Source organism: Peromyscus eremicus, chromosome 2, assembly GCF_949786415.1.
Source record: "Peromyscus eremicus chromosome 2, PerEre_H2_v1, whole genome shotgun sequence".
Taxonomy (NCBI): Eukaryota; Metazoa; Chordata; class Mammalia; order Rodentia; family Cricetidae; genus Peromyscus; species Peromyscus eremicus.
In genome coordinates this window covers 124,703,161-124,952,214 of record NC_081417.1, presented here as the reverse complement: position 1 = coordinate 124,952,214, position 249,054 = coordinate 124,703,161, and the positions used below count along the sequence as shown (strand labels likewise).

Below are 249,054 nucleotides of genomic sequence, written 5' to 3'. Positions count from 1 at the left end.
ACAAAAGTAATTGAAAACCAACCCATTGATTAGAGGTACCATCTTAATAATTTGTTAAATTCTAGTATTTTTGTTGACTGCTGAACTTTCTATTCCATCTCATTAACATATCTATGAACTCATGCACTGATATAAACCCATTTATTAAAGTACTCTGACATTCCCTAATGTCAGGAAAGACCTGTATCATTTTACATTAATCATTTTTCTATATTTGACTGTATCTTGACATCTTCAAAAGCTCAGTAGCTTGGGAGAAATCGACCTACTCAGGTTTAGCTAATTCTTAGAGATAGCAAGGGGTTTCACAATCAATGCTGAGTTTATGGCCCCAACCACCTCCTTATCTGAGTCTAATGCACCATGGCACTATTCCCCCTAGCCTAACAGGTACTAAACAACTAGAAGCCCGACTCCTGTAGGTCATGTCCACCAGAATTATTCAAACCTGTCAGTTGCTATGATTTGAACAAAACTTAATTTCTATTTAAATAGTTTTAAGAATTAGGACCTTTAAGAGGTAAGTAGAAATGGATTAATGCCATTATTACTCGAATAAGTTATCACAGTAGCATGTTTGCAATTCAAAAGGGTGGATTCAGCCAAGTTTCCTTTGTCTAGCCCAGGTTGTTGCCAGAACTATAGATTGCTCTCCATAAACTGAAAGCAAGTCCCCATTGCTAAATACAACACCTATACAACTTACAAAAATGAATCTGTCAAGTTGGTGCCTACATAGGGCATTCACTCCTACATTCCAGTGTCTTTGGTATAAGAATGTATTCAACACACTCTCAAAAGAGAAACATAAACACCAAACCAGTGAGCTACAAACCATTTATCTAAAATAGTATACTGCCAGTAAGATATGCTAGGCAATGGTGGAACAAAGGTTGTGGGAGTAACCAACCAATAATTGACTTGACCTAAGGCCCGCTCCACAAGATGTAACCCATACACAACACTGCTTGGGTGACCATGACCCTGAGTCTAGACAGGCCAGTGACATAGGCTAAAACCAAATAATACTGGTCTAAAAGAAGAAGAAAAAAGAATATAGTGATAAAACAATGCCTAGTAATATTCTGCTAGGGATAGTAACTTATACTCAGGGATCAGTAACTTATTCAGCCATCATCAGAGACGCTTCTTCCTGCAGCAGATGGGAACAAACATAGAAACCCACAGCCAGACATTACAAAAAAAGTAAGAGACCATGGAACACTCAGCCCTAAATGATATGTCTCCAACAAATCCCTCCCCTCAGAGCTCAGGAAACCCAGCAGAAGAGGAGGTGGAAAGTGTAAGAGCCAGAGGGGATGGAGGACACCAAGAAAACAAGACCTGCTAAATCAACATGATCAAAGCTCAAATGAACTCACAGAGACTGAAGCAGAACGTAAAGGGCCTGCATGGGTCTGCACTAAGTCCTCTGTGTATATATTATGGCTTCTAGTTTAGTGTTTTTATGGGATTCTTGAGTGTGCAAATGAATGGATCTCTGATTGTTGCACCTTCTCTGTTAGAATGGGCATGTTTACAAGAAACAGGAGACAACTACCTTGTGAAGATACAACTAGACTAGCTTTTTGCCACCTAGAAAGGGGCCCCTAACCAGAATCAGAGCTTGCTGGTAGGCTGATCTCAAACTCCCAATTTTAACTATGAAGAAAAAAATTCTATTGTTTATAAGCCACTTAAGGTATTATATCTTGTAATGTTTAACATATCTCACATGGGAAGATCTAGTAAGCACATACCAAAATCAAAATAAGAAATTTGAGGATGATCATGTCTGAATATGGCAGATAAAGTTGATAAGAATACTTCCTTTACTATACAATAGCTAAAAATGAAGGATAAAATACTTAAAAGTGTAAGAGTTAGCTAGACTCAAAAGGATAAAAAGTTTTCTGATGTTAGAGGGAAATGATAGTGCAAAGGTGTCTGTCTTTGTAGTGTCCCTTTCCCAGAATTCCCTTCTTTCAGACCTCAGCCCAGTTCTCTCAGCTCATTTAGTTAGCTATTATCTCAAATGTCAGATTATGATGACTTTCTTGAAAATGTTATTGAAATTTTAATTCTTAGATAATTCAGCTTTTATTGCTATTGTTAAATAGTATCTTATATTCTATTGTTTTTTCTACTTGTTTTGCCTGTTATTAATATTCATAAGTTAATATTTTGATTTGAAAATTTAATGAACTCTCATGTTATCTAACAGTTTGTCAATTGTTTCAAATCTTTTAACATGTAATCAGATTCTTTGAAAAGGGAGAGTTTGAACTAAACCTTCCACTGAAAGGGTTCCCTGCTCAAAAAACAACCACCTAGGGAAGTGTTTTCTCTGGTCCAGCCTCGTAGGTGAACAGAGGCCACTTGACTGTGGTAGAAGTGGGCCAGACTAATAATCAGCATGGCAGCAGAACTTGGCAGCACTCTCTACCTGGTGCTGGTTCTGTAGGCCCAGAGTGGCCATGGGTCAAGCTGTAAAAGTGAAGCCCAAGTTGTTCTGTAGACTCCTGGAGGTTGGAGATACCAATACTATGAGACACACACAAAAGAGAGATGAAGAAGTAGAGTCGAAGCTGATTTAATAAAGAGTCTATATGTTCTATAGGTGGCAGACCTTCAGGGACAGACTACCCAATGATGTTGGAACCCAGATGAGTTCAGGATGCCACATATGGAACTGCAGACTTTGATGTTTGCCCCTCTTAGATTTTAGTCTTTCTTTAGTTGGTCTTCCCTTGCTATCCTCCCATTCCTCTATTTTAGAATGCCAATGTTTACTGTGTGTCATGTATATTTAAACTATGCCACTTCTTTTTTAAATTATGGGGGGAGTGTGTTTATGTGTTTGTGAATACTGGTGCCCATGGAGGATAAAGGCATCAGATCCCCTGGATCTTATGAGTAGTGAGCCACTTAACACAGGTGCTTAAAACAGGGGCTGGGAACTAAATTTGGGTCCTTTGAAAGAACAGTATATACTCTTAATCTCTAAGCCATCTCTATAGCTCAAAAGTGTAGCCCAAGTTGGCCTCAAACTTGTGAAGTTCCTTATGCTTATTCAACATATACTACTAGTATTGGGGGGAGCTTTTTAACAGAGTCTCTCAGGTAAGACTATAGCTAGAGTTAGTATTGACCTAAATGAGAACCTACTACTATCATTCTGTTAAGTGAACATAGTATTAAGCCAACCCCTAATGACATATCATTATGTACAGAGATCAAGGCACCTCTCAACCCTCATCACAGAAGCTTCTGTTTGCAGTAGATGATGAACAACACAGAGACCAAGGTGTAGAGGATAAAACCCTGGAGAATGTTCAGTCCTAAATGGAACATATATACTGTACCCCATCCTCCCAATGTCCAGGGGTCATTGCAGAAGAAGGGGAACAAAGAGTGTAAGATACAAAGGCAGTAAATGATGACAAGGAAACAGTGTCTTTTGAACATAGCAGGGACATATGAATTCACGGCAGTTGTGATTCCATCCAAAAGACCTGTGCAAACCTAAACCAGATAAAAATCCAGCATGGAGAAGGAGTGAGGTGCAAAGTTCCATCCCTAGCAGAGAAGCTATTGCCAATTCTTGGCTGTTGGTAGAGGAAAGGTCAGTTTTCTCTTAAAGTGTAGCCTCCCGTAAGTTGACCCACTCCAGTAGAAGGCCAGTTATCCAAGAATATTCAGGTAGTACAATTGACCTTGATGGGAAAACAAACAAAATAAAAAGGACATGAAGTTGCATGGGAAGGAAAGGGAGGTAAATCTGAGAAGAGTTAGGGTTGGGAGGGTAAAATGATCAAAACTCATTGTATGAAATTCTCAAATTAAAAAAAAATGTATTGTTATTGAGTCTTAGAGATGTGAGGCTTTTGAATAGTGGTAGAACTAGTCAAAACTATGGAGCATTTTAAAGTTGTAGCGAATTCACTTTACTTTATAAGATGATGTGAGAACTAATCTTTATTGTCTTCTTGGTGGGCACTGCTAGAAGGTAGGAGATCCTCTCATGATGGATATCTCCTTCCAGCTAGTGATTCAGATATTAGGGGTCTAAAGAAAAATTTATGTTGGCTGCCTGCCTGCCTGAATGCCTGCATGCCTGCATGCCTGCATGCCTAACTGTGTGTCTGTGTGCCTTTGCTGCTTGCTGGTAAGTCTGTTTAGTGCTGCTAATATTAATGTTCCTGTTTCCATCCTTTACTGACATCAGGCTCCAGCTTCTTCAGCCATCCACTGTGGACTGAAAACCAAAACTCCTCAGGAACTATCTAGATTTAAGCCGCTGATTAGGACTTCTGAGGCATCAAGCTTCATGGATTGAGCAACTACCAGGTTCTCTTCCTGTCCAGCATGCCATTGTTGGGCTACTGGAACTCTCAGTTGTGCAAATCAATTTAAAAAATATTATTTTATAATATAAAAAACACTCAACAGCACAATACTAATTGTCTTTCCCCTTTCTGTCTTTGGGCAGATTTCTCATTCCCATGTTACTGCTTTTTCCAGGGCTTCTAGTATTGAATTAAATTTTTAAAAACCAGTGTTGTTAAAATGTCAATAGCACAAACATTCAAAACAACCTGTTCCTAGTAAAATACCAATGACATTCTTCACAGAACTAGGAAAAAAATATAAAATTCAACATAGTATGATGGTTCCTGCCTGTAATCCCATCACCTGAGAGGCTAAGGAAAGCAGATCACAAGTTTGAGTCCAACATAGACTTAATAGAGAGGCCTATAGTGAGTAGCTGTTCCAGCTTTGACCTGGAAGTACTACCCCCATTGAGACTTCAGCAACTATCACACCTACAAGGTGGGGCTGAGACAGGAGCCCTTAAGACCTGAGATCTGGATGTGCTGGCTCTCTTGGTTCCTGGATCCTGGATGCTGGAGGTAGACCAAGCAGAGTTTTACAGAGAAAACCTCTGGACTGCGCTATACCTTTCCCGGACCCTGTAACCTATCCCTTTACTTGTAAGTTACCCCACAAAATAAGCCTCCCTTTTAAGTATGTGGCGTTGCCTTAATACTATAATCAATAGAGGCCTCTAAAATAAAGTCCAGATGAAAACACAAAAGACATTAAATAATCAAATCTTGAGCAAAAGGAAGAGAGTTGGGCATATCACAATATCTCATTTGAAAATGTACTACAAAGCCATAGTAACCCAAAAAGCATATACGACCATAAAAACAGACTCAGACATGGAACAAAATAGTGATTTGTGATGGCTAACCTTGACTGTCACCTTGACAGGATCTAGATTCACCTAAGACACAAGCCTCTAGATAAACACGGAAAGGATTATCTAGGTTTTATTATCCTCTAGGCTTAAGTATGAGATTATCTATATTAGGTTAACTTAGTGGGAAGACTCACCTTAACCATGGGTAGTAGCATTCTTAAAATTTATCTCTAGCTAATTCAAGGCTCTGGTGGTGCTCAAAACCTTGAGGATTAGGCTATAGGCATCTTGTTACTACAGTTTATGTAACTTCTAACTTATGGTCACTTCATTGTGCAAGATGGCTACCAATATGAATGAGTTCTTTTCAACTAGAACCAGAAAGATTGTATTTTTTGTATCATGTCTTTCATATGCATTGCAAGCACTCTACCACTAACTTATGTCCCCAATCCATGAAGAAATATCTTTTAAGAAGGCAGGACATAGGTAGAAAATATAATTCTTCCTACATCTCACCAGAATTTGTTCACACAAGATATAGCATAAGAAGAGATAAGTAGTAAGCCTATCTGGGACATCTGTGTGCTCAAAGATTGGCTACATAGTTGGTGTGGCCCAGTGCAAAATTAAGATGTAAGTTCCTGTGCTAATCGGCACTCTCACTGTGCTAAAGTACCTGAAGCAGTCAACTTAAAAGAAGTTACTAGCAAGAGGGCTCAAGATCATGATAAGGAAAACCCACAGCTGACCCAAGCTAGTGGGAGCTCACGGACTCTAGACTGACAGCTAGTGAGCCTGCATGGGACTGAACTAGGTCCTCTGAATGTAGGTGACAGTTATGTGGTTTGATCTCTTTGTGGGGGTCCTGGCAGAGAGACCAGGACTTATCCCCGGTACTTGAACTAGCTTTTTAGAGCCCATTCCCTATGGTGGGATGCCTTACACAGCCTTGATCTGGGGGAAGGGGCTTGGTCATGCCCCAATTTTGTATGCCAGCCTGTGTTGACTACCCAAGGGAGGCCTTACCCACTATGAGGAGGGGATGGGAGTGGGGGTGAGGAAAGTAGGGGGAGGAGGAGAAGGGCAGGGAAGGGGAACTGTGGTTGGTATGTAAAATGAAAAAGAATTTTTAAATAAAATAAAATGTAAAAGAAGAAGGAGAAGGAGGAAGAGGAGGAGGAGAAGGAGGAGGAGGAGGAGGAGGAGGAGGAGGAGGAGGAGAAGGAGAAGGAGAAGGAGAAGGAGAAGGAGAAGAAGAAGAAGAAGAAGAAGAAGAAGAAGAAGAAGAAGAAGAAGAAGAAGAAGAAGAAGAAGAAGAAGAAGAAGAAGAAGAAGAAGAAGAAGGAGAAGTCGGCTCAGGGTCTCAGTTGTTTGGTCCTGTTACCTTTGGGCTTGTGGCAACACAGTACATCATGAGAGGAGCTGGTAGAAAGGAGGTACCTCATAGCAGACAGGAAGCAAAGACAGAAAAAGGCTAGATCCCAATATCCCCAAGAATCCCCAAAAGCATTTCCCCAATCACTTAAATTCTTTTATTAGACCCTACCTCCTAAAACTTCCACCACCTTCCAATACTGTGGGCTAGAGATAGTCTTCAAAATGTAGGCCCTTGGGAGACATTCAAGATCCCAACTATAGCAAGTTCCTAGTTCAAAACTTATTAGAAATTGTAAGGTAGCAATAGCTGAGACTAAGTTGTGGTCCTGTGTCTTGTGTGTCTTTTGACTAGCTAAGTTCTCTAAAACTCAAGATCCTCCATTTAATGAAGAGGAGAACAGTTAGGGGTGGCAGGAAATCTGACTCATCACTTGATTTAATTACTTTTGTGTTTCCTTCTCTATCTTGATTTTTAGCATTTAATCTGTTTCTCTCTTACAGTTCTTCAGCTAAAAATTATAGCAATTGTGTTTTTGAAAAAGGCTTTTTTTACTTACTTCAATGTACTTATGATATGTTATCATCATCATTATTACCATTGCCATTTTACATATGAGAAGTCTGGGCACAAAACATTTGGTAATATGAGCAAACTCCAAAAGCTACTGATTGATTGAGTTAATATGTGTGAACCCAGCTTGCCATTCCTGTGCTCCATGTCCTTGAAGTGCATAACCATTCTACTTTGTGTGTATTTTTCATTGAACTTACTGAGTTATGAATTATTTGCTTTGTCCAATAGTGGTAATATATAAAACTAATGTTAAATATAACTAGATTCTAGTGTTTGAATGTCTTCAGCTAATAAAACCATAAAGAAATACATAGATAAAATTACTATAAAATAAAGCAGAATGGAGCCACGAAATAGGACATGGCAATACAAAGAAGCTTTAGGGGTTCTAGGACAGTTCTGTTGCCCTGGGGGACTATGATAATGTTTGCCACCATGAAAGTATGCTTTTGTGCATGAATTTTACTCTACAAGAAAATCTCCCAAGAAATGTATTCTTTTAGTTCATAAATATAACCTCATTCTAATCATTTAAATTAGATAAACATAACCTCATTCTAATAATTTGTTCATGTTTATATCAGGCTTAAAACAACTTATCACTTACTATAATAATAATTGGTGTCAGTTGATAATGCTGGGTATGCTGGGCAGTGGTGGCACATGCCTTTAATCCCAGCACTCAAGAGGCAGAGGCAGGCGGATCTCTGTGAGTTCGAGGCTAGCCTGGACTACAGAGTAAGTTCCAGGATAGGCTCCAAAACTACACAGAGAAACCCTGTCTCGAAAAAACAAGAAGAAAAAACTGATAATGCTGGGTATGAGCCAAGAACCTTACACATATTCTCTTATTTCTTGCTCACAAGGATTCCATGGGATTCATTTTATCCCTATTTACTAACAGGAAACTGGGACTGTAAGAAGAAACAAGTTAACAAAGCTGCCTGAAGTGACATAAAAAGTAAAGTGTAGAACTTAAATTTTGAAAACAGACTTGATTCCAATGATCATGTACTTTATTGGTACATTCCATTGCTGTCCCACATCCAATTCTCAGACAGCATCTATAACACAGGAGCCCACCTTGTCAGATGGAGTGCTGCAGCAGGGACAGTGGGTTTGGGTGGTATCTGTAGATGAGTCTGACTTGACACAGGTTTAAGGACTCATGTCTGAAAGAGGAGACAATGTAGAAATTTAGACTGAAAAATTTATCCACTTACTTGATTTATCCACATCCTCCCTTTCATTCATGGTAACCCATGCCATGAAAAAGAATTTAATAGGCATTGACATTACTTTCTCACAGTAGGATAGAGGAGGGACCATTGGCAACTAGATGGGTATACATGAAATACAAGCCAGGGTCAGGAGGTGTACCAATGTGTTCTTAGCACAGTAAGGCCAGGAGCGACTGTTCTGAAAGGAATGGGGATCATTTCATGATGCTATAACAAATACAACATGATGCTATAACAGTCCTTAGTCTATTTTAATTATTTATAAAGAATATGAATGCCTAACTCACACTCTTGGTGAGATGTGAGTATAGCTTGGAAGAAGCAGTGAAGAAATCAAAGGGCCATCCTTCTGAGTAGGCAATGGTTAAGAAAACAAGGCACTGAGGTAAAGCTGACTCAAACCAGACATATACCAAGGATCGAAGAAGAATGCCTTTCAGAGATGCAGACTAAAGTTTATACCCAGAAAATGAATGCATGAGATAGGGATTTGTAAGGTAATAAGACTAAAGAGGCAACTGAGAAGGAAAAGAGGTCCCAAAGATTGGAATTCCCACACTTGTGCACACACTCACATGCACCATTCATATAGAGGCCAAAAGTACTCTGGTGTCTATCCTTGATGACTCTCTAGCTTTATTTTTCTAGGTAAGGTCTGTCACTAAATTCATTGCTTATAGATTCATCTGGCCAATGGGCTTCAGGGATCTATCTGTCTTCACATCCCCTCCAACAGTGCTCAATTGCAATCACAAGCCACGGGGATCTACCTGCCTTCACATCCCCTCCAACAGTGCTCAGTTACAATCACAAACCATTGTCCTGGCTTTTTACTTGGATTGAGGGATATGAACTCAGGTCTTGATGCATTTGTGGCCGATGACTTATCACCTGATTCATCTCCCCAGCCCATATAACCTTATTTTTAAAAGGTGATATAATATATATTGTTTTGTCTTAATAACTCATGCTAATTGATGGAAATTATCTCAGATTATAAAATATTCTTTGAAAACATCATTCCAGTTAGTGTCTGTCTTACAGATGCATCTAACTGAGCCATTCCCTTCTTATATGTGAAGGCTGTCTCCTATTCTTTTCTCTTATAATAATGAAGTGAACATCCTTAGATATACACCTTTCATCATCATTTCTTCTCACTTCCTCAGTTTGGAGTTCTATACACAAGATCTCCAGGTCAGGAAGGTGATTTCTGTTGCCCAAGGCTCTTGAAACATATTGGCAAACTGTTTTCCAAAAGACAGCATCTCTTTTTGCTCCCGCTGACAGAGCGCAAGTACCTGTCACATGATACTCTTGTCAACATTCTAACTGTGATGTTTAAAGAAAAAAATATTTTACCCAATTAACCAGGTCACGTGAACTGATAGACCTTAGCCATCTGCCGAGAAGTAATTTGAGAAGTTTGATTTAAACACACAAAATGTGATTGTACTAGTCACAGATGGGACGCCTGCAGAAAATGGGGGAAATTGTTTTTAACACATTATTTCCATTGGGAGACAAGACTGCCAGCTCCAAGCCTTACGGAAGAGTTTATGGTGTGGGCTGGGTCGCTGGGTTCTCTGTAGCTTAATGGATAAACAAATAAAAATCTTTAATTTTCTTCTCTTGCCCTCATTTAATTACTTAAACACTGAATCAGTAAAATATGAGAGTTAGAGTTAGAGGGCTCTGGGACCCCATTTTGTTATGTTCCCCAGTATCACTAACGTTAGGCTTCGTTATGTAACAAAATAGCATAAAACTAATAGATAAAACATGGCTATTGCTGACTTCTTCAAGAAAATGAAAACACTCATATTTTAAAAAAGTCCTAGAACTTCACTTTCAGTGCACAAAAGAATACAGAACGTTAGAGTTATAGTTACATGGAAGGAGTACAAGAGCAGCTTTAGAAGACTTTCACAGAAGCCAATGAATTTGCATTGCTAAATGATCGTTGAAGTACAAATAGAGTGTACCCAAAGATAAAAGTGACTGTTAATTTTACAAGACGATTGATATGAAAGTTAACTTGTCAGGTATAGTCACAGTATTCCTCTAATCTTGTATATGAGAGCATAAATACTACCTAGAAAGTTATAGATACATAATGAAAGAATAGACATACTTTTGTCATAAGATATTCAAAGAGGAATCTTACAATCACAAACAATATTATAAATCTGGAATTAAACTCTAGATGGTCTCTGGTTTTATACATAGCAGTTGTCAAATATAATTCAACCTGATAAAAAGTAGTATCTGCACAAAAAATAGATCGAACACTAGTTTTAAAACTTGCTTTCTTCCAAATAGATGTAATTATTTTTACAAACATTCATATTAGATATTAATTACATGTTTAAATAGAAAGGAAGTAAATAGAAATGTTTTTAAATAGAAAGAAAGTACATTTATTTTCCACAAATGTACTAAAAAGTGTGATATGTAGGTAACATAGTATAGGCACTGGTTCTGGAGATCAATATGCCTAAGTATAAGTCTTGACTCCATCGGCCCAAGTAGTTCTCTTCTTGGCCTTCACAGGCCTACATGAGCTGTGTGGACCCATTTTTCTGATCTCATCTCCTCCTACCTTTCTTCTCCTTCGTCTTGCCTGCATAGGATTCCTTACTTTCCTGAGACATAAACACTTCATGCTATTTTCCCTTTACAGCCTTTCTTACTCCCTCTGCTTGAACTGTTCTGTGAGTGCCATACAACCAGCTTTCTTGTTTTATCCCAGGCCTCTTTGCAAATGCCACTCCTCATAGAAAACTTTCCTGACCACTCAGTCAAGATATCATCCACCTGCAGTCACTTAAAGTCATGTCTTACTTTGCTCTTCCTTCTTCATTCATTAAAGTCATAAGTTCTTTTATTTATCTACCTGCCGATTGTCTGTCTTTTCAAGTGGAAGAATGATGAGAGCAGTAACCTTTTCTAGTTTCTGCTCTGTTGTGTCTTCAACAGCTATTAAAACTTCTGGCATATATAAGATACTTCACAAATTTTCCAAATGACCAAATGAAGAGGTAAATGTATGGCATGTAGCTCTATGAACAGACACCTGGGGAGGACAGAGAAAGAGTATCTAACTAAGCATACAGCTGAAATAGAGTGTGACCAGAAGAGGTTTCTTAGAAGAATGTGAACAGAGATCTGAAGGGCAAGTAGGAATGATAAGAAGGTACCTCAACCAAATAAATGGCAAGAGATATGAGGAGCAGAGGGTAAGAGAAAATATAGCTCAGTTCTCAAAGACCCAGTGATCTGGAATGACAGCAGTAAGGCGAACATGCCTGCCTGTCAGTGGGGTCATTGAGTAACAGTCTTAGAAATCCTATAAACAGTGTGAGTCCTAAAGATGACAAAAAATATTCTCCAAAGATAAACAAAAGCATCTACTCTTTCTGTCTAGAATTCCCACGAATTAGGGAAGTTAAAAACATTTAATGAGAAAGACTTCATCTTCAAAATTCTTTATTTATGGTTTGCCCACTCTCCTCTCATATCAACCCTCAACACAAGATCTGAGAGATCAAGACAACTACCTGCTAGCATATCTAACAATATCTACATGTTATGATCCAACTTTATAATATAAGCTATATAACACAAACTACACCATATAAGCCAACTTCTCTAATGAAATGAGACATAGCTTCTGTCTGGTAAGCGGCTCTCAGAGTAACTTTGGGTAGTTATAATCTAGTAAATGGTATCATCACTGCATGTTTATTATCAAATGTTTTAAGTTATCAGTGTCTCCTCAATTGTTGACTATAAATGTCATTAGAATAATTGCTAAAATTCACAATTTCTCACATTGATATACCTCCCAATTTAAAAGTCATATATTCTCTGTATTTGGAAGAAAAAGACAGTATTGCTAATTTGCAACAGGTAAAATGGGCTAACCAACAAAAACTATATGCATACTCTAAGGAGTCTATAATCCCCAAACAAGAGTGGGCATGCTTTGGGACATAGCAGAACAAAACCCACACAATGCAAGCAGATGGAGAAGCATATGGTCACCACAGCTGGAACACTTCATAAATGATCCCCAACCACCACTGGGCTTTGAACACTTTCCCAAAGTATAGAAAATCATACATTATCAGCAAATTCTTAGCAAGTGAGATGTTTACGGTTCTTGAGTAAACTCCTGAAGTCATATTCTTAAAGTGTGCAGACTAGAAAACAGTACTTTCTGATGAGCAATATGATGCTGCCCATGTACAGAACCTTCTACCCTCAATGGTGACATACTCTGGATCCTCTTTTAGGAGGTAATTATCATCTGTTGTCTTTTTCTGGTAAGATGCTACAAGCTAATGCTTCAAAAAGGTCATCACTACTTGGGGAGATCAATTGTTTTAGGGAGAGGATTTAGGAATTATTCACATGGTTTATGAAGACAGTCATCAAAATCTGATGTGGCTATTACTTATTTTATTGCTGATGTTTAGAAACAACAAATAAGCTGGGCGGTGGTGGCGCACGCCTTTAATCCCAGCACTTGGGAGGCAGAGCCAGGCGGATCTCTGTGAGTTCAAGGCCAGCCTGGGCTACAAAGCTAGTTCCAGGAAAGGCACAAAGCTACACAGAGAAACCCTGTCTCAAAAAACAAAAAACAAAACAAAACAAAACAAAAAAAAAACAACAAATATATGTGTAAAGGAGACATGACAAAAAGTTCATGAGAACCAGAGCCATCTTGTGTGACTGTTTGTGGAGGCCAGTTTCACATAAGCAAGTCACCTCACTCTCCTAAGCTCCATTTATTATAAGTATAAAATAGGAATGAAGAATTATATCTACTTCATTTAACTACTTAGAAATTTTAATGAGATAATACATGTTAAGGCATTTCTTAAACCAGGAAACAGTGTATAAACATTAGAACTTATTATGCAACACTGATTGATTCTGTGTTCCCCCCAATTCCTTTGGAAGCACTTCAAATAATCCTACAAATACTATTATTTGTTATTGTCATTTAAAAACAAAATTAACCAGATATGCAGACAAAATAGAGAAGATACTACAGAGATGTCCCTTACTTCATACTCAGCCTTCCCTATTATTAATATATAATATTAGCATACTGATATAATATACTAATATAATACTAATGTTTATGAACTAAAGTCCAGAAAGCCTTACTTTGCTTAATCTCTATTTTCTTTCTTAAGATACCATATTACATTTAGTTAACGTTTATTAATAACATTCTCTCTCTCTCTCTCTCTCTCTCTCTCTCTCTCTCTCTCTCTCTCTCTCTCTGTGTGTGTGTGTGTGTGTGTGTGTGTGTGTATGTAGCATTTTCAAGCATTCTGTAGGATACTCAAGCATGTGGTAAGATGTTTCTTCATTACATGCCACCTGGGCTGCTTCTCATGATTATATTGGTGATATATGCTAAGTGTCATTTCTATCACATCCTAACAACATGATCTATGGTTGTTAATATGACATTAATCACCTGTCTAAGGTATATTTGTCCAGTTTCTCTACTGCATAGTTACATTTCCCCCATTTTTAAATTATGCATCAAGCCAGTCACTAGTTGGAGCTCATATTTAAGGAGTGGAGAATTATACTCCCCTCTTTAGTTTTGTTTATACCAGAGGCCAGAATTTGGCCACTTGCAGTATAGAATGTTGAGGCTAAAAGGTATTTCTAAAGAACTAATGGAAGCTATCTCCTCCTTTTTGGAAGAAAAACTATAGTCAGAGTAGTTTTCTATTTATTGCCTTGAAATCCAGTTAACTCCTCTTTTGCTTTCAAGATAATTTTACCTTAAAGAAAAATGTTTGCTTTGTTCAGTTCACCATTGAATGCTTGCAGGGGCCTGTTTCACACGGCCCTGTTTTTTCCTTCCTTCTACTTTCTTATCGGCACCTTTTACAAAGGATAACCCATGCATTCATTTCTTCTTTTAGAATTCTCTACCATGCTATTTCGATTATGTTGGCTGTGTAATTTTCTGAGATAAAAATTAGAATCCAAAGCTTCTCTCTGAGGGAATATTACCTTTGAAGTTCAGGGAAACATCAGAATCAAAGAGAAATCTACAATTTACTTCCTTACAACAAATTCTGGGGAGATAAAACTAACAAGATACAAAAGAAAAAAATCTGTTTCAAACTGATAATAAAGATGCTGTAATGAGGAGAAAAAAAAAGAAAACATGAAGTTATGAAAAAAAGTTATTTGGTTTTCAATTGTATTTCCCTAATCCTCAGCAATGTGGGGCAGCAAACATATTTAAATCTTTCTATATCAAACATATGATTCGATCTTTCCTGACAACTTCCAGCCAAAGGCAACTAGTTGCAGGGACAGGAAGAAAACAGAGTAAAACTTATACAGTGAAATCCCAACACAAGGATTTAAACAGATTAAGCTGAGCCCATACTATTTTGTTTTAAATAAAGCTATATGCAGGTAGGCAACATTTTAAAAAGATATTCATGTCAATATACTTCTCTACAAAAAAAAATTCACACATTGTGCTGAGGACATAACCCAGTGGTAGAGGATCTGTTTAGCGTGTACAAGGACCTGAGTTTGATCCCCATCATTGGAAAAATAATTCAGATATTCAGGAGAAAAGTTTTTATTTGGCTAACAAATTATTAAGACAACTTGGTCTTTCAACAATGCAATAACAGCAAAGATTAAATGTTTCCTTAGTAACAGGCAATGAAGTGTAAAGGGCAGAATATTACCTTTGGAACAAGAAAGAGTTGGATTAAAATTATTAACTTAGTAAGTACTAGCTATAACACTTTGTGTAAATTATTTAATCTCTCTAAATATCAGTATCATTGTACATAAAAATAGAATGACTAGTACCTAACTTGTATGTCAGAGATAAGGCAAATTATAAGCAGGGCGAAGAGTCTCATTAAACATATAGGGAGGGAGGGAGAGAGGGAGGGAGGGAGGGAGGAAGAGAGGGAGGGAGGGAGAGAGAGAAGGAGGGAGGGAGGGAATGAACAAGAGGCATTCCTGTCTTCATATAATTTTAATCCAGTGGAAGAAATTAATCAAGAAATAACCAAAGTAAGATAAGATTATCAAAATAATGAATTGTATAAAGGGACTTAGAAAAGTATAGGTGTTCCTAAGAAAATGATGATTAAACTGAAAAGAAAGTTAGACATTTACAAACCAAACCCTTAAGAAAGAACTCAAGAAAAAAGAAAAGTACATGCAAAGTCCTATGGTGGGGGAGAAGATACTGTTTCCAGAGAACTCAAGGAGTATGCAGACAAAGACAGTGAGGAGGGACAGGAGGCAAGAGTCAAACATGAAGATTATAAGGACTTTGAGCTTCAACCTAAGAATAACAAGAAAAAAAAAGTTGAAAGGCTAGTACAAGAATACATTGTAGGGACAGGAGAGGATGCTGAAAGGCAACTAGTTAAGCAGATGAAGAAGTCACCAGAAGAGTAAATGTGGCACAGAAGTCTTCTCTCTAAATTTTGTATATCTTAACCCTCACATACTACAATAAAATACTAAAAGCCTGAAATGAGTAAATAGAGAGAGTAGGTGATTTGGTATAATCTATTTAGTAAGATAATTTCCCCATTATCAAGCATTTAGGTTTTATTCCCTTCAACAAAATATAGAAAATGTGAGTGTTAAGGATGGAAGCCTTCATAAGCAACTAAAAAACTAACTTCATGTAGGAAGACATGCAGATTGGTGGAAAGGAACCAGATGGGAAGTTGAGTGCCCAAGTGCTAGTCCCATCCCCTACACCAGAAATGTTCACCTGTACAATGACCGGGTTTACCTAGCTAATCCTCAGCTAGTTCCCATTCAACTCAAATATTTCACTGTAGAAAACACATCTATGAGCTATACAGGCAACAGAATGCAGTGTTTTGTAGCGCAGATTCTGAAGCCATAATAATAACCTTAAACACTTAATAAGTGCTTGCTATGTGCAGGCATTATTTTAAGCATTGTATACAAACTGCCTTAATCTTCCCAACAAATCTTTTAGGTAGTAACTATTATTATTATCACAGCTTCCTATTATAGCAGAGAAAACATAAACACAGAGACATTAAGAAATCTGTTCAAGAGTTTACAGTCATTAAGAGGCAGGGGCAAGACTTGAACATGGCTGTCTAGCTCAGCTATGCATGTCATCTTAGGATGCCTGCATTCAAACACTGGCTTTGTTGCTACTGGGGGAGAAGCTTTCTGTGTCTCAGTTTTCTTACTGATAAAATGGGGATGACAATATTTCTTATCTGAAAGAGGTGGGTTTTCTGTGAATTTTTTAGTATCTTTTTTGTTTCCATGTGAATTTTAAAATGTCGTTTTCTACTCCTGCAAAGAATGTCACTGGGATTTTCATGACAATTACATTGGAACTGTAGTTATCTTTGAGTATTGTTGTTCTTTTTATAATATTACTTCTGCCAACTCATGAGCATGAGGGGTTTTCCAAAGTCTAGTGTCTTCTTCTATTTCTGTCTTTGATGTCTTATTTTCATTATAGAGGTCTTTCATCTCCTTTGTTAGGTTATTCTCTATCTATCTATCTATCTATCTAACTATCTCTCTCTCTCTGCGTGCTTGCGTGTGTGCGTGTGGGTGGGTGTGGGTGTGTGTGTATGCTATTGTGAATGATTTTTTTTTTACTTCTTTCTGGAGAAGCTCATTATTGGCACATAGAGGAGCTACTGATTTTGCATGTTGATATTGGGACCTGATACTTTGCTGGAAAGTATTTATTAGATTTAAGTATTTCTAGTGGAGTTTCCAGGGTCTCTTAAGAGTATAGGACCATATTATAAGCAAATAAAAATATTATGACTTTTCCTTTCCTATTTGTATTGATTTTATTTCTTCGCCTTATCTTATTATTCAAGCTAGACATCAAGAATTATATTGAATAAAGTGAAGAAAGTGGATACCCTTGTCTTGGTCCAGATTTTACAAGAAATGCTCTCTGGTTTTTTGCTGTTACTATATTGGTTATAGGCTTGCCATACATTGCCATTATTATATTGATGTATATTCTTCCTATTCCTGGTTTCTTCAGAGCTTTTATCATGAACACATATTGAACTTTGTTGAAGGTCTTTTCTGCATTGACTTGAGTTGATCATGTGAGTTATATCCTTAAAATTGCAAATGTGCCATCTTACATTTATTGATTTGAATGTTAATTCAAGTTCTAATTTTATTTCCATTGCTGTGATAAAATATTTTAACAAAAAATAAAAATAAGGGAGGGAAGGGTTTGTTCGGCTTACAATTCCAAGTCCATCATTTTGGGGAATTCTAAGCAGGAATTCAAGAAGCTAGTTACATCACATCCATAGTCAAGAGAGTAAAGAAATTAATGCACCCATGCTGTGTGTTTTCCTAGTATTCATTATGCCTTTCTTCTCTTACACGGTCCAGGGACCAAAACCAGGTAATGGTGCTGCCCACAATAGTCTTGGTCTTCCTGCATTAGTTAACAATCAAGACTAATTCCCACTCAGACATACCCACAGGCCAACTTGATCTAGACAATTCAAACAAACAAAACAAAGCATAAATAAATAAACAAATAAGTAAACGACAAAAAAACCATGGTCATATCCATGATAACAACAGTCCCACTCCTGATACTACAATCTGTATGTCAGGATTCTCTAAAGAGACAAAAAATAGAATTAATGTAAATTAAAGGAGGATGTATTAGATTGGTTAACTCCTACTGTCAGAGTAGTCCAACAATGGCCATCTCACCTTGCAGAAGGGATCAGCAGGCTCTTCCGTTCACATTGAAAGCAAAGAAGTTGATTCTGATCTCAGTGAAGGAAATCAGCAGCAACAGGATAGATGAACTCATAAGTAAGAATGAAAGCCAAGCAAGCAAAAAGGCAAAGCTCACTTTCTTCCTCACCAGAAGGTACCATCCATATTTAAAGCTAGTCTTTCCACATCAGCTAAAGCAATAAAGATAATCCCACACAGAACAACCTGATATAGACGATCACTGAGACTCTCTCCAGGGGATTCTAGATTGTGTCAAGCCTACAGTTCAAGGTAGCCATTATGATATATGATTTTAAATTATTCCACAGAGCCATAGTAACCAAAACAATATGGTTCTGGGAGCAGCGGGGGAGGGAGGAGGACACACAGACATGTAAAGTAATTTAAAAGAAAGGACTCAGAAAAAGCTCCCACAGCTACAATCACCTAATTTTTGATAATTTGTGTGGGATGTGTATGTGTGTGCGTGTGTGTGTGTGTGTGTGTGTGTGTGTGTGTGTGTGTGTGACATGAAAGTAGAAAAGGGACAAGGAGAGAAGAGGATGGAATCTTCAGAAAAGAGAGGGTAATGAAATACATATGTTGTGAAAGCAAAAAAAGGGGAATGCTTAGTAGGGACCAGAAATATGGGTTAGGAAGGATGGGAAAGGTCAGTAGGGGACAGGAATGGATAAAAATAATGTATTCTGGTATGTATAGAAATGCCATAATGAAATCCATTATTTTGTATACTAACTTCAAAATTAATATAATAGTTTTAAAAAATAAAGTAGTTTGAAGAACAGTACCCAGAAATGAATAAGTGGTCAGTATTTGTCACTTGTTACTGTTACTTATTGATACAGGAATGATCGACCAATGAATTTAGGGAAACGTTATTGGTAAGTATGACTCATTACAATGTCAGGCTTTCCTGGTGTGTCCAAGGCAAAGAGACAAACTTTAAATATTCTGTGACTCTAAAGAAAATAGATAGTGTCTGTTCTATACAAAGTGTGTCTTCCAATGTATTCATTTTTAATTTATGTCCTCACTTAACACATGAAAAGAGCTAAAAAAAAACACAGTAGTGAACAAATTTACAGGTGCACAAAATAAAGAATAGTTCTAATCCAATATGCTTCAAATTATATTACAAGTGCTTTTGTGTTGTGAAGAATCACTTTAGGGCTAGCAAGATGGCCCAGCAGATAAGGTACAACCCCCAAAACCCGAATATGGGTGGAAAAGGAGAACCACCTCTGTAACATTGGCCTCTGATCTTCTTATGTCACTGTGGCATGAACAGCCATGCACACACATCATTCACTCTCACACAATAACAATAAAAATTTTTACAAAGAAATATTGTATTGGGTAAAAGGATTTAAAATAAATGAAATAATAGAACAATATGTTTACATAGAAAACTTCAAAGTGGACTACAGATAGTTAAGTATCATTTCATAAAATTTCTAATCCAATGAAAAACAAATGTAGTCAGAGGCAGAAAATATAAATTTTATTTTCATATTGGGTAAGAGGTTTTTGAAGGTTGAATAACACTGAGTTAAGTTAGTTATCCATTCAACGTTCACTCTATCTGATCTACGTTAAGCATTTAACCCAAAAGAGTGGGGTTCTCTAGAAAAAGCTAGTTCCAGCTTCAAAAAGTCCAAATTGAAGTGGAAAAAAAATTGACAATAAACAAAACCAACCTTATTCTGTCTAGGAGAAGAGTAGCATTTAGGAAGGAAGAAATGTAGAACTATTGAGATATTATGGGAAACACAGGACTGGAGAATGGAAGCCTATTTAATTATAATCAGTAGCACTTGGTATATTTTCATTTTTATATCTACCTTTATTTTTAAAACAATAATATGTACACAGGGAAGGGACCAATAAACTTCATGACACAACTCAATTTCACTGACTTAATGTGTTTTCCTGATTCTTTAGTTTCATTTTCTTAGGAACACTGGAGAGAGTGTCATTGGACAACACCAGATTCCCATCTGTGCTTTCTCCTAGATCCCACCATGATGGGTTAAAAAGATAAGCTGTTGAATTGCTGAACTGGATGTAGCTGAAGTCCCACTGTAATTAGTGCAGGAGCCCCACCGATTGTTAATGAGCCTGTTTGAATTAGCACCTGCTCCTTCCAGGACCTGTTGTGAGCCCATTGGCAGCTGGGTCCCTTGATTCAGGGAGAGGGAAGTGGGAGTGGAGAGAAGAGCCCACAGCCATCTTGTGGGTGTTTATTGAGGGTCCCAAAACAAGTATTTTATGCTGTGTTTATTTTGTTACATCCATTATATGTAAGAGACTAAGCTAGATGTGAGAGGAGACATGAAGGTTAGAATCATAGTCCTTGTCCTACATGCACTTATGAACAGAAGTAAGACATTCACACGAGAAAAGAAAATCCAAATGTATTTATTTACTCACTCACTCATTCATTCATTCATTCATTCATTTTTAGACACAGCTTTTCACTACTAATCTCAAACACCCTGTTGTCTGCCTTGGCCTTCCAAGTGTTGGGATTGTAGGCATGTGCCACCATGCTTGGTGCCAAAACACTTATGAAGTAATCCAGTCGAGCATGAGAGCTCAGACCTAGGCCTGAATCATGATCCTCCCACTTTCTAGCAGTGTGGTTTGTTATGAAATTATTTCATCTTTGAAAGTCTTAGTTTCTTATATGCAAAATACAGATTCTTAGATGTTCATGAGGAGTAGGTGACCAGTAACATATACAATATCAATATAAAATGCTCAGAAATTAAGTTGACTGCAAATCAACCACAAAGGAATACCAGTGAAATGCTTTGGCACTTCAAAAGAGAAAGCTATCCCAGAAGGAACAATTTCTTGTAGGCAATATCAGAGGTAAACTTTACAGGATTTATCTGATTTTTTTTTTTTTTGCTTGTTTGTTTTGTTTTAACGGGAGAGAATGCAATAGGAGGAAAAGATCCCCAGTGAGGCACCATGTAAGTAAAGACATTGGAGCATGGTCTTTGTGGGAGTTGCCGTTACCTGAATGAATAAGCCTACAAGCTCAAAACACATTCTAGACAAACACACAAACCAAAATAGAAAAAGCAGAGCAACAACTGCCATGATGGAGGACTGCACGGGGGCTGTGAAGAGGCCAGAGGCAACTCACAGTGACCAGCTAGAACTAGAATGTCAGAACACAAGTGACAAAGAAAGAGTAACCCTATAGCCTGGATGTGGTGGTATTGTGTGTCCTAATAAACTTATCTGGGGTCACAGAACAGAACAGCCACAATATTAAACATAGAGGTTAGGCAGGGGTAGCACACGCCTTTAATCCTAGCATTCCAGAGACAGAAATCCCTCTGGATCTCTGTGAGTTCAAGGCCGCATTGGAAACAGCCAGGCATGGTGACTCACGCCTTTAATCCCAGAAAGCAGCCTTTAATCCCAGGGAGTGGTGGTAGAATGCAGAAAGGTTTATAAGGCATTGAGGACCAGAAACTAGCAGCATTTAGCTGGTTAACCATTTTGGCTGGTTAAGCATTCAGGCTTCTAGCACCAGTTCAGCTGAGATTCATTCTGGATGAGGACACAGAAGCTTCCAGTCTGAGGAAACAGGACCAACTGAGGAATTGGCAAGGTGAGATAGCTGTGACTTGTTCTGTCTTTCTGACCTTCCAGCATTCACCCCAATAACTGGCCTCAGGTTTGATTTTATTAATAAGAACTTTTAAGATTCATGCTACACCTGGGCTCAGTCATAACATCACAGTAGGCACACAAGATGGGACCAAGGGGTGGAAAATCACTGTGTGAATAAAAACCAAGTTGGTAGCAGCTAGGGAATAAGAATGGTTACCAGGAAGACAGAATAAAAGAGGAAAATTGGAGATTGCTAGAGCTTACAGGCAGAGTCACTTGGGCCCAAGATGAGGTGAGAGGTAAGCTCTGAAACTGAATGGCTGAGCTATAAGAAAAACGAGTCATTGCAGGTGAAGAGTTCAAATACTAGTGGGATTATTTGATGGCATAATAAGCAGATATAGAAGGAAGAATGTGTGGAATAGAAATCAAAGATTCAGATATACTATCATCCAGAAAGACAGGAGTGTGTCTGGGAGGGAAGTTCAGGGCTTCTGTGTTCAAAAGCACTAGCTATCTGCTTTTGGGGACCTGCTTATTTTAGGCCATTTAAATTCATTATACTACTTCTTTTCTCTTTTTTTTTAAATTTTTTCCAAGACAGGGTTTATCTGTGTAACAATCCTGGCTGTTCTGGAACTTGCTTTGTAGACCAGGCTGACTTTGCATTCACAGAGATCTTCTGGCTCTGCCTCCAGAGTGCTGGGAGTAAAGGTGTGTGCCACCACTGCCTGGCTCATGATACTATTTCTAAGTGTATTGGCTGCAGTACTGGTGTGGTGGCTATGACCAAAAGGTACAAGAAGTCATAAAATAAACAATGTACTTTATTCTCTGTCATATTAAAAAACCCTAGCTGTGCTCTCCATGGCTGTTGTAACAGCGCACATAACCATCAGGGTTTCAAACTGACTCTGCTGTTTTCTCCTGCCAATTTCTACCCAGATCCCCATAAAGCTCCCACCATGGCACTGCGTTTCTGTCGGCTGGAAGGGACAGTAAATATACATAGCAGGACGCACAGTTACCAAGATAGAAAGATATTGGATTCTCTTCTTGGTAAGGGAGTAGCAAGGTCACACTGCAGAAGAGCAAGTCCATTGGAAAATATCGTTGTGGTCATATTTAGAAAATACATATGACACAATGGCTGCTGAAACAGGGACAATCAGTTTTCCCCAGAGATGAGCCCTGAGAGAGTATCAATCCCAAGTGGTCAGCCCCAGACATATGTCTCTACAATCAACAAAAAAGTGGACCCAATAAGTTATATTTCTCTCTCTCTTCTCCTCTCTTTCTCTCTCTCTCTCTCTCTCTCTCTCTCTCTCACACACACACACACACACACACACACACACACACACACACACACGTATTAACTAACTAATGAACGAACAAAAAGGTCATGAATTTAAAAGAGTGGAGGGAGCGTGGGAGAAGCTGGAAGGAAAGAAAAAGGGGTGGGGTGCTGTAAAGATAATACTCATGTTTGAAATTCTCAAAAAAAAAACAAAAATTTAGATAGACAAGAAAATACACATAATAATAAGTGGTCTTTAATAGAATGCTGCTCACTCTAATGAACATGAGTGATCTGAAAACCAAATGATCCATGTAATCCACACAGTAGCTCTCAAAGGTAGGCTCAAATTACAACCTTATTTTATAAGGGAAAGGAAATTGCTGGCAATCTCCCGTGACAGTTGCAGAGCTCAGATTTGAACCTGCAGCTGTTTGACATTTATGCTTGCACTCTTTCTTAGCATGATGCACTCTTGAAGCCTGTCACTCAGAAAGCCACAAGAAAAAAAAAAAAGATTTCACCTTGGCTATCACTAGAATTCAATACATATTTGTTGAATCTATCTGAATTAAATCTGCCTCCTGGAGGAGAATCTTAGGAACAAGATCTGAAAGATGCATATTAAGGTTAGCTTTCAAAGAAATATACTCACCTGCAAATGAAACAACTTATCTCTGAACACTGTTTCTTCATTTATTGGTACAAAATGCAATTCCCACTGTGCGTATGGGGAATTATATTAAATTCTATATTAAATTCTATATTAAAGGTTCCACAAGGCTGATTGGCTGATTTAAACTGTGATATTTGGAGGACTGGAACAGATCCAGATCCAGGGCAGATCCAGAGCAAAATTTTCTTGGGTCACCCTTAGCCCTCTTAATAGCCACTCATTGTCAACTCTGCTCTGACCTAACATGGTAATCACATGAACCCTCTTGGGACGTTTTCACAGACCAATAATGTCCACCAACTAGAAAACTAAGATTGTCATCAGACAGCATCTGAAATGCACAGAAGAGCTCACCTTGCTTTGTTTTGATCCAGCTACTTGTTATTTCTACCAATACATCTGAAAACTGCCTTGATTTATGACTTTCTTTTGTCCTGTAGCTATAAACATTTTGTGAAACTGTCATCATAATGGAACATGGAAACAAACTGAATCATTCATATGTAGCTCCATAATAAACTGCCTCTCATTCCCTTTGAGGTGAGAGCTGTGTTTTGCTAGCCACACAACAAATACTTACTTTTTTTGGAAAGTATTTATTTTCTGTTCCATTCTAAAAGTATTCAAGGGATAAATCTTACATTCTAAATGCCAATAAATGAAATAACATTTAGAAATTTTAGTTACTCTTCAGGTAGTTGAAAATGTCTACCGGATGATAGCCGTTGCCAAATGGGGTCTACCCCTGGGTTGGCTTCTTATTAGCTATTTGAACTCAGCCCTCCCGTGGACCTGCCTTTCTTATGATTAACATGATAGCTTATGATTAAAATGATAAACTAAGATGATATCAACAACCTTCAAGGTTCTTTCTGGTGCTAAAACGCTACATGAAATCTGAGTACTCTTTTTTCTATAATTCTGTGTACATCATGATTGGCCAAGTTATTTTTTTACTGCTAGGAAATTAATTATCTATTAAGTGCAAACTGCAACTGTTATGGAGCAATTGAGAATAGTTAAAAATGCTAGAGTAAAGGCTGTTTATGAGCATATGCTACCAGGCTTTCTTGCAAATAGCACTTATTCATTGTTCACATTAAAATCTCATGTGATAAAACATTAGAATGCACAAATTCTCTAGAAACAATAGTCCACAAAATTACAATAAAGCCTTGCTCTGAGAGTAGGAGAAAAAATTGCTTCACAGCTATATAGAGTAGGCACTGTTCCCAGGCTTTGGTATTGCCTTTCTAATCCCAGATATTCACTTAACAATTCAGGAGACCATTCACACACACACACACACACACACACACACACACACACACACACACTGCCCCCGAACTCTCTTAGGCCCTGTATCACTCCGTTCTCCAGCATTTCTAAGCTGCTTTGGACTAACATATCCTGAGCTCTAGAAAACCCTGTGTTTCTTTGATTCTATTGACTGCACATCATTGTCGTCCTTGCCTTGTCCACTGTTCCTCAAGGCTGTAATTGTCCCCCAAACAGAAAACAACTCTACCCTTAGTAGCATATGGACTCAATGAACACTTGCAGGGGATGCTGGTAATGAAAAGGACTGATGGATAGTCTGACTTCTACTGAATTCTCCAAACTCTGGGTATCCATCACTCCACACACACACCTATTGTTCTGTTGGTGTGCATAGCTAAAGCCTGTTTTTGAATGCGCCCAAGGCACAGATGAAAGGAAAAAGAAAAGCAATTTAAACTAAGTGGTCACTTTATATACTTTCCCCAAGAACACGAAAACTCATCATCTTCACAATGAACCCTAAGTACTGTCATCTCTAGTTTACAGAAATTGGGGCTCAGAGACATAAGAGCTTGCTAAAGAGCACACAACTTCTGAAAAACAAGGTGGGAGCAAGGCACTGATGAGCTCTGATGCTCTGAAATCTTTCCTGTTTTCAGACCGATCTATTCCCCAAGTGTCTCTGTACCTATAAAGCTTGAGTTTTAGCCCCTCACATGCGGACTCAATAACAAGTGCCCAGTGTGACACCTGAGAACTGTTCCTCGCCATTCATTATTTTAGCTGGGGAGGCTGTGCAGATAGTATTGTTAAGTTGTTCTCATTAAGAGAGAAAGGAGGCAGGACAGAAGGGGGTGTGGCAAATCCAATCCTCTGGTCCAACCAACCAGATAAACAAAGACGCACAGGTGCCCTTATAATTAAGGTGCACGATGAGCTTGCGGTGCCTTTGTCTAAGGATTCTGGATTTGTAAAGGAAAATAACATTGTCCTTAATACAAGAGTGGCCTTATCAGAGGAAGAAAGTAAGTTGTTTCTATGCTCTTACTAATTGTTTGTTGTATTGACTCTTCTAAAGAAACATGAGTAATGGTAACTTATAAAATTAAAACAGGTGTTACTTAAGGTCTGTATTGGAAAAAATATAAATTAACATTACACTTTGGAAAATTTGATGTAATACCAAAACTTTAACGTTAATTTGGGTGGTGATACTGTGCTGTCAATGTTTTAAATATGCAAGCATGCATATAGTCATATATGGTTTAGCCAAAAAGACGTTTTTAATTTATCAAAAATATTTTCCTATTGCAAATTTCTTTATTATGTGATGATTTGTTCTTTTTAATGAAATTTTCAATGGACAATTTTCCTTATATTTGATTCTTAGACTTTTTTCAGTTACTTTTGAGAAACGTTATAAAATTGGAGATGTAGTTTTAATGTCTGTGTGGAATCTTTTAACTGTTTTTTAAAGACAATATAAGATTAGAAACTATATTAGTTCATTTAAATGCAATAGATAAAATATACAATTACTCCTAATTATCACTCCTTGTATGTCCTATGTCCTGATTTAACTGCTGGTTAGTGACATGAGCATACGTAAATGCCATTATTTCTTTTAAGTGGAGACAGCTTCCTGTTATGACTTCTGACAGGCCATGATTTGCATAACCTATTGATTTACATATCCACATGAAAATCTTTGTTAGAGAATGACAAGAAGTTTAAAATTCTAAACCTTAAATCACCTTAAAACTCTAAGTATACTAGGCTTCCTATTTTCTAAGTATACTGTTCTTCCTATTTTCTATACATTAACTCATTAAATCCTCAGAACCTATTTGATAAATTTTATAGAGAAAACTTAGGTGAAAGAAAAGGTTATATAGCTTATTCTAAATCACAGACATATAAGAGCCAGAGTTTGAATTCAAACGAAGACAGAATTTAGAGCCCAGCCTCTCACATCCCACAACAAATGGCCAAATCAGATTCTCTGGGCAGATGATTTGAATAATAAAATGGTTATCCAAAGTACTTACTACAAGAGTTGTGTCCAAATCATAAAAAATTACGCAACTTCTTCATATATATACTTGGCAGTTTGAATGTGCTTAAAATTGTCCCCTTGTGTTTAATCCTCACAATCACATAAATGTATTTTATCTTGATGTGAAAACTTAGGTAAGTTATTTAATTTCCCTCCTTAAGACCATTTTCTCATTAGCTGTTGATAGAATGAGATGGTACAGAGCATTTAGAATCATCACTAGCACAAAGTGAATTTTTAATTAATGTTCACTATTACTATTACTGCTAATATTAGGCTTTAGAAAAAACAGCTTATTCAAGATGACATACTCTAAAGAGGGCATAGCTCGGATTTGAACCTATGTTTGACTGATGCTCTAACCACAATGTCCACCTGAGACCATGCTCTTTACTCTATTAACCACACCAAGACTTTGCCTGTAGCTTGCCAAGAGGCTTTTTATAGTCATTTTCATAATAATCAGTTAGTAGTACAAGACAAATTTGTTTTAATTAAAAATAAATACTTAACAATTACAGTTGTTTCTTTATAGATAAGTAAAAATTCCCCTTTCCAAAATAACCACTCTTTCAAATAAGGAATCCTTCTAAGTATACAATTTTGTCATCTGTATTTCTTACTATAAAATACATCTTTCCATGTTGATAAATATTCATTGACTGTATCATCTTTAATGTCTCTAGAATACTCCATCGTGTGAATGATCAATCTCCTTTGCTGACTGACTAGTCAGTCTTTTGTAGTTTTCTTTCCATATTTCAAAGCCTATGGCAGTAAGCAATCACAGGGCCAAATCATCTGGGTGCATTAATGTTTATTTCCTCAGATTTATAAGAGTGAAAATTGTGAGTCAAAGGATATGCACTAGCAGATTTCTGAGTTGGTATATCCCCATTTGCTTAAAGAACAACACTTTTGTATTAGAAAACAGCTCTTAAAACTAGTAGTGGTTGTTCAGTTTAGATGTAATCATCTAAAACTTGAAAGAGACATGATAGAAAATACAGTTAATGTGTGTTTTAATAATAAGTGTTATTATAATAAAACCAACTTAAAATTTGTTTTATTATTACTCCTTACTCCTTTTACAACATAATAACCTGTCTTTAGTTTTTTTTTTGGGGGGGAGGGTCATTTTAAAGCTAAACTCCTTGGAATAGGGGAAGTGTGAGTGAGAAGGCTGAGAACTGTAAAGCAAAGCAATAGATTAGGAGTGTTTCCCCCAGAATCCTTTGTGGCCCATAGCAAGTCTCTCAGCTTCAGAGCCTTCATCTCTAAAGATCAGTGTTCTGTTCTAACTTCACACTAAGCTTACCTTAGTCCAGATAGTCTACCTCATACCTGTCAGTTTCTGTATTTTAATTTGTGTGTGACTAAGAATTGGGGTTTTGTTTTTCTGTATTTTTCTTCATGCAGTAGTGGGTATTCTCATCAATCCAAGTGTGAGTGTCTTAATCCTGGGAGTGATGATTTTAAAATAATCAGGGAGGGCCGAAGAAGCCCCTTTCACACATTTGACATCCATCCCCTTACCTATCACGGGGCTAGTAATGCTGGATTATTCAAACCTCTGATATGGTATAGGAGGCCACAGAATAACTGAAGGGTTGCTAACAAACAACTTTGCCTGAAACCACAGTGCACAAAAGTCTTGGTCATTTTATTGGGCGGGGGTGGGTGGGGGTGGGGGAGTGTACTGGGTTACTGACGTCAGTCATTCCCATTCCTCACTTTACTTGGACAGACAGGGTATCTTAATGTTAGGCCAACAGCCTAACATTGCTTGAAGCATCCACTTAAGGTATCTACAATCCTTGTCACAGAGAGGGTTTTGTTTTTCTAAGCATCTTCACATATACACAAGGCCTGTCACAGTATCTTGCCAAAGTTTGTCTAAATGGTGTTGATGTACTTAAACCGTGAAGAAGCTACCGCACTTAAAATTCAAACACAGCCTAAGCTGCAGTATTGAAAACTTGGTCCTTTAGCTTTCTAAGCATACAAACACTGCACGCCCAGCCCCTTAACCTTAAAGGAAACCAGAGTCTGTGAGTGGGTCCTCCGCCTCCCCGTCCAGCGCCCCCTAGAGGCAGCGACAGGGATTGCGTAGCGGGCGGAGGAGTGAGCGGCGTGGGACCCAGCGCGAAGTGACTCGGCGGAGGTCCTCCGGGCCCGCGGCGCCCGTCTGGCCTCCACCGCCGCCCTCCAGACCCCGCCTCCGCGAAGATGCGGCTCCAGAACCAGGTAGCAGAGCCTGATCGCCCGCAGCGCGCCCCCAACGCCCCGCCCACCCGCCGTCACCAGCGCCCGCGCCCGCCGGCCACGTGGTCGCCGCCGGCCTGTGGACCGCGCATCCCTGACCCCATTCCCAGCCCCGGAGTCTCTGCCAACTCCGTTCCAAGGGCTCCGGGCCACGCCCCACTGTCCCCCTCGACTTCCGCGAGAGAGGACCACTGAAATTTGAGTGGGTGCGTCCCCTCACCTGGTCCCCAGACAGGAGACCCGGCAGCGACTAGCGCCACTCCCCGACACAGGGTGGCTTTGCTAAGCTGGTGGCGCCAAAAAGTCCGGCCCCAAGGTGCAGGGCGCTTGAGCGCGGGTTCTCAGGGGGACCTCGGTCTTTGTGACTCGTTAATTGTCACACGGGGAGGCATGCACCCTCTGAGTGCCCTTCCAGATTACAACCGCTACAGCCCCGGGACTTGTGTTTCTAGATAAGACGGAGTGGGCACTTCTGTTGCCCTAAGTAGTGCTCCGTTTAAGGAGAAAAGAGGCTCAGGTGCGGGGTAGGGAATCAGTGTGTTGTAATTGTCTCTCTTTGGGCTGGAGGTTGTCAGACATTTGAGATTTAGTAAACGCCCTTTCTGAAGTCGTGAACCTGCTAAAGCGACACAGCCTCCCCCTCCCCCAACATATGTTAAGGGACTTGGGAAGGCCACGGGGCGGGAGTTGGGGGGGGGGGTGCGAGGGGAGGGGGACTTCTTGAAAGCAGTTCCAGGTTTGGGGAGAAATGAGTCATATTGATTCCCAAGCTGTTAGCGGATACTGCTCATGGGCATTAATTCTCATAAAATCTTCCCTCTGAGGGCTTAAATGCCCGCCTCCACTATGGTTTGTCGTGAGCATGATGGATTCCTGAAAGCCCATCCGAGTTCCTTACTGTAGCTGCCTTGATTTTTGTGAAGCATTGCCCTCGCATTACCCTCCTGCGTTCGTGTGCCTGGTTTTTCATATTTTATAATACTTGCAAATTGACACTGAGCAAGCTTTAACCTCAGTCATTTCAGAATAAGTTTGATGTTTTAGGTGAGATGTGAATGGAGCTCCATTCATGAGGAAGTAGTCTGTGTGAAGTGTTTTGTAAATGTGAGTGGGTTGAATTTAAAACACTGAATAAAATTAATATAACGAGGAATCAAAAGGTTCAATCCAGATGTTTCGCTTTTTGCTTCTTTAACAAAATGACAGTATAAAGCTCACAGCCTCCTCGTACCTGGTAGTTCTCTGGCAGGGTGGTCAGTGCCACTGTGGTTGAACTCTACTCAGTTTTCAAAGCACTTAACAAAATCCCTGGGGACTGATAAGGTTGTGACCCACCTACTTCTATAGAGGATTTCCCCCATCTCCTAACTACTCAAGAAATATACCAGGGATTTACATGCTGGCTTTCATTTAGTGAACTCTTAAGTAATCCTCTTTAGTTACCTTTTGTATTAGCCTGGATTGCTTGCTTGTTAAGATAAGGTACTCTAGTGTGGATTTTAGTCAAGGTGGGGTTATGAGTTAGATCAGCAGGCCTATAATTCCTCTTCTTAGTGTGTGTTTGAGGTTAACAGAGACCCCTTAGGAGTTTTTATGTGTTTGTTGGCAGTACTGGTGGTTTGAAGGTGCCACCTCATTCACTCCACCAACCACTCAGCTACGTTCAACTCCAGCCCTCTTTATGGTCTGTTTGATTGATTGGTTTTGAGACAGGTATCCTCACCCAGTGTGGCCTGCAATCTGGTGTGGGTTTGTAATCTCCAGATTACAAGCAACAGACTGCTCCCTAACATTTACGTAGAGGCTATACATTTGAATAAGGGATTCTGACTCAGATGTTCCAGGTACAGGTCTGATATCATCCATCACTCAGTGGTTATAGGACTTTGCATAATTAATACCTTGGTCCTCTTTTTTTTTTCTTTTTCCATAGTCTATTCATAAACTGGGACATAAAGTTGGGTATAATACAGATCTTACAAAGTTGATCTGAGAATTAATTAGAATACTATACATTAAATCTTAAGTAGAAGCAGTAAAAAAAAGCACTAAGAAGTTACTGCCAATTTTGTTGGAAATTTCTAATCTACTCTTTTAAAATCGTTAAATTATGATAGAAACTATCTAAAAGGAAAAATATTGAATAGCAGTGTGTATTAGAAAAAGCCTACCTTATAGAATTAAAATATGGATATTGGTTTGTTAAAAAGCAAACCTCCATGTCTGGAAATTTTACTCACTGCAGAATTACTTATTCACCCATGGTATTTCATAACTGAGACGGCCACTATCACTGATTCTTGTGATTTAGGATTAAGAACTGAAGTTCTAAGAGAATGTTCATCCTTTTATGAATGGACTAAGGTCTCCAGGTCTCTATGTGCCGTAACAAATACCATACAATGGGTGGTTTAAGAAAGCAATTCATCTCCACATAGTTCTGGTTGCCAGAAGTTCAAGATTATGGTGTTAGCAGAGTTTTTAGGAGGCTTCTTTCCTAGGACTCTGGATGATCATCTTCTTTGTCTCTCCATAAGTCTCTCTTCTATCTATATCTCATCTCCACATTTTTTAAATACATCTTATTTGATTAGGGCCCATATAGATGACTCATTTCATTTTTTGATTTCTTTAAAGGCTATTATTTCAAAGCCCAGTCACATTCTAAGTGATTGGAGGTTATATTTATTCTACATGTGAATTTCTGAGGGACACAGTTGCCTACTACGCACGATACAAGTATTTACTAAAAAGCTAAATTGGCTCTTTTGAAATAGTTCAGCATGTAATATATAAAATAGGTCACATATTGATTCTAGTTTTGGAGCAATTCAATTTTTTTTTTTTTTTTTTTTTTTTTTTTTGGTTTTTCGAGACAGGGTTTCTCTGTGTAGCTTTGCGCCTTTCCTGGAACTCACTTGGTAGCCCAGGCTGGCCTCGAACTCACAGAGATCCGCCTGGCTCTGCCTCCCGAGTGCTGGGATTAAAGGCGGGCGCCACCACCGCCCGGCGGAGCAATTCAATTTTAATTTAAATGTTGTGGTTTGTTGCTACAGTGAAAACCCCTAAAACACTTAGCATGTGCCAAAGTATGCATACACACACACACACACACACACACACACACACACACACACACACACACACACACACACTTTTATATATGACTCCAATTACAACTGATGCAGAGGTAGGTGTAGTGGGTAGCCATTCCAGCTTTGATCTGGAAGTTCCAACCCCCATTGAGACTTCAGCAACTGTCATGCCTACAAGGCGGGGCCAAGGGAGGCGCCTGGAGACCTGAGATCTGGATGGGAGGCGCACTCACTCAGTTCCGGGATCTTGGACGGTGAAGGTGGGCCAAGCAGAGCTCCAGAGAACACCGCTGGACTGCGATACACCTTCCCAAGATCCCGGAACCGAGTGAGTGCGCCTCCCATCCAGATCTCAGGTCTCCGGGCGCCTCCCTTGGCCCCGCCTTGTAGGCGTGACAGTTGCCGAAGTCTCAATGGGGGTTGGAACTTCCAGATCAAAGCTGGAATGGCTACCCACTACAGGTAGGGCCATTGTCCAAACTGAGTTCAATCTGTGACAAAGCCCATTAACAATCACGTCCTTCACTGACAGAGAAAGATGGTCATGCAATGCCTTCATAAACTTTCTGGCCATGTAGTGACAGGTAGAAGGTTGGACTTTCTAGAAAGAAACCAATTGCCTTTTGATAGTTTCATATCAAGTTGTCATGTGAGCTCTTAATTTGACTTTCCATTTATCTCTGCAACAAAATAATCATGTTAATCCTTTAGTGCTTTTTTTCTACAGTCCAAGCCATGAGTTTAGGAACCGTTTTGGTTGGTACACAAGCAATCTTTGTTAACTCAAAGCAGCTCATAGTGGTTTATGCAGAGGCACCTAATCTGCCTACAGTATCATTCTCAATGTTCAAACTCAACATGTTCATGCACCAGAATATAATATTTTGTCTAGGAAAATAATGTAGAAGAACTCTAAACTTCTCTTGCTTCTGTAAAAATAACTCCCAAATGCATTTATGTGTGTTATGACCAGTTTAGGTTCATTGGCACAGCCTCTGAGCAACTGGCAAAGTGGCTAGTGTTGGCACTGTAGTTGCCACATAGTACCCAATTGCTTGAAGAATTTTTACATTTTATTAGTAAAATTATAGGGTTTACAGTTATGCACAGTATGTTAATTGCAAACCCTTATTATTTTTTAAGTTCATCATTTTATGTACATTGGTGTTTTGCCTGCATCTATATCTGTGCAACATTTGAATGCCTGGTGCCTTTGAAGGCCAGAAGAGGGTTTCAACTCCTCTGAAACCAGAGTTACAAAAAGTTATGGTCTGTTAGGTGAGTACAGGGACTCGAACCCTGGTCCTCTGGAAAAGCAAAAAATGCTCTTAATTGCTGAGCCAGCTCTCCAGTCCCAATTGCAAACTCTTATGGTCTATACTACTGATTTATGCTTAATCTCATGTTCCCTTTAATAGAATGCTGGTGCTTTTACATATAATTATAATGAGGATTAGTCATCACATGAGGTTTCACCTATAAGTAAAAATTTAGGAACAAACTGAAGTTTGGATGAGGCTATGATATTTAAAATATAATAACAAAATAACTTTCCTTTAGGAATCTTTGATATTCACATTGACACAAACTTGCTAAAGTCCTTGAGTCTTCTGAAACCACTTCATATATCTGACTAGGTAACGGATTGATTGAACCAATGAGTATGTATTGAGTGCTTAGGGTGGGAGACAGACATTAAAAGTAACTATAATCATGAACTACGGTGCATAGCATGTTAGAACGTTACAAATGCTAGGGAAGGGAAAGGTACACTAGAACAAGAAAGTCAAGGACTCAATGGGAGATTGCAATCCTGAACGGAGATTCATTGAGACAATGACATTTAAATAGAATTGAGTGAGAGTGATAAAGTTAGCTCTGTGGCTGTATCTCTGGGAAATGAGCAGAGGAATAGCCAAAGCCTAAGTTTTCAGGCAGCAGTGATTCCAGGAAAGGCAAGAAAGTCATTATGACCAAAAAGCAGTGAGCAAGAAGGCTAAAAAGTAATTCTAAATTTGATTAAAAAGGCTTGTGTGCTAAATAAAATTTTGTCAAAAATATTGTCTACCAATGACTAAATCGATACTTAGCTTATTTAAATATTAAGAATATAATGTTTCTCTGCCAATAATTGTTTTTTAAAAATGCAAGTAAATTGGTGTTTATAGAAAAACTGGTTCTGGGCCACAAAAGAAATAGACTTCTTATTCCTGCCTGACCTCTGTTACTTCTACCACGTTGGAGGAACCGCTTCTTCACTTGGATTCAGACCATTTGGTACTGGAAAATTTCCTTTTCTATTTGACTATTGTCCTTAGATTTTAATTTTTGACCAAAAAGGAAAAACAAAAACAAAACAAAATCCTGGAAGACTGAGATCTGTTAACAGTAAGAGTCTTGTATCATTACTCATTCTTGTTTATTATAGATCTCATAATGGTTATGTTTGTACATTTTGTTTAAAATTTGCAGTGTATTTTCACATATATTATTTCATTTGAGCCTTATAACAAATCTATGTGAGAGAAAGGTGGCCATTAAGTGTGGGGCATAGTATATTCCATTTGCCGACAAGACCTTGTCTCATTTTTTTCTTCATCATAGACTGCCATTGAGCTCCCGTGATCTCCTGTTTCTGGATTCAGCCTATCCACTATTGGGATATCTGAAATATAAGAAAAACAAGTGTTTGTAGAAAGAGGTGGGGAGTGCTTCCTTGCTGGCTGGCTTCTGGTTTGGTTAATACAATGCGTAGAGGCCACACCCCTGTCCAGTCTACAGCTATAGCTTTTCTCTTTGATTTGCTCAAAGTCTCCCCTATTCTCAGCTCCAATGTCTTTCATCATCTTTTCTTGATTTTTCTTCACTAAATATTGTTCAAAGTCACTTTTGGAATGTGCCTTCTCTTTATGTTGAAATCCTAACTCATAGCTTCTTAAAATGACAACCTACAGAAGTTGGGCAATTTGTCCAAGAATTGACATGTGGTAAATGACAGGGTAAGAGCTTGAATCCTGTTTTGGTTACTCATAGGCATAATCAGGTTTGATTATTCCACAAAGAAACATGTCCCAACTGATAGATACTATTGAAAAAAACCTTGCTACCCTAATCCAAAAGTACATCATTTTATATCCTATATAAAAGTACGTTACATGAAATATGATTTATTTGTATTTTGTAAGTATAGAAGCCTTTTTGTAAAGGGTTAGGACTCCTTTATGGGTGTCATTTACTACCCCACCCCCAAATGAAACATGACACCTCTCCAAAAGAGAAGCAGGGATGCAGAATTAGGAGTCATTTAGACTGCTGCTTTTGGTTATTCATGGAAATGAATAGTAGATACACTGAATAGTTAGTACTCTGTGAGTTTCCTTTTTAAAATCTCACTACTGGTTTACCACAAAATCCTCTTTACTCTGTACTACTTTCAAGTCATTTTCCTTCAGTTTGATAACCAGTAGTAAATGCTACCTCTAAAACACAGATCTGACCTCCTCATTTCCCTAGACCCCGCTGTCCACAGTGTGATGCCCAAGCTTATTTATTTGCCTTCCTTCATCCATCTTCACCCTTACATTAACCTTACGGCATGCCATTTTCTTCCATTCAAATCCTATATTTGTTCCAGTGTTAAATTATTTACAGTTCGCAAAGCATGCTTTATATATGCTTTTCTTTTTAAATTTTGCCACTCTTTCTACCTGTTATATCTTCATCCTTGCTCCTAGCCCCATCATCTGTAAAACACACACACACACACACACACACACACACACACACACACACACAAAAAAAAAAAAAAAACAAAAAAAAAACAAAAAAAAAAAAAAAACTACTTATCTTCAATGGTTCTGTTGAAAAAAAATCACATGAAGCCTTTTGGGCCCCATAGGCAGAGGTGACAGAGATGGAGGAAGGCACTTAACTCCTTGAGAACAGAAACTGGGTCTTATTAGTCATCCCCTAGATGTCCCAGGCCCCTGGTCCTATACTAGGTCCTGGGCTCTGTAGTTAGTGGATAATTAATAAATTATTTATTGAGTAGAGAAATCAGTATGAGTTGAACAAAGCCTGTACAAGAAGTGTTAAAGTTGTTTTTACTGATTTCAATTAAAATCAAGGAAGGTTGGCTAGAGAAGAGAATTTAAAAATATAATAATTATGATTACTCATCAGCGAGCAAGGCTTCTACATAGGGAGTCTATGCCATGGAGACGTGTTCGTTGCTGAAGACCAGAATGGGACTCTGCACAACTCTGGCCTCCTGTCTACTCTGTAGTTTGTGTTTGCTTGCTCTGCTGCTGTTATAGAAAGGATTTTTATTTCTTCATAAAGTTGACCACACCTTCCCCACGTATCTGATGATAACATTCTTTCAGGTCCCACAGCATTCGTATTTAGGCAAAGATCACCCAGAAAGCTCTTTTGAGGGTCTTAATTGGGTCATTGTAGTTAACATTCTGGAAGTCCCTGCTTCAGGAATATACTAACAAAACATACTCCAAGTTTGTATCTTAGCAAGAGTTTCTCTGTCTAATCGGTTGGTCACCTTTGAGAGGAACATGAGTAACAACCACAATTATGTCGGTCTTGGTTAGGGTTTCTATTGCTGTGATAAAACACCATAACCAAAACTAACTTGGGGAGGAAAGAGTTTATTTGCGTACATACTCTGGGTCATAGTCCACTGATGGAAGCCAAGGTTGGAACTCAAGGCAAAAACCTGAAGGCTGGAGCTGAACTTAAAGCCAAAGAGGAATGCTGCTTACTTTCTTGCTCCACTTAACTTGCTCAGTTTACTTTCTTTTTTTTTTTTAATTTTTTTTTTAACTAAGAGATTTTTCTATTCGTTTTACGTATCAACCACAGATTCCCCTGTCCTCCCTCCTCCCACCCCCCAGCCTTACCCCTCAACCCACCCTCCATTCCCACTTCCTACAAGGCAAGGACTCCCCTGGGGAGTCAGCAGAGCCTGGTAGATTCAGTTGAGGCAGGACCAGTCCCCTCCTCCCTGCACCAAGGCTGAGCAAAGTGTCTCAGCATAGGCCCTAGGTTCCAAAAAGCTGGCTCATGCACTAAGGACAGGTCCCGGTCTTACTGCCTGGGGGTCCCCTAAACAGTTCAAGCTAAACAACAGTCTCACTTATCCAGAGGGCCTAGTCCAGTACCATGGGGGCTCCTCAGCCATTGGTTCACAGTTCATGCGTTTCCACTAGTTTGGCTAGTTGTCTCTACTTTTTCCAGTCATGGTCTTGATAGCTCTTGCTCATAGAACCCCTCCTCTCTCTTGTCAGTTGGACTCCTGGAGCTCCGCCTGGGGCTTGGCCATGGATCTCTGCATCGGCTTCCATCAGTCACTGGATGAGGGTTCTATCATGACAGTTAGGGTGTTCGGCTATCCAATCACCAGAGTAGGTCAGCTCAGGCACCCTCTCAACCATTGCCAGTAGTCTATAGTGGAGTCATCTTTGTGGATTCCTGGAGACCTCACTAGCACTCTGCTTCTTCCCATTCCCATGGTGTCTTCATTTATCATGGTATCTCTTTCCTTGTTCTCCCACTGTGTTCCTGATCCAGCTAGGACCTCCTGTTCCCCCAAGCTCTCTTTCCCCCGACCTTTGCCCTCCATTACCCTCCCTCACCCCTAGTTTGCTCCCTCAAGACCCAGCTATACCACTCTTGGGCATATATCCAAGGAATGCTCAATCATACCACAAGGACACATACTCAACTGTGTTTATAGCAGCATTATTTGTAATAGCCAGAAACTGGAAACAACCTAGATGCCCTTCAACTGAAGAATGGATTTCTTATAGACCCCAGGACCATGTGCCCAGAAGTAGTACCACCCACAGTGTGCTTGGGCCTTCATTAGTCAAGGAAATACCCCCATAGACATGCTTAAAGGCCAGAGACATTTTCTCAGGTAAGTTCCCTCTTCCCAGGTGTTTCTCGGTTTGTGTCAAGTTGACCAAAAAACAACTAGTGCACTATCCTATAATTTGGGTAGAATTACTATGTTGTTTAAGGGTGTATGGCAGAAGAACAGAGGTTAAGAGACCTGTGAACTTGTGAAGCAATCTTATACATTGAAATAGCTCTCTCACCTTCTTAAATGTTACTTATTTTTAGGGGTATAAATTTATGCAGAGGTATAGTATTCTTATAATTAATTTAAACAGATGAGTAGGACCAACACATTTTTACCAAACTGAAGAAAGCTTACTTTTCTTCGCTAATGTTTCAAATGGAAAAATCAGAGGCTATAAAGAGAGAGAGCTCAGAGTGAAGCTCAAGTCAGTGGTTTGCCCCCTAGTCACAAAGGGGCATGAGACAGGAGTCACGGTGCACCACAGTCTGCTTCCATAGCTAATTTTGCGCAGTAGACAGCTTACTCTAATTCATAAGCCAGAGTACGAGCTTAACAAATTTGCCAGCCAAACTTAGATAAGCAGTATGTAAACACTGTCATCATAACCACAGAAAACCAGACAGTACTGGACTGACATCCGTCAGAGATAAGGGCAAGATAGGATATAAAAGAAGACAAGCCAAACACTGAAATTCAAGAAATGCTCAGAAGTAGCAACTTTATTACCTTTTTTTGTGTATCATCTTTTCATCTTTCCTCTTACAATTTCCCACATAGGAAGCATAAAAATGAAAGAATAAAAAGAAGTAAAAATGGAACTCTGAATTAATAATAATTCCAAGTCAATTCCTTTATTACTGTGTTCTTGTTCCTGAGTTCAATATCCTAGCTAATCTCATCACCAATTCACCCAGCCCTAGGCAGAAGAAGCCTGAGGAATTATCCTAGATCCAATCTTCTGCCTTCCTGTCTGTAGTTCTATTTTCTGGGTCCATATAGTGAACCCTATTCCTGTAGTTATTGGTCTTGGCCTTATGGAACTTACATTTTCTTTTGCATCACATTTCTCTGATTCTCAGATAACATTTCTGGAATGTAAATGTGTTTTTCAGTCACCACTGGGAAAATGAACTGAAGTAAAACTTAGGTATAACTTGTGCTTGGTTCTTATTGCCTTATGTGTATGAATGCAATGAAGTTCATGGAAAGTATCAGTCCAGCTGGCATGTTGAGTTATTTGTATTTGGAAGCCTAACATGCAACTGAATTTTATCTTAAATTTGGATCTCTGCTTGTTATTTTAAAATGTCTTTTTTAAAAAAAATAGCCAAAAAGGACATTAGAAAAATATTCAATGCCATAAATCATAGAGAAATGCAAATCAAAATGATAGTGAGATATAACTTCATATCTACTAACAGAGCTGTAATGATTTTAAAAACTAAACAAATAAAAACAAGTATTGGTGAAGATGTAGAAACCCTCATGTGATAATTGGAATGTATAACAGTGTAGTTACTGTAGTAAGTTTCTCAGTTCCTCACAGCATACATACAATATTATCATATGATCTACATAATACTACTCCTAGGTATGTATTCAAAAGAATTCACAACAGTATTTGAGTACAGGTACAACCTGTTCACAGCAACACTACTTGCAAAAGTCAAATTGAAAACAACCTAAATGACTATCAATGGATAAATAGATAAACAAATTGTGGTATTACTCAGTGACAAAAAGAGAATGGAGTTCTGATGTGTTCTATAGGCGGGATGAATCTCCAAGACAAGTGAAGTGACAAGAGCTAGATGTAAAGGGTCACAGATGTTATACACACACACGCACGCACACACACACACACACACACACACACACACACACACACATATATATATCCTGGTACCTGGATCAGATAAATCCACACAGCCAGAAGGCAGATTGGTATTTGTCATGGGGAGAAAAGAGAAAATTGGGAAAAACTGCTTGGTGAATAAGTGGTGTTACTTTTGGAGTGAGGCAAGTGTTTTGGAACTAGATAAAGATGGTGGCTGTGCAGTGGTGTGAACATACGAACTTCCATTGAACTGTTCACTTTAAAACGGTTAATGTTAGGTAATATAATTTTTACCTCAATTTCTAAAAGATTACGCTCTAACAGTTAAAAATAGAATAAGTTTTCAAATCTCTTTATATAGATCCTAGAATCTTGGAGTTCTGAAGAGAGTTTGGTCTGCCCTTTTCATGTGTCACCAAAGAATACCATTTAGGCACCTGACCCCCTATATGTCAAAAATTTGACTTACGGTCGAAGCTGCACTGCTTTCTCAATATACATAATTAAGAAGAACAGGTGTGACCATGTCTCACCTCATCAGCTCAGGGTATGCCAGCATATCCCTCTCAGGAATCTTGAACCGTGTTGCCCTTTACAACTAAGCCACAAGGTGCTCGTGGGTGGATTCAGAACCAAGATCCAGAGCAATGACTAAGGACTTTGTAAAGCAGAAGCGGCTGCTGTGACAGTGTGGATGCGGGCCTGGGCAGTCTTCCACTGAGAATGTACAAGATGGGGTCCTAACTACTGCCACTTTCTGATTCACCTGCCAGAGTACTGCCCCCTACTGTCATTTGCTACATCTTAAACAGGTTGCAGAAGTCTGGTGGCACAGTGAACTCCTGTCACTACACTTTGTGAGTCCAGAGCCAACTTCCCCAAACTTGCTTTATCACGTGAAGAGTCATTGCACCAAGCTCTCTCAGAGACTCTAAGTGTCTTCAAGCACTCAAACAGGATTTGTATACCTCATTCAAGGTAATGTTTCCTGTTTCTCTTATTGGAGAGGGGAAATATAAACACAAGTTTACTTACCAGCAGAAAATAGTTCTGTGCATTAAAATATTCACTCAATACAGGAAAAACCTTAGTCTCCCTTGGTATCTCTTGAGATTATAATATCAATCCTCAAATAAGAAGGCCAAGTTAAGCAGGACAGATTATTTAGAGCTGAGTCCATGTGATGCTCGGCCTAAATGTAAGTGACTGAAAGTGCTGGAGAAGATGTTTCAAATAATAGGGTTTTTTATTCATAAAGTTATGTACTATTTTACATTTCAAAATTTGAATTTTGGCCAGACTTGAATGGTGACCAGTTTCTTTGCTAATTTTTGTTTATTTTGAGCATCTTCCACAGTAAGCATCTAGACTCCTCTCTGGGCAGGCTATGCTTATTGGGCAGCCACAGCCAATGACTGAGCAGGGTTTGGGTATGATATACCATGTCCTGGCTATTTCTGTCCAGTGTAGGGACACTTCTCGTGAGAAATCTTTGTTCCATAACTCTCCACAGGGTTGGCCATGCTTATATGTGATCTGTGTTGTTGTCTGAGACTACTCCTCTCAACTTCTATTCCTCTTTCCTCATATTTTCTCAATCAAATAATAAATCTCTTCGACTACTAATCGCCCCAGGGTCTGCTTCTGGGAAGACACAACTGTCAAAGTTAAAGACCTTTAGTATCTCCTTTTGTAAATGTGGAAAGCAAGGCTTAGAACAGTAGTTGGAGACCTTTTAGCCAAATCAGATTCTATCTTCTTTATCATGTTCTTAACTATAATGGTATGTCACCTTCCCATTCTAAAATTCTTTTTCATCCAATTATGTATCCTTTCTATTCCAGGAATTCTGCTTGAGTCCATATAATAATATATAGCTTCTGATCTCAAAGATCCAAGTCTGGAGAAGCCAAGGAGTTACTGGAGATAGTTTCAATTTGTGCTCTAAGCAAAAGTGAGGGGGATGTCCTGAGAGCCGGGGTTGGGGGAGGGGGCGCTAATTTAAGTAATTTCCTATTTCCTCCATTCCTGGCATGGACTGCTGCCCCACCCCACCCCAGTGATTTCATCACACCCATCTGGGCTGCCTGTTATATTCTCTGGCCTCTTGAAAAGTCATCTGGGAATGACTGCTCTGTATTTTCATAGTATCCTCTGGACTAGCATACCACACGTCCTTAGTTGGATGTCTGTCCACCTATCCCTGGGTTATCTGTGAGCCTGGTGGCTGCTTCATGCTGGCTAACTGAAGAAGTCTAAGAAGTGTTTTTGAATCTGTGAAGGGAAATGATTTAATTAGCCTGTTTATATACTAACTTAGATGTCTCCAAAGTATGAACAGAAGAGAGATTTAGAAGTAAATGCATAGAAGGAGGGGTGATGAGGGCAAATAGATTTTTACCTTTTTCTTGAGAACATCTGATGTTATTTCTCCCTGCCATTGGCAGGCTTCAGTTCAGTGATGTTTTCCTGCCCCTTTAAAAATCTTGGTTCAAACAGGGACAAATGCTTTTCATATTTTAAAATTGTGTGTTGAACTGATATTTTTATTCATACATACACATACCTACATGCATACATCTGTTTATTAAGTCTACTAATATATTTATGGGGTGCCTTCCATGTATCAAGCATAGTGCTGAGTAGTAGTCACATAGTGATATACAAAAAGTACAGTATGTTTAATATGGAGCTTTCATTCTGGCAGGATTATTAGGTCTTAAACAATACATCCTGAATGTCCTCAAGACCCTTCTCGTTCTTACATCTTAGGTCTGGGCCTTTAAATGGTTGTCGCTAACTTCAATGTGTGTGTTCTCCTATTTACCAAAGGGCATGCTGTCAGCTGTGCTCCCTTCCTAGATTTCCCTGGGTGTCCTCAAAGGCCTTTTTGGTTCTTGAAACAAAACATGTCATTAGCATATGCTTAGTACTTCCATAAACCATTTGTAAATGATGAGTATGATTACTAATATACTATGTGTCCTTTTCTTACATTTTTGCCTTTCCTTTTCTTTATCATAGCATCCTGACTCTTGTCTGCTGTTGTTCTACTTGCTTCTTTAAAGCTATACGTACCTTTCCATTGTGTGACTGCCAGTGTTGGGAGCACCTACATGACTGCTGGTTTGTTAATGTCCTCTGACCACTGTCTCCAGATCGGTATATGGATAACAGCATCCAAACTGACACACTTTGCTGAGCTCATCTCTCTGGCTAACCATCCCATTACCAAAAGCATCAAATCTTTTTCCTTCTTACTACTTGGGGTCTGTTGGCATCTTTTCTATCTCCTGATGGCAGGTGCTTTCTTCTTCAAAGTCATTAGTTAGGCTTGACCTATGCATCTGCTTCCATGAGGATCCCATAGCATTGTGACTTGGAGTCTTAGTGATAGAATTATTTTATTCTTTATCACATAACCTTTCTCTTCTCAGACTTCTCAATGTGGGTATCAATTAGAATCCTGTATTGTAGCTGGAATAACTGATCCCTTTCAACTCAGGCCACTAACCATTTTCCTCAATTATGGTAATAATCACCTTCCAGGATTCCTGTTTTTCCTCTTTTCATCTTGAAATGACTTTTACACCAAAAGGTGAAGAAAAATAGAAATTAGCTGATGAAGTGGGAGTTAGCAGGTTTGAGGACACTACTGAGAGAAGATGAGAGATCCAGTAGAAAGAACATCTGATGCAGAGTCAAGGAGGTCAGCAGGAGCCTGGGTGTGTGAAAATGCTGTGCCTAGGAACCACAGACCCTGCAAGTTATACTTGGTACACAGTAGAGTAAAGATTTAGGTGGCAAGAGGTACCCTTGGGAGGTTAGATTGTGTCAGATCAAGGAGATCTTACTTGAATATTGAAAATAGAAAGAAAATAAACTGGAAATGAAGCTGATTGAATTTTTACAAATGAAATCACACTGATTTCCCCTTGGCCTCCAAAGTGCTAAAATACTGGTCTCCAATATTTTGTTGGCATTTTGCAAAGTTTGCATTTCTTCCTTTTTTCCATCTTTTTTCTTGTGCTGCCCCCATGGAACTGGTACGAGACTGTCTGTTTTTTGGATTTGTTGATTGGCATGACCTAGTGGTTACTTTAAAATTTTAAGATGTAATTATCAACTCTTGTCAATTTTTAGGTATTTTAGAACTTTCAGATGAATCCTTTTTGCCTATATATAAGAAATTGGCCTTGTCCAAATATACTAGATTTAAATAGTTACTGCATGGATGTCTTTAAGATACAATCACCATGACAACCTATAACAAAATCATATACCTGTAACAACAGAAGACTGTTCCCATAGGAAATCTCCTACTTGTGCATCCCTCATAGTCCTTCCCATGTAAAGCCTTGCCAGACAGATACAAACACATCTTTCTCTCACTTCTCCTTCAAATGTAACTGCTTATTCCATTCATTTGGCAATTAGTGATAACCTCCTACATTTCATTTCTTATTTCAGATATGTGTTGATTAGATAGAGATATGCTTAGAGGACTGTGTTGTTAGGTGGCTTCATCACTGTCAACATCAAGTGTACTTAGCAACAAACCCAGCTGGTATATGTCAATCACTCAGTGTGGCATCAAGATACAACCAAGGAATGCAAGAAGCACCAACCTGCTTTTAGTGTAATATGGCATAATGTTTGGCAGTAAACATTTTCTTCTAAGAGTGTCTCTAAAATAACAAGAAAAAGGATACTATAGGTAGAAAAAGTCATTTCATCATTATCAAGTATTATATACTATACATAAATGTATCACTGTTTTGTATGACTAGCAACATAGTAGGTTTATTTACACCAATATCACTACAAACACATGAGTCCTGCATTTCACTACACACACACACACACACACACACACACACACACACACACATATGCACACACACAGAGACACATATATATTATACACTGTCACTAGGCCATAGAAAATTCTCAGCTCTACTGCAGTCATAGGAGTCTACCATCCTAAATGTGGTCCATCATTGACAAAAACATCATTGTGTGGTACAAGCTTATATGTTCTTTATCTTTTTTGTGTATTTTAGTCCTATAACCACAATAGCTTAAGTTACTTCATGGCAGAGAATTTGAATTTAACTACTTTGAAACCTCAAGGGCCAATTCCAAACCTACCTAGAGACAAAACGGATATTTGTTATATGTTTGCTGAGTAGAACATTTGATTGGCAAGTAAGCTGGAAGAAGGCATGGGAAACTTCAACTTGGGGTGGATGAAAATTGTTGCTGTAATAGTCCTGTACAGGATATAAATTTGTCAGCTCATAGTGTAACCTCTAGAGTTGTCAGATATGACACTGAGCACACAGAGGCTCCTTACTCCCAGGCTAGGGACATAGTCTCCCTGAGATCCGCTCTCCATTTCTTTTTTTCTTCTGTCAGAGACAGGTCATGTTGGAACACTCAGACATTATTGTAAGTATCAAATGACATAATGTATCAACAAATGAAGTCACAATTGCTCTTACCATTATTTACAGAAGTGGCTCTTTAAGTTGGAACAACTGGAAGTATAGGAAAGGTTCAAAGAAAGTATGTATCCTAGAGAAGACAGGAAATGATCCTTACTTTTTGGGCTAAGAAAATGTCTTTCCTAAACCAGCTGCCCTTGAGAAGTTGAAATGCCTGATTTCAGTTTTGGCCTATTGTTTGTTAGCTAACACTGGAACAGGTTAATCTAACATCTGTGCACCTCAGAATAAGGATAAGATAAAGATAATAATATTTACTGCATCAACGTTATTGTTAGAAGAGAATGTAGCGATTCCTGTAAAGGGCTTATTAGCACAATTCCAGGCTCATGGGTAAGTACAAGGTAGTCAGGTGCTGTGTAACTAACCCCTCTAAAATGTGGTTTAAGACAATGTGTTTCTTATTCCTCATGAGTGTACAAGTCAGCTGAACTGTTCACTCATTTGCATTAAGCTCTGGGGCATATAGATGACTCTGCTAATCTTGAATGGGTTGTCACATGTATGAGTGTGGCCTGCCTTCTTTCTTTCCTTCCTTCCATCCTTCCTTCTTTTCTCCCTCCTTCCTTCCCTCCCTTCCTGTCTTCCTTCCTCCTTTCTTTTTTTCCAACTCCAGTACTTGTTTACATGAAAGCTCCTGAACAGGGCTTCAAGAGACAATGAAAATAAAAAAGAACAGACACAGTGAGATTTCTATGCCATCCATTGCTCAGAGGACACCACAAGGTCAGTCCCAAAGTAGGAATGAAGAAAAGGATCACAGTTTTTGGTAGAAATAAAACGCAGTCACATTGCAGAGGGGCATGAACACAAGGCAGGCTGAAGATCATGGCCAGTTTTATAGCTGATCCACCGTAACATTCTTACACTCCCTCAAGAAATAATAGAAACTGATATCTGTATTGTGATTTTGAGATGTCAAAATTGTTTGGCTTGTAACTACCAAGTCCTACAAGATATTGTGAGTTATTAGGGCCTTTATAATATGCTAGATGCTAAGCTTATATTGATTGAAAGTATTTGAGTAATAAGGTTTCCTCACAAGCCTACTGTTCTTCTGACTCTTCAAGGGGTATGCTATTTACTTTCATGCTTTCCTGCTCTGCAATATGCAGGAACATTGATATTGCAGTCTAAACTCTGAAGCTTTAGTCTTCTATGTATAACAGCTTCTTGTCTTCATAGCTACCACATAGCTATTTTGACCTTAATATGTCCAAATGTTTAGCCAGATGTGTAATTGTTCATTTAAAATATAATTTTTAATACATAGAAATTGTAAAATAAGCTGATAACTAGCATCCTAAAATACTTTAAAAATACAAAATACATGGAGTAGTCATTTCACTGGTCTATGTCCTTTAGTCCCTAAAAATTTTAGAGACACTGAAAATGCCTTGCTATTATTAAGATTCTTGTGAAATACTCTTGGAACAAAGGCTTTTCCCGTTTGCCTTAATTGTGGACTGGTAAGTAGGGTCCTGAATATAAATTGGGCAGCCAGGGAGCTTAGGAGATTTCAGAGTTTTTATTTAGGGTTTTAGTGATGCTACTAAATATAGCCTGTCCCATTTTTCCTTTTCCCTCAAACTGTCTCATTGATGTAACATGAAACCAAATAGAACAGTGCCGAACAGCTTGAAAGAGTGAATATCATGTGTTGAAAAGGAATATCACAGTATCACCTGATAAAAATAGCTTGTGCCCACAGCAAGCAGAGATTGATGCACTCTGGAAGAGTGTACCATTTTTTGTTTGTTTGTTTTTAAGGTAGTATTCACTCTCTGCTTCTCCTGAAGAAACTGGTAGGTTTTTTGCAAAAGCCCTACCAACTAAGAGATTAATGGCTGGGAAGAAAAAGAACCTTTAAGCTTGGTGACCAAGTAACTAGCTCCTTTTTAAAAAGCAACAATAATGTGGTTAAAATGGCACTTTACTTTTCCATGTTACTGGTCAAATATGTTTGTGTTCTTAAGAATCGAGATAGGGTGTTAATAAAGTCAAGATTAAGAAGGCTGAAGAACTAGTAAGGACAACGTTTTATCATTTATTAAACAAAGTTTAACCAAGGGATTACATCATTTATTCATTCAGTAGACATTAACTAAGAAATATGTTCCCTTGGGTATCCTGAGAATATGAAGGTGAAATGTAGATAAGTCCTCAAAGACTTCCCAACCATGTAGAGAAGACATACTTATCTGTCTAAATATTACCACTTTAAAAGGGAAAATAAGGTCAAAGGGTTGTAAAGTGGTATGAAGTTTGTATGTTGTCATTCTGGAAATGAGGCTTCCATTCCTGGAGGGAGCCTAAATAGCAATCTAATTAGTCATTCTATGAAACAGTGCAGTTTTCGGTCATCATTAAACGCTGTAGTGAGAGGACAGTAGCGTACATGGAATAGACTGGAGGAGATTATTTTATGTGGGTAGTCTAGGGTATATGAAGATGGTGGGTGAAAAACAAAGGCCTTCCTGGGAAGTAAAAACTAGACATGACTACACATGTGAGAGCAAGCAGGGTGTTTGATGAAAATCAGTAACTGGTTGAGAGGCAGGTAAGGGGATATGACTCTGGATAGCTGGTAAGCATCAATATTCTTTTTCTATTAAAGATATGAAAGGAGAAAGCTGGAAAGGCCTGGAATAAATGTCTAGAGGTTTCAGGGCAAAAGTCTAAAAGTCTGTATTATTTAATAGTACAGTGTGGAAAGACTTGTGACACCATTTAAAATGCATGATTAATTACCTGTGAAATAATAGTTGTCCTTGTTGCCTGTCACACTGTTTGGGATACAGTCTGTAACCATGAATTAAGTTTTGAGTTCTATTTCTGAATATCACACATGTTTGGTTGTGTGAAATCCTTGGATCTTCTTGCAAATATACAACTGAAATGGCTATGGATTTAAATGGGAATCTACAAATAGTTTCCCTCAAAGGATGGCCTATTCTGTTTTGCCATCCTTGGATAAAATGGATTAATAATGACAACTCTGCTTTTATTTTGTAGGCATTTTATTTTTCTAGGATCAAATTGTTTTTGTTGGTGATAGACCTATACCTAATTTAAACAGGATATAGTAATCTAATTTCTATTTCTTTCACTTAACTACAACCATTTATTTGTTTTAGAGTAAGCAATTTATCCATGATTTCACAGATAGTAAGCACAGGACCTTGTGTCCCTAAGTTCATGCTTTATCCACTACATTGCCCTGTCTTATATGAAACAGATTTCATTTCATGCAACCTTTGTTTACATATCTCTGTGTAAACTTACATTTCAATTTCTTGAACAGCAGCATCATTTTTACTAGATAAGTGGACTGCCTTCTCTGAATGGATGGAGAACTAGCTGCTGCAATGATTGGGATACCTTACCAGCAATCTCCTGGATTGCCCTTCTAGATCTCTCTAGCCACTGCCCCCTCACTGTTCCTATCTCCAATTACTTACAGCATTTATATGTTGACCAGTGCTTCTCACAATTCCCTTATTGCTTCTGGAATAGTCTTATCCCCCAAATGGGTTGTATATTATTCTAATCCAAAGGCTGTATAAACACAGAAGTTCTGTGAGAATTTCATCCAACAATAGACATGACTGAAAGAAAAGTTGCAGTGAACTCCTTCAGAGCAGTGACCAACCGTGTCATAAAACTTTCTTGCATTCCTAGATATCAGCTTCTAATCCAGAATTGTTGCTCAGTTAAGATTTTTTTTTTAGATGCATGCTCTTGAATCTCCTACACCCTTAAATTTGTTCTTGACATCTCTGTTCACTAGTATTTCTCTGACTAGTTGCTTACCTCCCCATCCTTGAGGTAAGGTCTGGAGCCTATTTCTACAATAATGGCACTAATGATAGTAATAGCTTCATTTTAGGGTAGAGAATTGTGCTAAGTACTTAAGTGAATTCACTTCGTGTGGATCCAGCCTTTGAACACGGGCAGTCTAATGCCATAGCACACCTTCCTCACCTAGCTACTAGATTGCTTTTGTAACTCTTCCCTAAGTTCAATAAGCTTACAGGAGTCACCCCTTACAAGTTTTTAGTAAAAATGGTGTGTATGTATTACCTCAGCATTTTAAATATTCCCAAGTTCTTGATTTTTGGGCGTCAGTTATTAATATCATCTATGAAATTCTACAATTTCTTTGTCCTCCTAGGCAGATTTGCTAAGTACAGAATTCTTTCTTAGAAGGACTAGACTCTGATGAAATCGATATATTTACCATCATTGTATTTGCCAGGCAATAGGAGTTCCTGTTTTCCTGAGCTTTCTTAGCATGCCTAATGGTGTTGGATACAGAATGTGTGAGTTCTAAATCATCATTACTGCAATGGAGGAGATAGCAGTTCTTGAGCAGTGTCTCTGGGTTTCAAGAGAAGCAATGAAATTACAAAGGCCACAGAAGGCTAAAGACTACATTTACCTCCCTGAATTCTCCTTTGGCTTCTACTCATTTACTACTGTTTGAAAGTTAATTCTGGAATATGGTAAGAGGCCCATGCACTCCTCTATGGGACTCCCTTGCCCATCATTTTAATTTTCCTTTTAATTAGCCTGTGCTTTCATCTGGTAGTAAGACTGTGGAGCATGAAAACCCCACTGTTAAGTGGTGAGGTTTCAGAGGACAGAGAAAGTTACATAACCTTATGCCTTTCTCTATAAATACTGAAAACTCAGTAGGACAGTTAGTGGAACAGCTAAGGCTTAAATTCCTAATGTGGCTTACAACATCCAGCATTATCTGAGCCATCCTGACTCACACACCTAACCTGGGATCACCATCAACTCTTGCTCATCACCTCCAGCCTGGGGCTCTCTTGCTCTTCTTCTTAGATCCCCAGATGAATCCTTGACATCATCTATTCAACCTGCATCTTCAGGCCATCCTAAAGGTTTCTTCAGGCTCAGGCATTGGCCTGGAGGATCCCTGCTTATAAATAACTCTTTTCACTTCTAGACAGCTCCTCTCATTCCCTTATTCTGTGTACACCCCCATTCTGCTGCAGTTTTCTTATACTACTTACTATTATCTACATGTATTTTAGTTCTTTATTATTTGCTTGCCCTCACTTGAAATTTGTGGAGGCCCACAAAGGTTTCCTAGTGATATCTGAGCTTGCTTTACCCAGCAGGGCTACATTAGAGGATTGCTTGACCACGTGTGTGGTTACCAGGTGATTGGAAGGGTCTGCACTTGGCTGTGCTAGGGGGAGGTTTTTTGCTCCACCGCTTAGCATTCCTATAAAAGATCCTTTAGAAGATACAGAAGGGGACTGTGGATATTGATGTATGCCCTCTCAAGGCTATCCTGTATTTCTGTTTCTCTCCCCTCTATCTTTCCATCTAAATATTTCTCCCTCCTCCTTCCTCAAGAGTACCCTGGGGAAAAAGTGGGAGCAGGCCTCCCACAGAGAAATGGGTAGGCCCCCCACAGAAATTGAAGTCCATGAGGAAACGGAACTCATCTCTCTAGTTTCTTTGCATTCCCAACCCTGCAACTGTGCCTGAAATGGCACAACCCAGTCTACAAAAGATGGATAGAGTTCCTAATATCAGTTTTACATAAACCTTTTCTGCCTGGGTTACACACCTTTTGTTTTTACTAATTTAGTCAATTAAAGTTTATTGGATAATGTAGTTACAGAGACATTCAGGTCCACTATGAATATAGCTTCCAAGCAGACTAGGAATTGGTTCTATGTAGGAATTGTTGGTGCAAGCTTATCACTGGCTGTAGATTTTGAGAAAAGTAGAAAAAAATAAAGTAAAATAAGAGCTGAATCTGAGCATACCAAGAGATCACCAAGAGTTTTGTCTGGAGCCTCATGGGGCCTATTACCAAACTAGAAACACAAAGAGTACCAAATGACCTGTTATTAATGTGGCTGATCAAGTTCCTCCTCTGCACTTCAGTTTGCTTGTCTGTAGAGTGAGGTCCGTAAGTGGAGAAGGCTGATGAGGAAGGAGTTGCTTCCCACATAAGGGTTGTTGTCAAACTGTTGAGAGAATATATGCGATAATAGTTTGCATCAAGTGTCATTCATATGAATTGATATAAATGCATATAAAGTGTTTGGCACCCAGTAAATAGTCAACAAATGGTACCTATTTTTACTATTTATATTAACGCTATTAAGTCACTTGGAAATCATTTGAAACACTTGTAAAGATTTGGATGTCTCCGTAATGTTAATGATTAATTTTCCTTGTCTTCGGCTCCCTTTTTTTGCATTCATAAGCATGGGCAGGCCCTTGGGTATAGTGATTAAGAATCTAGACTCTGGAGTGAGACAGAAATGAGTTGATGTCCTGAAGTGAATGAATAAATGAATAAGCAAATGGAGTAAGGACAAAACCTAATCTTAGCCCAAGTGAGCTTCAGTTTCCATTTTCCATCAAAAATCGTGTCAGCACTCTGAAGGAAGCACTGTGGCAAACATGGCAGTGGTGAGAGAAAAGAAACCGTGGCTTGGATAGGTAACACTTCCTGTGGCCTCTGTGTGAATGTGAGCCGCCTCATGTGTCTTCCCTAGCAGAGGTGGGCATGCTTGGTCCATACAGTCTCCCTGGGTCTTTCTTCCATGTTATAAAACAGAAAGATGCCCATCTTTCTTGAAGCTCCTCCCCATTCTTATTATTAATGATTTACAAGTGGCTTAGGAAAGTACAAGCTCTCCACATGTCACCCAAACCAGTTAGCTAATACAGAGGGTGCTTAGGAGACAGATCCTTGTCTCAGCAGTTAGACTGATGTACCATGAAGGCCATTCACATCTGAGACCCGTACAACTGTTGGCAATTATGTAAGTAATAATATTGCTACAAATGATGATCCTTCCACAATTCTAGTAGATGCAGGTACTCTCTTTATCCCTACTTTGTATACATGGAAACTAAAGTTTTTGAAAGAAAGCCCTCCCAAAGTACCATAGCTAGAAAGTTGAGGAGTTGAGGCACTAGTTGAAGTAATCTAACCCTATAGCCTGGGTCATCATTGTTAATTTTTCTATTTCTCTGCCAGCTGTGAATTTTTGAGAGGGAAAAAAGACAGCTCTCATTTACCTTTGTTAGGCTGTGTACCTGCTCAGTCAGTACAGTGGTGATGTTTTGAAATCTACTCTGAGTGGTTGGTTGGTGCTCTAATCTGTTTCTTGAGTTGTGAGGTAGAAAAAAAAAATGCCTTTACCTGTGCATTGTAGTCAGCCTGTGTCCAGACACACAGTCTCCCATGAACCTCACAGCATCTCACAACGTCTAACAATGGCATTGGCACGTGTCTACAGAGGAAGGGACATTCTGCCAGACCTTCATAGTAGATAGCCAAATTAGAATATAAATTCAAGTCTTGATTTTTGGACATTTTTCTTCCTATGTATATTTAAACTTTTAAGAAATTTATAAATTATATGGATAGAAGCAAGAATATTTGACATTTTCTCCTTTATTATTAAAAAAAGACACCTAAAGTATGAGGCAAGAACTATTTTCTTCTTTAGCACAGGCACAAATGCTCTATTGATCTTTTAAAAACAAAGTAACAAAAAGTGTATGTTCCCCTTTTTGTGAAAAATCATTATTACTGGATGTTGTGGTCTGCAAGATGCTAAATAGGGATTCTACCTAAAATGCTTTGCAGAACTATTTCAGTGCAAAGTCAATAATATGCATAAAATATTCATGAAAAAATGAATTAAGGACAAAACAACTCCTTACCTTTCGGTGGCCATGTATACACAAAACATACACATACAAAACATTAAGATGGAATGTTAATGTATAGTCATCCACTAGTTTGAGACGTAGTTGTTATTAATGTAGATTAGACAACCACCAAGAGCTTCATCTACATATAAAGGGGGCCATAAATAACTAGAGGGGCAAGGAGCAAAGGGACAAAGAGTTTACAGAAATGAAGGTCTAACATGAGAACCTGTAAATACTACAAGCGCAGGACTTATAGGTAAGATGTCTGTCTATGTAGCTGTTTGGAGATATTTCATGGACCATTTGAACAATACTGAGAGTTGGCATTTCAGTTAGGCATGGCGGTAGGAATGCTGGGTCACCAGCTTGGTAGGTAAGGCAGAGTGAGTTAATGTCATGGCCAGCAGACCATTTAACATATTCTTAGAGGTTTTACTGGTAAAGTTCAAGACCAAAGGTCTTTGGGTTATGGCTGGCTGGGTGATACTCTTCTAGTTTATGGCTGAAGCCCAGTCAGATACTTCTATCACTTAGGACATGTTCTGAAACTATTTATACTTTTATTTTATGTGTATGGATGTTTTGCCTGCATTATATCTGTGCACTACATTCATGCTCTGCCCATAGAGACCAGGTGAGACTATTGGATGGTTTTGTGAGCTGCCATATTGGTACTAGGAATCAAGCCCAGGTCCTTTGGAAGAACAGCCAGTGTTCCTAACTACTGAGTCATCTCTTCTGCCCAACTATTTGTATTTTTTATCTCATCTCATATATAAGTTCTTTGAGAAACTAATCTCTAGCCAATTCATTATTTTAAATCTTCTTGTTGTATACATTACAGAATAGGCACTCTAAAAATTCTTATTGAAAGTACTAAATGATGGTTTGGCATTCACAGGAAGATCAGGCATATACTTATTACAAGTAGTGGCAATAACTGCTCCTATTCATTGTACACCTCATAGCTACAAATCATACTGTCCACCATTCTGATTCTAGTCTTCTTTTCAGGTCATCCCCATGCTTACTAGTTTGATTATACGGCAGGCCTTGTGATGGCTCAAAAGTTCCAAAGGATGAAAAGGACCTAGTCTGTCACTTTGTGGAGCTTTCCCAAAATATAAAAGGCCTTCCAGTGAGCTCAGTGCTGTTTGAGCTATGGGACCTCAAGTAGAGTGCCTTGAAACCCTTGGAAAAAGAGGAGCATAATGCACCTTACTCTTAGAAATAAAATGGAAATTTTCCAGAGGATGACATTGGGGATGTAGGAATGTAGATCAGTGCAGGCACAAGAGGCAGCAGACGTAGAGATAAAAAGATGCTTCACTGTGTGATGGTTTTATACTATGAGCACCTCATGTTCTGGTGCTGTGGATACAACTCTAAATAAGCTCATGGAGCTTATAATCTACAGCGTGGAAGAGCACATGTAGCAGTAAGGCCATAAACATCTGCCCATGGGTTATGTTAACTGCTATGAAGGAAAATAAAATGCTAAGAGAATGGGACATGATTTGCATTTCACCTTGTAATGACAGACTTAATGGCATAGCCAGAAAGAAAGGACAGTGAATTGTATGCCAGACAGGGAGCACCACACATGTGAATATTCTAGAGCAAAGAAGAATATGGTATGTTGGCAGGATGGGAGGTTAACATGGAGATAGGTGAAAGTAGATCATATAGTCCCAGTAGGTAACATTTTAGGAAAATTCGTTGACTAGTCCAGGCTGACCTAGAACACATGACCCTCCAGCTTCAGCCTCCCAAGTGCTGGGATTATAAATGTAGATGATACATAGGCATGTGAGCCTTTAGCCCTCTTCCAAATAAAGTAGTAGTCATAAATAAGAGGGCCAGGGAGAATAGAGACAGTACAGAGAGAGGCTGAATTGGAAGTTATTTAGTAGCTATAGGTCTGATTCACGTTAACTTTTTGGTAAATGTTTACTGAGTGAATGAAAGTACAAACAACAGGACTAGGGAAAGAATCCTTGACACAGATGTAAGTAGTAACCTGTACAACCTGTCTCAGCCTCTCCCTTCATCTGTGAGATCGGAAAGGTGAGAATACACTCAGGACTAGTCAAGGATCTCCTGAGAAACACAGATGTATAGGGGAGAGGTGAGAAAATGAGGAGAGAGGGAGGGAGGAAGGGAGGGACAGAGAAAGGGAGGGAGGGAGGGAAGGAGGAAGGGACATTTGCTATAAGGAACTGGATCACAGGTTATAGAGGCTGACAAATCCCATAGTCTGTAGTAATTAAGATAAAGAACCAGGAGGGCTGGGAGTTGATTCCTTTTCTAATGTTAGCTGGCCTGACACCCAGAAGGGGCTGTTGTTTTAGTTAAAGCCCGAAGGCAGGAAAGAACCAATGCCCTAACATAAGACAATTAGGCAAGAAAAGTTCACTCTTATTCTCAGGCTTTCAACTGATTGGGTGCAACCCACCAAAATCTCCCTGATTTTACTCAGTTTCTGATTCAAATGTTATTTTTACCTGAAACATCTCCCCAGTTGTGCCCAAAGTAATGTTTGACCAGATATTTGGACGCTCATTGGTCCAGGCAGGTTGACATGTAAATTAACCATCATGCCTGCCATGTTGTTGCAGAAGAGTGAGATGAGCTGTAAAATGCTGTCCATGTTGAAGGGCCCATCACCATTGATTTGAAGGGGAAGTTCTTCCTTGATAACAACAGCTTACACCATCCAGTACTTCCTGCTTTCCAGATGTTACTGTCATTTCACTCGCCGTATCCTACTTAACCCTCACAGTAATCATCCCTTCCTCCAGGCTACCACCATTTGAATCCTAGTCCTGTCCCTAACTTTCACCAACTTAGAGGCAAATTACTGAGTCAATTTCTTCAGCTTCTATTGCCTCAGTTTCCTCTTCTATGAAATGGGATTATAATTATAAAGTAGTTAGAACACTACCTGACTATATATAATGTCTTAGTTACTTTTCTGTTGCTATGATAAGACACCTCAACCAAGGCAACTTACAAAAGAAAGAGTTTATTTGGGGCTTACAGTTTTAGAGAGTTAGAATCCATGACTATCATTTCAGGGAGCATGGCAGCAGGCAGGCAGGCATGGTACTGGAGCAATAGCTGAGAGCTCACATCTTGAGATATGACCATGAGGCACAGAGAGTGTTGATTGTAATGGTATGGGCTTTTGAAACCTCAAAGCCTGCCCCAAGTGACACATCTTTCCAGCAAGGCCACACCTTATAATCCTTCCCAAACAGTTCCACCAACTGGGGACCAAATAGTCAAACATATGCGCCTATGTGGGGCATTCTCATTCAAATCACCACATTGTACTCCGTGGACCCCCCCACAAAGTACTTAGAACATTGCCTGACATTATATATATATATATATAGTGTGTGTGTGTGTGTGTGTGTGTGTGTGTGTGTGTGTGTGTACATATGTCTTCTGTAATGGAGGTGGTAGTAGTCATGATGGTAATTTCACAAAAAGCACATACATGCTCTTGGGCAGCAGTTACATGTGCAAAACAACCATGAATAATGAAGAGTGGAGTGAGGAGTGGAGAACCATGAAGTATTCTCTTAATGTCAAGACATTATATGGTAGAATTTACAAAGCACTGCTTATATCACAGAATATTGTTTTTTTTTTTTTAACCCCTGGACTACCATTTGCAAAGCTGTATAATGGGAGTTTTGTAAGTATTCTCTTAACAAGCATGCTCACCCAGCAGTCTATCTTATAGATGCCAGAATCCAAGCTCACTTAACAAGGTAAGCTCTCCAGGGGGAACTGGGACTGAACAAAGAGGGTAGAGGCCTTAGCTTAAAGCCAGGATGCTCCTTTGACTCTATCAAACAGCTTCAAGATTTCTGGGTGAATGGAACTACCAGTCCACCTCACAGCCCATCAGCATTGTGACCCCTTGTGGATGAAATTGCTCAGTTATCTGTAGCAGAGGTCAAGCAAGTAAAGGCGACTAGTTCTGGTATTCCTTGAAGTCTCCAGGAATATCTTCTTCAAGGACCTCCCTATGCAAATCACACATCCTAGTAATATCATTATCCCTTCTCTCTTCCACCTTCATACCTATAACCTGTGCTCCTGAGCATAGCTATCCCAGTTATGGCTGTGTTTCTGTCTGTGTTGCTCTTTCCATTGTGAGCTCAGACAAGTGAGGCCTTATTCCGTTTTCAGTGCCTGCTACCATAAATACTGACATCCACCTAGTGACATCTTCCAGAATTGATCTCTAGTCTTTGTTCATCTAATGTCAAATAATGAATGCTGGGCAATTAAGTTACTACTTAAGATGGCCAGTATCCCATCCTTTAAAGGGCAGGAGATGGACCACAAGGTCAAGTACTAAGCTTGTTCAATCATCAGCATCAAAAATACAAGCAAGGCAATAATGTCACAGGTTGCATTTCTTGATAAGAAGATTCTTTGATGTGGATCACCAGGAGACAAGATGGGAAGAAAAGGGTACAAAAAGAGAGATTGAAGCCGGGCGGTGGTGGCGCACGCCTTTAGTCCCAGCACTCGGGAGGCAGAGACAGGTGGATCTTTGTGAGTTCGAGGCCAGCCTGGTCTACAGAGCGAGATCCAGGAAAAGGCGCAAAGCTACACAGAGAAACCCTGTCTCAAAAAACCAAAAAAAAAAAAAAAAAAGAAGGATTGAAGCAGAGGCAGAAGAGGGGCTGCTGATCATCCTCAGTGAATGCTCAGTGTACCCTGTGAGGCGTGCTGAGGCTACCACACCCATATAGAATGGTCCTGACTCCAACACTCTGTATTGACCAGTCACTGGATGTGACCTTGAAAGTGTCCATGACCTTGAAAGAGAGAACTCTCAGCCAAGGCAGTTCCAAAGATGAGTCACTATAAAAGGCTAAGTCTTTCAGCTCCAGGTGATAGTTTGGGGACACTTCAACAACTTCTGCTGAAATGATTTTAGAATGTTATGGGAAAGCAGGTACATACAACATCATAAAATGATCTACTAAACAAGTCTAAGGCTCTAGAACGTATTTGTTGTTATTCATATTAACAGTGGTATCACGGGGCTCAGTAAGAATGTCTTCAACTGAGTCTGATCTGTTTTCTTAGAGCATCTCCTTAGTGAGAATCATGAAGTCAGTGTATACCCTTGTTTTTATTCTGCTCACTTCCCTGCAGACACCCTTTCCCCCTCTCTTTTGTTATTAATCTCGTCTTAAAAGTGCTTATGCCATCCTATTTTAAAACCTCTAGGGTTGGTTTGATTTGATTTCCTTCCCACTGAAATGACTATTCTGAACTCTGACCTTAATCCAGGATGGTTAGAGCAGCTGAAAGCACTTTCTTGACTATCTATCTATCTTCACAGTTTATATTCTGTAGAAGCTTAGAGAAATTCTAAGTCTAAATGCAGTCTTTAAACATTGCTAACATTAACAGTTCCTATCCATGGGGTTAATTAAATGTAAATGAGTGCTGGCCCTAGCATTCCCAATGTTGTAATGACCCTGGGGTCAGTTCTGTGGGCTTGTAGAGCACAGACATCAGAATACCTTGGCAAAAGCTGTCAATGGGAAAGATAAATGTTCTAGAGATCAAGAATATTGAGCAAGTCAGAGTCAATTCCAGTAACCAGCTGCTTATAGACAAGAGCTGTGTGTGGGAGTTCAAAGGTGTAATATGTTGTTGATTTCACACTTTCACACACACACACACATACACACACATACACAGAGAGAGACAGAGAGAGAGAGAGAGAGAGAGAGAGAGAGAGAGAGAGAGAGCGCTAAGCTTTTTTTTAAATTCTGAAGTCATGATTTATCTCAAATATATATACATATATATGAGCATACATATTTCTAACTCATAAATCTTTTTGTGTCACTTCTCTGCAGAGCCAAAAGGCTTAGTGGAGCCCTTCTACATCCATAAATATGCCAGGAATTGTATGTTCCTGTCTATTTCTTTTTCGGTATTAGAGATCAAACCCAGGACTTATGAATGCTAGACAAACACTCTGCCACTGAACCATGTCCCCAGCTGTTCCTGTCTTTGTGCATGTCATTTCTGTTCTCCAGAAAGCCTTCCTATTGCTGATGCATCCTTCAAGTTTCAGTTCAAATACCACCTGCTCCAGACAGCCTTCCCTGGCTTACCCACAACATTTGCTGCTCTGAACTGCCTGCTTTTCTCCCAGACAGTGAACCACAGGGTGGAGGAAAATAAATTTGTAGTCCGAAGAAGGTCAAGGTATAGAGAAAAGAGAGAAAGTTATGTATAAAACCTTCATTGTTAAAACTTATGTGTTTCAGAGTCCTCGTGTGTGTGTGTGTGTGTGTGTGTGTGTGTGTGTGTGTGTGTGTGTGAGAGAGAGAGAGAGAGAGAGAGAGAGAGAGAGAGAGAGAGAGAGAGAGAGAGAGAGAGAGAGAGAGTTTATCTCTCTGATTTTAAGAACCAAGAGTCATTGTTTAACCCCAGGATTAAAGCTCCTAAGGTAGGCTTTCTGACAAGAGGAAAATTTCCCCTGACTGCCCTCTTGTGGAAGTGCTGAAAGACCCCAAAGATCACAAATGTATAAACACAAACCTTCCCTAGGCTGAGAGTGATGTTCTAGACTATCCTTTATCCTGGTTAGTCAAGCTGACATATGAAGCAAGACATGCCCCCAAATGAATTTGTAGCTGGTAAATCAGATGGCTCTTTAAGAATGCAGAACGCCCAGAGTGAAGGCTATGGACATCAAGCACATGAAGAAAGAGTGTGAATGCAGTAGGTCTCTGGTGGATAAATGCTGCATGCACACTTTCCCTAGCACATCTTCATAGTCTGAAGAACATACTATCAAGCAAGAGTACTGTAAGTTCTGCTTCTCCTAAGCCATTGCCCCTTGCCATGCCCCAAACCACCTGCTGAGCTGTGTTAAATTACTGATCTCTCTAGGAACCCACGAAATTGTAATTTACAAATCATACCAGGGTGTCTGTAATGAATCACATCTTGTAGTGAGTTGGGTTTTGTAGACCCATTTATATACTTTTCCACAACCAGGGGGACTGGTGGTTTGAATGTGGATGGCCCCAGTAAGGCTGATATATTTGAATATTGGGTCCATGGTTGGTAGAACTATTTAAGATGGAGGTGTGGTCTGATTGGAGGGAGTGTGTCACTAGAAGTGGGCTTTGAGATTTCAGAAGGCCATGCCAGACCCAGCCTTGCACTGTCTCTCTCCACCTGTGGAGGTAATCCATCAGCTACTGCTCCAGCACCACATCTGCTGCCATGTTCCCCACCATGATGGTCATGGGCTAACCCTCTAAAACTATAAGAAAGCCCCAATTAAATACTTTCTCTTAAAAGTTGCCTTGGTAATAGCAACTTTTGAGTAACCATAACTAAGACAGTGATTTCTTTATAGAAATCGTGATTTCAGTTATTCTAACTCATCATCCCTGTGAGAGTACTCTTTTAAGACCTCAATCCCTAGATTTTGGCCTGGAAGACGTAGTCTTCATTTTCATCTGTTGTAACTATTGGTTAGAACTGTTTGAACCATGATTATGGAACAGACTTTCCTTTCTCCTTCTGTCCATCCTTTCCTTGTGTTGTACTTATCTGCTTGTCTGCTGATCTATCTACCATCTCACACACTATCTTTGTGCCCTGTGGACTGCCCTGGAATTTGGGCCTTTCTTGTGCATGTTTGTGTGCATACACATGATCTTGTGTCTGTTCAGGGGTTTGTGTACTTTTGTGCACATAAATACCAGAAGCTGACATTTGTGTCTTTTGCAATTACTCTCCACTTCATTTTTTTTTTTGTTTTTTTGTTTTGTTTTGTTTTTTTGAGACAAGGTCTCTCAATGAACTGGGAGCTTGCCAAATTGGATACACTAGCTGGCCAATAAGCCTCAGGAATCCCTCCTGTATCTGCATCCCCAGTGCCAGAATTACAGGGGCATGCCATTATGCCTGCATTGTTAAGTTTTGGGTGCTAGAGATCTAACTTGGGTCCTCCTGCTTGCATGACAAGCACAATACAAGCTGAGCCATTTCCTCAGCCCCTGGGTGTTTTTGAGAATGAAAGAAGGAAGACATTAGCCATGAAATAACTCTCCCAGAGTACAGTACTAACAAGTCATTCCTAGAACAAATATCAGGCACCAGGAGCTCTATGGGCTTCTTAGGTACTAGTCTAGCAAGATACTACAAATCATAGGTGAGGGAACTGGGGCTTAAAGTTATGCTGCTTAGGTTATCTCCAGACCTGAACCCAAGTCTATCTGTTCAACACTCCCCACCACCTTTCACAAGCTGAACATAATTAACTATTGCAGGTAGGCTCCAGGGCTCATCAGCCTTCTCTAAGTCCTCTAGTCATTTTTGTTGTCAATAAACATAGCATTTTAGGAGAAAACTCCACGTTTCAGAAAGTGTGTTAGCAAAATCAAAAACTTCTATATAGCACTAACACCTTCCTGGATTCTGGGAAATATGAAATGAGTACCGAATGAAATAGAAAGAAGAATGCTCAGTGTGGTGTTTTTTTTTTTTTAAAGGTTTTCTGAAAGTTATTTTAGGACTTGATTTTGAATTGTGTAGAGAACCTGCAGCATTGTTGACATTCCTACGAAGTCAATAACAACTTATTGAGTGTTTCAAGTTAATTGTGAGTCTCTGAGTGTTTGCCTAATTTCACCATTATTGTTAAAGGTCCCTTACAAGTGTTGCATTGCCTTCTGTGTTTGGGGCTATCTCAAATGTCCTGTGTGCCAATGGAAGTACATTTGCTGTAATGGAAGGGCATTCAATATAAAATAATTTATTTTCTTTTAACCATGAGAATGTTTTTTAAATAAAGTATGTGTTTCTCTGATTATGAAAGAAACACATGTTCATTGTTAAAAATTAGGAAAATAAAAAAAATTGTATAAATACGATTCATCATTTATGGTTCTCATCCAAGAATAACAATTATCATAATAAAAAATACTCTGTAAGTATGGCATGCTTGGTGTGTATGTCACTGCTATCTAATTTTATAGATTTTTGTAACTAAGGCTTGAGAAGACTGAATAAGTAGCAGATAGTAAGGCCTCAATAGAACATTCTGGTTATTCCTAGTTCCAAAACCTTAGCTTTCCCATATAACCACTGTTAACACTGTAGTATGTTTCTTCTCAGTCTCTTTCAGTGCATATTTTTTCATGACTGAGATCATGCTGTGAATACGATTTCCAACCCTCTCATTTAATTTAACATAATTGTTAAGAATATTCTTGTCTGACCTGGCTCTACCTCACTCTCTACCTCCATGTCATACCTTCTTCTAACTTGCATGACACACACACCTGCCACACTAGCCTTCTGTCTGTTCCTGGAGCAAGCCAAGAATATTCTTGTACTGGGTGGACCTTTACGCTAGCTATTTCCTCTGCTTCAACTACTCTTAATTCTCAAATGGTAAGAATTTTTTGTTTTGTTTTGTTTTGTTTTTGTTTTTCATTCTTTAGATTTCACCTTAGATGTATAGGCTTCCTCTGAACATTCCAAATCTGATCCCAGCCTCCTGAGGAATACATGACGTCAAGCAAGAGTAAGGGTGCCAAACCTATTCCATCCTTGCCAGCATGATCAGATGTAAAAAGTCTTTGCTATTTCAATAAATAGCTCAAATGATGCTTGAACGCTGTAGGTAATCTATGATGCATGTGCTTACAGAATGTAGAAACTATGTTTCATTTGATAAAGGAATGATGGCATAAGTTCCAGTAACACCCATGTCTTTTTCTAGACTTGGCAAATCCTCTAAGATCATATAGAACCTAAGCAAAAAAACAATGGCCAATAGAGGCACAGATTGACTCCATCTCTAGCTCTCCTAATCTGGGCTAGACCTTGTGAAGAATTTATTTTGCTGAGCCTCACAAGTGGCAAGAGTCAAAAAAAAGTAGAATTGTCCCTAGCCCCTTTCCCTCTGTTTCAGTCTTGAAGTATGAGGAAAGACCATTTCAGAAAAAAATAAGAGGGTTACCTTGTCATAACTGACACATGCGTGTCCAAATGCCATTTCAATATAATCTCCTGGGTCTGGGGAGATGACTCAGCAGTTAAGAGTACTTGTTATTCTTGCAGAGAACCCAGGTTCAATTCCCAGACCCACGTAGCTGCTCACAACCATCCAATTATTCCAGTTTCAATACCTTCTTTCGACCTCTGCAGGCACCAGACAGGCAAATAGTGCACAAACATGCATGTGAGCAAAACACCAATACACATAAAATAAAATAAAATAAATCTTTGTTTTAAATTTCCTAATAGGTAAAATACTATTTTATTTACATATCCAATTAAAAGATAACATTTAATGAATAGCATGGTAAAACCTTTACCCTATGAGGCCAAGATGCAGTAGAAAGCTGTTGACTCTAATTGTACTTAGGAGCTACAAGCCTCCTCCTTGTGACAGGTTATGAAAGGAGATAAAGATTCTGAGATATTCTTTTATCAGTGTTATTTAACTAGTTGTGAGGAGAGATGTTTCCATGTGTGTTTGTAAGTAGCTAGAAGTCTTCTTTGTGGTAACTATTCATGCATTTTGTCTTAGTCCACATATGTTGATGTCGTTTGTAATATACCTAAGTAAAAAGCATTTTCCAGCTTGTCCATCCTTCATGTTTTACTGTTTGGGACTAACTGAAGACTTCAGTTTCCATGTAGTCCATTTTATCAATATTTCTCCCCTTTAATTTGCATTTAAGCTTGTAAAGGTCCAAGAATGAATAAATGACTACTTACGTTTTTGCAAAATTATTTTATGATTTGATAAGTAGGGCTTGTTCGGAAACGGGCTTGCTAATTGCATAAAAGAACATCAAAGTCATGAATTGTAAATATGTAACTCTCTAGCATCTTATCCAAAATTGGCATGAAGATTTTTCCAATTTGGCTTTGAAAAGCAAGTTTCAAAACCAAGTGTACAGGTATTTCTTTCTTAAGTTCCCTGGAATCATTCAGCTTTTTTCCATGCACACTCTCCCTGCTCTCTCCTGGAAGAATAAGTAAAGGACCCCTTTAGCATGCTAATATGATAAGGATGCTTTTCATGGCTTAAAAAATCTTGGGAATTCTTGGGAAATTGTTTGGTGACTCTGCAATGGAATTAATGTTTTAAGGTCAGAAGTATGCATTCTATATAAGATGTATTTTCTCTGACCCCTGCTTTCTACCATCCTGGGAGTGTTGCATCCTGGCCCCAGATAATTAGATTGTAGCCAGTGTTCCTTTGCTGTTTGCTTCTCAGAGAAGGGGGGTTGTGTGTAACATTCTGAAAAGGAAGAGGGCTACTGTAGTGTGAATGCATTGTCTCGGGCTCTTCGGATCCAAGGACAGCCCTTCATTCTGGGCTTTCAAGTCACTCTTTGGCCTCTGCTGTTTCTCAGCAAAAGAGAAAGACCCCCATTGTTCCCCTTTATTTTTCCAAGAGAGAATGCCAGCGCCAAGAAAGAGGATGGGCTTAGAGGGTCAACCAGTTATCTTCTGGGATGAAAATTAAAGAAATGAAGCCCAGAGCTTAAGGGTATTTATTTTACCATATATCATTTTCTCTAGGAAGACGATTTAAGAGCAGAGGAATCTTCTCCTAACCACTGTACTGATTTGGATCTCCCAAATAGCCTACCAGAAGTGGAATTCTAAAACATGGTTTGTTTTAAATGAATGTGTTTTCTCATTTAAACCTGCTGAGTATAATGGAGAAATAGATACAGAAAGGGGGAGGGGGCCTCAGCCAGGGTAATGAACTAGTTAGTGATGAATCAGAGGCACTTCCCATCATGCTCTCTACTCTGATGCTTTCCACCCTCTCTTTCCACAGTCTCCAGCATCATATATTTTACAGCTTGAACTATAAACAACAGATCACACCCCTATTATGGCTTTTAAATCTTGGCTAGAATAACCCATTGATGATAAATACATTTTTATCTTCAGAATTCCACCTTTTTGAAATGACTTAAAATGTAACCACATGAAACAGATACTGAACTTTCTATATGAAAAGTTGATATGGATGGAATTGTACACTCAAAACTCATGTGCTGGACCTCTAACTTCTAATACAACTATATTTGCAATATAGAGCTTCAGAAGGTAATTAAATTTAAGTAGGATCTTAAGGACAGCTCCTATCTAATGGGATCTATAGCCATATAAGTAGAGTGGGATCTTTCTATCATATGAGGATACAGGAAGTGGACAGATATCTGTAAGAGACTTCTTACTGGCATCTGACCATGTTGAACTCTAGTCTCATACTTCCAGCTTTCACAATTGCAAGAAAATAAATTTCTCCTTTTTAAACCACCCAGTCTGTGGCATTTTATCATGGCAATCCAAGTTAACTAATATAAAACTTTTATTGTCTTATTAAAGTTTTATTCTTAGACAGGCACAGTAGTGCACTCCAATGATCTCAATATGGGAGGCAGAGGCAGGAGGATTGTGAGCTTGAGCCATCCAGCCACCCCAGCCTTGTCTCAAATCAATAAGAAAGAAAAAATGGTCCCTAGACCCCAATAGACATGCAAATCGCAAGCCCCATCTGCATATTAGAAAAACTGTTCTGACCAGGTATGGTGGTGCATGCCTGCAGATGTAGTACTTGAAAGGTGACAGTGACATCAGGAGGATCAGGAATTCAGGAGCAGCCTCAGCTACATGACCAGATCCTGTCTCAAAATACCAAATAAAAATAGAAGAAAATTTGCTCCAATTATTCCCTTACCGCTTCATGCACTTGTGAGTGCTTGAGAACACTTGCTTTGATTGTAAGAAATAGCCTGTTGTCCAGAACCCTGACTCATAAACAGACCTAATGGATGGAAGCTGATCTGTCACCTATTGAATCAGGAATGAAGGATAGATTAGCATCATGATGTCACTTTGGCTAGAGCCTTTGCTAAACTGGGAACCCATTCCTGGATTCCAGAAATCACTTAATTATACACACACACACTCATAACATGTATGTAAAACATCTGAGTCATCCTTTAAGAGGTCTTCTAACTCCTTCTTTGTATCTGTAAACCAACTCATCCCCAGCCAACCTACAAAGAGCTCTGAGCCTCTCATCTCCCCCCACCCCCACACCCGCCGTGTTAGTGTCCTTGCACTAAAGGATTCAGCTGATGTCAAAATTGGAAACAAGTATTTAACAATGCAACCTTGAATCAAGTAAAAGATCTAAAAATGTGCAGCCTCAAGCCTCATAAAGTTCTTTAAAAAAGAAAAAACCCACTGCTGACCTGTGGGTCTTAGAATGGTTATGCTGCTTCCACAACATTAACCACCAAATGCCCTCCACCTTCAAGGACAGACCAGCACCTCCAAGCACTCAGGGTACCAGAAACCGGGGAAGAAGGAAGAGCAGCCACCCACATAGCCAGCCAGCACCCCTCACGTTCTCCCACAGACCCTGCTCTCTACATGCCAGGCAGCAGAATAATCCATTAAACCTTGGCAAGTGGCCACGATGCTTCGGATTATTCTTGTAACTATTTCTACTTGTGTTTAGAAGTTATTCTGTGAAGCAGGCAGAATGCAGCCATAGCTCCATTTCACAGCCAATGATGCTGACCCCAAGCAAGTATTGGAATCTCTGTGACAACGGAATTGAATATCCTCATAAGAATGAGGCATCCTGAAAATGAACGAACTCCTCAAATAATATCTGGCATAGTGCTGAGTAAAAAGAACTAGACATTGTCTCCAGCCTTGTAGAATTCTCAACGTAGCAGAAGGTAAAGGCATGTAAACTAGTTATGACAATGTGAAAAATTCTGTTAGGGTGGGAAAGAAATGGAAGAGGGTATGGAAGGAGGGTACCTAAGTTAGAGTCTCAAAAACTAAAGTTTGGTGAAAGAGATAAAGTATTGTTAGCTTACAAAATTTTTGTCTATGATTCCAAGATAATCTCCATAGTTTCAGTAATTTTTATATAACATTTTTATTAATTCTTTGAGAATTTCATGTGTATATATAGTGTATTTTGAGCATAGTCCTCCCCCATAATTCCTCCTAATTCCTCCCAGATCCATCAGCTTCTAACTCTGTGTCCTCTTTTTTGTTTTAATTTAAATAACCCATCCACTGAGTCCAATTTGTGGTGTCCATGGGTATGGTGTCCTCCACTGGAGCATGGGTAAAACTACCAGGGATCACACCCTTAAAGAAAACTGGCTCACCCTCTCCAAGAAGCCACCAACTGTCCATAGGACCTCAGTTAGGGCTTACTGGCTTGATCCTGTACAGGTCTTCAGCAGGCAACCATGAGTTCATGAGTGTAGTGGTCCTGTTATGTCTAAGAGACACTGTCTCTCTACGGTCCTCCCAACCTCTAACTCTTACAGTTTTCCTGCCTCCTCTTCTTCAGTGGTCCCCAGTGATGGGGAGAGAAGATATAAATGTCCCATCTGTGGTTAAGCACTCCACAATCACTTAGTCTCTATACTTTAACTAGTTGTGAGCTACTGCATTAACTATCATCCACTGCACAAAGAAACTTTTCTGATAAAGTCTGCAAGATGCACTATGGACATAGAGATATGAATTTAGAAGGCAGTTTTGCTCACTCCTGGAGACCTATGAGCTACCCAACTGTGAGTTCCTGCCAGATTTACAGTACCAAGCATGTGTTACTTCTATAGAGTGGGCATTAAATTATATCAGAAAATGAATTTTTATCCCTCATGCCACTATTGCACCATGCACACACCTTGCCATGCTGGTTATTATTGTACTTTACATGGTTCATGACTGGGTAAGACTATTGATGACTGTTACTCCCAGAAGCCTACATAGCCCCTCTGGCACTATGAAAGTTAATCAACAAGGAGGAAGCTTCCTGGTCAGTACCAACTTGATTTCTCAAATCCTATGATCAAAGTGTGTGATGTCTTCAGCAACAGGGCCTTACTGTCAATTTCTGGTTGACAACCAAGAGCAATGGCAATGGTCTGTATTTTTTGAATGTGTTGGGGACAGGGTCCCCGGGATACCTCTGACCAATGACTTGAGAAGAGTTCCTGCACCCCTAGCACTAGGCTTATTATTTGGCAACCTGTGGCTTCTGGGAGGCACTGTTCTCCCAATAAGGTAGGGTAACAATAATTAGACTCTTTTTATATGAAAAAAAAGATGTAGGAAACATAAACATCCTTAGTGTTAATTATTCCTTCCTACCTCCTCCTCTGCCCTACCTACCCATCCCTCCCCTCACTTAAACCTCTCTCCCATTCTCCTCTTAGTTTACCCTTGCCCTTCATATCACCTAATTTCTCCCACCCTCCCTCCTTTAAGGCCATCCCTCCCCATCAATCTTCTGTTATACTTTTTAAACTTTGGTTTAATTTCAGCATTCTCTTGAGTGTTGGCTTTTTAAAAACTTTCTCGTCTTTTCATTTGTTAAAATGGCTAGAAAAGAGTGTTTTCTCAAAGTACGCTACAGGAGTGACAAGAAGGGTGCCAGGTGCAAGGAGAATGCAGCTGATTGCTGAAACCACCTGCAGAAAACCAGCCTGATGGAGAAATTCAATATCCAAGGGATTTGTACGTTGAAGGGTTATGCAAACTCTGACATTTGGAGTCTACCATGTGAAGTACAAGAAGCCTTAGTTTGTTGTTTGAGCATTAGGGAGACAGGTAAGAATTGTGAAAACTGCCCACAGGAGGCTGTTGGAAGGATATGATGCCAAATAGGTGAAGAATGGCAAAGGGTAAACAGGCTTGACCAGGGTTCTATACATCACTCTGGGTGTCTTGTTTCTTCCTTTTACTAATGAGGGCATCTGCATGTCTCTGTGCAAACTGTCCTCATGAGTAAAGAGTCTAATCTTTGAAAACATGCGGCTTTCCCCACCACTCCTTCCTGTACCACTCTCCCTACTCTTCCACACCAGTACATTTTACTTTCCAGGAGCCAGAAGTGCATAAAGAGAGAAATTCCGAAATGCTCTATACAGATTTGTGCCACTGTGGCTTCTTCAGGACAGGGTGACACAGAAACTCCTGAAACATTTAGTCCAGTGTTGCTGTTATTTAATTGAATTAACAATCAATATTGGTCAAAATGGGCTAATAGCTATAACAAATCTCAGAGGTGTAACACAGTCAAGGTCATCTCTCAACATGGGTCTGCAAGAGACCATTCTCCACACAGTCTTTCAGGGCCCAGGGTCTTTTCCCAGCTGGTGAATTCCTTGGTGTTCTTCTTCATATAGTCTGCATCTACTCAGGAGGCAGAGAAAGAAAAGGTGGCACATCATACAGAAGATTAGGGGCCAGGTTTGAGAATGATGGATCTCACTTCCACCTCCATTCCACTGGTGAGCACTCAGTCATTTAGCTCCACTGTAGTCTAGCTGGGTTGCCAAGCAAAAAACCCAACTGGATTTGGTGGATGCTGGCAGTAACTACTCCATGGTAAGAGCTAGCTCCAAGTTGGGTAAGTTATTGGAAAAGGGTGATTACACTCACTATCAAAGAAAAAGGATGTGGGAAGAATACCGTGGCCCCTTGTTTGAAAGTCTTTTTAGAGTGGGATGGTGGGGGAGGGGGAACGACTCAGGGTAGAAGAATGCAATAGCTTTTTCAGTCTCTGAGATTCTCTGATTCAATGAAGGGTCAGAGTCTCAGGGCCGAATTTCCGGTGCCTTAAACTGAGTTCCTGGAGTAGAAATAGAATGTTGAATTTCATTTTTTAAATTGTTCCTCCAGCTTGACGTATTGAAGATTTTTAGCACGCACGCTCACACCTGGCTGCCCGCCACCTTCTGCCATTGCAGATATGCTTACGGGAAACCGTAAGTGGATCTGCTTTTGATGCTGGCAGCATCTTTACTAAAATGCTTTTGCTGGCATCATGGAACAGGAGCAGAATTCAGCTGGGACCAATAATGAGGCTATTTAGAAAGTTCTTTCTTCCACCCCCTGACAAGGCAGATGTGATGGGGATTTTTCCACTCCCATTCTGTTGGTGGTGGCCGAAATTAGTTCAAGGCCATCAAAAATATTTAGACCTTGAGAGCTGAAACCCAAGTCCCATAAAAAAGACAAATCCTCTTTCTCCTATCCAGCAAGAGAAAAAGAAACTCGTCCCAGAGACTCCCAACACAGTAGTGTGTCATCCATTGTTCTCTAACAGACCTAGGAAAATCACAGCCCTGACTCAGTTTGGAATGGGAGAAAAATACTGGCTTCCATTAAAAATGTTTCTAGATAACATTTATATAATGGTCTCTGCTTTCTTTTCTCCCTTGAGACCGTGTTATAGTGAAACACTTTCTTTAAGACGTTCTCACTTCTGTCATCGCATTTTAAAGTTCACAGCTAGTGTTGTATGAGGTGGGTATTTCAGGCTATGTCCTTGTTTAATAGATAAGGCTACTTGAGGTCCACAGAGATTAACTGACACAAATGCAATATTAGCACCCAAACCTCTGCACTAATATTATACTGCCTACAAGGTTGTATCAGCTTAGCGGGGAAACTCTCTGGTTCATTTGAATAGACTTTATCCATCTGTTGATCCACTCATCTATATGTCTATCCACAAACTTTGCACCAACCACAGATACAGAGATGAGTCAGAATTTGCCTTTCACAAGTTCATAGCCTTGTAGGGTATATGAAAACAATTAAACAATGAATACAAATAAGTATACAGGCAGGATATAATGACTATATAAATGGGGAAGTGGCAGAATTTGATACACAATGGAGACATGGTCATTTCTCCCTTAGGTGGTCAAGAAAGTTCTGTAAGATTTGCCTGTTCCCTTATTCTTAGGCACATAGTGACCTAATACATTTCTCTGACTTTAGGGCATTGCTTGGATTTGACCCACACCATCTAGTTCTTAACTATGTATTCTCCCATCTGCCTTGGCTTCATGACTGATCCTGGGCCCCCAGGTCTAGTTCTAAATACTCAAGAGTTTTGAACCATGTTGTATACTTGCTGCCCTTCCCAAACCCAGACCGATAACAGGACATTGTGAGTACTAATGGACTGCTTGACAACTTAAAAATATTTGGAAATCAAGCTATGAAGTCAAGAGAATGTTAAGAGAGTATGGCTTGATGAGATGGAAAGAATATGGACTTCCATTTAATTAGGTAAGCCAGGTAAGCCAGCACCATGTCAAGCATAGAAGACATTGATGTTAAAAAGAAACCTTGAACTTTTAGATGTTTCTAGATTACGCTAAGGGATGCCTTTTCTCAAGCATCAGTGAAGGAAAGTGGTTGATTCAAGAAAACTGTACTACTAGATACTGGGAGCACTAACTCAACACTCATTTAATAGGTATTTAATGATTGTGAATTCTATTCTAGATGCTCCAAGGACCCTAAGGATGAGCATGGCCTCTCCTTGGTCTATCTTTCAAAGCAATGACCTTACCTATCCTATCTCTTTCATAGCTGGTTGCAAGAATAATATGGTAAATGCTAAATGTTTAATAATTATAATTAGTCAAAAATAGATGTTTCTTACCCACAGTCTTCCTTGGGTTTTGTGTAAGTAAACTGATAACAATAGTAGTACTTGTGTTATAGAATTATTTGACATTGAATGAATGAATATAAAATGCTAAGAATAACACCTGTCAAAGCAAATGCTCAATAGGGAACAGAATGTGAAAGCTCTTCACAAATGGAGTAGGGTTACCTATAGCTTTCTACATAGTAAACATAAATAAAGAAGCTGTTTAGAAGCTTTGTCCAGGGTAATTTGTAGTTGTTAATTTATTTAATCATTGCTTATTATGAATTAGATATGAGCCTCATCCTCCAAGAACTCAAGCTTAATGGGAGACACAAATATGCAAAATAAGACCACAAGTTTACACATGTTTGTGTCAGCAAACAATGTCCTATAAATTTGCATAGTTGGCTAGAGATCTGCTGGGAACATTTTTGCAGACCACTCATTGAAAATGTCAAGAAGAACTGGGTTCTGTAACCCTTTCTCCCACTGATTGTGTAACCTTGGACGATCATACAAGATCATGGTACTTATTCTTCCTATCAATATCTATTCTGTCTATCTATCTATCTATCTATCTATCTATCTATCTATCTATCTATCATCTGTCTATCTACTATCTAAAACTATCTTAAACTTTGACAATTAATCTACTTCCCAATCCATTCTTCACTTAAAGAAACACAGGGTACAATGAACCATGGAGACACTCAGATTGATAATCCAGGTTTCATGAGTGCCCAAAGATAACTTGGAAAATAAATTCATTATGTTGATCCTGTCCTGGTTTGTTATCACCTGCATATTTATACCTCCAGTTTTGATGAACCCTCATCTGCTAGCCATAGTGATCTTTCTAAAATTCCATCTAACCATGCTGTCTGTTTTCAGTTCACTTGCTGACCAATGCAGTGTTATTTAGAATGAGCCAGATTGGTTTCTTCACTCATCACTGAGTTAATCAGGGTACCCCAGGAACTGTGAGGCTGCTGATCAACATTAAGTGACTGAACCTTACTCTTCCCCTGACAGAACAGCAGTATTTTATTTATTTATTTTTATATTGGGAAAATTTTCATAAAATTTTCTTTGATGGGGGGAGACACTTGTAAAATTAAATTGAAAGTAAACTGGCCAGGCAATGGTGGTGTATGCCTTTAATCCCAGCACATGGGAGGCAGAGGCAGGTGGTGGCCAGCCTGGTCTACAGAATGAGTTCTAGAACAGCCAGGGCTACACTGAGAAACCCTGTCTAAAAAAACCAAAAAACAAAACAAAAGAAACTATCTATATTTATAAATAGAAATGAAACCCTCTAGATTTATAAATTAGTTAATACCCCTGCAGTGGAGCTATGCACTCTCCTTTCTGCCTAAAGTGTGTGTGTGTGTGTGTGTGTGTGTGTGTGTGTGTGTGTGTATGTGTGTGTGTGTGTGTGTGTGTGTGTGAATATTTAGAAGACACCATTAACTGTCTTAAGTACTTGCATCACCTAGAGTTTTTCCAAAGTCCTGTTTAGCCTGTTTAGGTTGTATAGGTCATGGGAATATGGATCAACAGTTCATTCTCTCACTACAATATCAACAGCTTCTTTTGTTTTTCTGTGCCATTCAAGACTACTGGAATTGTCTGTGTCTAAACACTTCTCCAGATATGGAAACACTTATCTATGTACAGATCCTTCATGTTATCTTTATAAAGTTGCATGCAGACCACACCTTTCTTTATCAATGAAACATTGCTCCTCTTAAAATCCCATGGCTTCAGCTCAATGAATTTGCCTAAGAGAGAAACTCCTACATTAGAGTTTCTTGTTTCAGTCACTTGAGTATTTCTAGGAAGGAAAAGACGTCTCCTTAACTTTATCTAAGTTACATTTTATAACACAAGAAATAGATTACTTTGGAAGGGTAAGTTCAAGTTATCTTTAGAACGCATCTGTTTTCAGGTATTTTTAAGAGAGGTCATATCTTAGCCTGTTGTGCGAATATATTCATGGTACTTTAGCAAATATTTAGCAAGCACTAACTATGATAGCCACTGTGCTTAACTAGAGGGAAACAAAGACCAATAAGACTAGTCTTTGCCTTGAGCACCTTGAAAGCAGGTGGGAGAAACAGACCTGCAAATAGCTGTCGTAATGCTCTAGCATGAAGTCTGTGGAAGCAGGAAGAACACGCTCTATCAAAGCTCAGATCATGGAAAAGTTAATTTTGCTTAGTGAGGTGGAGGCTTTGAAGGAGAAATAGGATTTTCCAGGAAGAGAAGGCTTTCCAAATAGAAGAATCAGCAGGAGCAAAGTCATGGACTAGAAGAGCCAAGTGTTGTGGGGGAAATAGATTGTCATGTCTAGAACTGTGTATATGGAAAGCAATGTCCCAGGAGAGCCACAAGACTTAAACGAGAGCCTTGAATGTCAGGCTGGATCTGAGAAGTGAAGCTCTTAAGGGGATTTTGAGACAGGAGAGTAAACAGAACCTAGGCAAACTGTACGAAATTGACAACATTCAACCTATAAAAAATAATTTCATGTGTTTCAACCTGACACAAAAATACTCAGTGGCCTAGAGAAATGGCCCACAGTTAAGATCACTTGCTGCTCCTTCAGAAGACCCAAGTTCAGTAACTAGCACTACTGTCAAGCAGCTCATAACCACCTGTAAGCCCAGCCACAAAGAACCTGACAGCCTCTTCAAGACTCTACAGACATCCACACAGAGGTATACACATGCACATACAGTAACAAAAGAAAAGAAAGCTTTAAAAATTACTTAACTTGTTTGGGTACTTATCAGTGTATCATACCCTCTAATATATACCTTACATGGATGATCTTTTTACATTCTCACTACAATTATTATTGTTCCAAAATTAAATAAGATTTCTCTGAGGTTGATAAAATATCTACAGACTTGGTCAAGGTCCTGGTCCTGACTTCTAAGAATGGATGGTTTTAGTGATTTTACCAAGCAACTCTAGTTCTACATTTTATTAAAATATTTCTGGTAACCAGAATGGATATCAGAATAACATGACAGGAACCTGGCTCTTCATCTGAGGAAGGTTTTAATTCTCTATGGAGAGCTTATTTTCCCCTTTGTACAACATTCTTACACTGTAAAGTAAGTTGAAAATCTGAGTTAAAGGTTTGGAAGATGGCTTGGTGGGTAAAAATGTTTGCTGTGCATGTGTGAAAACCTAAGTTCACATCCTCAGGACCCACATAAAGCTGAATGTGTTAGCACATGCCTGAAATCCCAGAGAATCTCTGGTAAAATGGGAGGTGGAGACAAGAGAATCCCTCAGAGTTCACAGTACACAGCCGAAAAAAGACAAGAAAGAGCCGGGGCAGTGGTGGCACACGCTTTTAATCCCAGCACTCGAGAGGCAGAGGCAGGTAGATCTCTGTGAGTTCAAGGCCAGCCTGGTCTACAAAGTGAGTTCCAGAAAAGGCGAAAAGCTATACAGAGAAACCCTGTCTCAAAAAAACAAAAAAAAACAAAAAAAAAAAAAAAGAAGAAGAAGAAGAAAAAGAAAAAAGACAAGAAAGAAAGAAACCCTATCTTAAACAAGGTGGAAAGCAAGAGCCAACATCTAAGCTTGTCCACTGTCCCCAATGTGCATGCTACATGACTGAGCATACATACATGTGTGTGCATGCACACACATGCACACAAATTTTGGGGTTAACTTTACCAAAATTTTTGTTTAATTAAAAGCTCCTTATTTACAAACACTAAGACTCCAAGAGTCATCTAGTTTCATGCTTTATCTGTTCAAGAAGATTGTGATCCAGTGAGAAGTGTTTTTCCTAAGTTCACAGAATCACTAATGACAGAGAAGGCCTGTTCTTGAGGTTTCCTGGCCCCTCCCTTTATACTCCATAGTGTAAATAGAAATGGATCTTACTTTCATTAAGATTCATTGAACAGCTACTGTACATAAAGGCCATTATTTTCAACATGTTCTTCTGTACATGGAAATACATAAAGTTTGTGTTTGGTAGACAGCTTAACTGGGCTGTCTGCTGCTACTGCATGCGAGATGTAGGAGAAGAAACCATCTTGTAGCTCCTTGTGTCTTGGAATTGGCAAACAGAGGTTGCACGGTCCAATTTAGTAATATATTTTTGAAAGTTCAGCGGCCTGCTGAGGCTGTGTGCCAAGCCCACGTGTGTTTTATTTCTGCCTCAAAGTACTCATGTACTAGCAGACAATAACAAACAAATTTCAAACTGAAATTCATACTTTATTTAAATAATGAAACCTTAAAAGTTTCAAAAGCCTTGAACAGGTTAGAAGCTTTAATGCTATGCGTAACGTATGTGACACACATTTAGATTCACAAGATTTTTGAGGGCTAGTAATACTTTTTGAAAGCACTGGGAATGTACAAACAAGAAATGTGATGGGTATTTGATCACCCTACACTCATTTCATGTATAATGAAGCAGGGCAAAGTAAATATCAAATAATGAAATCAGTAAGTCCTAATTTGGAGCTAAGTTGATATGTTTTATTGTTATTGTGCACAGAACCTTAAGTTCCGTCTGACATTGTAAAATCCTAATGTAAGTTTTAAACACAGTGGGTTTAGGTATTTGCTCTTCTCAGGAAAAGTGTAATGGTGGATAGCTAAATAGTGATGTCTATATCAATGATATTTTTAAAGAATTATATATAACCACAATTTCTGTAGGAGCCCAACGTTAGTGATGGTTTGATTTTTTTTTTTAATCATGTACTTAAGAATAATTTCAAATAGGACTAGGGCTTTTTCAGGGATTGGATGTTTGTAAGAGGCCAGCATTATTTTGGTTACCTATAATATCCCATAAAGGAAGGCTTACATGTAGAAATTTGTTGCGAACAATGCTTGGGGGAGGGGGGTTGTACTGTTAAAACTTCTGGCCAAAAGACTTATATAAAAATATTCATCTTCATTAAAGATGTGATTGTTTTCAAGGAGGTATTTTGAACTCGAGGCTGCTGTTGCTAAGGGGTTGCTAAGGCAAATGAGCTACTCAGCACTAATGTGCAACTTTACTCTTCTGCTTAGAAATCGTGAAATCATTGCCCAGCTTCAGAATCAGAGGGAGAAAAGTAAGAAGAGTCAAGTGGAGAGGTGCCTCTTTCTGACGGTTGTCTAGCGTCTCTTGTTTCTCACTTTTCCTTCGCTCTCATGGAGAAAGGAAGCAACCTCTTTGAATGTATGAAAGTTGTACAGATAAACTAGGCCACTTAGGCGGGCAGGGTTCTGTAAAACTAGACTGCCCTCGGCTAAGGCACAAGAGAAGTGCATGCCTATTAAAAGGAAAGCAGCTGTGGGTTGCCGATCTAATACATTTATCTGCTGGTGACCAGCCTCAGCAAAGGTTTCTTGGTTTGTTTGGTTTTTTTTAATAACCCAACAGTAAGAATGAGTCAATAAAAAGAGCTATGATTAGTGAATAAAGTACTAAATAATTGTGCCCTAAGCATTTTGTTCAAAAGTTTGTCTAAAATATTTGGAATCAATAATTTATGTTCTTTTTTTTTTTTTTTTTTTTGAGTGCCCACTATATCCCAAGCACTGATTTTCAATGTGCTAGGGTTATAAGGAAATAACATACAATTTCTACCATGAAATCTCACAGTATAGCATGAAAATAACAATGGACTGTAATTCATTGAATACAGTCTGTAATAGAATTGTTGAAATATTATAGAGGCTTGAGATTATGTTCACAGTTGAATTTTTATAAATACATTTATAAAATATTTTGAATGGTAAATGCCTTTGGGTTTTAGTAAACATCCGAAGATCAGGCCACTTCCTGATCTACTTCCAGTGATCAGAAAGCATACTTACAACACAACAGTGGGCAACTATGACCCTCTTAATTTTTCATGGGTCAGAGTCTATCATCACCTGGTAGCAAAATATTGAAATTGCAGACCAAGCTCAGGCATGGGTATTTTTTGGTTGTGCTGTTTGTTACTGCTATACAAGTTGGGAGATGTCAAAGACATTATGAGTTTTTAAATGTGAGTTTTTAAGTGTAAAATAATACAGAGAGAGAATAATACTTAAATTTATTTAGACCTACACTTTTAAATATAAAGTATTATGTCTATGTTATAATAAATTGGAAGCACATATTAAATATGAAACCAAAGTTTGCTTCTTAATGGTCATATTATCCTAAGAAAACCACTTAAATGTCCTGATCATTGATCATTTTTTTCTTCATTTGAAATCTCAGAGTTGTGAGATTGACATTTATAGGCAAAGCACTTTATGCAATGTTTGACACATTGTAAACACTCCATGATTTTTAATTATTGTTCCTTTTACAACAGTGCTTACTAAGTAAAGGTCCTCACATTCATTATCACATAATATTCCTCTATTTATAACTTAGAAATAGGAGATGTTAGAATGGATCCAGAATTCCTTGAGAGGGATATAGGTAGGATGATCTGGCTGTTAATATCATTTTCCAACTCTCTTCCACTACTTTTGTTCTGAAACAAAATATTCTAACTTTACTGGCCAACTTCTATCATTCTTAAAAAAAAAAAAACTTGGCCCAAAACGTAGCTTCCCGTGTATACTATCATTTCACATTCTCCCTTATACTGAAAGGATTCACACATGCAAGTAATAGTTCTTCACCAGCTAGACTGCAAGTTCCTTAAGGTGGTACTGAAATTGTAATTATTTTTGGATCTCACATTAAGAATTTAGTACTAAACTTTACCCATGGGGCTAAGTAAAGCAAGCACTTTTCATTAGAACTGGGAGAGTCCATTCAAACCTTTGTTAGTGATTATTATGTTACTGTTCTCCAGTTGTTGAAAAATCTTTTTATCATCTAGTCTTCAACAAGGTTAACTTCTCTTAAAGCTGTTACTAATTTATTCATTCTTCACATTCTTTCTATTGCTAATAAAAGACTGTCATGTAGGATACTGTCTCCACCAAGCCTATGCTTGTTTTAACCCTGGCAACAAACTTTAAGTATTGTGCCCATTTTACAAATGAAAAAAGATAAGACTTATGAAGCTTAGAGTATCTTTTTACCAAACACCCCCCCCCCCCCGCAAGGATCTGTTCAGAGAGCCCTACTTGGATTGAAAGAAATAGGCTTGAGGATAGTAATTATGTGACTATTGATCTTCACTCATTCTCTTATACATGTGTGCTGTTCACAAATAAGAACATATAAGTTAACTCAACCAATGGTCATTGAGCCCTTCTAGGCATAGAAGAGGAAACAGAGGTGGGCTTGGGAACTCAGCCCTTTGCCCTTTAGGACTCTTTGCCTTCCGGCTTTAATCATTTATATCTCCCCAGTCTCAATTTACAGCCCTAATAAAGATAGAGTAAAATGAGAGTAAAATGATACATCTGGAGGCCATACCTAGCTAAAACCACATTGCAAACAAATCTGTTGGTCTTTTCAGTTGAGAAAAATTAAGCATGCCTTCCATCTTCCCTTTCCTTTCTCTTCTTGCTGTGCCCATCTCTCTCATTCATTCAACAATTTTTTTTTTTTTACTAAACATATTGTTCTATGAGGTACTGAATGAAAGATCTTACTTTTAAATACAGAAAACACATTTTTGTGTGCTATGATATTCTGTGATGTGCATGTCAGGTGCCTAGTACATTGTTTCATGTATGGTAAACTTCTAGTACAAGATTGCATATTTCATTCTCATTTTATGAACCCTATTATCTGTTTTCCCTTTCCTATCTCTCCTTTCATCCCCTTCCTCATTCTTCTCTTTTTTCTAAACTGGAAGCCTCCTTGCCTTTTATAATACATCTATTCCATTATTGGAAATTGCAGAATTATAAATGAGCCTAGAAATTTTATAGCACATTGTATTATTTTCAGAACTGAATTAAGTGAATTAAACATTATATCCTTCAAGGGTCTAATAGCTACCCCAGATTTCATCGCTCAGTGTACTTAATTTTTTAACTTTAATTTAGATGAGGGTTTTGTTACTTTGTTTTTATTTATTTTTTAGTGGAGCTCTTTTGAACTAATATAAAAAGGTCTCAAATCCCTTAATGCAGGGATCTTCCAGAATCCCCTTGTGTTTTCACACTGGCCCTGCAGAGTTGCTATGTGCTGTGAGGAAGAATATATCAGAGAAAGGTCCACACTGTTGCTACACCTAAGTTATGTCCTTCTTAGAAAACTTGCTAAATTTAGCAATTTTCTTGTCCATTACATTTCCTTTCCAGAAAGGCTATTTCTTCTTTTTCTTTTTGGTTTTTCGAGACAGGGTTTCTCTGTGTAGCTTTGCGCCTTTTCCTGGAACTCACTTGGTAGCCCAGGCTGGCCTCGAACTCACAGAGATCCGCCTGGCTCTGCCTCCTGAATGCTGGGATTAAAGGCGTGCGCCACCACCGCCCGGCTTAGAAAGGCTATTTCTTGAAGAGGGTAGTCCAAGGCACATTTGAACAGGCAAATGTACATTGACTCTGGAAAGAAGCCTACATTCAAAAGCCACTCAAGCACGAACTTAGGAAAGTGGGAGATGGTGTATGAATCTACTCTGGTCAGTTTACCTGCACAGGTGAACTCTCAGCAATGCAGGTAGACCAGACATCTGTTTTTCATATATCTCCACACAGTAGCACTCGCACACAGATATAGTAGCTGTGCTCCTTAGGAAGGAGGAAGGCATCGAACAGTCAGGTCATATATCTCTAAGAAAACATTCCACAGTGAATTTCTAATCCTCTTGAAGACTCTGTGTCAGCCTGGTGCATCTTTCTTGCCTCAGCAATATGTGTCCACTTTCCAATAAAACTGATTTAATGTTTCTACAGGAAAAAAAAAAATAAAGACAAAAACCAACATCATGATTCAACAAAGGAAAATTAAGCTTTAGATTTTATCAAAGCTTTTAAACATAGTATTCCATTGTCTGGACAGACTGATTATGTTGTCTGTAAAGAAAAAAAAAATGAACAGTTTAGACAAATTTTTTGAAAGGGGAAAAAGATGAAAAGAAACTGAACCACGGGAAAACGTCAGGTCACAGTTACTGATGATGCTATTTAAATGGTGTGCCATAATCATATTAGGGCACAGCACATGGAATCCCGGATTTCTGCATGACAGTGAAGAAGAACCAGCAATTATCTTTGTGTGTGTGTGTGTGTGTGTGTGTGTGTGTGTGTGTGTGTGTGTGTGTGTGTGTGCGCGGTCTACATTCTCTCTCCATTTTGCTAATTCAATTGAGGAGCAAGAAGAGGTAATCCGGACAGCCAGAACAGGAGGAAAAGGTTCACAGCTGTGCTCGGGGGGCTGGTGTGGAGACAGGCGCAGACTGACTTGGAGTTTTGTGTGTTGCACGTGAATGCTCTGGACTGCCCTAATCGACTGAAAATGAGCCAGCCACAGTCATATGGAACAGGTCTGTTTAGCCACATCTCTCGGTAGCATGGCAGATGGTAGACCGTCAATGGGTGGTATTGATTGGCTGGATTTGCCTTAGGGTAACAAGACTATGAGTCCTTAAAAACCCGCTTCATCTTATTTTCCTTTGTGCAGCTACATACAGTAGTGGTTTTCTCTTTTCCATGCCCCAAAGCCCTGACCCCTAGCATTCCTTTTTTCCTTTTTCAAATCTAAAGTCTTCCTTAGTAATCAAGTTAGAAAGGTTACCTTGAGATAAACACTCTTTAAATTATCACCAAGGCAAGAAAACTCAAGAATATTTTATTTACTAGGCTGATTACATTTTAATGTTTGAAGAAAGTGACATTTTTTAATTAGTGTTTAAGACATATGGTGAGTGTACAAATTAGCTTATTTCATACAACCAGAATTTGATGAGAGCAACTCCTCCTTCTCACTCCCTAGTTAAAAATTGTCACTTGAAACTTAATATATGCAAGGAGGTTAAATGCTATTAAATGATGCAGACTTGACTTAAAGATAAAGGAGACAGTCACTATCTTGTGTAGCTAAATGATGGCTGGACGGACTGGAAAAATGCTAGAATTGGCATCTGTGTCTCCAGAGATGTGGAAGTTCAGAGCTTTAATATCATCCAGCCAAGAAAAACAAAAATGCCAGGTATGTGTGTGTGTGTGTGTGTGTGTGTGTGTGTGTGTGTGTGTGTGTGTTGGTTGGTTTTTGTGTTAGATATATGGGAGAGTAAAGTGGCATGTGTGTGTTCTTTGTTACTAGTAAAATTCTTCTTAAGATGTGGCCATGTAATGTTGCAGCTCTATCTCCCTATGCTACACTTGGAGATTTCAACTTGGGGCATTCTCTTTATTCTTGGGTGAAGATCAGATTAATTGGAATAGAATGGTACAAAGGGGATGCCAGGTTAGGTACACCTCCAAAATAATGTCCAGTAAAAATGTTCTTCTTTAAGGCAAATCTTAAGAGGAAAGAACAGCTCTGGGTAGAGACATGTGTCTGGTTTGAGCCTGTGGTTGTTTATAACTGGTCGTACGATCGCATTTTTTTAAAAGACATGCTTAAGTTTTGGTTTTGCCTTTTGTGTTTTCAGTGTCTTTACTTTTAAGCTTTTTGTCATTTATATCAGTAGAGATTGTGCCAAATAAACTCAGAAGGAAAGTTACATCTTTAGCTCTTGCATACAACTTGTGTGTGTTTTTTCTGCATAGCATACATGCATCTGAGTCCAGTGTTCATCCTGTGTGAATATTCCTCTCATTGTAAAAAAAAAAAAAAATACTTTCATGGAGTTTTTGAAATTCTCATTTCTTGCGATTAATTGTATTTTCCTCCTTTGTCATTTGCAGAATTAAATGAGTCTTGTTTGTGTTTCATTCTTCACAGTTCTTATTCGAATTGGTTGGTAGTATTTTGTTCTGTTCTGATTTGTCACCTTGCTTTAAGTCAAGAGAAAATTTTTTATTTACTTAGACATAATACAGTAGAGACAATCTTGCCTGTTAAGATGCTGATATTTCTCATGTCACATCCTATACCTAAAAGCAGTTCCAAGGAGAAAGCACAACACACACGCACACCACACACACACACACACACACACACACACACACACACACACACACACCACATCTTTTAAGATGCTTTATTTCAATCTGTGCACTCTACCCACCTGGTGGTTATATAGTGAACTGTTACTTTAAAGAGTAGTTTAAACACCAGCCATGTTTGGGGCAGGCTGCTCTTGCAAAGAGAGCAGTACATATAACAGGAGGCTACAGTGTGAGAGATAAGGGGAAAATTCAGCTCAGTGACTAGAGGTTTTAATGTGCGAACTCTGGGGAAATAATATATTGACTGTTCCGTGGTGCGCAAGAAAATTGAAGAACCCTTTGCAGACGGAGTGCTTTGCAAAGGATTCTATCTGTTTCTCTTAAAACAAAATCTGTGGCAAGATGTTTGAAATCAGCAGGACGCTTAATGCTGCTTTGTTAAATAATGAGGTAATATTTTGTCACTTTTTTCTGGGCAGCATCTGTTTTTATCTCCCCCCCCCCTTCATTTTTTCCCTATGTTTATGAAGGGTTCTTTTTTCTTCTTTTTCCTTTCTTTTTTTTCTCCCCCGCCCCCTTTCGTAGAAGTCTAGGAAATATAATTCATGCTTCTTTTTCTGTTCCTTGCTTCCCATGCTTTCAGAGAATTTGGTTGTCTATCGTTTTCTGTTGTTTTTTCTGTTTCCTAGCCCATTGTGCCACGTAAGGCTTCTCCACTGCGCGGAGTAGGTAGTTATTAACGCTGAATTGGCTTCTGGTACAGTCCATCTGGACTCTGTGTGGGAAAGCTGGCTGCCGGCGACTGATGCTGAGATATCTGCAGCCTTTGGGATGTGTGCATGGTGGCGAGGGGCTGACTGATATGAGATTACTTCTTTTAAGGGAAATTGTTATTAATGAGTCAAGAAACTGCTCATTTGTGGTAAGAGGGACACAACGGCGCAGCCAGCCCCACAGCCATGGGATACCGTTTTAGGTTGCCTTAGCTGCTTGAGTGAGACAAGTTTCTTTCTGTGGTGGTGGATTGTAACAGAAAAAGAAAAAAAATCATGCATGACTGGGAGACTCGCCTGCCTGATTCTTAAGATAATATATTGAAAATCTGTTGCTTTACAAATGCCACACCACTGATGTAGCGGTCAGCCCCTCACGCTGAAAGATGAATGGTACTATTGGAAATGCGATAATAAGGTTGACTTTTCCCAACAATAGGATTCTGCCTTTGTCTTTAGAGAAAAGGCCTCTGAGGACATTTGTGCATTTGTTTGAGGATTCCTTTGAAAGACTTTAGAGTGGAGATTTTTGCAGAAGTGATCAATATACAAAACGCATGGATTTTATTATTATTATTATTTTTAGCCTAGCAAGACCAGGTAATTGTTTATGGTATAATGTACAGTTACTATTTTGGAAAGATAGCTGGAATGTTTTCAGAGATACCTAATGTTAATTTATGCCTCAGTGAGTGTACTGAAGTTAGTATGGATAAGAAAAAAGAGGTGCTAAAAATTTCACCTTTTATAAGCTGCGTAGAAATATCAAGTAAATGTTTTGTTCCAAGAGATCTGTTTTTGATTTGCGTGATTGTAGCATTGTGTCAATATACTCTTCCCAATATTTTGATATTGGTGAGATCACACTCAAGAGTTTTTTGGCTGCCGATTTAGGACACGTAGACCTATCCTATATATGTACGTCAAGCTGTTTGGAACATTGAACCTGGGAATTCATCCTTAGAGCACAGTGCAGCAAGTACTCCGGCTCCAGTGTGACTCATAGGACTCGTCATGCAAGTGCTAAGGAAAGCATTTTAAAGTTTGCTTCATTTACTATTGTTCTACCTGAAGGGTCCAGCAGAGCTTCACATTTCTACTTCTCTTCATCATGTACCTTCATTTCTAATAGCTGGATTTATTTATATTTAAGCGAAAGGATTTATATAATGTATCCAACACTTTGTTTAGTGATGTATCTGTATTTTCATAGAGTGTCTATATGTATGTTTGTTGCATGTGTTCATGAAGCAATGTTTTGAAGAGAGTTGTTTTGACCTTTAAAAATGTTGGGTTTTTTTTTTTCTTTTCTATTAGTTTTTCACAAACTCATTTACTCTTGGACTCCGAAGCCCAGAAATATACCATATTTTGACCCGTAGTTCCACTATCCCTAGTCGAGCTCACTGTCAACTTCAGACAAAGATTAAAACCTGTGTTGAATATTTGTTCCCTCTGTACATTTATTGATAAACAAGTTGATTAAACTGTGATTTAAATATATAGGGGTGTTATCCTTCTTCATAGATCTGAGGCATAGAGGTCTCAGGTAAGCCACTTAAAAACCCAGGCCCCAAACAAAACCTTCATGTACTCCTGCAAGCGTGGTGATACAGAGTCTATGAAACGTGTCGCATAAGCAGGCAGACTATATACATCACCACACACTAGCTAAATGTCTCTTTGTACATCTTTTAAGAGGCCAGGGGGGTAGAGGAAGAAGCAAGGAGAGAGACAAAGTCTTATGTTTAGTTGAGCAAGATGAGTGGTCCACACAGGTAATAAAACGAAACCATTTATTTCAGAGCCATGTTTTGCCCTCATTGCAGTAGGGAAGGCAAAAGAGAGTATGTTTTAGTCGATTTTTAAAAATTCAGAGCATGCCTCTATCCAAGTTGAAAGATAAATTCATTTAAATAAATCATTCATCATTCTCTGTTTTGGAAAGCTCAGGACAGAAGGCAGAAAGGTAGAGCCTGGCAGCTGCCTCCTCCCTCCAGCTTATTATTATTATTATTATTATTATTATTATTATCATGAAATAGTTTTCTGAGGCTAACTTATGTGAACCTAATTCACTGAGCACAAGCTTAATCCTAAACTTGCATGCTTTTGAAATGTTGGTCATGTTAGCTGCAAAAAGAAGCACTACTTACAGAAAGCCAGCAATACTGGGAAATAATAAAGTTAAAATGTAGAAGTATTAGCACATTAAAGTGCTTTTGTTGTATCTTTAAGCCTAGAGGCAGATCATTAAATATGCATTTCGCTAGAAAGCAACTGTCAAGAAAGATAAGGTGGTTGAAAATATTCTCCACTGAAAAAGCCCTCTGTCAGAGGGATGGGCTCCTGTATTCCCCGCCAGGACCCAGAAAGGAAGGACACTCCCACTGTGAAGGTTTGCAGTCCTCCAATGACCTGCAGTTGTGACAGTACTTTTTGAGCTGGAAGGAGGTAAAAGGTACAAAATACAAGTATGGCTGTTGTTGCTTCAGCCGGGCTTTAATTACCAGACACAAGAAGCAGTTCAGAAATCCGGTCTCTGTTGTTGTAGAGGTCACCAAATCATTAACATCGTCAATCTGGCAGTAGCTAATTTAAATAGCACCTGATGTTGCAACGCCTCCCTTCGTTTCCCCAGCCAATCAGATTCTGGCTTCAGCTGACAGATGGTCCCATAAATGGATGTAAAAAGGGGAAGCTTCGAGCCAATTTCAGCAAGGCTCTGTTCAGTTGTTCTTATCTACATCCTAGAATCAGGGGTTTCGGCTCACTGCGCCTTTTCTTCTTCTTTTTTTTTTTTTTTCCTTTCTTTCCCACCCCACCCCCTCCCAATAATTGATTTACTTTACAATCATCCACACTGTGTTTTGTGGACCTTTAATATATATCTATATAAAACAACAGTAGTCATTTTTAAATATATTCTGAAACCTTTGCAAATTTTAAGAGAAGAGTCGAAGCTCTGCGAGACCCAATATTTGCCAATAAGAATGGTTATGGTAGGTATGACTAGATATATAATCTGTTGTTCGTGTTGCTGGAGGGAAGACAAGCGTCTACACCTTGGCCAGTCTTATGCTTGCACGAGAGTTTAGTTCTCTGCTGCTGTCTGGTTCCTACATTTACTATATCTTTTGTGTAGCGTGCGGGTAGGTCCTTTTATTGAAAAGCAGTGGGAGAGAGATTGTCATTTTTAACAGGTCGTTGTCAGTTTTCCCTTCCACATAAACGCAGAGGGTGGGGATGGGCTGAAATAATTGCTGGTTTGTTGAAAGAGATTCTATTACTTGAGACCATCATGAGGGGGTGGAAGGGGGTTTCTTTTTGTAAGAGAGAAGAGGTTTGTCTACATGCCTGGGTTTTGTGGGGCTTAGGGTGTATGCAGCAGGGTTAGGAATCTCTCCATTTCTGTGCTGGAAATGTAAACCTCGAGAGGCAGCTCCTGGATGCTGAACGTTGAGATGGGCAGTTGTGTTTCAGGGGACTGCGCAGTCAAAACGGCAAAGAGAGTGATTTATTTGGGCTTCAGTAAACGCTGCATCTTGTATTTCAAAGAGTTTCCTGTCATGACCTCATAAAAAGAGGAGGCGGCTTGTATGTGTAGCGGTGCCTGGCGTGTTGAGTTGTTGCTTCCTTCTCTGGGCAGCAGCTCTGTAAGAAGGGAATGTCAGCTTTTACATAACGCTCCTTTCCGCTTTTGACACACTGTGTGAGGGTCCATCTTCTTCTGATCACAGATGGAGTGGAATGGCTTGAAGATGGTAAGTGAAAAGAGGAAGGCAGCTTGGAGGTTCCAGCCGTGTGTGTGTGTGTGTGTGTGTGTGTGTGTGTGTGTGTGTGTGTGTGCGTGTGTGTGTGTGTGTGTGGTGTATAAGGATGGTGGACTGCATCGTAAATCACTGTTCTGATCCTCTGTGTGTGTGTGTGTGTGTGTGTGTGTATGTGTATTAGTATTTCTTTTTCTGAAATCCACAATCTGCCTCCAAGTATAATAGCATTGCATGCACACAAGGCACATACTGCCTCTTCCATCTAACACATTTTAGGCAAGCAAGGTTGGTGTCTTTTTTTGACAATCACAATGTCACCGTCACTGTTGGCTGGCGTGTCCACTGCCTCTATGAGCCTTCCGCCGAATTACACGACCGTTAAAGTTAAAGGCACATTTCTTTTTCAGTCTCGTGCTAGGAGTGATGGGGAAGACTGGGAGTGAGGGGTGGAGGAGGTGAGATTCAGCACCAGCAGATGCAATTGTGAAACAGGACTTTGAGATGTGGATGGGGAAGTGGAAAACCTTTCTGCCGAAGTAGTAAATCTATTTTTAGCATCATCTTTTTCTGGAAAAAGAAACAGGGAAACTCCTTGAGTGCTGCTCCTGTCTCCTGGTGTTGACCCTAAAGATACGGCACAAAATGGCACAAATAGATACCATGAGTGCCCACTTTGACTTGAATTTTCACCAGCAATAGCTTTCAGGGGATTTGGGTCTGGGTAGTGGGGAAAGCTATAAATTGATTTTTTTTTTAAACTAGAAAAGCCTGAGGAGGACTTTTTACTCCGTATAGATGTTATAACAAAGCTGTGGTCGTTTTCCCATTCTTAGAGGATTGCCTTTGTCTGGCTGCTTGTTTTGATGGGTGTAAAACAAATAAGATTAGACCGAGCAGCCCAACTGAAAGCGATAGCTGGGAGGAAAACCCAATGAAAGGTTGCCGGGGAAACGAACAGAGGAGAAGCCGAGCAGGGAGCAGGTGGCTATCACGAGAACACACTGCAAACAGTGTAAAAAGGGAGGAGGGGGACAGGACCTTGATTATCTTTGCTGTTCTTTGTGACCAGCCCAACTTTAATTATTCTTCATAAAGAGGTGTTAATTACATTTCTAACTCTGGTTTACAGTGATTTTTTGAAATCTATTTTTAAGCATCTGTTCCCTCTCTCCTTTTTCTTTTTGTTTATTTGTTTAAAAAAAAGAGAGGAGGGGGAAGGGAGAATAGGGTCTCTCTCTCTCTCTCTCTCTCTCTCTCTCTCTCTCTCTCTCTCTCTCTCTCTCTCTCTCTCTCTCTCTTCCTCCTTTCCCTGCTGTGAAATTGTACGTGCAAAAAATTGCAAGGAATCTTGTGAGACCATTTGAAAAAAAATGTAAATTATATTGAATGAAGTTGATGGAAGCATAATAGTGAATTCCCACAGCTGATAGGTTCTGCAAATGATTTCTCTGAAATTTCCAGTAAATATTCATAGAAAAAAATATAAGTAGATTAGATTTATGCTAAGCAATGACTTTTGTGTTAGATTATACTGGTATTTTTACTACATTAGATGCTGATACTGTAGTTTCAAGGAGTTCATTGTAGAAATGTCTTTAGAACACAGTCACTGAAGAGCCCTTTCCCTTCCTCAGCTGCCCAGTCCTCTAGCTACAGAATCTACCCATGCTTTTCACTCGCAAATGCATTTGGTGTTAGGTCTGGTCTTGGCATAAACTGAGTGGAAAAAAAAAAAAAAAAAAAAAAAAAAGGTGATCTTTTTTAAGTGTCTCTGAATGTCTGGTGGGACCCATGCATGACAGGTATTTCTCACTTGTCTCTCTCTGAGTGCTTTTCTAAGTAGTGTCTTTTTCCCAGTGTGGTGGGTACCAAAAAGGACTAACAGAGATAGTACTTGAGTGAATAGGAGTAGCATTCAAAAAAAAACTGAAACAGTCATCAGTTGTGGTTTCTTCCTTGTGACAATAGAGACACATAATCCAGTAGCTAATATGAAGCCCCAAAATGAAAGATTTAAAAACTGCAAGGTATTGCAAGGGTAGAAAGTGTAATTGCCTTTATTGAAAATCCTCTTAATTTATTTTCTCTCTGTTGCAAATCTCCATCACCAGCCCCCACCATTTTTTTTCTGTGAGAATGTTCCTTTTTGTTTTGTTTTCTGATTGAGGAAGGTATTATTTTGTTTTTACTCTTAAAGTAAAAAATAAACACATTTTTGTCCCACGCTAGGACCTTGCTTTCCTACCTTGAGTGCATAAACATATATCATCTATAAAAACAGAATAGTTTTTATTATCACTAATAAAGTTTTATTTTTGTTTTCTGAGAATTTTTTCTGGCAGGTGTTAGTTAGGAGAAATTATTTCTATAAAAACTGTCACCTTGGCTTGGGTTATGAAAAAAAAAAGACACATAGCTCTAGCTCTGCTGCTGACCTTCCTTGCTTCTTTGTCTTAAAAATATTAATACCTACTACCTGCATGTGGATGTGTGCCTTGACAGAAGCACAAAACTGGATGTGCATTTATTAAGAAGTGAAAATATGGATAGAAATATTGCTGCAAAAAAAACCACCATTGACTACATCACAGTTTTCCTGATCAGATTGTCTCTGCGTGTCGTAGGAATGTACTTATTAAATCAGTTGATATTTAATGTTTTTGGAGGAGTCAAATGAGCAGAGGAAGTTAGGAAAAATTTACTTGGAGAATCATTGATACTCTGATTTTTTTATGTCTCATTTAAAAAACGTAAGCATTTATTTGGGTCTTAGTCCCATTCATTCCTAACCATCATTTTTTTCAAGCCATCTTCTTGCAAAGATTAAGATGGGCTTGCTTATGTTTGATGATTTGCACAAAGCCTTAAAACTTTTTTTTATGCTCCTATAGACCTTCCTTTTAATATGAGAATTTTGTTATGAAAGCAAGACCAGGTTGTTTTGAGGTAGTACTAGCAGAGTTATTTTTAAAGAAAGAGAAATAAAATCATAGTGTGTATGTATTTTAGTTCCAAATTGTCTCACTAAGAGTTTTTGAGATGATAGACCAGATATTTTAAATTTGGAGTGTCTATTAGGAATAATGGGCTTGAAATTTCAAATCTAAAAGTTATTGCATGAATGGTACTCTCTCTCTCTCTCTCTCTCTCTCTCTCTCTCTCTCTCTCTCTGTGTGTGTGTGTGTGTGTGTGTGTGTGTGTGTGTGTGTATGTGTGTGTGTGTATTCATTGTCTCTGAAAGGATTTGTGGATGAACTGAGGTCTTTTTCTCAAGTTAGAGTTACTATGAACAATGAAAGGGTTTCCTCAGGGCAAATCCTTTGGTCTCTTCTCTCTGCACTTATCTCCTTTTTGTGGTTGAATTCTCTTCCTGGGCGAAACACTATCCCACCCATAAAGAAGCATTCTGCTTCATTTAGCCCTTAGTACTTTAATACCTTATTTTAATTAAAAACAAAAACAGAAGAAGAAGAAACAAATTATCTGTATGTACCACAAGTAAGGAATGGCGGGCTGTCTTGATAAAGGTCATTATATATATGGACAGAAATATTTTAGCTTAGACAAATTTCTTCCTCAGTTCCAGTGACCTGTGGCTACCAAACACTTAGTTTACATACCCGGACATTTATATGCACTTTTTTTTTTCGGTGAGATAGCCAGCAAATGCTAGTCATACAAGTATGTGCTGGCAAATGCTGCAATGCAGTATTTTTCCCAATGTCATTACGAGTTTAGGGGGTATGAAGGGACATGAACAGTCTCAAGCGGCTATCTTACTGTCTTTCTGTTGATGGGCCGTATGCAGAATTGGTCAATTCTTTTTTGGAAGGAAGAGAAGTCAGTGTTTCATTACTGACTACCAATTCCTTCGTGCATTCGATGGATATGAGGAGGGTGGTATCTGTGTTTTTGTGAATTCTTGCATCTGTCTTGGCTTTTCCTTATTTGGTGTTAACCAAATGTATGTAAACATATACCTCTAAGTTTATGTGCATCTCTAAATGGAAAGGAAACCGAAGTAGGCTACATGTCTTAAGTATTTCATTTTCCTTATTAATTCCAAGAGTTCTCTTAATAGAAAAAAATACGAATTTACAAATATTTATCAAAAAAGATGTTGAGGTTCTGCAGACTTCCACTAGAAGCCAGACACTTTCTTTATCAACCACTTGAGGAGCTGTAAATGTGCAAATCCTGAACTATGTTTGCAAGCCAAAAAGTTCCCTCTCAATCAAGGTAGAAAGAGATAGAATTTGAATTTAAACGGGGCCCTTTGTTCTTTGGGGACAATGTAATGTTACCACTGGAAATATTAATAATAATAATGAGGAGGAGGTAAATGGTTGGCATGTTGGCATCCTATGCTTTGTTTTTTCAAGTTCTGAGTGTAGAGTGTTGTAGGGTCGTCCTTGGGTTTTAAAGCCTCAGTATATTTTAAGGCTGGAGGACTTTTGTAGATCAATGGCTTTCAAGGGTTAAAATGAGGGAATGGCCTGAGGACAAGTGGGTACCTGGAGGTTTCATATACAGTGATTGTCTTAAATTAGCTCTCTAGCAATAAAAAGGAAAAAGACTAAAGGACAAGAATGAGGCAGGGCATGGAGGTGGGGGTGGGGTGGGGGACGACATGGAACCACAACACATAGGACATCAACATGTAGATCTACACGTTTCTGATATAGAAGATAATGAGTGCTAAATCTGAACTGTTACAGTGCAGGATGCCCCATGATTTCTCAGAACCTTGACTTTGCAGGTTTATTACTTGTTTGCTTGTTCACACCTTTAATTACATCCAGTTTTGGGTGCTAGCTGGGGGTACAGAGATGAGCCATTTTGTCTATTGTTTACTTCATTAAGAATTCAGGCAGCATGTCCACATAGCTTTGGAGCACCAGTGTTGGTAACCAATCGCTTTGAGAAGGAAATTGTTAGAAAACGAGGAAAATAAGAGTGTGATCAGCCAGCCAGCTAGATTTGGATGTCCACTGTGCTTGACGGTAATATTTATCTTGGTTATGCATTCATTAAGAAATCAAGTATACTTTTGGTGCTCTTATCAGGCTGGAGGCTCGCTCTACCACCCTTCCCAGTTCTCTCCTTCTCCACCCCAACCCTGAGAGTCTGACTCTACCATTTTTGCTTCCGACTAGTCTTACCCAGATCCTTGTAGCTAACACCAGAAATTATCCAACCAGTAAAGATCGTCTCTTCAAGACTCAAGAAATACTGAGAGCATCAAAGAATCCTTAAATAAATTTCAGTTAAGAAACTGGTAAAAATATTGAAGAAATACTGTTCAATGCAATTGTGCTTATATCTTTATTGTTGATGCTGTTGTTGAAAAATCCTTGTTTTTAACCTCAGAAGTTAAATACAAAACTAGGGGTTTTGTTAATGAAAAAAAAAAAAAAAAATCACACAGCTTAGGCATGCCCTGAAAATGACTTCTCATGGACCCTTGGCTTGAAAAATAACATTCAATTGAGTTTAAATTTTCAAGTATTCATCTTAAACTACAAAAACATAGACTTTTTTCTATAAGAAATGTAATTTCTCTTCAGGATAGAAGGAGGTAAAGAATGAATTTCAGCCAAGATGACAAATTCAGAAAGCGCCACATCTTTGAGGTCTCTGTACTGTGGGGCATGGGATCGTATCTTGCATCTGGGGTCTGTGAATCCTCTATTTTTGTTCACCCTCTTGTAAAAAGCAGCCTTTGGATTTGTTTTGCCATCAAGATTATAGCAGAGCTGATGGACATTCCTTGTTCCATGAAGATGTGTTTGTTGAGGACTTACTACATAAATTTCTTTGGAATTCAATGTTGCCACTTTTTCAAGATGGTCAGAAAGCATAATTAGAGGCTAAGTTTCTATGACTGGGGATAAGGTTAAGGTGAGAGGTCATAAGACTCCTGTTACCCAATGACGCTGGTGTCGAAGTGTGAGCAGTGTTCCATCAGAGCATTCAAGTTGAACGTCAGTGGTTTCCTTTGTACGAGTCTCTAAGTGATTCTAAAAGGCAGAAATTAAAGATCTTCGAGACTTTTTTGTCTGTAAGGTTCCATGTATCCAGATGTTCATGCTCAGGAAGAAGCAGTTTGGACAGTTGGAAGGAACTTGTCTTTCAGCCAGATGCCTGTGAAACTTGCCTGGAGCCTGTTAATTTTACAGAAATACGAATACCTTCCTTCTAACAGAAATTTCTTTTTTATTCTTTCTTGAGACAAGTCCTCCCTGTATGTTGTCCAGGCTGGTCTTAAAATACTGGATTCAAGTGATCCTCCCACCACTTCAGCCTTTAGAGTACCCAGGACTACAGTTGTGTCTTAGTATACCTGACACAAATGTCTCCTTTAATACCCTTTCCTGTATAACTGCATCTGGGCAGACTGTGACCCTCTTGGCATACCTTTGCACAAACTAGAACTCTGCTAATGGAGTAGAAGGCGCGCCGTTATCTTTTAATACATATCTAGACAATGTGGACTCTCTGTCTCTCTCTGTCTCTCTGCCTCTCTATCTCTCTGTCTCTGTGTGTGTGTGTGTGTGTGTGTGTGTGTGTGTGTGTGTGTGTGTGTGTGTTTTACAAACAGCTATGACCCCTAGTATGCCATGGCTCGTGCCGATAATGACTTCTCAAGCAGTTTGTGTTTTCCTAAGTTATGAATTGCCATGGCTCGTGCCGATAATGACTTCTCAAGCAGTTTGTGTTTTCCTAAGTTATGAATTTAAACCCTTTAAAAGTTTTTCTTTCTAATTTGTATGTAAAAAATAAGAGACAAGTTGAGCTGCTTATTTGGTTGTTTGTTTGTTTGTTTAGAGTGCCCCTTTTGAAGATGACACAGTAGTAAATGCAGCTCTAACAATAAACTTAGGCTCTGGGGGCTGTTAAAAAGTGGAAAGGCTGAGAGCCTGTAATCTTTGCTAATGAAACTTTCAATAGGAAACTGCTCACTTAAAATGGAGTAAACTGACTATATCCCTGCAAATTTGTGATTTGGATGAGGTTTGACTCATCCTTTCTTATGTTCCTTTTTGTAATGTAGCCAACCACACATCTAAAATTTGGATATGATACATGTCTTCAACATTAATTATCTCTGTTGATGCACTGAGTACAGACAGTCCAATTCCCCCAAGTCCAGATTCTTACTGTAACACCAAAACAAAAGTGATACTTATGAATAATATTGGGAGAGTTGTCCTCATAGTAACTGTTCCCCAAAGGAAACTTTACATAAATGTACATTTATTATTCAGGATATTAAAAGGCAATCCTTAGCTTTTACTTTTTAATTTGGACTAAAATATGTAAATTGCTTTTATTTTGGAGTTGCTCTGTTTTAGGTGGCTTTGGGGGAGGATAACTTTCTAGTTTGATTATATTTTAATTGCCTCTATAATGGAAGAGGTTCCACTCTTGAAATCAACCTGGTTATTGTGATTAGGACCCTGAGGGCCAGTGTGCAGTTGAGGCTAGAAACATAAATATTGGCCTGTCCACACAGAGGAAAATTAGTTTCATTCCTACAGATACCACAGTAAGCATGCTTTTGTTGATAAAGTCAGCTCAGAGGTTATAGAGCCCTAAGTGCCTCTGAATGAGGGGGTCCTTCACATGTACTGGAAAATCTCTGAAATATTCTTCCTTCTTTCCTTTCTTTCCTTAATTTCCTCCTGTCCTCCTTCATTTGTGTGTGTGTGTGTGTGTGTGTGTGTGTGTGTGTGTGTGTGAGAGAGAGTGTGTGGTGTATGCATGCGTGATAGAGAAAGAATGAGTGTGTGTTTGCTTGTGTGTTGGGTACATGTATGTATGTCCATATTTGTGTGGAGACTGGAAATTGATATCAATTGTTATCAGGTATCTTCCATGATCAATTTCCACTATATTTATTAAGGCAGTATCTCTTACTGAACTTGGAGCTTGCCAGTTTTGGCAATTTTAATCTAACTACCTGGCTTGACCTAGGAAACCCGTGGGTCTACCTCCTGAACACTGGGATTACAGATGGCTGCTGTGCCTGCATGGTTTTTTATAAGGGTTCTTGGGATCCTTCTTTGGTCCTGATGCTTTCTTCCCAAGTGCTTTATCCATGACCCCATCACTCCAGCCACTGTTTTATTTTTGAAAGAAATACAGAAGTTTTCAGGGAGCTAGAAAGATGGCTCAGTGGTTTAGAGCACCTGCTGCTCTTGTAGAGGACCTGGGTTCGGTTCCTAGCACCCATATGGCAACTCACAACCATCCTAACTCCAGTTCCAGAGGTCCCATCTCTCCTGGCCTCTGAGGGCACTGTGCATGCATGGTGAATACATGCAGGCGAAGCACACCACACACATAAAATTAAAGTTCTTTTTTAAGTTTTCAGAGAGGGGTGTATGTGAATTAGAGTCCTGACTTTTCCAACTGAGTGATTTTGGAGAAGATACTTCAACTTTTTTAGTTTAACTTTCTCATTTTTTTAAATGGGGAAGTGGTGTCTGATTCACAGAGATTTTAAGGATCAAATGAGTAACAACATTAGACAGAACTTGCCATATATAGGGCCTGAACAGTGAAGGGCTTAAAGGATGAGTTTCCATTAATCTGTCCGTCCTCGGCAAAAGCTCTCCTCCAGGGAAAAGATGATGTCCATCAGCCCATGCACAGTGTCCTGGGAAACCACATTGCATGACACCCTCGTAGCCGTCCTCTTCTCACAGCACTCAAGGGAGTTAACATGTCATGGGTTTCTCACACAGACAGACCCTCGGTCCTTCCTTTGGCTTTCCTACATTTTCTATGTCCTCCAGATTGTGAAGGACATATACTTCGGAATTAGAATTAACTTGGGATTTAGGCATCAAAAGAGAATAAAATCTGATTATGTAATTAATTTTAGCCAGTGCTGTACTGTTTTTAATTTCATGAAAGAGCCTGTTAGAATCTTTAGGAGACCACTAGAAAGAAAATAAAAATGGGTTGAGCTTAATTAATGTTTCCTTTCACTTTTGCCCAGAAACAAAACTTACTTTGGAGCTATTTTTCACCATCTCCACATCTGCCTTTTTTCTCCATCCACCTTGTGTTCCCAAAAGGCTGGATTTCCCAGTTCTGTTTCTCAAAGGAGAAGCTGAAGCGAAATGCGTTACCGTGATTTTTCTAACTTGCCCTTCAGTTTTCCTCCTTCTATTTAGTGAGGCAGGATGATGGATGGCTTTGGCAGTACAAACAGCTCTAGAAGAGATCTGATTGACTGAAGAGGTGTGTGAGATGTGAAAAGAATGCTGGCCCTCTATTTATTACCCTCCTATTTGAAGAGACAAAAAGGGAAAGCGAGAGAAGCATTGATGAGGGGAACCATCACAAACCTTGACATGGTGGTCATTGATTGCACATCCTAAGAGTAGCAAAGAATGTCAGGACAGGTAGATGTTGGGCCAAATCTCATATTTGTACCTTTATCCCATGGCTCTGAAGGGATAACTAAATAGGAACAATAAATAAATCCACACATTGTCCTAAGTTGGTGTGTGTTGCTTTTGCTAGTGAGGATGGAAGAAAAAATACAAGTAGTTACTGAAGTAGTTCAAGACTTAAACTAAAAACACAATCCTCCAAACATTGCTTTAATGTCACAGATTTTTAATTCCACGTCAGGATGGACAGGAAGTAGTGTTTTTCAATTTGGTCTTTAAAACGAGACAAGGGTCTATAACTCAGTCTGACCCCTCCCCAGTCTTATAAGCCCTGTGCTTTTCTTTTTAAACAGGTATGACTCTGTCAAAGACAGTAAAACTTTTCTCTTTCCATATGAGTTCATTTCAAGTCCTTGTCAAGAATTTCTTATGAGTTTAGCAGGTGTGTGTCTATATGCCTTGTGTGTGGTATGCAGGCACTCTGGACAAATTTGGTAATTTTTATGGTGTGGTTGTATGGTCATAAATACAGCTATAAAAAGTGGAGGCTGGGATTATAATTCAGTGATAGAGTCCTTGACTTGCTTGTGTGAAGCCATGGATTCAAACTCCAGCACTTAAGAGTGTGGAGAGCTTGATTTTAGAAAAGGGTGACAAAGAGGACATTTTTCTATATTTTAGCCCAGAAAAAATGTCACCTGTTAATGAAGGACCAGAAAGAGAAGGTTGATGACTTGGGTAGGCAAATGGGTAGGTAGGGAGTAGGAAGATAGTTGTAGGTCCATGCTAGATAGATATTTGTAATGTTTAAAAATTGAAAATTCATCAGTGTATATAATGAATTAATTTTTGTATTTTATTTTATTTCTGGCTTAAGACTTCCTATAAGAAGGAAAAAGTTTGAACTCAGAAGTGCACTAGTGAAGATTTTTGTCTGTTTTTTGTTGTTGTTGTTGTTTTGCTTTGAGACAGGGCAAGGTCTCTCTATGTAACTAACCCAGGCTGACCCCAAGCCCACAATCCTCCTGCCTCAGGCTCCCCCAAGGCTGGAATCACAGGAGTATACAACCAGACTCTTCGGAAGGAACTTTTAAATAGGTCTCCTCTTAATGAATTTTGGAGACACAGGCTTGCAGTTGGGATAATCTTAGCGGTTTTTCAGCTACCAAGTTACGTCTACATTCCAAGGACAGAGAAGGAAGCTTGCGTTCTAGAATTCCAGCTGTTTTTTATGCAGTTCTGCTTAGAACATGCTTGTGCCCGTTGGAGATCATCACTCATGGTCGCTTGGCGTTGTTTAATTTTTGTCCTATGCTGTCAGTTTTGTCTCTTTAAATGTAGTACAGGCAGATACTGTCAGCCCCTTTTTATAGAAAATAAAGCTTACATACTACCTCAGTTTATAAATTAAACAATATCAAAAGTCATCACTCCTAAGTGTCTGGGAACATGTCTGCTTCCCAAAAAAATTACATTTCTTGGGGAAAACAAAGAAAGGTAATTCCTTTTCTAGACTGAAATTTTAATTGTAGAATCAGCAAACATATATTGCATATCTACTGTATGTAAAACCATGTTGTAGATCCTCTTAGAATGTTTCGTCACCTAATATACACACCAGTATGGTGGGTAAAATGGTGAAAGGCTGAATGTAGACCATGTCTGGACAGAGGAGTTCCACTGCACACAAGAAGGAAACATCAGTTCATTGCAGGGAAAGGAGATGAGGCTTCTTGAACTGAATTCCAGAAAACCCAGATAGACAGACAAATTGGAGGAGATTCCACATGAACAGAATAGTATGTGTAAAAGCATGGAGGTAGGAACTTACGGACTTGCTTGAGTAAGAGATACTTGAGTGAATGCAACAAAAGATACTGAGAGGTAAAAGCTACCGGTTAGGAAGATTTGAGCATTGTGATGTGATTTTAACTTTGTATTGGTGACTTAGGTTAGAATCTGCTATTTCCTGGTCATTTTTGCGGGGCCAAGATGTCTTTACTTAGCTACCATAATTCAGAAGTCAAGACTCCCTAAATATGCTTTCAGGAAGCAACAGGAGTAAGAATATTGAATCTATTTTATGTTGTAAAGAAATGAGCCATTTAAAGGCATGTATGCTGCTATTTGCACCAAGAGGTAACGGTGATTTTGTGGCAGAAATGGCCAGAGAGAGGATGGCAGTGGGTGGGAAGCAAATTTATTCTTTGCTACATAAAAAAGTAGCCACTTAAAACTCTTTCTAGTTGTGCACCAAGTTAATTCACTTCTCTGAGTTAGGTCTCTGTTGGTTATCTTTTCAGCTTAGAGACCAAAGATCATGCTAAATATTCTCTTATTTCAATATCTGGTGTGTAGTAGGCACTCGATAAGTGTTCATAAAGTTTATTCAAGTTGTCATAATCTAATTTTGATGTGTGTTTTTTTCTTAAAGAACTTAACTATAGTTAGAAGACTAGTGAGTCTTAGATCTGTTGTTAGCTTACAGGATTCTGTTTAGCCCAAATCACCTAACTTTTCTGAGTTTAAATTTCTCGGTATACAAAGTAGAATTAATACAACTTTATGTCTTAATAAGATCCACTGAGCTACAGACAGGAAACCAGTATTGGTAAACCAGTAAACTGTTGTTCAGTTCCATAAAATTGTATTTAAATGCCTACTGTATGTGAATTCTATAAAGACAGCTGGCACAGTGTGTCTCTGCTGTTGAGGATTTATTAGCTGCCATTTGGGCTTCTGATTTAATTGTAACAGGAGATAGTATAGGTAGAGAAAGTTTCGTACCGTGTGTTCTATTTTGGAAGTGCTGAGAACAAAGTACCTGAAACACAATAGACATCCAATAAAAATTGATTGGATTGAATTGTAGTTGGGTTAATTCTGGCCTAGAAATTGGGAAGAGAATATTAGAGAACCTTTAAGCCAAAGAATCACTACAAATTTTATGACTGTGCCTCACTGCATAGACGCCCTTATCTGCAATGTGGGCATATTCATCTGCCCTAAGGCCAGAATTTTTGAGTTCCTAAAACTGACAGTAGAAAATTGTCAATAAGAGCTTAAAAACTCAAATTGTAAGGTTCAAGTTCTATCCAGCCAGGGAGGACGTTTTCCTCATAATATGAAAAAAAAAAAATCCTTTGGTGGAGGCATTTAGAGAACAACAAGTCGGGGGTGGGCTTTCTTAGAATTTAAAATAATAATAGTAATAAACATGGCTATGTTGCTAGTTTTACTGTGTCACTTCCTAAAATATAGCCACAAGTCACATTACTTCTGAGCCTCAGTTTACATATTTGCAAACTCACTTGTATCTCTCAGGCTGTGGAGGTTAAATAAATCCATTTGATAAGTATTTATGAAAACTTACTATTCGGTGATCTCTGAAGAATTAGTAGTAAAGAGCACATAGTCCTCTGTCTGCAAGGAGCTGTGTGTCAGGTAGTGGCACTAAAAAGGTGGGATTCAGACTCTCATCACCTGAAAGGCCGCTGTTAAGAGAATGCAGCACCCTGTGGTTTTCCTTGGGGTGTGTGTATTACTTTCCTGTACATGACTCATTTGCATTTTATTTGCATTTCAAGCTTATTGAGGCAACAGTGTTGCAATATCCTTCCCTTTTGTCCCCTTTGCCTTTGGGTCTTAGCCTTGTCTGTTGGCACATTGCTCCTTATACCATAGCTACTGAATAGATTCAGCCAAATTCAGCAAATATTTACCAAGTTGTTCAGGGTACTGTGCTGGGGAAGAGAGAGTAACATTTGCTGAGCAGAACTGAATTTAAAATGGCTTTGGAGCACAAAAGGGGACCAGCATAGTGAGGTAGTGACATGCCAGCGCTAAAAATGCCTCTGATCTATTCAGGACAAAAGTAGAGCTCCAAAGAAGATTCTGCTGTGAGCCTGAAACAAAATAACAACAACAACAACAATAATAAAATAGAGTTTTCTCTTTCTGAGTGCTGTTTTGTTTATATGTCATGGAGAAACCATTTATTTGCTATAGACACACAACTGAGACAGTCTCTGTGATAGTTACTTCATGTCCTGTGGCTCAGGAGCAAGTCCTTCTGCCTTCTCGAGGCCTGGAAGACTCTGTGGCCTGGCAGTGATCTCCTGTTCAGTTCCCATCATGCAGCTCTCTCTCTCTCTGCCTTCTGCTTCTACTCCACTGTGAAAGTGCACTCCACTGTTCCTTAGCTGTGCAGACCAATCTTTAGGTCTTTGGCATCCTTCTACCCTTTTACCTAGTTTTAAAGGTCTCCATCTCACTCACTATGAGCAGGAGTTGCTTCTGCCAGTACTGTCAGTGGCGTCCCATCCTTGTTCTTCCACACCGCAGAGTCGATTATTGACTTTCCTGTTTATTCTCAAAGCCCCGTATCTGAAGTTTAGTTGTGACACTGCTATTGCTCACCAAGCACAGTTCTGTAACTTTTGAGAAACTTCTCCTGATTGCCGTGACTCACCTATAATTCCTCAGTAATTCTCCTTTCTTCTAGACTACTTCATGTCACCTGTTATCTGCACCACGCAGCTACCAGTGATAAATCACAATAATCACGACCCTCTGTAGTGTGTGTGTTGGATTTTGAAAAAAGAACTCTACTAAGGTTGCTGTTTCAATCTCATAACAACTCTGGGAAGCAGGTATTTTTATTTCCACTTAGAAGAAAGAGCACCATGTAGCTTAAGTAAGTTGTAGAAGGTCACAAGGCTAGGAAATGTCAGACTTAGAATTCACAGTCTCATCTGTGTCTAATTCCAAAACCCACATGCTCTTTCCCATTTTGTATTGCTCATTCTTTCAAAGGTAGGAAGGAATACAGGAATTTAGCCTCGTGGTTATTATTAGGGACTGTTGATCTAGAATGCATGAGTTCAAACCTTGACTTTATCCATTAAAGCCTTAGACAAGTTACTTCCACATCTGTGACTGAATCATTTATCTGTAAACTAGACTTGTTAAGAGGATTTGGTATACCAGCATGTGTTAAGAACTTGAAAGAGTGCTTGGCATGCAAAGTGGCAATGGTCACTATCATTATTATTATTATCATACAGGTTAATTTGTATCCTGTTCTTCAAATACTTGCTTAGGGCCTGCTACATACCAGACACTGTTCTTGGTGCTGGGGGTGACTAAGCAGTGACTAAAATAAGTCTCGGTTCTTATGGAACTTTTGTTTTAGAGGGAAAGGCAAACATGAAATAAGAAAATAGGTCTATATTAGTATCTGTTACTATGTATCATGTAATATTTTATAATTTCACATAAAGAAATGCTATTTTTATTATAGGAGATAATGGTGTACAAAATAGGTTGTTGACACACACTGAGGCTACCATAGTTCAGCCAATGTCTTGATCCTACCTGGCAAGCTTGAGTTATCAATGTCCTGTTCTGAAAGACGGAGCTTCATATGTCCAGTTTCTAGTTGGGGTAGGAAGAGGTAGCTGTATTAGGGGCAAGACGCCACCTCTAGACTGTAAAAGAAAGCCAAACAACTAGGTTAAGGTGTCTGGGTCTTAGGGAAACATGACATAGAGAACTCATACATAGGCCAGGAGTCCCAGCCAATGAGGAATAGGCTCTTTTTATTGTTCTGTACTTGGCAATGGAGTGGAATATATGTCCCAAGAAAGTCACAGGGCTTTTGCCAGTCATCCAGCTAAGGACAGCCTCAGCCAGGATATCTTGTCAAGGAAGCCTATGATATCTCCACATTTCCCTGTGATAGGCTGAGCCTAGAGGGTGTGGCAGTCCCTGACACTGTTTAAGAGCAGTAGTCTAGTGAGGAAGAGCATCCCCTTGGGAGTCCTAGAAAGAAGGCTTTCATTCCTCACCTACTTGGTGTGCTGTGGTCTTGTCAAAGTCACGAACTTGTCTGAGCCTTGATTTCCTTATGTCTGTAAAACGAGACATGATACTTACACCAGAGGTTTGTTTAGATGACTAATTAAATTAGCATTTGTATAAACCCTGATTCAGAGTCTGGTGTATAGTAAGCAGTTAATAAAGGAGGATTTTCAAAACCAGTTCAGTATCCCTTGGGTGTACATTTTAGGTATTGGTCATTACTTCAGGACTCACAGGGAGAGATTTAAACTGAAATATGAGAGCGACATTCCAGCCCACGGCTTTCAAAGAACAGAGTAGATAATCTCAAAACCAGGACTGTATCATCTCAGAAAGGATTGTGGATGCCAAAGGAAAATAAGATTGGATTTGCTTCAAATCAGTGTGATAGAGATTGAAACCACCAGTCTCCACTACAAAGCTGTGTTGTCTCCATCTTCCCTGGGTCACAAGCCCTTAGAAGCCTGAGGCTGTGTGAGAAAAATGTGTGATAAAAGGGCTTCGGACTCTGAAACGTTGTAAGAGTTTGGAGTTCAGTTCTTTCTTGTAGTAAATTAAGTATTTCCTTTTGAATGGGAGGGGAATCTATGTAGAAGGGATGGTTTGATTTACTTTCATAGGTCAGGAGTACTCATGGAAGACTCATTATTAGAACTATAGATAAATCTATTTGATGCTTCAGTGTGAACAACTAGAGAACTTCCATTTTAAAATACAGACATAAATGTTGCTGACTTTTAAATCTCCTCACCATTGTGTATGTTATCTCATAAAATTGCATTAGGTTCTTTGAGGGGGAGATGGTGCAATTTATTCTCATCCTACAGCTCTGTGTTTTCATTTAGCAACATGTAGACTTAAAATTACCTTAAGAACAAAGCTCCCCATCAAACAAAAGAAAAGAATAATGACCTGAGCATTTGCCAGCATACTTTTCACGTAGAGTCCTAGATAAAGTCCTAAATATTTTTCCCTCTTGTGGCTACTGGCATATTAGTATTGTGATTCTCCTGGAATTTACTTCGCCCCGTTGGCCACCAGTTCACATTTATTTTGATCTTGATACCTGTGTTCATCCAAAATAAACAGAGCAGGAAGAATGAAGAAAAGACTTGAGAAAAAGACTTTATAGAACCATGTGTTCCTCAGCATGCCCAGGAAGCTGGTACTGGGGGGAAAGGTCTTCTCCTATATCCATCTGGGCCCCCTCCTGAACAGGCCCCTGATTATTTTTCCATTCCATGGGTGGTAGTTGGATTCTGTATTATATGCAGAGGACAAGAGGTTGTCCAAAATCCATGCTCTACTTACAAGGAGGACCAGTCAGTCTAGGAACAGGCAGGTTAAACAAGTAAGCTGAGTCCCTGAAATATTTTGGACCTATGGAGTGGTGAGAACCAGGGTTCAGGGGGGACAGGAGATACCTGAGGCTGCGTGGGTCCGAGCAGGCTCCAGGGAATTTTGCAAAATGACATAGCTGGTTAGATTGGTATTTGGTGGACACTTGTGTGGAGGCATGGAAGGAACTCATTGCAGAAGATATTCAGATAGTGACACTTGTTTCGAGGCATTTTGAAACTCTTATCTATTTGACTTGTCTATTAACCTCTAGAATGAACTCTAGGGGGCAGCCAGTGATCAAGTAGTGTGGAGCTCAGTTATCCAACAATAACTCACTTCATCTTTGCCATATTCATATAAACTATTTCAGCATTATCTTATCAATATGTTCCATATTGCTCTTGAGATAACTGAGGTAGAATGGGTAATTGACTTGTCCAAGTACATACAGCAGTCAAGAATTTGACCCTGAGAAGTACAACTCTAATGCCCATGTTAACCATTGTGCTATGTAATAAATAATTCATAAATATGTGAATATGTTTTAACTGAACAGATGTAGAGTGCTTGTACAATTATTTATTTATTCATTTACTTAAAATAAATAACATCTAGGCATGCTCAGATCTAATGGATGTGCAGGGAAATGGTAAGAGCCCCCATTGGCATTTTCTTTGACTTGCTTGACTTATAGAAACTCTCAAGGCAGGTATGTTGAAACATGACTACAAGTTCAGCCTTTGGGGAGACTAGGAAAGAAGGATGAAGAGTTCCAGGGCAACATAGGCTATTAATACCTTGAGAAAATTAAAAAAAAAAAAAAAAAAAAACAGCAAAAACAATCCCTCTGGTGAGTGGAACTGTTCCATGGGCTTTTTACTTCCAGAAGGTACTAAAGACTGCAGCCAGATTCAGACTCATAATGAAAATGAATCCCCTAAACTGTGAGTTGGGAACTGAGACAGAGGGGACCAGAGGTGGAAAGAATGCAGAGATGAATAAACAAAGCTGTTGCATGGCCTTACCAAGAGAGCAAAAGGCCCATGGACTTAAAAATGCAGTCTTTTAGGTCCATTTGAAAGCAGTTGAGCAGCACAATAATGATAAGGGCTCTATAGATTTAAAAGGATGAAGTGCTCCTATCTTTAAATTGATCCTAAAGAGGACAGATAAGACAGAGGTTTACTGCAGAGCAGAGTGGTGGAGACCAGCAAGGACAGCAGCTTTGGCTGGGGGAAGCAGATGAAGCCCTAACAAGGCATCCATCCATCCAGATAGGCTGCCGACAGAGCCTAGAATCTGCACCAGATCTTCACTAGTCTGTGAGGTTACAAATAAGTCAAACACGTCAGCCACCACCAAGGAGCTCACAGTCCAGTTGTAAAGGAAGACAGGAATGTGGTAAATGTCCAGAACAGAGTGTGTATGAGGGATAAAGGTGTGAGCTGTGAAGAGAGCATGGGGGATGATTTATCAATCATGATAGCAGAGAGAGTAGATCTTCTCAGGCCAAGAGGAGTGCTTGAACAGAGCAGTATGGAGCAAATACAATGAGCTCCAGTTTCTCATAGCCAGCTGCCAAAAGGCTACAGAAGGTTGTCACCTGGAATGTGCTTTCCAGGGTATACAGGACATGTAGTGGATAAAGGAAGAAAATGAAGTCAGTAATGGGACATCAGACCCCAGTTCTGAACCATCTGAACAGGGACAAGTGGCTTTGCTTTCCACTTACTCTCAGCAAGAGAGGCTATAACCAGGCTAAAGATCTGCGTGCAGATTCAATGTAGTAATGACCATCAGTGTGACTTGGTAAATTCTTTTGTAAACAGAGGTTCTGTTGGAGTCGAATCCATTTCTTCCAGGTGACTAGCACTAGCTATGTTTTCTGGTTTCCCCACTACACTTTTCTGACTGCCCCCTGAAAGATCCACTTTCCACATGCTCTGTCAGAGTGGCTGCCCCCTCAGGGTTTACAAGGGAAAGAGCAGTGTATGTGGAGGGTAAGACAAGAATGACACCTGATCATCCACCCTGAGCAGGAACTAGAGAGACCTTCTGTTCTCACTGTGGTAGTATTCTGAAACTTCCCATGAATATCTGAGCCTGTCTGTAGGGAAAACAGAAACAGTAATGACTGGGTTTATTTGTATTTAAAATACCTAAGTTTATTCACTGCAGAGGCTTTTTTGAAAGGGCAAAAAAATGCCAGAAATTATGTTGGTAAATATCAAAACGTACTTTCATTATTCATTTTGTGGGATTCTTTTAACCTCCCGCCTTTGCTATGTGTCTTCCTGCCTAGTGTTATCATGAGAACTTAGCTAATGTTTGTAAAGCAGTGTGAGGATGAAGGAAATAGATACCAGCTTAAGTGATAGGCTGTAAGGTCTAAAATGGTCTTTTCTGTTTCCAATATTAAATACCGTAGACAAATCTTACCAGCATTCAGATTAGTGACCTTTGTCACCCACAGGATGTTTTGTAGGGGCACTTTTTTGGTATGCTATGATTTGGACAAGGGGAGTAAATGAGTATTGAGGGCTTTCTGTGTGCCAGACTCTGAACCACATATCTTCAGCTTGTCATTTTTAATCTTCACAGGGCAGATTAACTTGTTCACATCTTTCAGAGGAGTGAATTTACATTACACTTCAGAGAGTCTTAAGGGATAAAACAAGGTCAAGGCTGGCATTGGTTTTCGGACCCAGGTCAGATCAACTCCTGTGGTTTTGTTTGTTTGTTTGTTTGCTTTCTGGGTTTTTTTACATTATACCATGAAGAATTTTGATTAATATCCTCCCTGTTAGATCTATTTATTTGGCAGTATTTCCCAACTAATAGTCTAGACAGCAAGTATGCTGGCTAGATTCTCCTAATCATATAGAATATTTGGTTTTTGTAACACTATTGAGTTATATTTTATGCTGTTGGGAACTTTCCTTAGGAATATAGGAAAGGGAGCAGAATATTTCAGAGTTGGGTCCAAGTCTCAGTGACAGAGAGCACAGCAGTGAGCCGCAATGACAGTGGACATTAGCTGGGGTTTCATTTTTCTATCATGTAACCATACTTCTGTATCTGTAAATGGAGAAAACGTCAATAGCCACTTTGCAACTTCGTGTAAGATTGGAGTGAAGTCATGTGCATGAAGACACCCATCACCGGTTCACCACTTATTACATACTCACTGCTGCTGTCATTGGAAGGAGTCCGTGGTAACTGCTTTACTAAACACTTTCCTGAATCAGCATTACAACAGGATCTCCATTTATTAAGAATTATCCTTATTCTGGGTAAGGACTTTGTGAGGCTTTATATGGATTTCTCCACTACATCTGTGACTTTGTACACTAATGTTTCATTTGCTTATTTATTTACGTCCTTGTAAGAACTCTTTTTCTACCCCTTCATATGCCTGGCTTTTAATGGAATTGTCTCTGGCCTATGGAACAAACTTGTACGTGTGACAGCACTTGGCTTGGCTTCTGTTCTGTGGACTGTTTTTGTTTGTCCTGCTTTTAAGAGCTAACTTCTATCGTGGGGAAGGGATATTTAAACAGCATGCTGGAGCATAAGCGTTCAGGTGTGGCATAAAACTCGATTTCAAAAGCACCTGTAAAATCTGACAGGTGAGTCCACATGTTTTGTTAGCCACTGCTTTTGTTGTTGTTGCTGTTGTTGTTGTTGTTTTGTTTTGTTTTGTTTTTATTCTGGGACACAAAGACTATGTCCAGAGTTGGGAGAGTTTATCAGATTTACTTTGTAGCTGTGATTTCAAAGGATGAGGTGCTATATTCAAAGAACTCAACTCTTTTCAGTGCCAATTTCAAGAGTGTATCATGTCCAGCTTTCTCTAGAGGCATAGTAAATTAGTCCTAAAATAAGATCTTGTGAATGATAATGCTTTGAGATTTTGTGTTCTTAAAAGTCTTACAATTTGTGAATTTTTTAAATTCCAACTAGTGCTCTTTCAAAAACATGTTTTGAAAAGAGAAAAAGGTTGTGAAGAGGAAATATTAAGTTTATTCTCTTCTATCTAAAGTTCCTTTTTATGAGGCAAATCATAAAATACATTGGTAGATATTTTAAAATAGGACAACAAGGAAATTAGGCAAAGAGGATAAAAATTCTGGAGGTAAATTCCAAAGTAATGTTCGTGTTTCATTTATTTGTGTATTCACTTGGGTTTTGAGACAAGTTCTCACTGTGTAGCCTCAAGCTCATAGCAATCCTTCTCCCTCACCCTCCTGGGTGCTGGGATTACAGGCGTGCACAAAAGTTCTCAGTGAGGTACTGTGCTCTTCATACTCTAAGAATTGAAGGTTTAGCACTCATTTTCCTAATAATATATTTTTTTAAGATCCCCAAAATGACTCTGTTTGGTGTCTTCAAACCAAAGAGAGCCCATCACACTGAGGACTGAGAATATTAGCAGCTCCTCAGAATAAAGAATTTACCTCAAAGTAAAAAGAAATATTTTGATACCTAATGACTTTTTCCCTTTTTGATTCTTGTCTGTGAATTTTTTAAAAAAAATAATGCATTGCGGGAATCTCCATATGGAGGAGTGGGGCTTTAAAAGCCTGGTATAGAATGCAGCTCGACAGTGTCATGCATTCACAAGATGTCCTTGAAGATGGATCACAGAACAGAGATCAGGGAAATTTTGGCAGCTGCAGTTGGGAAAATAAATGGCTGTTGTATGATTGGGCAGATCCTGAAAGCAGGCTCCTGCTCAAACCATGTAATTAAGAAAAGTGGGAGCTTTTGTCCAAGTGCAGAATGTTCATAATATCAGAGTTTGTCAGCCGGAGCTTTTAGAACGGATCAGTGCTTTCCGCTCCCTGATCCAGGGAGCGGTTTTCTTATAAATCATCTTCTTTCTGTGCTGTCCTCATGAAGGTTGCTGCCGGGTGATGAGGCTGATGTGAGGCTGTAACCTTGCTAATTCATGCTGATTTAGGTAGAGGAGAGACTGGATGGACCACAGACTGAATCAAGAAATGCCATGACCTCTGATGTAGGAACAGGGTGTGGCAGACCAGAGCTCCTGCCTCACGGCTCTGGGGAGGAGGAAGAGCCTCTCTTAGTTCTGTGGCTCCAAAATGGTTTGAAGGACTTGTATTTTTTTTCTCTTTGTTGAAAAAAAAAAAAAGACTTCTTTTCAGATACAAAAGCGCTATATTCTTATAAAAGCAAGGCAAATGTGGGGAAATAAAGATACAGGTAATACAACCATCACCTGTAATCCTAGTGCTTTCTGATTGCGTTTTTACTTCTCTCCTGTTCTAGGCATGTTTATATAATCGAGATAATGTCTTTCTTTTTCTCTTCTTTTCCTCCACAGATCATACATATTTTCTCATGTTACAAAAACCCACTATAAACATAATCTTAACAATTTCAGAATGCTGTTTCTAAAACTATACAGTAAGTTATTTAACCAACAGCCACCTCCCTTGTCAGGCTCTTGGTTTGTTATTTTGTTTTGTACACCTCATGATGTACACTTTAGACCTCCAAAAATAGAAACATAACATACAAAAAGGTTGTGGCAACTTTGATTGCGCTGAAGATGAGGAAGACCATTTCATTGCACTCAAGGCTTGACTGTGGCAACCCTAGAGCTTCTCTTTACTAGATGAACATGTTACATGCAAATAATTCAAAGCCACACTTCCTCCAGCCCAGGGCTGCAAGCCCACCTGTGCTGATTTCATTGGATCTGATTTCATTACTCTTGCTATACCTTCCCAGAGAATGTGCAGGGGATGGTGTCCAACCCAGTTCTGTCAAGCCAAAACCTCTAATGTTCTTCCCCAAGAAGAAGGGGGGAGAGGGAAGGGAAGAGGAGGGGAAGGGAAGGAAGGAAGGGGAAGACCAAGTGAGCATGGTAGCATATACCACATGACACCACGTATATAATCTCAGCACTGAAGAGGCTGAAGAGATCACCAATTTGAGGCCAGCCTGGGCTACAATTATGAGATGGGGGCGGGGTAGTGAATAAGGTTCCAATAAATTTTCTCTTTTCACTAATGAGCATGCAGACAGACAGCCTGTGTGACTTCACTGTGGGTATAGTTTTCTGTGACCGTGCACATGTACATGGAGATACTGAGGACCCTTTCCTTTCACTGCGTAGCTCTAGCTCTAGCTCTAGCTGTAAGTAACCTCTGTCATTGGAATAGTACAACTGGAAGAGCTTTTGGTGGTATACCGTTTCCCTTGTAAAAGAGAAGATTCTCCACTAAGATTTTTCTGGAGACTCCCTCTAATGCCCTTCATTCCTCCTCATTCTCACACTCACAGTCTATGTTAAGACAATAGTACTCATTTTTTAAAATAAAATATATTTCTACATTGATTTCTGAATTGTTTAATTATAAACATAAAATTTAAATTCACAAATATGCTTGCTCTTTACAGCTAAATCTCAGTGATTTTGCTAACACTCTGAGCCACTAGCTAGGTGTTTTATAAATATACAATACTATGTTTACATGAATTTTGCCATTGGCTATTGCTTATGAATTTATTCAGAAGATAAATCCAACTTAATCAGTCTGTGGGCAGTTTTTCAAATGATTCATTAACTACTCTTTGTGTGAAAGACGAAAATAACATATTTACTATCACGACTGCTCCTCATCCCAACAGGTACCCATAGCTTATCATTATGCATTTGGATTATTTCATCTACATTAAATATCAGGATTCTGAGAGGCTTAGTGAATGGAATAAAAGGGAAAGGAAGGGAATTTGTTTCCAGTGGAATATATATATTAGATCATATGTGTGTGTGTGTGTGTGTGTGTGTGTGTGTGTCCAACCCAGTTCTTTCAAGCCAAGAAAACTCTAATAGTGTTCTTCCCCAAGAAGAAGGAAGGGGAGGGGAGGGAAAAGGAGGGGAGAGAAGGGAAGGAAAAGAGGCAAGTGAGCATGGTACCACATGCTCTGAGGAGGCTGAAGAGACCACTAATTTGATATATATATAATTTGATGTGTATGTGTGTGTATGTGTGTGTGATCTAATGTTTTTTATAGGAAACTTGAGCTTGTCCACCAAACTGTATTTATATTAAAATGAAAATATTGGTCTTTTTAAAATATGCCTTTAACAAAGGAAGCCTATTAGAGGCTTAAAGAAAACATTCTTCCTAGTTTTCCAGTTTGAGATTGCCTTTGTTTCCTGGCCATTTTGGAAAAAAAGGGCTGGCTTGTGGGGGGGAGGGAGGGCCAAAGAAGCTTCTTCGTCTTCCTGACTTGACCATCACGCTGCCCCTCATCTCTTAAAAGCTCAAAGTCTTAAAATCAAATACCCACAAGCTTACAGGCACCACCAAGATGGACACACCAAGAAATCATCTTAGGCCCAGAGCAAAGCTCTAGAGAAATCTATAAGATGTAAAGGAAATCTGAGCTTATTTAGGAGAGAAAAACAAAACAAAACATGTGGCGTGTCTGGGAAAGAAGACTAAACCTTGGATTTCTGTGAATTTAAAAATAATGCCTGAAAGAAATGAAAGTTTAATGGCTGTTCCTTTCCACGCTGGCCTTCTACTTTGAGTGTTAATGCTTCTTTTTCTTCCCACCAATGGCTGGGTTTGGGATCTGGTTTTTTAAAGCCCTGCTCACCTCTGCTGAGAGCACATTTGCCTTGTGTGCTGCTCATCTCCAGCATAGAAGATGCCGTTCCTAAGGAGGGACACTTTGAGCCTCCCCCTCATTATAGACAGTGTTTTGCTTAGGACAAGGCACTTCCACCAGGACCAGGGCCAGCAACTGTGTATCACAACACCGTAGAACTGGCTGCATGTAGTCAACATTGGCGCTTTGGGTCAGGAGAGGAGTCAGCAGAGAATCTCCGGGAAGGAATACTTAAAGGGATGTGTACAGCTGATTATAAGTAATTACTTGCCTACCTCCGGTCTTTTCTGCTTGAACCCTGGATAGGCAGTGACCAGATTAGGTTTTTGTTTGTTTCTCCAGCTTCTAGAACAAGTCTTGGCCTGTGGTGCTGTTCAGGAAATGTGTGCTAACTGAATACACTTGTTCCAAGGATATGCTGAGAATTTATTGCCCCCTAACTTCCTAAAGTAAATAGGTCTTTCGGGTTATTTGTGCATCTGCTCAAAGGTATTATTAAGCTGTCAGAGTGTTTTCCCTGGTTGGAATTAAATTTTTTTCCTAGAGTTTTCTAGTTACCTTTCAGCAGACTCTGCACACACTTGGTATGAATAGTGTGAGGAGACCAGAGTGCAGTCTTCAGCCAGGCCCCTCTGGCCCATTGTGGTCGTTGTGTCAGCTGGGGTTTAGTTGGAGAGCTCTGTTCCCAGGCTTGCTTTACCTGGAGGGATCAGAGCATCCATCTCAGGCCTTCCTTTTGAGCTCCATTAATAGCATCTGCTCCCTTCAGCACTGAATCATCACCGAGAAGGTGTTGCATTTGAAGACAAAGAAAAAAAGGATTAACCTGAAGGGACTGGAGCAAATTAAAGCTGATTGGGGAAGAAAAAAAAAAAAAAAAGAGGAGAAACAAGAAATCGGGGCTGTTGTGTAGGCAATTTTAGTATCTTTAGGGGAGTAAGAAGAGAAGTAAGGATTCATTCCTAAAATGATGTCTGCCTTCAGGAGCACAGCACCTGATGTGAAGCACTCTAACTCTGAGGATTTGTTTTTCAGACATTTGAAAGACAGGTGAGATGCAATAGGTGAGGCTGTCCCGTGAGAGACTAACACACTGTATGTCAGAGTTTCAGAAGGGTTCAGAAGGAAATGCCTACAAAAAGAGTTAGGACTTTTATTTTTGTTCTCATGAATAATTTAAATCTATTTCTTTAATGGTTCGATTCAGTGACCGCCCTTGGTAAACATTATTGCTCATGCTCTTGGGAACGCTTGCTCTATTACATAAGGGTTAGCTTTTATATATAATTTTTCAAAAAGTCCTTATACCATGGTGAGAGCATACCTTTAAATATTTGTGATAATATTTAACAGGATCCACGCATATGCCTTGGACGTGTACACCTGAGACATGGCTGCAGTTGGTACGTTTCTTACATATCTCTGTGGTCCCTGGGACCGCTGACATTTAAAGAGCCGTGAAAGGAACATTATATTCTTGTGACCTTCTGCGGTTCTTTCCTCTTGATTCCTTTGCATAAATTGAGCGGTGAGGCCACACCTCCACCGGCAAACCTGAAGCCAGGGTGAAGCACACCCTGACACACACACACACACACACACACACACACACACACACACACACACACACAAGGACCTGCACTGGGCCAGGGAAATGATGGCAATGCGTTCTATGTCAGGACAGATTCCTACAATGTAAATTTGTAACCTTTTATTTGCCTCATGAAGTAACTCTTGAAAGTGTAAACTGAGTTGAAATACAGAAATACAGCAGTAATTTATGGTCAGGCTGCCATTTTTATGGACAATATTGGAGCGAGGACACAATATGGAATAGCCGTTAGGATTGATGGGGAAGAGAACTGTGTATTACCTCTGAGGTGGCTCCAGGGCTTTATTTACACAGTGACTGTCCCTAACAGGGAATAGGAAAATCAGTCTTGTAACTGCAGCCTGATTTTCCCCCAAAGTGAACAATTTGAAGTCTTATGGAGGATTGGTGATGTGGAAAGAATTCATGAGCTCATGGAGAAAATACTAAAGGGACCAGACAAACATTTGGTTCTTAAGTACACTTTTGGAATTTTAGAGTGGCCTTGCTTAATACCCTTCCGGGTCTTCCACGGATAAGAATATGCTTTCTCCTCTGATGTTCGAGCCCTTCAGCCACAAACGTTTGTTTGGTCAATGAGTGAATTAATTCTAAAAGCAAGAAAATGTATGAAGAGCATGACTTGGAAAGAAAGAAGACATTCTTCCCTGGGATTGCCTTGCTACTCTAAGCTTTTCTGGTCTAACTGCCAACCCTGTTTCCTAGGTATTGGTTTTTGCCCTTCTTCCTGTCCACTCTAATAATATTGATATCTGCCATTAATAATACCTGTAGAGGGATTACCAAGTCAGGAACAGTATAACAGTTTTGTGAGAGCAGGTACCATTTTCATGCCAATAAGATCAAAGGATATCAGGGACTACCAGGCTCTGCTTTCTCCCTCATTAAACGGGGCTAGAGCAAGGGGGTGGGGTGACCCAGTGAGGGCCATGAGTGCTCTGTGATCCCAGGTTTCTTAACTAACTGTTCTCACCTTCCTTGGTATGAAGAGTGGGGTGGTAAATGGAGGAAGTAGAACCAGCTTCTAAGCTTAGCTATCAGGAAGTAAAAAGAGAAGCCTTGGGCTGGTAAGATGGATCAGCAAGTAAAGGCATCTTTTCACCAAGTCACACACACACACACACACACACACACACACACACACACACACACACATACACACACACTAAATGTAATAAAAATTTTGAGAGAGAGAAAAACGTGCTTTTGCTACACAGAGGGCCTGGGAGATTGTCAGAAGGTTAAACGGGAAGGCTCAATTTGGGATCTTTCAGTCTAGCAACAATAAATTGACTTTCTAGGGAGGAAAGGCCATGGTATTCAACAGGTTCCCTGCTATATCCATGTCAGCCAAAGGTTCAATCCTCTGCCTGAATGAATTTGAGATAGAGATAAAAAAGTAGAATTGTGTTTTCTAAGAATAGTAGTCTCCAGGGCCTAGGTGATGGAGACTGTGGAGTTACTGTATTATGGACACAGTTTCAGATTTGCAAGAAAAAAAAGACTCTAAACGTGGATTGTGGTGATGGTATGACATGAATCTACTTGACACAAACAAATTGTACATTTAAAATAACTAAGATGTAGATTTCTTGCTATGCCTATTTTACCACAAGAGGATTTTTTAAAATCTGCATTTGAAATAATATCCAAAGGTATACCTGATATATAATAGATGCTTACGAAATGACAGCCTGTTCTGTCCTCCTTATATGTATAAAATGGAGATGATATTTCACACAGGTGGCTGTGTTTTGCAGGGTTGTGTGAGGGATTCGGGAAGCTATTGGATACATGAGGACTTTCACTCATTCATTCAACAGTCTTTTATTAACAACCTACCTATTATCAAGCCTTGTTCTGCCTGTAGGATGTAGATACTATAATAAGCAAGGGATGTGATCTCTATTCTGTGGACTTTAGAGTTCAGGTCACTGTTCTTTGTGAGCAGTAAATTGCTACACCCAGAGAAGCCTGAAGTTAGGTATGTTTCTATTTCTCTGTTCACATGCACTGATAGAATATGCCCCTCCCAGCACCACAGAAAAAAAAGAAGCAAGTCTTCCTTCAAATGGCTATTCCTGCATTGTCAAAAGAGTAAACGATTGCAATGATCTGGTGATCCAATCCCATCTCTCACTCTGAGTAGTAACTCTTAAGTAGTCATTTTCCTGGTTCTCAGTCTCCTCATCACTGAAATTATGACACTGGGCTTATGGTCACTAATGTTCTCTGACCATGGCTCCTTGTCTTTATGTGTACATTCCCAGGTCCAACTTCAAAGCCTAGCACACCAGGCCTCCATCTCCGTCCATCCAGATCTAACATATCCAGATCTAACCGTAATAGAAATAAGTCATTCTTTATGTCCGTATGATCTGTTATGTTTGGGAAGTAGAGCTATAGGTGGATATGAATACTCTGTGAGGCAGCAATGGGGTATCATGAAGGACAGAGAAGATGGCTGGCTTCCCCACCACTACCAAGCATGGGAATACCTCGAGAAAGAGGCTTGTGCAGTTTCTGCTCCTTTCCTTCCCTACAGATATAAACAAGCCAGCAATGATCTGGCAGCTGCATGTCTGGGACTTTCCCTCTTGCTTTTGTTATATATTTTTGCAGAAGAGTGATGGGAGGGGTGAAGTTAAGGTGTTGAGTGTAAGTAATTAGTCATTCAAACCATCGACATTTTCAATGGCAGGATTTGAGTGCCTACGTTATTGTGTGCTGCTCTCAAAGTTTATCCCTGAAAATTTCTGCCTGTATAATGTTTCTTAAAATATATCACGGGAGCATAAAAGATTTAATGTAGCGCTTTGTACAACCATTAGAGTTTGAAGTCAACTGAACCTTCTCAAAGCTCTATCCTGGATGCTGACAGTAAATTCTGTTCTTAATTGCCATTCAGAAGATGGAAGGAGGGCAAGTCAGGGGTTTGGAGTCTGGTTAGCTGTGACGTTGGCCGTGAGACCTGCACAGAATGTTGCATTAAAGCACATGTGCATATTGAGTAAATGATAGATTTATTTGCAATGAAAAGAGAGGACTGCTTGTATGTCGGGGGTGCTTGCCTGAGGAAGCAGGTGTTCTGATTTTGCCTAGCCGCCCTCTGTGCTTGTTCGAGGATGGGCTCCCCACCAAATGTGTTCTCTTCACCTCTGGTCCATTTCCCAAAGTAGAGAACACAGGTGTCCTCCCTTTAGTAACCTTAAAATGCTACAGCTTCGTATTTATGCTTTCAACATCTTTATCTCTTAGCAACTTCTCTTATTTCCAGGTAATGTTTTAAAGATCTCCATTCATTCAGAAGGCAGATTTAGTGCTGACATTTTCCATTTCTGATTGTTTTCTTTCATCCTGTGATGCATCCTGGAATGAATCATTAACACTAGGGAGATCTTAACATGATCTACACAACACAGTTCCAAAGGTTTCTCAGCTTTCAGATTATATTCTTACTGAAAACTCTGTGTGTGTGTGTGTGTGTGTGTGTGTGTGTGTGTGTGTGTGTGTTGCGTGTGTGTGTGTGTGTGTGTGTGTGTGTGTGTGTGTGTGTGTGTATGAATTTCCATCAGTTCTTCTGGATACAAAAGGAATAACTGTTTAGTGTGTGTCTGCAGAGAAAAGAGAGAGCCATCTCTACCACACAAGAATAACATGACCTAATTTACAGCTACAGTCTGTGGAAGTAGCTCAGTGGTGAACACTGCATTTCATGGCACTTTTTCAGAAGTTGGGGTTCAGTTGGGGTTGTCTAATATATAGATAGAGCTCAGCTTTGGGAACTGGCATAAATTAGAAAGCCTACATAGGATGTAAGGAGATCTAGGAGCTGAAGGAGGAACTGAATTAGACTTGACACTTCTGTGTAGACTTGACACTTCCTGGGGCTCTCTGGAACATTTTTACCTGTAAGAGGCTCACCTGGACAAGTGCTTTCACCACATGTCTATCTGTGAGATGAGCATTCAGCAAATGAAAGATGAACCTGCTAGATGCCTGTGAGCATGCCTTGGTGGGACACACGTTCCATATATTCCATCCTTAGCACCAGGAAAGCTGCTGTGGCCCAGGCTGTCTTCTTGGTGTCTTTGCTGGAACTATAAGAAGAATCATGTGAGATAGGTCATTAGCAAGAAAGGGGCACTACACATTGTGTAGCAAATTTGGGGAGGGTAGTTGAAATGTGGTGTATTGTTAAAACAAAATACAGAAGCTAGTTAGCTTTGAGGTTCTGTCAAAAAGGCCTCCTAAAATGGATAAATGCTGATTTTCAAGTTCATTACTGAGTTGGCAGTGTTTCCTGTGTTTGTTATCTGGGACACCTGACGTAAAAAGGAGACCACACAGTAAATGGAGGCATTGCACAGGCCCACACAGTCCAGGGGTCACACTCAGGAGAAACCTGCCTCTCAGGAGGAGTTCTGTTGATAACCTGTAACTTCCTCTCCAGTAGCATGCTCTGCAGCAGCCTGGATTCTTCTCCTGGGCCCTAGCCTCGAGGGTAAAGTGGCTGGATAAGCTTTCTAGGTATACTTTTTACCAGTCTTGAGGACAGCTTCAGTTAAAATTCTTCTCAGAGGCCTTTTGCTTTCTCTTTGTGGTCTGGACCAGCTTTCTGAAACCCTACAGTTGACCTTTAGCCAAGAAGAAAATTCTGGCAATGTGAGAGGTGGAGCCACTTAAGTTACTTACATGATGGTAAAGAACCTTAGACACTGTCCATCTTCCTCAATCTGCTTTTCTTGGGCTCTTCTCAAGACTCCACATTTTTCTTTCGGTGTTGTTTCCCATATGTAACCATCAAAGGAGGAAATGAAGTAACGCTCACCTGTGTTGGAGATGGAGAGAAATAAAAATTATGATGCCTCTAGGCACTTTATGTTCTGGACACCCCATAGATAAGAATTCTCATTCTAAAGGCAGCAGTGCATGCTGCCCTTCATTCCAGCTCAGCAGAAAAGATATGTGGCTCAAAGCGTTGAAGTAACCCACCTAAGATCAATGGCTAATAAGTGCTAGAACTAGAATTTTCAGGCACAAAACACATTCCTGTGTGGGTAAGATGACTCACCAGGTAAAAGCATTTGCCCTCAAGCCTGAAAACCTGAATTTAATCCCAGGAACCCACATAGTGGAAAGAGGGAACTAACTCCCGCAAGTTAGCCTCTGACCTCCACATGTATGCCATGGTATGCACACACATGCATGCATAAACACACACACACACACACACACACACACACACACACACACACACAAATACTTTTTAAAAATTCTAGCCAAGCATCGCATGACTCATGCCTTTAATCTCTGCATTTGGGAGGCTGAGGCCAAAGGATCCTGAATTGAAGGCCAGCCTTCAATATGTATATTTGTGTGTAAATACAAAAAAAATGTACAAAATTCTCTTAGCAGCGATGCTCACAGCTACACTGTCTCAAAACATTATAAAGAAAGAAAAATATTCCTTCTTACTACACCACTCTGCTTCAGCTGACAAGATGAATAAAAACAAAACTTTATGAAAAGTCACCAAATATTGAGAAGAATGTGGAACAGCCAAAATGCTCATTCTCTGCTGGCAAGAACGTTAAGTTTGTGTAAGCACTCTGGAAACCCAATGGCAGTATCTATTAAGGCTTATCATACATATCCTTATGACTCCAAAATTGGAATCCTAGAAATGTATGTAGATATACCAAAAGCCATGTGCCTAATGCTCTCGCAATAGTTATGCGAGATCAGAAGTAGAAACAGCAGATAAATAAAATGTGTTAGTTATATACAATGGAGTTCTCTATAGTAGTGAAGAAGAGTGCCTGTGGCTGTGTGTAACAGCACAGGAACACTTCAGATGTATGACAAGACACCAAAGAGAACATATGGTACCATTATGTATATGAAGTTTGAAAGGGGATATATAGAATCTATGGATTGGAAGTTATAATAGTAGTTATTTTTATTTAAACAATGAGGGGCATGTCAAGAGGATTTCTGTCATTCTAGTCATGTTCCATGTTATGACCTCGAGGAGATTATCTAGTTCTGTTCACGTAATAAACACTCTTGAGTTGTAGCCTTAAGATTTATACATTTTATAGCATAGTTGTTATAGTCAATGAAGATTTTTACCAAAAAAATTTCTATGGGCACTCAAACAGTAATATCACCAAAGGAACTGGCGTTATCTGTCCCTGGTTTTCCTAAGTACTGAGATACAGAACATACTAGAATATGTACCCTTGCCCTCTTGTAAGAAGTCAGTAAGAGAAGTCCCATCAGGTGACAGGCAGAATGACATTGGTAAGTATCAGGGACTTGTTTTCACCAATGTTTAGCTGCTGTATAAATGTCATGTCCCTTCCCATCATTTTTCATGGCAGGTGGCATTGTGCCCCCTTTGTTAGACATCACAGAGCTGGTGAGTGGCAGGGCATGATCCCAGGTAGTTGATGGCAATTTCAAAAGTGATAGAAGCCATATCATGATGGACAATGGTTTAATTAGGTTTCTATTGCTCTGATAAAACCATGACAAAAGGCAACTTAGGGAGAAAGGGTTTATTTGGCTTACACATCCTGGGTCACAGTCCAGCGAGAGAAGCCGTGACAGGAACTTGAGGCAAGAATCTGGAGGCAGGAACTGAAGCAGAAACTATGGTGGGACCCGGCTTACTGACTTGCCCATCCTGGCTCACCAGGTTTGCTTTCTTATCCACCCCAGGACCATCTGCCTAGGGGTGGCACAGCAGGCTCCCACACCAATCATTAATCAAGGAAACACCCCCACCAATTTGTCTATAAGCAATCTAATGGAGGCATTTCCTCAACTGATGTTCCCCCTTCCACATGATCCTGCTTTGTGTCAAGTTGACAAAATTACAACCAGCACAGTCAACTGGGGGACAATACTATGGTAAACTCTAAGAGGGATACTGGTGGTCTCTATCTGGGGCCAGAAAACCTGGGTGCACTCCCAGATGCTGCCCCACTTTCCTACAGACAGTCACTGGATGTCTTGGCATCATCTCAAATCAGGGAGTGAACTAGATTTACTCCCTGAAATGTTGGTTGCCTTCTGGCTCTGTGATTTGATGGTTTTCCAGTTTTATCAGCCTGTGCAGGGCATCTTCAAGTCCTGCCTTTCTGAGCTTGATCTCACTGTTGCATCATCCCCTTCGCCCTTTCCCTGAATCCCGTTTTCCAGTAAGCAGGGATAGTTAAATACCTGTCTTCTACTGTAAGTTCCCAAGGATAGGGACTCAATCTTTTTTTTTTTAATTTTCTTACATGCTTCCTGGGACAATTAAAATATCTTCAATTAAATATTTAAACAAATATTTATATTAAGAGAAAGTCCTCATTGAGTTATATGTAAGAGCAATAGGCTGTACTGGATCCAAAGGTGAAGGCCTAGAAAAAATTCTTATTTGTTTTTGTTTGTGGCTGGATTTTTTTTTAATTAGATGACTTTGCATCTTCCCAGAGTACACTCATGAATCTGAAGTTTGATCAGTGCTTAAGCATCAGCGCAAACTAAGACCTTCCCATATGGAACAGCCCCACTTAATCTAATGTCATTTTATTTTATGAGATAGTTAATAAACAGGTACTGTATTTGATCTTGTGAGTTTAGTCCTCTATATTTAGCTTTTTCAGCTTTAATGGAACTATAATTTTAATCATGATTATTACTTTACATTTTAATTATAATTTGGTGTGGCTTAAGTATACATTTCTGAGAGTGATTGTGTAATGAAAACAGGAATTAGCTTTTCATTAACAAAATAATGGGAGTTCCCACTGCATTCTAGTCTGTGTTCAAAATCTAGGAGCTGGCCTAAAAATAGCAAAGGGAGCTTAACATCCTGGTTAAAAAAACATGCTTCTAAATCAGCTGTGTTCACAGCCCAGCCTCTTTGCTCCATCTTGCCTCATCTTGTTCCCTTACTTTCAGCAAATAAAATAAAATCTAGAAACAGACTGTGACTTCTGAGATTTCAAAATATTTACTTTTTTTATTTAGATAATTAGCACCATGGAGCCTCAGGTGTCAAATGGACCGACATCCAATACAAGCAATGGACCCTCCAGCAACAACAGAAACTGTCCTTCTCCCATGCAGACAGGCGCAGCCACAGACGACAGCAAAACCAACCTCATCGTCAACTATTTACCCCAGAATATGACCCAAGAGGAATTCAGGAGTCTCTTTGGGAGCATTGGTGAAATAGAATCCTGCAAACTCGTGAGAGACAAAATTACAGGTATGCCCTTCAGCGTTCAGACTAGAGATTCACAGCACACAATGTGTGTGCGCAACAGTGAATCTGAACGCCTACATCACATGTCCTGCATGCAAGGATTACATGTATACACGCCACAAGCTCACACCACGTACACACATGTACACCACAGAAGACACCTTGCACTGACTGAACTAGAAGCAGATGAAGATTTTGAAGTTTTTTCCCCCTTTATATGAAATGGTGTTTTGGTTTTATACTCATTTATTCTTGATCAGATGCCACTCCCCGTTTTGCTTTGTTTTTTTTTAAAAAAAACAAAGGGTGTCATGTGTCCCAGGCTGGCACAAAACTGGCTGGACAACCGAGGATGCCTCTACATTCTGACTGCAGGGATTACAGGCATGTACTGCCAGGCCTGGTTTTATGGGTGCTAGAAATAGGGGCTTCCTGCGTGCTGGGCAAGTGCTGAGCTCTGTCCCCAGCTCCTCCTTTGCACTTTGGTCCTGAGCCCTGCCTTCTGTCTTTCCTCCCCTGTACTCCACGCTGCTTTTATTCCTTTCTTCTGTTCTCAAACATTTGGTTTGTGTGTGCCCAGTTTTCTTCCATATGTCATGACACGTGTTTGAAAAGGGGGCCAAGTGGAAGGATGACATAATTGCTCTTTGTCTGAGAAGAACAAAACCCAAAGATAGCAGACAATTCTAGAATGTAAATACTCCACAGAAGAAGGAAGGTGCTTAGTGAAGACATGTATGGGAAATAGTTTATATCTCATATATTTGTTTATTTTGAAGATGGTCTTTAATTAATTGCTTTCTTCTTGACCTTGTACTTAAAAGCAGAGCAATACCCCTACCCCCATACAACCTCAATAACCAGGATTTTAATGTTGTCTGACAATTATACTATGCCTGCTTGCAGAGAAAATTTCCTATAATCTTATTGGAAGTGAGGATATTTTCCTTAAAAAATTAATGAGCTGCATGATGAGGGCTGCCAGCGAGGCTGCTACCAGAGTGCTCCACTCATGACGCCCCTCACATTGACCTTGAGTACTTGTCAGTCGTGAATGGTGACTACTGTTTCAGTTTCACTGACAAGCAACTGGCTTGCGTAAGTGAAAATGAAGATCTGTGATTTAATCAGGATAACACATCAGCCCCATCTTAAACCAGGTGCTACAACATATATATCTTCATACAAACAAGTACATCCTTTTATTCTTCTAATTCACATGTAAATGTGCGCCCTTTATAAATTAAGTACAAAGCTACAAATAAGTGCTATTTGTTACAGTGGAAGTCATACAATTCCCCCAACACAATTTATTTAGCTGTAAAATTGGAAAATGATACTTATCTTAAGAGTGTATTGTAAGGGTGAAATGAGAGACTGGCTGTATTGCACCTAGCAAGATGACTGTTGGATAGGAGTCTTCAGTTAGTAGAGGGTGCTACTTAGGAACATGTAGCTACTATCCTTAAAGAAGCATGGTCCAGATAAAAATCTTCTATCCAGCCCTCCTAAGGGGCCAGGCTTTACAGATCTTAGCCAAGTGTACTGGGTCTTCTATTCTTTAAATGTCTGTACTTTCATAAAGCCAATGTTTAGATTCCTTGAATAATCTTTACATAATGGGATGATAATTCAAACCAAATTAAAACCAGTTAACCATATGATTCTTCCTCCCACTCCTATATAGAAAATGTATTTTGGTTTTGCCTTACATTCTAAATAGGGATTCTGCCGGCTATATTAGTGAATGGGTATTATTAATCACCTTTTCAGGAGAGTTCCCTCGGAATGGTAGTGAGATTTTTTAAAGTACTGATTCATGGTGTTGTTCCTTGTTTTCTGAAGACACGTGTTTAAACAAGCAGATTCCTTTACTGAAAGAATGCTAATTTGGTAGTTCACCGAGTGGATTTGAATAGGAGTGACAGCTTCGAAGACAGCCTTTAATTTGGTATACAAAACCAAAATTGTCAACTCTGGTTTGTTTAGCACCCTCTCCAGCACAAGCAGAGACATACAGTAACATCTGAGCTTAAAGATGAAGCTTATGGGTTGAAGGCAGAAATACAATTTGGGCATAAATTTATAATTATGTAATTTTTTTATTTCAGGCAAAAAAAAAATCATTTGTAGAGAACTTATGGGAATGAGGCAGGGAAATATAAAGAGACCAGAGATATTTGCCCTCATTTGGTAGCAGTGTTTAATAAAAGTAGAACTTATGGTTGTAAAGAGTGCTTATTAAATTCTTCATTTACACTACCTAATTAATTCTAGCATTTTAAATTAACAGTGAAACTGGTCCCTGCTGTACCATTCCATAGATGCAGCATATTTCCTCCATCCACCCGTTGTTCAGGTTTAATTGGCTACGCTAAAAGTCAGGGAAGGAGGGAGAGCTGGGGCTGTGGGAGGTAGGGAAGGATAAGAATCACTCTGAGTGGAAGAACCTCAGAGGCTTGCGTTGGGGTTCAGTCATAACACAGGTCAGCAGGAGTGAATTATCACACCTCACAAGTGCAAAGGCTGCAGCTAGTCTAGAAGTCAGGGTAAATGACATCATAGGTATTTTTGTTGCCCTGATTTTTAACATCCCAGTCCCCCCTTTTCCTCCAACACCTCCTACAGATCTCAATGCATCTCGATCCTGTGAAGTTTACAAGAAGTTCTAAATATCCAGTGGGAGGATTAAGGGGTGGGAGGTGACAAAAAAGATAAGAATTTAAGATTAAGATTTCCCAGCCCCAAGCCACTCCCTAGAAAGAATGATGAATGGGGTCTGAGAAATTCAGGCCCCTTTAGAGAAAATGAATCTGTTGATTGCATTAACAACTAGCTAGAAGACTTTTGCCTGTGGGTCGCTATTGACTTCTCCGTGTGAGAATGCACAGAAGAAACTTGGTTATCGATGTAAATGACATGGGGATACCGTTTAGTGCTGGCTAAGCACTGGACATACCTTATGTAGTCACCACAGAGCACATCTTCCATTTTCTTAGATAAGGAAACTGAAACAAAGCTAAGTAACTTCTCCAGGCAGCACGGTTATCCTCTGTGAGCTCAGGAGTCACCTAAAGTTTGATCTTATTCTGCAGCATGTGCAAAGTGATGACTGTAACCCAAAGCAACACTGTGTTCTTTTAAGGAGAGGCTGCTGGATGCCCTCTGGAGAGCCTCCCTAATGCACTATGCCCTTAAACAAGACTCCTGTATGTCAAGGGAAACAGAGATAACAGTATTTATCATCCACTAGGGACAGAATTCCAACCTGCATCTTTCTTCAAAGTTCAGGCAAATTTACTGAAAGGACCAGACTTAAGATTCACTTACAGTGTTTCTGGACATCTTCGTTAACTTACTAAGTAATGTCTTCTCAGAAACATTTAATTTTTCATTTTCCATTGGAAAAAGACACTTAACCTAGGTGCCCAGGAGAGAAAATATATAACCTGAATTGTTTCTGAGTATAGCCCTGGCACGTGACATCAGAGAAAGCCAGGTCTTCGCTTTTTTCCTCCATCCACCTGCTGCTGGAGAGAAATTTCACGTGACCCTCAGGGTTCAGGCAAAGAACAAGAAGCCTGGGTAAGAATTACATATTTCTCATAGACTTCTGAGAATTCATTTAGGTTTCTAGTGTTTGTTTGTTTGTTTGTTTGTTTTGTTGCCTTTGGCTTTTGCTCTACTTCACTGAATCCAAATTTCTGTATGATTAGCGATTTTAGGGGAAGAAAATACAGCTTGGCCAGGATAGAATTAGGTGACTCAGGTAGGTCTAAAGCCAGCCCAGCTGTGATGCCAATTTTTATCATTATAAATGTCTATCTTGCTACTGCCCCACCCCAAGAGGAATAAAGAAGAGGAAAAAAATAACAAAGGAAAGTCCCTAGAGGAAGCTGGGAATATGGCTGCTCAGCATATGTAAAGTCCTAGCACCAAAACACCAACAACAAAACCTAGAAAGGAAGCAGTTAGGATGAAGCAACATACACCTTTGAGCTGCCTAGTCAAAAAGGAAAAGAAGAAGAGAAAAACCAACTGCTCTGCTTGATGTCCTTCTCCACATATGTGCACAGGAATAGCTTTCAAGAATAGTCTTCTGTCCGTTTCAGGCAAGTCAGAGCTCTACAGGAATTTCTCAGAATAGAGCAGTCCACACTGAACACTGCTGACTGCAAAACTGGATCTGTCTAGACTGGTGTATGGATAGACCCTAAACACTCTGGTGCTTGAGTACAGTAGATGTGTTAGCTGGGGCTATTGCAGCAGGTTAGAAAGATGGAGTTAAGATCTAGACAGGAAAGAAAAGCAAATGATGGGGAAACCTGCAGAGATGACCAAACCAAACTAGTGGGAACTCGTGAAAGTTGGATCAATGGCTGTGGAGCCTGCATGGGACTGGACTAGGCCCTCTGCATGGTGAGACAGTTGTGTAGCTTGATCTGTTTGGGAGGGGCCCCCAGCAGTAGAATCAGAATCCATCCCTGGTGTATGAGGGGGCTTTTTGGAGCCCACTACCTATGATGGGACACCTCGTGCAGCCTTAAGGCAGGGGGAAGAGCTTGGACTTGCCTCTACTGGATGTGCCTCCCCATGGGAGGCCTTACCTTCTTGTGGGGGGAGTGGGGGATGGGTTGGGGGGAGGCTGGGGGGCAGGAGGAGAGAAGAGGGGAATCTTTGATTGATGTGTAAAATGAATGAAAAAATTTTCTTAATAAAAAAATTCTAAAAAAAAAAAGAAATAGAGCTGACATTCGGGTAAAGAGCAAAAGCAGTTTTTCTTCCTCTGTGTTTTGGCCAAAGGAAGTACAGCTTGAAGGTGGGGGTGGCTCTTTGGAAGCAGTGGTTCAAAATGAAGCAGCATTGCCAGATGAACCTAAGTGAGACTTTTCTCAATGCCAAATTCAACCCATCACTTCATGTTTTTCCTTTATAATACATCTTTGAGTTAATATCATCATCCAATGCCAAAAGCAGAACCAGTGAGTAAAAACTCACAAAACCCTTTGAAACACTCTGGGTACTGGGACCAATTCTTTGCCAGTGTCTCTGTACCCTAATTTGCGTCTCTAATTTAAGAAGGGAACCGACTCAGTTTCGATACGGTGACATGAGAGTTCTTCGGGTCTGTGAAGGCCTAAGCAGCCTGCGTGTCCCTCAGCAGGAGAGCCTGGGATGGGAAAGAGCAGTAGTGAGCCTTTCTGTATGGGAGCCTCCAGGTCAGAGCCCGACACACACTACTGTCTAGTTGATAGAAGAGGGAGGAGAGGGAGGCTCCAGGCTCGTTCTGTTTCACCTCTGCTTGCAGGGAACTAGATTTGTAGGAACACTATGAGAATTTGGTCATATCTCCAAGATGACCACATACACAATAAGAGGTGCAGGGGAAAAAAAAAAAACTAAATTCTGAAAAAGCTTTCAATTTACTCCTAGAAAATGAAGTCGGGCAAAAGATGAGTTTATTAAAATAATCTGTTATAGAATCTAGCAAAGACAAAGAAGGATAGCTGTTGGTTTTTTTGTGTGCTGTATGCACCTTAATGTATTTTCTGGAGGGGCATGGGGTGTTGTGTAGCAGCTCATGTAATAGCACATTGGTGTCTCCTAGAGAGTGGCAGGGTTGCTACCGTCCAATAGGCACCTTCAATGCACTTGGCACTTCACTCAGGAGACAGAGCCTTGTGTAATCCTCAGCCTCCCTTACAGATGAAATTTGAAGTTGGGGGTAAATGAGCAACTTGTGTAAGTTGAGTCACCCTCCAAGTGCAGGAGCTGACACTTGGATCCAGCCCTGTCTCACTGATTATGAGCTGTGCAATGTGCACTTCACTTCTATCAGCTGCTTCCAAAACACTCAGCTGACTTCTCCCCTTTCCAAACCAATCCAGGCTGTTTTATAGGCAAAGAAAATTTTTAATACAAGGAAAAGATGATTAGAGCTTAGAATCTTTTGTTTTGGAAAATAGCACATAAATATATACATTAAAGTATATGCATGTAAAAAGAAAAATTCTGAATTCAACAAGTCACTGCTCACCTGAACTCAAACTTCGAGTAGTATTTGTATATACCAGTTGTTTTTAGATTATAATACAATCATCATTTCCCCCTTTCCTCTCTCCAGTTCCTGCCATCTGCCCCCACCATTCAAATTCATGGTCACTTTTTCAGTTAAGTTGTTGCGTTATTGTAACTTCTGACTTTCTCCCTTCTTGAAATGCCTTTCATTATATCCATCTCTTATTTCCATTGCAATGGAAGCTGCCTTGGATTTCTGTGAAAGTAAACCCAGCCACACTTAGGAATATCCAAGAAAATCCCAAGATTTTGATTAGCTAAGTGAGGTGTCCTCATACGCACGTGAGAAGGGTAGCTGTCAGTGAGGGGAAGAGCACAGGAAACAGCACTTGGCAGCATGTTTTGCTCAGATTTGGAAAAGCGCAGGGTGCCAGGTCTCCTGCACTCAGAAGGAGATCAGGCTGATTCGCATCCGCTGTGGCGTGTGTCACCTCCCTGCAGTCACCTTACACGTGTGCCACGAAGAAGAATAAAAGAGTTGGACATGTTGACTTAGGAAAGAGTTGACTGCTGCTGAAGGAAGTTAATGGGAAAACTTTAAGTGTGGGGAAAATTTGGAACTCTATAGGGATTGCAGACTAGGAGAAGAGGGGTCTGCCTTATGAAGGACAAAACGGTCAGAACATTAAGTGTAGACAGCAAGCCATGTAAGCGTTGTGCCTCTTAGGCACTCACCGAGGGTAACCAGAGACCTTCCATTGTTTCTAATTAGAATTTGGCAGTTGAGTGGAGCTGTGAGGTTTAGGCTTTGCGCCGGCATGTCAGGCATCTTTCAACAGTTTTTTGTCCCCAAAATGGAAGTTGTCGGAATTACAGACCAACTATGGTTTCCTTTGCCTCCTGGTTATCTTCCCCTTCATCTCCCCCTCCAAATCTGACAGTTCTGCCCTGATTCCAAACTTAGACAGGGAAATGTCCTCTCATCCCTGGAGAGATGTCTCAATGGCTTTTACCTAGGATGTGAATCAGGCCTGGGTATTTTAAGGAGTTTCTATTTCTGTGCTTTAGCTGACTGTTGGTTCATGAGACCAAATCCCTGTTCCCCCAGCCTCTTCTCTTTCTCCTAACACACACACATGCACACACACTCACGTGAACAGCCCACTCACACACATGCATACACATACACTCATATGCATGCCCCATTCACACATACACACTCACATGTGCAACACACACACACACACACACACACACACACACACACACACCCTTCTCTGAAGAATGGCCTGGTTGATTGCAACTATGAACTAAATAGGAAGATAATATCAAACTGGAATTTCCACACATTATCTAAAAATGTAATTCATCAGATTCAGGGCAGGAGGAAAGTGCCTTCTGAGATGTGTAAGGGAAATTCCTTTTCCTCATCTTCTGAGAGGTGTGGTAGTGGTGGTTTTTTTTTCAGTCTGCCCCACCCTCATTCTGCAGCTCCCTTATGCTTTTAACCGATGAACTCTGTGCCTGTCTTTATGCCTCGTGAGAACTGAAAATCTTTTAAGTGGCCTTTTCGTTTTTTCTACAGTGCTGAAATTGAGCTTTGATAGGGGAAGATATTTCTAGTTTGGAGAAAAGATAAAATTCAGATAGAGACCATATATCTATGTAAGGCTTTTTACATTTGCAAAACATTTTCAGTCAGTCAACAGTATTTATTTAGTGTCTACTCTCTCAGACTAAATAAATGTTATTCTCTTCCCTCCCTTAAATTCTTTCAAAATTGTGAGGAAGTCCTAAAGTATAAAACATGCTACTACAGGGACAATGAGTGAGACAAGGCAGGACATTATAATGTCCTCCATAAGCCACAGATACAAAAGAAAAGGTGACTTCTTCTTCTGAAGTATGGCCACCTTTTCTATTTTCTAGGGTGGTTTGGTTTGATTTTACCAAAGTCCAATTTCCTATCCCTATTAAAATTATTTAAAAAGAGCTAATTAGATGGATGAGTGAGTAAATGCTTACCGCACAAGCATGAATCTGAGTTGGGATCCCAGCACCCATGTAAAAAGCCTAGCTGTACTCACAATGCAGTGGCAACAGAGGCATGAAGATCTCTTGCTTTGCTGGCCATCCATTCTAGCCAAATCAGTGAGCTCCAGGTTCAGTGACAGACCTTGTCTCAAAAGTAAAGTGCAAGGCAATTGAGGAAGACTCCTGATGTTGACCTCTGGCCTCCATGTGCGTGCACATACATGTGCACATACACACACAGATACACAAACATATATACTACATACATACATACAAAAATCTTTGGAAAGACAACACAAGAGAATTGATTCTCAGCGCAGCCAGGTGAAGACTTGGCGGGAGGCCTGCTATATGGCAGCTACAGGGGCAGGCCTACAGTCTCTGTAATTTCACTGAAGCTTTATATTTCCCATGATCAGTGGTTATTACCCCATTCTGCAGATGAGCAAGCCCAGCCTAGACTTATCTGGTGAGAGGGGTTGGTTGGGACTGTCTATCTGTAAAACCTATAATCTTTCTATTATCTTACCATCTTGTTTCTGCTGAGTGAAGGTGAAGACAACATCAGTTATGAATATCCAAAGGAGTAAAGGGTAACGGTGGACTGAGGTGCTCAGAGCAAGTGTCAAAGAATGACTCTTAAACCTGGCAAAAAAATAGATTGTAGAAAGTCAATATATGATGAGAAGGCCATTGATTTGTGCATCAGATGTATTACTAAGGAGTAAGTATCTATGCCCCCTCACTCACCAGATTCATATATTAAAATCCTTGTCATCAAAGTAACTGGAAATAGGACCTTTGCCCAAGTAATTAAGGGTAAATGAGGTCATGTGGATAGGATCCAATAATGCTAGTATCCTAATGAGAAGGGAAAAAGAAACCAGAGCTCTCTCTGTATCTACACATCAAATGAGGCACTCCTCTGCATGCCAGAAAGAGGGCCCTAGCCAGAACCCAGTCATGTTGGTACCCTGCTCTTGGGCTTCCAGACTCCAGAACTATGATAAAATTAATTTATGTGCTTCTAATCTATCTGAATCAGAATATTTTGTTACAAGCAGCCCAAGCTGATTAATATGAACATTATCCAGGAAGAATGAATGGAGCAGTTAGGGCTACTTCACAAGGTAAGTTTTCCATAGCCTCTTTGTTAGCGAAGAAACTACAGCTCAGGAAGAGTAAGTAATCCATTCAAGGTTGGAGCTAATAAATGAAGCTGAGATTTCAACCCAAGCATGTTAACACCTTCTGCTTGCTCATAAATAACCCCACCAAACATAAGATGATGGCTGTTATCCTCCTGAGGTCAGGTGCATATTGGTTCACTGACTTTTTCCACATCCTTTTCTTGCTAATTCATAAGTCTGATTTTCTAATCAGCTCCTGTTTCATACTTCAAAGTCTGGTGAGATGCTGGGCCCAATCGACACAAAGTGGATGCTCGAGTTAGGATAACAACTCTAGGTACTGTAGCTCCTCGGGAATTTCTCATCACATTCATCTAGAACCAAATTAATTCTCATTTGTGGTATAAGTCAGGAAAACCAACTTAGCGATCCCAGGTATTTTCTTTTGTTAGTTTTCAGAGGCTTTTCTCTTGAGTGCCTCCTTTAACCTGGTAAAACATCCAACATGCACAATTGTCTAAACTGACGGAGCCAGAGAAATCTAAAGAAGACTTGAATCACCCAGTCGTGTGGCTTATTTTCCTTGCTATTTCCTCCTCCTCTTTTCCTCTCTCTCTCTCTCTCTCTCTCTCTCTCTCTCTCTCTCTCTCTCTCTCTCTCTCTCTCTCTCTCTCCCTCCCCTCCCCCTTGCCCTCTCCCTCTCCCTCTCCCTCTCTCTCTCTCTCTCTCTCAATTTTCTGTCCTAATTTCTCTGTCTAACTTCTTATTTACACATATGCCTCTTTGATCTGAAAGGACTTGAGCTGGCTTTTAAGATTAAGAGTTAATATTAAAATGGATCATAGGCAGAGGGAAATGAATACAGAATGGTAAAAAGGACACCAGAGGAATGTTAGTAAATTAAGTGTGGTGTGTCTGAGAACCGACAGATAAGCTAGCCAGAGTTCTCTTTTATAGGAAGGTAAAACAGATGTGACAATCTTTATCCCTTTTTTCAAGTGTCAACCAGGATCCCAGCTCTATCCTGTGCTTCCTACCAGCTTCTCCATAGCCCTTTCTCTGGATTTCCAGAGATGTCTGTGGTGACAGCTGCCAGCTATAACACAAGATGGGCTGTGAATCCTGAAATCACATACATGGAGTTTTCCTTTGCTCTTATCTCTTTCCCGGACCCAATTTGGATTTCGTTGTTGTTGTTGTTTTTGTTGTTGTTTTAATGACAATGTCTGACAGTAACACGGAGAAGCTGCCTGAATGGAGTCCCCATTTGTACAACATGAGATGTAAACAGTGTGCCAAGGGAATGGCTCCAAAGCAAGCCTTCCTTGCCTGCTGCCCTTCAATGAAGTGCTGACCTGAGTCTCTGCAGGCTCCTCCCTCCCTGTAGTTCTCAAGGTTGAACACACAGGACTTCATTTAGTCCATGGCTTCCATCTTTTTGGTGAGGGCTTCCGTGGTTCTGGACAGAACCCCAGTCTGGATCACAAACAGGAATCTCTAATGCCATTCTCATGTCTTGGTACTGATGTGAAAGAAGAGCTATCTTATCTACCTTTGTTCCTTCCAGTGCCTTTCCCAATCAGTGCAGCCCTGATAAGGAGATAGCTGCCATGAGTAAGTACAAAGAGGAAGAGCCCTACCCGAGAGCTCCACATTCCCAAACATACCCACAGATGCCAGACACTTTCTGCTCAGAATACCAAACAGCACATCAAACCATCCCAAATGGAAATCAAATTCAGTAATGCCTTCACACACACACACACACACACACACACACACACACACACACACACACTCAATAGATGAGCAGTGACATTGCATGGGTTGACTCAGCCTTCACACACACACACACACACACACACACACACATTCAATAGATGAGCAGTGACATTGCACAGGTTGTTTTACTGCCCCTTCAGATTACCGCTTCCTCAGGATCCAGGAAAGAGGAAAACCCTTTCTCCTACTTTATTCTGGTAGTGCTTGTGGCTTCAAACTCGGTGACACATGTGAAAGCATTTTGCAGCAATAACACATGACAGCTTTGGTGGTTTTAGAAGACTGTGAGCGAAAGCCTTTAGTTCAATATTTGAAAACAGCAGGATAAATTTTAAGATTGGTTTAAAAATTAGACCACTTTAAGGGCTGGAGAAACAGCTCAGTCAATTAAGTACTTGCAAGGACCTGAGTTAGACTCACAGAACACATGGTGATAGATAGATAGATAGATAGATAGATAGATAGATAGATAGATAGATGATAGATAGATAGATAGATAGATAGATAGATAGATAGATAGATAGACAGACACATAGACAGATACATAGATTAAAAAAAAAAACAGGCATGGTAGCATGTTCTTATAATCCTAGTGCTGAAGAGGCAGAGACAGGCAGATCCAGATCCCTGGGGCTTACTAGCCACCAGCCCAGCCTACTAGTCAAGGTTTCAGGCCAGTGAAAGGATCTGCCTCAAAAAAAAAAAAAAGATAATGCATGAAAAATGATGTCAAGCTTATCCTCATACCTCCACACACATGAATATCTACACATGTGTGCATACATAAACACACTATATATTTTTTTCTTTTTGAATAATTAGGCCAGTGTGATAAAATAGAAGCATCTACCAACGTCTTACTCCAGCATCGGCTGCAGGACTTTCTGTGTATCTGGACATTCTGTGCCTTAGGTGCTTACGTGAAGGGAGTTAATAGTACTTCCCGCCATCTGACTGTTGTGAGATTGGGCAAGCTGTTGAAGTGATACCAGTTCAGGATATTGCTGTGGTCACTCTGAAGACAGGGGGCTGTGAGCAGGGGATTTATAAGAGGAAGGTGTCAACACCCTGTGATAAGCCAGCTTTGCTTTCTAGTCTGCCTTCCAGATGTTTGGTTCAGTTATCTACAAGCATCTCAGCAAAAGCTGATTAACTCTCTCAGACATCAGTGTCTAACTGTTATTAATGCTCGAGCTGATCAAATTACATTGCCACAGATCCTACTTGTGCTGTTAATATTAGATTTTGGATTCCGGTCTATAATGAATGATTTTTCCTCCATGCATTGGAAAAATTGGTTAGCCGAGTTCATAAGAAAGTTTAATTAGCAAGCTGTTTGTGAAAATAGCGGCAGTGAGTCATCATTCAAACTGAACTAACATTTCTCAGTGTTGAATTTGTTCTTCTCTTCCTTGAGCAGCCACACAGGATCCTTTTGTTTGTCAAGCTGGTGCATCCTGCCCACTTGAACTGCACCATGTAATAAACTAATAACAAAACCAACAGATTCTTAAAGCCAGGAGGAAGGGAGGTGTAGAGGGTGGTCTGTGTCTTCCAGAGGAGTATCACATCACGGACTTCCTAGAATCTAGCACTGTGCTAGGCAGAAACCTAGTGATTAAGAGCTAGACTTCCCACAATACACCCCAGTCTTCCTACTCACTAGCTGTGCTACAGGTATTCTCACCCTCTGTTCCTCTGTTTCCTCATTTCTAAAATAGGAACATTCATAGGATTATTATATTAGTATGGGTAAAATACACAGAAAATCACCTGGCATATAGTAATATCATTCTTATATCAATTCTATGAGGTATTATATTATTATTATCTCTATTTTTGCATATGAGAAAATGTGTTCAAAAAAAGGTTAGGTAATTCATTCAAAATCATGTGTCTTCTAAGTAGCATGGCAAAGTTGAACCATGTATGTTTGACTCCAAAACCTCTATTTTATCTTCTACACTAATCACCTCCTGGGGTCAGATGTAAGTATAGATTTCCAACCCCCATATCTCCCCATCTGTGTGTGTGTGTGTGTGTGTGTGTGTGTGTGTGTGTGTGTGTGTGTAGCTCATTGCATTAGAACCAAGTTATACCAACATGAAAATGTATCTTTGGATGTCTGACTCCCTCCCCTCTACAGCTCTATGCTGTATATAGCTGGTCTTAGAAGCAAGATGGTATGGTCTTCTGAGAAACAGACTCACAGACAGTGGCAAGGGAAAAGAAACTTTGGAAGTATGTATCCCTGTGATCTCAGAAGCAGTATCTCAGCATTGAGAACCACCTCACTGTGTCCTGAGACACTGATCAGGCCTGTTTCAGAGAATAATGTTCACTTAGGAATCCCATCAAACAGTCTTTCCCAAAATTGTTTCATCCGCAGTGTGTTTCTTGGAGGGGGGTTCTGTTATAAAACACAAGTTTGGGAAACTTAAGTGAACAGATGTAAAGGCATCTTTTAACCCCTCTTCTCTGCACTGTGCTAACATGCATTATGGGACTTGGAAGGGGTGGTAGAATATGTGGGACTGCCCTGGTGTGATAGATGGGTAAGCAAGAGGTCTTGGTGTGCTGGTGGAGACTCACCTGCTCCTAGGAGAAACAGAAAGTGGTACCAGATGAATCCTTCTCGACGGGACCAGCACAGTCCCTTCACACACTGTGCATTTTGGAAAGTTGTTGAACACCGTTGAGTGTGCTCTGGGCATGAGTCAGCCATAGGTTCACTTGGCCACCAGATTATTAAAATGTCATTTCATTTCCCATTGCCTAAAGATCTGAGCCATTAGGAGATGTTTGAAGCTTGCCATTCTTGCATATTCCTAGGCACTCCTTCATTTTCATGTCTACTAGGTATTTGACTCGGTATCATGGGGGTGCTCATTCTTTGCTTGGATTGGCCATCCTCTGACATTCATTTCACAGGGCCTAAGGTGGCTTTCCTTTCTCTTCCCTACCGTACAGACCTATTTCTGTGGAAGTGCTTCTGTCCTTGGGTGTTCTCTTACCTCAGTCTCTCACCCTTGCAAGCTAAATATTGTGGTGGTGGTTGTTTTGTGAGACAAATATGCTTCTGTTTCTTTTAAGAATTTAAGGAATTCCTGTCTTTTAAAAGATTTGTTATAGTCAAACTCAGCTGTCAGACCACAAAAATGGACATCATGCCTAGTTCCTTCCTGACAATGAACTCTTCCATGGTGAGAATAGGAGAGCTTGTCTTCACATTCACAGGGCTGTTACTGGTAGATTCAAGGCCAGAGAAGCCCAAGCCTTTATTGCAGAAAGGGTACACTGACAGAGGCTTCCAAGGTCCTGCCCCCGCTAATATTTAACATCCTGACTTATCTCTGTAAAGACATTTATCTCATCTCCTTCAGTGAGAACAAAACACTTTGTTTTGTCTGTTCCAATAGATTTGTATTCAGCTAATATTTATGAAGCATTACTTTGTGCCAAGCCCTCTCACATAATCTATCTCATTTAATCTAAATTTCAACATGACATCAGTAGCTTCTTCCACATGCCCTTTATAGGGATGTTGTCCGATGAGGGAGTTTTGAAAGTCATTGTCTTAGCATTGAATTCAGCAGTTCTTTTCACCCACAGTTTCATTTGGCCCAAAGGCTAATTACAGAGCACACAATTAGTATTAATCTGATAGGTTTTTCTGCCTCTTCTTCTTTTGTTGCTAAACCATTGTCTTTAACATCTGTAGCACTTCTAAAATCACCTGTGGGTTTGCATCCACTCTGGGTGGAAAGTCTTGTCTATATGACATCCAGACCTTTGTTTCACTTGAGAATAAACCAGCCAAGAATTAAGAATTCTGGATCATTTTTATGGCTACCTGGGAGTTTGCCAAAATCCTCCTCTTTTTGTTTCAAGCCTATTAAAAATATTTTTAAATGTATGACTATTCTTTCCTGTCATGTAAGAATATTCTGAGCATAATTTAATTTAACGTGGCTTTGATTAAGAATCTTTCATTGCCCCAGGGTCATCAGTCTGAACACTCCTTCTTTTTAGTACAATAAATGCTGAAGGTAAGGTGGTTGTCACTGAGGCTTCTATTGTCCTCAGTACATTACCCAGAATATTTTTCCCTTTCAGCCCTTTTTTAACCAAGCACTTGATACTAGCTTTTCATCCTACGAATTTCTATTCTTTCTTGCACAACAGAAGAAAAATAGGACTCGGATTGGCTCGGTTTTTCATTTGTTGAAGTTTATTATTGAAATTTATATTTGAAGAGCTGTCACTTGGAGCAAGTTATTTCATAGGACAAACCAAAGGGAGTGAAAATAGATCTCTTTTGAGAAATGAATTGCTTGGCTTTTCTTATTGTATAATGTGCATTTCTCTCTGGGGAGCTGCTAGAAATGGGCATCTATGTTCTGTGGGTCCCCATATGCCTTACATGAACAGTGGGGGCATCACATTTCACATCTGTATGATACAATCTCTGCAAGCCAGAAGCTCTAGTAAAAACCATTGAGGGGTTTGGCATTAGATGGACCAATTTGAGGCTCTGGGCCTGGGTACTGGTGCCCTTGATTTTAAATGATAGTTGACAACACTTGCATTATAGGGCTATTTTAAGAAGTAGGTGAAGTTAAAAAAAAAAAACAGTTGGTATAGTGAGTGGCACTCAAATGATAAATTTTTAGTACTATTCATTCACTTATTGGATTCATTTATTTAATCTGTTAAGCAGAAATCTACTAACAGTCTACTATGTACCAGACATTGGCCTTACTAACATTAACCAGCCCCATGTCCTCACCCTTAAGGAGCTTTCCAGTCCATTGAGGAATGTATTCAGTTCAATAAGCATACATTAAATGCTTACTGTGGGCCAAGCACTTTACTTATTGTCCTGGTGCCACATAATTATAGAAATGACACCTACTTATGAATCCACAATGTAGCCTCTAGAAATAACCACAGGCTGGCTTAAGGTGATGTTAAATACTTTCAGAATTCAGAATAAGGATGGTTGGATCTTACATTTTCAACTGTGTTTACAGAAAACAGACACTCTCAAGATTTCATATTCCTGAATGACTCTTGGCTCTCTGCAAAGGTCTACGGAGATCTCACATCTGCCTCTGAGGATGAATTCAACTTAGAAACAGTAGTGACAGCACAAGGCGATAACAACCAGTGACCTTGGGATGTGCTGGCTACAAACGTAGTGGAAGGTCTTTCCCCTTGAGAGACAGGTGCTTATACTGTCCCCTTCTTCCAGTGTCCTTCTCTGCCTCTAACCTGGATGCTTCTAATCAATCTTTTCAAATCAGTCTCATTCAAGTATCCCATCCTTCCAAAGATGCTCTCTCCTTCTCAATATTACGGCACCAAACCGTACTCAGCTGTCATTGTTAATTCACTGGCCTGACACTCCTGCTGGAGAACAAGCCCAGAACAAGCCCTGGCTTCTTCTTTGGTCCTCGTTTCCTGCGTCTATAGATTTTAAGATTATGGGTATGACAGTCTTTTCCCAAAATGGTGACCTATAATCCTCTTTGATCCCCTTGGACACACACAACTGAAATGGGAGACTGGAACTAATAGAAAGAGTGAAAACTTGGAGATAGCGCTGTAAAACCTAGGTTTCTCAGGCACACGGTGGTAAGTCAGGGCAGGTGGTTAGTGTGCCAAACAGCACGTGCTCAAGAACCCAGACCCAGCAGAGAGTCCACTGGCTCTAGAGTCAGAAGGGTGCTGCTGCTAGTCTCTAGACACATAGCCTGGCTTGGAAATGCCTGCTTCAGAGAATTGCAAAGGTTTGAGGAATAAAGTAAGTTAAGCAGTTGGCCTCACAGTCGATGTTCAATACATAGCCCCTATTTCTTCCCTTAGAAATCAGGGCAAACTAAAGCTGTTGTGGGCATTGGGACAGAGATAAACGTAACTTAGAACCTTCGAATCCTTCTAATAGAAGGGATCTTGTGGGCCAGTCTTGCTGACTGCTCCTAGCTACACTTGGTAAGGGGCGGGTTTGCCCCTGTGTGCACAGTTCTGGTTATTAACACTTCGCAACACACCCTACATCCTTATAAAATCATTCTTTGAAAGTTCTTTATTATCAAGCTAAAGCAAACAACCCCCCACAGCAAGTGTACCCATGGCTTTCCATGACTGACCTTCAAGTGTGAGGTACTGGAGTATCCCTGGAGTCTTTTCTGCTATGGGATAAATAGCCACAGGTTTTCTGGGGGTAGCTTATGGAATCTGACCTCTCACCAACTTCCTCCAGGCATGGGGAGATTCTGCTACTCTTCCTTCCCCTTTCTCCTTGGTGTGTGGGAGACTGAAAGTGGTCAAGAGGAAGTAAATACTCATGACAATAGAAAACACTCAGTCATACATTCACTCAACAAATGATTCCTGGCTAACCAACAATGCCAGAACCCTTTGAGGAGACAGAGACAGAGACAAATGAGACATCAGCTTGGTCACAAGTTGTTCCCAGTCTAATAGGGGACAGAGATACTCATTAAGTGGTAGTTTGGAGGGCTCAGAAGATAGCTCAAGTAACAAAGTGCTTGACTTACAAGCACAAGGCCCTGAATTTGATCACCAGAATCTATGTAAAATAAATAAATAAATAAATAAATAAATAAATAAACCACAGCCAGGAACAGCAGCATGCACTTGTAACCCCAGCGCTGGGGAGGTAGAGACAGGTGGATCCCTGGGGCTTACTGATGAGCCAGCCTGGCCTACTAAGAGTTTCAAGCCAGTAAGAGACCCTATCTAAAATACAGATAAATAAATAATGGATGGCACTTAAGGAGCGACATGAAGAATTTTATGAGCCTGCTCACAAACACACGCACCCACACACACACAAGCATGCACACACAGGAAAGGTGGGTTTTGTTTTTGTTTTTGTGTTTGTTTTGTTTTGTTTTTCGGAGAGGTGGTTTTGAAAGGGAGTGTCAGTGTGAGGGGAAGGCCAGCGTGGTTTTACTTGTCTCTGTGGGCAGCAGAAACTGCCATGCCTGCTCCTGTTTTCAGTCATTTGACAAGTGTGAGATGAACCACCTGCACTCCTGTGGTACCTCCAACACAGAGTGCATTCCTGCTTCTGAACCTTTGAACATGAGTCTCCCCTCTGCTTAGACTGCCCTTCCCTCAGATAGATCCCGGTAACTGTCTAAGGCTTTTCTCTCGTCTCCGTCTTTACGGCCTCTGAGTAGTGAGGCCTTCCCTGACCATCCCAATAAAAAATTTGCAGCTGCCGGGCGGTGGTGGCGCACGCCTTTAATCCCAGCACTTGGGAGGCAGAGCCAGGCGGATCTCTGTGAGTTCGAGGCCAGCCTGGACTACCAAGTGAGTCCCAGGAAAGGCGCAAAGCTACATAGAGAAACCCTGTCTCGAAAAACAACAACAAAAAAAAAAAAAAAAAAAAAAAAAAATTGCAGCCACATCCCAGGCCTGCTGTACCTTTTCTCTGCCTTATTTCTCCCCAGGATTCACCACTGTCTCACAACTTTCCGTTCTGTCTGTCTGTCTCAGCTGCCTTCCCAGCTCTCAGTCAGAATAGATTCAATAATGGCAGAAACAGAGGTTTGTCGTTGATCTCTTCTATGTTTCCAGGGAACATAACTATACCTGACACAAAACAGGTGCCCAGTAAATGCCTTCAGAATAAGTTTGGGTTTGGGATTCAGTCCTCAAGTTGGGATATCATCACTTTGGTGGGTAAACCCTCTCAAATGCTACCCTTTATACAAAGCTCCTCTGGGTGCCTCTTTCTTCAGGAGTCCTTCCCTGCTCTGCTTAGTCAGAATTAGTGTCCAATGTACAGCTTTGTTTACTCTGGGATATCATTGGTTCTTAGACTTGTATTTGACTTCACGTAAGGAGCATCCTAAAGCCAGGAACATCTCAGGGTCCACCCACAGTGTCCAGCTTGTGGCAAAGTGCCTGTTCCATGTGAATTTGTGTACTTATTGCATATTGTTTGTTCTGGTGTAAAAGACAAGCATCAGAATCATTCTCCACCTTTGGGGAGGTTAGAGCATCATGGAGGAGATAATGTCACCTACTCACCAGTGAGAAGTAACACCTAACAGGGTGTGCGAGAAGAAAGACATAATACCTACTAAGTGTCTGTTAAAGGCCAGACACTTTATATGAATTGTCACATATAAATCTCTTACTAGCCCCTTGAAGAAAGGAATATTAGTGCTATCTTCAAAATCAGAATACCAAAACAGAGTCAAAATAAGAATACAAAGTTTAGGGATAAAAAGAAATAGTATATATTAAGAAAACTTGAGAATTCTCTCGCCGGGCAGTGGTGGCACACGCCTTTAATCCCAGGACTGGGGGGGGCAGAGGCAGGAGGATCTCTGTGAGTTCAAGGCCAGCCTGGGCTACAGAGTGAGTTCCAGGAAAGGCGCAAAGTTACACAGAGAAACCCTGTCTCAGAAAAAAAAAAAAAAAAAAACCCTTGAGAATTCTCTCACAGGAGCTTGCCTTCCTTGTTCCCATTTATTAGATGTGTGGTTTTCCCTGAGACCAAGGCACAGGGAGGTTAATTACACATAGCCAAGGTCATATAACAGTATTCGAAACTAAGAATGAGACCCACATCTAATCCATCTTGACATTGAGTCTCTTCTTCAATGAGCATTTGAGCCCCTCAAGGATCATGTTGAGAAGCAGGTGCTGATTCAGGAGTTCTGGGATGGGACCTGAGGATCTGCATTTCTCACAGACTCTAGATGATGCCAGTGAGGCTGCCATAGGGACTGTGCTTGAAATAGCAACAATGCTTAGTCTAAGGCAACTCTGTCAACTACCAAAAAAAAAAAAAGAAAAGAAAAGAAAAAAGAAAGAAATCCTCTGAGTTGTTGGGAAAACCACTGGGTTTTCAATAGAAAAGCTGAGCTTCAGGCTAACCAACACTGTTAAACCCCTGAGAATGGATGGAGGGAAGACAGCCACAGTTTCAGGACTTTGTGGAACCCCGAGGGAAGACAGCCACAGTTTCAGGACTTTGTGGAACCCCGTCAGTGTTAGAACCCTAGTGAGAGCAAATGTGCCCCCTCGAGACTTACCAGATGCCAGACCCTTCTAGGTACTTGAGCTGCGGCCAGCTGCTGTGGAGAGAATGCGTGATCTGGAGTGTCGCTAAAAGGGTTCATTTAGGACTAGCCCGAGAGCCTACCAGCTCCTTGACTTTGGACAGGTTATTTTACCACGTCTTACTTCTCATTTTTCCATATGTGTACCATGGGCTCAATGATGCCCATTTCACGTGGGATTAAATGAGGTAACGTGAATAAGCCACTTAGCACAGTACCTGGCACAAAGTGTCACTGAATAAATTATGGCAGCTATTAGTCCCCATGTTCATATAATCCTCACAGTGATCCTTTGATTATGAGGATTAGAGGATTATCTCTCTTTTTCCAGACAAGGGAACAGGCTGAGGAAGTTTAAATGACTTAGCCAAGGTTATACAGCAAGTGTGGCTGTGATCCACACACAGGTTGATACATGCAGTAGCAGGCACACGCTCCCTGCCTCTCTTTTGGGTATGTTCAGACAGACTCTGGGAAAGACATCTCAGAACTGGCAGTGGGGGCATCCTGAGATTTGGAGTTGAATGCTGTTAACCTGGTGTGTGAATTATCGCCAAGCAGGAGATCTTGAGGCAACTGGGGACTTTGTCACATGCTTTGAAACCAGGATTTCAGCTTGAGCTAGGGGTTCTGATGGTCATGAAAATCCCTTACTCAACTCACAAGTTTTTATCAACAGCAACTGCCCATCTGGCTGCCCCCTCAGGGGCTCTGCAGATGAGATGAGTCGGTGTGAGGTTTCTGGAGAAGGCTGGTTCTCACAGGGAAAGAGCAAAGTGTGCAAGTTGGCAGTGCAGAAATGCTGAGGCTCCTTCCAGCAGTTCTGCTGCTGCTGCTGTCAGCCGTGAGGTCAGAATAATCCTAGGACCCCAAAGAGCAGGCAAAGTTGGGAGAAAATAAGGCATTTTTATGAGCTGTGCTTGGACAGTTTCTAGAGCTTGAATGCAATAAAAAATGCTTAACACAAACTACATAAAACAATTTACTTTTTCTGAAATGCGTCCAAAAAAAGAAAAAAGCCTCAGTTGTTAGTAACATCTTACTTTATGGCAATGGCAAACAAGATTCAGAACCAAAAGATCGGCAACTTACAGTCCAAGAGCCAAGTTTGGCCACTGTCTTTTTCTAGATAAAGTTATAGTAGACCACAGCCACTCTTTGTTCAAATAGAGTCTCTGACTGACACACAATAGCATGGTTGTTGTGACAAGGACTGTGACCCACCAAGCCTAAATCGTCCAGTATCTTACCCTACACATTAAAACAAACAAGCAAAAGCCTACTCGGATCTAGATTGCAATTCAGTTTTATGATGTTGGGGAAAATTGCAATTTTCTCTGACCTTCAATTCCCTCATTTCTGTAAAGTGATGTTTTTCTCTCTTCACATATAGTTGGTGTGAAAATCAAATGTAATAGAGAATAGTTGGGAGAGCACTTTGTACACTCAGAAGCACTGTGGACTTGGGCTGGGGCAACTTGCGTCACTCACTTGATCTGTGTTTGAGGAGACCCCACTTCACCCAGTGAGTTCCCAGTGCCTGGCTGGGTGTTGTCAGTCTCTCCTTCCTCATGAATACAAACTTAATCCCCCAGTTATTTCCTCCTTGCCTCTTCCTCCAAACATACAAACACGTAGGGTTAGTACAAGTGCACACAGTGATTCTTGTACTGCTTAAACACTTGCCAAGGACCTGCTGTGTTCAGGGATATAATCTTTCATACACTAATTCTCTCAAAAAGGAATGTTTGGTTCCTAAAGGGAGAGGTTTGATCCACAACCTATAGCCAAATAGAAATGTTTCCTATCATAGTAGGAGGACACATAGCAAGAGGAAGTATTCTTTCTGTGTGTGTGCAAATGCCCATGCTTTATCAAAACAGAAGTATTCAGGTTCAGATTCAAGAGAACAGCTTTTTCAAAACAAGAACCTGTTTAAGCCAAAATACATGGAAGTGCTTTAAGATTTGGCTATTATGCATACAGTTTTCTCTTGGAAACTACACTTTGAATTCTAAGTTTCTATCCCAAACTACCTAGAATGCTTCCTACCCTTGCATGGTAAGTGGAGATGCCTCCCCCGCCAGCTGGACAGGACTGCTTGAAGCTGATCAGATGTGGGCATCAAAGAGCTAGATACTGTAGCCTAAAATGTTGGAGACAGTCTTCCTTTCACACTATCTTCTTTCTTAAATAAAGATAATTTAGAAAGTATAAACTGGATGACTGTTCAACTTTCGATCTAAGTAAACATAAATTTAGAACAAAAATCAAGTTTAATATTCTGTTCTCAAAATATTATTGCTATATCTATATGCCCAAATCTTGTTACAATTGATAAAGAGAAAAGATGTCACTATTTGAAAAAGGAGAAAAAAGAATCTGACTGTTATCTCTGTGGACTGCAGATATACACATATGCTCCAGGCCCCAGACATGAGCCCACCCAGCATGACAACTCTCTCGGTCCCCATGGAAAAAGCATTAGCATTCTTTATGAATGTGTTCCATCTGTATTTGTCCATATACACTTAAATACAGAACTGCTGAACCAAAACCCACCACCAATGTATGGCCACCAAAATTCAAAATTCTTGCTCATTTTACTCTCCCCAACTATTAAAACAGTTCCTTAAAAAAAAAAAAAAATGTAGCTTGTGTTTTTATCTTTTCTGCCCCGAAACTTAATCTTCTCCAAGGCATTTTTAAAAGAGAATGCTTAGCTCCATGAAGCATTTTTACTAGACGTAGCTGGACTCCTGTGATACTGGGAGGCATATGTGAAGAAAGCCTGTTCATGAACTAGGCTAACGGCAGGTAGCTTCATTGTGCTGCCCAATTACCTCCTGTCTTCCCATTCATAGGCAAGTTCCTCCATCTCTGGCCTCTTCTTCAAGGCCGTGTTTTACAGTTTGCAGTTTCTTTTATATCAAGGAGAATCTTCCTGTTTGAAATTACTTAGTTCTGGGTTTTGGTTTTCCCTGAAGAATTTTTATTCTTGATGCTAAATGAAGTCTCTAAACCTGGGACAGGTGATGATAGCATGGTAGAGCTAATTATAGTCAGGAGCCAGGGTGACTGTCAATTGGAAAATGATACCGACTGGAGGGTTGATGTCACACATCCTGCTGGACTGGAATCCTTTCACTCACTTGACCTTCAGAACCTCCCGGGACCTACGCCTGAGTTTTCCTTCCTCCAGAAGCAAAGATCTAAAACAGATAAATTATCTTGATAAACTATCTTGATACCCATTAATATGTGAGTAATTTTATAAAGAAAGATAGTATAATGGGGACATATACCATACATATATTTCATCACCATGAAGAGTACAGAAAATTTTCAAGGTGAGTCAGGTCTACTGTTAGCAGTTAACCAGTGAATGTTTATTTGTATTTTTTCATATTCTATTTTAAACATATATAAATTATATTAGGCTGGAAAATGACCCGTTCAACCAGTTTCTAAGAACTATAGCAGGTTTGTCATAGACATAATTGCTTTAAAATGTCCTTTAGAAGCAGTTCAACTGGATGCATGACTATTTTTTAGATGATTATAGGAATATCATATATGCAAGATAAATATGACTGAGAAATTTACATGATGAAAATGGAACTTAATTAGGCTTGATAAGGTGGAGACAAATTTAGGATAAATTATATTTTAAACCAATGAAATTAGTCTCTTGCATTTTGTATTTGCAAAGTAGAGTTTCTGGGAACATATGTCAAGGTCTTGTAATATCCACAACACTCTCTCCTCTCTCTCTCTCTCTCTCTCTCTCTCTCTCTCTCTCTCTCTCTCTCTCTCTCTCTCTCTCTCTCTCTCTCACACACACACACACACACACACACACACACACACACAAACAACAACAACAACAAATTTACAGGCTAAAATTAAAAGAGAAGGGTCACAACAGCTGGAGTGTCCCCATGCCTCACACTCTCTCCTCCCTCCTAGGTCACTAACTGGCTGCTGACAAGCCTGCCTAGCAAAGTTTGTCTCTGTCTTTTCTGTTCTTCAGAAACAAAGGAATGTCCTAATGGAAGATGTTGCCTTTGGGGTTTCCATTTGATGAGCAAATGTCACTGACTTTCCTCTCTGTTCTCTTTGCTTCTGTCCTGTAACAATAAAAAAGATACCCATTTTCTGATCCAGAACCCAACTTGTTTTCCCAGGTTCCCTCCTACAACCAACACAAACACAGACATTTACCAGCAAAACAGAAGCTGTTGGAAACATTTTTTTGGCTGCTGAAATGGGCTGTCACCGGGATGTGGCAGGCTTTTTGCTGTATTATCTCCCAGCCCTGGCCCCAGTAGGCTAAAGAGAGCTTTATATAATCAGTCTTCCCTGACATGTGACGTCCCGTCATTTTCCTCCCCTTCGGCTCTGCTGCCGCCCACAAATCAATAACATTGCCTGAGAAGTTCAAGCTGGTTCTGCAGCCACCACAAGCTCTGTGTTTCTTAAAGGATATGTCAGAAAATGTAAAGTTTCCTAATGATATTTCTGGCTGATGACACATGGCAGAGCTGATGGACTATTTATAATCAGTGGCACGATCGCAAGTACATTATTTTTATTTCACTTAGGGGGGAGCCCTGTCGCTTGCTACCTCTTTGTAGACAAGTTGATATCATCTCCACCTAAAGTAGCTAAATCCTCTTTATGGAATGCATTTGTGCTTTCTCCTTTGTGTTAGGAGCACCTCGGTTCCTTCTGAGAGAAACCCTTGCTCTTCTTTTTTTCATTGTTCTTTGGCTCTGGGAATGATGAGGGCAAAGAATGATTTGTAGCAACTGCTCTAAATTCTGGCCATGCCTGCATCCTTCACTAAAAATGACTCCAGTTCTTGCCGCTCAGATCCTTCTACACCTCTGAGTGTGGGTGTGGCTGGCATGACCAAGGCAATAGACACAGCTCCTGAGTCAAGTGCTTGTCCCAATTTTACAGGACTAAGCAGAGTACAGCTGTCCTTTGTTGAGCACCTACTATGGTCTAGGCAATATACTTAGTAGGCATTTATGTATGTTATCTCACTAAACTCTCTCAAAATTTGCCAGAGGTAAGTGCTGTTACCTCCAGAGAAGAGATCTGGAGGAAATGAGTAGTAAATGACCCAATTTATAAGGGAAAGTCCCAAGACTCTAAGCAGATCTCTCTTAACAAACTGTGCATGCCATCTTTCTAGTCCCTGGTACTGTCTTTTCCTGATTATGTTGCCACTTGTGTATATCAGGTGTGGCTATTCAAAGACATTTACTGTTTTTAGTTTAAATAGTAAGAGCTCCTGTGAGTTCAAAGCGCACACCTGAAAAGAGAATTGGTGGGATTCGAAACCTTTCAATCTAGGGTGAACCTAGAAGGAATCACAGGCCAAAGGAGGGTTTTACACTATAGTGGGAAGTGTTGCTTATGTAAAGATACTGAGCTCTCTCTTTCTCTTCCTCCCTCCCTCTCTCCCTCTCTCTCTCTTTCTCTCTTTCTCCCTGTCTCTCTTTTTTTAATATTTCCACAGGACAGAGTTTAGGGTATGGATTTGTTAACTATATTGATCCAAAGGATGCAGAGAAAGCCATCAACACTTTAAATGGACTCAGACTCCAGACCAAAACCATAAAGGTAAGAGGCGATGCACCAGCTTCTGATTTAGGAGGTCCTAAATTTTAGTCTGTGGGTCTAGTAAGTCCAGGCTATGTGGGAGCCAGAAGTGGTGTTCTTTATTTACTCAAAGAACATTTACTGTCCCCTCTGCTAAGTAAGGGACATGAGCCATTACAAAATAGAGGATGAATAGTGGAGGGAAGAGACCAGGGGCTGTGATATCTCTAATCCAGAAAGCAAATGTGGGGTCGGGAATCATGGCCCTACAAAGAAGACCTGCCAGCTTGCCTCCACACAAAGGGTCAGAAGCAAGCTGAAGAAACTGAGGCAGAAAAGCTGTCCTGGGTATGAATAGTGTGCCCTAAGTTGGGATGGCAGGGGTAAGAAGGATGGGAAGTAGGCAGGACCAAGTCAGGGGATCTTGTGTGCTGAGTGAGCAGCTGGGCTTTCCCGTATGGGTGATTCGGAAAAAGAAAGTCAACTGTAAATAAACACAATGCTATCAGAAGGGCAGTTACAATGGAACTGATGAAAACACAGTTAAGAAACAACAAAAATAGTAATCCAGCAGTCTAAAAAGAACTAGGTGAGCAGATTACATCTCAAAAATCTGCTTTAATTCAAAAAAGAAATCAGTAACCTAAGGCTGCTTCTCCAGGTAGGTAGGTGGATTTCTGGGACTGGACTGCACTCTCTCACTTTAGACTTCTTATACGGGCTCCTTTGACAGGCCGCTGTCTGCCTCGGGCGTCTGGCGGTGGTCTCTTGGATGGAGCTGCCTGCTCCTCAGCCTCCCTTCCCCTTCTTCCCCCACCTCCAGGCAGCATCCTGTTTAGGGGCAGCTGCCAGCCGATTAATGAGTCCCATCCTTCATAGCCTATTAAACCGCAGGGAAGTGTCTCCTGGGCGCTCTTATCCTCACGACAGCAGGTCTGACGCAAAGTAGGACAAAAGAGAAACTTCTCCCAGAATGGAAATCTATAGATGGCACCAGCTCTCCGCATCTGAAAACACAAAACCAGAACTTTTTAGTTCAGCAAAACTACTTTTCTGACATCCAGGCTAACAAAAGAGAGTGGCGTATAAGAAAACCTTGGCTGGAAGGGAATAAAACAACAACAGAGCCTTTCTCTTCGGGGACACTTTAGGTGATTATTTCTCTTCTTAAGCAGCTTTATTTGTGCAATTGTGTTTAGATTATTTCTAAAAAAATTATTGCTTTCTCTGATCTCCTACAGTCTGTAGTACACAAAGACCGCAAAATAAGCCTGATTTAGGCTGCCTCTGACATGGCTTAGAGTTAGTTCCTAGGAATTCTCTAAGGGGGAAATAAAAGTTGTTTAATTATGGCATAGTCCTCAGAGAGTAAGGAAGATTAATTTCTTTCAAAGGAAAAACACACATATTTTCATACTTTAAGTCGAGAAAAGCATTCCTGTCACTTGACTCTGATGAGGCTTTGTCGCATTGAGAGCTGTTTGTGGCCTTGATTGATTTTTTTTATGTTATCCAGTTCAGCATTAGAATGTCAGATGCCCCTCCCCCCTTGGCGGACATGCTGACCTTGAACTGAGAAAGGTACTTTTCTTTCCTCTACGGTTTTCTTAAAACCCAAACCCTTTTCCCACGGCTTGGGATCAAATCACCAACTATCAGTCTGCCTTTTATTTTTTTTTTTCAAAGTCTTTCATAAGATCCCTGCGGTTTCCCCCAAAGACTGATTGGGCCCAGCTTTTCTAGTCTCAGAATGGTCCCGTGGCCCATCATAACGTCAGATGCTTTATCTAAATGGATTTTGGAGACAAGGAACATTGATTATTTTCTTTCTGTGACGAGCTGGTCTACTTCCTTCCCTTATCTCTATCCCCTTCTCTGTCCTCCTACCCAGCCCAGGCTCCCCCTGCATCAAAATGCTGCTAACACATTTGCACCCAGAGGAAATGTGGGCTTCTGAGAGACACTGTAGGATTCAAAATGCATGATACCACTGCTGAATCAATAATTTCCATTCTCTACTACGAATGAAAATTTAATGTGCAAACCTAGGGATTTCAGCCCTTTCATTAAAGCAGTTTATTTGCCATACTAAAAATTAAGTTTGAGTGATAGGTTCCTTTATTAACTTTTCTTCCCTTTCCTAAAGGGACACAGTGTTTAAGGTAAAAATCATATTAAAGGGGGAAAAAAAGCAAACTCTTTTCGTGTGCTGTTAATAGTCTCATCATTTATTAATTTCTTAAAATTGCTTTTTATGCCTTTCAGGCCACTGTTTACTTCTACTGCTTCAGCTTGCTTTGATAAGTGACATGAGATTTATCTCTTTACTCTTGACTGCCATGAAGGAATAGATAGCTTGTCAATCTGGAAAAAACGAACAACAACAAAAACAACAAACCACACACACATCATCTATGGAAGCATGCATTACAGCGATCTCGGGACCATCTAGTACAAGTTGACAAACTTGGTTAAGTGTATGCTCCTTCTCACATTTCTGATAACACAGAAAACACGCCACTCTAAGTGTGATATATAAAAATATTAGTGCTAGAAAAAGAAGAACAAACCCCTAAATTAATGATTAACTGCCAGATTCAGGGATGGTTTTAGAGATGGGAGTTAGTGGAGGGCAAAGAGAGCAGCTATTCCCTGATGATGGTAATGGTAGTGATGATGATGATGATGATGATGATGATGATGATGATGGGATGACTATGGTGATTCTGAAGGTGTTTAATTTAGATCTTCAGTTCTTCAATAGGAACTGAAATCTAGATTTCCTTTATGTCAGAGCTCTTAATTTTTAGAGGCCGTAAACATAAACAAAGAAAGAATTATGAAGGAAAACCAAGCAGAATATAGTATTTGACCTTTGTTAAGTCACCTTTTAACCTCTGTACCTGAGATTTAAATATGGCACCATTGCCTTTGCCAGATATCGGTGAATGTCCCATTACCTGGCTGTTAGTGGGAGATGTCCACAGAAGATGCTTTCCTGTCAACAAAAAAATCCATTTTCCTTTTATTGAGGAGGCTGTACGGAGACCATATGAACACTGAGGGTATGTGAGCAGCACAGACCTCTGGCAGAGAAAGGGCATGATGCGTGAATTATACCTGGAATGAGTAGGTGCGAATGGGAACTCCAGAGGAATGGCTCTTTCGATTAGACTTCTTTCAAGGGAGAAGACTCCACCTGGAGACCAGGCTTGGAGAAGTGAGGTGTCCTGCCTAGACACACGGCTGTCCGTTTATCCTGTGTAAACATGAGCCAGAGAGGAAATGACAATAAACAACAGTAATGCTAGCTTACTTGGAATGTTTACATTGTGCCTGATAGGATCCTAGTCTTTCTAAATGCTTGTTACCACTTAATCTTTGAGCTATACCAGGAGTTAAGTGCTTTACACACATCAGCTTTGTTTCTGAAAATAGCCCTGGTAGAAGGTGCTATTGTCTCCTTTACGCTAATGAGGAAACTGAGGCCTAGAGAAGTTCAGGAGAGAGACCTAGGATCACACAGTGGGTAAGTGACAGTTGGAGCATTTTTAAAAAGCTTTAAAAATAATTCTCTGGCAGTGGGTCCTTAGTGTTGGAATGTCAAACTGCCTGTTTGCCTAGCAGCATGTGAGCCTTGTGAGGGTGTGTGGGTGAGTATTTTGGCTCTGCTCATACAGGGGTTAATTCCCTGGCATGGTAAGTTGATATAGAAAGCAAATAAATGAACTATGTGGTCCCTCCAGATTCTTCATAGATGAACTTATGGTTCAGAACATTTGCCATTAACTTGAAGACACACTGGACTTTAACTTCCCAAGCCCTTGCTTTCCAGGCTTTAAGGCCTTCCATTTAAGTGAGCCACAGATGGCAATGGCCTAGAAATTCTCCAATCCAGGTGTTTCATGGGGCCACAGACTAGTGTGGACCATGAGCTTACCACAGGAGATGATTTACCTCACTTAGCGATAGGCTGCTGTTTCTTAGTTTTTCTAGTTGTTTTTTGTTTTTTGTTGTTTTTTTTTTCTACTTGTCTCCAACAAGAATCTGAGAACACTGGGAGAACAGGCTTTGGATTCTTGGAAATGATGCTCTGATACCCCTTGACAACTGATGCCTATCCTAGCCGACTCTGAAAGAGCAGCTTCCGAATTTACACTGTCACTTCAGCCCCTTACTAAGAAATGCTCAATTGAATCCTGTTACCTTTGCTTCTGCTCCTTGTCACATTAGTTAAGAACAAACAAAACGGGGAATGGATGTAATGGTAATTCCAGCACTCTGGAGGCTGAGGCAGAGGGATTATGATGAGTTTAAGGTCAGCCTGGGCTTCATAACAAAATGGAGGGGGCACAAGGAGAAGAGAGGGAAAGAGGAAAAAAGGAAGAGAGGAAGGACCCTCAAAACAGGAATAATCCAAGCGGATTTGTTTGGATTGATATTCAAGTTACCATGAGAAACTTTGGTAAAATAAAGCCTAGCAAACTGGGATTTGAAGGCTTGGTATCACTTCTGCTAAACCCTTCAGTGATGGAACTCTTCTTCAGGCTTTAACCTAAGTGTGAGAAGCAGGATTAGAGATGTGTTCACTACTTGCTCTGCCTCTGTAGGTTTACTCCTGGCAAGCATGCATGGGGGTGGGGGTGGGGCACTTAGCTATGCAAGCTGCAGTGAGATAATAGAGTGACCACAAGCTAGAGAGGTTCCCTTGGATGCTGGAGGGGAGATAGGGTGCTGTGTAAGGTGTAAGTGGGAGTCACTCTGCTCAAAATAAGTTCCAGGATAGTCCATCTGTTGATAGTGTTCCTTGTGGAGTGTTTGGCCACAAACCAGCATTTGGCAGGGTGCTGCTGTAGGTTTTATCAGCCTTAGACTTGGGGGTTTTTTTCTTGGGGGAGAGGGGGCAGGGGCATGTTTTTGCTGCTGCATAATATGGAATGTGTGTGTGTGTATGTGATATATGTGTATATCTGTATTTGTTGAGGCTTTTCTCCATTGAATTATATGTTTGTAAATGGCTTTATGAATTTCTCTAATAATCACATGAAGCCTTATTCAAATGATAAAAGTACAACTTGATATAATAAAGCATTTCCAGAGCACAGCACTTGTGCAAACTAGAGTGCACATCTCAGCACCAGGTCTCAGATGACGAGGGTAGCCTCTGCCACTCCGAGTGAACCCCTAAGAGCTAGCACTGTCCGACAGACGTAGGAAATGAGAGAGGTACCTTATCACTAGGCAGCATCCCAGGTCTTTAGAGAACCCAACTAGGAGAGAGGCTGCTGGAGAGCTCTCCAGAAGGACCATCCCTTCTTCTCTGGGGAGGAAGTGGGCTGGTTATTCTGCCTCCTCTGTAAGGATGCTGCTTAAGGATTTCGACATTTTCTCTTTTTTCTCCTAATGGCACTAGCAGTGCCTCTGGGGATCTCTCTGCACTTGAGCTTTGTGGGTTCCCGTTCACTCTAGCCGCTTCTTTCCCTTGCCAGGGGTCATGGGCGACAGTGCCTCCTCCCTCCCCACTTCCTCCGCTATCCACCTGCCTTGCTGAAGGCCTCCATTCCGCTGAGGCATCTCTTCTTTGCACTCGGCATAAGCAATTATTTCTCCTATCACGGCTCTTAATGCTTCCCGGAGAGTTAGCAGATCAGTTTTTGCTGACGGATATCACCCCACCCAGAAATAATACCCTGCCTGCCTCTATCTCGTTAATAACAAAAAGGCACCACCACTCCTTTGTAGGAACCCTTTGCTGCCAAGGTCAGCCAGGACACTGGGGTTACTGAATCCCCAAGGAAAGGACCAGGAATAGGCCAATGAAACTGGAGATGCCCAGTTGTACTGGCTGTCACCCCTTCTTTAGTGGGAGAATGTATTTGCTGCTCTGATTTCAGGTGCCCTTTTAACTTTCTTTGAGTAAATTATTTCAAATGCATACAGATATAGATGGTTGGAAATAGAAACAGTTCTGCTTTCTCAGCCCACTGAACTTGATATGATCCCGGGATCTTGAAGGTCATTCTCAGTGTTTTGGGTCTGGATTACAAAAGAAAACTGAACAGGTACAAGTTGGGGGCACATTTAAGTTTTCAGAAGTGCTTGAATGGAGTTTGAGAGCATTTGCAAGTATAAAAGAAGCCAATGGTGTAATGTGAGCTCCTCCAAAAAAAAAAAAATCACACAAATGCAAGCACACATACATGAAGAGAAAGAGAGAGAGAGAGAGAGAGAGAGAGAGAGAGAGAGAGAGAGAGAGAGCGAGCACACACTTTTGGGATTATATCTCCACATTAGAGGAAACGGTGAACCTCTCTTACCCAAGGCCACCTGATGTCTTGTGTCCCATTTTTATTTCCCTGTTTTAAAGAGTCCTGACATTCAAATGCTGTCCAGAGTGAATGAGAAAGATGAAAAGAGCGTTGTGCACCCTTATATCTACCCGGGATGGCTACTGTTCCATTCTCCTGGAAAGAAAATTTTGCGGTGAGGCTAAGGCATTGCTTCAGCCTTACATTTAAAATTGGGAAGAAAACCAATATAGCTATCAGTACAGTATAGGTCTTGAATAGGGAAGAGCCCTTCATCATCAGAGCCATTCAAATGGAACCTGTCCGGATGATGTTCTGGCGTGAATTCTGACTAGATGAGCCTGTATGCCCTCCTAGCTCTGAAAAGCCACAACTTTACATTGTTTCCGGGCCTGAAGCTGCTCGATTCAATGTAGTCACCACTAGCACCATATGGTAATTTGAGTTAATTAAATAAAAGTGTAGTTCCTTAGTCACATTCAGACTGTCTGAAGTGCTTAGTAGCTATGCATAGCTAGTAGTTACCATCAAACTTTATAGGTATCAAATGTTCTCCTGACCCCAGAAAGTTCTGTGGGCTGCTGCTGGCCTAGGATATCTGTGACCCTGGGGGTTAAAGAGTCAGTTCTGCATAGTAATCATGAGGCTCAGGACAAGGTGACTTCTCTATTAAAGACCATAGAGCACCCAGCCCTCCTTCCCTTTTCCTTTTTGTCCATTCAAAAGAACTCTGAGTTAAGATAGTCAAGCCCCAGCTCTGTTATAAAACTATATGTGATGACCTTCGGTGGCTCACTTTCCTTCTTCAAACATAAGTCCTCTTTGGAGATGATTATTCCCAGATCTAATAGTCTAATAAAATATTACAGCATGGCTGTTCCAACTTGGTACCTTCCCAAGAAGAGTAACAGTTTGTGCCAAGAACATGGCTTTTATTTCACTGCCCAGGTTGGTGTGGCCCAGTGGAAAGATCCCAGAACTTTGAGTCATATCTGAGTTTGTCTTAGTTAAGATGACCTTGGCAAAGTACTTGATCTCACTGCACCAGAGTCTATCATCTGGAAAATGGAAATACTGATTTTTCATGTGTAGGCAATCGTGGCTTTCAGTGAGCACTCAACAAATGCTTCCAGGGATAAAAATGAGTGGGGTTACCCCTCAGGTGAATGGCAGATACAGAGAGTGAGTGGGTAGAACCCTTCCTTTATCCACCTGTTTGGGGGATGCATTAAAAGAGAGTGAATCTGACTCTTACTGAAGCACGGACAACAGTCAGGATAAGATGGCAGGAAGTAGTGTGGATTTCCAGACAGCTGCAACACTCCTACCAGTCTTACATGAAGCAGGAGGCAGGAGTTGCAATTTAGTGGAGAGGAATCTGCGGCTCTGCGTCTGGCATCTGCTCTTCCCCTAATCACAACGAGAAACTTCTCCCACATCTCACTCACTTAGAGGCCCCAGTCAGACAGAGAGAGCCTTGTACTGAGTATGCACCTTTGACAGTCTAGTAGATTTTTCTTGGTTGTGAGCCTGGCCTTTTATGGTTAAGCCACCTCTCCAGACCAGCCTGGTATATTTTTAAAAGTAAGTTTTAAGGTGCATGAATCTATCACCACAATTTTTCAAGAAAGACATCAGCCATACTGTGTGTCAGATAAGCCTATGGTACCTTTAGATACTCCTAACTCCATGGTTCTTTCTTTCCATTTGAGTCAGCTCCTGGGAAAGTATACGAAATCCATTCACTACAGTGAATTATACATTTAGTTTCAATTGAGTTCCTACCCTAGTAAAGCTTTGAAACTAGATGTGGAAGTCAGTGTACTGAGTTCACCATAATGTACAACCTGATGGGGCAGGTCAGGCGTTAGGCAGAAGATTGTGATGGGAGGTAGGTTATGATAGCTATGACCACTGAGATAGACACCTCCCGTAGCACTTAAGGAAAGGATAGCTGTGTATGCCTGGGCCCCATGGAGAACATGGCTAGGCCTAGAAGGTAATCAAGAATTCATTTTGCTATGAGGATAAACACACAGCAAGAACAAAGCCATGAAGATAGAAACTTTCAATGCACAGCCAGAAACCTGTGACTTTGTTTTTGTCTGAACTGAAGCATAATGTGCTTGTAGAGGTCAGTAGGAGATGAGAGGTTGGGCCAGATGCCAGGGCCAGATGCCCTGAATGCCTAGGTAAAGGATTCGGACTTCCAACACAAGGTGTTTAAGACACATTGGAGAGTTCCGAACAGGGAAAAATGTGATGGGATCAAACTGCACCTGAGATGTTACCATGAGGCTCTATCCCCAGTGCTCTTTTAGAGTGGCATTATCAGGTGGCAGGTGCAGAGAGGAACACAAAGGATGGAGCCACAAAAGCAGACACCTGTCCTATTTATGAGGAGGGCTGCGTCCACAGGCACAGAGGTAAACCAATCCTCACAATCAAAGCTGTGTTTCCAGGAGCCAGCTGGCTGCTCCCTGCTCTCCCTGCTCCCACAGGTGGGATTTCAGGTCCCTAGGAGGGCTTGCTCGTAGAAGCCCTGGCACCTCCAGAGTCTGCTCTCTGCTGCCATTCTCCTGGTTTCTTTAGAATGAACATTCCCTGGGGACCGGCCTGCTCTGGGGAGTTTGTATTCACTCAGAGAATAGGGTGTTAACAACAGACTGGGGAAAATCTGTAGCTTGATCTTCAAATAATGAAATTGTACACATCTCCTCTGCTAGACTAGCAGTCCTGCATGTCAGGAACTGTTGTACAATTTTTTTTTTTTTTTGCTCCCCAGTGTCTAGAATAAGGCCTGTTTACATAGCAACCATGTCAAAGTCACGGTTTATTGAGCACTTACTTTGGGGCCAGTCTTTGTGCCTAGGAATCTTACACACAAGTGGCTCTCTTAGCTTCTGAGCTATGTTACTCAAGTGATGCCACTCAGAAAGGCACAAAGTCACACATCTGGAAAGTGAACGGGATTCATATCTAAAGCTCCCATACACCAAAGCTGTTCTTAACCTCTATATCTTTTTCCATTCTATATTGGGATCTCAATTTCAGTTAAAGTAACGTAAGTATACGCTTTGGAGTAACTTATTTCAAATTGTAGTTCCCCAACACTCTAACTAGCACCTGTCAAAGATGAAGGCTGATAAGAACAGAAAGGATGTCCCTGAGGTCTATAAAGAAGATCTTTGCAGCAGCCAGTGATGGCCAGGGGTAGTATAGGATATTCACGTAGTTGTGAACTTTGTGTTCTCAGAAATGTCTGTGATAGATACTCAGCCCTTCATGAGTTCCTCCCAAATTTTCAAGGCCACTTCTAGCACCAAGGCTATCAAGTTTATTGTTATTATTGGGTCCTTTTGTAGTGGGTAGGGGGACTGCAAACTCACAAGAAGAGAGATCTGGGGCATGTGGAAATGTTGAAAATCTCTGACAGGGTTGTCTGTGATGTCAGCCATTCAGTCACCTGCCTTTGGGCCACCCTAACCCAGAAAGGAGTGGCTTCTTCACTCACAGCTTTGTCTAGACAAGAGCTGTGCTGGCCTAGAAATGCCAACCTTCTTGTGAGAAATTCTGGATGAATGAAATGAGCAAGATCGTGATGGTTCAAGACAAGAGGAATTCTCCAGGGCACTGCCTATAACATTGGAAGCCCTGAGCTCTAGAGGGTCAACATGTCACCAATACAGAGGCTGAAGGTCACCATTTGGGGGACATGTTTCAGGTTAGCAAAGGGCCTAACATTTGCAGTCCTTCTGCTAGAGTTTAACCAATGTTTGAGGAAAGTTGAACTTTTTGGGTTTGAGGATAAGCATTTAGATGCCAGATTGAGCAAATCATTTTCCTATCGCTTTCGCCTGGTCCTCTCCAGAGGTACTGCACAGAGGTCTAAAAGAACAATAAGCTATGGCTCTAAATAGAGGAGAAAAACTGAAGAGGGCTTAGGCTGGGAGTAGAACAACCCAGATACTGCTTACCTTTTGATCGGTCAGTGCTCTGAGCCTGGGTCAGTCTCTGGGGATCTGTGGCTGTAATTCTGCCTCAGGATCATCTTTGGGGGAAATGGTTTTGACTGTGTCATTGACTTTCCAATGCCAACTCTGTTTGCTCTGCAGAGTCTGCCCTCAACATGCTCCTTTCTGGACCCCAGCTCAAGCTGCCCCAAACCAGTAGAAACCAAGGTCTTTGCTTTGTTTTGTATAGCTGTTGCATAGTAGAAAATGTATACTGCCAGGCATTTTCCTAAACCTTTGACCTTCCTCAAAGCAGAAGGCTATTAACAGGTCCCCATTTCCTCATCCATCCTACCATCTATCTCACTACAACTCTATCTTCTCCCTGGTCCTTCTAACCCTCAACTTACCCCTGCCCCCCCCCATGTTTGAGTCACACTAAGATATAACTCTGCCATGACACACGTCTTGTGACTTTGTGACAATGGGTCACTGTGTTTGCTCATCCATTCACCCCATATTTATTCGGTAAATCCTCTGAGGAGCCTGTTGCCTCTGTTGAAGGTGAATGAGACGCCTGATTTGTGCTGTGTTCCCATCACACAGATTAGATCCTCCAGAAGTATTTGTGGTACCTCGTTCTGAAGCAGACTCCTCTTAGTCCTTCCAACCTCGGGCACTAGCGAGTAAGAAGCTTATCTTAGCTCTTCAGTTAGTGAGGGCACATAGCTATGATTCTGGGTGCTTGGCTCAGTGATCGTATCAGTGGAGGAATCAAGCTATGGTTAACTCTAAAGAACCCCAAACACCAGCATCATCTATCATGAGCTGTGGGTGTTCATTCATTTTTTTCCAGTATGTTTTGTACCTTCTGCAGATTTCAGGCTCTGTGCTGAGAGGTGGAGCCACAGACATAGATAAGACACATATACACCCACCTCAAGAAAACGACGACGAGACTAGATAGTGCGTTAAGATCCGAATGAGTGGACCACTAAGGAGGATCTCAGGGTGAGGCAATACCAGAAAGAGAAGACTGCCAAAAGAAGGTGGCATTTGAGCTAAGCCCTTACAAGAGTCAGACTTGGCCTCTTTCCCCTGAGTGAAGGCATGCAGTGGGGAGGTTGAACTTTGATGGAACACAGATATATTCAGACAACATCAGTAACTAGCAAGGTGAGACAAGGTGAACCTTAGTACTGTGGATGGGTTTCCTCCTTCCTACCATTGCTTCCTCCTGAATGAAAAATAGTTCCACTATGTTATAACCTGTTCTTGCCCCTTAGAGGACTGGGATAGGAGCACTTTCTGTGGAGTAGAATTACTCCACATAACAGTTACATGGAGTTCTTGATCCTTCAGCTCCCAGGCCAGCCCCAGATGCACACAGATACCTACCATGTAAAAGCTACTCTGCTTTCTCTGCCATATTCTGGGAAGATGTGGCACGTACAGAGGCCTCCAAGGCTACCCATGGATTTCTAGAAGATATAGATACTGGAGGCAGCTGCTTGGCTCCATCAGTGAGAGGAGGCTAGTGAGGCAGATTAGTCATTCACATCATTTTCTGTTGAGTCAACATCTATTTTTAGGTATAGAACTCATAAAGGGACCTAGTGTCCCTGTCATAGAAAGGGGAAATATGCCATGAGTAAGGGGTCTGTTCATCCTTAATCCTCTCTCTGCACTCATTTTCTTTGCCTGAAGATCTCATAAATAAGGCCCACTTTGCTGTTCAAAGTTTAGCTCTTAATGTCAATGGTCTGATTTAGGATGACATTTGTTGTGGACCCATGCTTTTATGTACACACAGAATCACACACACACACACACACACACACACACACACACACACAATCATGCACATGCACATACTCTCACGCTAATGGATTTAGCAAGTCTCCTGAATCTGTTATATGGATTAAAAGAAACTGCCAGCTGAAAAATGCTAAAGCATATAGATCCCTTCCTGTCCACCATTGTCAGATGTAGTCAGAAATGACTGTTTTCATCGTCTATTCTGAGCCCTAACTGCCCCAGAAATAGCTTTAGCAGGAAAGTGCTTTTGTTAGACTAGCTGTAAATTATATTTCAAATGTCTGATGTTGTTTTCTTAAAAAATAAATAAATAAGTAAATGAAAGTCTAAAATTAATGACTGCTGGGGTTTGCTTTGCTTATGTGTACTGCTAAAGATTTGGCTTCTTGCAGATGGAATTTCAGATCTGTTTACACTTCTGTGTTAGCTTTTTGGGGAGAAAAAAAAAGCAGTTGAGAGATCTGGGAGAACAAATTTACAAAGTCAAACTTATTATAACCACCGGTGAGGCTCTTTTCTCTAACCACTGTCCTTCCCCTCCCTCTTATCCACTGTGCCCCCATTTTTTTGTTTGTTGTGATTCTATCTGCCCTGCCTCAAAGTGAGAGGCAACTGATCCTTGCAGATGTGCAAGGTCACATATGGAGTTTAACAAGCAGATGTTCATTCAGCCCCATTTCCCCAGCACTTTGTCATTCAGCGAGAGCAGACCTCGTGGGCACAGATTGGAGCAGCACAAAGGAGGGACCAAAAAAGTCGTGCAGAGACACTGACCGCTTTGATGCTTGGGATAAGGGAATGGGCACAGGGAGGATGGCACGGAGAGAAATGTACAGAGCAGAATTTCACGGGCTTTCTTTTTTCTTTTTGGCTTATTCAAAGATTATGATGTGTTGGATACAGTAAATCATCTATACTCCCACATCCAGGAGGTAAATCTTCAGAACTTCACGCGTGGGTAGTTCTGCATTTAACAGCTGCCATACAGTAGCTATCTGTTCACACTTACAGACCTTTATCTGTGCATTTGTTTTAAGTTCCTGTTGACAAGTCTCCTTTTGTTCATCTCTTGTTGTTCTCCTGTTGTTATTCCTACACAAGAATCATGGGTCCTAAGGACGGACAAGGGACTGTCATCTTGGTTGTTACTTCGGTCTCCACTCTAAGGATGAGTGCCTGTTGTGCATTTAGCACCTCTCACCTTCTCCTAGGTGTCCTATGCCCGCCCGAGCTCAGCCTCAATCAGGGATGCTAACCTGTACGTTAGTGGCCTTCCCAAGACCATGACCCAGAAGGAACTGGAGCAGCTTTTCTCGCAATACGGTCGCATCATCACCTCACGCATCCTGGTCGATCAAGTCACAGGTTAAGTGCTTCTTTGTAATTGATTCCCCTGTATGTCTGTGCCATGTGACCCACAGAAGTAGGTTCATGGATGTTGCAGGTGAGGATGCAGACCCTGAACAGGCGGATTCCTGACCCTTGTACATGGACTACCTAAATTTAAAATGGGCCATCTTGAGACTCCAAAGTCTCTACCATGGAAATACAACTAAACTACTTGGCAGGGTCATGAAAGAAGATTTGGGTATCAAGTTAAGAGTGGGGTTCTATGGCCTTCAAAGTCTGTCTCTGCCTTCAGCAATTCATCCAGTGGGTAAAACTATATGTACAGCTCTAGCTCCAGAACACAGTGATGTAAAGTTAGAAGGGACTTCAAGCGGTTTTATTCTACATATTGGGAGTCATCTAAAGTGGGAGGTCAGATTTCCCACTAGCTAAGTCAGCAGTGCATGGGTATGATCCCAGGCTAAGGTGCTACGGTTCTTTGTCCATAAGAAAGAAACCCAACCAGCACCTCTCAGGAAGAGATGTAAGGTCACTGGGGCTGCACTGTCAGTGACAGTGTCTTTTGCCTATTCCTGATTTGATCTCAATTTGAAGTGTTTCCCCTGAGAGTAGAGGTAAACATGCATGTTTACCATTTGATCCATGCACCCATCCCCAGTGGTGTTGACTCCACCTCAAACACTGTGCAGAGAGACACTCAGGACCAAAGATAAAGGAGACATAGAGCCTGCCCTCACAGGACTCAATGTGGTCATGTGAGGTGCTTGCTAGAGACTGTCCAGTGCCCCATGAGAGCTCATAAGAAGGTGTACTGGGCCTCCTGGTGATTGTTGGAAAGGCTCCATGGCAGAGGCAATTTTGGAACATAGCTTTGGGGAATGATTCAGTTTCCTGGCAAAAAAGGAAGGGATAGAACAGTCTAGAGGCAGAGGATGGTATAGCCCAAGGTTTGGTGTTAAGAAAGAATACAAGCTGTTCAGTGCAGGTCAGGGTGGCTGGTGTAAGGTTCAGTAGGAGATTTGAGACCAGACTGCCAAAGGCAATAATTGCTGTCCTGAAAGGTCTGAATTTTGTCTGCATGTAGCAAAGATCCAGGGAAAGGTAACCTGTAGGTTTTATTTGTTTCTGTTTAAGACAACAAAGAATAAGTGGCCGGCATAAAGTCCATCATTCAAAGGGTGCAGAAAAAGCACAGAATATGTTCCTAAAGGGTGCAGTGAGTGGTCAGAGGTTCAGTTATGAGGTATGAAAGGCACCCTCAGAACTAGATAGTGTTAGGTGGTCAGTTAAAGGTAGATAGGGACTGGGCAGGGCAATTGTAGAGGCCAGGAGGGAAACACCCACTGTGTTCTGCTTGGAGACATCTGCCATGCTGGTAGAAAGGCTCCCAGATAGATGCCTTTTGGTGAGTGACAGAAATTCAAGGAGCTGGCTCACAAGTGGATTGAGTCACCACAAAGTATCTACAGGGTGCTTCCCAGTGATAGCTCCCAACTGTCTGGGTCACTCTTTGCAAATGCTGTTTTTCCTTCCCCAGGAGTCTCTAGAGGGGTGGGATTCATCCGCTTTGATAAGAGGATCGAGGCAGAAGAAGCCATCAAAGGGCTGAATGGCCAGAAGCCCAGCGGTGCTACAGAACCGATTACTGTGAAGTTTGCCAACAACCCCAGCCAGAAGTCCAGCCAGGCTCTGCTCTCCCAGCTCTACCAGTCCCCAAACAGGCGCTACCCTGGCCCTCTCCACCACCAGGCTCAAAGGTTCAGGTAGGCATGTCTGCTACTCACCACACCATCACCAGTATGAAATGGGGCATGGGCCAGAGAGCCTACAGCTCTGAAGGGCAGAACAAGGCAAACAGCCTCTGCTCCGCCCAAGCCGTCACTACGGGACACTTCCCCAGAGCACCATTTGCCACTCCTATAAAATACAAGAGGACTACTCTTACCAGCCCTCTCCCAGCTTGTCACTGTGACTACTGGTTAAACTTGAGAATCATTAGTAGAAATAAAATCTCTGTGTTTAGCCAGACAAGAAGAATCAATTTCAATGGAGCTAATCACTGAGATGTATGCAGCTGCTCAGAGTTAAGGCAGGGTAGACCCTGGCCAGGAGTGGCTTGTCCTTGCCTCTTTTCCTAGGTGATGCTGGAATCCAGGGGAGGAGAGACTCTCTTTAATATTAACTTTACTCTCTTAAGTCACATACTCTGCGAAGATGAAAAGGAAGATTCAGTCATACCTTACTAGTGTTTTCTTTGGGTACCCAAACCCCAGGAAGTCCCTGGTGCAATGGGCAGTTCCCTGTGGGACCTTCCTGAGAGGTGGATTTTTTTCCCAGGAAAGCAGTTAGACTTTAACCAGCCTCTGTTGTGCAGGGAGAAGCACGGTCTTGACTCGCCCCTCCCCCCATAGAAAATTCTAAGCGAGTACCGTATTCTGCCCATGTACCAACTTCCCTTTAATGAAAGGGTTTTCTTCCTGGTCAAACCTCACATGAGAAAATAGGGGGTCCTTCTCTCTATGATAAAACAGTCCATCTGGCCACAGTGAAGGAAGAAATGAGACTTTCCATGTGTCCTCCTATGCCCCATAACTCTGAAATAGTTAATAATTTCATGAAGGGTCCGAGCCATCTAATTTCTATTTTGTATGAAAGCACATGTAGTATTTATGTAAAAAGCCTTTCCAGCAAGCTTCTAATGGTGGAAACTATGGTTACTGCTGCCCCATGGTGTGAATAACTTGTCCCCAAGTAAGGTATGCATGTGAGGAAGATTATAACATAATGACAGCTTTACGGCTGTTACATAGTAAGTAGTAAGCTTTTTTTTTTTCTTTTAATCTTAGCTCACAAAAACTCCCTGCCTTCCCAATTGTGGGTGTGGCCAGATATAATGAAAGCAGCTAGACTAACAGATCTGTTCATATGTGTAGTCTGTGATCATGTGCTGTTAACCAGGAACAGAGACCTTTGCACACAAGTTTAGTTGTAATAAAAGGTAAATGATTTAAGAACACCCCCGCCCCGTTTTAACAATTTCACAAGTAACATAAAAGTAAATCCACGCAAATGTTCTGAGAGATGGGAGGGGAGAGCTGAATTAATTCAGACCTTGAAAGAAAACAGAATTCATTAGACACTTGCTTTAGACTCTAGAAGTGACCTGGACATGAATTACTTGCAATTGGAAACAGGAAAAGAGAGAACTACCAGTAGACAGTCTCCTGAGCAGTGGGGAAGTTGTCAAGCTTTTCTTCTTTGAAAATGGAGCATTCTTATTAATAGTTCCATTGAGTGATCTTGCCATCTGTGAGGCATTAACCCAGAGACCCTCCTTCTCTTTGCAGGCTGGACAATTTGCTTAATATGGCCTATGGCGTAAAGAGGTAATTAAAACTCCACAGATTGCCAGATGTCCGTGTTGGCACAGACTGGGGCTAGATTTTTTTTTTTAATTCACTAACTTTACTTTTCTTTCAATTCTTCCTTTTTCTTCCACCAGCATGTCAAATTCTTAATTTTAATTTTGGACCTCAGTTAATTTGGTTTCTTTTAGGGCACACAAAAATGTATTTGTGTGTTTCACCTTTTCTTTTTTTTGCAGGTGGGCTTTCCCTGTGGTTCAGGTGCCACAGCTACCAAGCTCTGGGTCATCTGATCTGGTCCTGAGTGGCTTCCCTTGGGGAGAAAGCCCTGACTTTTCTGGCTGATTCTGCAAACTTGCTAAGCACCTGTTTTGCATTTCTGATGCCAGGATTCAGTTTCAGAGGGCAGATCCCGGCAAATCAAAATTAGAACATTTTGCTAATCATGGCCGACAATCTGGCCAAATCATGGATTAAAACATGGATGGCTTTTTGACTCCCATCCCACTTCAGTGTGCATTTTAAGGCACAGCTTGAGAATGAAGTGTATCTGTGTGCACCTCAACCAAGGGTTTCTTTTATTACAGGTTTTAGCCGTTATATAAGTCTTCTCTCAGTTATATGTGTGGGGGGTTGGGGGGTAAATTTAAGGTTTATTTCATTTTTAAAGCCTTTTTATGGGGCTGGGGACTGAAGCAGGGTCAAGAGTTTGAGACTTTCTGAATGTAATCATAAGGCTTTCCAGGCCCAACCTAAAATCAGTCTTAGAAGTTAAGTGTGTTATGTAGCTGTATCCATGAGGTCCCTAAATGTGACCTGATAAACTCCATTGCACTGCCAGGGACATAGCATCTTTATCTTCTTTCTCAGTAGAGATGCACACCTTAATACAACTTCATCAGTTGAGGGAGAGAGATGTGGGCTTTCATAGACCACAGCACACTCTTCACTTGATGCAGGGTCTTTTACCACTTGGTTATGCATGGTAAGTACCCTGACTCTGGAAATGAGCACACAGAGAAGGGAGTTAGTGGACTGCACACTTTACTAGCAGAGTGCCAGCCTCTTGAATCTCAACCTCAGCACCAGTAAGGCTGACTGGTTATCTCCACGTATCTAACACACTGCTTGCCTAGTCCTGAGCATTCTGCGACTTTTCTAGCTCCATCCCATACCTTTGCTGCCCTCTAACTTAAGTGAGTTAGCACCAAATACTATGGGGAGAAGGTGATGCTTGGACACACATGAGACTAGGAAAGACTGGGCTGTACTCCGTGTGTTACCACATCATCCAGTGTCCATTCTAGCCCAGTGCAACCCAATCCAGCACAGCCAGCACTACTTGGTAACAAGATTCTCCTTTTCACTGAACCCAGATTTGGATGTAGCCTCCATCCTACCTTGAGTGGTAATCCTACTTAAAACCCCTTCCTAGCCCTGACCTTGGCCTTATAATAAGTACTTAGTTGCTTTCTGTGCATAAACTGAAAGGGATCAGAGGTTCACAGCTAAATTCTAGCTAAATATGAATTTTAATAAGACTTCTAAACCTCCAATAGTGTCTGCTTACATTTTAAAATAGTCATAACTTCCACTTTGTCCCATACTCCTGTCTATTTTGGACTTCCTCTTCTCCAATTTCCTCCCCCTACCTCTCAAAAAAAAATCAACCAAAAGAAAAGCAATCTGGTCATCAATGAATAGGTCAAAACCCCCTGTTTAAGTTCAGTGTGAAACAAAGTGTTGCCAATACTGTTCTGCCATAGACTCTGGTATCCTAACTGTTTCTTCCACCACAAATGCCACATGGGTTTATTTAATCAGACAGTGAATAAAATCTGAAGGATTTTTTTTCCTCTTCAAGACTACACAAAAAAATTGAAATTTTCAACCTAATACAACAGTTGTTGCACCAAGGCTTTTCTAATGTATAGCAATTCAAAATTTATAACTACACAAACCACTTGAGGACTTTTCCAGTGATGCTCAGAGATGGCTTCGAGATGATATAGTATTAAGGAGTAGTACATCTGTTATTACTGCTCCAGGTCTGTGGGAGAACCCTTATGAATAAATGCTAAATGGAATATGAGCCACTCATCTGGTTAATAACAAGAGAGGTCCTCATGTGTTTACCACCTCAGTAACACCAAGAGGTCTTGGGTAGACGTAAGTGGGGGGACTGTGATGGTGGTGGAGTGAGCACCTCTAGAGCCATCCCTTAATCCGCCTAAAAAAATGAGTAAAATTTTCCAAGCATTGACATCGAACAGATTGTCACTCCCTCAACCAAGAAACACGTATTTTTCCTATGGGCCAATGTGTCTATGAGAGCCCATATGCACATCACTGAATGAATAAACCCAACAGTAGAATGGATGAAACAGAGTCCCTTCCCTGAGAACTCAGTCTATGATGGGGTAGGTTCAGGGTGGGACAATGTATGAACATATACTGTGTTAGAACTGGGGGTCTCTTGTGGCTTTTAGGAAATGACTTGGCCATTCTCTTGGCATGAGCCTTAGCTGTCCGGTCACCCCATCAGAAGAAATGTCACAGATGTTAGCTTTTGCATTTTGGTTTTGAAACCCTGAAGACTCTCCTGCAAACACTCACTCAGCCCTTTGCCCCGTGTCTGTCTGTGCATCTGTGTGTCATCCATGGTCAGACTGATGTCTGGACCAGTCCCCCCTTCTGCTTGTCCCCCCAGGTTCTCCCCAATCACTATTGACGGGATGACAAGTCTTGTGGGAATGAACATCCCTGGTCACACAGGAACAGGCTGGTGCATCTTCGTCTATAACCTGTCCCCTGATTCTGATGAGAGTGTCCTCTGGCAGCTCTTCGGCCCTTTTGGCGCAGTGAACAACGTCAAGGTCATCCGTGACTTCAACACCAACAAGTGCAAGGGATTCGGCTTTGTCACCATGACCAACTACGATGAGGCAGCCATGGCCATCGCCAGCCTCAATGGTTATCGCCTGGGAGACAGAGTGTTGCAAGTTTCCTTTAAAACCAACAAAGCCCACAAATCCTGAATTTCTCACCCTTACTTATTAAAATATATATATAAATATATACGAACAAAACACGCGCGCACACACATACACAAAAGAGAGAGACAAACTTTCCAAGGCTTATATTCAACCATGGACTTTATAAGCCCGTGTTGCCTAAGTATTAAAACATTGGATTATCCTGAGGTGTACCAGGAAAGGATTTTATAATGCTTAGAAAAAAAAGAAAAAAAAACAAAAAAAAAAAATACCTTTGATGCATTGAATGTTCTTTCATAGCTGTCGTTGTTGAATATAATATACATAGATAGCGATGTGCAGGGATTTTTACCCAGCCAGCTAACTTTACTACCTTCCTTGAAGGTGGGTCTTTTTAAGATGACCATTCGCTCATTTGAAGAAGAAAAACAAAAAACACAAAAAAATAATAAACAATTTTTACAAAGTAATGGGATTCAAAGGAAGAAAAAAAAGATTTTTCTTTTTTGTCAAAACGTTGATCCAATCAGATTGGTTAAAAACCCCCACACAAATTAAAGAGGAATAATAAAAATTGCAAAACTAAAAAAAAACTTTTGCAAATTTTTTTATTTTTCCTTTTTTCTTTTCTATCATGTGAATTAAAACAGTCTTCTGTTAGGGGATGGGGAAAGGGGGTACCTGATGACATTAACAATTTAATAACATTAACATTGTTGCCAAAGAGGTGGTCTCTTTGCTGAAAATGGGTTTCAAGAAAAATCTATTTTTATAAAATATAAAGAATTTTTACAAGAGAATCTGGATTTGAGAAAAAAATATTTTGACTGGCTAATTTAGGGGAAATTGACAACTTTGTCGCGTTCATACTGCACTGGTAACTTTTTAGAGATCAAGATGTGTGTTTTAAACTGGATTCGTAGACTGTTTTTTGAAGGATGGGCTATAAACAGATGATCTTCATATCTTTTCATAGCATGTAATAATAATAAAAAATATTAATTGCTAGGGCAAAGGAGTGTTCATTCTACCCAGGGTACCACAATTCCCCACAGTCAAAACCCAAAAGCAAGGAGATGAGTTGAAAGACAGTTTTTCTTTAAGTCATCAGTATGGGATGTCAGCAGAACAAAAATTAAAAAGATTCATTTTCCTTTTAATCTAAAACTTCCTTAGTTTGAGCAGTAGGTGCTACAAAATTATTTACATATCTTAGTATCATAGTTAAATGTAAACGTGTTTAGGAGAGGAAAAAAAGATACATTTGCTTTACATTCATTAAGCAATTTTCAAATTCACTTTGTAGCCCATGCTGATAAAATTGGGCTGTGTGGGTACATTTGAAACACTGTTTATGTTGCTTGAAACACTTATTTATTTAATTGCAGATGTGATGATGCCTATGGCCAAGATCAAATATAGCTAGATTGGCTAGACTACTTATTTGTTTACTTAAACTTTGGGAAGAAGCATATTATTGTGTCATTCTGTTGTGTGTGTATGTGTATATATAATATAAATATATATATATAAAGTTATTTTTTTCTTTGGTTAATTTATTATAAGTTGTAACACTTGGCTAGTTTTGTTTGTATATGTCTTAAAATGTTTTCTTATGATATTTAAGTGACAGTTAAAGAGGTATCAAGGTAACTTGTGTAGAACTATTGTTTGATATATTGTCATGTTTGTTGTGAATATTTTTTCTTACTGCACAGTAGAAAAACTAAAAAAAAAAAACTGGGTCTTTATTTTAATGTAATTCAGATTGGGGAAAACTAAACAGAGCTAAGGGAACAAAATGACTGGGAGCAAGCTCCCACGTCCAGTGCACTGATCATTTTAGTATGTTTGTGCTTTGTACGGTTATATATTTAAAACAAAAATGAAACAAAAAAAATCCAAGAGTTCATGCTCTTCCCTGGGTAATAGAAACAGTTACTCGCTATGCATAATCTAGTTGATAGTAAAATTTGCTATTGCTTTTCTTGTCTTGTTACATAAAATCTTTTCAATACAAGTTTAGTCTTAATGGTAATAAAACGTTATGGTTATTTATAACTTGTGCTTATTTTGTGCATTTTTTCCCATGCTGAACCCACTAAGCGCATGTAGACGGGACTGTTGTTTGCACATTGAAGAGGCAAACTTTGTAGTAGTCGTCGTAGTGGTAGACAGGTAACAAAACCAAGGCTGCATCATAGACTACTCCTTTACATTTTTTTTCTATTTTTTTTCCTCTTTTCGGTTTTTGAAGAAAATAAATAAGTAACACCAGATTTCAGTTCAGAGAACACTCGTTCAACATTCAGGGAAACCTTTTTATGTCACCTGCTATGAATGAATGCAGTTTGCTGGCAAAGTTCTGATGCATTTGCTAAGCATTCATGGGAAAGGCACGCCAAAATCTCTTCTCTATGATGTGTTCAATCTGGGGGAAAAAAAAGGAAAAAAAATCTTAGGACCAGGCAGTTGTATACTTTAGTTATAAATGAATGACTTCATGTTAATCTTGCTAGTTTAGATGATTTCTGAGGGAAAGTATTGTGAATGTTTTTTTTCATAATCTTGTTGTGTTTGAATTATTTGTACTTTATCTGTCCAGACAATAAATGAAAGTGTGTAGAATGAATTTGAGCTTCCCAAATTTTTAAATGTGTTCATTCAAACTTTTTTTCTATAATATATGCAGAATTCCCTGATATTCTCTCATTAAATAAAAAAAAAAAAGGTGTTAAGTTCTGTTTTACAACTTAGCCCAGTCTCTCCAAGTTTACTCAGTCTTTAGATGTCAATGGCCTAGTTCTGTACTACTCGAAGTATGGTCCCCAACCAGCATTACCCTTGTCATCTGAGAGCCTGTTAGAAATGCAGAATCTCAGCCGGGCGGTGGTGGCGCACGCCTTTAATCCCAGCACTCGGGAGGCAGAGCCAGGCGGATCTCTGTGAGTTCAAGGCCAGCCTGGGCTACCAAGTGAGTTCCAGGAGAGGCGCAAAGCTACACAGAGAAACCCTGTCTCGAAAAACCAAAAAAAAAAAAAAAAAAAAAAAAAGAAATGCAGAATCTCAGGCTAAAGGCAAATTTACCCAGAACCACCTACCAGGATGAATCTCAGGTCCTTTAAAGGTTGAGGCACACTGTGCTAGTTGGTGAGCCAGATCTGTCATTTCATGTAGCATTACGACACGTTACTATCTGTTATTTATAAGAATACCTGTGGGTTGTTCAGAGGACAAAGTTCACTGTTTGCAAAGCATTCATTATACATCAGGCATGCCATGTAGGGACTGCTGCATTCTCTCACTTGATCATCTTGGCACTCTGTGAAGAGCAGATCACATCGTCCTTATCTCATGGGTGATGCAGGCAAGACTCAGTGAGATTGAGAAACCTGAAGAAGAAAACAAAACAAAACAAAACAAAACAAAACAAAACAAAACAAAACAGCAAGTCTCCAATAGGATTGAACTGAGTCAGGGTCTGCTTCTCCTGCCCTGTCCTCCACTGAGGTCAGATTGAGGGCTGTATGAAGGAAGTAGACCATTTGTTCTGAGAGGTGACAGCCAAACAAGAGAGGTCATCTTTTTATTATTGAACTTACTTTTGTTTAGAAGTAGCAATGACCTGACTTTCTATTTGATAAGGAACCCGACACAAAGACTTGCTTGCACAGTGCAAAAAGAACATGATTTAGCCACAACCTATGAAGATGAAAAGTGCCTACCTTATCATGAAGTCACATTAAAATCTGCCCTGAACTTTAGGGAGTGAGCTTTTTGCCTATTTCCAAATGCAATCATTCCTTGATGATCCAGTGTCCAGCTTTCATTTCCATTTTCTCACTAATTGAAAATTCATAATACCCAATAAAACATCACCATCCATAAACTGGTACTTCAAGAAAAAAATGCCCCCACTGATCCAGATGAATGAATAGTCCAATTCTCCTCCATTTCTCATTAACCCCTTTTTATTATTATATTAAATTACCACATCAGTTGGGATAATTAAATTCAGGGCATAGAATGGGATTTAATTAACCAAGCTAAATATTAAACCTCTAAGTCAGCCTGCACCTCAACAGTTGAACTCAAAAGGTCCCTTTAGTTTTTTCTAAATACAAACCCCCATGTTTCATTTGTAAAAGAAAATGAACAGTCAAACAAATAGCTTCCCCCCAAAATCACACAGCTTCACAAACATGTTTGTAGGGTCTCAAAGCTTTGCAATTAACCCTGTAATAGGTGCCACTCATTGGGGGTCATGCTGGGGTTGGAATATGGAAAGTTGTAATAATGTTTCTCATTCATATAGTTCATTCCTGCCCCAATAATAGATCTATGCAGAAAGTTTCACAAATAGATGTAGGTCTTTAAATAGGTTCTGAACATGTCCTTAGAAGGACGTTCCACGCACACAACTCTTCCCAACATAGACACAATGTGTCTGCTTAATGTGGAATAAAAAATTCATCTTGTTGCAGCTGTCCATCCATTACCTTAAATCTCCAGGCAAATATAGTTTCCGTGGGTGTTTGTAGGGAGCTCTAGCAAATCACAAGAATTCAGAGAGATTATTAAATTTCTTTGAGGTCCAGGGTACATTATATTTTGCTAGGATGAAAAATTGCATGTCACAGAAGGCTGACAGCATTTACTTAGTGTTATTTCTATTGAAGAAATAAGGAGAGTGCAGTGTGTGTGTGTGTGTGTGTGTGTGTGTGTGTGTGTGTGTGTGTGTGTTCTGTGTCTATAATCATGCCTTATGAGCACTGCTCGAATCAAAATATTACTTACCTCCTTTACCCAAAACCACACACTGACCAGATGATGATTTCAGCCAGAAATTTTTATTCATTTGAGTCCTGTTAAAATTTCTTTCAAAATCAATCGTTTGTTCATTTGTAAATATAATATTCAGCTCCCCCAAGGAACAACATTCAAAGTCTTGTGGGGCTGATACTTCTTAGACAACTTAAATATCCTAATTTAGCTCAGAGTCGCCTTTGCAATAGATGCTTCAAGAAGCCTCCACTCCTCTGAGCTGCTCTGTAGACACTGTGTATTCATTTCTCAATGGATGCACACATTCAAGCAGGTGGAAGCAATCCATTTGTTTCTCAATTCATGCACACATGTGAATAGGTAGAGGCAATGTACATTTGTTTCTTAGTGGATGCACACATTCGAACAGGTAGAGACAATGTGCATTCATTTCTTAATGGACACACATACGCAGCAGATAGAGGCAAGCTTTTGTACATCTAAGTATGAAGCTTCATTTTTTACTTTCAAATGTGAATTCAAAAACCATGCCTGGCAGACAGAAGAAATGTGTTTTCTAAATGGAAGTCATTAAAATCTTAATTTGAGGCCATCCTGCCTGAATTTCTCCCTCAGCCTTAAAGAGAGCTCAGGAACACTGCTGTATAATAAATACCCTACACCTTACACTGCCTTTGTTCTACCTGATGAAAGGAATAATAAAAGGAAATTACATTTTATTTCCATGAGCTAAAAGCAAGTTTAATATTGTCCAAAAATGACTCGTACCATTTCTTTATCTTATTAGCTTTTTGGCATATTAGGTAATAAGATAATTTCTCATGGTGCAGTATTTATGTAAGAATCGTATTTCTCTGTGTGTAGATCACTTACAGAAGTGTCTGTTAACGGGAGAGAATGATGCATAATCGGCACTTAAGATTAAAATAGATCTGAGAACACGAAAGTGTTCCTTCAATTAAAGGAACAGTGTTGCTCCAGACTCATCTTTTTTGTTTCTGCCACAGAATGAAAACTGGCTTAAAATCACCCAACCCCAAGTCAATTACCAGAAGGCTTTCTATGCAAGTTCAGCTTAATCTACTGGTGGTTCAAGTTCAAAGTGGATTCACATGAGTCACCAGTTTGCCTTTCAATTAGTTCAGCCACTATCCAACCAAGTCCTTGAGGTGTAAGCAATTGTTTCTAGGGACAGGACCAGTATGTTGAAAGCCTTTGCTGTTCTAACTGCTAACATGTGCATTCTAGTGAAGGGCATCATCATCCCTTTTACATTGAACAAAAAGACTCAGAGAGATTAGGTATCTTGTGCAAGTAGGTGACAAAGCAAGAAATCAAACCTGGGTCTGTAAAGTCCCTGATACCCCATTATACCACCCTGGCTCTGAGCCAACTTCTGTTTCACAGGAGTCAAAACAATTACCAAATGGTCCTCCCTTCAGTAGACAGTAGAAATGAGTCTACTTACATAAGGGACAAGGGAAATCCCATTAATGTACTGTGCCTGGGGTTAAACCCTTCCTCAGATCTTTATTAGAAAAATGGATCAATCGCATAACAGGTTTTACAGACAAATTGATAACAAAAATCTGACAGTGATACTTTTAAAGCACTGTTGTCTAACGGTGATTTAAAAATAAAATTGGATTATTGACAGGTCTGTGTTAATTACCGAAAGTTATTGAGATAAAAAGCAGTTGAGGATGGAAGTGGAATGTAAGAGTATTGTTGTGTCCTCCAGGGTAAACCGTGTGACTCACAGGACACACAGAAGAGAAGGAACCCTCTCCTTTGAGCCTGAGTCCCACTTGTGAGCAGCCTTCCTCATGACTTAGTCATCCTTAGAGATACTACTGTATCACTCTAGCAATTAAGTTTCAACACTTGACTTCCGGGTGCATTCAGACCATAGAAGTGGTGAAGTGATGGTAACAGAGACAATAAGTATAACATCCCTCTTTATAAAAAGAGCACTGTCCTTCTAGGTGCCCTTGAGAGTGGCCCCACTTGTCTACACTGGAGGCATCGTGTTAGCTGGCAGCATCTGGTGAGCTCTCCTTTCATTAACTCTATTGCCCCTGAATTCTTAGAACATTACTAAGAGACACATAACAGAATCCTCACTTAATATCTGACAAAAAAAAAAAACAGGCCTAGAGAAATCTAGCTTCAATCCAATATCCCTCCACTAAAATATATTGGTGATGTTTAATATAGAACTCCTATTTCTTGACCACCCACCTAGGAATGAGGTTCACCTGGGTAGGGTGTTGAGGTGAAATCTGCTGAGGCCCTAGCCAACTCCATGCTAGAACCCTTCCTCTAAACACTATGTGCCAGGCACTACAGCAGGGGCATGGTGAACAGAACGGCCAGACTGCTTTCTCTTATGCCTATTTTGTGAGTAGCACTTCAGCAGATTATGAGGGAAAACAATACAGAATGTGAATTTGGAGTTTGATACAAAGATGCATAGGACAATGATGTGCATGCTGTCAGTGCCAGAGGAAGAACTGCAGGACATTTTGAAGATTTGTGAGAAGGAGGAGGAGGAATACTCTGGAATCCAGCCAAGAAGAACCGTGTAAGTCACACCGTTGTCCCAGTGAGCTAGAGAAAGCCCTAGGAAATCAGTTCAACCTCTGCACTTGAATCCTTAAGAGAAAGGGGGTTTTACATGGCCCAAACTCCTCCCCATAGCTATTATCTCATTCCACAGCCATCAGGATTTCTCTCCTGAAAATGCTATTCCTCTCAAAGTAAACACAATACACATTCTGAGAAGTCCTCCTTGACCCTAGGTTGGGTTAGGGATTCCTTGATGATTCTGTATATCACAATATTCTTTGTGTGGCGAATTTGAACTACTGGATACATGCCTTCCTGGGGACAGAGGAGTCAGTCAGTGACTACCTTAGAAGAGTTCAAGTGTAAGCAGGGTATAATGTGCCCATATCAAAGACACGGGGTGTTTGGGGAGCATAGAGGAAGCAGCAGTCAATTTCAGCTATGGTGGGGTGGGGCAGAGTCAGTGTGTAACAAGAAAAGGCTTGCTAGAGGAAGTAGCCATACATTGAAAGATGAATCAGCCTGAAACAGGCATTGGGTGAGAGGAGAAGCAACACATCGGGAATGATGGAAGTGACCCAGGACAAGAGTTAGAAACTGTGGCTCTCCCAGGAACTTGCTACACGACACTGCTAATTTCTGGAGACTGGGGAGGGTGGGGTACAACATGTTGAAAAGGTTAGAGTGTACTGGAAAGTGAGAGCCAGTGAAATGCTAAAAAGTGCCCAGTGACCTCGCAGCAGGAGGAGGGTGCAATGCTGGGGTGAATCATCAAGCCACAGAAAGGACTTTGATTTTTATCATAATTCAAAGTAATGAGAGCCAGGCACAGTGGCACATGTATGTAATCTCAACTCTTGGAAGGCTGAAGCAGGATAGTAAATCCAAAGCCACCTAGGCTACACAGTGAGCTGCAGACCCACCTAGGCTATATTCCAAATCTGTTTCAAAAAAACACAAAGCAGGGCTAGGAGATAGCTCTGTCTGTGAAGTGCTGGCCTTGCTGACTTCAGTTTAAATACCCAGAACCATTTTTTTAAGTCAGGTATGCTAGCAAACTTGTGATCTTCACAGTGGAGAGGCAGAGATGGACAGATCCCTGGGACTCGGTGTCCAATCAGCCTAGTTTCTTTGGTAAGTTCCAGAGCAATGAGGGCCCTTGTCTCAAAATAGTGAATGGAGTATGAGGGAATGACATGCAAGGTTGACCTCTGGCCTCCACGTGTACAAATACACACACACACACACACACACACACACACACACACACACACACACACACCTGGCACACATACACAAAATAAAATGGTGCATAAAGAAAGGCCTATGTTCCAGCCAGAGACTCTTCTCAGCCTCAGCTTCTTCATTAGAGTGGTTAATTTTAGCTCCACGCCATCGAAATAACTGCTGCAGTTTATATCTTGACTGTCTCCCAAAGGCCATGTTTTGGAAGCTTTTTACTGGGGTAAGGTGCTGCTAGGAGATTGCAGACCCTTAAAGAGGCGGGCCTGGGGAGAGATCTTTAGGTCACTGGAGGTGGACATTGAAGGAGATAGGATTACAGCCCCTCCTCCTCCTCCTTTCTCTCTCTCTCTCTTTTGCTTCCTGGACATCAGATAAGCAGATTTTCTCTGCCATGTACGTCCACCATGACTGGCTTCCATATCACAGGCCTAAAAGCAACGGAGCCACCTAATCATGGGTTTAAATCTATGAACCTTTTCTCTTTTCAGTCTGTTGTCTTAGGTATCTGTTAGAGCAGGAGAAAGCTGACTAACCCACTGGCAGTGTGTTGTTTTTCGGTATGTCTGTGGTTGGAAGAAATTGGCATTTGAATCCACAAGAATCAAAGAACTCATAAGAATCAGTAAGTAATTAGTAAGGAAGATCATCCTTGCTCAGTGTGGGTGGGCACAGTCAAACTGGCTGACGACCCACATAAAACAAAAAGGCAAAAGAAAGGTACATTTTTGAGATCTGGGACACTCTATTCTACAAAATACAGATGATTATAGTACCCATTATTTGAGACTGAACAGATCAAAGATATTAATATATGTTAGTGCTTAAAGCACTACCTGATGGGTACCAATAAGTATATGTTTATTTTGTTATCACTTATTTGTATAATTCATATGCATATCTCAAAATCTAACACAGTCTCTCTTCAGAGTTCCTATTTTGGCCACTCAAGGTCAGGATACATATCATTCTTCTGGGTTTCCCTCCTGTGCTGTGGAATTTACTATTTATTTCTATGCCTTCTCTCCTAAGCTCTGAGCTCTATAAGGGAAGGGATGTTCCCTTTCCATCAGCAGGAGGCCAAGCACATGTCAGTGATCATGCTTAACTCTGACAGGCAGAATAAGGCTCCAGCCCCAAATTTTCACAACCTAATCCTGTAAGTGTGTCCAGTATTGGCCTCTGAAGGCTGCTATAAAATTTTAGATTGTGTAATTTATAAACATCAGAAATTTATTGATCATAGTTGGGAGAATAATAAAAAAAAAACTAAGGTCAGTATTTCCATAGATTTGGGGTCTATTGAGGGTTTTCCCCCACTTTGTAGATGGCACCTTCTTGTTACATCCCCATATGATGAAAAGGTGAACAAACTACCTTAGACCTCTTCTATAAGCATACTAATCCCACTCTAATAGATGAGTCCCCCACGGCCTAATTGTCTTTCCAAATGCTTTCTTCTTAATATCACCAATTAGGGGTTGGTTTGATTTATGAATCTGAGTAGAGGAGGAGCACAATCATTCAGACCCTGGCACTACCTTGAACGGTTAAAGGAAGTTTGCAAATGTGACCCAGTTAAGGATTTTGAGATGGAGACAGGACCCTAGGTTATTCAGGTGGGTCTAATGTAATAATAAGGATCCTTAGAAGAGAGAGGCAAGAATATCAGAGTCCACAGTACAAGATGTAATGAAGGAGAAAGATTAGAGGGATATGAGGGAAGGCTCATGAGCCCAGGAATGAAATGTAGGCAACCTCTAGAAGCCTAAATATCTTAGGAGGTGGGCTCCTAGAAACTCCAGAATGAATATATCCCTAATACTGTGACCTTGGAGTTACTGTCACTAGAATAGTAAGGCAATAAACTTACATTGCTTTAAGCCAATAAATGTAGTGATTTGTTACAGTGACAAAAAAAAAAAAGGAATATATTGGCCGAGCACAAAACAAGCCTCTGAGGAAGTACAGTTAAGAAGAGGTCACCACTCACTCCAGGCCCTCCCTGTATCCTGGCATCGGGGAGAAGAAGGGCAGTATGGATGGTTCCCTCCCACTCTCATACATATTCTCATCACTTGGGATATTCCAGAAGCAAAATGAACTTCACAGGTAGAAGATGGGAGAAAAACCGATAGGTTCAAAGCTTATCAGTGGCTTGTAATCTGGGCTCTAGAAGAGGTTGGGATATCTATGGGGTAATGGAAGAAATGGTAGCCCAGGGGATACGGTTTAAGTCCCCGGTTCCTGAGTTTAAATCAGCCAAATTCCTGTGAGATTTAAACACATTCTTAACTATACACCTGTGTATACCTTGTGTTCCACATGTCAATTAGCAGAAATACCCAGAAGTATTTCTAAGCTGCCTGGATCCCACCTCCAAATATCTAAGTAGTTAACAAAACCTGTCAGTTTTACTCACTGAAAATTTCTCAAATTCACCTCATACTGCATAGCTATAAACATCTTCTGGTTTTTCTAGTGACAGTCACCTCACATAGCTCCAACCAATGAGATGTAAGAAGTCCCTGGCAAGTCTTCTGGGACAGTTCCTTTAACGAATAACATTCACCTTACCCAGTTTCCCTTTGGCATTGCCCTGTTGCCCTTCTCACTTGGAACATAAACGTGGTAAAGCTGCTGGTCTCGTGCCACCAAGGAATGCCTCCAGTGCTGGGAATGTTAGGTCTTTTTGAGTTGTTGGCCAAACAGATCTCAAGCCTTCAAGCATCACAGGTTAATGCCACATTTGAAATATGAGAACAACAGCCAAACTATGGTCTGCAGATTAAAGGAAGATGAGTAGCTAGCACCTTTAATGGCATCCCCAAGTCACTATGGCAACCCTATATGGTCTCCTCTGGACCTGAGAAAAATATACTCTGTTGCACAGCTTCCCAGCCAATGAACACACATTTATTGACATGTTCACTTTGTTTCTTTGTTCACTTTGTTTCTTGGTGTTCCAGGAACCAGACTCTATCTCCAGTCTGCTCCAGTAGATTGAGTACTGTCCACAGCAACAATCACTGTCCTGCAGTTAACCTACTCTGACAACAGAGTACCAGGTGACTATAAACTACAATCGTTAAGTAACAGTTAATCTAGGGAGAAAGGGGACCCTGATAATACTAGGTATACTAATGTGTTAGTATGAGTGGAAAGAAAAAGACAGAGGTCAATAGTCACGGTGACACTAGTGATAAGTGTTAGGTTGTTAGATGGGAAGGAGAGGAAATGAACGTTCATAGAAGCAGGAATAATTGAGACAATGGAAAAATTGGATGGATATGTGAAGGGTTTGGTTAGCAGTAGACTAAAGAGAAGGGGTAAAGTATATAAGCATATGCCTATATTTCTATACCAGGTCAGCCTCTGGGCACTGGGAGAATAACAGAAGGAGGAATGGGTACAGGAGAGGGGAAGTATTGGTGAAATTATTAAGGCCACTCCACATAGTTAAAAGGGAGATTTATTTAATGGCGTAACTTACAAATGAAGGGATAGGTAGGTTGCGGGTTCTGTGAAACACGCAGCGCAGTCCAGCGGTGTTCTCTGGAGAACTCTCCTCAGTCTACCTCTAGCGACCACGGTCCAAGAAGGAAGAGAGAGCCCATCGCATTTCCTGATCTCGGGTCTTCAGGGCCCTCCCTTGGCCCTGCCTTGTAGGCGTGACTGGGGGTTGGAACTTCCAGACCAAAGCTGGAATGGCTACCCACTACAGGAGAGATGTGAAACAAAACAGAAAAGAGAAGAAGAGTGAGAAAGCAAGAGAAACAGTAAAAAGGTGAGAACAGTGGGGAAATAGTGTTGGCCTGTTATGATGATCTACTACATACGAAATTATCTATAGGGAAGGAAGGAAAGCTCCACGGAGGTATACAATAATGGAATCTCTGGCCGCTAAGCAGTAGCTGTAGTAGGGAAGGAAAGCTGGGTGGAATCTCCAGCCTGAATGTTCTTTTAATCTCTCTAGTCCTCAGTTCTTACCCGGGCTGTGCTCTGTGTTGATTTTTACCAATCATTTTCTTCTCTTGTGTGTGTGGATTTTTCTTGACTCTTTTCTCTGAGCTGGGTGGGTAATGGAGGCAAACTCTACCCAGCCAAAGCTGTGTTCCCACCAGGTCGAGAGCAGCTGGTGACTGCGTGGTGCCCAGAGCACTGTTTAGGGATTTGTCTAGACCCCACTGCTCTGCTTTCCCCAATCAGGCTCCTAAAGGTAGCTCTGGCAGTCATTGCTGACAACTCCTCCTATGAAATCCCTGCTTGTGAAGCTTTTGCAGAGAATCTGCAACAACCCAGTTTGCCTGGGGTACAAGGCCATGCAGCTACAGCAGTGGCATGGGCTGTGTTGGTTGCAATCTCAGCAGCATGTCCAGTCTGACCGGAGAGAAAGTTCATGGATCCAGTGACAGAGTAATTTTGCTAGAGTGTTGATCAAGCAGATTCAGGGACTGGAGAAGTAGTTGATAGGATGATAAAATATCCCTGTTCCTTTTGTTTCCCAAACTGTAATAAGCCACTCATTCCAATGTGGTTTCTAGTCCATCATCTTACCCAGAAGGTCCCAAAGGGCAAGTTTCACTTCTCACTATATTTAATCTTGTGACGGATTTCATTGAACCACTCTCTCCTTAAAATGCCTTCTTCTATTGCCTTCCAGAACTCCCTCCTACCTTCCTGGCTTCCCCTGTGTCTTTCTCTCTACTTGATGGAGGTGGAGGTTGCAGATCTCTTATCTAAGTACATCATTCTCCAGGGTCACATATCCTGAACTCTGGAGACACATATGCTGATGTTTAGTTGACATCTCCACTTAACTGTCGAAAAGGTATCTCACTTTTAACTTGCCAAAAAGAATAAAGAAATCCGTTTTCAGCCTCCAAACATGTTCTCATCTTCATCTCAGCTAAAGGTAGCACCATTCTTCTAGTTATTCAAGCCAAAACTCTTGGAGTGACACTTAAAAATCTCAGATAAAAATCCCCTTAAAAATCCTTTATGGAGAGATTTGTGTCTATTCCACTCTCTACTGTAACTTCAGTTCCTGAAAGAGTATCTGGTCCTTAGTGGATGTTTAATAAGTATTTTCTAAATAAAGGAAATTTTTAATTAAATTAACTGAATGACTAGGGTATCAAGTAACTTAACAAGTAAAATAATTATAAATTTTGATATGGGATAAGAAGTAAGGTGTTGTTAGAGAAAATAACAGAAGAATTCCCACTTAGACAGGCCAGAAATGTTTTTCCTGAAAAATATGACTTTGAGATCAGACCTGAAGGATCAAAAAAGAGCCATCATGACAAGTGGCAGGAAGAGAGCACTGACGTGAAGACCCAGAGTAACCAAGAGTTTAACAGCTTCTAGGAGGCAACAGACGGACAGATGGACAAAACAAGAGGGAGAGAAAGAAGTGGTGGACAATGGTGAGCGAGCAAGGCCAGCTCCTACAGGGCTGTTGTGGATCTTCATTATGAGTCTATGTATGTTTTATTAAAGGGTCACTGGCTTCATTTGTTATATCAACTTTCTGAATAGGAATTTGGAGTGATGACAAGACCTGGGGATTTGGATTCCTCTTCTTCCTAGTTTAAAACTAGGCAACTGTCCTGGCTAGTTTTAATGTCAACTTGACAGAAGCTAGAGTCATTTGGGAAGAGGGACCTGCAATTGAGAAATGCTTTAAGATTTGCCTGTAGCCAGCCAGTGGTGCATCTTCCTGATTGATCATCACTGTGGGTGGTGCGGCTGGTGGTCCTGGATGCTATAATAAAGCAGGTTGAGCAAGCCTTGAGGAGCAATCCAGTAAGCAGCATTCCTCCAGCTAAGTGAGTAGAATGAGAAGAAACTTTGAGCTAGTGAGAGCCAGATGATTTTAGCAACAGACTATAATAAATACTCACAGAAATAATGGAGAAGGAAAGTGTTTCCATTTACAAGTTCAGGAAGCAGCTAGAACATGTGGCCAGACCTGCCCAGAGTTAGGTGTTTGGGAGATGTGTGCCAAGGTGACACTGGTGACCAATGGAGAACTCCCAGGAGTAAAGAGCATTAGTTAGTCAGGGATGTGGGCTATAACTAGTGGGAAGGGTCAGGAAAGCTTCAGTAGAACTTGGCCATGTGAGAGTCCTGACAACTGGAAACAGAATTCTTGGACTCAGGCTGATGATCAGAGTGAGTGTCTGGAAGTAGTTACCCAAGAGCAAAGCAGGGCCCAACACTGGGAGGAAACTAGTGTATCAAGAGGGTCACCAACAGGGAGGGGCAAATGAGACACCATGCTGAAGCCTGGTTCCCAGAGCTGGGCATTCATTTCAAGGTTTTCCTCTTAAGAATGGAAGCCTAGTGCTCATCTAGATAATGTAGACCCCAGCAGCCAAGCCAGGATGCCTACCACACAGAGATGATTCTTAGGCTCTGTCCTCTCTGAGCTCTAAGCTCAATGAGGGCAAGAACAATACCTTCTTTGTCACTAGAGCCCAAATAATATACTGTGCACAAAGGATATCCTCAATAAACGCTTAGAAAATAGATCAATGAGTGTGGATGGATGGACAGATGAAGAAACCATCTCAAAATCAGTCCTAGAAATTGGGCATAAATCCATAAAAGATTTTTGTAAAGAACTAAGATTAGTGATCTATAACTACTGGCTGAAACTGTGGCCAGCACTGGCAATAAGAAATAAGAGTGTGTGTGCACATACACACAAAGAGGGCAGAGGTGGACATCAAGTAGCCTCCTCCATTACTCTCCAAAACAACTTTTGAGAGTCTCTCACTGAACCTGGAGCTTGCCATTTGAGCCAACAAGACCCCAAGATCTGACTGTCTCCTCCCACTTAGCATTTAAACTATAAATGCACAACACTGCACCTGATTTTTACATGGTTGCTAAGGAATCTGAACTCAGGTCCTCTTACTCATGCAGCAAACACCTTACTCACTGAGATATCTCCCCACCCCCAAAAGTGTGTTTTTCTAAATCACTTGAATAAGAAAGAACTAATGTACCAGAGGCTGGATAGCCCAGAAACCTAAGAAATAAAAAAAATCAATAAAATAATTCCTAATGATATTCTGCTATACTCATGGATCCATGCATAGCCCAACTGTCATCAGAGAGGTTTTCTCTGGCAGCTGATGGGAGCAGATGCAGACCCACAGTCAAACATTAGGCAGAAACAGAACCCAAATTGGAGATCTCCATCAGGTCCCTCCCCTGGGAACTCGGGGAATCCCAAGGAAGAGGAGGAAGAGGAGGAGGGGGGAGGGGGAGGAGAAGGAGGAATTGTAGGAGCCAGAAGGTCAAGGACACCAGGAGAACACAGCCTACAGAATCAACTAAGCAGGGCTCATAGGTGTTCACAGAGTCTATCTGGGTCTGTGCTAGGTCCTCTGCATATATGTTATAGTTGTGTAGCTTGGTGTTTTTTGTGGGACTCCTAACAGTGGAGGGGGCTCTCCGACTCATTTACCTGCCCTTGGGAGCCTTTTCCTTCTACTGGGTTACCTTGCTTAGCCCTGATATGAGGGGTTTTCCTAGTTTTATTGTAGCTTGCTGTGCTAGTTTAGTTGATATCCCTGGGAGGCCTGCTCTTTTCTGAAGGAAAACAGAAGAGAAGTGGATTTGGGGGAGGGGAGGAAAGGGAAGGGGATACTGGGGGGAGTGGTGGGAGGGGAAACTGTGACTGGGATGTATTGTATAAGAGAAGAATAAAAAAGAAAGAAAGATCTAATATATATTTCTACTTTGTACTGAAGCTACTGACAATGCCACTAACCTGGTATCTAATTCCCTCTCATGGACTACCATTTTCATTTTTAAGACAAAGCCAAACCATGAGAGAGGCCCTGCATGAAGGTAGCAGGGCTGAGAAGCTCCAGATCTTCAGGGATCCAGATGATAAGCTGAGTGAAGTGCCCAGGCGGGAAGCAAAAAGTAGCAGCATGTGGGAACATGCACCCTAAAGATCAGAAAAGGAAGACGAACAAGTGGCCAGTAGGCTCAGATGTTGATCAAAACCAAGTAAGCGAACTGTTCATTACTAGAAAGTAAAGCCATAAAGCTTTGAAGTCAGATGACCTAGAGATTTCCACGAAGGGCCTACTTTCAAGTAGACATTCACTTTCTATGAGAAGTTGAGCAAACCAGACAAGAATGGCCAGGAGGAGGTTCATATTTTGAAGTATGAGAAAAGCCTCTAAATTCCAAACCTATACTTCTAGGCTATATTCTAGAAAGCCAAGAATCAAAGTGGTCCACTCTCTTGGTCCAACCAAGTGTCTTTACTCTGGATTAGGCAAAATATATAAATTAATTAATCTAAATTATGTTATCTAATAACCACTTACGTTTTATCTCATAAAAAATAGTGTGGCTATCTCTATTGGTGCCCCAGAGGGCATCTACGGTCTGTAGTCAAGTCATACCAGGACCGACCCTTCTATGCCCAAACCTAACAAGACTCACTACTGAAAACCAGGACGTCAGAACAGCCTCTGGAGCAATTCCTCACCTGCAGGGAGTCCTGGGTTCTGATATAGAACTCAGAGCATGGTGAGCCCCATACCTACATTCTAGCTTTAGGGCAGGGTCATAAGACTATCACAGGGTACTCAGTGGGTTCTCAAAAATGTCTGCTTAATTAAATTAAAAGAAGCAATAATGTAACACCAGTTAGAAGTGGATGAGTAACTGGATACATGAATGAATGAAATCCACAGCCTCTCCCCTTTGTCTTTCTTACTGTAATGTACTCTGGCCTTCCATCTCACAAGCGAAAGGCCACTTCCTGTAGGCTGCCATGTTTCCTCAAAGACAAATTAGTAGGTGTGTAAAATCGTTCCCCCTGAAGAGCTCTGCCCAACCTCATCTTCCTATCTTTTTATCTATTTCCTTGTTTATTGTTTTTTTCAGAGAAAAGAGCTCATGTAGCCTAGGCTAGCATGGAACTCATTATGTAGTCAAGGCTAGCCCTGAACTCCTTGATCCTCCTGCCTCCACTTCTTGAGTGCTGGGATCACAGATGTGTGCCACCATACCTGGCTCTGATCCTATGCCCTTAAATACAATTGATGTTCTGATAGACAAAACTATAACTCCAGCTGGGTCACCAGGTGTCCACTGGATCTTGTCCACTGAATGACACCTGGTATATTTCAGATTCAGAAGATCCTAAACAGAGCTCAGTATTTTCCCTCTAAAATCTTCGCTTCTCTTGGTATTGCCATTGCTGTAACTGACACCTTTGATTATTGCCATGTGGGTGCTGCCCTCAACGATTTGTTTCCTTTACCACCCACATCCAACCAACCAGTGAAACTCTATCTATAGCCAGGTGTTGACATGCACCTGTAGTCCCAGGAGTTCAAGGTCACCTGGGAAACTGAGTAAGACTCTCAAAAAGAAGAATAAAATCTCCAGATTCTAAATCTAGTCTGTGGAATAGCTATTCTTCTTAAATTCTCTATGGGAGAGAATCCTACATGATGACTTTGAATTCTATAAAAAGTAAATAAGTCAACCAGAAGCTTCTGGGAGCCTATGGATTGGAGAATCCAACAGTCAGCAGCACTTGGATCTTGTTGGGAGCCTCCTTAGAAACTCTCTCTAGGGCAGTGGCTAGTGGCAGCACCCCCACTGTCCCTCTCCACTGCTGTCAGCATGAGCTCTGCTCAGAAACCCAAGTGCAATGGTGGAAGAAGTCTGTAAATACCAAGGAGGCAAAGGTAGACATGTCAAGGTGATCATAGAAAAATAGCTGGTGGTGCAATGGCTCTTAAATTGTGCACAAGGAAGGGTTGCAGACCCTCAGCTTCTTGTAGCTGGGGTGTCATGTGAATAGTCTGGGTATGGACCTAAGAGTGATTGATGTGGCTCCAGAATGACAACATCTCCCATGTCTAGCCATCAATCAGCGAACTACCTTCAAAATCAATCCTAATCCGGTGACCTCTCACCTCCTCTACCACTCTGTACCGTTGTCATGGATCTAGATAGATTATAGATACAGTAGATAACAGATAAAGATTTAGATATATGATGTCATGAGATGCAGAAAGAACTCCTACCTGTTGTACTGGACAGTAAGCTCCACTAGGGTAAGACATTGATGGTGTTCACTGATATTTTTCCTTCCTTAGCTGGATAAAAAAGGGGGGTTAATATATAGTAGAGATCCATATGTGGATAGGTTGATAAATAAATGACTGAATGAATCAGAGAGACTGGGTATGATGTGAGTTTGTCCATAACTTGTAATTACATCAGCCATTATTAGGTCAGTTATATTACAGCAACAACTCCAAATAATCCATGGCTTGAAATGATGAACATTTATTTCTCATTAGGTATCCATTGTGAGTCACCAGAAAGGCCTTACTCATTGTCACTGAGAATCCCAGGAGTATGGTGGCTATATTTCAACACTGGCTTTCATCACATTGGAGGAAAAAGAGTATTGAATCATTCACTGGCTCTCACAGCTTCCTTCTATGTGTTATTTACACTCATATAACTAACTAAAGGAAGTCCTATAGTCATACCCATATAGAGAGAAAAGAAAGTACTGGAAAGGAGAAGGTAAATGAAACCTGTAGATAACTTTATAGTTACCACAGATGAGTGGGGTATGCATTTGAAGAGATATGGGTGTGAATCACAACTAGTGTTGGTGGTAGGAAAATGATCTGAGGACTCCTGTGGAAGCCAGTAAAGGCTTTCAGGGCATCTAAAACAGTTATTTATATTCTCTCCCTCTCCTGTCTAAACCTTTCCTTTGACATCTGGCCTAGTTCCCAAGGCTTTTCTTCAGTCCAATACCATTTACTGAAATCTCTCTACTGAAATAGACAAGCTAAGGCTACACTTCACCTCAACACCAAGCTTTGCTCTCTTCACAGAACCTTGAGAGTACTGGACACAACTTCCATGACAATAAACACTGTAAGGGCCAGAGAAATGGATCATTGGTTAAGAGCACTTGATGCTCGGGCAGAGGATGACCTGTGTTAAGTTCCCAGCACCCACATGACAGCTTACAACCTTCCTTAGCTCCAGTTACAGGGTATCTGGTGCCCACTACTGGCCTCCATGGGCACCAGGCACACAGACATACTGTGCACCTATGTAGATGCAGCCAAAGCACTCATACAAATACAAATAAAATAAACATTTTTTTAAATCTATGAAAATAAAGGCTGCGGGCTGCTGATAATTGGTGATTTGCCTGCCTTGTAACATATCAGTGATTCCACCTCTCTCCATTTCCCCATAGCTATCTTAGCCAATTTCCCTTTTCCGTTTCCTCCTCCATCATTTTTAAGAATTCCTAACACCCACAGCAACCTTTTCCTAGCCCCGTTGCTCACGTGTGCACTGGCTCTCCCTAAGGCAAGATGCAGGTACTGTGGAAAGAGCATAGGTGTGGGATCAGACCTATTCTCAAATCTTGTCTTACCGTTTACTGACCACAAAACAGCAGCTTTCCTTGTCTTATAAAACAGAAACAACATATCAAACTCAATAGACTGCTGTGAGAGTGCAATGAGAAAGCACAAATCTCACCTAGTAGATAAAACATCTGTTCTTGTGGTGAACGTATGGCCATGTGTCGATCTCCCTTGCTAACTGAAAAATCCTTGGGAAAAGGACCTGGATTGTGAACACTGATTCCTGGTCTCTGAACCTAGGGCAATATTTGGGAACTAGATGTGCTTAATCAATATCTGCTAATGAATATGAAGTATTTTGTTAATATATGTGCACATATATAGACCCTGACATGAACAGATATCACAGGCACACTAAACCAAAGCTGGGCCCATTGCCTCTGAGCTTGGCATCTAGCGGGCATCATATTTATACATATCAAGGGTTGGACACATTTTTAAACTATCTCAAGTGACTTTCTTTCCAGCTGTCCTTCAGGTTGCACTGAAATGACAAAGCTCTGACATCTTTATCACACGATTCCTAAAGCATTCTTCCTGAGTTATTATGTTTCAATATTTGCCTAATTTAGCTTCAGTTTGGGTTTAATTACAAGGGATGTGGGTCTGAGTTGAGTTGGATTTAGATAAGGGAAGAACAGATAACAGTACATTATCCTTGCTGAATGACTTTTTCCAGACAGAGAACCACTATGGAATACTGGGCTTGCAAGAAAAGACAGACGGACAGACTCACATACAGAGAGAGAGAGAGAGAGAGAGAGAGAGAGAGAGAGAGAGAGAGAGAGAGAGAGAGAGAGAGAGAGAGAGAGAGAGAGAGCACTCTATGGGAAGAAAGGTATAATAGCAGGCTTCATTCCAACTCAAAACTCTCAGGGTTACCCCAGGGCCTTAGAACACAGGTCAGAAAGCTTGACCTGACATTCAAGCCTTCTAAAACCTGGTCACCTCTCCAATCCCTGTAACCTTGTTACCCACCTCCTACCAGTTGCCATCCCACCACTACTGTACCGACCTTATGAACCTTGTGGCTCTTCTAGCTTCTCTCTTGGCTGGGGTCCAATTTTATTTCTTCTATTTGATGGTCTAGATTGGGTTTGTCTAGTCCCTCAATCAACAACAACAACAAAAAAATGAGACTTACTATGTACTCTTGTAGATGAGAAGGATAAAGCAATTAACAAAACAAAATTAAACCCTGACCTAAGTAGGAAACAGACAACAAAATAACCACATAAATAGGTCTTTTAGATTCTGATAATTGCTTGCTTTATTTGTTCTTTTTATTTAGGACTGGCAGGTGAAGTTGCAAAACAAAATTTGTCCTTGAGTCAGGGTATGTTTTTGGTTTTGATTTGGTTTCTATGAGTGTATATGGTGGGGGCAGGGGAGGAGGGGGCCGTGTAGAGGCATGCATGTGTCACTGTGTGTCTATGTTGAGATTGGAGGACAAGCTTGGGTTTCAGTTCACACCTTCCACCACTGTGGATGCCAGGCTCGTTGGCTTACAAACTTCTAAAGACTCTCCTGTCTCCATCTCCCATCTCACCACAAGAGCTCCAGGGTTACAGGTATGCACTACTGTGCCTGGGTTTATATGGTGCCTGGCAATTCCAACGAAGGTCTTCAAACTTATGTAGCGTGCACTTTACTCACTAGTCCATTTCCCCAGCTCCAGTATATATGATTTTTAAAGGCATCCTTCTTTGACCTTCTAAAAAGTCAAGGAAACATCCTGTTTCTTTACCATTGCATGGAGCTGCATTTATCTGACATTTATGGTACATATCCTCCAATTCTGAGGGCAGAGGGAGTGTTTGAGTCTCAAGAAGGTACCAGAGATGATCTGGGGAGTGAATGAGAGGAGGGTGGTGCCAACTCCGGGCTGTCCCACTGCTATCTCCTAGATGGAAGCATTTCTTGGTACTTCAGGTACTCCCACTCCAGCAGTGACCTGTCCTTGCATCCATAGAAGTATAGTGAGGATAAAATCCCTTCAAGTTGAGATCCACAATGACTTTACAACATCCTAGAGGGAAATGTTGCTATTTCCTAGCCAAACTCTGTGACAGTAATTATTGCAAAAGTCATTTCCCAGCAAGGACCTTCTATTGGCAGGAACCATGCCAGGTCCTCTTCACAGAATATCTTTTTAGACAGTAAAAATTTCTGCTTGATAATCCTCACAGCACCAGTAACTATGTGAAGTACATGGAAATTACTAGCTGCTATCAATATTACTGTGTCTAAAACTACCGTTTTCCCCTACATTAGAACAATCTGAACATTGTTAGGCAAAGACATCTAAGCAATTTTAAAATTATTTGAGTCATGACAGAGAGACTCACAACTGAAATATTTACCTTTCAATTTCAGGTGAGGACGTTACAGGAGATGGAAGATGTGACAAGTTCCCGAGTTGAGTGAGCATCAGAGAAAGGTTCCCCTGACAAGTCACGTGCAGAGACAGGAATCACTGATTAAGAAAAGGATTAATTTTATCTACCAAGTAGCTCTGCCAGGAAAATTCTCCGTACTTACAGGATGGTGGGACTGGGAGGGTACTCTCAAACCTCCTGCCTAGTCCCTGTACTGGCTGACACAAGCTAGAATCATCAGAGAGGAAGGAGCCTTAGTTAAGGGAATGCCTCCATGAAATCCAGATGTAAGGCATTTTCTCACTTAGTGATCAGTGGGGGAGAGCCCAGCCCATTGTTGGTGGCACCATCCCTGGGCTGGTGGTCCTGGGTTCTACAAGAAAACAGACTGGGTAAGCCAGGGGAAGCAAGCCAGTAAGCAACACCACTCTATGGCCTCTGCATCAGTTCCTGCCTCCAGGATCCTACCCTGTTTGAGTTCCTATCCTGACTTCCTTTAGTGATGAACATCAAGGCTGAAGTGTAAGCCAAACAAACCCTTTCCTCCCCAACTTGCTTTTTGGCCATGGGTGTTTCATCACAGCAATAGAAACACTAACTAAGGCAGTCACTTTGCTTGTATATGGGGAAACAGAGGCTCAGAGAAAAGATATGCTTGTTAGTTATTCAGCCTTCCTCCTCACATTCCCACCTCCCATCCACCTCCTATACTATATACATTGTTGAATGAACAAATGTGCAGAAGTGAAGGGGTATTTGGGTCTCCATTTATCCATTTATTCAACAAACACTTATGGAGAGTCCACTATTTTCCAGGCATTCTTCCAATTCCTAAGAATACAGCAGTAGACAAAGCAGATGAAAAGTACTGTCCTCTTGGAACTCACATTCTAGAGAGAAGAATGAGAATAGTACACAGACTATTGGATTGCTATAACATTAGAGAGAAGAATAAAGCAGGAAAGAGGCCATAATGAAGAAACATGTGCAGTTTGGAGTGGGATGATCATAGAAGTTTTCAAAAGAAGGTGATCAAGCAGGAGAGAGTGTCATGTTGCTACCTGGTAGATGAACATCAGGCAGAAAAGACTAGCAAGCCTTCAGAGTTAAAAGAACATTCAGGAAGACTGTGAGGCTGGGGCCATGTCCAGTCCAAAGTAACAGGGGGCACGGAAGAGTGGGCCGTAATCTGAAATTCCTCTGCCACCAATGAGTTGTGTCCCCTCTTACCAATCCTCCCTTTCTCTCTGCTGCTCCCTTGACATCTGGCTTCTAACTAGGTGTGAGCACTGGGATGCACTGGCTGGAGAGCAGAGAGAGGGAAGATATACCCTCTACTCTCTTTGTTTTGAATGGCAGCTCTTGCAGGGGTCATGGCTCCTGGTGTTCCAGCTTCCACCAAACAGGTCCAAGCAATGATGGGGCAAACTCTAGCCTGGCCTCTAATAGTCTGGCCTTCTGCCTTCATCCTACATCCCTTTGGGAAGTAGTGGTCCCTGCATTTGATAACCATGGGTTTGCCTCACCTTCCTTTGGTTGCTCTTTCATCTCTTCAACTCCATAACTTCCTGTACTAACTGACCTGTACGGGGTTGCCTGGTAAATTAATTACTTTTCTTATCAACATGACCAAATACCTGAAAAAAAAAAAAACAACTGCAGAAAGGGACGATGGTTCCCTCGTGGTTGCAGAGTTTCAGTCCACCATGGTAAGGAAGACATGACGGAATGACTCAGATCGTGACTGCAGGAATATGTGCCAGCGTCTGTTCACATCACAGCAAACCAGGAAGCAGAGCATAAGACAGGAAGTGGACAGAACTGACACATTCCCATGAACCTATTCCAATAAGCTCTTTCCTCCAGCTAGGCCCCACCTCTCAAAGCCTCTAACCTCAAAAAACAGCAGCTGGAGACCAAGTGTTGAAGATGCAGCCTGTGGGGGACATTTCAGATTCAAACCATAATGCCTGGTACAAATTGTTTTGCAGCTGGACTCTGGGTGATAAAGGGTTTGCAGCCCCCTGTAATACATGCAATTTTGTTCTAAGTAAAATAGACAGCCATTTGGGGCAGATATTCATGAAAAGCTTTGAAAGAATGATTGAATGGAAAAGCATTTCTGTCTCCATAAATGTTTCTTAAATCAAAGACACCTGTCAAAGTCTCACATAACTTGCCTAGGACAGACCCCCCTGTCCTACTTATTTATTTTCCACTCTCCCTGAAAAATGGCATTGAGAACCTCAAAGTTTTCTTTTTTATTATTATTTTTTATTTATTTTACATAACCATGGTGTCCCCTCCCTCCACTCCTCCCATTCTCTCCTCCACCTCCTTTCTACCCTGCCCCTCATCCACTCCTTAGAAAGGGTAAGGCTTCCCATGGGAGTCAACAAAGTATGGCATACCAACTTGGGGAAGAACCAAGCTCCTCCACCCTGCATCAAGGCTTAAATAGGCATCCTACCATAGGGAATAGGTTCCACAAAGCCAGCTCATGTACCAGGGACAGATCCTGGTCCTATTGCTAGGGTCCCACAAACAGACCAAACTACACAACTATCACCTACATGCAGAGGGCCTAGGTCGGTTCCATGCAGGCTCCCTAGCTGTTGGTCTAGAGTCCATGAGCTCCCATGAGTTCCAATCAGCTGTCTCTGTGGGTTTCCCCATCATGATCTTGACCCTCTCTTGAGTATATAATCCCACCTCCCTCTCTTCAATTGAATTCCTGGCTTGGCCCAGTGCTTGGCTGTGGATCTCTGCATCTGTTTCCATCAGTCACTGATGAAGGTTCTATGATGACTGTTAGGGTAGTCACCAATCTGATTACAGGAGAAGGCCAGTTCAGGCATCCTCTCCACTATTGCTAAGAGTCTTAGCAGGGGTCATCCTTGTAGATTCCTGGGATTTTCCCTGGCACAAGATTTCTCCCTAACCCCATAATGGCCCCCTCTATCAAGATATCTCTTTTTTCTCGCTCTCCCTCTCTGTTCCTACCCCAATCCAACCATCTCGAACCCTCATGTTCTCATCCCCCATCCCCAACCCTCCCCCTGCCCCCAGTTTACCCAGGAGATCTCATCTATTTCCCCTTCCTAGGGCACTCCATGCATCCCTCTTAGGGTCCTCCTTATTACTTAGTTTCTCTAAGGCTGTGGATTGTAGCCTGGTTATCCTTTGCTTTACATCTACTATCCACTTATGAGTGAGTACATACCATGTTTGTCTTTCTGGGTCTGGATTACCTCACTCAGGGTGATTTTTTTTTTCTAGTTCCATCCATTTGCCTGCAAATTTTATGATGTCACTGTTTTTTTACAGCTAAGTAATACTCCATTGTGTAAATGTACTACATTTTCTTTATTCATTCTTCGGTTGAGGGGCATCTAGGTTGTTTCCAGGTTCTGGCTATTGTGAATAATGCTGCTATGAATATAGTTGAGCAAGTGTCCTTGTGGTATGATTGATCGTCCTTTGTGTATATGCCCAAGACTGATATCACTGAATCTTGAGGTAGATTGATTCCCGATTTTCTGAGGACCCAACCACCTTATTGATTTCCAAAGTGGCTATACAAGTTGGCACTCCCACCAGCAGTGGAGAGGTGTTCCACTTACTCCACATTCTCTCCAACATAAGCTGTTATCAGTGTTTTTGATCTTAACCATTCTGACAGGTCTAAGATGGTATCTCAGAGTCATTTTGATTTGCATTTCCTTGATGACTAAGGATGTTGAACAATTCCTTAAATGTCTTTCAGCCATTTGAGATTCTTCTGTTGAGAATTCTCTGTTTAGATGTTTTGATTTGTACCCCATTTTTAATTGGATTATTTGATATTTTGATGTCTAGTTTCTTGGGTTCTTTATATCAGATGTGGGATTGGTGAAGATCTTTTCCCATTCTGTAGGCTGTCGTTTTGTCTTATTGACCATGCCCTTTGCCTGACAGAAGTTTTTCAGTTTCAGGAGGTCCCATTTATTGTCTATCTCAGTGTCTGTGCTACTGGTGTTATATTCAGGAAGTAATCTCCTGTGCCAATACTTTCAAGACTACTTCCCACTTTATCTTCTATGAGTGAACCTCAGAATTTTCAAAGACAAGGAAAAATGTTTGTACAGTCTTTTAAAAAGTGTGCACTCGTGTGTGTGTGTGTGTGTGTGTGTGTGTGTGTCTGTGTGTCTGTGTGTATGCATGCATGTGGTCATGCTATATGTATGCGGACACTCATGTCCCACAATGCATGTGTGGAAGTCAGAGGACAAATGCCAGGAGTGGGTTCTCTTCTTCTGCCATGTGGATTCCAAGGATTGAAGTCAAGTCTTCAGGGGAAGTGACAGGTGCCTTTACACACTGAGCCAACCCTGTTTGCACCTTCTTAGGCAGTTTTGCCCAGTACACCAATACTATGAAGACCTTTGGAGGTCAAAGATGACACTAAACAGGCTTAGTTGTCCGAGAAGACTCCTACAATAAGGCAGAGGAAGGCTTTTCTCTGAGTTCCTGGGAGAAGTTCAGTGTCAGCAGAGATAAGGAAAAAACACTAACCCTGTGCAGCCCCTGAAAATGTCCCAGGCATCCTGCCAGGCAATGTCACATGTAATGGCTCATTTAATCCTACAAGGACACTACAGGTATATTAGGATCTTTAAAACAGGACTTTTGAGTTTTAGAGGTTAAGAAATCAGTCTAAGGTGGCATATCCTCATATTCCACAAGCACGTAGAACAAGGATCTGAGATAGTCCATCCAGGCAGTGGCTCCACTGAAGCTTTGGACAAAGTCATTGGATCAGAAGTCCAGCTCTTAGGACTAAAAGTCACTTTATCTGAGTCTCATAAAATGGGAATGACATCAGTTATATACATTTCAAAGACTGGTCTCAAGGATTGAAAATGAGCTTAAGTGTGGTGAGGACTTTGTGTTAAAGCTCTACACAAAAGACTTAATTGGAGGCCTTTACAGGTAAAGAAAGATAAAAGAAGAACTCATCAGACAGGGGGAATACATTTTCTAAGTATGGCAAGGCCTGCTTAGAGAATGTCATGTCTGGAGTACAGGCTGATATGTAGAATGAGCAGGAGGAAGCTGAATAAAGAATAATTAGGCTTCAGCACCGGACAGGACACATACACCACTCTCCACCCCAATTTTCACAGCTCATTCAGCTCTTTCTCTCTTGTAGCACAGGGCTGATTACTATAACCATGATCAAGGATGTCTTGCTTTGGGAAGGAGGACAGTTAGCCTAGGTCAAAGCAAGACATACTGGGAGGTTGAGGATGTAACCCAGGTGGTAGACAGCACAAAGCCCTGGGTTCTATCTACAGCACCACATGAGCCAGGTGTGGTGGCACATGCCTATACTTTCAGCACTTGGGAAGTGCCACAGAGGGCTCAGAAGTTCAAGATTGTCCCCATGTACACAGCACACTCAAGGCCAGCCTGGGATATGTCAGATCCTATAATACCAGCTGGTATTGAAACCTTGAACAATACTTTTACCCTTTCTGAATCTACTCCCGGAGTCGCAGTCCTCTGCCAATAGCTACCTATAGTACCCCATAGAGTTTGGCACTCACTAGGAGCTTATCTCATATTAGTTGAATTGCCTTCTCATGGGGTTCTTGGGATGTACCAAGTGAAACATTACATATCCAGTGGTTAGGAAGAAGGGCCTCAAAATTCTGCATTATTTCCGTGGTCACTGACCTCTCAAGTACCTCTCACTTCTCCCAAAGGCATCAGACACACCTCCCCTTTCCCATCACACCAGCTTCCTTCTGCATAGAGAAGACAGGAAGAAGATTTGTCCATTGCCTGGGCTAAGGCCAGACATTGAAAATTTCCCAGTGCACGCTATTGCCGTCAGTCCTTGCTGAAATGTGCTGGCTTTCAAACAAGCTTATCTGACTCTGATTCACCGCTAGAGAAAAGAAAGGTTATTTTATTGATATGACAAAATAATAGGAAACAAAGTTGTTCAAACAACTGCTCTCCCTAGGCCTGAGCATTTGCAACTTGTGAGAGAGTTTAGATAACCACTTTCCTCAGAGAGACCACAGAACTACTCACTTCATTAATATTGGTAAATGCTCGCCTGTATGATTGCTGTGTGAGCCTAAGACCACCAAAATGATTGTACTAGCTTGGATGTAACTGGCCCCCCATAAGCTCAAAGGGAGTGGCACTATTAGGAGATGTGGTCTTGTTGGAGTAGGTGTGACCTTATACTACAGAATCTCCAACTCAAAGGTCAGGAAAGGGACAGAAATTTGGACCCAGACAATTAGGTGTGATGGGTCCTAGGATAGAGTAGTTCCTGGGGCCCAGACACAGCTCTCGTGTTCTTCTTTGCAGCACATACTCATGCCATCTGTACCAGCCATGCCAATGAGCTGTAGTCATTCTCTGCAACAAACTATTTCTTGCATTCATGCCTACGGTGAGGCATGCAGAAACAAAGCCTGGAAACCGAAAAGAGATGATCCTTTCAGGAAAAAAGCTCAAACAAGATTGGGAGATAGATGTTGAGCCAGACAGAAATAAGTAATCCACCAAAGGAGCAATCAAGAGGCATTGTGTGGCACTCAGGTGAAAAAGAGGCATAAATAAGGAATGTAACAAAGTTGGGTGTAACCAGTGTGCAAGGTAAAGGAAAGAGTATAGTTGAGGCTGGGGGTAGGAGCAAGGTTACCATGGGTATTAAAAGTCAATCTGAAGAGTTAAGCTCTTTTCCTGTCAGTGGCAGGGAGTCTTTCAAAATGTTCTAAGCAAGCCAGTGATGTGGTTAACCAAGACAATTATCTGGTGTCCCCAAAGTCAGCTCTTAAAGTGCCAAGCTTCTATGCCTTATCAGAAAAATCTGATATTTGACCCAATGGCAACAAAGCACATTCCAGTCTGTCCCTTGACCAGTCTTTCCCCACTGCTAGCCTGCAAAGGGACAGAGAGTTCTTTAGGCCTCCCTCTCCTGATGGCCTTTGATGTCACACAGTTCCTCACCCACCCTCCAAGACCAATGCCTTTGAGTAGTCTCTTGCCAAGGACAAATTTGATAGCGAGAAAATGGCCCACTAGAGAAATCAAATGCTTGTGTTTCTTCAGCAGGGAAGGCTGTTGGGGTTTTTATTATCATTATTATTATTTTTCTGTGAGCTGAACAAGTGACAGGACATAATAATATCATTTATTCTAACTTGCTCTTGCAAATCAGAACTTTTTAATATTTTCCTTTCAAATGAAAATGCCATTTATCATTATCAAATGAAGTGCTAATGAAAACAACATGTAGAAGAAACACATTCACACAGCCGAGCATGATGGAGCACCTTGTCAGCAGTCCATAGTCTTGCCGTTAATTTGATTTCTGCCAAAAAAATCACTTAAGTGAGACTTAGAGAATTTTTTCCTCAGTGCTCCAGGCCTTTCTAACTGAGGCCTGTTTATTCCCCTCTCCTGAGAAGGCACTGAAATCCCAAGCTAGTTTTAATCTGACTTTTAATGGCACTCCCATCGATTCCAGGAGGAAAGCATGTGTGCCAGAGAGCATGAGGGGCCATGCTTACCTGTCTGTGTGTTATTGCTCATTTCTTTCACCTAGTATGTGGTTGGCTGGTGGTCTTTGACTACATTCTAGTTTGAGTTTGTGTGTTTGTATATTTCCACCTGGAGTGTGCCTGTAGGTGCTTGTGTCTACAAGCCACAAGAATAGTAAATAAAGTCTATTTGTTCATTCCCCAATGGAGGCCCAGACTCTAGCCTATTGCCTGAAACATAGTAGACACTCCACAAATGCATTTTTACGTCTCTGTATGTTAGGTCTCTATGTGTTAGTATGTGAGATATCTAGCGCTACTGCCCTATCTCTAGGGCCTACTCTACAGCCTGACAAAGCACAGCCAGGCAATGAGGGAAGCTCCTGCCATGCTTTCTCTTTCCCCTCCAGCTACCTCTGAGCCTTTACAAAGGCTGCTCATTGCCCCTAATCACTATTCTTCATTCCCACATCTGTTGTAGCCAGGTTAACTCTGGATAGGACCTGTGATCCGTCTCGGTATTCTCTACTCCAGGCAGCTTTTGCAGAACCCAGAATGGATCCCAGAACCCTTCCACCACACTCAACCCCCGACCTGTGCTTTCTTTAGCAATGTCCCTGTCTCACTGTGTGGTCATTGTCAATTTACTTGTCTCTCTCTTTATTAGATTATGGTTTCCTAATGGCAAGGGACTGAGTCTTCTTCACCTGCCAAATCTCAAGGTTAGCATGATGTTTGTTTAGAGTAAGAGTCTCATGAGGGTTATTTATTTAAATGAATGAATGAATGAACTCCAAAGTATTTCATGTTAGAGGGCAGATGGTGCAAGGGCCCTGAGGCATGAAAGAACATGTTCTTCATTAGATAAAACAAATGAAACAAACACCGTAGCAGTTTGGTTTGATTGGAAGTCTGGTGTGTACGGGAATGGAACAGAAAATGAGCATTGAGATAGGAAGTAAGAAGTAGGAGGGGGTCTCCCTGAGCCATCCTGAAGGCAACAGAAATTCTCTAAAGGGAGACTCAGTATGGTCAGGTTTATAGTTAGATAATGCCTTTCACTCTAAGTCATGATGGGTAGGAGAGGACCAGAGTGAATGACCATGAGCCAGTTAGGGGCTGACTGTGTAAGTCCAAGCAAGTGACACTGCAAGCCTAAGTCAGGTGGCCAGTAAACTGGAGGGAGTTGTGTAATGCTCAGCAGAGTGGTCTGTGAGCTATAACCAATTCATGGCAAGACAGGCACAAGAAGGGAGAGGGAAGAACAGAGATGTAGACAGCTTTATAGCAGGTGGCTTTGCTGAAACATTTAACTATATTACACACACACACACAAAAAAAAAAAAAAAAAAAAAAAAAAAAAAAAAACCTGCTCCATAATACATTGGGAATGGTGTGGGAGCCTACAAAGATTCCAACTTGTGGTTTGACTCAAGGTCAGAGAGTCAGCATTTATGTTGCTCTCCAAGGCTGCATAATAGGGTGCAAAGCCATGGTTACCAGGTGTCATATACTTCAAGGCCTAATCACAAGATGCTTACTTGTGGGGCACGGTTACCAGGTGTTTTGAGGGGTCTACACTTGGTTTACATTGTGCTTTGATCTTGAAAGGGGAGGTCTCTCCCCTTGCTAGTGTATAAAAAGCCCATTAGAAATAAACTCGAGGCTGCTGGATATTGATCCAAGGCCTTCCCAAAGCTATTCTGTGTCTCTGTCTTTTTCTTCATCTATATTTCTATCCAGAATTTCTCAGTTCCTTACTCCCCGCTTCTAGGGACCCTTCAATAGGTTGGGGCTGAACACCAGCACTGGGCTGGACAGAATGGAAAAGTAAAATATCCTTCACCATAGATAGTTCCAAGCAAGCATGTCCAACTTGAGGCCCATAGACCTCATGCACCCCAGGATAGCTATGAATGTGCCCAACACCACATCATAACTTTCTTAAAATATTATGAACTTTTTGTGATAGGGTGGGGCTTGATGGTATAGTTCTCAAGTATGAACTTTGTAGATGACAATGTTGTGTTTCAGTGTCAAAAAATAGACATAACTAAGCCAGGTGGTGGCAGCACATGACTTTAATCCCAGCACTTGGGAGGCAGAGGCAGGCAGATCTCTATGAGTTCGATGCCAGCCTGGTCTACAAAACAAGTTCCAGGACAGCCAGAGCTGTTACACAGAGAAACCCTGTCTCAAAAGACCAAAAAACAAACAAAAAAAAAAACTGCAAAAGAATGCTAATGAATGGGCTGTGATTGGAGGTAAGAGAAAGAGAGGAAATAGGGAACTCCCAGAGTTCAGCAGAGCCAATGGTCCTAAAGAAGACCAAAGCTTCTGTGGGATGCTGGAAAAGAAAAGGGTAAAAAGTTGAATCAAGAGGACACTAAGCCGGGTGGTGGTGGTGCACGCCTTTAATCCCAGCACTCAGGAGGCAGAGGCAGGCGGATCTCTGTGAGTTCGAGGCCAGCCTGGTCTACAAAGCAAGTTCCAGGAAAGGCGCAAAACTACACAGAGAAACCCTGTCTCGAAAAACAAACAAAAACAAAAAGAGGACACTAAGAGAGACACACATGAATCACCCCAGGAAGGGGAAAGAGTTAAGAGTTAAGATCTCCTGAGTGAACTGGGAGGGGGGAATAGAGAGGAAGGGGTGGGAGGTGGGAACATGAGGCCTTGAGATGGCCGAGTTCAGGGAGAGATGGGGATGGAGAGCAATGAAAGAGATATTTTGACAGAGTGTACCATTAAGGGGATGGGGAGAAATCTGCAGCTAGAGAAAACCCCAGGGACTCACAAGATTGTCCCCAGCTAAGACTCATAGCAATGGTGGAGAGGGTGCTTGAACTAGCCTTCCCCTGCACTTAGATTGGTGTTTACCCTAAATGTCATCATAGAACCTACATCCAGTGACTGATGAAAGCAGATGCAGAGACCCACAGCCAAGCACTTGGCCAAGATCCTAGAGTTCAGTTCAAGAGAGGGAGGAATGATGACAGGAGCAAGGTGGGTCAGGATCATGATGGGAAAAAACACAGAGACAACTGATCCAAGTTAGTAGCAGCTCACAGACTCTGGACTGACAGCTGGGGAGCCTGCATGGGACTGCACTAGGCCCTCTGAATATGGGTGACAGTTGTGTGGCTTGATCTATTTGTGGGTCCCCTGGCAAAGGGACCATGACTTCTCCTGGGTACACAAACTGGCTTTTTAGAGTCCATTCCCTGTGGTGTGATGCCTCACTCAGCCTTGATGCAGAGGGGAGGGGCTAGGTCTGGCCCCAACTTGGTATACCAGCCTGTGTTGACGGGATGGGAGTGGGATGGGGGGAGATGGGAGAAGCAGAAGGGAAGGGAGGGGGAACAGGGGTTAGTGTGTAAAAGGAAAGAAAAATTTTTTTAATAAAATAATTATTAAAAAAAAGTTGAATCTAAGAGAATGGGATCTGAGGCTCAGTAACCATTCACTACAGAGGTGTGCTGCCCTGCCCTTGATCTTCCTGCAGCTTTTCCCTGGCCCTGCTGAAGAGACAGGATAATATGAGCATCTGGGAAAGCTGCGAATTCTCCTGAACGCTCTCTGGCTCTCATCTCCCACACTTAACACACACAAAACACTGTGACCTATGGGGGCAATGGGTAGGGGTGGGGGTGTGAGATTGTCCCTCTCGAGACTCTCTGAGTTCCGGTTCTGGCTCTGCCAGCTGCTATGTAGATCACCTCAAAAGTGTTTCTACAGCCCCTGAGTCTGTTTCTTGGGCTGTTGTGAGGACTAAGTGAATCACACCCCAGCCACTCTAAATGGTGCTCTGTAAATGGCAAGAGCTATTTGTGTCGTCCGCACAATTACTACCTTTGTGCCGTTGCTTCTGCTTCCTCAATATCTCATGAATAAACTTGTCCCTTTCTCCATTATTTGTACCACTATCCCAGTCCAGGCTACACCTTCTCTCCCTAGATATGCCTCCTTTCTTGCCTCCCTATCTTATGTAATGTCCTCTCTTGTTCTCATGTAGCAACAGAATGCTCCTTCTGAAACTCCCGGATTAAAACTATCAGTAGCCATGCATTAACACCAGCATGAGGTTTAGACTTAGAGACATAGTTCACTACACACTGTGTGACTCTATCTTCCCCACTTAGCCACACCCTCAGCATTTGCCAACATTGTTTTTGCTCTCCTGTGAGAGTTATGTGAGCCTTTTTTTCCCTTCCCCAAGTAGCTTTTGTGTATTCTGATCTCTCTGACTGAATCACCATCCCCAACTCTTTCTCAGACCAGTTTCTCTGATTCCTTCAAGTCTCAACTCAGAAGTTCCCTCTGAAATGCCTTCCCAGATCTCCATACTGAGTTAGGAGCAATTTTCTGAGTTCCTACAACACCCATGGTTCCTTGACACAGTACTGACCTAACTGTGATGTTTTTGTGGGTCCATATCTGCTTCTTCAGACTAAGAATGCCTCTAGGCTATCTCCTGGGCCTGAGTTATCTGTGCAGGTACTTGATAGACTCAGATGAAATAGAATTGCATTGAAACAAGCTCAGAATTACGTTTTTAAGAGCTAGAAAGCAGAATAAAGATGCTAGATCTAATTTCTCCAGAAGTGGTTCATGCGTGGGCAAAAGGAGCATGAGATGTTCTTTTCTCACACCATCCTCTTCCTGCTGCAGCCCCCTCCTCACCACGTGAGTCTCGTGAGTCGACTCTAGACTGGATGGGTTTGGCAGTAGCTCCCTGGCTTTGTGCCCATCACTCGTGGGTGCCCAGGAAGCATGCTGAAAGGAGCTGAGATTCCCACCACTGAAGCAGTCCTGCCCTTTTCTCTTGCCACAGAGCACTGGAGACATCAGGAGGTGGAGAACAGGAGGTAGGCTACCTGGATCTGCAGTATCTCTAGGCCTCTGTTTCCTCCTTTAAGAAAAGGAATGGATAATCCTGACCTTAATGGTTGCCAAGGAGATCACAGATGTGGGCACATAGTGAACATGTTCCACTTCTGCTTAAACCTTGTTAATGTTCTTGGAATTTCCAGGAAACTGAGTTGGAGATTGAAAAAAGTAGAATGTGGGCGGAGGTGGAAAGGTGTCCTACAAATGTTTAATATCTTCCAAAGATCTGGGTCAATTTCAACATTCTCACAGGTGGAAACCCTAGGCACTCATCTGTGACGGTTGCCGAGAGGGATCAACAGCTTAGGGAACCAGGATTATTTGTATAAGAAGAGGGTGTGAATTAAAACACACCAGTGCCCCATGGATAGGGCTGGGTCAAGCACTTTCTATGAATAATCTCAATTGAGCCCCACAACACTCCTGTGAAGAAGGTGTTATTCAGACAAGAAAATTTAGTTAGAAAGAATTAAGTACTTTGCCCAAAGGGCATTAAGGCAAAGCCAAGACAGGAAGCTCAAACTATCAGTATCTCAGGTCTCTGCTCTTTGGTTATTCCTCGATGGACCATCAGGGCTGAGGACCTGAGAAGCACACAGACTAGCTGAATTCAAGTCTGGGTCTGCAGTCAGAAAACACACAGGAGCCACAGGATGTCAGAAAGAAAGTGAAAGCCGTTTCGGACTGTTGTCATCTGCAGGAGCACGGATTCTAAGATCCCAGGAGTTGTACTGATATCAAATCCAAGAGTGTCTGTCAGAGCTCAGCCTCCACTCAACCCCGTCACTTTTCCAGACACAATTGTTCTTTCTGCTCTTTAAATGCGAAGCAAATGCCTAGTCATATGATCAAGGTATCAGCCAAGCAAGCTGAGGTCAATGCTGAGGCCTCTGGAGACATTGGTGAGATGTCACAAGAAGTGAAACAAGTATGTATTGGACCAAAACCAAGAAAGAGGACATGGGTCAGAGGACTCTGAGTAGGCATCTGATGTGTTAGGCTCCACTTTGAGAGTAATTTCAGAGCCTGATTGCTACTGAGGCTATCCAAAACCATCATGCCAGCTGCAAGATGACTCAGGGACCTGGTAAAGCAAGAGAGCCTTGGAGCTGGCAGCTGAGTGGTTTAGAGATATAAGACCAACAGCACACCTTCTGTCTGTCTCAGTGACCCCTAAGAACCCACATGCTTCATGCCAATTGCTCACTTGAGAACTCAATTAAGAATAAGCTTTGGTAATTTGACAGACATGGGCCCACATCTCACCTCGTTTCATTGGTCTCCATTTATGAAGTCGGGGCTACTGGGCCCACTATGAACATGAGGATTGGATGCAATACATGAAAGCCCCTAACTCAGCTCCTAGCCTGCTGCGTTATCTAATAGCCAAGGCTTCCACTTTCTCCCCCTTCTGATTCATAAGCTCCCTCATCTAGTTAGTAAACATATACAGTATGTGTGTCCCTCAAACTATTATAAGGCCTAAGAAAATAAAAAAGAAAGCCTCCTTTGCCTTGCGCACAATGCTTAGTTCATTTTAAACTTACAATATACCTTTAATAATAAATAAACCCTTACATGCATTAAAAAATAAAAAGATAGGAAATGAGAAATTAGTCTTTCCATGTAATCTGAATATGCAGTATTAAGAAAGACTAAAACTTTGAAATCTACTGTTTTTATTTAGTCCATTCTTTCCCTGCATCTTTTTCCTTTCCTCCCTTCCTTTCTCTCATGAATACTTTTTTAAAGGCCTGAAAACACAAAATTAGAGCATCCTCATCTCAGAGACTAGTGGGGCAGCCACAGTGTGCACTGATGATGACACCCTCTAGCACACACAGGACACTGACAAACACACATAACATGGGTAACACCGTGGAAGGACCAGTGCTGTAGAGGCCAGAGGGAAACCTGAGGGCCAGGAGAAGAGGACTTCCTTTAGGAAAGTACTCACATATTGGGTCAAAACGAAAGAGTGGAAAGGAATGCCAGGAAAGGGCCAGGGTGCAAAGACACAAAGAAAGGAGCCCTGTCACCTGAATCAAACAGCCCACCAGCCAGCCTCTCAGCTGTGTGAGCAGGTAATGCACTAGTGGTCTTCTACAAAATAGGATGCCCCCTATTCGACAAGGTTATTGTGGAATATTAGTTTAAGATGTGTTGCATTCATTTGTGCTGTGGAATATTTGTTTAATGATGCAAAGATGTATTGCATTCTTTTATGCTGCGTTTGTTTAACTCTGTAAGCTGTTACTTTGCCTGTATAAAACACCTGATTGGTCTAATAAAGAGCTGAACAGTCAATAGCTAGGCAGGAAGGAGAAATAGGGGAGAGAATAAATAGGAGAAAAAATCTAGGGGAGAGAGAGAGAGGAACAAGAAAAGGAGAAGGACAGGGGGATGCCAGGGCAGGAGCTAGGCACACAGCCAGCCACAGAGTAAGAAGCAAAGAAAGATACACAGAATAAAGAAAGGTAAAAAGCCCAGAGGCAAAATGTGATTTAAAAGAAATGGGATAATTTAAGTTAGAAAATCTGGCTAGAAACAAGCCAAGCTAAGGCTGGGCATTCATAAGTAAGGAGCTATGTGTTGGACTCCCAAGAGTAAAAAAAAAAAAAAATTACACACAAGATCATTGTGGGTATGATAGCAAAATGGAATGGGCCTGGTGTATAGTGGGTGTTGAATATCAGGTCCCTCCTTCCAGCATGGTGACAATGGCCTTCTCTGAAGCACAACACTTAGTTAGAAGTGTAAGGCTAAAACATTCCTATTTTATGGTAATTTACTAAGTTTTATAAAAAAGTGAGCAGGAAAGATACATCTCTACACTCTATCTCCATCTCCACATGCATGTCTCTCTGTTGCTACTCTCTTTCATGTATCTCATCATTGGTAGCAATGGTACTTCATAATTGATAGCATGCCTCTTAGAGATGTTTTGTCTTCAGCATATGGAACAGCTCCTTGGGTTTCTCATTACATTGCCTGTCTTCCTTTCTTCTTTTCTTTGCTTCCTTGTTTCTTCTTTGTTTGTAAGGCAGAGTCTCATGATGTAGTCTAGGTGTGGTGGCTCAAATGAGAAAGCCCCTATAGACTCATATGTTCAAATACTTGGTTCCCACTTGATGGGACTGTCTGGGAAGGATGTGGAGGTGTGGCCTTGTTGGAAGAGGTACCCTAGTAGAAGTGGGCTTTAAGGTTTCAAAAGACTCCTTTCATTACTAGCATGAGTAGTCTCTCTCTCTCTCTCTCTCTCTCTCTCTCTCTCTCTCTCTCTCTCTCTTTCTCTCTGTTTCCCACAGATCAAGATGTGAGCTTTTAGCTGTTCCTGCTGCCAAGCTTTTGCTCTGATATCATGGACTCTAATCCTCTGAAACTCTAAGCCCAATTAAACACCTCATTTATAAGTTGCTGTGTCCACGGTGTTTTGTCACAGCAATAGAAAAGTAACTAAGACTCTAGGATAGCTTCCAAATTTACTATGCAGCCAAGGTTATTCTTGGACTCCTGGCCCTCCTGCTTCCACCTCCCAAGTGCTGGGATTTCAAGAGTGAGAGATCACATCCAGCTCTTTCTGATCATGGCTTACTGCTCATCACAAAATTTTAAAAACAATGCATCATAAGGAACCCAACCACCCCATGTTTCCACACCAACACAAACATCCCTGAGGTTAGAACCATGCTGACTCCAAGCTGGCCAAGAGACCTCCCAAATGTCAGCCAGCTCCTCTTAGCCCATAGTGACCCTAATCTTGTAGACCTGACATACTACAGCATGAGGAAAAACCATCCCTGACTTTCTTTCTCCCTTTTCAAACTGAACAAGCTCCTAAACTTGTCAAACATAAATGCAAAATTATGAAAAACAATTGCAAGTGAAAACTCGTTATTAAAATGTATGGGGATTAATTATCGATCCAATGATATGCTGAATAAAAAGAAAGAGACATGCTTGGATAAACGGAAATCTTTTAAAGTCATTAATATACATGTGTTTATTTTTCCTCATCGACACTGGGAGCTGTAGCACAGTTGTATTGTCTAACAAATTAAAGGGGGTGGCAATGCCATGTTCAGCCCGACGTGTGATGTCTCTCCACTCAGACTTATTAATTTCTGCCAAATTAAAATGAGCATTCCCCCACCTGCAGGCTGCAGGATTTTGAGATGCAAATATAAATGCTATTGGGAGCTCTTTGTTTTTAGGGGGGGAGGAGAGTGCTGGGGGAGGTTGCATGCTAGCCTGAAGCTGTTTCATGATACACAGGAAATTGCTGACCCCAAACCAGGTTTTAGAGACAGTCAGTTCAGTTCTCCAGCACTGGCCACGACTCTCTCTAAAGAGATCATCACATCACTGAGCCCTGTATCTCCCTTCTACAAACTGAGTCTTCCAGTGCTAGTAAAGTTATCTGCTGGTAACAGGTTGAGACTATAAGTTTAAGATCAGCTTGTGTGATCCTGGACTGTGTGGCCTCTCTGAGCCTCAGTTTCAGGAGTCACATGGAAAAGCATATAAGTCACATGAACCTCAAGCGATTATTTGGGGGGCTCAAACAGATAATGCATAAAAAAGTACTTTGAGCTTGGCACATAGTAAAACTTCAGGAACTGTCCACTATTGTTAGTACTGCCTTCCTCATAGTTAAGCTAAATCATACAAGGTATGTGAAACAACAAACACTATGTCTTCTAAAATGCTGTTTATAAAAAGGTAAAAGAACGTTGTTACATCCTTTCTCACCCCAGTATTTGGCATGGCCATCGATTTCTAACTACTCTTCAGATTTCTGCAGGAACCTTGGGTTTGGAGTCTCAGCATCAGAGTGTGTTTGGAAGAAGTGTAAGTATCTCTCTGTGCCTGGCTCTCCTGCAATGCCATGAAGCCAAAGCTGCCAAGCCTTCACAGAGGGAAGCATGTTGGTACCTTGGGTGGTATTTCTCCTTCAAATGCCTTCTCTCCCACCTTGTGAGTGAGTGCCTTCAGGACAGGGCCTGAGTCACACACAGGTCCCAGGAAATTACCTAGGCTAACATCTGGGTAAGGCCCTGGCCTGACTAGTTCATAAACACAACCTCATTTAATCTCCATGGTGCTTCATGTGGTGAGAAGAAACACAGGACAGCTGATTAAACAACAAAGTCAGATGAGGAATATAGGCTAGGAGAACTCCATTCTTTTGACCAATGTCATATCACTAAATAAACAGTGAGTCAGCCTCCTCCAGAACTCCTGAGCTTCAACCTTAACCACCACCGCTCAGAGGGGATGGAGAAGGGAAGGATGAGAAATTGCATCAATTGCCCTTTCTACTTGGAGTAAGACAGGGACATCATTAGGAAGCTGCTCTGAGGTCCCAAGTTAAAGATTACAATGGCCTGACCAGGACTAGAGGAGGAGGTGGCAGAATCCATAGCCACTTGGGCAGGGCACCTTTTGCATCTTGCTGAATGAGTGCTAAGGTAGAAAGAAGGATGAATGGCAAGGTAGAAGGAAGGATGAATGGCAAGGTAGAAGGAAGGGTAAATGGTAAGGTAAAAGGAATGATGAATGGCAAGGTAGAAGGAAGAATGGATGAAAAGGTAGAAGGAAGGGTGAATGGCAAGGTAAAAGGAAGGATGAATGGCAAGGTAGAAGGAAGGATGGGTGGAAAGGTAGAAGGAAGGATGGATGGAAAGGTAGTACTTTGGCCAGAAATGTGAACATTGAGTCTTCACCTTCACCATCATCACCACCACCACCACCATCACCTTCCATACCATAAACAAAACTGACTCTGAGAATTTACTCCATGCCAGGCACTACAGTAAGTTCCCAATACATATTATCCCATCCAGGCCCTCCAGTAACGCCATGAGAAACTCTGCTTCCTCCTTTTTATACAGGGAAAGATGGAGGCCTCTACACAATACCCTGTTAGTGACCATTGAAAATTACTTGACTCCTATAAATAAATACTTTACTGTCCCCTTTGAACCATGAAATATGCTCCCTGAATTGTCACTCTTTCCCTTGATGTTAAGAGATTGGGGCAGCTAGTGTCCCTTACTTTTTGCCTTCAGAATTATAACTTAACATCTGGGATCCTGAAAGCTAGTCTGAAATTATTTCCCAGTTACAACTCTAAGAAGGTTATTAAGTCCCTCCACAAACAGAGCAAATCCAATCAGTACCCAGGAGTCCTCAGGCAGGCAGACAAACCAACACCCTCTCATGCATGGATGCTCACAGATTTCTCATGTCCACTTGAAACCTATATTCCTCTGCTTTTGAACTCCCTACTTGCCCACCCTACCTGCTCAAAGAGTCACTCTGGCAGCCCCCCCCCTCAAGAACTCAGCTCCCTGCAGTACCTGCCCCTGGAGAGCTATCAGAATTGGGTAAATGCAGCTGTTCTTTTGAAGGAATAAGTTGAGGGCACTTAGCAAATCAACTTTGTAATGAATCTTTTCAGGTCTGGATGGAAGCTGCTCCGTTACTATGGAACTTGGCTTGATTTAGAAATTAATGTGGTAATTTACAGCCACTCTGCCAGGCAGGAAGATTAAAAGAGAGAGAGTGTGTGTGAGGGGAGAAAGACCTCAGCAACGGCAGTCTTAAGAGACACCAGCCTGGGTGTGTCTAGAGAGCTGGGCTACATGCACAGGGTACTGTGAAGGTGACTTCAGCCAGGCTGGACCTGTGTAGGACACAGACAAGAAAGAAACTTGCCAAAGCAAATATGAAAGCCAAAGTTCCAGGCCTTCCGAAGGGGTTTTCTCTGGAGGGGTCATTCACACACACACACACACACACACACACACTGATTCCCACTTCTAGATCTCTCTGATTTTGTGTATTGACTTGCCAGAATTATGCTTTTTGCCATGTTTGCAAGTCATCTGTACCACTATTTATTTTCTATTATTTTTTATTTACTTTATATATATTTTAATTTATTCATTTTGTATCTTGGAAGACTGATACATTACTATCATACATAGAATTTATACAAGGAAGAGAAAATACATGCAATTTAATTACAATGAAAACTGAATGCAGGGGCTTACTTCTGTAATCTTAACACTCTGGAGGCTGAGGCAGGAGAATCATCAGTTTGAGGCCAGCATGGGCTACATAATGTGGCTCCGTTTCTGTTTTTGTTTCATTACACTGTAAACAAAACAAAGGGTTGAGTGTCACCTCGGTGGTAAAGTGCTCACCCAGTATATTTCAGGATCTGGGTTCAATTCCCACCCCACCCCCAATAAAGCAAAAGAGACAGAAGTATTCGATTCTAGAGTGATTCACCTGCCAATGGCTCAATATCTGAGCTTGCTCCCATTTGAGAAACAAAGCAAGAGTCAGAAGGAAGTGCAAACCCAAGGCAAAAGCACCTCCTGAATCTGTAAGCTAAAGTGAAGAGAAATTCCATGGGAACCACGTGCCCGATTCGTGAGTCAGTTCTGTTTAATGCTATGGCCTTTGCATTTTATTTATTTAACAAACATTTACATTGCATGTGCTGTGCATCAGAAGCTGTTCTGAAAGCTTTGAAAAACCATCTCATTTCATTCGTATAACGTCCTGCTGTCTATTGTTACTCTCGTTTCAGAGAGAGGAGGCTCAAGCACAGAGATACTTTATTTTATTTTAGTAACTTGCCATAGGGGATCTCAGACCATCTTACCTAAAACCGTGTGCTGGTCATTCTGTCCTTAGGTAAGTCAGAATGGTCCCAAACCATAGGCACGTGGCCAGGGGCAGCACTAGACAGGCCCTGAGTAGCTGCAGGCTAGTTTCTCTGGGCCTGAGCAGGGCCAGTGGTGGCCTTTTATGGTTGACTCCTTCAAGTTGCTCTTATAGGAATCCCTGTGCTGTCCATCTGCTCTAAACTGGGTCTGTGGGAGGTAGGCAAAAGGCATATGGATGATGATGCCAGGAAGAGTCTCCAGGAGAGAAAGAAATGGTTTTCTTGGGTCCTGCTTTTCTTTTTTTAATAAAGAAATGCAGCAGCAGCCCCTGGAGCTGCCCCTTTTGTCTGTTAACTATTCTAGGCACAAGTCAAGTTCCTGTCATTGGGGCTCAGGTGGCTGAGGGGTGGGGGAGCTGGTTCCCTGGTGTGCAGTGTGTGCATATGAGGCCAGGGGGCTTCTGGAACCAGCAGCCTCTGCAAATGCAGGCAGGTGCCTGGAAAAGGCCCACTCCAGCAGTTTTCCCCTCTGTAGTCTGCATCTGGCTGGCCTGTGGGCCTGGTGAGCTGCAACTCTACCCACAGCCTGAAGGGGAACACAGTGTGGTCAGCATGGTAATTAAGGATTACTGGAGGCAGGACTTTGGAAATTGGAAGAGTCTTTTTTTGTTTTTTAGTGAATGAATCTTGCCCCATCTGACTAATACAAAGTTGAGAATCTTCCAGGGGGAATTCCAAGACAAAGATGAAGTAACACACTTGGGCTTTTCAAAAGCCTTTTGTCCTAGGTAGGGCTAGAAGCTGTATTCCCCCTCTAACTAAACGTGGGACTCAGAGGACAGGTCAGACAAACAGCAGAAAACAGTCTTCCTGCAGCTCTGAGTAGGAAGGGAAGTTAAATTTGAGACCCCACTATATAGTCAGCTTGGCTGGGCATTTTCTTGCATAAGGTCATTCATTTGCTGAGTCTTTCACATGTATAGCCTCATTTAATCTTCTGAGCAATCCTGGAGACGTGCCATTAGTATCCCTATTTTACCAATAAGGAAAGTGAGAGAAGGTTAAGTCAGGCAAGGTCAGACACCCAGGAGGAGGCAGAGCATGGATAGAGCCCTCAGGCCTTTGGTATGTTTTCCTAGACTATATCAACTGGTCCTAAGAAGCTACCAGGCCCCTTCATCTCTGATCCATGCCTCCCAGAAGCAATCCAAACCCATCTTAGGAGGAAGTCTATGTTTAGACTCCAGGACCAACACTGTTGGGCTCATGTCAATCAAAGCCTCATTGGGACATCCAGCCTTCACAGGTGCCAGAGCACCAAAGGATGTAAAGGTGACTGGAGAGGCACAGTCCCCACCCTGGAGGATGTGAAGGCATCTGCCTCTTCTGAGCATCTCCTCAGACCTAAAACAGACCAGGTCTGTGTGGCTACATTCAGACTCGGCATCTATAAATAGTGCAGGTGGCACATCCTCTTCAGAGACCAGAGCTTGACTCATTCGCTCAACAGCTCAGTGAGCCACTAGGCTGCCAGAAGCTGAGAACACAAGCCTCCCCACACCCTAAGTGTCAACACTCCCCTATCTCTAGGTGGAAGCCGAAATCTCCAATGGTACCCAGATTCCTCTCTTATCCCCTGGATGCTGGAGGTGGCCCAACTCTTCTGTCCACCTTTCCCCTGCTTTTGCCCTCCAGACAGTGCCCTACCCAAGAGGCCATGAGGCCATGTTCATCTGCAGTACTGCACCCCGAGACTCCCCAAGTTCTCCTCTCCCCTCAGGCTTTGTTTTGTGGACCACCCTTGCTCAGAGGAGTGCTAATGGCACTGCTTTCTGCAGGGATGTTATCTTTCCTGAACCTCAGCTTCCTCACTCATAAATAAAGCATCAGACCCTCCTAGGTTTGGTACCTGCTATTCCTGCTGTCTAGAACAGACCTAGTTACCGCCTACATCTTTCTAGGCTCAGCTCGCATTATGAGACCTTGGGAAGGCCCTCTGCCTTTCATGTCCTCACTCCTGAACTATGTTCACTTTTCTACCCCAGAAATAATTAGTGTTATATGTCTAGTAAGAATTAAACTTTTATGCAGTATCTACCATACAGCAGCTCCACAACAATTAATTTATTGTGCTCTATCCAAAACTCCCTAAGGCAGACACTGTTAGTGTCTTTATCTTACAGAGAAGAGGCTGAGAACTGAAGATAAAATAGTTCATCCAAGATTCATCTGACAAATGGGTGACAGAGCTGGAATGTGAACTCCTACATAGTTCTTGAGAACTAAGTATGTTGAGGCCTTGCCCATGACGAGCTGCCTTGCCTGGTTCGAAGTTCTTTCTCAGGATTTGATCCTATTCAGTGAGGAGTAGCAAAGTTTTTAATCAAATTACATCCTTTCCCCCTGGAGCACTTACATTGTGCTCCAAAGGCATCTTTCCAGGAAAACTGACACTCTGTCTGTTGCCTGTGTCCCAGTGGCCCTCCAGTTTACCTCTGAAGAGTAGAGCGGGTAGAGAGCAAGAGCCCTGGTCAGAACACAGTACAAGGCCTGACACAGCATGATCTGGACAAGCAGCTCCATTCGGAGCTTTCCTCGCCTGAAAAAGTAGGGTTCCAATGCCACACCAGAATCTTGGGGAGCAGCAAATAAAATAATGGGTGTCAAGGCTGTGTGCAAGTGAGAAATAATTCACTGGGCTGCCAGTGGGCAGGGGTTGATCCACCCACACTAGGGCTGTTGTTTTCAAACAGGATGGAAACTCCGCATCTGCCTGGAGTTTACTGCTGAAGGTGACATTGGAACTGGAGTTTTCCCAGATCAGCTCTTCCTGAAGGAGCCTGCACCTGCTCCTGAGATCGCCATGTTGCTGTCACATCAGAACCGCAGAACCCTCGCTGCCCCGGTCACAGCTGTTTCCTCTTCTCTTTCCCCACCCAGGTCAATGGGGTCCCCTGATAGCCCCTGCTTTCTCTAGGTCTGCCTCCCTTCTCTCTTTTTTTTTTTTCAGAGCTGAGGACCGAACCCAGGGCCTTGCACTTGCTAGGCAAGCGCTCTACCACTGAGCTAAATCCCCAACCCCCTGCCTCCCTTCTCTAGAATAGAGTTTGGGAACAGATAGACCTCCAGGTGCTCCGGTAAAGAGTGGCACCATGATGGTTCATTACTCTGTGGTATCTTGGCATGGTGAGGAGGGGTGTAGATAGGAAAATAAGTCATAAGTCCATGAGGACCTCAGGAGATTGCCAGGCACATCCTTCCTGAAGCTGAAGAATCTCTCAAAATGCATTTAAGCTTCCTCACCTCCTGCTGACAGCACACATAAGTTCTCACCTAAGTGCCTCTACCTGAGTAGTTTCTTTGCTCTGACATCTGCCTTTCCATTCCTTGGCTTCCTCACCTGTCCCAATAATACCTTTCAAATCAAAGCAGTAGAGGACTCCCCCTAGTCAGCTGTGTCTGGGCTCTGCATATGAGGAGAGTCTCACTGTATTGATACCTGTCTATTCCACTACATCAAGAGACCTCAACGACATTGTATTTTAGTGTGTCTCCTAGCCCCCAAGGTCAGCACCCTGCTCATAGTAGATGCTCAATTAAAATTGGATGGCTTGAACTGGATGTGATTTGTAGTCACCTTCCAAGTATCACCAAGTAGCAGCTCTAGGACCTGAGTGCAGGACTGGGAGCCCCAGATCTAGCACATCTCAACTCCCTGAAGCTGTCAGAAACAACATAGAGGGACATGCTATCAGAATGGTGGTGTTCAAACCAGTTACTTTCAACAGCTGTCCACTGAGGTAGAGGAATCCATGCCAGAGCCAGGCTGCCTCAGAGGCATCTCAGGGTACCTTGAGGCCTCTGTTTGTATATGTTTGCATTGCTCTTCAAACTTGTTTCTTTCTTTTGCCCCATTCAGCCTCTGGGTTGGGGCGGAGGCTGCTCTCTCACATCTCCCTTCCCCCTTTCTGCTAATTTCCCTAGACTTCTATCAATACAGTGGGAAGCTGGCTTTCTGAATGGGATGGGAGGAGACAAAGAAAACCACCCACCCCCATACTTGTCGAGTGCCCAGTTCATATTCCTGCTGCGACTGTATCTAAATTTGCAAATCCTCACCCCGAGCCCCTCCATCATGTGTCATCTTTTATGCATGGCCACCTCTGCAGTGCTGCTCGGCCAGTTGCTACGCAACCAACGTCGGCGCCGCGGGGGCTTGACATTAGTAAAAGCAAATTGACCAGAGGAGCCCTCATCCTGCATGCAAAGCAGCCAGGCTGTATCTTCAAAGAGAGGCTGTCTGTGCTGAAGCAGGGTCACCTTCATTCTATAGGGCCAGCTCCTTGGACCACAGCCTCATCAGCCCAAGTGGCACCCAAGCTCTTTTGCTCCAGAAAAGGTCAAATATCTAGACAGGGACAGAGCAGCCTGCAGAGTGAGCAGAGGGTAAATGCACTTTCAGACTTTGACATTCTGAGCCCCCAGAGGGGTGTGCATTGCCTTTTGCAGGAAAAGCAAAGAGCTACTACTATGCATTGAGCACTTACTGTGTGCTAAACCTGGCACAAAGCGTGATGACAAGATTGCAAAAAGCTCTAGGGTCCCTCAGCCCAGCTCCACTGTTAATCAATTGTGAGCTGTGCATGCAAATCACTCAGGATAGTCCAAATCACTGAAGAGGGCTGTGCTTGGATGTCTTGGAGAAGTATACAAGTCTGTGTAATGGGCTAAGAGAAGGGAAGCCAGGAGGAGTAGAAGGCAAGGGGCGAGCAAAGGAGGGCTCTGCCTTGCACATTAGGATTAAAGGCCTCCAAACCTCCCACTAGGCTGAGCAGAGGAAATCTGGGGTGTCCACTCTGCTTTCCCTCTCTATACAGAAAGAAACTTGACCTCACAGTTGTCCACTTGAGCAAACACCAGTTTGCTCTGGAAGGCAGCAAGTCGTGCTTCAAAGCAAAAGGGCTCGGAGCTGAAGGGCCTCAGGTCCTGGCTTACACCAGTGCCAATTGTGTGATGACAACAAGTTACTTCCACTTTTTTGAATTTTAGTCTTTCAATCTGTAAAATGGGTATGGATGCTGTCTGCCTCACAGAACGAAATGGCTAACATAAATAACGGGCCTCATAGAAAATCAGTAGGGTCTCCCTGGGAGCCAGCAGGCCACTCCAACCAGGGAAGAAGGCAAGCTAACTGCAGAGCTTCACTTCTTCCTCAGCTCCTGAAAAACCAATCCCTCAATCTTATCCCCAGCTCTGAAGCAGACCGCTTGCTGCAGCCTCCCTTCTCCAGCTCTCCCCTTCTCCAGGGAATCACACAAATCTTCTCTTTCAAACTTCCTCCACCCACTTATTGCTTTATCCCAGTCCCCAACTCCAACAAGCATCTGCTGAGAACCTGCAGAGCAAGTAGGTTAGCCATAGATCTTCACCTCTCCCTCCATTCCTCCAAGTCCAACCCCCTTGTCTCATCCCCTGCTCTATAGCAGATCACCTACTACGGCCTCTCCTCATTCTCTGCCCCCATTCGCAGGGGAAGATCCTGATAGAACATCCTGCTTTCCTCCCTCCTGTGGACCCCCTCAACCCCTAAGAACCCGTCTCCATCCCTAAGTCTCATTTTACCTGGAACCCCAAGTGGCCTCACCTATCAGGATCTCAGAAGAATGTCCTACCAGGCAATACAGAGCTAACATACTCTCCTAAGAACCAGAGAGGACAACAGAAACAAAGGAATAAAACATCCACCCAACAGAGACAAGACTAGATATCAGCCCCTAAAATTACAATCTTCCCAAACCCAGATGCCTAGAGACCAGCATAAAAACACAATCAATAATACTAGAATGTGTCTCCACTAGAGCCCAACCACGCTACCACAGCAGACCCTGAGTAGTGCAAAATAGCTACAGCACAGGAAAAGGACTTTAATAGCCCTTATGAATATGGTAGGGGTTCTTAAAGAGGAAATGAATAAATCCTGTAAAGAAACCTATGAAAACACAAACAGTGGAAGGAAATGAACAAAACTGTTCAAGACTTAAGAGTGGAAATAAGATCAATAAAGAAAATCCAAACTCAGGGAAATCTGGACATGAAGAATTTAAGAATTCAAACAGGAACCTTAGAGGTAAGCCTCACCAACAGAATACAAGAAATGGAAAAGAGAATCTCAGGCATTGAAGACATGATAGAAGAGATGGATATCTCCTTCAAAGAAAATTTTAAATTTAAAAACTCCTTACACAAAGGATCTAGGAAATCTGGGACACTGTGAAAAGACCAAACCTAAGAATAATAAGAATAGAAGGAGAAGAAACCCAGCCCAAAGGCACAGAAAATATTTTCAACAAAATCACAGAAGAAAATTGCCCTAACCTAAAGAAAGATATGCCTATTAAGGTACAAGAAGCACACAGATCACCAAATGGAATGGGCCACAAAATAAAGTCCCCTCAGCACATAATAAACAAAACACTAAACATACAGAACAAAGAAAGAATATTAAAAGTTTCAAGGGGAAAAGATCAAGTGTCATATAAAGGCAGACCTATAGAATAACACTTGACTTCTCAATGAAGACTAAAAGCCAGAAGGGCCTAGATAGATGTTCAACAGATTCTAAGTGACCATGGATTCCAGCCTAGATTGGCATACCCAGAAAAAATTTTCAATTGTAAGAGATGGGAAAAATAAGACATTCCATGATGAAAACCAAATTTAAGCAATATTTATTCACAAATCCATCCTTACAGAAGGCATAAAAGGAAAACTCCAATATAAAGAGGTTAAATATACCCAAGAAAACTCAAGGAATAAATAATTTTAGACCAGCAAATCAAAAAAGGAAACACACACACACACACACACACACACACACACACACACACATACACACACACCACCACCACCACTACAACAACAAAAGAACAAGAATTAACAAACACTGCTCATTGATAGCTCTCAACATCAATGGTCTCAAATCCCTAATAAAAGGACACAGACTAACAGAATAGATATGAAAACAAGACCCTTCCTTCTGCTACATCCAATAAACACATCTCAATATAAAAGATAGACATCACCGCAAGGTAAAAGGATGGAAAAGACATTCCAAGCAACTGTATCTAAGAAGCAAGCTGGTGTAGCCATTTTAATATTTGACAAAATAGACTTTAAACAAAAATAAATCAGAAGAGATAGGTAAGGACAATACATACTCAAAGAAAAAATTCACCAAGATGGCATTTCAATTCTTAACATCTATGCACCAAACACAAGGACATCCAAGTTTGTAAAAGAAACACTACTAAAGCTTAAATCACATACTGACACTCACACACTGATAGTGAGAGACTTCAGTAACCCACTCTCACCAATACACAGGTCATTAAGACAAAAACTAAACAGAAAAATGCTGAAGCTGATGTTATAAACTAAATGGACCTAACATATATTTACAGAACATTTCACCCAGACACAAAAGAATATACTTTCTTCTCAGCTCATTATGGAACTTTCTCCAAAATTGACCATATTCTCTGGCACAAAGAAAGTTTCAACAGATACAAGAAAATTGAAATAGTGTCCTTCATTTTATCTGACAACCATGGATTAAAGATGGATATCAACAATAGAAATCTTACAAACTCTTGGAAACTGCACAACTCACTACTGGATGAGAAAATGGATCAAGACAGAAATTAAAGACTTTCTAGAATTGAATGAAAATGAACACAAAACATACCAAACTTATGAGACACAATGAAGGTAATTCTAAAAAGCAAGTTCAAAACACTAAATGCCTACATTAAAAAAATGGAGAAATCTCATACTAGTAACTTAACAGCACACCTGAAAGCTCTAAAACAAAAAGAAGAAATCATACCCAAAAGAAGTAGACAGCAGTAATAATCAAACTCAGGGCTGAAATCAATAAAATAGAAAGAATCAATGAAACAAAGAGTTGATTCTTTGGGAAAATCATTAAGATTGACAAAACCTTATCCAAGTTAACTAAAAGGTGGATATGAAATTCTAAACAGTCTCATTAAATAAGAAACCCAGAGCTAAATACAAAGGTAATAGCCAAAGAGATCAGAGAGCCATGACTACCTTATCTTACCACATCACTGCCATCGCTTCCTCAGAGAGACCTTCTTCCTGTCTGACTTGTGTTTTTATTGCCTTTCTGTTCTGCTTTCTCATTGGCTCAAAGCCCAGCCACATGACTTCCTCATCACTGCCTATCTATACAGACCTCCAGGTCTCTATGGTTGGTACTGAGATTAAAGGTTCATGTCACCACGCTCGGCTGTGTCCTTGACCACACAGAGACTCTGCCTGCCATGTGATTGGATTAAGGACATATGCTACCACAGCTGGACTTCTGCTTAATGGCTATTTGACCTCTGATCTCCAGGCAACTTTATTTATGAACATACAAATAAAATATCACACTTCATCACAAATAAAATATTACCACAAAAAGGCAGAGAGAAAAGATCCAAATTAACAAAATCAGAAACAAAAGGCAGATATAACAACAGACACTGAGGAAATCCAGAGAATGATAAGGACATACTTTAAAGACTTGTACTACACCAAACTGGAAAAAATCTAAAGAAATAGGTAATTTTCTTAATATATACTACTTACCAAAGTTGAGTCACATTCAGAGAAACAATTTAAATATACCTATAACCCCTAATGAAATGAAAGCAGTAATTAAAAGTCTTCCAACCAAAAAAAATTTTTTTAAAAATCCCAAGGCCAGACTTTCAAAGAATAGTTAATGTCAATACTCCTTAAATTATTCCACAAAATAGAAACAGAAGGAACACTGCCCAATATATTTTACAAGACCACAATTACCCTGATTCCCAAACCACATAAAGACCCAACAAAAAAAGAGAATTGCAGGACAATTTCCCTTATGAACATAAATTCAAAATTTCTCAATAAAATACTTGCAAACCAAATCTAAGACCACACTAAAAAGGTCATCTACCATGGTCGGGTAGGCTTCATCCAAAAGATGCAGGGATGGTTCAATATACATAAATCAATAAATGTAATCCACCAGGGACATCAACATGGCCGTCTACCACAGCATGAGCCACTGTAGATAGAAATTTCTCTGGCCCTGCCTTGCCCAACAGTCCAGACAAATCTCTCCCACTTGCGATCCCACAGCTACTTATAAAACAATTGCTCAGAGGTTTATATTAATTACAAACTGTATGACCTATGGCATTAACTTTTTGCTAGCTAGCTCTTTCATCTTAAATTAACCCATTCCTATTAATCTATATGTTGCCACAAAGCCGTGGCCATTCTTCTCTCTGTATCTCAGCTTGGATTTCCTACCTGGCTGTAAGCTTTCTTCCCATAGGCCAAAACAACTTTATTTATTATTCAATGGTAGCCACACATATTCACAGCATACAGAAAGACATCCCACAGGAAGCCACAGACACCATCATTGTCCCTGGAGGCAGCACAGGCCAAGGACATCAACATAGCCTCTGGGGCAACACAAGCCATGGACACCAATATGTACCCTGGCAGCAGGCTGGCCAACTCACATCAACAAGTGAGTGGCAACACAGACCACAGACATTTACATGGCTCTCAATGATAACACAGGACACAGACATCAACATGGTCCCCAGCTTCAGTAGGACTATGGACCCATACATGGCCCTCGGCATCAGCATGGACCACAGACATCAACATGACCTCAGATGGGTGTAACTCTTAGTAGTAAAAGAACCACTAGAGATATCACTGTCCCTAATCTCCAGTTGTACTACAGAGCTATAGTAACAAAAACAGCATGATATTGGCACAAAAACAGCCACATTCATCAATAAAATCAAACTGAAGACCCAGACATAAATTCACACACCTACGGACATCTGATTTTTTATAAAGAAGCCAGAAATATACACTGGAAAAAAGATGGAATCTTCAACAAATGGCTCTGGTCAAACTGGATGGCTGCATGTAGAAGAATCCAAATAGATCCATATTTATCACCCTACACAAAACTTAACTCCAAATGGGTCAAAGACCTCAACACAAAACCAGATACACTAAACCAGATAGAAGCAAAAGTGAGAAATAGTCTTCAACTAATTGCTGCAGGAAAAGACTTTCTGAACAGAACAGCATTAGCACAGGCACTAAGATCAACAATTAATAAATGGGACCTCATGAGATAGAAAAGCTTCTGAATGGCAAAAACACCAACATTCGGACAAAGAGGCAGCCTATAGAATGGGAAATTTTTTTTACCAACTACACACATAATAGAGGGCTAATGTCCAAAATATGTAAAGAATTCCAAAAACTAGATATAAAGAAAACAAATAACCCAAATTTAAAATGGGGTACAGATCTAAACAAAAAAATTCAAAAGAGAAAATTCAAATGGCTGAGGAAGAAAGAAATGTTCAACATCCTTAGCCACCATGGAAATGCAAATCAAAACTACTTTGAGAGTCCATCTTACACCTATCAGAATGGCAAAGATCAATAAAACAAGTGACAGCTCATGCTGCTGAGGATGTGGACTAAGATCCATCCATTGCTGGTGGGAGTACAAACTTGTACAGCCACTATGGAAATAGTGGGGCCGTTCCCTAGGAAGATAGGAATCTGTCTACCTCAGGATCCAACTATACCACTCTTGGGAATATACCCAAAGGACAGTTCATCCTACCACAGAGACACTTGCTCAAACATGTTCATTGCTGCTCTATTCATAATAGCCAGAAGTTAGGAACAACCTAGTTGTCCCTCAACAGAAGAATGGATAAAGAAAATGTGGTATATTTACACAATAGAGTATTACTCATCCATTTTTTAAATGAAAATTGCAGGTAAATTGATGGAACTAGAAAAAAATCCTAAGTGATGTATCTCAGACCCAGAAAGACAAACTGGTATGTACTTTCTTATATGTGTATGTTAGCTGTGAAGTCCATGATAACCAAGCTACAATCCATAGAACCACAGAGGATAGGTAAAGAGTAAGGGACTGGGGGTGGGGAAAGATAGATCTTGTTAGGAAAAGGAAATAGAACAGATAGTTATAGATGAACAGGATTGCTAGAATAGTATAATCAAATGAGTATGGGTGGGGAGAGGAAGACAAGGGATGGAATATGGGGAGAGACAGCTAAAATTAAGGGTCACTGGAGGTGTAATACAGAAACCTAGTATAATAGAAACTTGCTAAAATATATATATACATATGAAGGTGATCTAAACAAAATCAGCAAATAATAGAAGAGAGAGAGGCCCAAATGGACATCTCTTGTCACCAAATGAAGCTTCCAGTACCAGGATTTGGTTATATCTAATTGAGTTGTTGGCCAAAGGGGTCCCATGGAAATCGCCAAACATCCCAGGCTGTTTCTAAGACTATAGATTGCTCTCCATAAACTGATGGCCAGGTCCCATTGCTGAAGACAACACCTACACAATTCACTGAACATGGAGAAGTAGAGATGATGCCTATGTAAACCCTTCACCCCTACGTTCTAGCATCTTTGGTACAGGAAGTACTCTGTATGTTACCAAAGAGGAAACATAAATACCAACCCAGCCACAACCCCTTTGATCTACAATGGTGTCCTATCTGCAAGATATGCTGGTGCAATGGTGGCACAAACCTTGTGGGAGTAACCAACCAATACCTGATTTGACTTATGGCCCACTCCATGAGGCAGAACACATACCTGTCACTGCTGTGGTGACCAAAAACCTGGGACTAGATAGCCCAGGGACCTAGGAGAAAATCAAATACTACTGGTCTTTCAAAGCAAAAAGTAGCAATAAAATGACTCCTAACAACATTCTGCTATACTCATAGATCAGTGACTTGTTCAGTCATCATCAGAGAAGCTTCCTCCTTCAGCAGATGGGACAAGTAAAGTGACCCATAGCCAGACATTATGTAGAGAGACCCTGGAACACCCAGCCCTAAATGGAATGTCTTCATCAAATCTTTCCCTTCGGGGATCAGGGAACCCTATGGAAGAGGGGGGCAGAGTTGTATAAGAGCTAGAGGAGATGAAGGACACCAAGAACACAAGGCCCTCTAAATAAACATGACCAAAGCACATGTGAATTCAGAGACTGGGGGAACACGCACAGGAACTGCAAGGGTCTGCACCAGGTTTTTTGCATATATATTATGGCTTCCAGTTGTGTTGCTGGATCCTAACAGCTCCCTTCAGGGGAGAGGGTGAGAAGGTGCAGCATCAACAATACAGACAATGGGAGTCAGGTGAAAGGCAAACAGCTGGCCGGTTTATGCAGCCAATGGGAGAGCCTTTTATACCCTCCTCCCAGCACCCAGGCTTTGTCCCAAACTGATGACATTACATGGTTGCCCCTCATTGGCTAGGCATGACCAAGACCTCTGACAGTGCCTGTTGCTAGACCCTTAGGCGGACTTCAGGTTGGCTCATCTCTCAGTCTTATAGGCCTTATCTTCCTACACAGTCTAGTGTTTTTATGGAATTCCTGAATGTGTGAATGAAGAGATCTCTATTGCTTGTGCCTTCTCTTGGGCTCTTTTCCTCTGTTTGTTCATTTTGTCCAGTTTCAATGTGTGGGTTTTTGTTTTATCTTATTTAATTTTATTATTATCCCTAGAAGCCTGCTTGTTTTCTAATGAGAGACATAAAGGGAGTGGATCTGGATGGGAGGGGACGTAGAGAGAAACTGGAAGGAATAGAAACCCATAATCAAGATACATTATGTGAAAAAATTCTATTTTCAATAAAAATAAAATTCTTTTAAAACTCAGTAAATGCCATTCTTCTTCAAACTCTTCAGTAGTTCACAACTATCAAAACAAATTGACTTCCTTAGTCCAACCTGGCCCTTCCCTGACTCCTCTCGATCATTCCCAGTACCTCTGCATCTTTTGGGGGCAAACTACTACTTCTCCCTGAAGCCCTTAGAAGTTTGCTTTCAGAAATCTGGAACTCATCCATAACTGTGTAAAAACATTCAAAGATCTATTTCAGCTCTGTACAGTGATATGTGCCCATATTCCCAACTGCTCTGGAGCCTGAGGCAGGGGTATTGATTAAGCTCAGGAGATTGGAACAAGTCCTTGTCTCTTAAAAAATCAGCTTCAATAAGTCTAATTTTTATCATTAGACCATCCCCAAGCCATTAGAATTCTCAATGAAAGAAGAAGCAAGGGACTTGAGAAGTGAATCTCCTGTCTTCAATAGCGAGCTGAAGACTTTTCAACTTTACAAAGCAATCTCTCATAATGTAACAACCCAGTGAAGAATGTTATACTGTGGTTCCTGCACCCTCAGTGCCATGTCTCACCCTGAAGATGAGCACAGAGGGCACAGCTAAGATACTTATGGCACATCATAAGGTACCATCAAAGATGCCATGACAGTCCCTTGGCTGTGATCAATGTTTCATACTTCACAACCACTAACTAATGACTACTTATTACTGTACTAACAACATCTTTAGTTTTCATACTAATGACATAGATATGAACCCCACTTACTAAAGAAGAAACTAAGGCTTGGAGAGAGGAAAAGCAGAATGCACAAGGTCACCCATTGTGTTAATGATTAATGACAGTAGTAAAAGGAACAGATAGGCACTTGTGTATACAAATAGGCCATGAACCTATTATACATGGATTTTATCTACATCACCAGTTGTTATGGCCAATCTTCAACCTGACTAGATTTAGAACCAACTGAGAAACTCATATCTGGGCATGTCTGTGAGAACATTTCCAGAAATGTTTAACTGTGGTGGGAAAACCCATTCAAACAGAATGAAAGGAAAAGTTAAATGATATATCACCATTCATCTCTTTCTGCTTCTTGGTTGTGTGGAATGTGACTGGCCAACTCATGCTTCTGCTTTCATGTTTACCATGCCTATACCTTCAAATAATGAGCAAAAATAAACCCTTTCTCCCTCAAGTTGCTTCTTGTCTGGTGTTTTATCACTGAAACAGGTAAGTGACTAAGACACCAGTCATTTTTAACATTTCATACTGATTGACCAAAACCTCACATGATGCCAGACACTTGCCATTTTTTACAAGGGCAGAAGCTGTAGCTTGTCTTTCTTTGGACTGCCAGATCCCAAATAATAACATGGAGACTTCTTTTTAAGTATGAAAGCTTGGCCTTAGCTTAGGCTTGTTCCCTACTAGCTCTTTTAATTTAAATTAACCCATTTATATTAATCTACATTCTGCCATGTGGCTTGTTACCCTTCCTCCATACTGTAAGATCAACTTGTTCCATGACTTGCTGGCAAATACTTGCCTCTTTGATTCCTTCCCAGAGTTCTTTTTGCTGCCCAGAAGAGGTCCTGTCTATCCTCTCTGCCTAGATATTGGACATTCAGCTATTTATTAAACCAATCACAAGGCACTTTAGCAGAGAAACATCTTCACAGTGTGCAAAAAGATTATCCCACAGCACAGAAGCCCTTTCATTTATCAAACCCAGAGAGGTAGCATTGGAGGCAGAAGGTGCTAGCCCAGCCTTGTGCTCTGGGAAAGACTCATGACATGAACCTGAATCTCCTCTCTCTGAAGTATAAGGTGCTGTGGGATGTCTTTCTCTATGCTGTGAATATATATTGCTCTGATTGGTTGATAAATAAAGCTGCTTTGGTCTATGGCAGGGTAGGATGAAGCCAGGTTGGAAAATCTAAGAGAGACAGTGAAAGGAGAAAGGAGAATAAGGGGAGATACCAGCCACCACCCAAGGAGCAGCAAGATGCCAGCAGACTGGTAATGCCATGGCCATGTGGTAACTTATAGATTAATAAAAATGGGTTAAGTTATAAGAGCTATCTAGCAAGAAGCTTGAGCCATAGACCATCCAGTTCATAATTAATATAAGCCTCTATGTGTTTACTTGGGTCTGAGCAACTGCAGGACCAGGTGGGACACAGGAAAACTTCTGACTACAATAAAGTAAGGCTACCTGCCTGACATCCAGGTCTGTCTTAAAGATGTGGAAATTATAGATGCCTGAGTGCTAAAGTATGAAGTCTTATTAGACATTAGCAACTCCTTTAAAAAAAACACTTTCCAAACCAGAGGTCCATAACCTGTTTGTGACAGATGTGTTTCTTCAAGTATTCTATGTTAAGAACTGTGTTGGCATTGTTTTAAAGATGTGCCAGTTGTATTGCCTTCATGTTGTATTGAAAAGCATTTCTTCATTATTTGGACTAATTTCCAAACAAATTAAAAACTGTTGTAGCAGTCAGGCTCTGACTGCTCCATCTATTAGATTCAGAAGATGGCAAGTTCCTTAAGACACAGATGTAAACAATTCTGGTAACACAATCTGATTTTATAATTAAATTAATTTTCTGCCTGGAAAGGCAAAGTTCTCCTTCCCATTTTCTTTGTCCTCAAGTTCCTGACTCTTCACCCACTTCTGGGTAAGGAAAAGTCAATTACCATGCCCAGAATTCTATGGTATGTAAAACATCTCAAATCTTTTCTCAAATGGCCCTTGATCAAAGATATGGTCATAGTAGAGAAAGTTGAATTGAATGATGATCAGATGAGTCAACTCTAGTCTCTTCCCAGGACAACCATCCTCATCAGGGCATGGTCACTTAGCAGACAAACTCTGTAGAGACTCCACCCTGTGCCAGATCATTATATCCTTGGAATGCTCACTGTCCAATGAAAACACAAAGGCAGAAAAAGATGAGACACAGAGAATTTAAAATATGTGCACAGTGGTGTTTAAATAGCAAGATGGCTTTCTGAACTGAGGCCCGTGTGAACTAATAGGCATATTGGATGAACCCTGGTCTAGTTTATAGCTGTGGTTAGAACTTAATTAAGGGCGAGGTTCATGGCTTTATCATGGCTGGAATGAGAGTTCAGCCTGGGAACAAATTCAGGGATCAGATTGTGACCAAAATCAAGGTTCAGACTAGATTGACTATTTCTCAGTCTCTGGCAAAGATTGTGGCTCAGGTGAGACCTGAAGCCCAGAACTAGCCTCTGGCAATGACAGAGCTAAACTGTGATCAGGATCCTAGCTCAGTTTATTACTGTTGCATCAGAATCCAGAAATGACTTAGACTTTGTTTCTGTTCAAGGATTCCATAGTCAAGAAGGAAGTAGACTGAAATAGTCTACCAATCACTGAGAGCTGTAATAGAGGAAAAAGAACACAAGAGAGTCTGGTCTCAGCAGGTGGAGTTGGGGAACACTTTCCAGAGACAATCATGTTAGAACTGTGTTCAGAAGGACATGAACAGCTTCATTTCAATATCCTTTTTAGTATCGTCATTTTGAACATATGAGTTCAAACCCTTTTGTGATTCTCTCATTACCCCAACACTGTAATGGATACAATATTTGTTTTGAGGAACACACTTCCTGTTCCTCTGGACACCAAGGTTCTGGAGAACAGACAGATTATTTCAACCTCAGTACTTATTTCCTATCTGCTGTGGTGCTGGCTGGTTTTGTGTATCAACTTGACACAAGCTATAATCATCAGCAAGGAAAGAACCTCAGTTGAGGAAATGCCTCCATGAGATACAGCTGTAAGGTGTTTTCTCATTTAGTGATCAGTGGGGAAGGTCCCAGCCAATGGTGGGTCATGCCATCCCTGGGCTGGTGGTCCTGGGTTCTATAAGAAAGCAGGCTGAGCAAGCTATGAGAAGCAAGTCTGCAAGAAGCTCCCATCCATAGCCTCTGCATCAGCTCCTGCCTCCAGGATCCTGCCCCATTTGATTTCCTGTCCTAACTTCCTTCAGTGATGAATAGCAATATGAAGATGTAAACAGAATAAACTCTTTCCTCCCCAACATGTTTTGTGATCATGGTGTTTTGTGGTAGCAATAGAAACCCTAACTAAGACAAGTTGATACCAGGGACTGGGATATTGCTGTGATAGGCTGGACCATGTTTTTGTTTGGAGTAATATGGACTTTGGGAGTCTGGGTTAGGAAGGCAGTGGAATGCTTTAAGCTCTGCTTAATGGACCATACTAGTAGGAGCACAGAGGACAGTGGTGCTGAGAGTGATTTGAACAGTGCGGGGCTAACTCAAGAGGTTTCAGAGGAGAAGAATGTTAGTATGTTGCCTAGAAATCATTCTTGTGATATTTTGGTGAAGAATGTGGTTGCTTTTTGCCCTTGTCTGAAAAGTTTGCCTGGGGCTAAAGTGAAGAGTTCTGGATTAATTACCTTGGCAGAGGAAATCCCAAAACAGCTTAATATAGACTCTGTTGTGTAGTTACTAGTGTTATCTCTAATGAAGATATAGAATGAAAAGGAACAATCTGAGCAAGGAAAAATATTTGAGGAGAAAAAGAGCACCAGAAAGTGGAATGGAGCTAAATTCTGTGTTCAAGGAGGTAAACACATTAAGAAAAGGAATAAAGGAAGTGATGACCTTAGGGCAAGATCTCACCAGTTAAACTTCCAACTTGTGAAAAGGAATTAAAGAAAAGCTTAGATCTGTATGTGGTGGTGCACATCTTTAATCCTAGTACTTGGAAGGCAGAGGCTAGTGGATCTCTGAGTTTGAGGGCAGCCTGATCTACAGAGCAAGCTCCAGAACAATCAAGCTTTTGAAGAAAATCATCAAAAACAGAAAGCTGGAGAAGATGTAATCGAAAGATCTCTGAGTTCAAGGCCAACCTGGTCTACAGATCCAGTTGCAGGACAGCCAAGCTTAGGCAGTGAAGGAAACCATCAAAAACATAAAGTTGGTGAAGATGTAATTGAATGAGGGGGCAATGTTACAGCCTTAGTAAACAGCAGAACTTGGTAGCTTTGGCCACATGGTTCTGGAGTTAAGGACAGAAGAAATGGGCTAATGGAATTCGCCTCCGTAACTAAGGAAAGCCACTGAGGCCAGGCATGTGTCAGGGGTGTCCCTGAATGGAAGCCTAGAGAGGCCATTGTGTGAAGCTCTGAGTTTGAAGCCTGGATTACCTTGTAGATCTCAAGATGTTGGAGATGCCAGAGCTGTGAGATACCTGCCAAGGAAAGCTGCTAACAGGGAGTGGAACCAGCCCAAGAAAAAGAAGTGTGTTTCAGTCAACAGAGCTGAAAGGAGTTGGAAATCTGAAGAGCATTTTGACATCAAACATGGAGATGCAGAGTTTGTAGTTTGCCCAGCTGGTTTTCAGTCTTGCTTTGGTCCAGTATTTCCTCACTATGCTCCCTTCCCTATATTTTGGAATGGTAATGTATTTCCTGTGCCATTATATGTTGGAAGTATGTGATCTGCTGTTTTGTTTTAATTTTATAGGAAATTACAGTTAAGAGATTGCATGAGTCTCAGAATAGACTTTGGACTTTGGACTTTTAAACACTGTTGAGACTGTGATAGACTATGGGGACTTTTGAAGTTGGACTAAATGTTTTTTTTCATTATGATATTATTACAAGCTTGGGGGGGGCAAGGAGTGGTTTGAAAGAAAATGGCCCCCAAAAGGAGTGGCCCTACTAGGAAGTGAGGCTTTGTTGGAATAGGTGTGGTCTTGTTGGAGGAAGTGTGTCACTGTGGAGGTGGGCTTTGGGGTCTCATATATGCTTAAGGCACACACAGTGAGGCTTAGAATGATGTAGAATTCTCCAGCACCATGTCTGCTTGCATGCCACCGTACTCTGTAGCTGGAGAGCTTTTCTCTCCAGGTCCCACCAAGTCCTTCCAGTCCTGGAGCCCACTTATAAAATAAACACACAGACGCTTACATTATTTAAACTGCTTGGCCATTAGCTCAGGCCTATCATTGTCTAGCTCTTACTCTTATATTTAGCCCATTTCTATTAATCTTTACTTTGCCACGTGGCTCGTGGCTTACCGGTACTTTACATCTTCCTTGTCCTGGCGGTGGCTCCAAGCAGTGTCTCCCTTCCTTCTTCCTGTTCCCTCAATTCTCCTCTCTCCTTGTCCCGCCTATACTTCCTGCCTGGTCACTGGCCAATCAGTGTTTTATTTATATAGAGCAATATCCACAGCACTTCCCCTTTTCTTCTTTTTTTTAGAAAAAGGAAGGTTTTAACTTTAACATAGTAAAATTACATATAACAAAACAGTTATCGAGCAAGAATTACAGTTACAATATTAAAGAAGATATTCTATTTATCTTATATTTGTGAGTTTAAGGTTTTATATCTAACTTATCTTTTATCATAACTGAGGAAATTACAACTATCTAGTCTTTAACCACATCAAAGACCTCAGAAGGATATAATATTACCTGAGAAATGGGAGAAGGATGTAAGCAACTTTCGGGAGTCTTGTAGGGTAGACAGAGACAGCTGACAGCCTGGACAGTCACCTCATGTTCTTTTGTAAAGAATTTGTCTTCAGCTCACAGGGCTATAGTCTCTCCATCATTTTTTTTTTTAGTGTCCTGTAGAATGTCTGGCAGTCTCCTCTGTGAAGCAGGAACCTGAAGGACCATCTTGTCAAGCAAAGTTCAGTGGTCATCCTTCCATGGGTCTTGCATGTCCAGTCGATCAAGCAGTCTAGGCAAGAACAGTTTCTTGCCTGAATGGCTATCTTTGCCAAGGTGAAGATAAACTCCATATGGAGTGTCTTCGATGCCCATGCTCCTCTCCCAAGTAAATCCAGTGCTGCCAGAAGCAGACATGTCTCACTGTCCAGAATGTCTAAATTTTTGAAACATTTTAAATGCCATATTCTGTAGGTCTTTGAAGTGTTTGAAGACTACCTATCTATCTGAAATATATCTATGTATACCTAGAAGACTTAACTAACACGGCTACAAATGTGATTATCATAGATGACTAGTTATTAATCTATTTTTTAATTATCCATTACAATTTTAAATGAGTTACATAAACATAATACCTCAAACAAGAATAGAAATATACACACAGTATAACATAAATAAAAATATTGGTTTTTCTCTGTCCCACACCAGAGGGCTCTTCTGATTTGGGACACAAGAATCTCTTAACCTTTTTTTTTTTTTTTAGCAATATGTCTGGGTTTAGAGAGAGAGTGAGCCAGTTCCATCTCCAAAGCCAGGTTGGTATATTTGGGAATTTGGGCATAGCTTCTCTTACTACTTCCTGCTGGAAGGGGAGGCTGTATCTTATGGGGACACAAAGATTTTAGGATTATGGAGTAGTCCATGAGGCTGTATTGTCTGAGCCAGTTGCCTGAAACCGTTCTGGATGTTGGATCATCTGGTCCACGGGTCATTGGAGACCTTTCAGGGGGTCTTGGCTGGTCAAACCTGATGTATCTTAATCTGGAACAAATCAATAGCCTCTGGCTTTCTGTGGAAACAAAAGCAGAGACTCTTTTCCAAAGCAACATATCCTTATATACAAATTTTGAAGTCAAGGTACCTTTAAAATATACATTTTGGCATAACTCAACAGCTTTTACAATCAAATGTTTTTCTTCAGTTACGAATATCAAAGACAACATAATCCAGATTCTCTGTGTGATAGCCATCTTTACGTAGCTTATTGCCTTTATTGTTTCTTTAAAGACTTTATTTTTAAAAACTATCTATTTGTTTATATAACTGTATATATTCCTTCTTTTCTCTCTTTTAAGCCTATGTACATTTTTACATACATTGTAAACTATTCCATCTGAATCAGTCTTATTGTGAACCTATTACTTTAAACTGCAGCATTCTAAGACTGAAACAGGCGCTGTGGCTGCTGGCTCCGCCCACTTCAGCTTCCCAACATGGCGGTGGTACATTTTCCACCAGCTCTGGGAGCCATGAAGTCTCAGAAACTGTGGGTCTGTCTGTGCTTTTATCAAAGTAGCGTGTAGCCCAGAAACCTCTTTTTGTTTTGTGCTAACAAAGGCTAAATCTACCACACAGCAACAGCGTAATGTGCCGCTTGTAGATGCCTCATTCCTGCCATACTGCAGGTCAAGCGCAAATGCCAGGAACCTGCCAGTAGCACAAACCGGCGTTTTGCGGTGTCTAGCTGCCCGTATGAGACATGAAGCAGGAACCTGGTTTTGGCTCTGTTTAGAATTGGTTATTAAATATTCTCAGGTTTAAGGTGGAAATTCGAGCCGTTGGGGCCATTTGTAGCTGGAGAGCTTTTCTCTCCGGGTCCCACCAAGTCCTGCCAGTCCTGGAATAAAATAAACACACAGAAGCTTACATTATTTAAACTGCTTGGCCATTAGCTCAGGCCTATCATTGTCTAGCTCTTACTCTTATATTTAGCCCATTTCTATTAATCTTTACTTTGCCATGTGGCTTGTGGCTTACTAGTACTTTACATCTTCCTTGTCCTAGCAGCAGCTCCAGGCAGTCCCTCCTATCCTTCCTCCTTCTTCAATTCTCCTCTCTGTTAGTCCCGCCTATACTTCCTGTCTTGTCACTGGCCAATCAGTGTTTTATTTATATAGAGCAATATCCACAGCAATACTCCCAGGCACCATGTCCCCCCTGCCATGATGATGCTGGACTAAACCTCTGAAACTGTAGGCTGCCACCTCAATTGTTTCCCTTTGTAAGAGTTGCCATGGTCATGGTGTCTCTTCTAACTAAGACAACTATCCAGTAATTGTCTGGCCAACAATAACTCCCAGACATCTTGACCAGACACTGTGTTACCGTGCACACATCCTTTGCACTACTCATCTCTGTCTATGACACAAAGCTATGAACCCTCCCTCCCATGTTTAGCCCACAAACAAGCAGCAAAGCAAAGAAAATCAGATAGTGAGGACAGGGAAATCAAAGGCACTGTGTGACCTCAGGCAAACAACTTTCACTTTTTCAGATTAAATGGGACAGACTTGTGCCTTTTCTATGTTATGGAGAATTTTAAAGAAATGGGGGGGGTTGTAACAAAGCTTTCATGGATGAAGAAGGAATTATAAGTTCAGCCAATCTTTCTGATACCAATCTATCCTCACAGTAATCCTACAAGGTAGAATCAACATCTGTTGACAGCCTGAGAACATGGAGAAGGGACAGTATGTACTCCTTAGTCACTGCTTTGGGGCATGAGAACAGCTTACATCCCATTTCTATATCACCATATGTTTCCATGTATGTGTCTAAGGTTGGCTTCTTCAGAACAGACCTTGAGACAGAAACATATGTGTAAAAAGTTTTTTAGGGAATAGGGAAAATGGGATAGAAAGTGAGAGATGCTGAACAGGGTACAATCTCAGCCAAAGCCTCACAGAAAATGGGTTTAAACCTGGCCCTAAAGAGTAACCCTGGAATAGAAGTCATTCCTGCTTGATGACTTCTAGGCTAGAAGTGGGGATTTCACTTTGTCTTCCACACTGGCCTTAAGTGAAAAATAGCTAGACACTCTGGCTGCCTACGGTAGTGAGCTAGTTCAAGGACTCATTACTTGAAGGACAGTCCACAGAAGGAAAACCATGGTGGCCCTAAACCTACATAAATATCTGGAGAAGGCCCATGTGGACGCCTACACTGTCCACTAGCACCCTCCTGTGTTGTTCTCTGAGTCACTGAGCACTGACTGTCATTGGACATTTTCTTTCAAAATCTCCACTTCACCCTTAAAGGATGGCGCACTGTCTGCTTAAAATTCTTTTTGTCTTTTGACTGCCATCAAGACAAAGTCCAAAATCCCCTTCATTATCTGTCCACAGTTGAGCACTCCCAAGCCTTATCACTTACAAGGTCCAACATTTGACCAACCAAACAAAAACTTAATTGATAGAATTATAATTGGATTATAGATAGCTCTCAAATTGTTCATAGCCAAATGATAAGAGAATATAATAAAATGCTCAGAAGTTTGGGGATAGAAAGTGTCTAGCCCAATCTGGGTTCAATGCAGAAATTGGACCAAGAGTAATCATAATGAATTTATAACATGGTGCAGAGGTCAGGGACACAAAAGAGTGGGTCAGGAAGAGTGGTCACAAAATAAACATCTACTCAATGAGCAGACAAAGAATGACTATACAGGGATGGCATGCTCTAAGCTCTGGGGTTCCTGTCTCCTGCTTGTTTGTCACTGAGAGACCTGTGACAAGCCATTTAATTGTTTTGGCCCTCTGTTCCCTTATTTGGAAAATAGGGCTAATGAGACTATCTAATGCAAGACAGTGATACAAATCCCTGTTCAAATATAGGTTCATTATTCATTTATTTTTTAAAGTAATTTTGAGACCCTGCTTTTATCATAAAATGTGTGTTGGAATTGACCTACAAATGGGAATAGGAGAGGAGGCAAGCTGGTGGAGGGGGTAATTTGCAACAGTGTGGCAAAATGGTACGGTTGAGATGCAAGAGCTAAGAGAAGACTCCAGTATTGTCATCTAATGAAGGATGTTTCCCAAGAAGCTAACATCTGTGTTACTGGGTTTTGAAAGGGTCTTGGCAGCTGTTAAAGGGGGTCCAGGTGGACAGAGCATACATAAAAACACAGAAGCATCAACAAGCAGTGTGTCTGGTCTCAGGACTGGTCTCAGTGGTATAGTGTGTATGAAATGGTGGTTTTACACAAAAGGGAGTAGAAAACTCTACTGAAACAATGTTATGGAGAGAGAGAGAGAGAGAGAGAGAGAGAGAGAGAGAGAGAGAGAGAGAGAGAGAGAGGGAGAGTTGTTTTATTTTTCTGCAAATAGTGGGAGCCCTCTTTGGCATTGAGGTGAGAGGATTCGTTGAGCAAAGCCTGGAGGAAGAGCTATGGGGACACTACCTTAAAAACCAGGGAAACTTCTGAACTTTCACAACCATTACTCTCATGGCACAGCCACTATCATCAAGCTGCATGAAGCCTCAGCAATCTGTCCCTTGGATAGCTACCCACTATGGAAATGCCAGCTCAGTGTGGTTCTTGCAAATGTTTCTCCTACATCATAACAGTCATTACCCAACAGTTCCTGGTGAGCTTTGTTTGGTTATTTTAATTGTATTCCTATTGGCAGGCTATATGATGAAACACCTTCTAATTAGTTCTGAAGATCCCCTTGAACATCTTTACTAGCCTTCTATTTCTGTGTGCAACAACTCATCCAAAACTCAGGGGATTCACACAGCTGTTTATTTAGCTCAGGATTCTGTAGGTTGATAATCTGAGCTGTTCTCAGGTGGGTGGCCCTCCTGCTGGTCTTGGCTGGGATCATATGATCATGTCTGTGTATTATATGTGGATCAGTTAGGAAGCTTAGCTTCCGTGTGTAGGCTGGCTCTCAAGTAGGGGTAATAGAGATCAGCTGAGTCATACGTCTTTTACCATCTAACAGGCTAGCCTAGGCTGTCGTCTCTGTGGAACCAGAACAGGAAGGAAGGAAGCTTGCAGGGTCTCTTGATTTAGACTTAGAAATATCACAAACGAAGCCAGAATGGGTGAGTGGCCCACCTGCCAGAAGAACTGTATCCCTCCCCGGATTCTAACCCAGGAGACCCTTCCCTGGGCCAACACCATCCCAGCTGATCCCTGGCCCTGCTGCTGCCAGGCCCTGCCCCTAGCCCCAGAGGTTGTAGACCATACCAGCCACAACCAGTGAGTGGCCCTGCTGTCCTGTGACCTGCCCCCTCCTATCTCAGTACCAGCACCACTGCTGGGCCCTTCTCCCAATTCTGGAGGAATCCCACTGCTCTGGTGCATCCCTCACTAGTCCCCAAACAGGTGAGTAACCAACTGCCAGCTGGATTGCTGACACCCCCTGAATTCTGCTCCAAGACCAACACCTTCATCCAACCCCTCCCACCTCATCATCCTTCCCACAACCAGTCCTTCCCCAGAACTCCAGCAGACTCCATAGGCCCAGACATAGTCGACACCAGTCAGAAGAACATCCCCAACAGCTCTACTGAAGGCTAGGCTGGTCCTAGGTACCTCAGAAGAAGACTCAGGCTTTACCTGAGACTAGACCAGATCAAGGCACCCAAGGCACCCAAAACCCAAGCACAAGTACCCTACTGGACCTGAAGACTCACCAGTGACCAGAACTCTTGGCCACTTAGTAATCATCCCAAATCCAGATGCCTAAACACCAGTATAAGAACAAAGTTAATAACAGAAAGGGCAGGATGTTACCACCAAAACCCAGCTATTCTATGACAGCAAGACCTGAACATTTCCAATGCAACTGAAACACAAGAAAATAACCTTAAAAATAACTTTATGAAGATGATAGAAGTCCTTAAAGAGGAAATGAAAAAAATCCCTTAAAGAAATTGAGGAAAAAACAAACCAAAAGAAATGAAGGAGATCTTAAGGAGTGTCAAGAAAAAACAAAAAGTTGAAACAAATAAAATTGTTCAAGACCTGAAAATGGAAATAGAAGCTTTAAAGAAAACATAAACTAAGAGAATTCTAGAAATGGAAAAACTGGGTAAGTGAATAGGAACTATAGATGCAAGCATCACCAACAGAATACAAGAGATGGAAGAAAGAATGTTAGGCATTGAAGATACAATAGAGGAAATAGATTTATTGGTCAAAGAAAATATTAAATCTAAAAAATTCCTAGCACTAAACATCCATGAAATCTGGGATGCTATGAAAAGACCAACCCTAAGAATAATGGGAATAGAAGAAGTAAAATAAATATATTTTCTGCTCAACAGCCCAGAAAATATATTCAACAAAATCATAGAAGAAATTTTTCCCTAAAGAAAGACATACTGATAAAGGTAAAAGAAGCATATAGAATGCCAAATAGTTTTCCTAGGACACAGGAAAACTTCCAGCTAAAAACTCTAACCCAAGGAAGTTAGCTACACCCATGAAAACACAGGCAATAGATAATCCCACACCAGCAAAACCCAAAGAAGGGAAGCATACCATACCACCACCACCACCACCACCACCGCCGCCACCTCCACCACCACCACCATCACAAAAAAAAAGGAATTAACAATAACTGGTTATTAATATCTCCCAATATCAATGGACTCAACTCAGCAATGAAAAGACACAGGCAAACAGAATAGATATGAAAACAGGATTCATTCTTCTACTACATATAAGAACCATACCTCAACATCAAAGACAGACATTACCTCAGAGTAAAGAATTGGAAAAAGATTTTCCAATCAAACAGACCTAAGAAGCAAGCTGGTGTAGCCTAATATCTAAAAAAATAGACCAAACCAAAATTAATCAAAAGATATGGAGAAGGACATTTCATATTCATTAAAGGACAAATCCATCAAGATGATGTCTCAATTCTGAACATCTATGCCCCAAATACAAGGGCACCCTCATTTGTAAAAGAAACATTACTAAAGCTTGAATCACATATAGAACCTCACACATTAATAGTGGGAGATTTCAACACCCCACTCTCACCAGACAGAAACTAAATAGAAAAATAAGGGAACTAACAGATGTTGTAACTCAAATGGACCTAACATATATCTACAGAATGTTTCACCCAAATGCCAATGAATGTACCTTCTTCTTAGCACTGCACGGAACCTTCTCCAAAATTGACCACATACTAGATCACAAAACAAGTGTTAAGAAATGCAAAACAAAATTAGAATAACCACCTATATCTTAACAGATCACCATGGATTGAAGTTGGAATTAAACAACAACACAAATTACAGAAAGCCGACAAACTCATGGAAACTGAACAACTCTCAACTCAATTACCACTGAGTCGAGAAATTAAAGACTTCTGAGAATTCAATGAAAATGAATGCACAACATACCCAAACTTACGCATCATAATGAAAGCAGTGCTAAGAGGAAATTTATAGCCCTAAGTGTCTGCATAAAGAATTTGGAGAAATCTCACACTAGTGACTTAACAGCACACCTGAAAGTTCTAGAACAAAAAGAAGCAAATATACCTAAGAGGAGTAGAAAGCAGGGCATAATCAAACTGAGGGATGAAATCAGTAAAATAGAAACAGAACAATACAAAGAATCAATGAAACAAAGAGTTGGTTCTTTGAGGAAAATCAACAAGATAGACAAACCTTTATCCAAACTAACTAAAAGGCAGTGAGAGAATATCCAAATTAACAAAATCAGAAACAAAAAGGGGGACATAAATTATTCCACAAAGTAGAAACAGAAGGAACATTGCCAAATTCTTTTTATGAGGCCACAGTTACCCTGATACTCCAGCCACACAAAGACTCAACAAAGAAAGGGAATTACAGACCATTTTCTCTCATGAACATTGATGCAAAAATACACAATAAAATACTGGCAAATTGAATCCAAGAACACATCAAAAAGATCATCCACCATGATCAAGTGGACTTCATCCCAGATATACAAAATTCTGTCAATGTAATCCACCATATAAACAAGCTGAAAGAAAAAAAAGCTGAAAAAGCCCTTGACAAAATCAAACACCCCCTTTATGATAAAAGTCTTGGAGAGATCAGGGATAAAAAGGATACAAAGAACATACCTAAATATAATAAAAGCAATATACGGCAAGCTGACAGTCAACATCAAATTAAATAGGAGAGAAACTCAAAGCAATTCACTAAAATCAGGAACAAGACAAGATTGTCCATCTCTCCATACTTATATAATATAGTACTCAAAGCAGCTAGAGCAATAAGACAACAAAAGGAGATCAAGGAGATACAAATTGAAAAAGAATAAGTCAAAGTATTGCTATTTGCAGATGACAAGATAATATACATAAGTGACCCCAAAATTCTACCAGGGAACTCCTACAGCTGATAAACACATTTAGTGAAGTGGCTGGATACAGATTACCTCAAAAAAAATCAGTAGCCCTCTTACATACAAACAATAAAAGGGCTGAGAAAGAAATCAGGGAAATAACACTTTTCACAATAGCCACAAACAATATAAAATACCTTGATGTAACTCTAACCAAACCAGTGAAAGATTTACATGATAAAAACTTCAAGTCTTTGAAGAAAGAAACTGGAGAAGAAAGCAAAAGATGGAAAGGTCTCCCATGTTCATGGATCAGTAGGACTAACATAGTAAAAATGGCCATTTTATCAAAAGCAACCTATAGATTCAATGCAATTACCATCAAAATTGCAACACAATCTTTTTTTCAATTTTTAAGAAAATTTTTTCATTCATTTTACACACCAATCAGAGATCCCCCTCTTCCCTCCTCCCACCCTCTCAGCCTCTCCCTCCCACCCCACCACACCCCCACTTCCACTCACAAGAAGGCAAGGCCTCCCATGGGGAGGCACATTCAATAGAAGCAAATCCAAGCCCTTCCCCCTGCCTCAAGGCTGCAGGAGGTGTCCCATCATAGGTAGTGGGCTCCAAAAAGCCCACTCATGCACCAGAGATGGATTCTCCTACCACCAGAGGGCCTCCCAAGCAGATCAAGCTACACAACTATCTTGCCATGCAGAGGGCCTAGTCCAGTCCCATGCAGGCTCCACAGCCATTGATCCAACTTTCATACTGTGTCCTTTGTCTTACAGAAGCTTCTCAGTTTCAGGAGGTCCCATTTATTAATTGTTGTTCTCAGTGTCTGTACTACTGGTGTTATATTTAAACAGTTGTCTCCTGTGCCAATGCGTTCAAGACTATTTCTTACTTTCTCTTGTATCAGGTTCAGTGTAACTGGTTTTATATTGAGGTCTTTGATCCACTTGGACTTGAGTTTTGTGCATGGCAATAGATATGGATCTATTTGCAATCTTCTACATGTTGATGCCTAGTTATGCCAGCACCATTTGTTGAAGATGCATTCTTTTTTACATTGTACTGTTTTGGCTTCTTTGTCAAAAATCAGGTGTTCATATGTGTGTGGGTTAATGTCAGGGTCTTCAATTCGATTCCATTGGTCCACATGTTGGTTTTTGTGCCAATACCAAGCTGTTTTTATTACTCTAGCTCTATAGTAGAGCTTGATGTCAGGGATGGTGATGCCTCCAGAGGTGGTTTTACAGCACAATTCTTTATAGACTTTGAAAGACCAATACTCAACTACACATGGGGGGAAAACAGGATAGCTAAAAGAATCCTGTACCAAAAAAAAAACTGCTGGAGGTATCACCATCCCTGATCTCAAGTTCTACTACAGAGCTATGGTAATAAAAACAGCATGGTATTGGCATAAGAACAAACAGGTAGATCAATGGAATAGAATCAAAGACCCAGACATAAATCCACACAGCTATGGACACCTGATTTTTGACAAAGAAGAAAAAAGTATTCAATGGGAAAAAGAAAGCATCTTCAACATATAGTGCTGGCACAACTGGATGTCAACATGTAGAAAAATGCAAATAGGTCCATATCTATCACCCTGCAAAACTCAAGTCCAAGTGGATAAAGATCTCAACATAAATACAGTTACACTGAACCTGATAGAAGAGAAAGTAGAAAATACCCTTGAATGCATTGGCACAGGAGACAAATTCCTGAATAGAACACCAGTAGCACAGACACTAAGATTGACAATTAATAAATGGGACCTCATGAAACTGAAAAGTTTCTATAAGGCAAAGGACACTGGCAATAGGACGAAACGGTAGCCCACAGAATAGGGAAAGATCCTCCTCACCAACCCCACATCAGACAGAGGGCTGATCTCCAAAATATATAAAGAACTCAAGAAACTAGACATCAAAAAAAATCCAAATAATCCAATTTATGGGGTATAGACCTAAACAGAGAATTCTCAACAGAAGAATCTCAAATGGCAGAGAAACATTTAAAGAAATGTTCAGCATCCTTAGCCATCAGGGAAATGCAAATCAAAACAATTCTGAGATTCCATCTTACACCTGTTAGAATGGCTAAGATCAAAAATTCAAATGACAGCTTATGCTGGAGAGGATGTAGAGCAAGGGGAACACTCCTCCATTGCTGGTAGGAATACAAACTTGTACAGCCACTTTGGAAATCAATATGGCAGTTTCTCAAATAATCAGTAATGGCCCAGCTATACCACTCCTGAGCATATACTCAAAGGATGCTCAACTACATTCCAAGGACACTTGCTCAACTATGTATAGAAGAGATCTCCTGGGTGGACTGGGGTCAGAAGGGGGTGGGAATTTGAGGGATGATGTTTGGAGGGTGGATGGAGAGAAAGAATACTGAAAGAAATGACTGGAAGTGGAGGGCACTTCAGGGTCAGGTAGAAACTTAGCATAAGGAAGGAAGAAATATAATGAAGAATGCTCCTAACAACAGTATTTCTGGTTAATTGAATTCTTCCTTATAACTATAACAAACACCAGGAGCATGATGACCTAGAAGCTTGTGCTTACTATGTATTATTATTTACAGAGCATCCCCTCCTCCATGGTAGATGTCAGTGAAAGAACAATGGGAAAAAATTAAACACACTGCTTTTTTTCATGAAGCCTGTAGTCTACATAGAAAACATCTTATAAACTATCCATCATGCCCTCACCTGGAAACACCAGTGGATTCCCTCTTCAGGTGGACAACATTGTAAAGACATTTAGAGACTCTGCTCCATCAGCCTACCCTGGATTTTAGACACCCAAATTCATGCAATTTCCTCTTACCATATTTCCTGTGGCCCTTCTCTGCCCTGTGAAAGTGCTTTGACACACAACTGAAGGGGCAAGTACCATTTTAAGCAGCATTTGACTGGTTTTAGTCCCAGTGTGCAGACAGACAGACAAATGTAGATAGCTAGAGATGCACAGTTTTATATCCTTCCTCTTTTTCCCAATTTCATGTTGTATTAGGAATACTGCCTTGTGCTCTAAGTAACTCTACCCTTGGTATATATGAATAAGTGAATCTTATAGTGTACTAAAGGAAATCTGTTTGGACACTCCAGGTGCTAAGCCAGCTCAGTATTGAGTATAGGGGCAAGCACTCACCTCTTCTCCATTTCTGTGGCCACTAGCTTAGTGTTTTCTTGAGTCTGAGTATTAAGATATAAGACCTGGTGGCCTGGTATGGGAAACAAAGCCTTCCTGGGCTAAGGAAATATGAAATATATCCAGTCTCCCAGCTCAATTCCCAAGTGTTCTTGTTTCTTAAGAAAACTTAACTAAGGTAAAGCGTACCACAGCCTTATGTTTGACTTGATTCCCTATGTAAGAATATCCCTGAAACATCCAGGGGACACAGGTAGAAGGGGAGACTTTGCAATGGTAGGATACAGCTAATCTTAAGTCCTTCAACCATAGAAACTTCTAGAAGCAAGCTGGTCTGCTGGTCTTACCAATATTTTCATACCTAACATGAAATGCTGGAAAAAAGAAGTCCACTTCTATTACCCCTAGTTGAAAGCCAGATAATTTCCAGAAGCAGAGCTTTCTAGCTAACCCAAGAAGGGGACTGCAATAGCAACCACCTAGATCTAAATCCTTGTCACCAGGAACTTATACTCTAGTAAAAGTAGAGACAATAAACAATGTGCATATGAAAAAATAATAAAGGAGAGATGAACAATGTCTTAGAGAAGGTGATTTTAAATTAAATGGCCAATGGAGATTCTGTGATGGCTTTTCTTGGTTATCTACTTGACTACACATGGAACTAAAACCCAAAAACGGAGGCCACACTTATGAGGGAGTCTTGCTTAATTTAAAGTAAAAAGATACACTTCTAATCCAGATCTTTGAAGTAGGAAGACTCACCTTTAATACAGGTTTTTTTGAGCTGGGGAAAGACACACTTTTGTTCTGGATCTTGAGGTGGAAAGATACAACTTTAATCTAGGCCACACCTTCTGATGGAAGTCAATTTTAAAAAAGCATGGAAGAAGGAAGCTTTTGTTCTTTGCTTGCCCTTACCTTGCTATCAAGTCCATTCCTTCACTGACATTAGAGCCCATTTCTTCAGGATTCCAGCACATACTGATGACCAGCTGAGACACCCAGCCTTGTGGATTGAGCAATTACTAGATTCTTGGACTTTCTCTTCACAGTCAACCATTGTTGGATTAGCCAGACTGCAGTCTGTAAGTCATTCTAATAAATCCCCTTTATATATATATAATATATATATATATATATATATATAATATATATATAGAGAGAGAGACAGAGAGACAGAGAGACAGAGAGACAGAGAGAGACAGAGAGAGATTCATTCTATAAATTCTGTTTCTCTAGAGAACCCTGACTAATACAGGGTCTCATGGAGAAACTGACATTTGAGAGAACACTTTGAGGAGGCAATAAGAGGAAAGATATTAGAGACCAGAACAAAAATAAATAGGAAACTAAATAGTAGAGCACCTTGAGGGAGTTACACCAATAAAAAGCTCAGAGGAGAATGTGTGATATCTTGCATATGATCTAACAAATAAAGCCTGCCTGAAGATCAGAGAGCAAAGCCAGCTACTAGTTAGCCATAGAGGCCAAGCAGTGGTGGCATACACCTTTAATCCCAGCACTCAGGAGGCACAGGCAGACAGATCTCTGTGAGTTCAAGGCCATCCTGGGCTACACAAGACTGATCTAGTCTAAAAGAAAAACAGAGCCAGGCAGTGGTGGCACACACCTTTAATCCCAGCACTAGTGAGGTGGAGACAGGAAGTGATATGGCAAGATGCTCCAGGCCATAAGCATATATCATAAGAACTCAGCTGGTTATGGCAAAGTCATTGCCTGAAGGGATCAAGGAATTCCTTCAGAGGAAGCCAAATTCCAAGGAGCTTTTGGTGTTATTTGGCTTATTATATATCAGCTGTCTTCTGTTGTGAAAAACATGTGTGCCTTCATAGTTTTCCCAGTTGATTTTTCCCTAAGAATTGCTAACAGTGTGAACTGATCACTCTTTGGACATATACATTCAAGGTGTGCATTTGGAGAACAGCCTCAGGAAAGGCTTCCTTCCCCCCCAGCCCATCCGTTTCTCCCTTTCAGCACTAGAATCAAATGTCTCCCTTAGCCACAAGGCTAACAGAAATAACAGTCCAGACCACCACATGCTAGTCTCCTGATTTAAGGTAAATTCCACAAAAAGACACCACCTAGGTCAGGTGGACATTAAGTAATAGCTTTACACAATTTAGCTTGGACTCTCCTTTCTTACAGCCTTACTAACTTTATAGACCTCTAACTCCTTACCTAACCACTTCTAGGAATATTTAGAGAACCTTCTGCACTGACAGCTATGCACAGCCAGAATCTCAGTTCAAGCCTCCCTGTAATTATCGTCATTGGCAACATCCAGCCAGGACCATCCCCAGATGGAGGAAAGTACCTTATCAGAGATAGCTCTGTACTCTCTAAGAACAGACTTAAACGTCCAGACTACCCATTTGAGAAGGCCTGGTGGATGTACCAATTAAGCTTAACTATCTCCTTTCCCAAATCTTTCCTCTAGTTCCAGATCTCCCTTTAACTATCACCAGAGGCATCTAGCTGTGCACAGGTTGCCTTAACATTTTCTACCAATCACATTTAAGATTATAGTTGAACACATAAGATCCCTCTTCTTAGATATTACCTGAATTTAGCCTTTAGTTAATTCATTTCCCCATTAGTCACTTCCCTTTTGGGTTGCAAATGATAATTAACAATTACTGCCCCTCTGTGTGATTCTTATCACCCCTCCATTTGACTCTGGAAGCCTGGCTTTACACTGCCAAGGGATTACTGCTTATAAGTGTATATGTACCAGGACATGGGAGGATGGAGAAGAAGATTTGGAAGAATAAATGACTGGACTAAGAGCTCAGTATGCTGATTCTATCTCCCAAAAATAGTCCTTGCCATTCATAGTTCTCTCTCCTGAGGCCCTGGGGATGTATAATATTAAGGCTGGTCCCTCTAATATTATACAAGAGCAGGAGGAATATAAAGTGGGAAGAGACAGGAGCTAAGAGCTCTTCCAGGCTGAGGATTTGGTAGAGGTAAGAACTCTAGTGGCTGACTGCTCTGCTTCTCTGATATTTCAGCATTTACCCCTATCACCTGGCTCCAGGTTTTTATTAAGACCAATTAGGATTTGTGCTACAGGAGAATGCATAATCCTATGGGAGGAGACCAAGAAGAATGTCTAGGGTGGTGGTGGCTAAGAGGAGACTTCAAGAGGAAAAGGAATTTATCTACCAGATCACTGTAGCACAGAAAAAAAGTTTATGCAGAAACATCACAGAGGTGCAAAACACATCATGTATGAACCCTAAAACCCAGACTCAAAAGGTCTCAGTGACCGCCCTCAAAGCCATCAGTAATAAATAAAAATAAAACTAACGTCTAGAGTGGTGAGTACAGTTAAGTGAGCCCTTGCTCTTTGTGGGTTTTGCTAGATTCTTTATACTGATTATTTTAATTCTCACAACAACCTAGAGAAATACTGTTCCTAACCCTAAGCACTTGCCCAAGGCTATACAGCTTCTAAGTGCTAGCAGCTGGTAACAGAAGCCACACGTGAAGTCTTTGCAGGCCACTACAGACTGAGCGCTGCATCCTTCTCTAGCAGGCTGCTCTATTAGTACTGAAGTCCATTTATCCCAGCCCCCCACCCCGAGTCCCAGGGGAAAGAAAGGCCAAGCCAAGTTCTCACAGGGATTAATGGGGACCATCTATATCCCAAACTGTGTCCATTCAGCCTCTACACAGTACATTTTTTTTTCTTCACAAATTAAGCTTCTAGGCTTCAATCACTCCAGGTTTTTCTCAACCATTTTTAGTTTTGTTTTTCATTATTGCCTGCCTAAAAGAATCTTCTATTTTTCTGTCAGTTCTCCTACTCTTATGAAAATTTAATATCACAAATATACTATGCATCTGCTTATATACTGCATAACATGTACACACACATACATAAAATGTGCATCTGTTTATATATTGTATGTGTATCTGTGTTTTATACATCTAAGTATAATGTTCACACACAAACCAATCTTCACCCTTTAGGAGTAATATTGCCACCTTTGAGAATGTATGGTATTTATGCATGGTGGTGCATGCCTTTAATACCAGTGCTGTGAGGCAGAGGCAGATGGATCTCTGTGAGTTCAAGGCCAACCTGGTCTACAAATTGAGTTCCAGGACAGCCAGGGCTGTTACACAGAGAAACCCTGCTTCAGAGAGAGAAAGAAGCAGACATGGGGGTGTGGGAGGGGGGACTGACTATATGGTATAATCCTACAAACTACATATTGACAAAGACAGCTATTAATGCAGTGCAACACAAAACTGTATACTTATTTGAAAAAGCTGTGTGTGTGTGTGTGTGTGTGTGTGTGTGTGTGTGTGTGTGTGTGTGTGTGATTAGATTGCATGGTTCTCAAGTATGATCCGGTCATGTTACAATGTCAAAAGTTTGAATTCACTCTAACTCGTTTTATAATTGAAGACACTGGCAGCAGAGAGAGATGAGAATGTCTTAAGATCACCTCACTAAGACCAATAGAATCCAGAGCAGATTGCAGGGCTCCTAGCTTCTCTACCATACACTACCTGATGTAGTCATGGCACGCTTCCTTCCTCCTCCCTGTCTATCATTCTTTGCCTTTCCCTTCACATTGCAGATTCCATTTAAACTCAGACTCCCCCAATTTCCTAAGAACGAGATTATCTGCAAGCAGCCAGGTATCTCCTAGTATCCCAGCAAGGTATAGTCCATCAGGAAACCCAGGGGTCAGCTGGGGTTTCTGTCACAGAGGGTCGGCATGGAGGGACAACACTGCTCAGCTCAGGTCTTCATGATGAGGCTGCAAGAGATCACCCTGGCAGCTGCCTCAGAAGTTCAGCCCCATCATCTTTCCCAAATGCAAGACAAGCATAAAACTACTGCAGCAATGGGGAAAAAATCAACTTGGAAATAATTAAACAGCAAGGCAGCCACCCATAATGATATTCTGCAGCACACTTTGGGGACAGTTTGCTGCAAAAGCACCCGAGCACTACGGTTGTTTAATTAACATTGAAACGGCAGTTCCACAAGAACTAAAAACCCTGTTAATTTATGTGTCTCTTAATGATGCTCATTTAAATACTGTCAACTTTCCCTTGGTTTAATATTCATGATTTTGAGTCATTAAAGCACCATGATCAGCTTGAGGTATGGGAAAGAGACTTTCTTATGCACCCAGAACCATTGTTTGAAGACAATCATTTCTGATCCCACCTTTCCATGCCTCCCTCCAAAGCCAGCTACTTATAGAACCTGTGAATCAGCTCAGTGTTTTCAGAACTGGGAACAGTGCAGGGAGTTTTACCATTTACTGTCCATTCACCTTCAGAACCTATCTGGGCCCCTTCTCACTGTCGGTGTCACAGAGCTGAAGAGCTCAGCTGGCAAATGCAGGCACTAGATGTGCACCAAGAGACCAGGCTCAAAATCCCAGAGTGTTGGAGAGTGTGTTAATCATGTCTCTGAACCATGATCACCCTGAAATATATTTCTGGGACAGAGGGACACTGAGGGCTGATAGGGATGCAGTGCTGATGAAGCAGGAGCCCCAAGGCTCAGAATCATTCATAGGAAACATCCAAGAAATTAATATAAGGCCCTATAGGACCCACTATACACATTGTGCAAACTACGGTGTCCTCAAAGCAAACAGACAACAAAAAGCATTCTCTGGAGTGTAGATGGGTGGGTATCCAACCTCTGGCCCATAGGTCACAAGCGATTGCAGATAGCTATGAAGGGACCCATGGTTCTCAGGCCTTTGGAACTAAATTAGAATGTGCCCCTGAGGTTCCTGGGGTTCTAGCTTGCAGAGGCAAGTTTATAACTGCCTAAGCCAATTGCATATGTGTGTGTGTGTGTGTGTGTGTGTGTGTGTGTGTGTGTGTGTGTGTGTAGAAGATAAACATATAGACAGATTTCCTATTTGGTGTTGCTTCTCCAGAGAACTCTGATTAATATAGACAAAATGCAGTCTGGGTAGGAATGGCAGTTACAGAAATGTAGTCTTCAATCCACTGCACACAGAAAACTCTCAGCAGTTGCCACCTGAACCAAGTCAACAAGACCTGCCTATGCCAGCTCCTTCCTCCTCTTCCCTACACTCACCATCTGAACATCACACAGCAGAGTCCAATGCCTGTCAGACAGTTGTCTCACCTCTCCACCTCCCTGTCTCTCTAGCCCCACCCCCACTGCACCCTCTCTCTCATCTCACTAACACCCCAGTGTTTCCAAGACTCCTCATCTTGGCTGCCATTGCTCGTGAAATTCATCTTCTACACAGTCAAAGAAACGGAGCTAATACCACAAACCCGTCTCCAGAAGAATCCTGACTTCCTCGCCTGACCTAGAAGGCCATCCAAGCTATGAACACTGACAATTCCAGCTACTACCAACTTCAACTCTCCACCTTCTAGTGCCAGCCAGATCGCTCTCTTTCTGGATCTTTCCTGCTGTTTCCTCCACCGGATAAACACTTTCTCCTCCTAACCTTCCCCTCTCTATGTAACTTCTCTTCACATTTCAAGTCTCAGTGCCACCTCCCTGAAGAAATCTTCCCTGATGCCCTTCAGGTTGAGCCAGGCTCCTCTAACTCCCTGGGTATCACTCCAGGATCCTGGACATTCGTCAGACAAAGGGAAGGTTTCCAGGCCAGCTGAGGCAACGTTACATGATGGGGGAGAATTCCTGAATGGCCTGTTCTTCCTCAGCTTCTTTTTCCCATGGAGTAACACTAAAAAGATGAATCCCATCCCCCATACGTCTGTGTGGGCTTTGCCAAGGCAGGTGAAGCTGCCAAGCAACAGCAGCTTTCTCCTGACCTTCTGCCTCTGCACGTTCCCCTGACTCACTGATGTAAAACATCCACCCCTTCTGGGCCTCTTCCTTATTTCATCACTTTAATAAATTAAGAACAGATTGAAAAGCAGGAAACATTGTCTCCGGGGCCCAGCACCCACATTCCAACTCAATTACAAGATTTGTTTTTCAGGTCTGGCCAGACGCACAGGCAGCTGGGATGCAGCGGAAAAGGCAAGAGAGAGTTTAGGCAGAGAAGCCAGTTCAGAAACAGACCAGTGGCCTCAGACCAGTCCCTGGACCTCTCAAAGCCTCCTCTTCCCCATCTCATTTCTCCCCAGCTGGAAAATGTATGACAATAGTGACCCATCCTTCCCTTCCCAGGATGGTGGGAATCTATCAGAAGAGATGAGGCACAAATTTGCTTTGTAAACTGCCAAGTCCTAGGCCATGTGAGAAACAGTATCTGAGTTGTCTTAGTTGGAAATGAGATGGCATCAGGCCCCTTCCTCCCTTCTAAAGCACTGGAACACTCCATTAAAACTCCTGTACTGCTTTGAGACAGGTCTTCATTCTCTTGCTACTTGAGACAACTAAAATTCAGAAGAAGGGCTCTGCAGACCCTTAGTCTTATATTCAATAGCCACCACCATTGTCTCTGTTCATCACTAGAGTGCTGTACTAGAAAAAATGGGAGGGGGTGTCTTGTGTTTTGGAGAGGGTTGAGAGACATAGCTTTGTTCCTGGCTACACTGTTTGATTTTTTGCCAATTACATCACTTCTGTGGCTGGCTGTTTCCGTCTCTCAGTGTATAAAATGAGGGTGTGAGGGGGCGAGCTAATAATCCTTTTCTTGATAACTTCATTGGGTGGTGATGAGGATGAAATTAGACCTTTTACAAGCTGTGAAGCTCTATACAAACATAAACTGTTGTGAAAAGGACATTAATAGTTCAATTATTATAACAGTGGCAAAATAGTGATGAAGATATTCCAGCCACATGACAGTGCCTCCTCTTCATTAAGGGAGAGCACCAGCTGACCTCCTTTGAGCCTTCTAAGCTACTTGCCACTTATGATATGTGAAGTCTTCCCCTCTCTAACCCAGTTATCTCATGCTTCAGCTTTCGCCATTCTTATTTCCTGCTCTTAGTTGGAAAGAAGAATAAGGTCACCATGTTCTTTGGGCAAACTTTCACCAATGTAAGTCACAGGACACCTTCTCCCTTCTTGACATGCTGTGTGAAGAGAGCACATTGGTGGAAAGTGACAGATGCTGTTTTGGAAAGGCAGGTTAGAGGTGCAGCTAGAACTTTCCACTGAAGCATACAATAGACTAGCCGGGAATGAAGTCTAGAGGTTCAACAGAGTGCTCTGTGCTGAAAATAAAGGTTCAGGAGACCTAAGATCAAAAGTGGCAGCCGAACAGCTTCAGTCTCATTAAACTCCTCTCTATTTCCTCGCACGCTGTCTGCTTTCATCCTCCTTGCCTTTGCTTCCGCTGTCCACTCAGCCAGGAACAACCCACCCCCTTATCTGTGCTGAAGACTTCTCTAGAAAAGCCCTGAAAATTGCTCGATATTTCGCCAACCCCTCAACAGTGTTGCAAGGCAGCTTCCTAGTCCCAAGCACTGCATGATTGCCCACTCTGTCTATGCTCTGTCCCACTTAGTTCTCGCAAGACCACTATGAAATAAGAGTCATTGTCTTTGCTTTGCAGACGAGAAACAAATCAACCTGTGCAAAGTCA

The 249,054-nt window shown here is 40.9% G+C and overlaps 1 protein-coding gene across 6 annotated transcripts; it reads left to right on the top strand.

Moving 5' to 3' along the window:
• The first annotated feature begins 83,805 nt into the window (after positions 1–83,805).
• Positions 83,806–167,360, top strand: Elavl4 (ELAV like RNA binding protein 4). Of its 6 annotated transcripts, none has more exons than XM_059256036.1 (7): positions 83,806–83,922; positions 121,447–121,687; positions 147,286–147,389; positions 160,659–160,812; positions 162,335–162,560; positions 164,145–164,183; positions 166,873–167,360. In XM_059256036.1, exons 1-7 carry the CDS (start codon positions 83,806–83,808, stop codon positions 167,198–167,200), a joined length of 1,209 nt encoding a protein of 402 aa, XP_059112019.1. In that variant the 3' UTR covers positions 167,201–167,360. The 6 variants fall into 6 exon arrangements, with proteins under 6 accessions (XP_059112019.1, XP_059112021.1, XP_059112023.1 ...); XM_059256038.1 differs by lacking the exon at positions 83,806–83,922 and adding an exon at positions 114,421–114,429; XM_059256037.1 differs by lacking the exon at positions 83,806–83,922 and having other exon boundaries at positions 121,451–121,687; positions 166,831–167,360.
• Positions 167,361–249,054: the final 81,694 nt, after the last annotated feature.

Excerpts from the sequence above, each read along its gene's own strand:
- Elavl4 (XM_059256036.1), top strand. The coding sequence starts at position 83,806 with ATGCTGAGATATCTGCAGCCTTTGGGATGTGTGCATGGTGGCGAGGGG. Across the intron at positions 121,688-147,285 it reads CGTGAGAGACAAAATTACAG|GACAGAGTTTAGGGTATGGA; the intron begins GTATGCCCTTCA and ends ATATTTCCACAG. Across the intron at positions 162,561-164,144 it reads CACCAGGCTCAAAGGTTCAG|GCTGGACAATTTGCTTAATA; the intron begins GTAGGCATGTCT and ends TTCTCTTTGCAG.